The sequence below is a fragment of the Argiope bruennichi genome, chromosome 1, assembly GCF_947563725.1.
Source record: "Argiope bruennichi chromosome 1, qqArgBrue1.1, whole genome shotgun sequence".
Classification (NCBI taxonomy): Eukaryota; Metazoa; Arthropoda; class Arachnida; order Araneae; family Araneidae; genus Argiope; species Argiope bruennichi.
In genome coordinates, this window is record NC_079151.1 from 64,272,608 (window position 1) to 64,499,416 (window position 226,809).

The 226,809-nt window shown below is 27.7% G+C and overlaps 3 protein-coding genes across 5 annotated transcripts; 1 reads left to right on the forward strand and 2 right to left on the reverse strand.

Annotated features, from left to right (window-relative positions):
* Positions 1 to 619: 619 nt before the first annotated feature.
* On the reverse strand, positions 620 to 92,519 carry LOC129983861 (sister chromatid cohesion protein PDS5 homolog A-A-like). Of its 3 annotated transcripts, none has more exons than XM_056093638.1 (33): positions 92,323 to 92,519; positions 78,126 to 78,246; positions 73,819 to 74,019; positions 73,651 to 73,737; positions 73,453 to 73,550; positions 72,946 to 73,072; positions 72,761 to 72,841; positions 71,170 to 71,301; positions 65,076 to 65,191; positions 64,862 to 64,956; positions 64,624 to 64,769; positions 64,226 to 64,380; positions 63,233 to 63,346; positions 61,848 to 61,880; positions 56,116 to 56,210; positions 53,609 to 53,748; positions 48,179 to 48,394; positions 45,622 to 45,782; positions 45,424 to 45,547; positions 45,176 to 45,331; positions 42,761 to 42,829; positions 42,548 to 42,681; positions 38,778 to 38,901; positions 37,458 to 37,662; positions 25,232 to 25,346; positions 17,753 to 17,885; positions 17,547 to 17,666; positions 13,863 to 13,922; positions 10,307 to 10,599; positions 9,538 to 10,203; positions 6,926 to 7,126; positions 4,123 to 4,228; positions 620 to 4,030 (listed from the first exon to the last, which is right to left on the reverse strand). In XM_056093638.1, the coding sequence occupies exons 2-33, from the start codon at positions 78,216 to 78,218 to the stop codon at positions 4,004 to 4,006; spliced, it is 4,623 nt and encodes a 1,540-aa protein (XP_055949613.1). In that variant the 5' UTR covers positions 78,219 to 78,246; positions 92,323 to 92,519; the 3' UTR covers positions 620 to 4,003. The 3 variants fall into 3 exon arrangements, with proteins under 3 accessions (XP_055949613.1, XP_055949682.1, XP_055949543.1); XM_056093707.1 differs by having other exon boundaries at positions 6,926 to 7,087; positions 73,441 to 73,550; XM_056093568.1 differs by having other exon boundaries at positions 73,441 to 73,550.
* An 810-nt stretch (positions 92,520 to 93,329) lies between these two features.
* LOC129985220 (cytoplasmic dynein 2 heavy chain 1-like) lies at positions 93,330 to 216,829 on the forward strand. Its single transcript, XM_056095199.1, has 74 exons — positions 93,330 to 93,788; positions 95,261 to 95,564; positions 109,366 to 109,632; positions 110,891 to 111,123; positions 112,565 to 112,813; positions 119,309 to 119,382; positions 119,501 to 119,654; positions 121,125 to 121,294; positions 122,910 to 123,102; positions 123,223 to 123,450; positions 136,094 to 136,192; positions 137,316 to 137,455; positions 138,364 to 138,592; positions 138,674 to 138,801; positions 139,838 to 140,084; positions 140,172 to 140,321; positions 141,637 to 141,839; positions 142,826 to 142,978; positions 143,171 to 143,294; positions 143,997 to 144,164; positions 145,654 to 145,812; positions 146,272 to 146,495; positions 147,068 to 147,200; positions 147,312 to 147,542; positions 148,346 to 148,465; positions 148,580 to 148,848; positions 150,441 to 150,580; positions 150,738 to 150,856; positions 151,168 to 151,350; positions 157,174 to 157,397; positions 159,012 to 159,130; positions 160,159 to 160,373; positions 160,456 to 160,632; positions 166,263 to 166,350; positions 168,240 to 168,447; positions 168,614 to 168,743; positions 169,212 to 169,367; positions 169,510 to 169,608; positions 169,693 to 169,847; positions 170,386 to 170,632; positions 173,250 to 173,401; positions 174,677 to 174,821; positions 176,395 to 176,671; positions 178,099 to 178,218; positions 178,309 to 178,541; positions 180,570 to 180,792; positions 181,766 to 181,908; positions 183,708 to 183,911; positions 184,756 to 184,893; positions 186,333 to 186,462; positions 187,994 to 188,138; positions 188,219 to 188,342; positions 189,827 to 189,948; positions 190,618 to 190,831; positions 191,132 to 191,383; positions 192,051 to 192,149; positions 192,245 to 192,368; positions 193,206 to 193,369; positions 195,961 to 196,215; positions 196,724 to 196,867; positions 198,301 to 198,456; positions 198,558 to 198,677; positions 200,120 to 200,324; positions 202,048 to 202,208; positions 202,304 to 202,429; positions 203,493 to 203,603; positions 205,589 to 205,744; positions 205,835 to 205,916; positions 206,072 to 206,265; positions 212,096 to 212,317; positions 212,405 to 212,623; positions 214,155 to 214,354; positions 215,374 to 215,572; positions 216,594 to 216,829. The coding sequence occupies exons 1-74, from the start codon at positions 93,588 to 93,590 to the stop codon at positions 216,750 to 216,752; spliced, it is 12,828 nt and encodes a 4,275-aa protein (XP_055951174.1). The 5' UTR covers positions 93,330 to 93,587; the 3' UTR covers positions 216,753 to 216,829.
* Positions 216,199 to 220,512, reverse strand: LOC129985298 (vesicle transport through interaction with t-SNAREs homolog 1B-like). The gene is made up of 2 exons (XM_056095311.1): positions 220,360 to 220,512; positions 216,199 to 217,946 (listed from the first exon to the last, which is right to left on the reverse strand). The coding sequence occupies exon 2, from the start codon at positions 217,940 to 217,942 to the stop codon at positions 217,259 to 217,261; it is 684 nt and encodes a 227-aa protein (XP_055951286.1). The 5' UTR covers positions 217,943 to 217,946; positions 220,360 to 220,512; the 3' UTR covers positions 216,199 to 217,258.
* Between the last annotated feature and the right edge of the window lie 6,297 nt (positions 220,513 to 226,809).

Consider the following 226,809-nt stretch of genomic DNA (forward strand, 5'->3'; position numbering starts at 1 on the left):
AAGAATAGATTGTTCAACTTTTTTGAGGCACCCTGTATACATTGGAGGATGGAAATGTGTAACAATGAGCGATTTTTTGAAATTTTAATCAGACTTTTGATTAATTAAAAAATTGTATATTAAAATATATACTGCTCAATATTAAAAATAAATTTAATACCCTAAATTTTAGCAATTTCTGAAAGCATATTATATATATATGCCTAATTTTCAACAATATTTTTGTTCTCAAATTCACTTTATTTTCATTATTTCATCAAATAGTTAATTATGTTATTTTCTGTTATTATGGTATCATGAGAATTATCTCCATCAGAAAAGTTCGTATACAAAATAAAGACAAAAATTAAACTAATAAATGTCATAATAACAAATATAGTAACAATTAATGTCAGACTTTTTGGTGGAATCATGAATAAGAAATTGAAAGATTTAATTGGAATTAAATACCAGTAATTGACCTTGCATATAAGTTGGTTGCCAAAGGCGACTAGTTGTAAATAACATTAGAAGAAGTAAAATTCTGAAAAGTGCATCTGTATGTGCATATATAAATAATGTATATAATAAAGAAAATATGGAAACAGAAAAAGTAAACAAATAAAAAAAAAAACGAGAGAAAATTTTAAAGTTTTTTATTTTCTTTTTAGTATACAAAGATATACTTCGGGAAATTAATACACAGTGATGTGGAACAATGTACACAATGATCTGGTGAAGAACTGTAAAACAATGAACATAGAATAAGAGTACTTTAAAGAAGTTTGAGAGAAACCCAATCCAGTTCAAATTATATGGAGGCATCAGTTTGCCAAGACTCAATTTTGTTAATTCTAAGCTTCCTAGGATATTCAATTAAGGTCATTCATAAAAAAACATGTTAGATGATTTTATTATCCAATGAAATAAACATTTTAAATGCAATAGCAAAACTCTTCCAATTTGTTAGCATTCATTATAAGAATTTTCAAACAGCATTAAAAGGGATTTATAAAATTTTTGTAGGTCTAAAACACTCATTTGAAACAGTTTAGAATTTCTTATGTCAACCATAATAGATAGCAAATATTCAATGGCAATTTATAGTTCTAGTAGTATTAAAAATGTGACATTTTTCAGTATTACAAAGGTAATAAGTTCAAAATACTAACTGAAGCAAAAGAGCAATGCAGGAAAGCATTCACTTTCAAAGAATAGCACATACAAGGTATTTTAGCACCATAAAGAATCCTCTCTTCCCCTAAGGTTTAGTATCAGATTTATATTTCTTAAAACCTCCATTCACATTGAAAAAATTATTATTATTTTCTGATTTGACAACATTTTATATGATTTTAGGCAATTTGAATTTATTAATACAATAACAAAAAATGAAATTAAGAAATCAATTGTGATCATAAAGCTGATTAATATAATTACATGTCTAATTTTATTACTCTGTAATATATTTACTTCAAGAAGTTTAGAATTTCTGAAATTTTTCAAAAGTCACCACTTTCTATAAAGCACTTCCCTCTATCATTCAGAGTTCTTCCCAATTACAAGAATACAACACTACATAACTGAAAACTGCAAATGTTAATTTCATTATCCAATATAACTATAATGTGTTGAAAATAAATAACATAAAAAATTAAGTATTTACATTAAAATTAAGCTGACTTGAGTAAAGCAGCCAAAATGCAGCACAATACTCGATAATTGAACTTTTCAAAGTGCTCCACAAAATATCTTTTCAATTACTATCATCACATATAAATAATAAATATATTATTAATAAATAATATATTTATTATTAATATGTATTAGTAATAAATAAATAAAATAAAATGAAAATAATTATATTACCGAATATTTTAATCCAAGTGGGAAAATTATGTTAGACATTTAACAAAAATTAAGTTTAATTTAATATTTATAATCTAAATTGTGACAATCAAAAAACTTATTTATTTGGAACATTTCAAATATAAAATGAACCACTTTCAAAAATAAACTTTTTTACAGAACTTTTTGTAAAAATAATTTTTTTAATAGGGAAAAAAAAAAAAAAAAAAAAAAAAAAGTCTTCATTTTTAGAGGCTTACAGTGATCTTTAAAGCAATAGCAAATTACAGAAAAGCCTGAATTCATGAATATAAATAAAATGTTACACATATTCCCCAATTCTATTCAGACTTAAGAAAAATTAATAATAATAACAGAGTACTCAAAAGGAAGTAATATGTTGCACTTTTTTTTTCCTCTATTCATTCGATTAATGCCCTAGATACAATTTCAAATACACATTATTAAACCTTACTACTTATTACAAGAGAAATTGATAAAGAATCTTGGGAACTGAGCAGTCCGTCAGTTATATATTTTCTCTTTAGTTTTGTGACCAAGGAACAGCTGCAAATTTGGTTTTATAATATGTTAAAAAATAATAACATTTCAGAAATGAATTTAAGAAATTTCTTTAAAAAAATAATAAAATAAAATTTTTCTAAACATTTAAAAAAGAAAAGAAAAATGCCAAAATGGAACACAAATTAAAAAGTGCTGAAAATTTGGGACAACTTAGCACATACACACACGCACATATATATGTATATATAGAGAGAAAGATATAGAAATACATACATAAAACAACTTATGAATATTGCAGATAAATGTTATACAACACTAATTTACATGAAATTACAAAATTGAATGAAAATTACAAATGCACCTGATAAAAAAAATGTGTTAACAGATCCATGTATAACCATTCTATACATATAAAATAAATAATCAAAGAATAAGAAAGTTCATATGCAGCAATTAACCAATAAACACTTTAAAAAAAACAATGTTAATTTTTAAAGTCAAAGGTAACCAATATTTTAAACAGGCTTCTCATAACATTGAAAATGATCAATTTTTGCATTTTATAGTGAAAAATGCATATTACTGCACAATACAAAGTAAGCAGAACACCATGTAGACAACTTTATATAAGTAAGTAATTTTAATTTAACACATCACAAGCATATTTATCTAGGAATGACTAATGTACTATTACATATAATACACAATTAACAATACACATCAACATTAACTTCCAGCTTATATGCATATAATTTTCTGAATAGTTATCTTCAGAAATTAAATAAGAACAGCTGAAAACATTCACCTTTTTTTATTATTCATTTTTATTTTTAATAATTTTATAAACATCACATCATTTCAAAAATTACTGTGTCTGGCAACAAAATTTTTTGTGCTTCAAATATTTATTATAAACAAATTTAATCAAAATTAATTCAGCCAAATATAGTATATATTTAAAAATTGCTCTGAAAAAAATTAAGAACATTTATATAAATTGAAACTTGTTTAAAATCTGACACAGTATATTCACTTTTGTGTAAAAACACAGAATCTCAATTTCAAAATGATGACACAAATACATACATACATATATATATATATACACACACATACACTTATATAATTTTAAAGTTTAAATATTATGAAATATTCATGACTTGAAGAAACAGTAATTTAAATTTCAATGAAACAGCATATTACACGATAATAAAATTTTCACAAATATGAAACAGCAAGCAACTTTTCATAATATCAAGATATATGAGTAAATTCACAAAAATGTGGTACTCTCCACAATATGCATTGTACTACTGGAAATTTAGGAGCTGATGAAAGGAAAAATCATCATTAATAAGTTATTTCTGAAAAATACATCAAAAACATAAAATAATAAATACAAAAATAAATGATGCAAGGAGGAACACATTTTTTTTTCATTCAATAACATGAAGGATATGCAAAATAAAGTGAGAATGTTATGAAGGAATGAGATGGAATTGTGGCAATTAAAAAAAATGATAACTTGTGTGTAAAAGATGTGGACTTAAAAAGTTTGCACACAATGCAAATTACTCATTCCACATAGCAGAATAATACAATGCATTTTTTTTATAAAAAAAAATATTTCACATCCTTTGTAACTGCAGGATCAACTTTGTCTTCCAGCATTTCTTTCCTATTAAATAAATAAATGCATATTTTTTAAACCTTATTCTCTAATTTTACCGATTCAAAAATGTAAGACATCTGTATTTAATAATTACTTACATCATTTTTCTTATTTTGCTGCCCATTAGCCAGCTTGTTTGTCACAGTTTTAGATGTCTTTTGCACATTACATATTTCATTAATTTCAGCAGTTAACTCTTCTCTCCTAAAAATAATTATTAAATGAATAAAAAATTTATTTATTATTTCACAATTTGAAATAAAGTAAAAACACCAGAAATTCAGACCTTGATTTGGCAGCATGTCATGATTTTTATTAGATACAATCAAAAGAAATAAAATGAATCAAGAGTAAATGTATCATGGGAGTAAACAATTTCTTTATATCATATTTGATACAAAGAAATACATGTTTGATTTGATTAATATTAATTTGGGATAAAGAACATGCTCATTCTACAGGTTTATTGGTTTATTTCATCAGTGGAATAATTCAAGCAGTTCAAAAGAATATGGTCAATGTCCTTTTCTTGACATTGCAGGTGTTCAGTAAGGGTTGTCTTATGATCTAAACTTATTTAAAGCCTCTAATTCATTTTTTTTTGGTAGGATTGGAGTAATAACTATCTGAATAATTACTCTTTTAAGCTATAGAACAAGGAACAAAATGGAAAAAATATCCCTTGTTCCTTGATATATTATATTTTGAAGCAAGATTTTCTAGTAATATATAATAATATCTTCAAATATAATCCTTTCAAAGTTCGAATTTGACTATGTAACTGTTTTCGAGAGAATCCACTTTTCAATTCCAGAAATACTGTATGTCCTGGAGTCTAAACTATTTCACCTTTTAGTTTAGTTTGGTTCTAATTTGGATTTTTTTTAAAGCTATTTTATGAAAACTCTTGACAATTTGATTTCAAAAAACTTTCCAAAGCTGAAGGACAGAGAAACTGCTAATGAATAACACTTTTTTTTTTTTCTCGCTGAATCTTAATAGATCAATAAAGAGTCAGCCTTAAAGACAGAATTAATGAAATGAATTTGATAAGAGATCGATTTTAATAATAATTCAAATAACTAGCAAGTAAGTTTAGAGTAAGATCAGTGTTGCCACTTAAATCTGGAAAAAAAATTCCCTTATGTATATTCAAGATACGAGGAAATGCACAAATTGCAATTATGTGATAGTTATAATGGAATAGTTTTAAGGAATGGAAAAAATGAGGAAGGCAAGCAACAATAGCATATAAAAAGAAAGTCTGTATTTACATACCAAAAAAGAAAATCTTTATTATTTAGAATTTAGCAAAACAAAATTTATATATTAAGTGGGAGGGATATATTACCTCAAATGCTCTTTAACTGTAAACTGTGCAAAATTATGGACTCGGATGAAATAAAACATTTTTATTATCATGATACAAATCATTTAAAGATTACTTATCAAAAAACCTTACAAAACAAGATTACTTTTTAAAAATTTAATCATTTTTGACAATTAATATATCTGAGCATCAATTTCTGCACATTTTTCAACCACAAGTTTCATGGAGCTATTTCTTAACAAAAAAGATATAACATTTTTGTACGGCCAAACATACATTTCTTAGCTATTTCACTTTGAGGGAACATATGTGAAAATATTTCCAATATATCACTGAATGAATTAAAGATAACTACGCCATTCAGTGCTAAGAATTGCAGTAATGTGACACAACAAGTTTTAATGCCCATAAAAATAAATTTCGAAATCGGTTTATTTTTGGGCATTAAATTTGATGTTTCTGGATTTGACATAGTATTTAAAAGGAATACAGAAAAAGATGACAATTCCAGCATCAATGATGAATCTTTTGAACTGGTATGCAATCTTGTATGTTTTCCTCTTTTGGCATGACTAGTAAGTGCCTGTTTTCCCATATTAATTATCTTCTTACAAAGCAACAAATTGATTTTGTTGAACTCTCGAACGCATTTAGCTAGTGTTTTTCCAGTAATGTGGAATCATATAGATGTATATTTTAAAAATATTTTAATTGCTTTTATTTATTTTTAAATATAATTCAAAAGTTAAGAATTAGTTTTAAAAAAAAAGATGAAGATAATCTTTGGTTGATGAGCACATTAAAATCTTATACTTTTTATAATACAAGACAAAATTAGGTCAAACAAATACAAAAATTGTGACAACTTTAAAAGACAGTTTTCAAAATATTTATCAAAAGGTATTACATAACAAATTCAAATGAAACTCATTTTAAACCAATCAGCATAATAAAACAAACTAAAAATGTCCAAAGGAAAATAATTCTAATATTGACAAAGAAAATTATTGATGCAATGAAACTATAAAATAGGTTTAATGTTTCAACAGGGGGGGGGGGAAGGAAAGAAACAGTAACAAAATATATTTCAATTAATTTCAAAGTACAAATTAAAATTAGTGAAAAATTACACCGCAATTAAGTTTATATCATTGAAAGGTTAATTTTTCAAGCTTTAAGAAAATGAAAAAATTTTTATATAGTGATTTGATCAGAAGTTTTAAGAGGATAACTTAAAATATTTCAACCTTTATTACACTCTTTTTAGAGGGCTGTAGAAATTTTTAAAAAAATGCAGTAAATCCATCTAGGTACTAAGGAGCATATGAAACAAATTTCATTCATATCCATTAAGAAATGTCGAACTGTAAAAGATACCAATACATAAACAAATAAATAGATTTTCAATTGATAAATATACATTAAACAACTAAAATATAACTGCCAGCACAAATTTTAGATACCAATTCTTGCTATGGATTGGATACAACACAAAATTGCATTTGAAATCTTCCAATTTAAGGTTTATGCCATTCACAGCGGTAAATGTTAAAACAGAAAAACATACTTACACCTTCGCCATGGAATCAATCTTCTTTGAAGAATGATAGGCATTAAGTCTTGATTGTGCTGAAGGTTTTTTCTCTTTTTGGAGTATTCCATTCTTGATAACAGATTTTGTACGTCTAAGCATGGCAGAGGAATTACCAGCAGTGCTATTGCCAGATCCTGAACTATGAAATGAGTTTGTTGAAACTGAAGCAGTTTTCCTTCTTAAAGATGATAACATTATTAGAATATATGCTTAGTAATTTTTATATGATTAGTATTATATGCTTGATAGTGCATTGAACAAGAGATTATATAAATATTACTCACGAAATAAAACAAAATATACTAAAAAAAATCCTTAAATATTTTATAAAAAGTATTAGTACATCTTACTATTCTTCTTAATTCGAACCCTTTATTTTGATAAAAATGAAAACATTACAATCATCAAATTTTGACAAATTTCCTCTAGAAATTCAGGAACAAAAATCTCATTAGAAACTATATATTATTCTTATTTTCTCATAGCATATATATTATTTCATTATTCATATAAACTAAAAATATTATAAATTACTCAAAATCCCAGTATATTGTTTGATAAAAAAATGACAATTTATAACAAACTGTTTAAATCGCTCACTTTTTATTTTAATAATTAAAATAAAATTGACAATAAATAATATAAATGCAGAATACTTTCATGCCAAATAAACAAAACCATTTTAATAACAATAAAACTATCAAATTTTAAAAACTTCATAAATGCAATTGTTAACTTGCAGTTCTATTAAATATAATTCTAACTAGTGGGAGTGATATCTCCAAAACCTTCTTGTATGCACTCTAATAAAGGTGTTATTCCTTACCCCTTACAGAAACTTATGGGCCTTAGGTAAAGGCAGAGAATGTCTAGCATGTATTGGAGTACATTAGTTTGAAATATCAACTTTTGGCATAAACGTAGCATTTTTACTGGATCTATCATGTGATCCTTGCCGAGTTTTTCTGCAATTAACACCAGACATGAGGTTAATAGTATCTGACAATCAAATTCGTGTTTTAGACGCATTTTTCCAATCCAAAAGAAACCAAAATTTAATAACGAATTACAATTGTAGCCACAAAATCAGATACCAAATTGATATAGCTAAGCCATTCTATTCTTACGTTATCATATTTACATGCTTCTGAAAGTACAGGCCAACTAATAGTCATCTCTTTATTAGATTTGGCTCAAAATTTGGCAGATGTCTATAATATAGATTTTAAATCTGTGTACCGAATTTTATGTATCCAGCTCTTTTCATTTGTATGTATTTGCTCCAGCTCTGTTCATTGAATGTATTTGCTCAAATTTTACAGAAACTACAAATTTGAAGTAAAGATCACATACCAAGTTTCATATAGCTCAAAACATTTTTTATTTATCTTTATAACAGACAGAATAGTCATTAATTTTTTTACATCATCCAAAAATATGTTTTCAAACTGAGGGAGATATTAAATATATAAATTTGCCAAAATCTTGAGTTCAATTTTTTGACATTACAATGCTTTATGCTTTGTATAAGAGAAAGCAAAAATGATTCTTTACAAGAAAAAAAAAAAAAAAAATTGCATAAATCTTTGGATAAACCTAACATTTTTTAAAATTCAATCAGCATAGCATTGGATGGAGAAAATTAAAAACATTTATACACGATGCCACAGGATTTAGAGCTGGAAAGATTAGAATTATTAAAATGGCTCTTAAAGAGAAACAAATAAATATGGAGAACACACATTATAAATCAATAAAAATGCTAAAAATTTGAACTTCAAATAAAAAAGTTATCATAAATAATTAAAGTTATAATAAATAATTTTGTAGGAATATTTTAAGAACACCCAGGAAAATGTAACAATACTTTAAAATATTCCCTCTAAAGTAATCTGGGAGAAGGGGGGGGGGAACAGAATTTACAGCAGTCAAAAGGAATTAAATGAAATTATAAATATATTAAATGTACAAAATAGCTTGTCTTTAGCCTAGCAAATGTTATTTGATGGCTTTGAGAAATTAAAAACTATTTAGTCTTAAGAATTTTTTGTAATTATAAATACATTAAATTATTCATAGTTCTACAAGAAAAAAAAAATAAGAAAATTTCTGCATACTTTTTATGCTTTTAATTGGGCTTAATTCTTTCACTCTACAATGCAATTGTCTAAATCCCCCCCCCAAAAAAATAAGGTAGAAATATTGAAAAATACAGCAAAATTTTTAATACTCAGTCAATACTTTTAATGATCAGTTTATTATTAGAGACAAAAGTCTGGGTTAAGGTAAAACTTAAGTCATTAAAGACACAATTTCAGAAAATCACATATCAATTTAGTAAGTTAAGTCATAAGATCTTTTTCTTTTAAAGGAAACAGGAAATTTTTTAGAAAAGGATAAAACTTTTAACTTTGTTTTCTTAAAAAATAGACACCATGAAAGAAAAGTCTTATCAGTCAGTCCTTATCTCTTGTCCTTTCTGGTTCTAATATTGATCTAACTTATATTTAGGCAAAATTTATACAAAAAAAGCTTTTAGTCAATTATGTTATCATGTCATTTATAAATTAAGTTTATAAACCTCCTTACTTCTTGTTTGGCAGTAATGAAGAAAAGTCCCTATTTGACTTGCCATCCTTTTTAGGTGGTCTGCCTCTTTTTCGGGGCTTTTCTTCACTTGGATAACTATCAGCAGATGATCCTTGGTTTGAAGAGTAATCTTCAATATCCAGACAACTACGTTTTCTTTTAAAAGAAACAGTTCCATTTCGAATTCTGTTAAATATTTCAGGATGAGAATATTCAAGTCTCTCTAGGTAGACATAACATTTGTTAATACTGGATGATGCATCAACATTGGTTGAACTTGGACTAGAAAGTAGCAAATCATTCTGTTTCCTATGCTTTGAAGACAAGAAAGAAGATGAACCATTTTTAACATTAGATGCAGATTTTGTTGATTTACGACCAGCCACAGATTGTTCGGATAAATGTCTTTTCTTTGAGATGGACATGTTTTTAGATTTGCCATTGATTTTAATTCTTCCTACCGAAGTTATATTTTTATTAAATTCCAAATCAGAGTGGTCTGACATGGAATCTGAATGGCTAAAGCTACCATTATTGGTAATAGAATCAAAAGAATTACTAGTTTCAGCCTCATTCTTGCTTTCTGATGATGCATCACACACACTAGATATTATTGAATTTGTTTCAGAGTGATTTGAAGTCGCTGATAGTTTAATTTCACGAGACCTAAAAAAGAAATAACAGATAGTTTACAAACATTTCTAATACCAGATTTAATAGTCAAACTCATTAAAATACTTAAGCACCATGTATTTAAGAAATTACTTACTGCCCACTATGTAGAGATGAATCACTACTATATTTAACGACATTTGTTCTGTTTTTTAATTGTGATGTAGAAGGATTTGTACGAGTAGATGAAGCAGTAAACACTTTTGTTTTTGAAATGAAATGAATTGCTTTAGAAGTAGATGGAATAGGCTCTACACTTGAGGTAGAAGGAATAACTTCTTTTGAAGTAGATGGCATCGGCTCTTTCTGAGAAGTAGAGGATTCAGACCTGTTCTTTGACACATTCTTCCCTTTAGTTTCACGAAATGCTTGAATTTCAAAACCAGATTTCTAAAAAATAATAACTAAACTTAAAAAAATACAGCAATTTGATGAAACTGAATTACACAAATGAAGAACAACTTACAATTGTAATCAGATTTCAAGCTTAGAAAAACACATTAATACATCATATCATTAATATTTATTTTTTCTTTCAGGTTGGTTGGTTGTTCGGGTTTTTTTGGCGCAAGAGCCATGTTTGGCTATGCTGCGCCAAGCAGATGGTAAAAAAAAAAAAAAAAAAAAAAAAAAATTATATAAACACACATGTTAAGATATAAAAGCCAAATGTATCAAAAAATGGGAAAAATGAAAGTGCAGAAATATATAAGGTTAATGCATTTATAAATGAAATACTGATTCGAAATACGAACGTTACAATGAATTGATGTGAATTGTCGAATGTGAACAGAAGTTAAAAAATGCTAAATACAACTATACAAACCAATGGTTTTTAAAAATTTAAAAATGTTTGGGTGGAATTTTTCACCCACCAGGTCTTGTAAAGTTAATGACGATGATTTAAAAAAGTGTAAACGAAAGGAATTAAAAGATGCGCATTTGATTAAAATATGTTTGATGGTAAAATCTACACAACATGTGGAGCATTTTGGTGTTGCCTGGCCAAAAAGGAGATGTTTGTGTGTAAAACGAGCATGTCCTAATATAATATATTTTACAAATGTTAACGCTTGTAAAAATAGCCAATATCATACATATTTACAGTTCCTTTCATGATCCCAAAATTAGCACTTTTCAATGACAAGTGTTATGCAGAAAGATGAACAGACGTACGCCTCCTAATTCCATGAATAATGTGAATTCAACCTAATTGCTATATGTTAACATCGCCTCCGATCAGCTTAAATGACCTTTGAAAGATTAATGAAAATTCTTCTATATGGATCCATCCCATATAGTATATTTGGATATCACTATTATAGGACATATTTTCCAATAAATCTGCAAAGTTTCCCAAAAATTGAAGAATGGTAATCTAAAACTCAGTCCTAAAAAAATGACAATTATTAAGAAGCAAAGTTATTTATCTTGGCCAAAACATATCAGCAGAAGGTGACACAGCTGATTCGCAGAAAATGAAAGCAATAAAAGAATAGCTTGGTTCATAAATGATTAACGGCCTGGGATCTTAAAGAATTTCTAAGTTCATAGCAAAACCTCTGAAAAGAATAACACAAAGAATACAATAATGCAGAGTTTAACTAGACAAGCAAATATGGTAAGATGTTTGATACTTTGTAGCAGATTTTGTTAACAACACCAATTATGGCTGTGAATAGGAAGCATGTCTGGAAAGCATACAACAGTTTGTTAAAGAAAAGATCAACTTACTGACAGACAGAATAAAGTTTTCCATTACACCATTACTTAAAAAAAAAAAAATAATAAATAAATAAAAAAAAAGATTTTATTATGAAAATTCTAGTTTTCTACAAAGCCAAAAGTCATTCATACTGACAGAGTGGCTCCCTTCTATGGAGATGCATCTTCAACTTTATCTTGAAATGAATGCCTAGAATTCACAGTCTTTGATATGGGAGCAATACTGTGGAAATTTTGACTTAGGAATCAAATTTGAGCACATGTTAATTGGAAAAATGCAAGGTTTTGAAAATTGGTCCTCAAGTTTTCAAGAAAATCTGATCCTTCATCTTGCAACAGAAAATAATAATAATAGCAGCAAAAGCAAATTTAACACTCAAATCTAGTAAATTCCTTGTATGCATAATAATAATGTAAATACCTTGTATAACAAGATCTCCATAGTTTATATCAGTGGGAAAAATAAGGATTTAATATTATTTGAAATAATAGTGTATTAAATTAATGTTTATATTTACATATAGAAAAAACACACATTTGCTCTTTCTTTATTGCCTGGAATTTAGAAAAGCAAAATTCACATGCTAAGGTTAAAAAGATATTGATTTTAAAGATTACTTAACAACAAAATATTGCACAACTTTTTTAAATATCTATTCATATACCTAAGCCTTATTTTGAGCAAACTCAGCAAATTTTTTTAGTCATCAATTTTTTTTCAGCTTTTGCAATAATTTAATTAGCAACACTGCTTTGCATTAGTTAAACTCTTTTTTTTTCTTTCCCTGAACTTTTTCCTGCTTCATAATAATTTACATGTGCAAGCTTCGCATAACTGAAGCAAATCGTTTGAGAATGGAAGATTTAAGACATTTCAATAGAGGTTTATATCATCATAAACAGTTCTAGATCAATTAAAGAACCTTCTTTCAGATTTTCAATGAGCATATCCTTGTTGATTCTAAATCTATTTTCTACAGCTGAATTGAAACATGACAATATAATAACTATTTTTATAACTTCCCAAACATCAGAAAATTCTTTGGATTTCAAACCATTATAATAAAACTTCTGTGAATAAATTCTTTTATTAGATCAAGCAGTTTTTTGCTTCCCCCCCCCGGCAAATTTCAGAATGGATCTTTGCAAGTTCTAAACATGCAGCAGAAATTTATATTTTGGAATTTTAAAAAAAGTTGATATAAATCAACCAATTGCTTTTTACATAATACTGCATTGTTTTTCAATATATATAGATTTAAAAACAAGATGTCACTTTTAAAATAGAAAATTTTTTTGACTTGTATTCATTCTTTTTTGTAATATTTTTCACTCTGTTAGAACCCCCCCCCATTTCAGTACCTCCACTAGTATACTCATGTAGCTTGAATTCAGTATTACAATATTTGCATTTTTATTTTTACGCAATCTTGAAAAATGAATTGATGTATGTAATAGAAAAAAGATGGGATTCCATTATTTAACAGTCAAAAGTGTCAGTGTTTTTTTTTTTTTTTTTTTTTTTTTTAAAGAACTATGCTGATGATTTTTTTATTCTTGCAAATTTTAAAGAGATCAGCAGTTTTTTTTTTTTCGTTAAGAGGGGGGGGGAGTAAAAAATTTAAAATTCCCAGTACTTTTTCATTTTATAAAGAAAATTTTAAAATTCCCTGCATATTCCCCTGTTTTATAGAAGTTTTTTAATATTCCTAGTATTTTTCCAGTTCTCTGTTCCATGCTAACCTTGATAAAATAAGAATAAAATGAATACCTCAGAAATTCAATTTCAGCATTTGTATATCTTTATATTTATAAAGGAAATAAAGCAAAACTTATCCCTTTACAGCTATAAAAAATTTTTCATGAAATAAAATAAGAAATGTAATTATTTTCTTTTAAAATTTAGAAAATATCAATGCATAACATACCAATAAATTATTTGCATTCAGCAGCTCTTTAGGCAAATATGTTACCAAATTGCTGTAATTCTAAAAAAAAATCAATCATGAAAATATTACAGTAACAGTATTTTTTATCAATAATTACACACACACATACATATATACACACACATTAATTTTTATTCCAGCATAATTCTAAAAATTAAGAGCCCCCCCCCCCAAAAAAAAACCAGAAATCTGGCTTTTCATTTTCTTTTTACTTAATATTCTTGGCAGGGAAATTATGCCATAGTTCTCTCCAAAGTTCATGACTCGCAATTGCTAACAATATGGAAAATTGCAGTTTTCTCTTTAATCATTCAGTTAACAATAAATGGAGTAATGAAAAGCTTCTTATTGACAACTGAAATTTCACCTAAGATACCCACTATAGTACAAACCTATTTACTAAACACTATTCTAATATTACACACACTTTGAAAAAAATACATAACACATTTATTATACGTCCCACTTGAAACATAAAATAAAAAAAAGAAAGAATAGCTTTAACTTTGAAAGAATATTTTAAAATATTACAAAAAGTGTATCTTTTGGCACTCAACAGGATAGATATATAAAACTTGGAGTAATTTGGCCAATGTATGCATTTATGCTAAACAGGATACAATATTGGCTTGATTTTAAAATGTTCAGCTCTTGTTCAATTTTTAATAATTTCCGAGAAAAATGTTGCAAAAATCTTTCTAACAATATCAGATTAAGTTCTATAAATAGTTTAATCTTTATTTTTCACAAATTTTCAAAAATAAATAAATAAAAGCATTCTCTTCTGCAAAGAAGAAAAATAATAAAGTTAAGAGATTCAATATTGAATACTTATAGCTAACTAGAGTAAAAGATGGAATGGGGGGTGGGGAGGAAGCAAAATTACAAGACATTTTTAAAAACACATTCAGAATGTACAAAACATTTTTCACACAATTTAAAATGCAGAATATCATTTTTCTTAGGCTGGAAAAGGTTTTCTATAGCTGGAAAATGCAGCAAATATTTTTAAAACTAATTTTGTAATTTTTTTTAAAAATTTAATTTCATATTATATACAGAATCAATGCTATGTTAACAATCAAGAGGACATTGCAAATGAAATCAACTAAAAATAATTACAAAAATGTTAAATTTATAAAAACTTTTCAATAATATGTTCTTTTATAAATCTGGTTGATTTAAAATTTCCCATATTAAATATAGGTCACAGTTATATGATTTTTTTTGTTAAAATGATAAACATTTCTTAATTTCATTTTCAATTATTTTCTTAATTGGAAGGACGTTTCGTGTAATGTATTCTTGAGTCTAGGTTCTTCAACTAGATCACTTTTTTTAGGCTATAAAACTATTAATATGGAATACATTTTTTAATAATTTCCCCTCTTTATTAGATAAAACTGAAAATATGAGTTTAATTGAATCAATCTGCTACAAATTACAGTGGATGCTTAGTAAAGTGTATATATTAAGAAAAAAAGGGAGGGGGTGATGGACGAGTTTGAATTTCCTCATAAAAGTAAAAACGTTGTATTAAATTAAATTTTAAAACGTTATTAAAAACAAAGAAAAAATTGTAAAGAAAGAAAATTGATATGGTTATAAAAATATTTTTTTTTTTAAGTTTTAAAATAATGCGAAAACCAATTTTATAAGAGAGTAGCTTTGGTAAGAAATTGTCATCATTTCCATAGGCAAGCAATAGTGAAGGCAATATTTACACTTATTTTTGCACTCAATTAAATTTTTTGTTTCTTGATTTCTTTTATATTATCTTTCCACTGAATTAATAAAGTTTCTAGAGACATGGTGAGCATACTCTGGTCATGGTAAGTATGACCAGAGCATTTCTGATTATATTTTATAGCTCCAGAATTAGAAAAGCATTAAATTAATGCAGTAGTAAAAAAAAAAAAAAAAAAAAAAAAAAAAATCAATAAAGCAGTCTGAAATGTTAATAAAAGGATTTATTTACATTTGATTGTTTCCATTCAACAATATGTATTAAGGCTGATTTTTGTGCCTGCATATTAACTCAAAGTCTTAGGAAACCTAACAGTAGTGTATCAGACTATCTTTTGGCCAGCTAAGTGACAATTAGATGAAACAAAGACTCAACAAGTCATTGGATGCCTCCTATAGAAATATAGATCCATGCTCCTCTATAGACATCCACAATTGAGAACATGTCAAACAAATCACGAGCAGTTATGGCCTGGTGACATGGCTCATTGTCATCCATAAGTTTATAAAGGGTACATGAATGGCTGCAACTGGTTTTGAAGCAGCTGAGCATTTCTAGTCAACAATTAGTTTCAATTGCATGAGAGGAGGTCTAAGTTCATTCCATGTAAGAACAGTCCAAGCCATTATGGAGCCACCACCAGCTTGCACAGTGCCTTGCTGGCAACTTGGGTTCATGGCTTTGTGAAGTCTTCAACACAATCAAACTCTACCATTCTCATATCAACTGAAATTGTGACTGGTATGAGCAAGCCACGGTTATCAAGTCATCTAGGATCCAACTGATACAGTTGGAAGCCCAGGAGAGGAGCTGTTAGTAAAGTCTCGAGTCATATGCCATTAAAGACCAATTTCACTGCAAAGTTTAAATGATGTGACCATTATACATCTCACATTAACTCCAGCGATTATTTCACACAACATTACTTGTTTGTTAACTCTGACAATTCTGTGCACACGTCACTGGTCTCGGTCATTAAGTGCAGATGGTTGGCTAGCAAATTGTCCATGTTGGGAGGTTATACCTAAAATTATGTATTTGTGGCATGCTCTTGACACTATGGATCTCAGAATGTTGAATTATCTAATGATTTCCGAAATGGAATGTACCATGTGTCTATCTCTAACTACCATTCTGTATTCAAAGTCTGTTAATTCCCATTATGCAACCATAATCACATCAGAAACCTTTTTGCATAATGACTTGAATACAAATGAAAGCTCTGCCAATGCACTGCCCATTAACACATTTTGTACAAAGTACTATTGCTACCTATATATTTGCATATTGCTATTCCATGATTTTTATCACCCCACTGTATACATATCGTCATTTCAGGAAAACTAGCAGATTACTACATTCATTTTCTGTTTTGTAAATATTAGTTCAATTAAGGAAATGTTAAAAATCGTTTGAAATTTCATTAATAATTCAAAATTAAAAATGTCATTTAAAAAAAAATTATTAGATTACATATAAGTTTCGTCATTGGTAAATGAGTTTTGAAATTATTTTTGAAGTGACTTGATAGTAATTTAATTTTTAATTAATTAATTTTAATAATTTAAAGGATTTATTTAGTTTTAAACTATTATTGTCTTCATTCTCATTCTTTCCCTCTTTAAAAAAAAAGTTATAATAATTTCAAGAAATTTTTTTAGTTACTTTTCATTCAAACTAGCCAATATAAAATACAATAATACATCATATTTCTTGTCCTTATCCAAGAATTCCTCCTAAAGTCTTATCTAAATAACTATGCATTTGTAAATAGCATCAACTACAGCTGGCAGAAAACAATATTGAAGTAAAAAAAAAATAGAAGCATTAACAGCAAAAGGATTAAAGAAATGTATTTCAATTATTATAAGTAAAATAAATACATATAAAAGAAGGGGGGATGCCATCTTACTTACTTTATCAGGGTCTGTAAAAAACTTAGAATTTAGTTTTGGCTGACCAGGAAACTCTTTCAAAGTAATGTTTGGTCTTGACATAAGAATATTCAGAGCTAAGTCGCATACTGCATACAATTTCTAAAAAAAAAAAAAAAAAAAAAAAAACATATTATATATATTTTAAACACTTTCACCATATAAAGTATTTTCACAAAAATACTTACTAAATTTCTGTCTTCATCAGTTTTATAAAGCGCATCTTTAGTTTGTTTGATATTTTCTAAAAGTCGTTTGAAAAAAGGAAAGCTGTAGTTATCATTCTTCCAAATAAGTGCCTCTAAGAATAGCTGAAGGCAACTATTGGATGGAAAAAGTACTGAAATTATTAATCAGAAGAAAATGTAAATAACACATTAGTTATCATGTGTCTCAAAGGTAAATTGTTTGTTCAAGCCATATGAATAGCATATGCTTTACATTTTTTTTAAAAATCCGCAGCTCAGTGACAATTATGTAGGCCAGTGGTGCGCAAACTGGGGGTCAGGATAAAATTTTTGGGCTTCCTAAATTTTAAAAAATTCAAATTTACGGAAAATCTCCAATTATTCATCTCAAAGAACTGAAATAATACAAGCTAAGAAATTAACAATTATTATTTTAAGAACCTGATATTCATGATGATTATCACAGGGCTTCAAACCCCCATTATCATGCATAATGATCCGTGGTATCAGCTGCTCACCTCCACCTATAATAAATGCCAGCATTCTTGCTTACTTCTACGCAAAGCAAAAAGTAGGTAGCAGAAACACAAATTCCTTACTCAAATATCAAAAACCAACATGGCCACTGCACAACACCAAAGACCGTTGGCATCCGGTCAACAAATTCCCTATCTCTCAATTGCAAAAAAAAAAAAAAAAAAAAAAAAAAATGCCAACATTAAAAGCAGACATTTCAAGCTTGAAAATAAGAAGATTCGACTGCATTCTGTAATTGTGTTTTGGTTTATACACTGCTTTTGTCAATTCTGCATAATTTGTTATCAGGTATGTACATAACTTATTTTTTCCAGTATAGGACAGTTTTGTAGCGTGCTCTGAGTGCAATAACAATTACTTAAAAAATGAATATAAATATTAAAATGTTAATGAAGGAAAACTGATTTTTCTAAAATATTTTGCTTGTATTTTTGTATAATTCTTCTCTTTTTAATATTGTTAAATAAAAATATTATTTATTTATAATTTTAATACCCTTGTAATGGATAAAAGGATAAAAATAGGTACAGAAAGTCCAGATAATGAAAAGAATAACAATACAAATAAGAATAATGAATCAACATCTAATAAACTTAGAAAAACTGCGGATGAAACCCAACAAATATGAATCCAATAGCACTATTTCTACTTCAAAAAATATTGAACGAAACACGTTATCGAGAAAATATCAAGAAGAGTTTATTCAATATGGTGTTGTTAATGGAAAAGAACATCCTTTGTGTGTTATTTGCTCAGAAAGAAAAAGTTTTTGAAAGTTTTAAACCTACAAAATTAAAAAGACATTTGAAAACTAAACAAAGAATTTGCAAAAAAATCTGAATCATTTTTTAAAAGATACACTAAACTTATGAAAAATCAAACTGTATTTATGAAAACATATACAACAATTCCTGAGAAAGCTTTACGAGCTTCCTTAGAAGTTTCATATTTAATACAGAAAATTTTAAACCACATACAATTGGGGAATCCCTCATTCTTCCGTCAGCAATTAAAATGACATCAATTATGCATGGGGAAAAATATGGTAATGATTAAAAACATTAACCATTATCAAGAGATACCGTTTCTCACAGATTTGCCTCCATATCAATTAATATAGAATCAGTTCTTTTACATCCAATACGAAACTCTCCTGTGTTTGCTCTACAACTTGACGAAACTACTGACATTACTAAAATGTCTCAATTAATTGTTTAGGTGAGATACATTTTTGAAGAAGGTATATCGAAAGATTTTTTATGTTGTAAAAAGTTAGAAGAAAAAGCAACTAAAGGGAAAATATTTGAAATTATTAATAAATATTTTGAGGAAAATGACCTTGTCTGGACCCACCATATTGCGGTTTATACTGATGGTGCTGCAGCATTAACAGGTAGTAACAAAGCACTAAGAGAGTTAAAAACGAAAATTGCTCTCCATATAGTATTCAACCATTGCACAATACATAGACAAGCTCTAGTTGCAAAAGACATCGATGAAGAATTACACAAGACATTAAATGATGTTGTTATTGTAATTAATCACATTACATGAGATGGGTTCTATGTATGAGACATTATTACTACATACCAAAGTCAAATGGCTTTCAGGCGGCAAAATATTGTGCCATATTTTCGATTTGAGAAAGAAGTTTATATATTTTTGGTGAAAAAGAAACATATTGGCACGTTCATTCATTAATGAAGATTGCCTCGGAAAACTCAGTTACATGGATATTTTTGAAAAACTGAACAATCTGAATATGAGTTTACAGGGAGAGGGTACAAACACTTTAACATTAAGCAGTAAAATTGAAGCTTTTAAGAATAAGCTGATACTTTGGCAAGGGAAATTGAACAAAAACATCACAGATATGTTCCCGTGCTTTTCAGAATTTACTAAAGAAAATAATATAGATTCCTTGTTATTCATTCCTAGTTATTTTTGTTAATGTAATTGGTCAGTAAATAGAATCATTAGCGCATTCCAAACAATTTTAGAGATTTTATTTCCTTCGCAATTATATTTATTGCGTTAAAAAAATTAAGTTTGTTGTTGCTTACTTTAAAAGGAGTATTTTGAAAATAGCAGAAAAAAGGAAAGTTTGTCATATTTTAATCACCTCAATATTTTTTAATGAAAAGAGATTGAAACTAATTTCAATAAAGCAAAAGCAGTAAATATTTTGTAGCTTTTTGACTTTAAGAATAGAATAAATTTCCTGAGAAATACGCTTTAAAGTATAATAAAATATAGCCTATTAAAATTGTTTCATCAGACCAATTAAAAATAATGGTTCCTCAAATTGCATATTATATATACAGGGTGTCTCTAAAACCTTGAATGTGGCTTTTATTTTTTAAATATTGATTATAGACATATACAGTAAATTACAAAGTCACATAAAAAAAAGGTGCAAAATGTTATGAAATCGATTAAAATTTTCAGTGGGTTAAACTTTAAAAAAAATGCAAAATTTAACTTTATAAACGGACCCCGTACAAAAAATTCCCAGTGAGTAAAATGTGCCCCATCCTCTAATAAGGTCATGTACAAAATTTCAGCAATTTATCACAAAAAGTCTCAAAGATATGAAACAACATAAATGCTGACTTAAACCATATTTCGATGCCTGGATATAAGTCCGCAAAGAGGAAAAATCATGTCGGATGTTCGTGTTTTAGGGGTCGTACACAAATTAACAAAGAAAGTAATGATTAAATAAATAATAAATTTTTCTATTTATTGGTTCAAAAGCATTAAAAATTTGCAGAAATAATAACTTAAAGGAAAGATTACTTACAGGAAAGATTACATAAGTTTTTTTTTACAAGTTCATTGACTGTGCTATTTTTAAGTTATATTCTGTTATAAAATATAAAATTTTAAAGTATTTTTCAGGAAGCATAGATTTTATAATCTGTATTTAAAACTAAAGATATAAAGCATATTTTATTTCTTTATGATGCATTCCTACGTCCTTTCATCTGCACTGAAGCTGTAAACATTTGCATTTTAATTTGTGATTGACCATTCACCAACTTTAACATATCTTTGAGAGTTTTCATGATAAAATTCTGAAATTTTGTACATGACCTTATTAGAGGATGGGGCACATTTTACACAATAGGGAATTTTTTTTGTACGGGGCCTGCATAAAAATTTAAATTTTGTATTTTTTAAAGTTTAATCCCCTGAAAATTTTAATCGATTTCATAACATTTTGCACTTTTTTTCATGCAACTTTGTAATTTACAGTATATGTCTGTGATCAATATTTAAGGAATAAAAGCTGTGGTCAAGGTTTTCGAGACATCCTGTATATATATATAATGCTTTTAGAAACTGCACAAGTTTGATTAAAACATTTTTTCTTTCTGAGCATTTCTGTATGTCTCCCAGATATCTTAAATGCTTAGTTCATCAAGTTTCGCTTCCCTTCTTTATAAAGATGATGGTACAACAGTTTAATTTACTACGTATAGATGCTACATATAATTCACTTTATTAGATTAAATTTTATTATATACATTGAAATTATAATTTTTATAAATGTCTTCTGTGTAGGAAAATTATAAATGTTTGTTTATTATTTCAACGCTCGTTTGAAATGTGGTAATGGTCATAATCATTTTTTCACGGAAGCTTCGTTTTGTTATCAGGGACATGAAGTATCATTCTCACTTTGACACTGATTCATTATCATATGGCGTATATTGTAAAATCGCCAAATCTCACATGGAAAGATTAAGTTATAATGTGCTAACGTTTTTGAAGCTTAAGCACAAAAGACATAAATAACGACATAGCACAAATGCGACTCAGTGCACTGGATACACAACAGTTTGTTCTTTCTACACTTTTTCTCTATTTTGTTCTCAATTATAAATCACTTTGTTTTTCACAACATAGTGGTGAAGCGTCTTTTTTAAGCTCTGCTATCATGAATAGGCCTGATGTCTGGAGACAATCAAAGATGATAGCCTACAATGTGTACAATTACTTGAAAGATTTGGTTAGTGAGAAAGATTTAGAAAGCGAAATTGTGCAGAGGCTAATAAGACTACATCTGCTGAATCTCCGAATAACATCCCACTTTTCGAATCGCCCAAGAAAAGAAATTCCCGAACAAAGCCTGCCACAGATTTTCACGATTTTAACAAAAGAGTCAGGTGTCAAACTGTACAAGAATTTTATGACAGAAGCGAATATCCAACAGTGGAAAAATTAAGAGCTTGCTTAATAGAAAAAATTCATTTTTCTGAAGGTGCAAAATCATTATGGGCATTTTTAAAAAATTTGGGATTTTCTTACAAAAAGTGCAGTGATGGTTGCACGTTTTTAATAGAAAGAAACAACATCATTGTTTCTCAAATGAAATTTTTGAGAAAAATGCACAAAGTTAGAAACGATTCTTTATCCAGGCCAGCTTTGGTTAGTGTTTCTTTGATGAAACACTAACCATTTACCTAAATATGTCTGGCGAAGTTCCACTTCCCAAGGAGGCTTAAAAGTACTGTTAGGGGAAGGATCAAGATTGATCATTTGCCATGCTGGATCTGCTGATCTAGGCTTTATTCCTTCGGCAAACTTGTATTTCAATCCAGAAGTACAGTTGATTACCACAAGGAGATGAACAGTGAAGTTTTTGAAGTGTGGTTTCTCGATTTACTTAGAGGATAGGAGGAACCATCTGTCATTGTCATGTATAATGCGAGCTATCATTCGACATATGCTGAATAAAATTCCCTCCACAAAGACAAAAAATATGACATTGTCTCCTGGCTTCCGAGTAAAAATATTCCTCACAATGCTACCAAAATTAGGCCAGAATTATTAAGCACTGTAAAGGAGCACAAAGAAAAAGTATATGAGCTTGATTAGGTAGCATACGAAATGGGACATGAAGTAGTGAGACTTCCCTACTATCACTGCCAATACAATGCTATAGAACTTATCTGGGTTCAGGTGAAAGGTAAAATTGCAAAGAAAAATAAAACTATCAAAATTACAGATGTTAGGGAATTAATTGCTCAATGAAGCACTCTTAAACATAACAGTGGAAGATTGGAAAAATGTGTAAAACACGCAGCGAAAATACAAGAAGATGACTTGGTTAATTCTGGTATTACAGATGATGCAATCGAAAGGATTTTAATCAACTTACAAGACATCAACGAAAGCGACAATTAAAGTAAGTAAAGAACCTATAAATTACATATTTTTATAATTCTTTTATTTATTTCAATATGAAACATGCAAAAATTTACTCTGATAAACATAATGTATAAAAATATATGCATTTATTTTTTTAACTCAAAAACGCAAGTTTTAAATATATCAAATTTGGTATGCAATTTTATGACTATAATTTTTTTTAATAAAAAAACATATCCTAAATGGAAATTCGATTTTTAGATATTAGTGCCCATTTGCTAGGGATTAAAAGCCAAAAAAAAAATTAGCCGAGAATCTGATGTTACATTCAGTAAAAAATGCTAAAGCCATGCCAAAGATTAATATTTCATAACTATTCTACATCATGCAAGGCATTCTTGGCACCTTTATTAAAGAATATGTCAGAAAGTTTTAGAGACCACTCCAGCTGATTTTTTAAAAATTAATTGAACGAGTGTCCTTGAAATGAATACAGAAATTACACAAACTATAAAAATACATTTCCTATCATTTGATAAAATTAATTGAAAACTTTATGAAAAGGTACAAAAAATTTCCAGAAAATTAATTCAGATGGATTCATGATCCATTTTTGTTTGATATAATTAATTCCAATATCCTTTTAAATGAAAAAGAACAGATAATTGATGTTTCAAGCGACAAAACACTTCTCATTACATTTAACTCTCTGACTTTCCAAAAATTTTGGTTATTGATTGGAAACAAATATGCCGATTTGAAAAGAAAGGCAATCAATATTTTTTTTCAGTTTGCATCGACTTACTCATGTGAATTTGGCTTTCCAAAATTAGTTTCCATTAAAACATCGATCTAGATTGGATCCAGAGGATGGCTTAAGGCCTGCGATTTCCAATACAGATCCGATCATAGATGCAATCATGAGCTCTTTGCAAGTAAATACCTCACATTGACCTCTTATGGTGTAAAGTTTTTAAAAGTATTTTTCCTTAAAAAAATATTTCATTCATATGCATAAATAAAGCATTGTTTCAAAAAATTTGTTGATTTATTAACTCATTTTTATGATACAACTTTTATAAAACTTTTATGATGGTTTTTAAGTTTGGTGTGTTATTTTAAAAAGGTGTTATTTCAACTGATGACATCACAACCCTCTTTGAAAAACACCCTATAAGAGCAAATCCCAGAAAGAATTTCTTGGTAACTTCGTTGATGATTAAACAAAAATTCTACTGTTTATTCAGGGATTCGCGAAAATTTTTTGCACAAAGCGGGTTGCAAATGAAAAAAGTTTGCGCACCACTGATGTAGGCCATATAAATATTAAAAAAAAATTGGTAAATATGATGACCTATTGAACAAAATGACAATTGATGATTTATCAGTGAATTTGGGTTTGTATCATCCTCAAATTGGCCATTCTCTTAATCAATACCTTATCCCTTAATTGGAGGAAATGCTGTTTGTCATAACTATGCTTACTTCCCTTTAATTGCAGAATTTTGAAATATTTATATGATGCTAACATTAATTCATAGACAATTTTCTATACACCGCAATTTACAGAAGGAACAGAATTTATATGATTTATGATTCAGTTTTAATATGATTTTTCTTCCTTCAAATATAATTTCATCAAATAAGGAAATTTCTAAATATAAAAGTTCAAATCAACATAAAAATTGTAATTTTCTTTCTTTTAATGAATATATATATAATCACAATATCAATATATAATAAAAGAATCAATCTATGAACTATGTTATGGCATAAAACACTTACTCTTTAATTTTATATAATGAAGTCAAATCATTATACGTTTCAAAAAATGGTGCATGAGCAAGCAGATAAACAACCATCGGTAAAGCATAATCTGGCCATTGACGTGGAAGGTCATCTACATGAAAAATACATAATTTGTCAAAACAATAGTTACAAGAATAAAAAGGCCATTATTTCAAAATTGAAAAAGTTTATAATCAGCATAAAGTGAAACAGGATATCAATTATATATTAACAAAATACAATTATATTACTTAAGTGATTCAATATTATATGCTAAATATTATCTTGATAAACTATAAAACACACACACTGATATATGATAGTATATTGTATAAAATTGTAGTCCTAGAAACAGTTGCATAGAATAATAATTTTGAATAGTTTGTAACAGAGAACACCTATTTTATAAAAAATTACTTAACACAATGAAATTTATATTAAATCTGTCATGAAATTATTTATTATTAAGGGGAAAAATTGACATACCCATGTTTCTAAAACAAAAATTTGACATCCATTAATACCTAATTTACAATTTATATATATATATATTGCATTTTTTAGAATATCAACTAACACACAGCAAAATCAGAACTAAGGAATTCAATTATTTGAATAGATAGATGGAATCAAATTTCATTCATGTGCAGCAAATTTCTCTCATATATTTGAAGTAATCATGTTGCGATTGTGAAAATGGGAATTGGATACGTAATTCCTTTTTAATCCATCTATATATATATATATATATATATATATATATATATATATATATATATATATATATATATATATATATATATATATATATATATATATATAATATTTTAAAAATTAAATTATATTTAAAATTAATGAGAAAATAAAAAATCCAGCCTCTCAGGTCCAACCATAGCACTGATAATGTTAATTTTTATTTTGTATTAGCTGTCTCATGGTCTTGGAACCAGCTAGTTTGCCAGGATTAGTGAATACATATAATTCCAAATGAATCTTTTGTATGCAATTTTCTCTTAATGGTTTCCTATACAAATTATTTTTATATCAAATTTTGATAGTCATATAATTTGTATTATTTTTGAAGCCTTATACAGCTATGTTTATTGTGTTACATAAACATCTCTAATTTTCTGTCATTTCAACTAAAATTTGAAATTTAGCTTTAAATGGAAAATGATAAAACTAATCAAGTAACTGGGTTATAGAACTGAAAAATGATCATAAAGTATGGTGATAGAATGAACTGTCATTCAACTCAGAAGTTTTGCAAGTACTACAGAATATTTCTCACAATTTACTTAATATATCAGAGAATCATTTAATGGTGACTCCCCACATTCAGCTTACTTCAATAAAAAGGCAAAACATCAAACTAAAAGAGGCATAATATAAAGAATTTAATATTGACAGTATTTAAATTTTAATTCTTTCTTACTTCTATAGTTAGCTGTAAGAGATGCAATAACAAAATATTTTATTAAAAGCATTCTTTAAACAAAAACTTGCACAAAATGGAAAAATAAGCTAAATCTTCATACATTGGAATCATTGAAACATCAACAATATATAAAAAAGATGAAATAGTAACTGCAGTCCCCCAATAAAAGCAATTTGAATATCAATTCTAATCATGAAAATATTGGTACAATATGAACTTAAAAACATCTTTTAAAGTTCATTAAATCTAGATTAAATCAAATTACTGCAAGTATATTGGTATACTTCAAAAATTTATTTCAATTTTAGGATGGTGTAAAATTTGTTACCTGGCACAGTTAAGAAGTTATCATAGGAAAGCAGTAAAATACCACTTAATTTTTAACTAAATGTTTATTAAAAAATAGCTCCCAGGTGCACATTCCATTCTCCAAAGTATATATGTGCCAAATTTGGCAAACTCTAAGTCAAACTATCTGATCTGCAGAATACCAACATATACATCATCCTTTATTATTTGTAGAGAGGGAAACTCATGACCCCTAGATAAGTCATGAATGACCATCTATTTCAGATTTTCAAGAGAAACTTCAAAGATAAATCTTTCTCGTATATTCTTTTAAAAAACTTTGAAATGATTCTGTAATGATTTCACATGAAAATTCATGATTCCTAGATATCATTAATGGTTGCCAGCCCCTTATCCACATTCCAGTTTTAAGAGATAAAATAAAACTTTGGCAGTCATCGGCCTCTACAGCTAGAGAAACTGTTGTGAGTTTTCAATAAATCTCAGCATGGTTCATGGAAGACAGCACATTTACCAGACATATAAAAGAAAAGAATACAGGAATTGACGATTACACACATAGCCTGTTAAGCAGTTTGCGAGAGGAGTGCGCCAGAATGAAGTCAGAAGCGTAACCACACAGAGCGTGAGGAAAAATAGTTCACTTGCTTCATCCCAACACACTCCTTTGAGTGATATTTTTGAAGCATTTATAATAATACTTAAATTATATGCAAATACAAAAATTAAGAAATTAATGAATCATTTTTTGCAGAATATTTTAGCTTTTCTTCACTTGCATCTTTTGTAAGAAAATCTGCAATCAATCATTCTGTTTGAATATATTCATATTTAATTACATTGTCTTCCAACAAATCTTTCACAAAATGAAAACATAAGTTCATATGTTTTAATTTATATGAAAACCAGGTGCACTTAATCCACTGAATTGCTGCTTGACTATCTGAGTTTAAGATTACAGCATCATTTATAAACTGTTTACAGTTTAACTCAGTTAATACATTTACAGTCCAAATAATGTCTTTACATATTTCAGAAATAGCAAATAACTCAGCTTCACGTATTGATAGACTGACACTTTTTTGTTTATGACATTTCCATGAAATTAATGAATTACTTAATAAAATTACACCACCAGAGAATGATCTGCCATTTTCTGCATTCTCCCAACTAGCATCAGAGCTTACGTTAAGAAAACCAAATTTACAGTTATAAAACAATTTTTTATCTTTTGAATCCATTAAATATCTTAGTACTTTTTTAGCCAAATTATAATGCCTTTTTTTCTGGTTTATGATTAAATTATGACAAATATGCTGTTACAAATGATAAATCATAGTGCGTTGTATTAGCTAAATATAAAAATTCACCAATTAATTCTTGATACATCATGGTGTCAATCAGTTCATTTGTGGATGGGAAATTCTTTTCTCCTTTTACAATTAGAGTTTTAAAACTTTTACATCTTTCTAGATTATGTATAGCCAATAATAATTCAATACGTTCACACTGATACAAACTAATACCATTTTCATGTTTAACAATTTCTATACCTAAAAACTTATCATTCTCATGCACTTCCAATATACTTTTGATGCTATTTACAATCTCTTGATACATTTCATCATTGTCAGAAAAAATTGCTAAATCATCTACATACATAATGTAAGAATATTTTTATCAGCAATTTTAATGAACACACAATTGTCAGAAGCCAGTTGCATCAACCCAAACTTCTACCATATTGTGGTAAGCCATAACTTACAAACTTTTTCATCTCTAACTAATTTTTCATAACCAGGTGGAGGTAACATATAAACAATTTCTTCAATATCACTATATAAATATGCAGTTTTAATATCAAAGAACTTAAAAATTAGATTTAATTTAGATGCAAGTGCCATTAACATTCCGAAAGATTCAATGCTTATAACGAGTAAATAGGACTCGGAAAAATCTTTATTTTTTATTTGATTAGAACCTGCTGCTACAAGTCTCGCTTTGTATTTTGTTTCACCTTATTAGTTATTTTACTTTAAAGAATATACACATTTGATTTTTATTAATTTCGTTTTTACAGGTTTGTTTACTATTTTCCGAACTTCGAGTATATTTAACGAATCCAATTCATTTTTCATTGCTATTTCCCAACTCTTAAAAATTGTCACCATTTTTTGCCTCCAAGTATGCGTTCGGAATGTTATGAGCTACATTAGCTGACATTTGTTTAGATTAAAGCCTTTCCGAACTTCTGACTAAGATCTGATTTACGATATTATTATTACTTGACTCAACGTCTGGTGTTTCGTTTTCATCCCCCACAGTGTGTCTCTGACACGAAGTTACGCTATGGTATAGAATATATGTGTCACTATTCTCATTTTCTGCCGATTGCGCAGGGATTTCTAAACTAGATATTTCACTTTTTGTTTTTGATTTATCTCGCTTGTCGCTGGAGAAGTTTCAAGCAGTGGATTAATATAACAAGTTTCTGTTTTCGTTTTCCCCAAATAAGCACTACATTTTAAAGATTCATTGAATATAACTGATCTCTCTTCTATTATTTTTCAGTTTTTAATATCATAAATTCGATAACCTTTTCTTTCTCTAGCTTATCCTAGCATTATATTGCGTCTCCCTGGAACTTCAAATTTATTTCTCATTACTTTCGGAATGTGAAAACAAGCCACAGAGACTAATTTTTTAAGATAATTTAATTTAGATTTTCTACCTGTCTAAATTTAAAGGGGTATTTTTTCTTTTCCTTTACAAGGGGTTACATTAGACAATTGGGTGCTACAATTAATGACTTTGGCCCAAAATTTTAATGGAGGCAGCACACTTTTATAATATGAAGATCTAGCCCTTTCTAAAAGGAGACAGTTTGCTCTTTCAGCTTTAACATTACTTTCAATATAGTATGGAATAGTTTTTTCGTGAAATATTCCTGAAGTAGCAAGATAAGTATCAAGTTGTTCATTTACAAATTCTAAGCTATTATCAGTTCTTAATTTTTTTAATTCTTTTATCAGTAAGATTTTCATATTTGGCTTTAAATTGCAAAAATATATTAAACACTTCATCTTTGTTTTTTAAGAAATAAGTAAAATACATGCCAGAAAAATCATCCACCAACATCATAAAATATTTTGAGCCACAAAATGATTCAGGTTAAATATGACCATACAGATCAGCATAAATCAAATCTAGAATTTCAAAAATTTGATTTACGTCAACATTAGGATGAGTTTTTCTTACATATATCACAAGTTTCATATCTAAAATTATTAACATCTATATAATCTTTTATTTAAAGCATATACTTAGGATGTAAATGACATACTCTGTAATGCTAAATCTCATAATTAATAGTGGATTGCTTAGAAAAGACAATAAATTATATCGTAGTGCAGGAACATAGCCAACATTAATAATTGTTAAATTTGTAGTATCATTACTCACAGTTTTTGTTTTAACTGTACCGACTTCCTTACACAACATTTTAGAGTCTTTTCCTGCTAAATAAATATCCTTTGTTTTCAGAAATTATTTTTTCACACCACATACTGTCTTTGGCCATGTGACAAGAAGCTCCACTGTCCAACAACCATACTTTATCACTTAGGCTTTCTTGTTGATGAGAAGTAGTAAACACATTATCACTAACCCTTCATTGTTTTGTTGACTGGTTGATATAGTTGTAGTGATTGGATTTTGAAGCGTTAAGAAAATAAACGTTCATAGATGGCGCTAGGCAACTAGCGCGAGTGTAATTCAAAGAGTGATGTCATTCGAGTGTTGGCTCTTGGAGGAGAAGGAGTTACTGAGCAGAGTAACTCGAACGAATCTGAAATAAATCTGTTAAGTTTTCTATTTGCCTAATTTTTTTCAAAGCACTCACGAACCAGCCACGACATTTGGCGCAGTCGTCACGATTGAGAATCGAGTGCTATTTTTTACGAACTTGAAATCGAACTTTATTCGATAAAGGTGTGTGCTTTCGGTGTCGATATGGCCTTCCTAGGCAGTGCGAAAAAGGAAGATTTGAAGTTGTTGGCGGAAGAGCTGGGTGAAACTGTTTCATTAGAGATGAAAATTGTGGACTTAAAAAAATTAATTACTGGAAGTGAAAATTACGAGGAAGAGTTTGTGAAGAAACAAATGATAGTTATCATAGAGGATAGAAAAGCGAGAGAAGATCAAAAACGAAAGCAAGAAGAACGAGAATTTGAAGAAAGAAAAATTAAAGAAGAACAAAAACGAAAGCAAGAAGAACGAGAATTTGAAGAAAGAAAAATTAAAGAAGAGTGGGAATTGCAGGAGAAAAAGGCACAAGAACGAGAATTCGAACTTGAGAAACTGAAGCTGCAATATTCCAGTGTACCCGTGGATGTCGAATTACCAACTCCCAAGATAGAACTCAGGCACGTGATGCAAAAATTCGATGAAAAGAACAGCGATATCAGTTTATATTTGCTGTTGTTCGAGAGGCAAGCCGAGTGGGCTCAAATAAAACGAGAAGATTACGTGTCGCATCTATTAGGGTTATTGCCAACGGATATAACCCAACTCATCGCTCGAGAGCCAATTGAGAAAGTTAAGGACTATGACCACATCAAGAGTTTATTAGTGAAACGATTTAAACTCAGCCCGGAAAAATTTAGGCAAAAGTTTATGACTCATTTTAAAAGACCGGAGACTACCTGGTGCGATTTTACTTACGAACTTAAAAATTATTTTGAGCAATGGATTCAAGGATTGGAAATAACTACTTTTGAAAGTTTGTCGGGTTTAATCATAACAGAACAGATAAAGCGAAAAGTACCTACGGATATTAAAGAACATTTTATTGATGTTTTTTCACAATTCACGAATCCAAACGAAACTGCAAGCAAATTAGATGATTATGAAAATGTGCGATCAAACAGTGTGAGGAAAAAGAAAGAACTATATCAAGAGAATAACTTTTCTAAACATCAAACTTACGACGAAAGAGAAGAGAGACATTTTTCGGAACGGAAATATGTACCCCCGCATCAACGAGAATTCAGAAACAAAAACTTTCATAAAAACGAAACTACAAATTCAAGAAAAGTAACAAGGGACTGTTACGTTTGTGGATTGTCGCATTTTGCTAGAGACTGCCCAAATAGACATAAAAAATCGCAGTTGAGAGAATCTGCGGCAGAAAAGAAACAGGAAGACATTTTAACCGCGGAAATTCAGTCGGAATTAATTAATGGTGAAAAAAGCTTAAATATCAACCCTTTACAATACGTTGATATTTGTGTGGACAATAGAGAACTGAAAACCCTAGTTGACTCAGGTGCTATGATACCAGTTTTAAATTCTAAATATGTGTCGAGTGAACAAAAAGAAAAAGGAAAAATCATTTTAAAAAGTGCATTTGGAGAAAGGATTAACGCTACTCTTTCGAGTTTCCAAATATCATTAAAAGATAAAAACAACGAAGGATTTTCCAGGCCTATTGAGATAGTTGCAGCTGTCACGGATAGAATTCAAGAGCAATTCATCATCCCCCCCTCTGTATTAAACTTATTGGGAGAAAGCATAAACCACAGCCGCAGCCAAAACACGTCTGGATTAGAGGCGCCGATGGAAGAGAGCTTTGATGAATTTATGATTTGTTGTGGAGTTAGTCAGAGCGAAGAACAACCGAGCGGAAATGAAAGCGATTCTTTGGATAAGAAAAACAAAATTAATGCGTTGAAAGAAGAACAAAGAAAATGTGATACTTTGCTGTCAGTAAGAAAAAATTTATCCCTTGGAAAAGGAAACTTTTTTATGAATGATGAATTAATATTCCACCGGGATAAAATATTAGGCGAAAAAGTGAATCAGTTGGTTTTGCCTAAAAATAAGAGACAGCAAGTTCTTAAATTAGCACATGAATCAATTTTCGGATGCCATATGGGATTAAAAAAGACTAGTGAAAGAATTAAATACAGTTTTTATTGGCCAAATATGACAGATGATATCAAAAACTTTTGTAAATCCTGTAAAGAATGCCAGTTGAGGAGTCCGGAAAAAATGATTGATAAAATTCCTATTACTCCTGTTCTCCGTCCGGAATTGCCATTTGAGATAGTAAATATAGACCTAATAGGACCCATTGAACCCCCTTCTGCTCGTCGGCATAAGTATGTATTATGTCTAATGGACCAGCATTCTCGATGGCCGGAGGCTATCCCTCTTCGTTCGTTAACGGCTAAAGCTACGTGTGATGCTTTATTGGAGATATTCATGCGGACTGGAATACCCAATGTTATTGCAAGTGATAATGGAACGAACTTTATTTCTAAGTTAACCCAGGAATTCATGAAAAGATTAGGTTGTGCTCCCAGATTTACGACGCCTAACCATCCAGCTGGGAATGGCCTTATAGAAAGATATAATAGGGTGTTCAAAAATTCACTCCATCACATTATCAGAACTGATCCGAGTAATTGGGATAAATACATTCCATATATGCTTTTTGCGTACAGGGAAGTTCCTAACCGTACGGCGGGTGTTTCGCCATTCAAGTTGATGTATGGACGTGAAGCACGAGGACCTCTCAGTGTTCTAAAATCGAGCTGGTGTGGTGATATTGCCATTCCGTTAAACATGGAGAAATCAGTTGTGGATTATTTACAGGAGCAAAAAATAAACTTAGAAAGAGCTGCAGAGGAAGCATCTCTCATCGCTTCTGGTAAACAGCAGACATATGCAGAATATTTTAACCGCCGAACCGCTTCTAAGGAATTTAAGCCAGGTGATCAAGTTTATTTATTAATACCTGATTCATCGAACAAATTGTATGCCCGTTGGACTGGTCCTGGAGAAGTTACCGAGCATTGCCCTCCACATTCATATAAAACTTAGCGATGGAAAAATTCGGCATTGTCATGCGAATAAAATTCGGAAATACTATCCAAGAATTAATGCTGTAGGTATGATCTTTGAAGATGATGCAGACTTTGGAGAAGTTTATTCATCCCCCAGTTATAAAAATGTATGTTACAGGAAAGAGATATTTGATCAAGTGGATTTGCGACATCTTTCTGAGGAAGTGAAATGCCAAATCCTGAACTTATTGCGGAATCATCATTCAATATTTACCGGACAAGTTAAAGTTGCAAAGGTTGGTCATCACAAGATAAAATTAGAGGACGATAAAGAAAGGAAAAAACCTTACGTGTACAGGATTCCTGAAGCGTTGAAACCTCAAATAGACTCCCAAATCGAAGAGCTCCTAAAACTAGATCTAATCGAAGAGAGCTCAGCTGACATTGCTTATCCTATAGTCTGTGTAAACAAGAAGGATGGATCTATCAGGATGTGCGTGGATTATCGAGCTTTGAATGCAGTGACTAAAACCGACGATTTCCCCATGGAAGACGCAACGGAATTAATATATTCCATAGGACAGGCAAATGTGATTAGTGTGTTAGATCTTTTGAAGGGGTACTATTCGCTTCCCATGGAAGAAGATTCGCGGGATTATACATCTTTTAAGACCCATAGAGCACAATATCGTTTTAAGGTAATGCCTTTTGGGCTGAAAAATGCAGCTGCTACTTTTCAAAGGGAAATGAACAAAGCATTGTCGCCATACAGAGAATTTTGCCGTGCTTATATTGATGACATTGCTATATTCTCCAATGATATTTCCTCTCACTTGAAACATCTTCATTTGGTGCTGGATAGATTGGAAGAGCTGCAATTCACTGTTAATCTTTCAAAGTGTGCTTTCGAGAAATCTGAAATTTCATACCTGGGACATATAATTGGCTCAGGAAAGCATCAAGCTGATCCAGCTAAGTTAGAAACGATCTCTCGTTTGCCCGTACCTGAAACCAAGAAACAACTACGTAGTGCTCTTGGCCTGTTCAACTATTATCGTGATTATATTGCGAATTTCGCCGATATTGCTTTTCCATTAACGGAACTAACTAAGAAAAGAAGCCCTGATGTGTTGCCGTGGTGTGAAATGCATAGTGTTGCTTTTGAAAAATTAAAATCAGCATTGTTACACGCTCCTACTCTACACACCCCGAATATGAGCAAACCCTTTGTGATTCATTGTGATGCCTCGTCAATCGGGATTGGCTCGTGTTTATCACAGACTGTTGGTGGAAAAATGTGCCCTATCGCTTATGCAAGTCAAAAATTAAACAAAAGCCAACAATCTTGGTCGACAATCGAACGGGAAGCATTTGCTATAGTTTGGAGCTTGAAAAAGTTTGAAACCCTTGTGTTTGGATCCGAGATCCACATTTTTACCGATCATAACCCCCTTCCTTATCTGACCAAGTGCGCTCCTCAGTCATCTCGACTACAAAGGTGGGTATTTGCCTTGCAGAGATTCAACATAACATTAAAACATTGCCCTGGTTCTAAAATGCCGCATGCTGATGCTTTGTCACGTTTATTACCAAAATAGACTGAAAAACATTTTTTTAGTACTAATATCATTTTTCTGTTTTATATATCAATATGGGATTAGTGACTATAAAATAATAATTTATGCTTGATATTATGTATATTTGTTTTAATGTTTGTTTTTTTTTTTTTTTTTGTTATTATCATTTTCTTAATATGTTGAATAATTGGTATTCGCAAGTTTAAGAGTATAATATGCAAAACTGTTTGAAATAGGATTGGTTACAGGAATATAACTTTTTCTAGTGTTTGTTATAAATTTCCATTCAGCAGTTTTGGTTATATTTGAAATATTATTTGAGTAATGTTTATCAAGTGAAATCCTTTCTTAATTATGTATTAATGTTTACTAAGTGATTATATTCATTATAAATTTGTGTTTATTAGTTGATAAGTGATTATATACATTATTAAGTATATATTAACTGATAAGTGAGTTTCTTATTATCAAGATGGTCTTTATATTCAATTGTGCATTTCTTATTTTACCTCGTTGCTTTCTTAAATGTTTGTTAGTAATTAGTTATTCATTCGAGTTAACTTTGCATTTGTGTTTATTTTTATTTGGATAATTTGATGTTATTAGATACGTTTTAAAACCCAATTCATAATTTTAATTCAGAGGTATGTTTATGTTTTCATATAAACACTACTCTTACGTTGGGGGTGTAGTGATTGGATTTTGAAGCGTTAAGAAAATAAACGTTCATAGATGGCGCTAGGCAACTAGCGCGAGTGTAATTCAAAGAGTGACGTCATTCGAGTGTTGGCTCTTGGAGGAGAAGGAGTTACTGAGCAGAGTAACTCCTTCTCCTCCAAGAGCCAACACTCGAATGACGTCACTCTTTGAATTACACTCGCGCTAGTTGCCTAGCGCCATCTATGAACGTTTATTTTCTTAACGCTTCAAAATCCAATCACTACAATAGTGTTGTGTATTTCGCCTTTCATTATTTTCATTAATGGAGCACTTATATTTTTATTTTTGTAAAAGCAGTCTTTGGCAATATGATTTGGACGTCTGCAGATTAACAGAGCCTAACACCTTAACTTTTGTTTTTTCTAGAATAACACACTTCTGCGTTGATTTCTTCAGCGCAAATACTCATCTTCGAATATCAGGTATTTTCTTTTTTTCTATTACTTCATCCATTGACTTGTCACATTGGGTTTAGAGAATTTCTCGTACTTTAGAGAATTTTCCTTTCAGTTCTGCGCACTATATAATAAACGAGCTCCCTAGGTGTGATATCCAATCCTAAAGAATGACACTTCATAGCCATTCCTCTTGCTCCGGCAATATAATCATTTGCAGATTCACTGCGTTTCCTCATTTTAATGAGTGACACTTTGAATTCTACAAGTCCAAGTTTTTAATTTGAAAATCTTTTCTGACTTAAAAAGCAATTTTAGATAGGCTTAAAAATCTTGATTATAAAATATTAAATAATATATCGATTGCTTAAATAGTCCCTCAGCCATTCATACTTGTCCTAGATCAAGAGAAACTACCTATTTCTTGTTGCTGAATCCTACTATTGAAAAATCTATCATAAAACATTAATATAGTCTTTAAATTTTGATATATCTTATTTAATACTTTAAATAGGCTACTCCTAGGATGAAAATAATTAAAAGAAATATTAGGAGAAAACTGGACTATTCAAATGAAAGCTAATAAAACTTGGATATCAAAAATGGAAAACAAGGAAATTTTTCACAATGCATCATCATATCAACTTGACAACAAAAGTTGTCAAAATTAAATTAATATTTGATGCTAATTATTTTTTTTAAGCAAGCTAAAATATTTGCTCATTTCATAATTCCAACAAATGTATACTAAAAATGGTAAATTGGATCAAAGAAAAAGCTAAAATATTTGTTTATCATTTTAAAATTACAATAATAATTAATTTAATTAATACAAAATATTTTTTGTTAAAAAGTTAATTTAGAATTAAAAATACATATACTGCCATTGTAAAACAAATATAATTTATCATATAAAAGAAACAATAGATTCCTTACTACAGGAGATGGAAATTCCTTTGATATATTCTTTTCTTCTGGTAATATTTTGAACTAAATATTGTTTCACTCTTACTCGGAATTCTCTTCTAGGATCCAGTCCACCTAAGGCCAAAATCGCTAAAAATTCCAAAGGAAATCTCAAAATGTATAAGCCTTTATTTAATTTGGTAACAAAGTGTTCTCGGACTTCAGGACAATTATCCTAAAAATAAAATAAATGAACACTTTACATTTCTTAACTATTGTATCCAAAAAAAAGTATATTAACTAACAACTATTTATACTATTATTTCCAATTATACTATCTATTCTTTTGTAAGAAAAGATAACTGTTAATAATGCAAAGTAAAATTCCATTTATGATGATTCTGTAATATTTGTTAAGATATTTAGGAGATTTTAAAATAATTATTTTAAACATTTTATGACAATTATGAACATCTCAATTCAAAAAGAAGAAAAGTCATAACTAAATTTATAGTACTATTTTTAATGCAATTACATATGCATGCATTTCAAACAAATATGATTTTGCATACTTCATAAAATTAATCTCTTTTGTATACTTTTTACATTGCTTAGTATTTTAAAAAATTTAAAAAACTATCACAATTACATATTTTTATTTATATATAGCTACAAGCATTGGATAAATTCACAGATGAAATCTTTTCACACAGTGAATTTCAGAGTAAAAACTCAATACATAAAGGATGCTCACATATCATAACAACTATTATCATAACAGCAGATACCTGATGACTAAATTATATTGCAATATTTCATATCAAAATCAATGCACCATTTTAATAAGCTACTAGCAACATTTATGTGGATTAAATAATGCCATATTAATTTTACTGCTCGAACTGTCAACCGTTTTTAAAAATAACATTCTTCTCTACCCACCTAGTACCATAAAACTATTTACACACTCCCAATGACATAACACCCACCATAATGTAATCTATAATATTTTTTTGTAAAATTATTAGCTTTCTTACAACAGAAGGATTTTGTAAAATTTTTTACTAAAGGAATATTTTAAGTAGAGGAGGATGAAGTGCAAACATTTCATCTGATAAACATATTTTGGCCAAAGTTTAATTAAACATTTTCAGTTGTTATAAAAAATATATCTCAATTTTGTTTAAAACCTTTTTTTTTTATTTCTCTATATACATTTAATAACAATCCAAGAAAAAAAATGAACATTTGCTTAGAAAAGATATATAAGATATGTATAACTCAATAATTATTCTCTATTGAATAAATCACACACATTTAAAAAAGAATATGATGAAAGCAAATACATACACACATAATATAAGCTATATTTATGAAAAGGATAGGTGGAAGACAATCTATATAGGTCGGCTCTCGACAAAGCTTCAGGACACATTTTGCAGCTGCAAGGCGCATCCACGAAGCTTCTGAAAGTCTAAAATATGAAATAATATAGAATTTAATATTCAAATAGATAAAAAAGGTATAAATATCTAGTCATAGACATAAAATAGCTTTAAAGAAAAATTAATAACTAATATTTAGAGAAAACCATGAAAATTATACAATATTAGATTAATAGTAAATATCATAGAAATATTATTTCAATTATTAAGAGTTAAAAGATCATGTTGCTCATCCTTTAATAAGCTAACCTCTTTTCATGCTTTGATAAAGAATATGTCCATGGACTGATTACTCTGTGTTTCAGATCCAAAATTAGTATCTGCAACTACAGTATAAAATGTCTCCACAGGGTTCGCAGTAAGAAATAGGTGTAAATATTAAGCACATTTGAACATGTGTGGGTACATAAATTCATTCATTTTTTAAATATAGGATTTTTTTCTGTTTTATAATTAAATTACAGTTTTTGTAGAAAAATTAAAAAAACATTTTTGAAAATTTTAAATATATATTTTAAAACTTTTAATCTTTGACAAGAAACAATTATTCATATTTTAATCGAAATATTCTAATGTAATATGGCAAATTCTAGAAAAATGGTTATAACTTTGTTTAGAGGTTGTATTGAGCCTCATCCTTATTAGCAAAATGATCTTAAGTAATAATTAATACAAAGAAATTTCTTAAAGTTTGAGTTATGAGCAAACAATAAAATCAATATTGTAGATTTAAATTTGGTTAATTTTTATTTACTAGAGATTTAAATAATTGGTAAATTGAATACATATTGGGGAGGGGGGAGGAGCAAAAAAATTATTTTCACAAGATATGGGGAAGGAGTCTTCTACCATTTCCTGACACAAATGTCTATGTTAATTTCTAACAGCCATAATTAATCAGTTAGCAATTACAAATTAATTCAGAAAGCTTAATACCAGATAATGACAGATTTTTACAACTATAATTTTAAATTTAAGTTCATAATTTTTAAAAAAAACAGGAAATATATAATTAAATATTCTTTGTCCTTATATGTATACTTTTTAATATAACTGACTTATAAAAAGTATCTGTATTTTCTAATTTTTAAAGTTTTAATTAAAATTTTAAAATTAAAATGACAAAACCAATAGAATTATCTGATATTGATAAATTTAATTGAATAAACTAATTGCCTTTATTTTTATAAAAAACTGAACAGATATAATAAGCAGAAACAAGAAAGGGGTAGAGAAACACTAGTATTACAGCTGACTTTAAAATTAAAGTTTTAAAAAATTTCTCATTGGCAATTTCAGATTCTATATCTCGTAAAAGTTAATTTCACCCAATCATTTTTTTCCCACTGTTGTTGCACTATGCTAAGAGTGAAAAATCCTTTGTTTTACTAGCCCCTTGTAACAGTTCTTTAATTTTTACTTCCACACCAGAATTTCTTTTTGTAAGTCACTTTTCTTCTTTAACTCCAAAGAGCAAGTATATAATACTATACATTTTATTCAGACCAACTAAAAATATTTCACATAAAAAAAGTAATTCTTCAAAAGTGCAGATGTATTTGGAAAAAATGCCATACATTTGAATTTATTTTGAGTGGAATTGTTATATTGGGAATATATAATATATATTGTTACAAAATTTTTCTACTACAAATACAGCTAATCAATTGTAATAATGCAGCGCACTTAATCGCTAATTCCGCAGCTTGCTTGCTGTCTAATCCTCTCAAATCTTTTAATTGTTGGCGACTCCGACTACTCTTACACACGACTTCTGACGATACACAGGACTTCCCTGCAGCTTCAGAGTGCCCGTCTTTTATAGTTCCGGGAGGCGGGACTAGAATCTTCCAGACCAATCAGGGCGTATCTGAGTGTATCTTGGTTCCTACTGGATGGATCTTGAAACTTCTCAAACTTTTCAGTATAATCCATTTTGTCGAAAAACTTGCCAACTTCGTCGCCAAGCCCAGCACACACAGGACAGATCTTGCAACGTTTTTAAAGGGTTTTCCCACGATGATTATTCGTGCCGGGTGGCAAAATTACAGATTTGTAACAATATATATAAGCTTATCCACAGCTAATGCAAAATTAAGTTAATTTTTTATTCCTTTCTTTTTGAGAAATGTACTGCATTTTCTCGGAATGTCTATACATCTTTTTCCATTTACTATTTCCCGCTGCTTGATTAACTCATATTCCTATATCCTAATTTATGGTATGTATAATAGAAAATGTATTATAAATAACAGTATACAGAATGCATTCAAGGACAGTCCATAATATTGATTTCCAATGGAGAATAATTTTTAACTATTGTGACATTTGCAAAAAAAAAAAAAAAAAAAATTATTATTGAACCCTATCACCACAAAAGAAATCACTATTACTGAAACCTTATGGCTCTGAATTAAAATTTCATCGCACTGGATTTTACACAATTGATAATGTAATCACTAATAAATATCAATTCAATATCATATAATCAAATCTCTTTTGTAGGTCATTCAAGATATCACCCCAAATCAAAGTTATAATAAGAATGATGATCCAATGTGTAATGTGACTTCATGATAATTGGAATAAACGCATTTAAATATCATATTTATCGTTCATTTGTGTTTTCATAATAATATCTCCCAAGCTTGATGCATCTGTTTCTTTTACACATCAAATATATTTTACTTTATTCTTATTTTTCATCAATAAGAACTAATCTACATATTTTTAAAGAACACATAAAGGGGTAAACAAAGTTACCAGACATAACTAAAATAAATTATTTGCTAATATACTAAAGGTGAAAAAAGTTCTAGTTGCAACAAATTTGGCACATTTCATTCATTTTTCATCTCTTCTGAATAATCATTGCAATATTTCAATATAAGCTGATGCCCATTGTTGAAGAAAGAAAAGAAGTCCATTACATGTCATTTTAACATGCGTTGAAACTCTTGAATCCCGCCACCAAATTCTGCCCCCCCCCCTTTTTGGTTTTCTCCCTTGATACATCTGATAAACAAAGATTTACAACTATGCTTCCAATTTATTGTACTCAACATCTATGGGAGGAAAAATAATAATTTTTTTTCTTTAGGCTTCTTGGAAAAATTAAGCACTTTTAAGAACTTTTCCTTTCAAAATTAAGCAACAATTTTTTTCTATAATAATTAGAAACCATACTAGGGGAAATACGTAAGAAAAAAAAATTAAATAACACAGAACATTAAATAAAAAATTTTTAACATTAAAATTTCAAATTTGTGCACCATTAGAACTAACTTTGTGAGAAACCGCAAGGCTGTCTGCAATAGAACTGCCTGGACACTGCCAGCCCACAACATTCCCTATGTTCATTTGTGCCCATCTGTATATGTTTACCTGCGTGTATGTGTTCTTTGTGAATTTTTACTTTTTCTTAAGACACAAAAACTAATGTAGACACAAAACTAATTTTCCAGTGATTGGAAAGATAACAGTGCATCTCTATAGTAAACTCTATACAGTGACAAAACTGACTTTTTACCTATTTTAATAAATTATTTTAAAATCCATATTTTTGGTTACTAGAAAATTAAAAATTAATTTTATTCTATAATGCTGTCTATAAATTTAATATCAACTTATAAAATAAGCATTATATACATTCAAAATAAGCAAATAAAAACCAACCCTAGAGTGGTATTTTCTATCAAATTTCCTTTAGTTGATATCACAGCATTCAGAAGTTTAAAAGTAGAACGAGCAGCCGCTTCCATATCTTTAAGCCCTATCAGCCAATTGACCATGAATTTCATTCCTTCAATCTAGAATAAAAGATTTCAACAATTACATTATGAAAACAAATTATGGAGAAAAAATAAAGAAAAAAAGTATTTTATATACCTTAAGTTTAGCTTCATATGGTAAATCTTCAAAAGGACACCACAATGTATTTTCTCCAGGAGGATAATCCTACAAGATATTATTAATTATAATTAGAATAATTATAAGAAAATAAAAAAATGTTTTTATTATTCTACAAGTGTTCAATAGAAACATTCATTATTATTATTATTATTCATTATTCTATAGTTTACAGTTTATACCACAAACTGTTAAACAAGTACAAAGCTTTTTAGGACTTATTAGTTATTTCAGGAAATTTATACCCCACTATTCAAAAATCGCAAAACCGCTTAGTGATTTACTAAGAAAAGACATAGCATTCAAGATTGAATCTGAACAAAAGGAAGCTTTTCAAAAACTGAAAGATATTTTAACTCGGGTTTCCACTAGTTCAGATCGTCGTAGATCCAATTTAAGTCCAACACATATCACAAGGATTCAAGAAAAGGCCGAATTACAAAATTTAAATGATAGACTAGCCACTTATATAGACACAGTCTGAAATTTAGAACAAGAGAACCAACGATTAACAACCCTTATCCGTACAACTCAAGAAACAACTACCAGGGAGATTACGAATGTTAAAAATTGCTATGAAAAGGAACTATCTGAAGTGCGGAAAGTATTGGATATCACCGCTAAAGAGAAAGCAAAACTACAGCTCGAGGCTGATAAGTGGAAAAATGAAGCAGACAAAGTACACTTGAAACTGTTGAAAAAAGAAAAAGAATTAGCCAATGCTGAGAAAAAGCCAAAACGTCTGATATTTTAAATCAAGATCTTCAGAAGAAAGTTTCTTCACTTAGTGCTTATCCAAGCAGTTGGCTGTAATAAAGGAAAAGCTGGATGATGAAACTTTAACTAGAGTAGACTTAGAAAACAGGCTACAAAGTGCTAGAGAAGAAATGGCTTTTAAAGAAACTGTATATCAAAGAGAAATTACCGAGACAAGACATTTGAAAGAAACAGAAATCTCAGAGTTGAATAGTCAACTGGTTGAAAATTATGAGCAGAAGCTAGCTGACACATTAGGCGAATTACGAAAGCAATATGAAACTCAGCTGCGAATGAACAAAGATGAAATTGAAACCTTATATAAAACTAAGATAGCTATTTCATGAAAGCATGGTCTTCAAACTAAAAGAAAAAAAAAATGTTTATTGGTTTATCCAGATACTGTTTTTTTTATATTATTATTTTTTTATTCTTTCAGATTTTTCTACTTTGATTTAACTTTCGGGGACGAAAGAGACGCCAGGATCGCCGAACGCCTGATGACGAGTGCCATCTGCTGGCCAACAGGTGTTGATGCTTGTTAGACGGAGTACAGAGCAGACGGGTCTCTAAGCGAAAGACACGATGTAGGTCTGGACGAGAGCTGTGAGACGATGAATGTGCTGACAAATCGACGAATATTGCCATGCAATGACTGCGATATTAACATGTGAATTAATCCTGCGGCGTATTCGACGAAATCTGTTTAATGTTCATTTCCTTTATATTAATGTAATTGTCTGTCCTAAATGTAATTAAATGTGCGTGATTCTAAAATAGTAGTGATTCCTGAGTCCTACATTTATAACGTCCATCCATATGAAAAATAGTAAGAGATCTGTGTTAATAAAGTTTAAAAATAAGTAAAAAAGATTGTTTTAAGATAATATTATTAATAATGTAAAAATATTTCATAATTCAACAAAAAGATCTCAGAGAAGTGGAAAAAAGTAATTACTGTAAAATACTAATTTAAACTAAATTGTTTTGTAATTATAATAAAGGGTCAATATTTCACATCTAATTAAAATAGTTCTGAATATTAATACTCAAAATTTATAATTTCACAACACATAACATGATCAATTTGACAATCGAAAGGAAAAAGAGCTCCATATTATATATACACACTAGTTATTGATCGCAACTACGTTCGCATGGAAATTTTGAAGTGTATGAATCAGAATCCATTATAAGTTATGCATGAGAGTGGTAAAATAAATGCATGAGAGTGGTTCTTCAGAATTGAACACATTTTTCAAATATAAGACTGATGATACCACATACTCCAAACTTCGAGCCCTTAAAAATGTAAATATAAATCTTCTGCAGCTTGACGCATGGGCAGAAACATAGATCGCCCCTGTTTTAAACTATCTGAAAATGCGTGATTTATATTAGCTGCCAATGATATTTCATTCTACTTATGAAAAATTATCAAGTTCAATAAGAATCGGCGATTTATAAAAAAAATTTCCTGATTTTTTTCAAAATCTCCCGAACGATTCCAGGTTGACTGGCAACCCTGCAGAATGATAAAAAAATAATACCTAAAAGATGTTTGTGTAACCTTTAAAAAAGCTTCAAACAAGCATAAAATTTATTTTTCATTTTGCTTACTGATTAAAAGTTACTTACATACATTCCCATGAGCAGTTTTCTCATAACTATACGAGCCACGAATTGCTTGAATTCAGAAGCAAACATATCATGGCATAAGCGTGCAATATGACCAACTGATACCAAAGCAGTTCTGAAATGCTGAGATTTCTCACTAAAATGATTTTTTAAAGTCTGCAAAGAAAAAAAAAGTGTGTAAAAATTCAATAATACAGCAAAACATTCTACAAAAAAGATTTTAAAATAGAGACAAATGAAATAAGCACCTGAATAATTGGCCAAAAAATTTTTTCTTTGTCATTCACCATTTTATGAAGAGCATAAACAGCATATTTGGCTTGTTTATGCGTGCCAAATTCCATGAAATGCTTTAAAATAGGCAACATTTTACTAAAAGAAAAAAAAATTATAAATAAGTTAAATTGTCATTAGTAATACTACATTTAATTTTATTTCAATATTACCTGTATACTGTAGGATAAATATTTTCTAGGCCCTTAGAAATGTGACTTAATGTTTCTAATGTAACTTCAGCTGTAATTGGATCATTTGTCTGTAGAAACTCAACAAGGGTGGAAAATAGTTGTTCATCCATAAAGTAATGTGGATAGGTGTTAGCTAAAGCCTGAAATATAAAACAAATCTGTTGGCAAAAATTTTTAAACAAAACAATAAAAGCCTACCTTATTAATTCTTAAAGGAAATACTAAGATTTAAAAAAATAATAACTCAAAATATGCAACAAAGCAATTTCTTTAAATAAAATAATCAAAACTTAAAAAGAATTTTAAACTCAGTGGAAATAGAATACAAAAAAAGAAAATTCAATATATTTTACAGTTATAAGAAAAATAACCCATATAAAATTCACATATGGCAACACATTCAAAAAAATATTATTGGCATTTATAATCTATCTATCTATCTATCTATCTATCTATCTATCTATCTATCTATCTATCTATATCTATATATATATATATATATATACATATATATATATATATATATATATATATATATATATATATATATATATATATATATATATATATATATATATATATATATAAAGCTCAATATGTGTGTGTTGGCACTCTACAGAAAAGACCATTTGACCTACAGCTACCAAATTTGGTACATGTATACCTTGGATGTCGGAAATGTGCACCTGGAGTCCCCTTTTTTTTTTAATTTTTAATTAGAATTTTAATTATTAATTAAAAACTAACTTTCCCGCCAAACAAATCTTTTCATTTTCCACACCGCCAAATGAGTAAAGGTTCATTTTTTTTCCCCAACAGTAATGAGGCTAGGCTTAAGATTTTTCGGCTGATTATTTCAAACGATTCCGTTTATTTTCTTAATGTTTGATGCATTTAAAATCAAACATTGTTAATTAATCGATCTTTCAGATTCATTCTGAAATACTTTTGAATTAAAATAAAAGAGAATAAAGGAAATTAAAAATTTCTAATCTGCATAGCGTTACCCCAACTGGCGTAGAAAAACTCGCACATTTGCGTTACCGTAACTGACGTTGAAAATTCACGCATGCGCATTGTGTTCTGAATTCTGCATTGTGTTGACAATTATTATCAACGGATGCGGACTGGATTTAAATTATTTTTAGGTTTGTTGTATGCTTTTGTAATTAAAATGTATTTATGTTAGTTATATATTTTTTGTATATGCTTATAGTTTTAAGTACATTGTTTTTTAAGTAGTTTTTTTAAAACCCGTTTTCAACCGTTTATTTTAAACGATTCGTTTTATTTTCTTAGTGTTTGATGCATTTAAAATTAAACATTGTTAATTAATCGATCTGGTCATGATGAATATGAGAAAATTTTGTTGACAAATTCTTAAAATATTACATAAATCAAGAAAGATATTCTTTAGTGCCCATAAAGTTTAAACGCTCAGTGACTGTTTTCAGTAATCATATTACAAAAAAATACTTTGTTTCAGTAATAAATATTATTATATTAATTGCAGATTAATCCTTTCCACTTTAATTTAAAGTATAAATTCTACGGGAGCTAACAGAAAATTAGAGAGATACAATATGACTATCAAAATTTGAAGTTTTAAAATATTTTGATGAAAAATCTATTAAAGTAGGAATTGCGTAAAATATTTAATTATTAAAATTTAAGTGAACATTAAGATTGGCGAACCGGCTGATCGCCAAAGGCGGCTAGTTTATAATAAAACAAAAGTTAATATATCAAATTTTATCAACAAAATGTAAGTCTATACAGGACCACATGCATTAGGAGAATCTATGTACACAATGAATCAAAACAAAATTAGAGTTGCCACTCAAATATGGAAAAAAAAAAATTCCATGTATGTATATGGAAAATAAATATATATACAAAAGTGAAAATACACATACAGCACTCATGTGTGAGTTATAATGGAATAACAATACTACATAGTTTTAATGAATGGAAGAAACAAGGTTCTTCAATAAATGTGGATTTAAACAAGATGCAGTTTTTAAAACAGTAAAATTTCTGGACATGCGTTCATATATTTTTATAGTATTCTTCACAAATATAAAATATTGCTAAAAAGAAGCCTTCCTTCCGTCAATTTCAGTGGCTGTTCAAGTAACTTGTAGTTCCATATTACTTTCTAAACAATGAATTATAAGGCTAAATTGAATGTCATACTGTAATACCTAAAATGATATTTTAAGCAGTTGATGAATCCCTTCTAAGGCTCACTATTTGATCAAAGGGTTTTCTTGATAAGTGCACTCCAGTATCTAATGTTTTCATTCACCAAAAATTGACTGAAATTAGTTTATGCAACGAAATAAAGTTTAATTTAATTTGAATTATATGTTTGTTTAAATATAATATATATTTAAAAACTGCAAGCTTCAATTTATTTATTGTTTGTTTTAAAACTATTTTGCCATGAAGCACATATTTTTTTAAAACTTCTGCTTAGGATATAATCCACAAGACAGTAAATAGATTCAAATTTAAATATATTTTAATTGCTTACATTTATAAGTTCTAAGGCTTTTTGACCCGAATTTTCAAGGTTCAATTCAGCCTCAATAACTCCATCACCAAGAATTGAGTCTCTGGCAATGAATACTAGGTACTTGAGACTTGTTTTATCCAACAGTACAGGAACAATACGTTCTAAGAGTTGCTTGATGGAAGTATAATAAACATTTGACAGAGCAGGTTCACCTAAAAATCTCAAAATCTCTTTCTGAAAATAAAATAGAATTATTTACACATATGCATAGCATCTATATTGCATGAATGGCACAGAAATAATATTAAAAAAATGTTATCTTCAAGTAATAAACATAAAAATTTTAATAAATTCCAAAAATATTTCTTAAATCTGTACTATCCACCTTTCAGGATGAGCTGTGCATCCAACATCTACATATGTAAGATATTTTATACAATCAAAGAATTTGCCATCCAGCCACAACCATTGTATTGATTGACATTTTTTTTTCTTCATATATTTAAAATATGTCAACAATTATTACCTACTCTTACCATTATTCATTTCCAAAACCAAAATTTCAGAAACATAACTTCTCAGTACTTTCCCTATGAAGGCAAACCTTGAGAGTTTCTCAATCACAACCATTAAATAAAATATCTACTAAGCAATATCACCAATTTTTATTTCACATGAAAGCTCTGGATTCCTAATAATTTCTCATCTCTCACCTCAAACTCAATTTTCAAGACACATTACAAAATAAAACAGAAACCAGAGCTTTAAGACAGATTTTTTCCCTCCCCAATCAATAGGATCAATTTAAAAATATAGTTAGGTTATCAAAATGTGCATATCATTATTTTATGCAATTAAAATAGTATTCTTTTGCTTTGATAACATGCATTTCATCTAAACTGTTCAAGAAGATTATATAAATACCATTAATATGGTCATTAAAATTAGCCAGAATTAATAATTTAGTTATATTACTGAATTCTGATAAACTACCATACACTATCACAATAAAAGTATAAGAAAAGTATATATTAAAATAAAAGTATTGTTTTTAAATTTATTAGTAAAATAATGATAGAGAATTCTGAAAGATTAGTTATGCTTAAAAGTAGTGAAATTGTCAAACTGATGTAATCTGGCAAGTCATCGAGTTTCCAGGATAGTATATCTAGAAATGAAGATGAAATATGGATGACATTAATTATGTACTCAAAAATCATGAGCATTTAAAGAAAAAAAAATTACAATGGCAAACTCTGCTGCAGTGTTTTCCCTAGAGAATATACAGCAAAAAACATTTTTTGTTTTAGTTTTGTTTTGTTTTTTGTGGATAGAGTGAGATGTAGATGGACATTAATAAGGTACCTAGAAGTCAAGAGCCTTTATATTAAACAAAGAAAATCTAATTATACATCAAGATTGGCAAAACAGTTATGGTTGGGGAACTGTATCAATGTTTTTTAATATAGGACAGAATACAGCGAAGAGTCTATATCAAGTAGGGTGTAGAGACTAATTTTACTATATGAAAATAAGAACTTTACTTTTTAAGCACTTTTAGAGAAAAAAGAAGAAACAATCATAAAGTAGTTTTTCTCTCTAACAGAACAATGAGTTTCAAGAAATATATTAAGTTGGGTATTAAAAAAGTAATTATCCAATGTTATACAAATATAAACACAGAATACTACCTGGAATAACCGAATACTTTTTATCAACAATGAAAAAAAGTTATTTAAAATTGCTTTTTTTAAAATGTAAGTTTTGCTTGAAAAAACTTATTAAAAGACTTTTATTGCATATCTTAAAATTATTTCATTATACTACAGTTAGTAGTAAAAGAAAAAAAAGAAATACTGCTACTTTAATAACATCCAAATTACACAGAAAAAAAGTTTAAGGACTTAAGTTATACAAATCTCGAATATAAAACCATATTAACTATATTAAATATGTAAATAAAAGGCTGTTTTCCTTTCAGAGATTTTTCTAAACTCTTTCAATTCATTCTATTTTCTCACAAATAATTTTTTTTACTCATTATATTATTCTATTAGTAGTGAAGAGTTTTCAGCTTGCCAAACAAGCTCATTAAATTTATATTCATATATTATTTTTATTTTTTTACCCCATAAAGAGATTAAGAAATCAGATACTAATTCTATGCCATTGACAATTATTTTTGTTGCCATCTGTTTCCATAAAAATAAGCAATATTTTAAATGGGTTGAGGTTTCTAAAATTTTCAGTTTCCTTTCTTAATATTTAATGAGTGGATTCTATTAGATTGCTTTATGCAGTCCTACACCACATGTTATAAAACCTGAGATTTCTTTATTCAAATTTCCCTTTTCAATATTTGTATTAATGATGAATCCTCTTTCAGTAGATGCTTGTTCACAAGAAAGAATGAAAATTTTCATAACTCTTCAAAGAGTTTTCGAAAATTTATTGTTATCAAATAAAGGATAAAAATAGCTAATCCAATCTCATTTTCCAGATATTAAAATTATTGAAATCAAGTAAAGATGATTTGACCGAGAAATCTGAAAATTCCAGAAGAATTCTTTTTTTTTTTAATCTTTTTTGATAAAAGTACAATACAGAACAAATTTCTTTCTTCCTTCCCCCCCCCCCCACTTACTTGTTCTCAGCCAAAACAATTTTTTACCAATGCAAAATTTGTTGGTGAGTTATTCATTATGCATTTCGATGTTGTTTTTTAAAAAAATAAACTACTGACAATCATGCTTGAAAATCCTATAATTTTATCAAATATTTCTTTTGTAAAATGTAAGATTTGCAATAACTTTTTCTCTCTGTTACTTTGCACTCTTTTTATCACTTGTGCACTATTAGAAAAATTATATTGGCATTAGCAATTTATTAAAAAAATAATTTCAACTGAGAAAGTTTCTTTCAAAACTTTAAAACAATGTCTTTCCAATATTTCATTGCATAATCCCTAAGAAAGATATTATTAACCTTCCTCCTAGCATAAAAAAATAAGAAATGTGGAAGCCAAATGTACACAGATTTTTATTTTCAGAGACTAAAGTAATAATTAAAGAAAAAAAAAACTACGAGCATGCGCAGAACTTTTTCATTGGCTATTTGGATCTAAAATTTGTGACAGAGTTACAATTTCAGAAACAAAATTACCTGCCAAATTTCATTTCTCTAAATTGTTGTGTTTTTCTGTTACAGTATTTATGTGCAAACGAATACAAAGACAGACAGATGATACATTCAATGATGAATTTGATTCAAAATTTTGATATGGGTGAAAACTGTGTGTGCTGAATTTTACTGATGCAGTGCTTTGAAACTATCTTGTTCATTTGTACTCGGATAAACAGATTTTTTTTAAAAATCATGGAAATCGATTTTGCTTCAAATCTGCATATTTGGTGTTAAGAAAATCCAGGTCCAAGCTTTTTTGTGTTATTCTGTTCACAGAAACAAAATTCCAAAATTAAAATCAAAAGATTGGACAAAAATTTAATTTCGAGTTTTTTGGCAGTTATATTTTTTTCTCTTTGAATAGTTTGTACACAAAAAAGTAAAAAAGGAATTTCATTGGCATTAATTTATTTCCGGTATTCTTTAGTTAGAGCAACAAATGACCAACAAGTAACTTTGAAAAATCATAAACTATTTGCTTTACTTTCATTTTTGAGAGCCTTAAATCCTTTTTAGTATTCACATTTGGAAGTCCTCAATGAATGAAAAACACATTTACTCGCATAAAGTTAAAAAGTTCTAAACTTTTGCACAAAAATTCATTGAAGATATTTAAATAATTCAAGAATGGTGAGTGACTAAATTCTGCTTGAAATATAACTAAAAAATGCTATACAAACAAGTAATCATATGTAGAAAAACACTGATTCACTGTTTAAAAATGAGAACTAATGGTTTTATTTGAACATATAAAATTATCTGTAAAAAGAAAGGATTTTCCCTCCTGTCTAAACAAGCAAAAGAAGGGTCAAGTAAATGAAAAGGATTTTCCCCATTCTATCAGTATTTCCATAAATTCAAATAAAACCTTCCCCACTGACCTCAGGATTCTTGAGATTCATTTAACGCTGAAAAATCCAACAGCACAAAGAACATGCAGTCTATAATCATGCAAATCTAGTGTGATAAAATAGGATTTCTTTTTTCATTAGAAGGAAAATATAAGAACGTGGATAAAAATTTAGCATTTTTGTCCTTATATAATGACCATAAAAAATAAGCAGTTTATAAGAACTTTTAATGACACTACATAGCCTGTCATGTGACTGGGGTTTTAAAATAAAATTACAATTCAGATTTAACAAGTAGACTAAAAAAAAGGGGAATATAAACTAAATGCATGTTAATAAATTAATTTGAAGCAGTTCATTAAAACAAAAGGCCTTACAACAGATTGACAGATATATTTTCCTTATGATTGAAGTGATATATGTTCATGAAACACTATAAATTTGGATAAACATGACAAGATTGCAAGTTAAGTTTGTGGTAAGATAACTTGAAATCAATGAGAGAAAAATTCTACTTTTTGAAAAAAAGGCATATGAAGCTACTACTTATTTCAGTAACTTGAAACTGCCACTTTTAAATGACTATAATCCACAGAGGGATGATACACAGTGAGTAAATGAGCCCCGTTTCAGGAGTTCTTAATCAGCCATTAACTTTTTCCTTGCTAGATGCACTTTCAGGTTCTCCCCTATTTTTAGCTCCCTCTTTCACCAAAATTTAAAATTTTAAATTAAACTATTTTATTTTAATTTAAAATTTGTGTATTTATTTTTCACATAGTTTGTTCAATTTTGCATTGTATGTTTATGTATGCATTATATGCTTGCCAATTCCACTGTTAATAGGAGATTACTGTATAATTAAATAAACGTAAAGATTCCTTCTTGTATGTTTCATCACCTTTATTTTGATAAATCAAAACCTACTGGTACGGACATGAAAATGAAAGGATTTATTTAAATATCTGAGAATGAACAGTAGTTAACATTTAACATTTCAAAACATTTTTTAATGCATTGAATAAATTATTCTATTCTTTTTATAAATTTTTAAGACATACTAATTTTGGAATATACATTAAAGAACACAAGTGAATAACTGATGAGACATTTTCTAAAAATAAGAACAAAGAGACTAATATAAGTTTGTAGGCAATATATAAATACATCAAAATAAGCAAAATCCAATGAAATATCTTTAACAATATACATAAACATGTAATACCTAGCTTTAGAAGTTGAGGTAACCATCTCTTCCTTTTTTGCTACCAGGACTGCTAATAGATGTGAATTGAAATTATTAATTTCTTACTTCGAAGATGAATACTGTATAAATTATCCACTTAGGGGGCTATATCTAGTAAAGAAAATATATCAATCTTAATTCTGCTGTGAATAATAACTTGTAACTCACCACTTTTCTTTCTGCTTCAGCACAAGATATATTTCCATTTAGCAGCAGTGACATCATGCTACGGAGATTAAGGTTATTTTCTAAGTCCTTACAAAATTTGACAATACTCTCTGCTGATTTTCTGGAATCAAGAAGATTTCCTAAAATAAAAATTAAAAACCATGAAATTAATTCAAGTGTAAAAAAATAAAAACCATAAAACAAGTAGATATTTTCATTTTTTCTGTAATTATTATTATTTTGTAATTTGTGTAATCAAATTATTATTTAGTCTTAGTCTGAAATATTTAGTCTTAATATATTTGCGTAATATATTAAGACTAAATATTTCAGCTCGTGAATAACAATATAACTTTAAATAATATAACTATGTTGCTTAAATCAGATTGTCTAATTTTACTAAAATAATAAATAATTTTTTTTTTAAAGTATCCACTATCAATTTACAGAAAAAAAATATTTAAAAACAACACGATACCATAAAATGAATATTGTTTATATATTTGTGTCAAAAATAAAGATTATAAATATGTAATATTTCAAGGGGTTTTTTTAAACCCAAATTTTGTAGACGTCAAATAATAAAAGACAGCTAAATAAAATGTTTTTTTTTTTCAAAAATCGAATTTTTTTTAAAAAAATTACAAAAGCAATAACACCAAAATTAGTTTCAAATTAATCAATTACTGTAACAATTATTCTGACTATTGGGAATGATTACTATGAATAATTACTTACTTCTGGCTTTTGTTAACTTTTTGTAAAGTTACAATTCTAATAGGAACAAGGGGAAAGGTTGTCTCCTTGATTCAATTTAACACTTAAAGATTTTTTTGTTGTTGTTGTTTTTTTAAGTACATTTTTTTTTTCAATGGAAATATATATGTTATCACTGAAATACCTCTCCAATTATTGACTTTTTATTCCTCAACAAGTTGCTACTTTACAAACAAATCATTTGTAAATTAAATTTGATATGCCTTTTTAATTTTAATACCACAAACTTATTTCAGAATGTTAAAATAAATGAATTGACAATCTGCACAGAGATTTGGTTAGAATCAAACATTACATAGAGAATATGAGCATCACTCCTAAATATATTGATTAGTAGACATACATCATATCTAAATTTGATTATTTCATCACTTCTGTTCTTTGTTAACACATTATTCTTAGCAAGAGGTCAATTTTAATAATTCGGAATAATTCTGTAAATGTCTGACATAAATTTCACTAAGAATATTAAAGAAATACATATTTTTATATGTATACAGGATTATTCTGGAAGAATTTATTCCACAAAACAAAAAAGGAACTTACAATTTCTGAAGTAACTTACCTTTTTAGACTCTGCAACATTAACAAAACAATAATGACTGAACATTTCAACTTGCTTTTTTTTTAATAATTCGGAATAATTCTGTAAATGTCTGACATAAATTTCACTAAGAATATTAAAGAAATACATATTTTTATATTTATACAGGATTATTCTGGAAGAATTTATTCCACAAAACAAAAAAGGAACTTACAATTTCTGAAGTAACTTACCTTTTTAGACTCTGCAACATTAACAAAACAATAATGACTGAACATTTCAACTTGCTTTTTTTTTTTTTTTTTTTTTTGATACAAAGGCAGGGGAGAATTAAAATTCAGTAACTGATACTTTAAAACACATTTTTATAACATATAACAGTAAAAAGTTCAATGTGATCAGAAAGAATTTTCATTTAAATAGTATCACTTTACTCTTTCTTCAAATATTAGATCAGATGTTTATTAAAAAATATTGGAGATATGTAATTGCAAAGGATATTCATGAAATCTAAAGAATTTGGAAAGACAATTATGTATTTACTGAAAATGATCTGAAATATTTTTCAATAATTTATCCAGAAATACTTTTGGAGCAAAAAAATTGTATATACTTTTATTAATGATGTGATAATTAATTTTACACTACCTGCTCTCTAAGTCAATCAAGACATTTTCTGCAATCAATCTAAACATCAATATTTCAATTAAAGTCAGCCAGATATCATCATTGTAAAAATTTGAGAAAGATTTTTATATTTAATAAATCTAGAAATTCTGGATTTGGGATCAAATATTCAATAATCTAAATTTATCTAGATCACAATCACCCCATTCTTGTAATGTAAGCATCTTCTTTCTGCTAATGAATCTATTTATACAGATATTCAATGTTTTGGACATGCAAAAGCATGATTTCAAGCCTTTTTTTTATATGTATATATTTATAAGAGATTATTTTTAAAATAGATTTTAGTTTTTTTTTTTTTTTTAAATCAAAACTCAATTTATTTTCTGACAAATGACACAGTGATTCCAGAAATAAATTGTTAAATGTTTCTTTGTATTTTGTAGTCGAGAGAATTATCTGCTAAATTTTTCTGAAACAGACATTTTCAAGTCTTGTAACTGATTGATATCTTTTCAATCAAACAAAATTATCTTGTGAACATAATTTTGAAACTTACTTGCAATTGCATTAATTTTGGCCTCAAGTAATTTAGTCTTTTCTTGTCTTTTCTGTTGAATAATTTCTAGGAGTCCATTTGTAAGCGATCGCATACTGTAAAAGAAAGACAACTAAGCAATCAAAAACATATGAATTATGAGATGCAAAACATCAAACATTATAGTACCTTGCAATTAATTGATCGGACTTCCCACAATCAAGATTTAAGATCAAGATCAGACCCTTTCAATCATACAAATAAATACAATTTAAATTTCATACCATCATATATAAATAATGTTTCCAAACCTTTTACTCAATAAAGATTATTAAAAAGAATGTTAAAAAATACTTTAGAGTAAATATTTTAATTATTTGTATGATACTAACAAAGTAAGTTTAATTGCTTCTTCCAATTAAAAAGCAAGCAATTTCTCTCATTTTCTTACACACAATTTTACTGAAGAAATTTATCAAATTAAAATGCAACATATAAGTATATCCTCTTTTTGTAAATGAATTTTTGCTAAAACTTGTATTTTTAAATTGATTGTTATTTTTAAAAAAAGTCACATTTTGTAAAATATCTAAAACATTCAATTCGCTGAATTTTTCTTTATTTTCAAGAAATAACCTTGTTCTGCTTTTCCTGTTATTTTATGTTACAAAAACCAAATTTAACAATTTTTCATGTTTCGAACATTAAAACTGCTTGATAGAAGAAACTTAGAAAAGTTATATAGGGTGATTCTAACAGACAAATGTTAAATATAGCTCAAGTGGACAGAAACAAGCCATTTTACATTAGAAAATGGGGCTGCAAGCACAAAAGATAACAGCAAAAAGTAGCTCTATGCCAGTGAATTAAGTATTAGAAGTAAATACACTAAATAAAAGTGTGCAACACAGATTTAATAAAAATACAAATTCGTTTTGAACACAACTGCAATAAATAACAAACTACAAAGTGTACATAACAAGAAAGATATAATTACAAGCAGGGCACAATATCAACAATAAAGCTTTGGAGTATTTGAAGTACATGTTTAAAGAACTTGCCATCAGATGCTACATACTTCTTAAGTTGTTATTCAAACAGCTATGTCATTGTGTCAATATAAGTTTGTATTCCATTTTCTAATGCCAAGGTGGATAGCATTTCTGCTTTTGATTTTTCCTTGCTTTTCTCTGTTATTTCCGGATTTTATTTTAAAAAATTCCTGGCTTTTTTTAAAAAGTATCTAAAACCTCCAGAAACTTTTTTTTTCTTGTGTATTAACATAGTAATTCAATTCTTTCTTATAAAAATCAATGAAGAATTTTTTTTTAATATTTTACCCAATTTTGCAAATATACTAAACATATATAATATACTAGAATATAAGTGCTCATTCAGACAGGCTTTTCTCAGAACTTATTTTCCTAATTTATTAATGAAAAATGCAATACAAAACTGGCATAATGGCATAGTACATAAGAATGAAATAATTTATTTTCGTTTAGAGTAGTCTTCTCTATTTGTACTGTTTATTAACAACCAAATACAGACTGCATAAATAATACCATATAATAACAGGAAAGTTATCAATATAATGATAACAGAAAAGTTATCATTTACTAACACACAAAAAAAGGCTATAAGAAAATACTGGCAATAATAGTATGCACTTTTAAACTAGGAAAAGGATGAAAATAAATGAAATTATTCAATGGCAATAAACTTGTATTAACTTTTAAACTCACCAAACATAATAATCTGCAGAAGGGAGAATGATTATCCAATTTATATTATATTAAGAAATGTGGAAATTTGATTCTTATCACTTAAATGATCTTTATTATATAAATAAATTATTTCCATTAAAAATTTTTAAACAATGGAATGAAAATTTTTATCTGTCATCTTAAAAATCTGTACATTTTTATCGTTTCATTTACTCTCTTATTTTCAGATACAGAAAACTTCTGACTAATGTCCATAAGCCAGAAGGCATTGATTTTAATCACACAGGGATGACATGAAAGATGGAAGAGAAGATATTTGCATTCTATTTAACAGTACAATAAATTTTGATTATGAATGGAATTAAAAAGAGTAGGGTAAACCACAAAAATGAATTAGTCAAACTAAGAATAAATAAATGTTTTGAACTAAAACAGAGTGGGTCAAAATGACAAAGGTGGGAGAAGGGGCACAAAATGCATTCGATGAAACAAAAGAAAGGTTTGAAAAGAAATATGAAAGCATGCTAATAAAAAATGATAGACTTGGGTTTCTGAAATGACTAACGTGTCAAATCATATAAGTAAAATGTTAATATGTCTTTTTTATATCATTTTGAGAAAATGACAAATATTGAATAAATATATATTTAATATATTTTGTTAATATATCAAATAGCAAATTTTAATTTATTACAATTAGTATTATTTTATTAAGACAAGTTTTACTTAATGTAAGAAGCTTTTTAAAGAGTTACGTAGAATTAAAAAAAAAAAAATTGCTTAAGGAAGAAAACATTAACAACAACGTTCATACACTATTTTGAAAAGCCCATAATTTAACACATAATTTGCATTATTTCCCAAATTTTCTGAAAAACAAAATAAAATGTTAAAAAAAATATAAGCAGTATGCCCAACACTTCATAATTCAATAAAAAGTTCACTGAGAAATAGAAAAACAAATTAATAAAAGTATCAAACATATTTATAATAAATTAGTCCTAGATAGAAAAACTGGATAATATTTTACAATAACTTTGGATACTATCAACAAGATTCATTTCACAACTCATAGTATATCTGACTTGACATATGAAGAAGAAACTAGCTAGAATGGTCTCTCGAAACTTACTCACAAAGGTGAAATCTGATAGAAATAGTAGAAGGACCACATGCTAAATTTCATCCATCCAGTTCAAAATGTTTTTGAGGCATACCGATTTAATTCTAAAAATTTGTTCAGACTCAGGGAAATCATGAGTTTTGTTTTTTAGGACTCGGGAATTTTGATTCATCAAAACTCAAAATTTTTGAGATTACAATACTATTTCTTTGTATACTTTGTACATTAAAAGATTTTAAATTTTTAAAAAACTATAATAGACTTATTAAAGTTGAAAATCATAGTATTATTATGATCTGGGCTTTAGTCATGCTGCATTTTCCACAGTATGCACAATCAAAACTATTTTCATTAATTATGCCACTATTATATATTTTGCAACTTGATGTTCTGGGGGGGGGAGGGGTAAATTAAGTGAAATTATCATCTAAGCAATGAATTAATTGTAATGGTGATAATAAATAAAGGTGATTAATTTTCTTTTCTTTCTTCTCCACTGCAAATCCAAAAACCAATATAATCAACTTTGTTTCTAAAATTATTTTGAATAAAAGCATAAATGTTAATCTAAGTCTCAATCATGATTCCATCTACATATATCAACAAATTATAATATTATGGGATTATCATAGTAATATAAATTATGCAAGAAATCGCAATTAGTTATTTTTTTAACACAAGATAAAGCGTATATCATAGAACATAAGTAATGAACAGAGTTGCTACAAAATCAGTCAGCAGAAGCAGAATCCAACATAAACCAAGTGTACTTCAGGGTTGAAGGCAATTAAGACGCGCTGACGATTCTATACAAGAAAATTCCAGCCCCTTGGAAATTTAAATACGCATATCTCACCACTAGGCTTATGTGCAGAAATGTTGATGGCCTCCATTTCTGATTTCAATAAATGATTATCACTGTTTGCCAATGATGTTCAATTCTACTTATGAAAAAAAGATCAACTAATTGCTGAATATGATAATTATTATCAAAATCTTTTTAATTCCAGTTTCAAAATAATTTTCTTGATTTTTCCCAGTCCTGTGGAATTCCCAGATCATTTTCCATTTTTCCCAAACAGTTGGCTAACCTAGAAGCATCTATTTTTTTACTTAAAACACTGGCATTTGCAGAAGACCTTTTTTTATATATTTAATCTGTAAAAATGCTCCTCTCTGTATCTTTTAATGTTTCTTATAATGTTGATTATAATTCAAAATAATAAATAATATAAAAAAAGTGTAATAATTTAATTACTTTCTACAGTGCCCGAAAAAATTATAAGGACACGCGAAAAATGTCCAAATCTAGAAGCCTTGTTTACAGAATCGTATGCAAATTTTTGCAGCAAAAATAGAAGTAAAACTAAAATATTTTATGCCTAAAGTAATTAAAATTTTCAATTTTAAATCTGCTAAAATTTAAATTTTGATTTTTAAACCTAAATGAAAACGGAAAAAAGTATAAGGACATTGCTTTTGCTCCAGTAATTATTTAAAAATTTGCATATTTGAAAGCATAAAATGACAATTCCGAGTTAAAAGATTCATTTGCGAAAAGAATTTCCCACTCGTTGACTTTCAGTGTGATTTTTAAACGATGCACAAAGGAGCTCAACTTTCTGACTCTGAAAAAGGAAAAATTGTTGCTTTTCGAGAATGTGGATTAAGTGGATGGGAAATTTCAAAAAGAATCAAGAGATCTAAAACGGTGGTTTATAATTTTCTAAGAAATCCTGGGAAAATGGTATGAAAAAGCGAACTGGGAGACCAGAAATTCTCACTCGTCGACAAAAAAGAATGATTGTAAGAAGAACTTGCGAGAAAAGAGAAACCACAAATGAAGTTAGACAAAATTTGAGTTTACCATGCTCAACAAGGACTGTTCAAAATGTTTGAGTAAACATCCTCAAGTTTCTTATGGGAAATTAGTGTCACGCCCCCCTCTTACAAATCATCATAAGAAAAGTAGAGTTTACTTTGCCAAAAAATACATTTCTCTTGGTCAAAAGTGGGCTGATGTAATTTTTTCGGACGAAAAAAAGTTCAATCTTGATGGACCTGATGGTTTTCGTTATTTTTGGTATGATCTGCGAAAGACCAAGGAAGTGTTTTCCAGGCGTCAATATGGTGGTGGCTCGGTTATGGTATGGGGCGCTTTTGCGGCAAATGGAAACACTCCAATTGTATTTATCAACCGTAAAAGGAATTCGGACAGGTATGTTGATATGTTAGGAGAAAGTTTGTTACCTGAAGCGCCACTAATTACTTCAGGGGACTATATTTTTCAGCAGGATAATGCTTCGAAACACGTTTCTGCGAGTGCAAAACTCTGGTTTGAAGCTAATTCTGTAAATTTACTTGATTGGCTGGCAAGAAGTCCCGATCTTAATCCAATCGAAAACTTATGGGGACTTCTAGCCCGAGAAGTTTATAAAAACGGCACACAGTATCAATGTACACAAGATCTTGTCGTCGCTATCAAAGACGCTTGGAAAAAAATATCTGTGTACATTTTAAAAGATCTTTCAGGGTCTATGACCTCTCGGATTATTCAAGTGATTGAAAAAAAAGGTAGTTTTCTTGATTATTGAAACATTTTTTAAGTATTTTACAACATGTCCTTATAATTTTTTCAATATTTCCTTTAATGTTAAATTTTGTGAAATCAATATTTTGAAGCTAAATTATGTTTTTTATGTGGTATAAGTGTTATCACAAAGTTATGCAGCAGAAGTAAGAAATATAAAAAGTTCATTTAGGTGAAATGGAAATAAAGCATATTTTCATGCAATTACATGTTGTCCTTATACTTTTTTCGTGCACTGTAGATATTTTTGGCATAAAAATTTATAAAGCTAGAACGACAATGCAAATTCACAGTCTGAGTACGGATTACTTACTGCCTTTGATTTTTCAAAATTTCTTTGAATGCTCTGAAACAGAAACAAAAGTGATTGTAAGTAATATAATTTAGTAACAAACAGTAATTTAAAAGTTAATATACTTCAAAATCATCAGTCCGCAATAAAGGGTCTGAAAATTTTGATTTACAAGTCTTAAGAATTTTTAAAAGCAAAATAAACAGAAATTTAATGTTCACCTAATCTTCACATAACGTATACCAGTTAATTTAATTACGTTATTTAGTAATAATTTCAAATAAGTTATTTGCACAAAAATGAAAAAAGTGATTGTGAAGAATTAAATTCTTTGTATATTTATTATGCAAGAAATATGTATTTAAAAATGACAATCATAATTATAGACAGATCCAAATAAAATTAGAAATATGAATATTAAATGGCTGTATCTAAAGTCATTTGTAATATAATGAAAAATATGATTAAACCATATGAGCATAATGACTTTCTGCACTGAAAAAAATTACAATGAAAATTATTATCATATAAGTAATGAGTCATGCATTATTTTCATTGGAATTTTATTGAAAGCTTGTTAATATTCAACTCAAGTCAAAGAGATTGGTTTCCTGAAAATTATCAAAATACTGTATATGTTATCTTATTGCTCTGTATGTATCTCTTATTGCATTCAATTTGATTTTCTATAACTACATATTTACATAACTTTTTGAATGCATACATTCATTCTAGTTATTAACGGACAATAAACAAAGAAAGCATCTAGGACATATTTATAGCACAATCCTTAACTCCTTTCCAGTATAATAATAATAATGTACATTATTAAAATCATAAATGGCTAGCATTTAATAAACATCAATTGCTGTTTTAATCTCATTTAGTTTATAATTAATTCTTTTTATTATGTCAAGTTCAGTTAAATTAATATTTCATTTTGAAGTAACATCAAGATTATTTCTGTTGAATTCATAATTTTGAATTAGTCAGAGAAACAGGAGAGCTGATCTAATACTAATATGCTATACCAGCGAAACCATAACTAATTTGTATTAGTCCTTCATGACAAATCTTTAACGGGATTCGAATACAAATTTGAATTCTTCTTCTTCTGAAACTCAAAATTTAATTACTATAGCTGTTCTCTTCAAGTTACACTTTCCTCTCTTTAAAAATATATCACAAGAAAGTAATAATACAAATACTCTTTTTACATTTATTATAATTTCTTCTAATTAAAAATATTTTGAATGTCAAATCAATGCCATAAGAAAATATGGCATTGATGAAGAAAATGCAGATGTAGATGACGAATATGGAAATGAAGGAAATACAAAGAAAGATCAAATGAATTAAAAACATTCTTTAATAATTTTATCTAAAAAATATAAAATTCTTCTTACTTTGTTGAATAATCATCGAGTGTAGCAAACAATCGATATAGCACTTTCATTCTTTTTTCCATAGGGGTTTGATATGGGACGAGACAAGTTTGTAGAATGCGTTCAACAAGAAATCTAGAAGAGATAATATTTAATTCTATGTATTTATATAAATAAAATTCTTATATTTAAAGATATTAGCTATGAGATGTGAATAAAGGCTTCAAAAAATTAAACACATAATAAAATTATAAAAATATTTACATGGAAAATATGTTTTGAAATCAAAAGTTATTGAGAGAAAAAATTAATGTAAGATTTTCTGTTTGTTCATTAGATGCATTATTTGTTACAAAAAAAGATAAAAATAACCATTTTATTTAAATACTTATAAATTTCCAAAATTTTAAAAGTTAACATTCAAATAAAAGGGCGTATAATGCATAAAAATTAAATATTCAAAACCCTTAAGTGATATGAGTAGATTGAAAAATATATTTAAAAAGTATATATTTTTTTTATTTTACATTAGATTGATTAATAAAATAAAGTATAAAAAGGAACTGAAATATTTCTCATTCTAACTAATTGAATACTGTTATCTGATAATTACTTTTGAATGCTAATAATGAAATGAGGTAAATAACTATAAAAAATAAAATTTAAAAATTTATGCAACAAATTTCATAAGTTATGATTTTTAATTTCAGAATTTATATGCACTGATCCATAAAATGTGTATTAATTTTTTTTCTCTTATTTAAGTTTTTACTGTTATATTAAATATCTAGTGGGATTAAATGTTGCTCAAATATATTATGCATAAATTTTAGTACAGAATTATCAAAATACTTTCCAAGTGCTGCAGTTTTAATTGAAAATAAATATTAATTATAATATCAAAAATTATAAAATTTGCTTAGGCTGACAACGAGCGGCAAAATTTTTATTATTTGCATTCATGTAATATTACAAAAGGAGAGACATTAATCAATAAGGTAAATGTGAATTTACCTATCTTCAAGAGCTGACTGATAATAAACATGTAAAACTTTATTTTTCACAAAACCGAGTTTTTCCTCTGAATCTGGGTCTATATATTCTGGATCAACCAAATATTGTTTGTAAAGCCTTGATAAGCCTAAAAGAGCTTCTTTTCGCACATGGAACTGTAACAAAACAAATTATGTATATCATACAAAAATAACAAACAACTCTAAAAACTACTTTCAACTTTATGTTTCCTTTACAAAAATTATAGAATATTATTCTTGTATAATTTAAAGTACATATAATAGAAAAATGTTCCAAGTACCATTAACCAACCATTTATTACAACTTTTTATATTTACTTCCATGTCCTAACAATTTTCACTTATTATTTGACAACGTAAAGATTATGTAATGCAAACCTTTTTGTCTAATGTTCTCTCTTTGATATGTTGAAAAGTGTCTGCACTGAGGCAGGTAAGATCTTTGCTTGCAGCATCACATACTGATATAACTATCTGATGACGGACATCTTCATCTGCATCTCGATTACGTTGTTTTATCATATCTATAAAGGATTCAATATAATATTTTAAACAAAAATTTGTTCTCGTAATTCAATCAGTACATTGAGAATGAAAAATGATTGAAACAAAATACCTTCTATCTCGTTCCTTGAACCCGGTTGATTCCAAAGTAAATTAGGAACAAATTTTGTGCAAAGTAATCGGACATTAGCACTTACATCAGTGAATCTGTAGAACAATTAAGAATGTAATTTAACTTGAAGGTCAATTTGATCACACACACTCTATCACAATAAGTAATTTAAAATAATTTTAATGAAATACAAATAACGCAAAAATCAAATTACCTGGAAAGAAAGCTAGCCCATAGAGATTGATTTTCATTTATCATATTGGATACTTGTTCTGAAAACATCCTAGCCACAAGCCTGGTAACCATCATACGCTCCTGTTCATCACTCGTCTTCAAGTCAAAAGCATAAAGTATAATGAGGTATCATCAACGAAGAAGGACAAATTTAATTTGCAATAGTAAAAGAAAGCGATATTTTAAAAACATTTATAACTAACATCAAAATTTTAAATAAAAACATTTTTGAATTATGATCATCCCAATGAAAGCTCGCTAACTAAAGAAATTAGGGACAGTATTGTACAAGATGTGACATGGGGAATCAAAATACATTTCTCCTCTTCATTAATCACCTTTCCATTATGATCATGAAAATATAGCTTTTAACATACTTCACAATGGAATTTCACTACTTATTTGACTTAAATTAATCATATATATTTTGATACTTAGTTAATAAAATAACTTACTTAAATTTTAAATTTAAAAATTGATATAACAAGAGAAAATTAAAAGGAAATTTTACTCAACCAGTATTAATTATTAGAGTGAACCTAGGCTTAAATAATATAAATTTAAATTTTTAATTTAAAATCGATTTTCTCATTTTTAAAAATTTTTTATTTTCTTTCTCCAAACTTAGAGAAAAATTATAAAATTGTTTCTATATTTTCAAAAAGAAAAATTCCAAAAAAATGAACATAATTTGAATATAATTTTTTTAGTATCATTAATAATTATTTAAAAATTTATTCTTCTTTTGAAGAGATTTAAGATTGCCTTTTATTTAGATGCTTTATCGACTGAAAATATCTTATGAATTAACATTCTGATTCACAACTACTTTCTTTAAAAGATTTAATCTTTATAAATTGCAAGGCAAAATTCAGATTCTAATGTAGCTATAGGAATTGTCAAAATAAAATTTTAAAAATACCGATTAATAATATTATATCAGTTTATAGACAAGTTGTGATGCTTTCAAATATCATTTGAATGACAAATTCTAACATAACTTGTTATTTTTTGAAGTTATTGAGGCATCATCTTAAGTCCAGATTTCTTTAACCATCAGCTACGATTCCATATCTGCTCATATAGAATAAAATTGTGTTTATGGAAATCATGGCATTTACTTCTTTCAGATTCTTTGACACATATAAGTAATAAGAACCAAGGATGTGATTTAAAAAAAGGGGAAAAAAAAGAGAAAAAAAATGTAACAAAAAAAAAACATGAGGGGAAAAAATGCAAAAATAAATTATCAATCCAATTGGCTTTTATATTCATTTTAAAATAATTATAAAAACAAGAAAATAACAGCAAACGATTTCTCCAATGACACTTTAAGAAATATAATGCCCAGGACAAATTAAATTTATATAGGATAAAAAAAAAAGGGCAGGGAAAGCCAGCATTTTATTGTAAATATGCCAAGTTAATAAATATTCCTTTAATGGTCAATGGACCTTTGTGGCATATCTGACACATTACAGGCCTTTTGTTTCTTCATGTCTTTCACTGGTGACACAACTAGTGTTTCACAATTTGCTTTTGAGTATCAGTCACAATGGTACAACAAGTGGCTTAATTTTATGTACAAGACTCAGATGTGGAAAAAATGCCTAACACCTGGCCAACAAATGAGTTGAAAAAGGAAACCATTAATTTTTTTAAAAAAATTCTATTTAAGTTAGTTAGAAAATCTTTGCCCTTTTCTATCTTTATAATTAGTTAATTCGAAGATTTCTACAGATGAGAAGCGACATTCAAAGTTTCATGAATTCAAGTAAATATAATGACTTTAATTAGTTAATTCGGAGATTTCTACAGATGAGAAGAGACATTCAAAGCTTCATGAATTCAAGTATATATAATGACATAAGGTATAGTCTTGACATTCATGTTTCCAATCTGTCAGATGCTTTTCTTTTTTCCCCTCTGAATAAGCTTTTTTAGTATTCATCCCCCAAAGAATCCAGAATTAAACTTTCTGATATCAGAATACAAATTTTTGTTTGAAAAATCAAATTTGCAGAAGCTATTTCAAATTTACAAGCCTACAAAAACATTTTTCACAAATCTGAGCTTCCTAGCAGCCAGTGATTATCTTTTTCATACCTCGTGATCAAAATAGTAAAAATGGACAATCTTTTTGGCAAAATTTTAAAAATGGTTGGTAAATTTTGGTCTATGGCAAGGAAAACTTCAGTTTGACAGTCGAATCTTTATTTCACTTTCCAAAAATATATACGATTCATATTTCTGTATAAGAAATTAACCCTTTTCAACATTTTTAACATATAACAAGTCATCCCACATTTCAATTGCTTGTTCAGAAATAGCAGCATTCTGTAGTTGTAAATAATATGAGAAGGATATTTAAGGCTCTGAAAATTTTAGATGCATGATTCAGATTTTCATTTGTGGATTCTTCAATGTTGAAAGATCATTTTGAATTTGATCATTCAATAAGTCAAAACACTTAAATATTTACCCATTCTTAGCTCTCTAGAACATAGAAATTACTGACTTCATTTGTAAAGACTTGTTGAATACTTTATCAAACATTAAATTATACACATTAAAATTCGCCAGATATTTATATAAAAATACTCTTAATGTAAAGAGTAAAGTTAACTGATTTTTAGAGTATTTTTTTGGCCCATAAGAGAACTTTTTAATTTTACTATCTGGAACATTTACCTGAACAAGTTTGAAACTTCCTTGTGCACATTTCAAGGATCATGCAACTAACTAAGCATAATGATTGCTTAATAATATTATCTTTAAATGCTGAATTTGTTGAAGCTTCCTTAGCAGTTGTGTTGGTAATTCTGCTTGCTCTATCTTGCTCCAAATTATATTCACAGAAAAGATTGATGATTGGCGATATTCCTACATCAACATCTCATTATTTTGTTGGTTGAATAATCAAGGCATAACTAAATCACAAACTGCTTTTATCTCTTCTCTCCCAAAAATTAATGCATATATATTTTGTCTATCTTTCTATAACTTTTCAAGAAATCAAAGAAAAATTAAATACTTCTCTGAGAAGTGAAAAATTAAACTACTTCCTGATAAAAAACTAAAATCTAAAAAAAGAAAATAAATGAAGCAAATGCTATTAACTGAATGCCTAACATTCTTCATTCCCCAAAGGATATCAAGTAGGGATTGCAATACCGGTATACCGAATACCGGTATTTTGAGCCATTTCTACAATTTTGTAATACCGGTATTCACAAGTTTAAATACCGGTTTCTAGGTAATTATTAGAAATTTTTAAAATTGTCTCTATTATATGTTCAGGGATTGCCAACATAGCAAAATAGTATACGTTTTTGTTTTTATGTCTCCCTAACTGGCGAAATAAATTAGCTAATTAATGGCTTAATTAATTTCTTAAATCTAAATTAGCGAAACATGGATTATCCCTGAAAGAAGATATTGTATCCATAACGACTAATGGAGCAACAGTTATGAAAAAATTTGGAAAGTTGATTGGTGCAAATCAGCAATTCTGCTATGCTCATGGAATTCAATTAGGAGTAATAGATGTATTATACCAAAAAAATAAAGAACAGAAGAATCAAAATATTGTGGATATAGAAACTTCGGATTCCAACTTTGAAGAGAGTAAGAGTGAGAGTGATATTGACAATGAAGATAATGACAATGTAATTGTGGAAATTGATATTGCTAATGAGAATGAAATATTAACCCATCAAGAATTGCTTCCTATAATTTATAAAGTTCGAGAAATTGTTAAGATATTTTAACGTTCCCCTACAAAAAATGCCATATTACAAAAATATATACTAACTGAACACAAAACAGAATATATGTTAATAATAGATTCTAAGACACGTTGGTACAGTTAACTCCTAATGATGGAACGGTTTTTGAAATTTAGAAATCCAATTCAAAAAGCAATAATCGACTTAAACCTGCAAATTAATTTTTCAGACAGTGAATTCGACTTAATATCCAGAACTATATCAGCTCTACTTCCAATAAAACTGACTATAGAGGCATTATGTCGGAGAGATTTTAATTTATTAACAGCTAATGCAACAATAAATTTCATGTTGCAATCATGAGAGAACAGCACACATCACTATCTAAAGAATTATATATTACATTGAAAAATCGCACAAAGGAAAGGCATACCGAAATAGAAAATGTCTTATGGTATTTACATAATTATAATGATTTTAAAAATGAAAATGTAAAAGAAGAAAAGAAAATAACCAATTCAATTCTGATTAAGTTTATAGTAAATTTTCTTAATTTTTTTTACCCACAAACCTATCCACATGCAGAAGAATTCGGTTCAGTTATCGAAGATTATGATGGTACTAATGTCGATAGTGAAAAGGAATTGTCTCTTGAACAAAAATTAGAATTAGCGATAAATAAAAAAATGTCAAGGAACCAAAATACAATACAGATATCAGCTATATCCAAAACCATCCGACGAACCATCCATTGAATATGAGGGATTTAGAGGTAAATACTTGGAAAAAGTACATCGCGTATTGCTAACAGTACCACCAACTAGCGTAGACGCCGAAAGAGCGTTTTGGACAGCTGGTAATTTTTGCACAAAATTACTTTTCAGGCTTAATGACAGTACAATTGATGCATTATGTTTTTAAAGATCACTTTTCAAAGTACCACAGACTGAGTACTGATATTTACACTTTTTTGTGATTTAAATAAATAAGATGTTCCCTTACTTTTTTTGTGATTCTTTATATACTGTTATAATTTAAAAATTACAAATAATTTTATTATGATATTTACACTCTAATAAAACTGGCAAATAAAACAAAGAAACACCTGTGTTTTCTTTCTTTTTCTAAAATTTCTACTGGTATTAAAACCGGTATTAAGATCTAAAAAATACTGAATACTGGTATTGAAATTTTGGTCCGACATTGCAATCCCTAATATCAAGAACAAAGTCAAATAGTTACTTTTAAATTAAAAGTATAAGGAAAAAGGATTTCGTTAATTGTTGAAAATAGATCCAAATATTATGCACAAATTAAGAAATTAATAATTACATTTAAAAACTGGGGAAAAAATGTTTGTGTTACTGCAGTATCTATAAATGTACTATTTCTAGCTTTCAAGGAAAAGTGTGTAGCTTACTGAATTGAAATGTTTGCATTCAATACTGAGTATTTAATTTCATCCATTTCAACAGTAGTAAATCTGATCTAAGGTTCAATAAGGATAAAATAATCAGTAATCTGATCAAAGGTTAAGTTATCTACAGTCAAAACTAGGATTGTAGTTAAAACTAAAATATCGATGTAAATGTTTCTTCTTTTATCGGAAGCAAATTCAATTTTTAAAAAATGCATAAACACACAGCATACAAAAATACTTTTTCAGGAGTTATCAAATTAAAATTATTTTAAAAATTAAAAAAGCAATCACAGTAACAGAAGTGAACAATAAAAAATGGTACAGCAGTTTGGCTGACAACCTAAAATAGATGTAAAATTGTGGCTTTTATTTATTAAAATTTTATCATGCGCTAGTTCAAACATCACTTTCACCATCTTTCCGAAAGTTTCGTTAAAGTTGTTGTAAGTCATATTCATCAGCTTATTGCTTTCCTTATCATAAGGAAATTCCAAAACTCTGTCATACCCTTGAAAGAAGTCTGTTTGATGTTGATATAATCAATTTAGTAGCATTAAGCTGCAGATCCATAGAAATGACTGCACAAAACCGCCGATTGTGCGCATGTCTGGTTCAAAATGTTCTCATCAGCAATTGTTACCGATTTTTAAATATTTTTACGAATTTCATTGATTCTTCCAGCTAAATAAAATTCTGACTTTCAATTTCCTGGTTCTATCCAAACCTTGCCATATGATACTAACATCTCTGAAACTCTATTTTTAAGTGCTTTAATTTTTCACATCATGACTTCTACTGCCTTTTTGTTTTCAAATTGTTCTAGTCTCAAGAATTTTAGAAGAAAAATTAATCCAAGCAAAAATTACTAGAACAAAAGAATGGAATATGTTATTTATATACAGGATTATCAAAACATAAAAGCTTACTTTTAATTTTCCTTCTAATTGTGGTATCACAAAGCCCATCATGCTACTGTCGATACTATGCAACTCGAAAATTAAATCACACAGGCGTTCAGATACATTAGGTTCTCCCAAATAAAATTCATTTGTAAAATACTGTAATAAAGAAAAATATTTCAAAATAGCAATTAGATAATTCATATAATTTACTAATATTATCAAAAAAATTCAACATTATGTAATATTATGCATTAAAAAAATTATTATTGAACTCTACAGAATATTTCCCTCAATAGTCTAGAGCAATTCTGAATACTGCATCATCTTACAATTTCCTACCAGTGAGTGACATTTTGAATATAAGAAGGATTATTCAATCCATTTACTTCAAATGACTATATTACCACAAGATTTTTCGATGTTCAAATGTATTTTAGTAATATCATTCTTTTTGAAAATTTCGGAGCAAAACAAGTCACTCAATTTCTACCAATAAATCTTAAGAACTTTATAAGAGTGGATAAGATAAATTATCAATGCATTTTTCTATAATTATACAATTCCAACAAAAAAGCTATATGTAAAAATCATATTTATTCTCATTATAAATTATTCCTTAAACAAAGTGTTAAGAATGGAAAGCAATAATTTTAAATAGCTTTTCGATTAATGCACTTAATTGTTCGAGCTATTTATATCATATTATACGCACTATCAGGCATCCTTTTAAAAGAAAAAAGAGGATATCTAAGAATTATCCTTATTTTCTGCTAAAAATGTTATTAATATAAATAAACAATGCAAATATATTTAAAGTTAGTACACATATTATAAGCACTATCAGGCATCCTTTTTAAAAGGAAAAAGAGGATATCTAAGAATTATCCTTATTTTCTGTTAAAAATGCTATTAATCTAAATAAAAAATGCACATATATTTAATGCTAGAACATTTCTCCAATGACTTTATTCATTATTAACTCGATCTTTCAATGAAGCCAAAATGACACATACTTATATCAAATACATAATTTTTTCCCCCATCTTTAACTGCTTCCCTTATCAATTAAAAAAATTACCATATATTTTATGGCATTATCAAAACTCCCCGAGTTTGCTCTCCACATAAATGAGAAAAGTTAAATATTAGTCCATTATATTCAATCTCTTCACAATTACTATCTAAAAAATCATTCCCATCACTTGCAGTTTCGATCTCCATTTCTTAATTTGTTTTCAAAGTAACTATCCTTACTTATTTGCTGTCACAGTACACACAATCAAGCAAAACACATATCCAATGCCACTATTCAATGGTAAAAGGCTCCAACAAAAATAGGCAAACTATCAAAGCAGAATATTTTCTCTCTTTTTAAGCTTAAGGAAAAATAAAAATGAGATAAAATAAATTGTACTGACAAATTCAACTACGTCAGTTTCCTCAACATGATAACTATTTGCAATATATATGAACCTGAGATAATTGAGGCAAGTCAGGGAAGCAGTTAAAACATCATTATCAATTCATAAACTTTATTTACTTTTATTAGTTATTAAATTTTTCCTTAATAAATAAAATAACACAAATTAAATTAAAAATAAAGAAAAGAACCTACTGCTTGGACATATATGCCTATTGAAGGTGCTGTTTTCCTTAATAATTCCTGAGCCAACTTACATGCATTCGTATTTTGAGACTAAATTAGATTGGAAGGGGAAAAAAAAAAAAAAAAAGATTAGTTTTTATTTATTTTAATTCAATCAAGATTTTGAATTTTCATCATAAATTCAGAACACTTACTTTCATTGGTTCAATAATATGATTAAAAATAATATTAATGAGTTCTGCTGGTACTACATCAGCTTCGTTTATCAAAGGGCACAACAAATCCACAATGATGCGTTGCAAACTAAGATACTGATCATCACTAGAAAGAAAGAAAACTTTATATAACTTTCATACAATGGGCAGATCTAGTGTGATTCTACAGCATAGTGACATGGTTTTTTTTTTTCTCCCTATCAGATAGAGAAAAAAAATTAAGCACCTAGATAGAAAATTATCACTTTTCAAGGCCCTTATAGCAAAGCAAAATAAGCAAGGACTAGCAAAAATAAGTAGTTTTTAAGGAGTTTTAATGATGCTACACACTCTGTTAAAATATAATCAGAGAAAAATTAGAAAAAAAATATTATCAAAATCATAACTTTTTAAGTAAAAAAAAAAAAAAAAAATGAAACCACATAGAAAATCTCTAAACACACATTGACAAAAAAGAAAAAAAAAGTAACATACTCGTATACATACTTGATGATCTTAAACATGAATTTAAAAAGTTGACACATTATCCTCTGACAATCTTCCAGATCAAAGCATATGGTGAATGTTTTCACCACAGAAAGATTCTGCAATTAAAATAGAATTTAAAAACAAAAATTGTATTTCAATCTTTTTATTCTTTATGAAATAGTGTTGTTATAAAACACCCTAACTTTAAAAACTTACCTCTAATAAATAGAAATAGCGTTTAAAAGATGGATTACGAGGATTGTTTAAACCTTTTAGCTGATCAATAAAAAACTCCAATAGAATCTAAAACACAAATGAATTCATTTTATTGAAAAATAATTTTAACTTCATAAATTTGCTTTTATAAATATGAACTAAACATACTTTAATCTGATATTCATCTCTATAAGGTGCATCTGGAGCAGAAATACGAAACATGTCAGCTATGATGCAAGCAACTAGAAGACGCACATCTCTACTTTTATGCTCCAGAAATTTCTCAGATATTAGGAGATGGGCTAAGGGCTCATAAATGCGAGCATTTTCTTCATCCTGGGCCATGCTTTGAAATGCCACAGCACATTCCTGAAATTACAAAATATATACAATTTCCATTAAAAATGTTTTTTCATCTAAATGATTAAAATGCAGTCAAGGATTTTATCTTCCAAACAGAAGTATGACATCAGTAAGAATTCCTATCAAATCAAAAATAATACATCAAAAGTTAATACACTTATAAAAGACTGCAATTTTTTATATTACCAAGGGACAAAGTTTAATTGCTTTGATACAATATAAAGAAAATATTTGAGTAAAAAACAACATGAGAAAATTGTAATATTAATAAATCTAGACTATTTTAAAAGCAAAAATGCCTTATTTTCATAATAGTAAGTTTAAGAGATTAAAAAACACTTATAAGGGAAAAAGATAAAGAGGTATAACATTTTATAATGAACATTATGACAATTCCTGAGACGAGGATGCTTCCCTCTCATCAACAACAGAATATATAATTAGTATATCTAAAAAATAAACCATGAGTGATTTTTTAACTGTACAAATATGATTTTATGGTTGATTGGTTTTTGGACTACAGAGTTTTCAAGGTATACATAGAGTTTTCACATTTGTTCTGTTCAGACAAAACAAGTGGGAATGATCTTTTTGAAATTATCTTGCATGTCTCTCATAAATGTATTTGTATATTATTAACCACATGCTATAAATGAATACTAATCAACGTATTTGTGTTCAATCTTTGGTGATTAATGGCTGGGATTCGATTACTAAAAAAAGAACAGAAAAACTAATGTGCATTTTGGATGACTTTTCTCCAACCAACTGGAATCAAAATTTGACACAGGACCACAAAAATAGTCATAAAATCACATATCAACTATCATATATTTAAGCCACTGCATTTTATAGCATTTACATGCTTGTGCAAGTTCAAACTAATAGATAGTCAACTTCTTAATGGATCTGGTTCTATATTTGATAATATCTATATTTAGATTTAATCTGTGAACAGAGCTTTATTTATACAGCTTTTTTCATTTTGGAAGCAAGATAAATGAATTGCGTTAACTTATATTTAGGCAGCTAAACACATAGAATTCCTCTGAAAGGATTTTATTTAAAGCTAGCTGTACCTTTCAATGCACAAGCATTGTTGTGGCTCAATTTGGTTAAACAGAAAAGAAAGTAAAGGGAAAGTGCTTGTTTCCAATACATTTAATTTCACAATGCTTGTAAGTCTACAATATTTTTACTGTATGCACAATTCATTCTGTGTAGATATAAAGATTTTCTGATTATCTGACTAGAACAAATAATTGCCCATTTCAGAAACAATCTGTGTCTGGATATAAAAATACTTGCCTCACTCCTTTATTTATGATGGTGATCATAGTTCACTCTATTGTGACCATAAGAAATAAAATTTTACAGCAATATGTGTAAATTCCCCACTTCTACAAACCTTGGACTCTTCTACTTGTAAGTTACGCCTTCTTGCTTCATCTTATTTCTGTTTGGTTCTGATTGCAATCACGTAAGATCTTCATGCAGCTTGATACAGACCTTCTAGAAAGCTCAGTTTTGCTTCTGGAATCTACAAACCAGTCGCACACTTTGACTGGGTCCTCCTCATTTACTTCACCGTGGCTTGCATAACATCTTCATCCAAAAGATTTTATCAATTGTCATATAAAATGTTTTCACTTTCTTTCTCCATAACTGTTCATAATTTTTATCAACCCTATTTTTGAAATTACTTTGGTAAATTAATCTCTGTAAAATCCATCCAATCATATAATTGCATTTCTTACAATATTTACACCTTATATTCTTAGGCACTGGAGTTAAGACATTTAGTACACCTTATGTTGCTTCACACCCAACAGATGGAATTACTGCTTTGTTTGTTTTTCAAGGGGAGAAAAGCATATTTTTACATATTACAGGTGTGATTGTAAAAAATTAATGTTGGTTTCTTCATTACACAATAATTTATTGATAGTGAAGACTTGCTTAGGTGAAATGACTTGAATACACGGGCTGTCTTTTATATGGTTTATTGATTAACAGAAACAAAAGGCATGTGATTATGCCATAGTGTAGCAGGCCTAGAGAACTACACATAAAATTTCTGCCAGGGAGAGAGCCGAGATCACCCCCCCCCCAGTACACACGTCAAGTTCACTTCTTGTCGAAAAAAAATATATATATATATACTAACATCAATAGTGAGACGTGATATTTACATCATTGACAGCTAGCTCCACCCAGGAAGACCACGTGGTTAACTGAATTCTTAACAGTGACATCTGTGTAATAAGTATATAAAAACCCACCTGTATTCGAATGCAACATTGTATAAAAATTTCAAAACAATCAATGAAGAACTTTCAGAGATAGTTGATTTTAAACAAATGAACATTTATATTTTTATTTTTACAGATTTTATAAGAATCTAAGAATTTGATGTAAAGACCAAATAACAAATTTCATTTGTATAACTCAAAGTGTTTATATTATCATGTTCATAGACTAACCAGGCATAATTCCAAGAATGTGCTTTGTGGACCCAAAGAGATCCGAAACGTGGAGATTCATCAATATCTCGAGTTCAAATTTTTGGACGAGTTCAAATTTGGATTTTTACAATACTTTCTCTTTGTATACTTCATAGACAATAAAATAAAATAATAAATTCCAAATAAGTCGTATGGATTACCTTAACAGTATTATGTGAATAAGATAACAATCAAGTCCAGGAATTAAGAAGTCCAGTTTTCACACCATTATTAAAAATTTATTACCTTATATATTACAAATATGTATAATTGCGGATTTATAAACAGGGTTGCCAGTCAAATCTAGAAAAAGAAAAAAAAGAAAAAAATTCCCCGTGTTTTCCCAGTACATATATTCAGGATATGAGCAAATGCGTGAATAGCACTCATGTACTAGTTATAATGGAATACAGTTTTAAGGAATAGAAAAAGCAAGGAAAGAAAGCAATATTATTTGAAATAATAGCACATTATAGTTAGGCTTATATTTAAAAAAAATTATTATCTAGAATTCAGAAAGAAAAAAATTTATATTTCAGGGAGGAAGAGGATATATTACCTCTACTTCATGTCACATAAAATTAAGGACTCAGATGAAATAAAAAAAAAAAAAAAAAAAAAACATTTTTATCATCATGATACAAATAATTTAATGATTACTTAACAGAAAACATTACAAAGGGATATTTTTATTATTTATTTATTCATTCATTCATTTTGGCCAATTAATGTATTTAGACATCTTTCTGGAACTTCTTGAGATTTTTTAGCTGCCAGTTTCATAAAACTAATGGATCTAATCCATAAATAAAATAAGGCATCTCTGTATGGTCTAATGTACAAGCTATTTCACTTTCAGCAAATATATGTAGAAATATTATCAATATATCATTGAATGCATTAAAAAATGAATATGACACAATAAGTTTTAAACCTCATAAAAATTCAGCTTTAAATTATTGTTGTTGATTTAAAAAGTTAGAAATCAGTTTATTTTGGACATTAAATTTGATGTATTTAGATACAAAGTCCAACATCAATGATGACTCTTTTGAAATGGTATGCAGTCTTGTATGTTTTCCTCTTTTAGTATGAGCAGTAAATGCTTGTTTTCCAATATCATTTAGGCTTATTATCTTCTCACAAAGCGGGCAGTATGCAACAAATGGATTTTGAGGAATGTCTCAAACTCATTCAACAAATTCCTTTTTTTTTTAGACTATCCACATTCTTGCACTGTAGCTTGCATTCCTAGATTGGGCAGCACAGAGCAATTTTCACATTTAAAAACATTCATGGAAACTTTTTCCCATTGATCCTTCATGTGTGGACGGAAATAATTGTAACTTAAAATCTCTAATGAAATTCAACAAACAATCATAAGAAATTTAACTTTTGTAGTGTAATTCATGTCTGTTCTCTTATTCTATTGCACAGAAAAAAAATCACAAAAGAAGAGACCATGAATTTTAAAAAGTCTTATAAATAAACAAAAAAGGGGAGGGGGCTTTAGTATAACAATAAAACCAATGACATTTGTCATGCAAGAAAAATTCTCTATATTCAATAAACATATGATTTTTCAGTAACTAAAATATTAATACTTACCTTTAAACGTCGAACTAAATCATCAGTTGAAGTATCTTCAGTCAAATCTCGTACCCCAGATGGGTATACTAAACCTTCCATTGATGAAGCCATGTTTCATCCAACCCAAACTCAGAACTACCTGAGGGAATAAAAACAATAATTGGAAACATTTCAAAAGAGGAATATATTAACTGAAATATGTATTTTTCATGCTTTTTCATTTGCAAAGCAACAGCAAAAAATGTAAGTAGCGTTAAAAATGTAGTCATCACAAAAACAAATAGAATACCTCTAACTTTATTATTAATTATTGCATCTTCACAAAATTGGTGTTGATGGAAATGGTTTAAAGGGATAGGTTTGTTCAGATGGACTAACTGAATTGATTAACAGTTAATTAACTACTATCTACAACTACTAGAAGATAGCAATTAATTTTTTTCCTTCAAAAGTTATTGATTAGTGAGATGCAAATACCATAAAGATATTTTAAGGCATTAACAGTTAGTATAAAAAGGACATATTTTATCAAATTTACTACTTTAAGCTATAGTAAAAATGATAAAGTGATGAACTCTCTTTCTGTTATGCACTGGTTGATGTAATCAAGACAAAAAAAAAATACAAATGAATTGAAACAAGCACATTATCATGCTACAATATCTCGAACTAGAGGTTCGAAAACTATGTTATTTCATAAACGCAATTGCAAAGAGAAAATTACAAAATTCTGAAGCAATCATTTTATGGATAATTTTAAAATATTCTCAGTTCATTTAAAGAAATTTATCAATGTGTGCTCAACATCAAGCCACTTAGCATATAAATAAATACTAATTTTCTTATTTTCAGATTAAGTAATTTATTAAATCATAGAAATGATACAGATTTCCTTGGATATCTATTTCATTTATTTGCAAATAATAATTGCTTGCAAAGAGTAAAAATAAAACATCCCAATTGTCAATCTATTTTGCAATCAAATTTGATATTGTGTGTATAGGGGGTAAAGCACTTATTTTTAAAAAAAAGCAAAATTCATATAAAAATTATCTGATCTGTAAATAAAGTTAATAATTAACTTACTGCATTATTGTATTGACCATTAAAGCTTGTGCTTCATCAAATCTAAACTTATAAATGCAAATAAATTTAATATATGGTCACTCAAAAAGTGGACACTGTAAATCAACTTTGGGAATTTTGCAATTTTAGTAAATATTTCAAAATTATTTGAGGTATGCATACAATCTTTTGGATGTCGGCATTTTAGCTTGTCAGCTTTGTTCCCATGTAAAAATTTTGCTACATTACAATTCATTTTTTTTTCTCACATAAAAATAAAATATTAAATTTGTGCTATTTATGTTATTTTATTAAAAATGATAATTTTCATCCAGTGAAAAAATTTGAGAAATATATAAAGTTTCCAAAATATCACCAAAAGTTAATGAATCATTTAAAATTGGAAACAAATTTTCCACTCCCCTATTACCTTTGAAATTATCAGAATGCCATGAAATTTCACTCAGAGATTAATTTCATTATGATAAATAAATTCAGTAAAAAAAAAAAAAAAAAAAAAAAGATAGGTAGATACGTTTGATGGAAATTTTTTGAAATAGTAGCTAATTAAAACTATGTAAATTAACTTGGCAAATCAGCTTGTTTATCTCAATAAACCTGTCCCCTAGAATCATTTCCACTAGCACCAAATTTGTGAAGATGCAATAATAATAACAAAGTTACAAAAGGGTTTTTTTTTTTTTTTTTTTTTTTTTTTTTACAACTATACCACAAACCACCTCTGAAATGTCAGATTGAAAAGTATTTTTTCTAACATAATGTTTTAGAATAGGATACTTTTCTATTTCTGTAAATGTTAAGATACTGAAATTAAATTCACATTTAATTCAGTAAATGTTGAATTCTTGCCATCACTGAAATCCTATTCAGAAACAAAGTGGCAGATAGTAAGATGAAAATATTCAAAATTGAATCAATCACAGAAACATCTATATAAACTTTTATCAAAGCAGACAAGAATCCTCCCCCAGTAAGTTGAAAAGAGAAGATTAAGAAATATTTTTTAAAATTAAAAATGCAAAAAAAAAACATAAGTAAAAATAGAGACAAAAAAAATTATCAATTTAAACCTGTTTTAAAAAATATTAAATCATATAGTCTTAAGTGATCTTCAGTTTTATATAATTGCACTTCAAATGAGGCCATTTATAACATCTGAAAATAATTATGCCTTTTAATGGGAAGAGCAACAATTATTACCTATATTCATATGAATGTAGATGAAGACCAATTTCAATATGCTAAATTATCTTTCAAAAGATTATGATAAACATGATGATGACTTCTATTCAGAACCGTAGATTAAAAATTTTTGACATTATTAAAATCAATGGAGTAAAAAAAAAAAAAAAAAAATGATTTCTTCAAATAAGCCCATAAAATATTATTTACTAATTGAAGAAATATATGATGTGATCGAAAGTGCACATGTGCCCATAGGACATGGTGATAGCGGCAGATTTAAAATTGAAACTTCACGAAAATATGCTAACATAACAACTGAGATGATACATTTTTTTTTCATCAATGTGTGAAGCAATGTATCAACAGAAAAAAAACTATAAAAAGGAAAAGTTTGGTTTCTAAACCTATTATTCACTCAGAAATGAATAGTTGCTGCCAAATGGATTTGATTGGCATGCAATCTCATGCAGATAATGAATTTAAAGTTATTTTGTTTTGCCAGGAATTTAACAAAATTTGTGTTACAACGACCACATCAGAACAAAAGAGCGGAAGAAGTTGTGTTGCAAGTACTTGATATCTTTTTGATATTTGGGGCTCCTTGTATACTGCAATCTGATAATGGAAGAGAGTTTGTAAATTCAGTTATAGATCAGTTACATACGCATTGGCCAGAATTGAAGATCGTCATAGCTAGTCGCAGGGTTCCGTTGAGAAAGCCAATCAAGATGTAGAAAATATGTTGATGAAAAATAATAAAACTACAAAGTGGTCCTATGGTCTTCGTTTTGTCCAATTCATGAAGAAAAGAGCACTACATTCAGGAATTAAACAATCATCATACAAAGCTATGTTTGGAATTGAATCAAGTGTTGGAATGACAACTTCAACCTTGCCATCAGACATTATAAAAACTATTGAAATCGAGGATGAACTCCAGAAAATTTTCGAGGATATGAATGCAATTGAACAAGCACAATCAGGGGAGCATATGCTTGCTAATAAGTCAACCAACATTTTTCTAATTAGAGAGGGAGACAAAGAAAAAATAAAGCAAGCCAAACGAATGAAAAAAATCTCTGATGCAACACATCCTGAGGTTGATATTCGAATTAATGTTGCTTCCATTCCAGATGTTGATAAGAGTAAAAGCTGATTTGCAAAATCTCATCGGTGTAGGGCTTGAAAAAAAATTAAGTTGGCCTGTACAAAATTGGTAAGATAAATGGAGTTCTGAACAAGCTGTATTCAAGGTAAGAAATGATATTTAAATTTAATTAATTCAGTGTTTATTCAATAAATATATACAATTTACATTAACTTTAAATTTTATAAATATTTATACAGTAGATTACATCTATTCAGGGTGCAAGTTTGATACAAAAGTTTAACATATTCACTGATTTTCAGATCTGAATTCTATGTATCGCCTCAAATTTTCTTAAATAAAGAACAAGTACCAAATCGGGAAGTTTCTCCGAGAAAAGCAGCAAGAAAAGGAGCCATAGGAACTGGACAAGGGTTCATCCACTGTTCTTATAAAAAACACTGTTCTTCAAAGAGATGTTTCTGTATGAAAAAAGGGTTCTCTTTGCAATTCTGTGACAGTAGTTTGCCTTGTCGAAATAAATAATCTATAATAACGGTACTGCTTTAAACAATATCCAAATAAAGTATTTTCTTCTTCAATCTTAGTAGAACAGTATTTGAGGGGAAAAAAACCTAAGTATAATTTAAAATAATAATTTAGAATAGATGCAAATAATTTTGTCTAACAAATCAGTCCAAAACACGAATAAAACGATTATTCCTGGCTCTGCCAATTAGAAAGCATTTTCTCTAGTTAATTCGGGTTTTCCCTGGTTCTGCCAGTTAGAACGTGTTTTCCCTAGTTAATTCGGGTTCTCCCAAGCGCTGTCAGTTAGAACGCGTTTTCCCTGGTTAATTGACATTTTGACTGATTTTGGGTTTTCACTGTAACATATTATATATATGTTTATATTTGTTGTGTTTGACTCAAAATTTTTTTTAACTAAAAAGTTTAAATTTTTATGAAATTGTTTCAAAAGCAATCTTTCCAAAATTGTTTTAACATTTTGTTTCCTGGCAACTAATTCTAGAAAGATTTGTTATTCAAGTTACAATCTAATTTCAAATTTTTATAAAATTCTTACTTCTAAAATTATGCAGCACTATACTAAGGAATAAGAAAAATAAAATTTTATGCAAGTACTGAACAAAGAAATAATATTTAACAAAGTAATTGCCTTACGTATATTAAAACATTAACTTAGTTTAACTAAATTTCTTAATTGATTTGGCAGAAATAAATGTATTACAATGAAATTTTCAGACACGGAGAGAAAAAAAAATTTATTAAAATTTCAGAGACTAGATTTCTAATCTTTAAATTTTTACTTTCACTAATTTTTTATAACACTTCTATGACCTTTTGAATGAATAGATTTAAAATTTCTTCCGATACAAAAGATCAATGGCCGATTTTCAATTAGGCAAATACTTAGGGATGCAAAACTGAATCTACAGGTAAGTAAATTAAAAAATATATATTAGCCTGATTACTAAATAAATAATTTCATAAATAAATAACAAATTCTATGAATTATAAAATATTAACACCTTATTTAACATAATTGGAGAAATTTACATCTGTCTCATGAAATTCACATAATTATTGAAATATTTATAGACACTTAAAGTATGTACATGACATTGAGTATGCATGAGTCAATCAACTCTAACACTCTGACTGATTGTGCCTTAATACTGCTTATGCTTAAAACAGCATTTGTTAATCCAAGCAAGCAGCTTCCGAGCATGATTTATTAGTTATCATGATTAATATATGGTGTAATAAAACATTAGTTATGTTTCAGATCATTTCCAATTTCATGAATATTTTCCATTTGTTATACAATATAAGACATTATAACTTTTATTAAATGAAAAAATAAAATAGAAAAGAATTTATGCATTGCTAGTTACACACATTAAAAAAAATGAAAAGAACCATTCAAATATCCCAAAAATAACTTGATCAATTTCTTAGCATTAAGAAAATACTACAAATGGAATAAAAGATCATGATTTGTCAATTTATAAAGAAACTAAAGTTACACATAAATTTAAAATATTAATTTTAACAGAATGAAACAGAATCTGAAAAAAATATCTTAAAACTAACAAAAGCAATGAATCTAAAAGTTTGCCCAGGGCCCATTCAAAGATTGAATTTAATGCGGATAGACCTGCAAATGAATCTAATATGGAATAAAAGCTCATTGAAATTAGCTTAATAGAACTTTAAGTCTCTAAATGCTGAAATTATCCATCACAGTAAAATAATTAGAGTAATTAATATATATATATATATATACACACACACACACAATACAAACATGATTATTCTGTTTAAACAAAAAAAAAAGAAAAAAAAAGTAAAGCTAAATAAGACAGTATCGATGCCACATTCAAACTTCAGGGAATTTAATATTCAAATGTACAGGAAAACGTGGAATTTTTGGAACACTTAATAATGGAAATATTTCTGGAATTTTAAATTTATTTTTATAACTTGATAATTTTAAAAAATCACAGAGGAAAAACTAGTCACCGCTATTTATCAAAAAAACTTGCATAAAATTCTTAGAACTTATAATATAAAAGAATCTCCAATTAACTAAACAATTTAGATTTATTCAAGTGCTAAATGTTTTCTGAGTGCATCAAAATTTAGAGGGCTAATCATAAAAAATAAAAAAAGTCACAGAAATTGAAATAAATTCTTAATAAATCTGTTGTAATAATTAAATATTTTTATTTATCTGCAAAGAAATGATTATCTATAATATATAATTAATTTTCCAAGAAATTTTCCCAATTTAGTTATTTTTTTAAAGATGTAAATATTTATTAGAAATGAATACATAAAAATATATATTTTCAAAAGTTATTAAAAGAATGTTCCATTGTGCTCCTTTAATTATTAGAATGTTTATAATAATCAAATTTCTGCTTCAATAATATTATGTTTATGCAAATGCCAGGCAGTCTGGAGTCATAATAAATAAATAAAAGCATATTTTCACAATAATAAAAATAAAATAGATTAAATTAAAACATTAACATGTTGAAAAACTTGAACTTAATTAATACATTTAATAAAGGGGGGAGGGAAGAAGAGCTGCACAACGTATATAACCTAGGGCTACAAAATGTTTAAATCTTGCTTCTGCTAGACATGATAAATAGATGCATTTCAATTACAAAGAAAAAAGGAAAGAAAACGGAAAAGAAAGGGAAAAAAAGTTATAATTTACATTCAATTGACCAAAAAAAATTATTCAAATTATATATAATATCAAAACATTATCGTCACTCAAAATACAAGGGACCAGAAAAAAGATTTCAATTACTGACAAATTCGAGTTAAAAATGCTCAAACTAGCTAAATATCGGTGTAAGTAGAATTACCTGAATTAACTTTAGGAATTAAAAATGTCTGGATAATATTCTAGAATCTAAGGAAGATAACATCAATAGTATTTTTGTTTTGTGATAATAAAAACATTATATGAGCATTTCTCATCATGGTATCTCCCAAGATTTTCATATCTTGTGTAATGGATTCTGCAATCTTCCTTAATCTTTCAGGAAAGATTAGAGAATTATATCTCCAGCTTGTGTCAAATTTGTATAGTTTTATTAACTTTAAATAAAAGTTTAATGAATAAAAAAAAATCTTTTTTTATGGGTGGCTTTCAAGAGGTGCATATACAATTGAGAAAATAGTTATAATCAAATGACTATATATCTTTACTGAGAATTATGTATATTTCAGCAATTTCTTGGTTAATTTTTTTTCTGTCAGCAATTATTTTCTCAAAATATAATGAATTTACATGTAGTTGACTTCCATTATTTGTTAAGTTTCAGCATCATTAAGTTTCAGCGCTGCCCCCCCCTCATTGTTTTAAAAATAATTCAGATAAATGTTGTGATTAATAACTCTAATTTTGGGATGACAGCCTTTGTAGCTAAAAATCCCTAAATTCCCCTCATTCAAACAAACAAACTCTAATTTTTGAGGCCAAGTTAGACTTAATCCTAGGACTGACAAAATACACGAGAGAAAGTAAGGGGGGGGGGGGGGTATTGAAATATTTATGATAAAGATCCAAATGAAACGATTTGTTTAATTATAAGAATAAAGAAGCATGACGAAATTCTCACTTGCTTTTAAGTATACTGAAATGCTCAAAATTAATATTAAATGATGATGAAGAAATTATTTTTTGCTCCGATTTTTTAAAATGATTTTTTAATTCTATGCTGAATATGTTCTCATGAAAATATTCATAATTTTTTCATTTTAAAAGCATAGTTTATAAAAGTTAATAGCTGCATATGTGAGCTGCTCCTTATAATCATATTAAAATACAGTTTAATTTAAAATTTTCTGTCATTTGAATGAATGAAATTTAAAATTAGAGATTAAGGTGAAAGGTTAAGAGATAAGGTTTAGGGTTACCATAAAGATGAGTACGGATGCCGATAACAGCCAGAAATTGTATCCCGTATTGGCGGAGGCTGTATACAGGAGATGAGCCAATTTATATATTAAAGAGGGGATATTGATCACCTCTCATACTCTTTAATTATCACACAAAATGAAGTACTTGGATGAAATAAAACACAAAATAACATTTTTACAATCACGATACAAACCATTTAATGATTACTTAACAAGAATCATTAGGAAACCAGATTACTTATTTACTTTCATTTATTTTTACTAATTCATATAATTGGACATCAATTTTTGCAACTTTTGCAGATTTTCCAGTCATCAGTTTAATTTTTATCTTTTGCAATGCTGTTTTATGTTTGTTGAAGGACTTTTTCTTTTGCCTAAACTCTTCTTTTTTACCTTTCAAAAGCTTCATAATACCTTGCACATACTCATTTAGCAAACTGAAGAAAATCTTTTGAAATCAGAACAATGGATCTCCAATTCCTCCAAAAATGACAGCGTTCTTACACATATTAACTGTTAACTATACTGTTGATACTAAATCCATTTTTCACAGATGCACAGCCATGTGACAACACAAGAATTATCTTTGCAAATTCTCAAAAATCAGGAAATCCTTTGTACTTTTGGTACTCTTATATCAGAATAGAAATCATTTTTTTTTTTCATTTAATGAATCAAACTTTTTTTTGTTTTTCAAACACTTTTGTTTTTTAGGAAAATCTCAAATTGAATTTTTGCACATTTTGAAGATGCCAGGAAAATTTGCGATCTGAATAAAGAAGATAATAATAATGCACTGTTATATGGGTCATTTTCAAAATTCGGTGCCATTTGGAAATTGAAAAGACAAAATTAAAAAATTTTTTGATTAGTAAATTTTTTTAATATTATTAAACAGACATTATTTCTGTATATTACTTGAATATTTTTGATACATTTTTTTCTTTTATATATTTTTAATTGATGTTTTTTTGGTCAGATATGATGAAAATTGTCATGTCTGTTACCGGACATTTTTCTTGTAATTTTTGTATTTAAGTTCAGTGTACAATAATGTAAAGCTATATTTAATATAACTATAGAGTCATTTTACCCATATAATAAAAACTTTCGAATAAAAAAATATTTCTTATGGTATTTTCATACTTTCGTTTGTCATGTCTGTTACTAATATAGAATTCTTACAAGGATTTTTTTAATATAAAATACTATAAAAAACAATTAATGCAAAATGTCTGTCATTCTTATATATACTAGGCAGAGTCAATTAATATGCAACTCTAATTGTAGCAATATTATGTCAATTTAAACTTTTTAAGGAAAATTTTGAAATGGTTTTGAAATGACATGACACTGAGTAACAGACATGACATAAATTCAGGAGCCAAATTTTGATGTAAAGCTTGAAAGATAGAATTAAGCTAAAATGTGCTTCTCTTTTAGTACATAACTTTTTACTATAAAAAAAAATGTATATATTATTTGAAATTCACAGATACAGAATTGGAACATGTGTACACCTTTTATTTTTTAGTATTTTCTTGAGTTACAATGCTATTTATTCAACATCATATTTGGAGAGATCCACATCAAATATTGTAATTGGCGAAAAGAGCATCCAGTTAGATTTGGATGTTTCATTACAATATCCTCTGCTTCAATATTATATTCTTTATCATCCTCTCAAAAGAACTTTGCATCATTCCTGACTTTTTTTAAATACTTAACTGTAAAATTGTTGTCCTGGATGTCGATTATTTCTGAAACAAAATATTTTATCGATTGTTTACCCTCCAATTTTACAAGTACGAAGCTTTCTTCTTGAATATCTTGTTGAAAATTGTTGGATAAAGGAGAAGAAAAAGATTTACAATTATTTTCTGCGTTATTTATTGTCATGGCTGTGCTTTCTTGTTCATTTTCTTTTAATGCAAATACATTAACTGTAAAACAGTCAGACATTTTTCTGTCTGCAGAAACAGCTTAAATCCCTAAAAAACATTGAGTCATTCCCAAAAGAAAAAAATTTGATGTACGCTGATCGTTTCTTTTAAAACCGGAATATCAGATGGAATTATTTTTTTAAACATTTCTACATCTGTTTCACAGATATAATGAAGCTGAATGTTTGTTTTATTTATTAAAACATTAAACGGAGTTTCTGCACCGGGTATATCTGTCCCCTGTGCAACTATTTTGTCAGCAGCTCTCTTAATGGCTCCCCCTATTCCATCAGCAGCACCCTTGCCGTGACCAGCCTCAAAAAAAGACCATGATCCATACTTATAACCATTATTTGCTATATGCTCATTCAAAAGTAAGAAATTTTTCTTCTGCCGATATTGCGTGGTAGGGCCATCAGAAAAAAAGTGAATAATTTCAACTTCAGGGAAATTCTCTTAAGTTCGTTGAATATTGGCTGAAGGTGAGCTCAAATTGCTGCAGGACCATGGTCGTAACATTCGGAAATTGTGCAGAACGAAATTGGTTCATGCTGGAATCTTAGATATAAAACGCCAGTATGCAGAGTTGCCTGCTTTCTCGATCCTCCGAAATGAAATGCCTGCACTTCAGTAACATGTTTGCACACGTAATTTTCAGAAATAAAGTTTAATAAAGCAAATGATTTGATAACATTGCAAACATTAATCAATTCAGTAAATACAATGTGATAATAAAAAACAAAGAAGATAAGAGAAAAAATGAAAACTGTAACAAATATGCGCTTTTAAAAAGTAAGAACTTACATTTATTCCCTTCCCCCACCCTTAAAAAATTCTTCCTAAAATATCAACTAAAATTTAAACAAAACAAACCCAAAACTTGAACCACATTTCAAATCTTGAAACATGTCAAGTCTGTTACCAAGATTGTCATGTCTGTTACTATATAGAGTAACAGACATGACCAGTAATAGACATGACATTTCAAAGTACAAAAATTAAGGAAAATAAATAATTCCATAAAAACATGAAAATAAATTTTAATTAAAATTAAAAACCTAAATTAATTAGTTGAATAAATTAATAAATATATTTTATACAAAATATTAAGGTAACAGACATGACATGCAATAAAAATACTTAACACAAAAAGGCTTCAGCTTTTTCAATCAAACATTCAAGATGGCTGCTTGCATTTCTTTCTTAGAACATGTTTCACTGGTATACAAGTGTTGTCATTTCAAAATTTCAATCTTGTTGCTTAAAATGTTGAAAATATTGTATGGTAACAGACATGACTTAATGTCTGGACAGCTGTATTTAATTGGTAAAAATCATCTATTCTTATTAAAAGGTTATTAAAACCTTCTTTATAACATAATTAAAAGTATATTTCACAATAAAAAAATATGTCAGAATAAAAATTTTAATTTTTGGAAAGTAATGCAGCAAAAAACATTTTGAGTTTTATGATTTGGACAGCTGAATTTTTGTTTCCTCTCAACTTCTTTATTAGAAAAAAAAATAAAAAATCAGATGAATTATTTTAATTTTATTGTTTCTCCACTGGAAATTACCTGCTAAAAAGCATGGTAAAAAGAAAAATCATTTAAACTTTATAACATCATGTAAAAAAAAATGTGTTTCACATGGACAACAAATGGCACCGAATTTTGAAAATGACCCATATATGCATTTCACATGATAATGAATTATTCATTCAATAAATGCAGATTTAAACAAGATGCAGCTTTTAGAACAAAATTTTTGGACAAACCACATAGTAGACTTTAAAGTATTCAAATTTGACATTTTTAGATTTTTACATGTTATCTTCTGTATTCCTGTCAGATACAAGGACAAATATCAATTATGACTTTTTTTTTTTAATTGGCAACCAATTTTATGTTTTCCTCTTTTTGCATAATTAGAAAGCGTTTTCCTATATTACTTAAGTTTATTATCTTCTTCTAAAACAGCATACAGCAAATGGATCTTGCAGAATTTCCCTAAAACCATTTAGGAAAGTTAGGGTTGATATTTTTTACCATCTGATTTTGAGCAGCTCATTGTTATAAAAATTTTCTAATTTACTCTGAATAAGGTCATAATTTCTCCCATAATAAATAAATCATTCAATAAACTTGTGTGCAAGTGACTAAATATTACAGTAATGCTTCTACATATTTAATGTTACTCTTCCCACCAGAGAAATTTCTTCCATTCTCTCACAAAGTTAGAGCAGTCTTGTGCATGCTCATTAGCTGCAATCTGGGAATCTCATTGAAAAAGAAATGCCTCTCAAATTAAAATTCAACTGATCTATACAGAACCTAAAAAAAGGGGGAGTTAGTAGAAAAAAGTGAATTTCTGTGATTACACAGTCGCAAATGGCGTTGTTTCATTTTTGGAGCTATGACTATGATCTTTTATTCTTGCAATGTTTAGAGATCAGCCTTTTTTTGGTGAAAAAAATAGGTGAGATTAAAAAACTTAAAATTTCCTGTACTTTTATGGAAATTTTCAAATTTTACTGTTATTATGGAAATTTTCCTGTTTTTTTTTTAGATGATTTTTAAATTTCCTGTATTTCTTCAGTTCTCGTACAAACTCCATGCAAAATGGTGTGTAAAATATAAAAAACTTAAAGATTTCTGAATTAATGTTAGTGATTAAAGTGGACAAGAATACAAGATAGAAGATTTAGTTTTGCAAGTTGACCAAATGGTTCAAGAGATACAGATATTTATCAGTAGTGAACTACCTATAGTTTTACCAGATATTTTAAGATTAGATCCGTACATGATGATAAAGGAAAACTTTATACATGCTGGATTATAAAAATGCTTTCAGGGAACCATAAAACACATGACATGGTATCATTAATTATTTTCCTCATACATTATATTGGTGAGAAAAGAGTTGAAACCAATTTTGGAAAGCAATGTAATTTGCATTTCAAAAACTAGAAGCACATATTTTCTTGGAATAAATCTACGAATTCCAAACAAATGTTCAGCAGGCAAAAAGACTAGGGGCACCAGAAAATACTACCCAGTCTTTATTGCTTGTGAAGTTTCTGGAACTGGGATTATGATTAATGTAAACATAGATTGTATGATATTAATTTGCCTATGGAAAGCCATTCAGAAAAAAAAGACAGTTTGTCTTTGGAAATCATTTGGATTCGTGATAACATTTGACCACATACTTCCAATAACTTCTGGCAAAATTTATATTGGAAGTACTCAATCATTAACAGCTTTTAATCTAACATAAAAGATCACAATAAATCTGGAAACTAAACAGTATCATTAATATGAGAATTAAGACCATTTCAACAATAAATATATGCATATCAATAAATAGATTAATATTAATAAATTAAAATGACAAATATTCTCCAAAATATGCAACAAAAAATTAGTATCCTTAGAAGAAGCAAATATTTTTCAAAAATTAAAGAAAAAAACATTATGGAATTATAGATCAATTTAGAAATTTACCATGCATAAAATATTTTTTAAGAACTTCTAAATGCATTATACATAGTCTAAAAGTTAAAAAAAATTTTATTCTACAAATAATTTAATATCATCCAAGAAAAAATACCACTGATGATGAAATGTAACAATAATATACTAAGCAATTATTATCAATGAAATATTTTTGACTTATTTTTAAACAAAGTGTAGTTTTCTTACAACTCAAGAGACTTAAAAAATCTATTAATTTCATAATGGTATGATTATCATTTTAAGATTATAAGAAATGATAATTATATGCTGGATAAATAAAACTAAAAAAAATTGGTTCAAATGTTCAATAAGCAAAATGATATATCAAACTGCAAACTGAATTAAAATTATCATTATCCTTCAGACTGTATCAATGCACCATATTTCTTAAAAAAGCAAATAAAATTACTTAGATTTGATATTTGGATTCATCATACATCTAGTCTCCAAAATTTTATGTTAGTATCAATAAAAAATATATAAATTAGAAATAATATCGAAAAATATACCATTATTTCACAGAAGAAATAGATATAACAATTGGAACACAGCACATTATGTGAACAGCATTATTGAGAATAATTATACACAATAATTATGAAACAAAAGAATGAATTCATATACAACATGTCAAACATATGGTTTAATATAGCTACGGAAGTAAAAATGAAGTGAACAAAGCTAGCACTGTAGAATCAATATGGAACTAAATCTAAAATATATCTTTCAAATTTATGAACTGTAAAGAGTTATTTTATAAGTAATGTTTATTAATTACATTAAAATCTAAACAATTCTATAAAATTTAGTTCATTTTACGCAGAAATAAATGTGACAGTTCATTTGTTTATGATATATCAAAGCAAACACAACAATCATGTATGCAAATGTAAGACTAGTGACTTCAAAAGGGATTCTGCTCTTACCTAATACACTTTCCCTACATCAACTTCAATAAATTCCGAAATAAACTACATGAGAAGAGCTCATAAAATTTATTCAAAAATTAACACAGTTCAAAGCCAAAAGCTTTACAATGGCGCCATAAACATAATCGTTGCCAATTTGTTCTGACATCGACATCAAAACCGAAGAACAGTGACGTTCAGGCAGGTTCGATGGAACATTGTAGATTCCCCGCTGGCTTCAATGCGTCGTTATTTTCAATCTTATTTTCCTTGGTATTTTTTTTTCCGGTGGTTCAAATGATTACACAAAATATCTCTTTTATCTATCAGTTTTTTTCTATTTTAAAATTATTAAATAAAAGCACAATTTTTAATTGTTAAAAGATTTGAATTAGAGAAAGAGATTGAAAATGATATAGCTGTCCTCCTGTAATTTCAAAGTATTGAAACATTTTGACTACAAGTTAATAAAAGGAAGGAAAACACAAATATTGTATTCAATTTCAATAAAAGCAATAATTTTTGGCTAAAAAAACATACATTTTCTAATGATAAGTTTCTATTCTATTAAGAAACGCCAGTCAAGATTTTTCAATATAAGATATATTTTTTCATTTCAAAAATGCATGAATTGAATCCTTTATGAAGACAAATTTTATAGCTCCAAAAAAACCTTAGAATATTGTGACCTTATCAGAAGATTTTTTTTTAATAATAAATGGACTTCAAGTATATTCACTTTGGGATACAAATTAGCGAGTTAAAAAGCTTGATGTAAATAAATTAAAATAAACAGTTTTTTTTTTTTTTTTTTTTTTTCAGAAAATGCCTGTTAGAAAATTCTGAATTTTTGAGAATTTATGTTGTTGACAAATCGTTATTACAACTCAACACAAACCGAAAGAAAACTACAGCAGCTTCAGATTATGTTACTATGGTGATGAGAGATGCTAGTTTTGTTTACTCTTTGGTCTTCGTTTGATGTTTCCTTATATTGCAAAAGTGCGCATGCGTTTTAGAAAATAGCTTTTATTTAATTGACAAGTAAATACTGAAAAAGTATTATATGAGTATAATGTATCAATGTCGATAAACAAATTTGTTAATTGTGGAATTTAAAATCTTGGTTTTGACTTTAGAAATATTATGTAGTTATTTTGACGCATGCTCCGATTCACAATGAAATCTATCCCAGTTTGAATTCCATTGATATGGTAGATGAAATGGAAAACATACAGCTTAATTTGTTGTGCATAATAGTTCGGAATTGAAAATTATCAAAAATGCAAACTGGAGACAGTCGAAAAATTTTTGTAATAGCAAATCTACGCGATTTTTTTGCTATTGATATATCAGATTCAAATATTAACCGGCTATTACATTCTGATGCCTTAGATAATTTCCTGGATAATAGAAATTGTTTAGTATTAAGCGCCTATGTTGATGGTTTTGGAGACAAGCAAGAAATAGTTCTGTGCAATAAGGTAATTTCATAAATTTATCTTAAAATAAAATTTACTTTGGTTAATATTTTTAAAAAATGGAAAATTTCTTTTAATGCCTGCATAATTTTTAATTAATTTGTTTATAGCTTTTATAGTTTATATAATTTATAGATTCTTTTGGTAATATAATGCCTCTAACAAATATGATAATGATAATGCCTCTAAAAAATTCAGTTGTTGTTTGAATATTTATGTAATGTAACCTTCAAAATTTTAATTATATATATATGTGTGTGTATTGGTTAATCAATTTTATTTTCATTACTAAGAAAATAAACACATTTCTGCTAAAATACTAAGAATTTAAAGCAAAAAAAATATCTGAACAATTCATTTTTAGAAATAAGTATTTTTTTTTTCAAGCCTTAAGAAAAAGTTTTTGTTTTTACTTTTCTATCTATAAAGAGAAAGCAATATGAATATAAGAAAATATGGTTTTCAGATTTCAATTTATTATTTTTTTTAAGCCCTTCTACATCCCTTTACTCAGCTAAACGAACATTTAAAAAAATTTTATAAGTTTGTTTGTATGTCAACATGATAATTCAAAAATGGAAACTGTGAATGGTGCAGCTTGTCCTAAATTGGACCTTGTGCCAATAAACCATAATAATACCATACCATTCAAAAATGGAATAAATAATATAGATGTAGAATTGAAACATGAAGTGTAGCTATCTGTGTGCATTCAAATTGAATAGTCAAATAAAGTAACAAATAAAAAGAATGGATATATTCTTTATACTAAAATTATAGTTTAGAATTAAATTTTAGGCCAAATCTTTAAAGAATAGTTTATGATTCTATGATTTCCAAATATATGTGAGTACTTTAAATGACTTTCCTGAGTTAAAATATATCAGAAAATTAAAAGTATAATATTCTTAATTTTTTAATAGTTTTCTTTAACATTTTAAAACAAGTTTTAATGATTTTGAATATTTGTTTGTGTTGGTTGATAAAATATTTTCTTTGAGAGTGCATTTATGAACATCTTGTTAATTGTTATTTAAATCAAAATGATAGTTTTCATGTCATTTAAACTTAAACTCCTTTTTAAAAAAAAACATATTTTCTGCCAAATTGAATTATATGATAAGATTAACTAATCTTTCCATTCTTACCTATAATATTTTTTTTTCTTCAAATAAAACTTCTCTAAAACATTTTATAAGAATTTTAAGTGTCAACCCTTCAATAAAGCTCCCATGCACTTATATTACTACAGAAAAAATTTAAAATATCATTTTCATTAATCTGGAGCTGTATTGTATTAATAGGATGCTATATCTGCACTAATTTTTAAGGGATTTTGGATTTAAATGTTGCATAACTCATTGATTTTGTTTGTGCTTTGTTCCTTTAATGTTAAATATTAATTACTTTTTATAATATGAATGAAATTATTAATAATACAACATTTCTATCTATATTTTTAAAATTATTTTTAGGTTGAACCTAAAGGATCAAGTGATCGAGTACTAATATTTTTTAAAGCACAGCCAGATAGTATTACTCCTGATAATATCTTCTCCAATATATTTATTTCATCAATTGTTGACTCTCCTATAAGCTCATTTTATCATACTGTAAAGGAAGTTTTTGCACCAGTTTTACTAAAAGACGAAAGATGGAGTAGACAAGTGGATCCGAAACTTCAAAATTTATTAGGTCATTTAGAGAATGGATTAGCAGCATCTCTAAGATTAACAGATACTTCAGTTGAAGAGCCAGCTAATCGGGATACACTATCAAGTAATTCTTTTTCTCTTTAAATCCTTTTTTTTTTTTCGTAATATATCATATTTTTTGTCTTTTTAAATTTAATTATTTTGTTTACAAATTGCTTGTTCGTAATATATTTTTTTTCATATTTTTTTTTAAACAATGACATCAGTTTAATTTTAAATAAAGAAATTTGAGAATGAATTTTCCTTTAAAATTTAATTTTATATTTGAATATTTTTCTAATGTTCTTTAAAGTCTTTCAGTCATTTTGATACTGAATAAGCTATGATATACAGTAAATCTTTAATCGAATGGATTTTGAACCAATTACTTTCTGATTTAAAGAACAGAATTTATTTCTTGTAGCATTAGAAAAATTTTGTTTGGTAAAATAAACTTAAAAATTGTAAGTTTTTTATTGCAATATGATATGATATGATATGATATACAGTTTGTTTGAATCCTATAAAATTCTATACTCCTTGACAGATTCCAAATAAATTTGGTACACATATCCCTTAGCATCTAGAAGGAAAAATTACTCTATTTAAAAATTAGTATGTCCTCTTTAAGGAACTAAATGAGGGTAAATTATTTTACAATTTTTTAGCCATAACTTCAAAACATATCCTAATACAAAAATTATTTTTATTCCATTTTATATTTTAATTAATTTTCTAAAATTAAAGAAACAAAAAGCTTTTTAATGAGACTTTTTTTGAATGATTATTTTTTTTAATTTTGATCTATTTCTTTTCAAATTTAACATATTAGAATTCATAATATTTACTTTTTTGTTGAAATATTTTAATGTATAACCTAACTTATCACTTGTTTTTTAGGTATTTTCTCATTTTTTATTGTTGAAGCATTTTTGCATTGTAATTTATCTTTAAATAATGTCTTTTAAAATTGATCTAATTTCTTTCACTCTTTGAGTTAATTTTTTCTTATATTTTAACACTTTCAAATCTTTAATTCATCCAATTTGCATAATATATATATATTTGTAATTACATTTTTTTAACTTAAAATCATTGTGTTTTTTTGTTTTTTTTGCTATTGTTGTTGCTGTATTTTTAAAAGAGTGTCAACAGATATTTTCTTTTGCCTTTGTAATCTCTGACTACAGAATTTTGACCTCTTCCTAATACTACCTATAAGTCAGCCATTTTATGTTTCTCTTAACCAACCATTACCGCCATATTATCAGGGCTCAAAATTCGAATACTGATATTTGAATATTTGATAAAGTATTAATAAAATTGAACATTACAGCTTCTAAAATAGTATGGATATCAATATGCATTGTAAAATCTATATGACACCAAAAAATAATTTCTACAAAAAAAATGAAATCAAAAATATTTTCAAAAAATATTATTATTTTGATTCACTATGATATTAAATTGAGTGCAGATTGAAACTTGCTCCATGAAAATTATTTACATAAGGAACATAAGTTGAAAGCGTTATCTATATGTATTATTGCATCAAGTTTTTAATCTCGGGAGTATTAAATATATGAGACCAATAAATCTTTTAAGTCGTTTTCTCTTAAAATTGTTAATCTTTTTAGTTTAAATATAAGCTCTTAAAATTGCCAATATCAGTCTAAAAATTGCATGCTTCTCTCATATCTAAATATATGCTTCCAAAATCTATTGTAGAAATTTCAAAATTTCTACGCAGTTATACACTAAACAATGAGTCTGAAAATATTATTTATTCAAAAGCTTTAGAGTAATAAGCAATTAATTGTTATTAATTAAATATAAAATTGTGAAAAATTTGCAGCAAAACATTACAAATTTGAATGTAAATGCAAACAGCTGCAAGCATAGTAGCTAGTTACTTAATATAGTGGAACATCAAATGTAATGTTTAAAAAGGGTGTTTAATATATTATTAAATGTTATTAAAATGTTTTATATATATTAATTTAATAGACTTCTGATATTATGTATGCTCTTTTGCTCCAAATATTTTATGAAAATGAAGATTATTAAAGACACAAAGAAAATAAAACGAAGGAATTTTATTGTATTTATTTATGTAATTACTTATCTAATGTTAGTATCGATCGGTTTAGGTTAGTTTGTAAATTTTGTTAAAAAGGTTATTTATTTCTAATTTTATCCCAATTTAAAATCAGGTATAAAGTAGAAGGACCTAAGTTTAGTAGCAGTTAGATGTAAAGACGAATCATGGTTAATCATAGGATATTCTAGCTTATTCTCCATTAGATTTGTAAAAATGGCAGAATATATTAAATTATATAAAAAAGAATTCTAAATCAAGGAACAAAAATCGTGTGTGTGTGTGTGTAATCTATTTTGAAGATGAAAGTGATGAATCTTTTAAAACAATTATCTTTATTTCAGTATATATATATATATATATATATATATATATATATATATATATATATATATAATGATATTTTTTAAACTCTTAATTTAATCCAAATTAATTTCCAAAACTTTATCTTAATTTCATTCTCTTATTTCCTGATCCAACTCCACTTTCCGTTTAATTAATTCAACTGGAGCTTTGTAAAAATGATACGCCATCAATTCCACGTAGTGAAAATGATCTCACCGTTACCCTTGTCGAAGATCAAAACGTGTATTCAATCGGCACGTGGCCGGAAATCCCATGTTATACTAGTATAAGACCAGGGATAGTTAATTTCGTTCTTTCTCACTTCTGCTTTTGTGCCGTACTGTGGCGGATGTGCCTTGTCTGCGTCTCTGCTTGTAAATAATTATGCCTTCCCGATATGGATATTAAAGAGAATTTAAAAATCCAAAGTGTCTTCTATGTCTTCAAACCTGCCTTCTGCTTTTAAAAATTATACGCTTACATACATACATATATATATATATGCAGGTGGTTATCAAAATAATGGAAACACCTTAGATTTATAAAGAATCCTTTATTAGTATGGTGTGGGACCGCCTTTGGCATATAATGCTGTTTGGATTCGCCTAGGAATCGATGCATACATGTGTGGAATAGTGTTAAGAGGAATATTGTACCGTTCTTCCCGGAGATATTGTGTAAGTTCTGGGAGAGATGCCGATGGAGGATATCGATTCCGTATTGAATGCTCTAAAAAAGGCCATAAATGTTCAATTATATTGAGGTCGGGTAACTGTGCGGGCCAAGACAGATGTTTAACTTCATCCTCGTGTTCATCAAACCATGATTGGACAAGTCTCGCTGCATGGATAGGTGCATTATCTCTTGCAGGAACAAAGTTTGCATCATAGGATGAACCTGTCAGTTAAAATTCCTCTATACTTCCCAGTGATCCTTCCTTTCAGGGTTACGATTGGCCCAGCAGAAATCCACATACATCGCTGCCCATATCATAACAGATTCACTTCCACATTGACAGTTGGAAGGAGACAGTCACGATCATACGCTTGTGCAGGTGTCCTCCAAACGTACACCTATTGCAGGGAAAAATTTGTAACACGATTCGGCAGATCAGATTACTTTCTTCCACTTATCAATTGGCCAGGTTTCGTGAGTATGGCACCACTGTAGATCGGAGGCTGCGGCAGCAATTTTCCCAGGCGGGGGGAGGAGAGGGGCAAGTATCATTTCTCAAATTTAGCTTCCAGATATCATATAATAATCAATTTTACATTTTACAAATAATTAGATTATATAATTAATAAAAAACTAATTATAATAAGTAATAATTTGGACTGTTTATCAAATAATTATTGTATAAATGCTTACAAATAATTTTAATATAGAGACAGTAAGGATTTTTGATGGAAAGAAGAGCAATAAAGGAAATATAGAATTTAGAGCATAAATATCACAACAAATAAAATATACCGCTTTGATATTGTAAACAAATTTGCACATTATTTTTAAAATCTCATGACAAAATAAAATAATTGCTGAAGCAAGAGGAAATAATTATTGATTTATTATTACACATATATACATATAATATTATGCGCAAAATGTTAAATAATGTAACTGAAAAAAATAGCATTTCATTTCAATTTATGGTTATTATTTACATATTAACGATCTATTCTGTTTCGTTTGCTAATCTCTCTTTTTTAAAATAATCGTTTTTAAAAGATTCACTGGATTAGAAAGAGAAAAAACTGTCTGAAATCAAATACATAATGTTAAAATTATATTATATAAAACCCAATTATTTTTAAGGCATTCAAATGCAACAAATGTTCTTTTCTATTTTAATATGAACATCCGCAAGGATTTATATTTGCAAAACTTTTTTAGATATATTTAAAAGATATTATGTTTCTATAAATTAATACAAGATTAAAGTAAAATAATAAGTAGGATATTACTCACCTCATACAAAGCAGGTTTAGTTCTCCTATACAAGTTATAGTATTTTTAGCTCAGTCTTTTAAACTGCTTCGATTGAAAGTAATTGTTTTGAAGAACGTTATCTTGAACCCTTGGTAACAGTTTGCGATATTTAGCCAATCGAAGCTGAGGGGATCGAGTAATTTTACAACTGAATTTCCCTCGGTCATAAATTTATAAAGAACAGCCTATTTTAACCCCCCTTTTAACAGATGTGGGGTATCATCAAGTTAAAACAGCCTGGTAAATGTTTCCAGTGTATAAATAAGATATTGCTCTATTTGCCTTATAATAGTGTACACAAGAAGAATAAGTAGTGCACTGTCAATGCTTCAGAACAAAGTTCTTAAAAATTTATTCTAGATAGGCGCACATTTTACTGAGGAGGAAGAAAACTCAGTAAACTATAATTTTTATGTTTATATTTTTCTAACGTTAAATATATACATTAAAAAATATGGACATATCTGGATTACAGAAGTATATACGTATATATTTTTCTAACGTTAAGATATCAAAAAAGCAAAAAAATTTGTTACGGAATGATTAAAAAATATATGTAGTTCTTCAAAAAGATATTTTATCTTCTTTTTTTAACGAAGCAATTCTTATGAATCATGCAGAATACTTTTTAAAATTTTGATGCTGACGAAAATCAAAATTGCATATTTTTCAAAAGAAAGAATGAAAAGGAGCTCCCAATTTTTTCCCCCCAGAAACGAATAATTTGTATTCTTGTTATAAGAATATAACAGTTCTTAAATTTCATGAAAGAACTTGTAATTTGAATAATGTAATTATTGAAATGTTTATATAATTTGTATCGATATATAACGCGTATCTATATTTAAAAAAGCTAATACGTTAGAATTTAAGAATGAAAATATTTCTTTGTTTAAATGTAATTCACCGAACTTAATTGCTTGACAATTCCTTCGTGAAGCTACATATCTCTTACAGGAAAAAGAAATTTCATATAAGAATGAAAGAGTCTAATTCATTTTTAAAAAAGCAAGGAGAATAAAAGGTTAAAATGTGCAAGTGTTAGGCTCCAATAATTTGTTTTTATACCTGTTAGTATTTGCTATTAAAATCATTTTTCTATTATTATTTACTTCTTAATTCTTTTGTTAGAATTATGTTACATTAAAAAAAAATCTTGTAATATATAGAGGAAATGCAGAACTAATGAATTAATTCCTTTGAAGTCATTCAGAAATAAAAAATTTTAAGAAGTACATTTTTAATTTTAAAAATTGTGTTCATGGGCTCTGTACTCGTCAAACGAAACTTGAAAACTGGCTGTCTTAAAAAAACTCGGTAAAAAAAAAATTGCCAATATCTTGAGAGAATTAAAAATATAATCTTAATATAAATACAGATCACTGCGGCTGTGTATATATGTTATAGATCTAAAGAAACGGGCCAAAATAAATCAACTCTTGTATACTTATTATTTGAAAAAAGAGCGAATGCTGTTAACTTTTCAAAGTATGAAAGTTAATTAAATATTCAATTATTTAGAATACACCGAAATTTTATCGTTTTTTTTCCAGTAACTTTTGAGCAAATTATTCTACAAGAAATGTATTTATATCATCTTAAAATTCAAACTTCTTCCTTTTCAATGATGCAGTATCATTTCCTTGTAATTTTTCTCTAATTTTCGCCATTTTTTTCCAAAGTTAAGAAACAAATAAATGCGGACGATTGTGAAATAAAGAATTTTATCAGCATTTTTTTAAAATAATCTGGTTTAATCATAGAGCTGAAATACTGATAAGCTCTATATATCAGCTCTATGGGTTTAATTGACATTCAGATTTTAATTAAAAACATGAAACGCTAAAAGTGTTATGTATGGTATAATATTTTATAAAGTGATTTTTTTTTTAATTTGAAACCTATAATTAACGAAGTATTTTGATTGCGAGCAACATCAGATGTATAAACTAATAGTTTAATAAATGAGTACAGACGGAAAACCAGAATAAACAGAAATCTACAGAAGGTCAAGAACATATATGTCTCTTTTTTTTATCCTTGAAATGAGTGTCCCCTTCAATGAGACAAGTGGAACTATTTTCCAAATTACTGTTGCAATTTCCTCTCACCCTTCTTTTGTGATCGCAGGGTACGTTCTTTATAGAAGGAAATTGTTGAGTCTGTCAGCTAACTATAGACAGTGGCGGATGTTAATAACATGAGGCCACAGGCAGGGCCGCCGCGTAGGGGTGGCAAAATTGTTCACCGCACAAGGGCGCCTGGGCCAGGGGGGCGCCAAAATTTATAGTACTTATAGTTTTTTAATTTAATGTTACTTAAAATAAAGTTGTTAATTATGCACTTGAAATTTTGCATGTTTTATATTTTCTAAGCAATAAAATGAGATTTTATTTTATATTTTAATATTATTTTACTTTTGCTTTCCTTTCTCCGGGTTGTTTTCTTTTGCGTAAAACAAAATTTGATTGCCGATACAAACAATAAAAACACGTTCCGTGTGGAGTTCGCGCTAACTCCACACGGAAAGTGTTAAAAATCTAAGAATTTGTAACATGTAACAACAGAAATTGGGAATGTTTTGTATCGGCATATATTTATTCTTTACTGCTGTGAAGCTGTTGCGGCTCAACGTCGTTGTTTAGTTTGCTTTTTTCTTATGATGGTGGCGGCGCCACCATGCGTTGTGTGCTCTTGAATTAACAGGGAATACCTTTATTTTTAATCATATGCGTAGTCGCTGCTCATAAAGTGCATACATTCTGTGAATTGCTTCGGATGCAAAGTACTGTTATTAATTGTTTTCAAATCGTTTTTTGTTTATAATTGCTCCAAAAAATAGGATTATTATTTAGAGGTAAATGAACAATTACCTCTAAATAATATATTATAGTATTATTTTCGTAGCAGTAAAAATTCATAAAAAGAAACAATTCATTAAGAAAAACTTTTATCTTTGAAATTAATAAAATAATTCAAGAAGCAACTTTTTCTTTATCTCTATGAAACCCAGATAAATCTTACCCTTAATTGGGCAGAATTTGATTTATCTATTTCTGATATACAATTACAATTTCCAAATAATCGAAAAAAAATTCTAAAAAAATTACTAATAATTATAGCTTTTTTTCATTAAAAGTTTATAATGTACCTGAGATGTTTTCAATATTTCAATTGCTTATAACAAAAGGTTTTTAGTAATTTGTATTAATATTGGTTTAATTTACTTAAATATTTTGAATCAGCAGAAAGAAGAAAAAATTTCACATTAAATTCTCAAAAATAAATTTTCCGCAAAAAAAAAAAAAAAAAAAAAAAAAAATTAGTTAAATTAGTTTCGTTATCTGAATCTTTATTTAGTAGCAAAGGACATAAATGGGCTTTCGACTTTCAAATAGTATATTGAGAGAAAATCATATGATGCAGCACATATAATTTGCAGCAGTGCAACAGAATCCCATAAAGGGGCGCCAAATTTTCATTTGAACAAGGGTGCCTAATACCCACGCGGTGGCCCTGGCCACAGGCACTAAATTATTTTAAGACCCCCTTCTAGATAAATTTTATTTAAAACAAGAAAGTCATATGAATTAAACTTATTTTAGCTTTTAATTTTAACCTTGCGCTTATTAGGAGGAGAAAATATTATTATTATTATATTTACATTCTTTCCAAATTTTGAATTGGTATAAAGTGTCAGCGTCCTTTAACCGAAGGATTGAGTGGTATTTTCTATTAACAATCCAGATAATAATAAAAAAAAAAAAAGAAAGAAAATATATAAAATTTTCTTTTCCAAGATTTTTTTTTAAATAATATTTTGAGAAATTTTAAAATAATTCTTAAAAACATTATGTAGTTGAAAGAAAATTGCTTATTTAAATAGTGTTTTCCCACCCTTCTATTTGATGTTTCGGAAATCGCAGTTGCACCTTGTTAATTTTTAGTAAAAATACATATTAAAAATAATTAAATTATTAGTACTAGTTTAGATAATACTTATTTTAAATATATTACTAAATTTATTTTTGTTAAAAATAATAATTAAAAAATTTTTAATAGACTAAATTATTTATTTAAATATTATTGAGTAACTTTAATATTTTTCAGTAAAAGAGTTTTTAGCAAAAAAATGTTAAAATAATAGAAATTTCCTGATATCTACTAATTAAATTATGAAGCAAAAAAAAAAAAAAAAAACTATGCAATTTTAGAAAGATCTACGGGTGGAGCAATATAGAAATATTGAAATTATGACTTTACAATTTGATTCATTTGTTACATGATTCTGTAAAACGATACAGCTGTCACTTCAAGAAGATAAAAAATAAAATAGAATGTTTAAAATAAACTACCGCAATAATTACTAGAGGAAAGCTAATAAAAAGCATTAACATGTTATTTTGATAATAGTTTTAACACCGAAAAATTTGTAAGTTATAGTTATAAATTTAACAAATGGCAAACATTTCAAGACTTAAAATTTAAGATAAGCTAATAAAGCTTTCACTTATAAAGTTTTAAATGATATAATTGTAAAACACATTTCATGCCAATGTATGTTCTTTATTGTCATGTTAACAATCTGTTCTGCTCTGGTTATTAAACTTATAAATAAAATAATTGTTTTAAAAGATTCGTGGAATTTAACTAATTAAAAAGATAAAGGGTTAATATGTATCAAATGTACGATTAATGAATAAATATTTCACCGATTTATACCAAAATCGCAGTAATTGTTTTAATGATCGTGCAGGAATGAGTAAAATCTTGTTATTTCCGACAGTTAAAATTGTTATATTAGACTAGAAATTATCACGACGAATTGAATTGATATTCATAATTAAAATGTTCATAATGACATTCATAATTAATGTTTTCATAAGAAAATAATTAATACAACAAATCTGTGTAAAATAATAAGACTTCTTACCTCTTTCAAAGCAGTTTTAGTTTTAGTTATTTTTCAACGATTCGCATCGCCTTTGTAACTATCGCTTAAATATTTATTCTTAATCTTTGTTCGCATTCTTTAAATTTTTGTTCTTAATGTGTGTTTTTTCCCCTGTCTTAAACCGTTGGCAATGGTTAGAGATATTTGTCCAATGGGAGTTGAAGGGACAGAGTGATAAAAAGACACCTCATTCCCTCGGACGTAAATTTAGGAGAGTCAGCCTACTTTAAACCCTTTTTTAACAGATGTAGATGCATCATCAAATTACAAGACCCTTCCAGCTGTTTAAAAAGAAGAAATGCTCACGTTGCCTCAGTTACGTTTACTGTCAATGCATTGAACATTATTAAAAAGATTTTATTCGCCAAGTGCGCACATTTTACTTAGACGGACAAACACACAAGAGAATCAGAATTATATATTTTTTCTTGCATTATATAGCATTGAATTAAAATTTAAAAAAATAATTGAAATTAAGCAACAAATTTTGCTGCAAAATGATTAAATATATAGTTTTTAAAGATATTTAGCCTTCCTATTTAAATATGCGGTTTTTCTGAAACATTCGACATGGTTTCGAAATATTTAATGCTGGCAAAAATAAACTTATTTTCAATGACATAAAAAAGATATTTAAAAAAATCCGATGCTTTTTTTTTTTCGAAGAATGAAGTGTTTGCGTTAAATCATAAGACTGGGAGTTCTTAAATTTCCTGAAGCAATCTATGATTTAAATGTTGTAAATATTAACGCGTCATACATAAAACAAATTTGTTATACACAGCATGCATTTGATTATAACGCATTTGAAGAGACTAATAATTCAAATTTTTCAGAAATAATATGTAATTCGCTAGATTTAAATACATATCAAATCCTCCTCCGAATCTAAATAGTATTTGTAGAAAGAAAAAAAAAGGAAGAAATAAAAAATTTCATAATCTAGTAAAAAAAATTAATAACAATTTTTTTTAAAAAGCACAGCAGAGATAAGGTTAAATCAACGACTTTAATTGTCAATTCTTCGGCTTTAATAAATGTTAGCATTCCTGTAACTGAATTCACTTTAATTGAAACTCCACCATTTATCTAACAGTAATTCTTCTATTGAGTAATAAATACCATTCGCGTGATTTTTGTGCCAAACTAATAAAATTTTTCAAGCTTTTTTTGCAATATATATTTCGATGAAAAGCTATTGCATGAAGTGTATTTTTTATTGCTTTTTCTTTCCTGTGTTGGAAATAAATACTAAAAATAATGCTACTTATTTATTTTTTTATTATTTTTTTTTTTTTTTTTTTTTTTGTTAAGCATTTTTTAGAAAATTTCAACTGAATGAATTCAAATAGTTATATATCTCTTATTTATTATGATATTTTTTTAAATAAGAAGTCATAAATGGTTCCTTTTATTTAAAAATATTAAATTAATAAGAAAATGGCTAGCCACAAAATTAAAATTATCATTTGATTTTTTTTATTTGATTTTTTTGTTATCAAATACTTTCAGTTTTTTAAAAAATTAACTATAGAATGAATTATCTTTAAATCTTTTAAAAATTCACTGAATAAATATTTACGATAGCTGAGAAAAACTATATTTTTAATTCTAAAAAAAACGGCATTTGTTTGTCTCGATACTTGAAAAAATGTGTGTAGAACCTGGTATCTTCAAAAATTGAGCATAAAGAAAATCTCGAGAAAATAAAATACTTTAATGTAGACGACAGGAAACGAAAATACAGAGAAGTTTCTTCTAAACAAAGTCATTGCCTCGGCCTAAGGTCAAGAGTCAGGTCAATGTTACAACCTTTTGTCGATGCAGGGAATGGCACTGACATTTTTTGTAAAAGAGGTCTTTTCTCTCTCCCTCTCTCTTTCTTTTTTTTTTTAATCTTATGATAGCTGAGAAATGTTGACTTGTGAGTCGGTTAGCCAACGAAAGGAAAAATGGATCTCCCGGTTTTGCAAACAAATTTGAAATAAATCATGAGAGAAATATTCTGAAATTTGACAGAAGGTTCATTTTAATTATAATGCATTTGAGTACACTATCCTTGTAAATGAAATAAATTAAATACAGTTGCTCATTTGTTCCCGAAAAAAAGAAACCATTTAGAGCGTCCCTCATTCAGGTATGCCATATCTCCCACAGTTAATAAGAATATTCACATCATATGATTTTGCTCATCTCATTGTATTTTAATAGGAACAAATGGTTTCAGCTTCTTTTTCCTCAAGATTATATAATTTTTTATATCTTAGAAATTTCTTGAGTATCACTAATTTTGAAATTATTTATTTTTAGTTTTTCCATTCACAGTTATTTCCACCTATGTTTGGTTTACTCTTTTCCTTTTCATTTAGTTTCTTTCTTTTTTCTTTCCTTTATTTTATTTATTTATTTGAATAAAAGGGAAAAAATTCTGAACAGATAATTGCTGCCGATTCAACGCTACGATATAACCCGCACTGTGTGTATGCTGTCATGACTTTAGACACCGTTCCTCTAGAAACGCATGAAAGTTTGGATGTATCGGTCACAGTTGCTCCAGCTAGACGGGCTCCTACAATTTAGCCTCTAAAAATCTGAGAGGTCCGACATTTTACGCTTTTGAAAAGAAATACAAAAATTACACAACTTCAATAAAGCTAACACATACTACCAGAATATATACACTGCTATTTATAATAAATGCTGGTAGCTTATTATATTTTTATGCTTACGAAGCGCATTCAAAAATGTCCCTTTTATTCATAGGTGTTTCCATTATTTTGATAACCACCTGTATATATTAGCAGTTAGGTGGCCGCATAGATATCTACAATTTAGATGTTATATCTGTGTGCCAAATTCTATCTATCTAGCTTTCTTCGCTTTGTAGTTATATTTGGACAGACCAGCACAGTGCCAAATTATCTTTTACTAACTCGAATGAATATATATATATATATATATATATATATAATGAAATCTTTTAATTTAATTTAAATCCTAATGAATTTCCAAATTTTTATTTTAATTTAGCCCGTATTAACTTCATTCTAAAATGGTCTTTTATTTCTTGGTCCAATTCCCATTTTTTTATTTAATTAATTAAACACGCGCTCTATAAAACTGCTCACTTCAGCATTTCCCAGCTCCAAGTGAAATGAAAATGAAAGAACGAAAATAAAAAATAATAAAAATAAGTTAAACCAGCGGGATTTTTCTCCCCAAAATTTTCTCGCATACTCTCTTGCCAAGCCAGAAAATGTCTTACTTGGCATTGTTGTACAATAGTTACAAAATATTAATTTTTGGCATGAATTTGTCTTTTTTACTGAATATATTGTGTCATCCTTGGTAAGTTTTTTTGGCGAATTTTACGAGTCGAAGTACTAGAAATTAAAATGAAAATAAACCATTGGCAATTATTCATCCAACATAAATTACTGACAGTTATTGTTTCCAGTCCAAACTACATTCTATATGGTATTATGAATACCATGAGAGAAAACAAATTTATTACAAAGTTATATTTACGTTAAAACAAAATATCCAATAATAGTGTTGCGTTATTTTCTGGATATTGTATGACATTCAAAATATTGTACATCATCATGGAAATATCATACTATAAATATCTTGTACATAATGCCCAACAGTATTATTGCATTACTTTCCTGATAATGCATGGCATTTAGAATATTTCGAATATATCGTGGAGATATCGTGTAATATTCTGTGCTAATAAAAAATATTATTTTTAAGTATCTACTTACTTTTAAGTATCATCGAAATATGAAAAATTAATAAGCAAAAATTATTGTGAAGGCCAGTTAGTTGAAATAATTTAGTGTAATTGATATAATTATCGAAATAAATTTGAAAGAAGAATTTTTTTTTATTTCATTTTTCCATGTATTGATACATTTTATAAAGGAAGATTTCAAAATGTTTTAGAATCAAATTTGTGCTCAAATTTTTAAAATACAAATACAATTTATTAATTTCATTGATGTAATGTTGGAAAATCTTAGGCCTATGAATTAAATATAATAAAATGAACTAAAAATAAATATAATAAAACGAACTTCACTCATTGAGCTAATTTCTTCTTCTTTTAATTAATATATTCTTTTTGTGTATGTGTGTAACAGATATAATTTTGAAATTGCAATAAATTTATCTTTATTCAGATCCCATAGTTTTATGTGTAGCTAAATTTCTTGGTACATCATTCTTTTTTTATATATACATTACATTTTTTTTTCTACTGAGTTTACTACTAGAAAAATTCTGATCCAGAAAGGAATGCAATATCAACATTAAGGTCTGAAATAAGCTGTAATAAACTTATTTTAGAGTTAAGTTTTCATTTAAAATTTTAGTTTGATTAAAAATATATGTAAAAATTTATTCATTTAAATCAGAATTTTGTATGAATATTAATATTTATTATTAGAGTGATGCAAATTTTTAATATTATGTTATGTAATTTTTTTTTTCTCTTTTTAGTTATATTTACACCTGTAGATGAATATAAATATTGGGAAGAATTGCAAGAAAATTTACCAACTCCTCAACAAAAAGAAAGAGCCAAATTTTTCTGTAAAACTCTTCAACCATTTAAATCAGCTTTTAATGCAATTGAACGTATGCCTTTTGGTGAATATAAAGATTCTTTAGATACTGCATTTAATGTATTGGATGATTTATGGAAACAAGATGAATATTCACCCGGATTTCCTGCCAATAGAATGGAAAACTTAATGGACATAATTGGTAAAATATATCTTTACTGTGTGCTTCACATCCCCTTCCCTTACTTATTATTATTTCTATGCTGTTCTTTGAAATCTTAATGTTAAATTCATATATTGTTTAAACCTAAGACCAATACACAGGGAAATACTTTTTTTTTTTCTTTACGATGGTTTAGCGAAAGTAAGTGACTCCTAGGCTTTGACATTATGTTTTCGACTATTCATGGTATTTTTCTAAAAAATGCTATATGTTAAATGAATGTGTTGACATTTTCTCCACCTGGTACACAGGGCATTTATTACCTTCCCTTACCCACCGATCGCTATGTCACTTTATTTAATATTGTTACGAAACTTCCTCCACTAAGTCCGTAAAGTCAACGGGTTTGCTTGTAGTGGGTGTATGACGTAACGCAATCAACAGGCCTCAACAGCAAAATAACGATGTTTATTAACACGAATAGATAGGTGACAAAATACAGCCGAGACGTGCACAGCAGCACACTTAGTGCAAACAGCAGGTCACTACTAGTAATCGGTAGCTAACAACAATTATAGCGCACAAAGCCTGCCAGACGGAATTAAGCAGGAGGAGGGCATCTGCATAGCTACTTTCTATGATCTCTCCAAACGCCTGCAATTCTCCATTATCTCCTCGCTTTAGCTGTATCCAACTGCCGACTCACTATTACACAACTTGCTGCTGCTCACCCAACTCGATGCTGCTTCTATAATAAACTCTTGGATTCGGTTCGCAACTCGATTCGCCAATCGTTTGAGCTCCACTCAACGCTTGAGCTTCGCTGGACTGATTCAACTAATTCGCTGTTGAGTCGCCATGCGACTCAAATCTCTCGATAACTATCTTTGGCTTGGAACAATTAAGCATATCTCAGCCCCTATTGACTTTATCGTCAAAATTCTTGAATATTCTAGTATTTTAATTGGAATAAACACCTGTATGTAGGGTACATTAATTCTAAGTTAATCTGTCATTCTTGTAATCCCTGATTAATATTTTGATAAGAAATAAAAGTTAGTTTTGAGAACGCGTAATAAATTATTTTAAAAATTAAAAGCTTTTTTTTTTTTTTTTTTTTTTTTTGCAAAACATTAAGTAATTGAAAACATTTAAGTTTTTAAATGCTAAATGTAAAAAAAATTAGATAAATTTTTTTACTTTATGTTTTTGACAATTTTTTCATGTGTGATTGTGCATGTGTGTGTATTATTATTAACTTCATTTCTTAATTATAACACTTGTTCATTTTAAACAGGTAATAATACAGTTAATTATATTCAGTACAAGATGCAAGATAGTAATTTGTGGACTGGAAAATTTTCTTTGATTGAAGATCAATTACTTCAAGGTATAGATTTGTGTGAAAGCTGGATAGACTCCTGTCAAAAACTTACTGGTCTCTTCTGGTCTAATTACTCTCCTCATCCGTGGAAGAAGAATGTTTTCATTCCATCTTATTTAGAAAATTTTTCCAAAAGATTGAATGAGGTTCGTCAAATTGTGTTTTTTTATTTTTTAAAACATTTATAGATGGTTGAAAAGCTGTGATCAGTGAGATAATTTTGAGCTAATTTGAAATTTCTAAATTTCTTTTCTGATTTTTTTTCTTTCTTCTTCTACTACTTCTTTTTCTTTATTCCTTTTTTTTTTTTTTTTTTTTTTTTTTTTGCTTCCTTTAACATATATTTCATAAAATTTTATAAAAACTGCTATTGAATAAATACTTCTCTACAATTATATATCTTTTTCAACTAGATATATATTTTTATATTATTTTCATCCGTTTTTTATAAACGGAATTAAAACTTTTCACATTCTTCGATATAACTCATAACATAAAAATTATTTTTGCATCATTTAAAATTAAAAAATATATCTTTTCAGTAAAATCAATTTCATTTCCACTCAGTTTTTTCTTTGATTTTTAATAATTTTTTTAGGTTAGTAAAATTAGTATTATTACTATTTTTTTGTGTCCAAAAATTAAATCTATTTCAGTATTTAAGCATGCTTTTGATTAGGATGCTTTTATCAATATTAAATTCATGTTGCTTTTTTCAGACATTTCCATTTTGAACTTTTTTTCATATAAAAGCAATTTTAATATGTACATGTCGTAATTTGCAATTAAATGCTATCTTTTAAAACTATTGCAATTTCTATAACTGCTTTATCTAATTTTGTCTCGCATTTCAGCATTTTTACAATTTTAATGCCCTTTGTTGTCACCATGTCATTTTATACCAGGTCATGTCATATATATTTTTGCTTTTTTTTTTAAGTTCATTCCATAAAATTTTCTTTTTCTTTGTAAGCTATTTTCATACTTCAAAGTCATATTTTTATAAATGCATCAGTGGGCACTTAGTTTAAGCCTACATTTCCTAACTATAGCTTTTTGGCATTCTTTTAACTTCATAATGATTATACTCATAAGTCGAATACAAAATTTTTAATATTTTATTAAATATTAAAGAAACTTTTAATCTCAATGCTCTTAAAAGAATGCGATTTGATTCACAGATCAAAAATCTAATCCAAACAAAAGTATAAAGACAACTATCATTTTTTAAATATGTTCGGTTTATATACGCGCTGATAATTCAATGAGTGCTTATTGCCTCTTGCTTCGTAAATGTTATAATTTGCGCATTGTTGAATATATACCTTGTTGGGAGGAAATATGGACTCGCCATGATTAGTTTATAATTTTAATGTATTAAATATTAAGTAAAATTTTGATCTTTTACAAAATAACACTAGAAAAATATTATTGTACAAAAATAATTGTTAAGTCATTTTAAAACTTAAAAAATATATTTTTTTTTTTATTTGTACCAGCGTAAATATCCTATTTATTTATTTTGAATTTTGGAAGTTTTTATAAATATTTTTTTTACTAATTTTAACTCTTTCTTTTTTATAATAGATTCTTCAGCTCAGAAGTGTCCACAGTCAAGTGAATCATTTATTGAATTCTGAAGAAAAAGCTTTACTAGAAATCGATAAAGCTTTGAAACCTCTCTCTATTCTTAATCCACTAAATTACAACCCATATACCGAGGCGTTGTGGACGGCATCTGTTGCTCAGTATGACCAAAATATGCAAGCTGCTAGAAAAAGAGTTGCTGCAAAATTGCGAGAACAATTACGCTCTTCTAAATCTAACCCTCTTCAAGTGAGTTCGTATCATCAATCTGTTCATCAACCTATGATAAGTTTATGCCACCATTATTATGACAAAACTATAAAAGTGTTGTAAGTTTCAGGGATTTTGATTACAGCTGGAACATAGATTTTGGCATGAAATTGATAATATAGTTCTGAATTTTATATTTCAATAATTTATTCAATATTTTTGTAAATCTAATGATTTGCAGACATTTAAACTTTAGCAGAGCTAATTTATAAGAAAATAAGATTTATAAGAAATATAGGTTTGGAAATCTCTGATATATTCTCTTTGCATGTAGTTTAAACAAACCCTATGTAAAAAAAAAACTTTGAGAGCATTAATTAAAACTGATCGTAGAATGCTCACAATCGCTTTCTGTAGAGTATCAACTAGAAAATGAGTAAATATTTACCATCATTTCTCTTTTAGTAATGCTAATACATATGATTTCCTTTTTATCTCCTCTTGTACTTATAGTAGATAAAGTATAGAAATCGCCAAAAAATTCAAACTCGATGTTTTGACGAATCTCTATGCTTTAGACCCAGGGTCGTCATCTGGTTGGGGCGGCGGGTGCTATGCATCGGACCCCGTGACTGAGGGGAGCTCCATCGTGATTAAGAATTAAAATAGTGTCCTGAACAATAATAGCGTTTACACGTACTGAAAGAAGTATGAAGTTTGTTTCCACTTGGCTGGCTGAGCGTCGACTGACGCAATTATTAGGCAATGATCGCAGTGATACCTATAAAAGGGAGAGGGGAGTTGATTTATGAATAAAGAAATCCCCTTGTTATTTTAAGTTCACATGTTAAGACAGAGTTGGGTGAATTCTCGGCGCTAGCGGCGGCCAGAAGTCGAGGCTGAGGCTGGGTTCAAATCGACTTGTAAATCATCAGCTATATACTTTTTTCTGCATCTAATGTAATATTTTTTTATGCGTGCTTCTATATATGTTTGTTTATATTAAGTTGCTCAAACAAAAAGTAAAACGAAGATAAATTAAACGATCAACTCGTAGCAATGCACATTGCATTTCTGCTTCACCGGGCATGACCGGAATGAAAAGAATTAAAGGAGATTAAATGAAGCAGTCGGCGGTTTTGGATATATACGAAGTTCATAGTATATGTTATAGTCTTGTGCAAAATCTTGTTAATATAAGGTATGTAGATTTACAATCACTTACCTCAGCTACTAAATAATAGCTTATGGTATAGCATATAGTAATGTGATAATTCATTCTATAAACTGCTTAATACTGTTAGATATAACAATGTCCACGCCAAGGAAATATCCCTCTGGGTGTCAGAAAAGAAAATTATCAGGAAAGAAAAAAGAAGAAATGCTAAACTTCAAGAAGTCACAAATAGATCTTTTTTCTTGGCTACGAAGTAATTCTGGTAAAGAAATTGCTTCGACTTCAAAAATTGCAATTCATCTTAAATTGAGGAAGAAAGTTCCGCACACAGTCTAGCAATTAAAATGTTGAAACGGTGAAATTGTTGAAGAATCGTGTGTTTATGCAAATGTGGCTGCATCAGAAAGTAATGACAAAAATGAAATAACAAATATGATCAAGAGAGTATTAGTGACCTGGTTTATGGCAAGTATTATAACTGATAAATTTAAAATGTTTCATGTTAAAATCGGACCTGTACTAGGGATTGCAATATCGGACCAAAATTTCAATACCGGTATTCGGTATTTTTTTGGATCTTAATACCGGGATACCGGTTTTAATACCGATATTAGAAATTTTAGAAAAAGAAAGAAAACACAGGTGTTTCTTTGTTTTATTGCCAGTTTTATTAGAGAGTGTAAATATCATAAAAAAATAATTTGTAATTTATAAATTATAACAGTATATAAAGAATCACAAAAAAAGTAAGGGAGCATCTTATTTATTTAAATCACAAAAAAGTGTAAATATCACTACTCAGTCTGTGGTACTATTACTAATTTTTGAAAAGTGATCTTTAAAAACATAATGCATCAATTGTACTGTCATTAAGCCTGAAAAGTAATTTTGTGCAAAAATTACCAGCTGTCCAAAACGCTCTTTCGGCGTCTACGCCTTTCGGTGGTACTGTTAGCAATATGCGATGTACTTTTTCCAAGTATTTACCTCTAAATCCCTCATATTCAATGGATGGTTCGTCGGATGGTTTTGGATATAGCTGATCTCTGTATTGTATTTTGGTTCCTTAACATTTTTTTATTTATCGCTAATTCTAATTTCTGTTCAAGAGACAATTCCTTTTCACTATCGACATTAGTACCATCATAATCTTCGATAACTGAACCGAATTCTGAATGTGGATAGGTTTGTGGGTAAAAAAATTAAGAAAATTTACTATAAACTTAATCAGAATTGAATTGGTTATTTTCTTTTCTTCTTTTTCATTTTCATTTTTAAAATCATTATTATTATGTAATACCATAAGACATTTTCTATTTCGGTATGCCTTTCTTTTGTGCGATTTTTCAATGTAATATATAATTCTTCAGATAGTGATGTGTGCTGTTCTTTTAGTGACTGCAACATGAAATTTATTGTTGCATTAGCTGTTAATAAATTAGAATCTCTCCCACATAATGCCTCAATAGTCAGTTTTATTGGAAGTAGAACTGATACAGTTCTGGATATTAAATCGAATTCACTATCTGAAAAATTAATTTATAGGTGTAAGTCGATTATTGCTATTTGGATTGGATTTCTCAGTTTCAAAAATCGTTCCATCATTAGGAGTTAACTGTTCCAACGTGTTTTAGAATCTAATATTAACATATATTCTGTTTTATTTTCAGTTACTATATATTTTAGTAATATGTCATTTTTTATAGGGGAACGTTTAAATATACCTTAACAATTTTTCGAACTTTATAAATTTTAGGAAGCAATTCTTGATATGTTAATATTTCATCCTCATTAGCAATATCTTTTTCAACAATTACATTGTCATTATCTTCATTGTCAATATCACTCATACTCTTACTCTCTTCAAATTTGGAATCCGAAGTTTCTATATCCACAGTATTTGGATTCTTCTGTTTTTTATTTTTTTTAGTATAATACTTCTATTACTCCTTACTGAATTCCATGTGCATAGCACAATTGCTGATTTGCACCAATCAGCTTTCCAACTTTATTCATAACTGTTGCTCCATCATTCGTTATGGATACAATATTTTCTTTCAGGGATAATCCATGTTTTACTAAGTTATATTTAAGCCATTAATTAGCTAATTTATTTCGCTCGTTAGGGAGACATAAAAACAAAAACATATACTATTTTGCTATGTTGGCAATCCCTGAACATATAATAGAGACAAATTTAAAAATTTCTAATAAATACCGAGAAACCGGTATTTAAACTTGTGAATACCGGTATTACAAAATTGTACAAATGGCTCAAAATACCGGTATTCGGTATCCCAGTATACCGCTATTGCAATCCCTATGTGCAACACAAAGGAGTTTTTGTTAAAATGCTGAAGGTAATGCATTTCCACTGAATGCATTTTCCACTACATACTACTTTTAAAAAATGCCAAATGGTGAAACTAAACTTCGTAGCTGATTAATTTATTCAAAGACGCAAAACTCCGTATTTTGTTTTTGTTGTATACTGTTTTCCAAAAGAAGAGGAAATGACCAAACTTCACTATTTATAGGTGGCTATAATAACTGGAGAAAACTGTCAACTGTAATCCAAGATCATGAGCGCTCTAATTGTCATTTTAATTAGCTTATTGCTTGGAAAGAATGATTAAAATGAGTAAATTTATGTTCGACTATTGATAAAACAAATCAAGTTCATATAAGTAAGGAAACGGCGCGACTCAAATTACTATTTCAAAGAATTGTAGATGTGATTCTATTTTTAGCGTGTAATAAACTTCCACTTCGAGGAAACCACGAAATAATAGGTAAGCCTAATAATAGAATTAGCAGAAGATGAAGTTCTAAAAAACCCGGTAGATGAATTTAGGTGTTATTTTTTTAACACTGTAATTGATACTGCTATTGTACAAAAGTATATCAAATACTATTTCTGATTTCAAATTAATCACTGATATAAAATTTTTAGAAAAACATAAATTAGAGAAATATTCCAAAAACTTTGTAAAGTTTTATAACAAAGATGTAGATGAAAACCTAATCCTGGAAATTTGTTTGCTACAGGATTTGATTTTGAATGAAAGAGATGTAAATAACGCACAAGACATATTGTAATACAGGCTAAATAACAATTATAATGAGTTATTTCTAAATGTATTAACTGCGTTAAACTTTTCTTTACGTTGCCAGTTACTATAGCAAGTTCTGAGCGCTCTTTCAGCAAATTAAAATTAATAAAGAAGTATCTTCGGTCAAGCATGACGGGCCGCAGTGGCCTGGTGGTAAGGTCTCGGTTTCAGAACCGGAGGGTTCCAGGTTCGTGATCCGATTCCACCAAAGAACCGTCGTGTAAGGGGGTCTGTTGCACGTTAAAGCCGTCATGACCAAACGTCCTCCCGCTGGTGTGGTGTGGTGTGGAGAGGGGGGTGCCAGCTCAGGTGTCGTCCTCGTCATCTGACCGCGTTTCAAAATTACGAGGCCCATCCCAAAATAGCCCTAGTGTTGCTTCAAGCGGGACGTTAATAGAACTAAACCAAATTGGTCAAGCATGTGTTCAGAACGCTTAAATGCACTTGCTATATTAAGCATCGAAAAAGAAGTTGCAAAAAATTGTAATTTTTCTGAAGTAATTGATGTATTAGCAAAAAACAAAATCACGCATTAAATAAACATGCATTAATAATATGTGTTCGTGTTTGTATTTTTTTTTTTTTTACTTCAGAAAAAATAGGGCCCTCAAATGGTTTTTTGCACCCGGGCCCCTTCATAGAGAAGGCCGGCTCTGTTTAGACCTCCCTGAGTTCGAAAAACACCCTTTTGGAAAATGTCCAAATGTCTACTTGGGACAAAGATAACTTTAAAAAGCATTGAGCTAGACGGTTGAAATTTAGTGTACGGTTTTTACACCACATTTGCAGCTTTCTATCGAATGTTAAGTAAAATCTGTTTACAGGAATTTCGTCTGTTTAAATATAAAATAACTACTAAACGAAGGGAGTTAAATAAATAAGATTCGATACACAGATTTAACATCTATAATTTAGACACATGTCAAATTTTGAGCCAAATTCAATAACTGGTTGATTGCCTCTCGGTCTGTACTTTCACAAATATGTAAACGTGACAACTGAAAGACGCAATGACTTAAATATATAAAATATGGTGAGTGAATTTGTGACTTTAATTGTAGCTCTGTGTTAAATTTTGGTTTCAATCAGTTGGAGAAAAACGTGTCTGAAATAAAAATTCGATTTTCGGATATTATTAAAGACATGCCAGGGATTTATCGCCAAAATATCGCCAAGGATAACACAATAGATTCAGTAAAAATGCTAAATGTATGCCAAAAGTTAATATTTTGTAATTATTGTACGCCAATGCCATGCAAGGCGTTCTCTGTCACGGCAAGTTTATTCGAGAGTATGCGAGAAAGTTTAGGATAGACTACTCCCGCTAGTTTCGTTGCCAATGAGGAAATCGCATATATTCTTGGTATTTTGGCAGATTATGTTGTGAATAATGTGTAAAAATAAGTCTTTATATAAAAAAAAATTCATTATTGGAGAAGTGAATAGCATTTCTTACCCCAAGGGTTTAAATGCTAAATTTAAGAATTCCTTTATGGTTTCAGATAGCACGGCAATTTAGGAACTAGTAGCTGCTTGTATCATTAAACTGTATCCAACTAATCACAAAATAGGTGCCATTGTTTCCCCTACAATCCGTAATTTATTGATATTCCTCTAAAGGTTATTTTTATTATTAAAATGAAAGCTTAAAATTACTATCCAAATTATCAGTGTTTACAAAAAAGTGAGTACTTGTTTATTTTTTCGGCCCCGGGTTTACTTAGCAATGTTCAGATTGCGCCAAAATCGCTAAGCTCCATTATACATAAAATACCAATATTTCATCAAATTTACTTAGCAGTTTTCTGATAATGCAAATATCACAAAATGCCAAGATAGTTGGTGATGGCTTTCATTTTTTTACCAAATTAATGCAGGGCCGTAAAAATAAACAAGTACTAAAAAATGAATAATTTATTCTTTATTGAATAGAATAATTAAAAATAAACGAGTAAAATTTAAGTTCAAATGAATATTTACGAATATTTACAATTTTTTGTAATTAGTAATAAGTATGAGTTTTAAAAAATCACTTAGTCTTACAACATATACTTGGAAGCAGATATCAATCAGCTTTAATAGAATAAAGTAGTTTGAATGGATCTTCCTAGTGTTTTTTTTTTAGTTATCCAAAACCAAAATTTTGTTTTTCAACTTGTGGATTTTTAGTTATTCAAGCAAGCAACTTATATTCATACTTTAGTTGTAAAAATGTTTTATAATTTATTAAGTTTACTTTTTCAGTTAACTCAAGAATTCAAGAGATATGAATCTCTCATAAAACAACCTGGAATTCGTGAAGAATTAACTGCTGAAAGGTAAATTTATGATTATTAAAAATAGAACGTTTAAATTTTTTGTTAGATTTTAGGCATTTTAATAAATATTTAATAAATGTAATTGTATATCAAGTGCCTTTTTTTATTTATTTTGCAGAGAACTATTACTTGGTCAACTTGTAGAATATATGAAAACAGCTCAAAAGGATTTTTTGGCTTGTTCAGAAGGCGATAAAACAGTTATACCATTTACACATTGTGCGCCAGAGTTAATAAATGATATTATTTGGATAAGACAACTGGAAAGCAAGGTTTAATTGAAAACAGTTCTAATGTTTTTATTTGCATATTTTTTAGATATAAAATAAACTGTTTTTAGCATTTTTACACTCTCACTTTTTTTGTTGATTATTTGTTTCATAAATACAAATTGGGATATAAAAAATTGTCATTCAGTGGCAAAGGTTTTGGACTTTCTTTTACTGTCTCAAATGGTTCTAAATATTTTAATATACTGTTATTATATTTTTGCATTGTACACGGCTGAACAAAACTTTGGCATCCTCCTAATTCTAAAAAACTACAAAATCATGCACGGATGTATTCATGTATTCCCCACCCTGACTTGAAGGGATTGTAAGAAACAAATATGAGTATCAAAAACTGTCTAATATCTCAAAATTAAAATATTATACAGAAAATACAACAACTTGTAACTAAAATTTTGGTTAACACTTAGTAATAACACATGCGTAACAAATAAAAGATGTCAAAAAGGTGAGAGTTTTTATATTTCTACCCCTTTAATATCAATGGCAATTTAGCAAACGTCCAGGAGTTGATTTGTATGGATTCATTATGGCTTCCTTATTGAAATTCTTTGCAGATCTCTCCAGAGTGCAAATCAATTCTTTCTGGCCATCGTATTGCTTATCGTTATAGAGAATCTTGTCCATTAGCTGCCACACATTCTCGTTGATGTTCAGATTTCGGCTGCTTGTGGGCCAATTTAAGACAGCAATTTTTTTGAACTCAGATACTCCAACACTTGCAGCTTAGTCTCGCTGCCAAATCCGTTCATGATTTGTAGATTTTAGAATCAGGTGGTCGCCAAAGTTTTGTCCAGCAGTTTACTACTATCTGAACAAAGAAAAATATCTCTGTGCTATAAGAATGCTGCTTTAGAAGTTTTTTTATTTTATTTCATTTGCGTTTTTTAATTGTTTAATTTAAGCTCAAATTATTATTTGCTATTGATAATTCAGAATATAATTACGTTCTTTTTCATAAGGCAAATTCTGCAATATCACAATTAAATTTTATTTTAATTGTATGTAGAGTCATTATCGCAAATAAACGTTTATACTTTCAGAACTTCATTTTTGATATTTTAATATTCTTTAAAATTTTTGGATTAATAATATGGAAAGCAGTTTAACAGCTTTACCTTTTAAATGCGAATATATATATATACATCCACAAAATCAAATGTCAAAATATGAAAAACGATGAATACGATTGTTTTTTAAAAAGATGAAAAGGCAAATACTAAAGACTTTTGTTTATAAGATAAATATATATCTATATTCCTAATTATAATGAAAATAATATTTGGAAATGCAAAGAGTTCATTACTTTAATTTTACTTTAATTACTTTCACTTAATTAGGTTTTTACGATTTTCTCTAATAAGCAAGATACTTAATTTTGCTTAATCATATTCTTATAAATAAAAATTTTTAAATTGCGAAGGTTGTAATCAAAATATGATATATTTTTAGATCAAAGAAATTGCGAAAGTAAGTAAATCTCTTCTCGATGACATTGATGGCTATCAGAAGTTGGCTGAAGATATTCAGAGCCTCCTTCTAGATTTTCAGTCTTACAACAAAGAAAAGATTGACAACTGGACACAAGAAATGTTAGATAGTCTTCGAACTAGAAGTTTAGGGTAATAGTTTTGTTTTCTTTTTTTATATTTAGAAAACCCATTTTATATATTGTTGATTTCATTTTTTTCATGAATATGATGACTTTCGTGGTAATTCAAATTGCATGGTTGAAAGAAAGAAAAAAACTTTTTATATTACATAGCATGAAACCTTTTAAATTTTTGATTTGATTTTAATTTTAAACGATAGAAAATTCTTTAATTGTTTGATATTGCTACGGTGCGGTTAGAATCGTGAACTTTAATTAAAAGTGCATAAGCAGAAATTTATTTATAGTAGTTATTTATAAATATTTGCAGTTAATAAAGCAAAAATTAATATAATCTTCAGTTCACTACGATTCAAAGAAGAGCACTAATACCCTCTCAGAGGACGAAACAAAAAACAGCGGGAATGGCCTTCTCAAAACTTTCTTGTACACTCTCTCATAAAGGTATCATCCCTAAGAACGCCTTACATGGCAGTGGCGTACAATACTTACGAAATATTAACTTTTTTCGTGAATTTAACCTTTTGACTGAATCCTTCGTGTTATTCTTGGCGAGTTTTCGGGCGATTAATACGTGGCATACGGTTAATAGTATCAAAAAAACAGAAATTTATGTTTTAGACGCGTTTTTCTTAAACGAATGAATTAAAAATTTGGCACAAAAACTGTATTTGTAGCCACAAAATCCAATGCAAAATTTTACATATTTATTTCATTGCATTTTTGAGTTATCGCGTTTACATGCTTCTGAAAGTACAGGCCGAGAGAGGTTAATTCCATGTTAGATTTGGCTCAAAATTTGATAAGTGTCTAGACTATAGATGTTAAATCTGTGTACAGAATTTGATCTATATAGCTGTATTTGTTTTGTAGTTATCGTGCTTACTTACATTCGAACAGCCGGTCTTCCTCTTATCAGATTTGACTCAAAATTTCATAGAAATCTGCAATTTAGCGTCAAAACCTATACCGAATTTCAGCTGTCTACCTCAAATCGTTTTTTAGTTATCTTTGTCACAGATAGACAGTTAGTCTGTAAAAATGTGTTTTTCGAACTCAAGGAATTCTAAATCGTGAAAATTCGTCAAAATCTCGAGTTCAAATATTTTGACGATTACTATATTTTATGTACGTTACGTATAAGAGAAAGTAAAAACTCAAAAGGTACAAACAAAAAGGTGACAAACTGGTTCAGATTCTCAGTCAAGTTCAGCAGGTTCATCGCGATCAGAAATATCGATAATCACATATCCCGTTTACTCGATGGAAAGCATAATAATAACTCTTTTCTCATCGTTTACAATGAAGTTGTCATATTCTTTCGGAAGACACCAGAATTTTCGAAAAAAAGATTTGTATTTTCGCGAAGCCCAGTTGCCAAAACATTATTAAATTTAGTGCCAAAAATCTGACCAAGAAACCGAAATACTTTCACTTTAAGAAATTCGTAACAATATTTATGACTCATACGTTCATTTTTTTTTTTTTGCCTCATTTTTTTATTAAAATTTTTTTAATAAATTTATAACAATTTACTGATTAATCATTCTATAAAGAATTAATATTTTTTTAAATGATTGAGAAAAAAATGTGTATTGCAATTCTATAAATATTGTTTACTTTAGATTAGACACCGGAAGGCCTGTTATTTCATTGAACAAAAAAGGCCAACCTGAAGTTAGTTATAGCCCTCGTCTAGTCACACTTATGAGAGAAGTTCGACAACTCAGAGTTCTGGGTTATAACATTCCAAACAAGATTTTGGACATGGAAGAAAAAGCAAAAAGGCACTATGCTCAAGCAAAAACGTTGCAACAAGTAATTTTTTTTCTTTTATTTTTATGTAATTGATCACTATAAACTCAAACATTGTTTACATTTTATTATATCAACATTTTATGCAGGGAAAACCTAAAACATAATAATTTTATTTTACAGATCGTTAATTTTTACAAAACTATTGCTGATCATATGATTCTCAGCCAACAACCATTGATGCTTGAGGCTGCCAGAGCTTTCACCAGAGTAGTTGATGAAAAGAATGCCGTATCTTGGGATGATGAAGCAGGCTTGGATGCTTATATTCGTAGACTGCAACAATCTGTAGAAAGACTTTCAAAAGAAAATAGAATGTTGAGGAAGCAGCATTTTGTTGTTGGAGAAATGGTAAATTAAAAAATAAAATTTTTTAATCTTATTTGTGTTTATATTTTAAGCAATATTTTTAGAAAGAAAAAACTGCATGAAATCTTTTCTTTCTGCTATATTTAAATCTAGCCCTATGGCTTCCATGTCTAGTTCCATTTAAATCTAGTGTAGTAATCTGCTGTGTCTCTATCTTTAATTAAACATGCTTTAAAGCAAGTAATTATAAAATAATAATCTAGTTGTATCTCTTTTTGATAATAATTGGTTAAAGTTTATTTTTGAAAAGGATCGCTTAAGTGTGATTTCAGAAAATTTCACACTTAAGAACCATTTTCGCTTGCCCACTTCTGGGCCTTTCTAATTCTGCTTATATCAAAGCTTATATTATAAGCTTCAAATTCTGTCTTATATCAAATTAATTGTTTGGTTAAGCGATAAAGCTTGCACTGTGCAATGGTGTCCATGCAAGGATCAGTTTTAGCTGCAAAGCAGTATAACTTTCTAGAAATGGATATTAGCCTTTGAAGTGGATGATAATCAGTCCCTATTTAGATTTGATAAGATTCTAAGCATTTTGAGATATGGAGATAATTGTATGGAGATGTGGATATGACTCACTATTACTGTAGACAATCTATTTATTATCTCTTGTTTCCTAAAATAAATCATTTTCGTTGTGTTTCAGCAGTAAATCGCATGTTTCAGCAATAAAGTGCATTTTCTTTTAATTTTTGAGACATTCTAACATTAAACACCCAAGTTAACATGAAAGGATCATAAACTGTCGACTTCGACATTTCGAATAAATTCACTTTTTCGTATTCTATGTTTATTATTACACCAACCATATAAAATTAAGCCAGTGCTGACGGTAGTTAGACCTAAATGTTGGTTGAATCGATCTTTCAGAAATTTCTAATTTCAAAGGCATATTCAGCATCCTTTTATTGAGCGAGCTGCACAGGCTATCAATAGAAACTTTTCCGAACCTTTTATTTATATATACTAAGTATAACTCTGGCTCGAAAAACAGGCCTTTATTAACCGGATTATATAACAAATTAAATATTTCTCGCCGGCCCTAGGGGAAAGCCCGATTGAGATTAATACTTAGAGATGGGTCATATTACAAGAATCACACACTAAATGATAACAAACGAATTTAATGAACTTGACAAACAACTTGGCCGTTTTACATCGACGAACACTTTTACATGACTGAATTCAGAGTTCTACTGGCGGGAATGAGATGGCTTCGTATTGGCTATTGAGTGATGACGCAAGCGGCGCCATCAGGATGATGCTCCGGACATCACAATCGGCCGTCTGGATGAGCTTGACGTCCTCGTCAACCTGAGAAAGAATCTGAAAAATTCAAAAAAGAAAGTTTAGATTTTTTACAAAACTTACTTGGATAATATCATCCAAGTAAACAATTAAAGTATCTTTATGTTTCAATTCTTGAAAAATTACTTGAATGTAACGTTGGAACATATCAGGTACATTCGTAAGTCTGAAACAACATTTTTTAAACTGAAATAATTCTTCATGGCTAATAAAAACCTTGAAGGACGTGTACTTGCAGCTGCCTGGGGCCAAATTAATATGAAAGTTAGCATTTTTGAGATCTAATGTGGAGAAAATTTTGCCTCAGTGTAGCATCAAAAATATCTTTATGTTTGGTAGAGGAAATCTATCTTTGATTGTTTTTTTGTTCAAAGAACGGAAATCAATACACAGTCTGGGTTCGCGATTTTTACGTTTCACTAAGACAATTGGAGACGCATAATCAGAATAGCTTTTTTCAATGATACCTCTGGCAAGCTATTCCTATATTTGTTTTGTAACTTGTTGTTTTTCTATGGGAGCAAGTCTACGAACCGGTGAGGTCAGAAGGGATGTTTCTTATTTGGGGAGTAATTTGAAATTAAATTAATTACATGATCTTTCATATTTTTATCAGATAAATACTTTATATCAAGAACATTTTTAGAGTAAGCATTTAAAATAATTGTGCATACTTCCCTCACTAACCATTCAGAATTTACATCAGAAAAACTCTTTTCAAAAGAAGTATCACTTATTAAATTAACATCAACAAATTTATCTTTATTCAAAGATCATCACTCTGTAAATAAAATTCATAGTCAGCATTCCTTTTCGAACAAGTAGTAATACTTTTATTTTCATTTAGAAGAGAAGTTTAATTATTATCATTTTTTATACAACAAGTAGAATGAGAAGAAATATGTTTTGTTTCTTTTTTATTCTCACGGATTAATTTATTCGATTCGTTTCTGGTAGCAACAGAAGGAATTATGGCAACGTTGGTATACCTTATTCTTGGTTTTTCACTTGATGACTCTGAATTTTATTATATTATTTTCTCGCTCGGATTTATTTTCAGAAACGCATTTAGTTGTAGGAATTTTATTGGAAAAAGTATTTTTAAGATCTAAGTAGCTATTATATGGTATAATAGGTACATTCAAAAGAAATATTTGTATCTGCAACTGCTAAAACTCTTTTCACTTCTGATTTTTTATCAACATGACTTATATTTATTTTTACTAACGGAAGATTAACAATTGAACTGTTCGCTAATTTAATTTTTGTGCTACGGCCTACATAATTTAATTTCTTTACATAATTAGGATTAATTATCATTAACACGTTTCCGCTGTCAACCAAAGCTTTCATAGGAAAGTCGTTTACAATATCTACGTATTCCAACTCAGCGATTACTAACTCGTGGAATTTCATTTGATTTAAACATGGAGTTTACAGGATTTGAGCTATGGGATCTTCCCTGATTGTTATGTTGTTTAGCATCAACATTTTGGGGACATAATTTTATTAAATGCGATGTAGAATTACATTTAAAACAAGCTTTTCTATGAATATTTCCATCGTTTATATGATTGTTATTTTGGTGGGAATTATTGACGCGCGACCCTGAACTGTAGTTTTCCAGTAGTAGCGATCTTGAACCAGAGGCGGCGGCAGAGATTTGCCGACGGGGAGGCAAGACAAATCCGACAGGGGGGGGCAAGCACAATATATCTAATTTGGCTTCAAAATAACTCATAATAATTAATTTTACATTTAATTAAAGAAAATAAATTATTATTTAGCTTTTTTTAATTCAGATACTGATCCTTTCTTTCATAGTTAAAAATTTGCCAAGATATTTGTAAAAAAAATGTTGCTCTCAGTTTCCTTTACTGACTGTCAAAATATCGCTAATATTTGAGCCTATTTTTTTATGACTCTTGAGATTTAATTGCATTGAAATCTAATTTTAGAAAAAAATATGATTATATTCTTTCTATGATTATTATTTTAATCTAGGTTGTGGTATATAGATAGGAACATAAATTGCGCCAGAATGGTGTGTCATTCTAAATGAACAAATGCATGTTTTTATCGTGAAATCTATATAAAATAAATGTTGGGAAAAAAAGTTTCATACAAGAATTTTTTTTAGAAATCTAGAATAATAAATAAAAAAATGTTCGATGTTTTCTCCAAAAAATAGATTTTTCAGCGTAGTTCCCTACCTAAAATATTTGTTAAGTAAGGATTGCAACAACGAGCAAAGGTGTTCCGAATTCGAGGAAAATAAGTGCGCGTGCTCAACAAAAATTAACTATTGATCGGACACGAACAATATAGAATGCTGAAAAGATACAATGTTGTTTCTTAAGAAGGCTGGAGAAAATATTTTCTAAATTTATACATAAACTTACTATTTTATGTAAGATATGAAAAATATTCTTATGAAAAATGGATTGCTTAAACGTTAGATCCCCCATGTATTTATTTTTCAATATATATTTAGGCTTAAAAACCAATGAATTTTATTAAAAAAGCAATTAGATCTTGAATATGAATTCCCCTATCTTCATTTTTAGGCACGCGTTCTATGGGTAAGTACATTTTTAATTCGAAGTTATTGCAAACTAACAATCCACCCAAAAACGTGAGTTTTATCTCCTCAGTTGCATGCATTGGGGTTTCTTAACCCCTTCATATACAATAGCGAAGCTGGCTCGCTTGTGGAATTATTGAATTTCAAATTTGAAATCTGAAATTAAGTGAAAGCATTAAGTAATTTAAAATGCAAAAATCCCTAGAAAATGCATCATTACCTCAAATTCCCTTATATTATTCTAGGGATTAAAATAACAGTAATTGTCCGAAATAAGATCTGCCATCTTAGTAGGAAGTTAAGTAAGTTCGTATGTCAAGGGGTTAATGTGTTATTTATGAATATTCTAAAAATAACTATTTTAATATTCTTTTTATCAAGACATCTTTATTCAAAGTCTATTAAAAATTTAAAAGCATCTGAAATTATATAGTTTTTGCCGCGAATAGTAATTGAAAGAAAAAAATAATATATAAACGATACGTTCCCGATTACATAGTCTTAATATTGAATGGGGAGAATGAAAATAGGTTGTAATTTATTTATTTAACAAATTGCATACTTGGGTAAACTCTTTTAGTGTAGCTAAAACGCTATCAAACCACAAATATTTATTTATTTTTGTTGTCAACTGCAGTCAGCAATATTTATTTAGTGTAATAATTGTAGCCTGATAAATTAGATTGCAAAAGAAAACAGATATTTTACTGTTAAATAAATTTAATTTGCAATTTACTTACTTCAGTGATTTAAAATGAATTCATATAATGTGGCTACAGCAAAATAACTCTTTTTAGCATGCATATTCACAAGAGTTTCAAAAGAAAAGAGTGTTTTATTAAATTTAGTTTAACCATTAACTAGATTTTAGTCAGACTATTCTCATAGTGAAATGAATAAAATAAATTTATCAGTTCGTTACTGAGGAAGTAATAATTATATAAATAAGATGACGATAAGTTTTAGAACTTGAATTTGAATGATGAAATATGGAAAAAAAACTTTATCGCCTTATTCATGAATAATATAAAAGCATTAATTTCTCTAATAATTCCTCTGGAGGTAATCGAAGTGATGAAAACAATTTTTTTCCATTATCTATGATAAAAGCTTATCCGAAGGACAAAAATTAGTCAGGAAAAATGTGACGTCTTATTCATTGGACAGCTTATTGATTATTCTACTAAATTTAGCATAAATAAAATGTTGAATGAACATTATGACATTTAAATAAAATGACTGAGAATTTGGACTCGTCGACAACCATTCACACTGAATTCTTAGTCGACCGATCAAAATTTTTTGACAAAATGGGACATATCTTATGTCTTATTCACATGTCGTCTTGTCGGTTATATTGCCAAAAGTAATCCAAATTAAAAACTTGATGAACGACATTTGAATCAAATGTCTGAAAATCTGTGAATAGAGTCATCGACGTTCATCACATTCAGTTCATAGTCGGTCGCCTAAAAGTTGCCGGCAGAAAGCGATATATTATTCACTTGTCTGATATATTACCAAATCAAGTGTAAATTATAAGCTAAATGAACGACATTTCAATCAAATGTCTGAAAATCTGCAGATTTAATATCTTCGGCATTCACCGCATTGAGTTCATAGTCGGCCGACCAAAAATTGCCAGCAAAATGAGAATATCACCTTGTCGGTATCTTATTCACTTGTTACCTTGGCGGTTATATTACCAAAAGTATTACAAATTATAAGCTTAATGAACGACATTTGAATCAGATGTCTGAAAATCTACGGACTTAACATCTTCGACATCCATTTCATTCAGTTCTTAGTTCGGTCTATCAAAAATTATCCGCAAAATATGGTATATTATTGGCCTACCACCCTATTGATTATTTTGCCGAATATAGTCAAATTAGTTTAACCGTTACTGGGGATACTTCAACTGTGGTGGATTTTAAATAATCATATTCGATAATGCGCTACTCTCTACAACGATCCTAAAATAGGAACACTTTTGCCGACGAAACTCTGAATCTCTCGCCGACGGGGGGCCAAGAGGCTGCCGACAGGGGGGCAATTGCCCCCCTGCTACCGCCGCCTCTGCCTTGAACTGCTTTCTTCCCAAAATAAACTTGTTTCTTGCGCGGAAGTAAATGCCTATTTCTTTTGCTTAACGTTAGCGATTTTAACCAGTCTGAGCCTTGTTTGATCAAAATGTGCCCGGATGTGTCCTTGTCAAGAGTGCTGGTTAATTTATCGGTTACAATTAGTTCACAAAGAGTCGCAAAATCTTTTATTTTTCTTAGTTCTAAACAGTATTCCAAATTTGCTTTTAATCTTGAGACAAATTGTACATGATTTTCTCCTTCAAATCTTTTGGCGGCTTGAAGGTTATCCCAACATTCCTTAGCAGATGGTTGGAATTCTCTTAACACTATTTTTTTTTTTATTTCGTCATCAGTGGCGGATTTTGACAACATGAGGCCAAAGGCGTTAAATTATTTTGAGGCCCCTTCTATGTAAATTCTATTTATAACAAGAAAATAATATAAATTAAACTTATTTTAGCTTTTAATCTTAGCTTTGCTCTTACTTTTTAGCAATTCCCACATTAAATATTTAGCAATTCCTACATTACTACTATTGTTGTCGTGTCTATGCATACAGTGCTAGTGCAAAAGATTTGAGTCCTCCAAAAGCCATTACTACTATTATATCAAATAGATGAAAAAAGTTGCACGTTTTTTATATAAAAAAATTGCTAACATGAAAGGATAAAATGACAGTTCTATACAGTAACTATAAGGAAAAAATATTCTTATTTACATTTCTTCAAAACTTTGAATTGGTATAAACAATGTCAACATCCTTTGACCGAAGGATTAAGTGGTATTTTCTGTTAACAGTGCAGATAATAAAAAAAAGAATATATATAAGATTATCTCTTAAGATTTTTTTAAAATAATAATTAGAGAAATTTTTAAATAGTTCTTAAAAATATTATCTAGTTGAAACTTTACAAAATCGATCATTAAAAATATTTCCACCTTTTCTTCTAAAATGCCTTGTTCTTAAAAAGTTATGATATAAATTCTAAAAAACAAGGCATTGTGCTCCAAAATAATTTAACGAAACAAAAATATATCACAAAATTCACTGATATCCTAAATTTAGTTTATTCATATATTTTCTGATATAGAAATTAAAAGTAGGTTTATATTTTTGGACGGTGATGATAACAATTATAATGCTAAATAATAACAAGAAATTATACTTTTCTAGGAAGGATATATATTACTACTATATATTAAGTAGTATTAAAATGATAAATGGTAATAAAAGAAACAGACGCCAAAAATAAAAAAAATAAAAAAAACAGAAACAAGTATTGAAAGCCATAAAAAATTTAAAATGTCACTTTTCTTGCTTTTAGTTTGGAGAATTTGTTGATAAGTTTTTCATTATCTAATTCCTGTACTTCCTCATTTTCAATGAATAATAGTGAAAGCTCAATTAAATGCGGTTGACTGATTGTATTTCGTAAATAGTTCTTGACGCATTTTAAAACCGAAAATGATATCTCCGTTTGCATTACAAATTGGCATGGTGAGAAAAATTCTTAAAATTATTTCCACGTTAGGAAATATTGTTTGTTAGGCATCCACGGTCAATTTATAAATATCAGTTGGGTTTGAAATGTTTTCGTTTTTTGCATATTTAATAAAATCCTGTACTTCATCTTTGAAATAATGTATTTCAATATCATCACCATATTTTGTCATTAAGTTCGTTATGCAAATGTCAAAAACTTTTTCTTCTAAGTTGCCGTCAAAAAAGATTTGAAAATCATTTAAAATATGTTATATATAGAACTCCTTTGAGATATTTCAGAAATAAGAATATCACATATTACATTATGAATATTACTATGATTATTTTCATCAAAGTGGTACTTTCTCTTCCTTTTTCTACTTTCTTTATATTTCCTGTTATCAGTAATCTGATTGGCTTCAGTTTCAATATTTTGGAAGTTTTTCCTAATTTCCAGTATGAAATCTGATAAGGATTTAAGGAGAGATGAGCACCATACAGCTATCAATTCAAGAAGATTAAAAATAAAATAGAATGTTTAAAATAAACTACCGCTATAATTACAAGAGGAAAACTAATAAAAAGCATTAATATGTTATTTTGGTGATAGTTTTAACACCGAAAATTTCGTAAGTTATAGTTATAAATTTATCAAAAGGCAAACATAATTTTAAAACTTAAAATTTAAAATAAGCTAATAAAGCTTTCATTAATAAAGTTTTAAATGATATAATTACAAAACACAACATTTCATGCCAATGTAAGTTCATTATTTCCATATTAACAATTTGTTCTGCTCTGGTTATTAAACTTATAATTAAAATAATCGTTTTAAAAGATTCATGGAATTTAACTTATTAAAAAGACAAAGTGTTAATATGTATCAAATGTACGATTAATGTATAATTATTTCAACGATTTATACCAAAATTGCAGTAATTGTTTAAATGATCGTGCGGGAAAGAATAAAATCTTGTTATTTCCGACAGTTAAAATTGTTATATTAGACAAGAAATTGTCACGATATATATATATATATATTTATAACTGCTTCGATATTCAATTTAAATTGAAGTGATATTCATAATTAAAATGTACATGATATGATATACACATGATTCAATACATTAAATGCACTTTTCTACTTTATCATGAACATTTATTCTTAGAAATAGTTTAAAAAAATCATATTTTTATAAGAAAACAATTAAATGTAACAAATCTGTGAAAAATAATAAGTCTTCTTACCTCTTTCAAAACAGTTTCAGTTTCAACTACTTTTCAACGATTCGCATTCCCTTTGATCTTATCGTTTAAATTTTTGTTCTTAATCTCTGTTCCTAAATTTTTGTTTTTATCCTTTAAATTTTTGTTCTTAATCTTTATTCCTATATCTTTGTTCTTATCCCTGCCTTGAATAGTTGGCAACGGTTAGAGATATTTGTCCAATGGAAGTTGAAGGGACAGAGTGATATAAAGACACCTCATTTCCCTCGATCATAAATTTATAAGGGTCAATTTACTTTAACTCCCTTTTTCACAGATGTGGAGGCATCATCAAATTACAAGACCCTTCCAGCTCGTAAACGTGCCCCTCTGTAATAAGAAGAAATGCTCACGTTGCCTCAGCTCGTGACTCAGCTTCGCTTATTGTCAATGCTTCTGAACATTATTAAAAAGATTTTATTTGCCGAGTGCTCAGGTTTCTCTTAGGAGGACGAACACACAAGAGAGTCAGAACTATATATTTTTTCTAGCATTATATAGCATTAATTAAAAATTTAAAAAGAACTAACGAATTTTTAAGAAAGGCACAGCAGAGAAAAGGTTAAATCAGAGACTTTAATTATCAACTCTTTGACTTTAATAAATGTTAGCATTCCCATAAATGAATTCACTTTAATAAAAACTCCACCATTTAGTTAACAGTATTCTTCTTCTATTGATTAATAAATACCATTCGCGTGATTTTTGTGCTAAACTAATAAAATTTTTCAAGCTTTTTTTGTAACATATATTTCAATGGAAAGCTATTGCATGAAGTGTATTTTTTTATTGATTTTTTTTCCTATTTTGGAAATAAAGCCTAAGAATAATGCTTTTTTTTTCTTTTTTTTTTTTTTTTTTGCTAAGCATGTTTTTAGAAATTTTTAATTGCTTTTTTTTTTTCTATGTTGGCAATAAATCTTAAAAATAATGTCTCAAGAGGTTTTTGTTGTTGTTGTTAAGTATGTTTTAAAAAACTTTAACTGGGAGAATTCAAATGGTTATACATTCCTTATTTATTAAGGAAATTTTTTAAATAAAAATCCATAAATGTTTCCTTTTATTTAAAAATATTAAATTAATAAGAAAATGGCAAGCAAGCCACAAAATTAAATTATCATTTCATTTTTTTTTTGTTATCAAATACTTTCAATTTTTTTAAAAAAATTAACGCATATAGAAAACTATGGAATGAATTATCTTTTAATCATTAAAAAATGTCACTGAATAAATATTTATGATAGCTGGGAAAAACTATATTTTTAATTCTGAAAAAGCGGCATTTGTTTGTCTTGATACTTGAAAAAATGTGTGTAGAAGCTGGCATCTTCAAAAATTCAGCAAAAACAAAATCTCGAGAAAATAAAATACTTTAATGGAAATGTAGACGGCAGGAAACGAAAATACAGAGAAGTTTCTACAAAACAAAGTCATTCCCTCGGCCTAAGGTCAATGTTACACCCTTTTGTCGATGCAGAGAATGGCATTGACATTTCTTGTAAAAGGGGTCTTTTTTTCTCTTTTTTTCTTTATCTTATGCTAGCTGAGAAATGTTGACTTGTGAGTAGGTTAGCCAACGAAAGGAAAAATGGATTTCCCGGTTTTGCAAACAAATTTGAAATAAATCATGAGAGAAATATTCTGAAATTTGACAGAAGATCCATTTTAATTATAATGCATTGAGTACACTATTCTTGCAAATCAAATAAATAAAACACTGTTGCTCGTTAGTTCCCAAAAAAAAAAAGGAAAGAAAGCGTTTAGATCGTCCCTCGTCTCGGTATGCCATATCTCCCTCGGTTAATAAGAATATTCACATCATATGATTTTGCTCATCTAATTGCAATTTATTTAGAACAAATGGTTTTAATATTTCGGAATTTTTTTTCCAAGGTTTTATAATTTTTTATATCTTAGATATTTCTTGAATATCACTACTTTTGAAATGATTTATTTTTAGTTTTTACATTCATAGTTATTTCCCCTGTGTTTAGTTCACTCTTTTCCTTTAGTTTCTTTCTTTTTTTCTATGTAAAGGGGAGGGGGAATTCTAAGCAAATCTGCAATGAAAAAACATGCTGCCGATTTAGTACTACGAAATAGGCTTTGAGGCCCCCTAGGTCTCAAGTCACGCGGCGACTGCCTCCAACACCTGTGCGGAAATCCGCCACTGTTCGTCATAATCTTTTATTTCGCTTTCGTTCGCGTATAACAAAACATGTTGTTATTTCACGCTTAACAAATTTAGAAGGACTTCGGCCTTGTATTCAGTTTGAACCTGTTTTGTTTCGAAAACATGGACCAAAATATTGAAAAACAAATTGAAATTTTCTGATTTAGTTGGTATTGGCATTGTCAATGTGCGGATGCTTTTAATTATTTGCTCGATGGACTCCGTATAATTTTCTGGAGGAGGTCCTTTAGGACTGCTTACTCCGGTTGCTTGAACGTTTCTCATATTTTCTTCATGAGCTAAAGTTAGTTTTAATTTTTCTAATTCAAACTGTTTTTCCTTTTCACTTGCTTGTTCAGCCTGTATGTTTTCGCGTTCCTCTACAGTTGAGATGATAATGTCTTTAACGAATTCCAAATCATCTTGAGCCGCTTGGCTATTTTTTTATAGTTTGTTCAAGCTGCACAATATTTGTTTTTTCCGGAATTACCTCACCTATTGCTTCAGCGACAATAATTAAATCTTCTTTTTTGTATTTTTAAACATTTTGAATATGCCTTCATTTTTCTAACAAATGTTAATATAATAACGATAATAATAATGATGCTAATATTTCTTCAAAATAAAAAATTCCTAAGGTACACTCATTCAAACAGTTTCTTTTTCTTGAAAAAAGTCATTCTCAAGTATACAAATCTTAAAAATAAATGCTTGCAAGATTCTTTATTCAAAATGATATAGAAAATTCTCCTACCTGTTCTACTTCAATTATATCCTTTGGGAAAATTTTCTGCAGGAATTTCACAATTCGCCGAACACTGCCGAATCGAAGATTTTCTTGAAAAGTTTGTTTGCCATTGCCGAGCAGAAGATTTTCTTGAAAAATATTGCCGGCCACTGCCGAACCGAGGTTTTTTGACGAAAACTAATGGCGAAATATCCGGGTTCTTACCGGTTCCAAGATTATTTTTCTATTTCCGCGGTCATTGTATCCGGGACCGAGTTAACAGAGCATCGACAGAGTTAACATGTAAAAACATGTTAACTCTGGCTCGAAAAGCAGGTCTCTACTAACCAGATTATATATCAAATTAAATATCTCTCACGGGCCGTAGGAGAAATCCCGGTTGAGATTAATGCTTAGAGATGGGTCATATTACAATTGAATTGAAAAAACATCCACTAACAAAAAGTTCTAAAGATGATTTTTTAAGATTATAAGATGGATTTATGTAAATGAAACCTCATCAATCATTGGATGAATTAAAACTGTAGTTTAATAATGAGAATTATTAAATACACTTTTCATACATATATGTTTTGAAAAAAAAATGCATTAAGCATATTATTCTATTTTAATTCTATCATCTTATTGTTAATGAAATAGATGTATTTTTAAAGTGTATTTAAACGTGTATTAAAGTAATAAGTATTTAGATGTGGGGGATGCTTTGAAGAATTAAAAACATCTTTTAATAATAAGCATTAAAAAAAGATTGTAAGATTTTTACTGATATTTACAGAGAAATGAATAAAGTATACCAAAATCATGTTTTATATAATTTTTTAAGTATTGGCATAATGTATTCTTAATAAATATTTTTTTCATGTAATATTTGTAAAAACATTCTGTTGAGAAAATAATGTACAGCCCTTGTATGAAAATTATTTATTTTTTTGCAATTTTATTCTATAAACTGATATAAAAGGAATATTGCTAGGTTTTAAAGTTGATGAACACAGATCTTTTGAGAATGCAACAGACATGGAAAGATACTCTTGTTGATATACGATCTGTATTTCTCAAATTACAAGAACAGGTTTGAAATTTTTCATATATTTTTCTGCATATTTTGTGACTTATATTCGTTTAATTTATTCAAAATATTCTTTCCATTTTTATGCTTCGTTTTTAGATTTAACTATTTTAAATATGGATAAATACTGTTTATAACAAACCACGTTTTCATTATGTAATTCCTTGTCCACGTTTTAGAGGCTTTAAAAATATTTTTAATTATGATATTGTCTTTATCTGCATGAATTTGGTTGGCTTTCATACTTAAATATTTTTGGAATAATAATGGCAGTTCCTAAGAGTGTTGCATATTTAATAGCATTATATTATTGGTTAAATTTCCTATAAGAAGTCTACCGATTGCAATGGTTCTCATGACACTACTTTGCAGATCTTCAACAATCATTGTCCTAGAATCCATAGCCACCCGTCCTTTAAAAGTTATAAATATGCATTTATGTATAAGGGTAACATTTTTCCGCCCATGTTATCTTGTTAATACGTTAGTATATCTATCTGTTTACTACATAACTATAGTAATTTTGTTCGAATTTTAACCGCCTTGGAATATGTTGCAAGAAATGTAAAAATCATTGGTGAATTCGTGATATCAGCCTAAAGGCGAATAATCTGGTCCGACAAACTGATGGCCAAAAGCGGCTGATATTTTTTTTAAAATAATTAAAATTAGACTGAAATTATATCGCAATTAAATTGGTATCATTGAAAGAGATAATTTTTGGAAATTTAAAGTAGGGTAAAATTTATTTCCGAGTATAATATTTTAAACAATTATAAAAAAAACCGACAAAATTTTAAATTTAATTAATTAATTAATTAATTTTTTAAAACTTAATTTTTAATTAATTAAAATTTTAAAAACATTTCTCCGAATTGCATATTACCAACTTTCAGAGTACGTCTGCGCCAGTCTACAGAGCTAATCTAACAGTCTGTCCTGTAGAGCACCCATGCACACGCACGCGTATATTTTCATCTTTATTATTATTAGAGATTATAACAGTCATAAATAAATTTTTAAATAATATAATTAAAATATGAGCAATTCTTGATTAAGAAAGTGTAACATGTTACAATATTATACATTTTTAAAGTATCTTATAGTTGTATATTCTGTCTTCAAGGGATTTTCTCCAGAGAATATGCGCCCTTGGAGAGCACACTGGGACAGACAACTTTACAAAGCTCTCGAATGCCAGTATGAACTTGGTCTAGAAGTACTGAGTGAGCATTTACCTGAAATGAGAATTGATTTAGTTTATAGGTATATTGTAATATTTATCCTTTTTTTTGTTAATTTATAAAATTTAGACTTAATCATTGATAATAAGAAGTGATTAGAAGTAAAATTTTTGCTGAAGTTTTGAAGAGCTCCATATTCGAAATCCGATTATACCAGATATCTTATATGTAAATGGATTTAATGCATATTAAATCTGATATCTTTCCGCAATTATGGCGTAGAAATTTGGAAAGCGACACCTCGTGTTTGCCTGTGGTTCACAAAATTACAAGATCCATCCCAAAGTAGTAATTGCTTCATATGTAAGGCAATATATAACTTTAAAAATCCGTTGGCAATAATTTTTTACAAGTTTTTTTTTTTTTTTTTGCAAGAAATGCTTAATAGCTTAATTTGAAAATATTATATTATGATTATATAATTAATTATTAATGAATCCATGTTGCAAAGAATAAATAAATTAAATAATGAAAAAAATATGTTTGTAGATCTTGAAACATTTTAAAGATATAAATTATTAAAGATTGTTCTACATTTTTATAATTTTTTTCTTAGTTCTATATTTATAATTTAAATATATTTTTATTTAGAGAACTCCAAAGACTTCTGTTTCATTAAATTCAAATGAAATACCGCAAATCATATCTTGTAAAATAATAGGCTTTAGTGATAAAATTTTTAATTTATTGTCATTTGATACATATTAAGCATTTTTGAAATTTATGACTGGTCATTTAGATAAAATTGTATTCTTTTAAAAATAGTCAAAATATAAAAAGTACAATTTACAGAATAATAGGCTAAAATTTTGTTAGTTTTCTTTTTCCGTCATGTAGTTTAAAAAATCTTTTTAGTGTTCAATGTTGAAAATTCATATAATTTTAGGAATAATATTTGATTATGTCATTATTTTTTATTTACTTTTTTAGGAATGGCTGTCTGCAATTTCGGCCTCCTATTGAAGAAGTTCGATCTAAATATTACAACCAAATGAAAAAATTCATTTCTATCCCAATACTTTTTAAAGGTGTAAATGACGTTCAAGAAAATCTCATTTTTCCAGTCATTCTTGACAGGAATGCTTACAGTTTTCTTGATTTGTATAGGAAGACAGAAGGATTGTTCAAGAAGTTAGAAGATGCAAAAAATAAATTCCAGGTTTGACCTTTTTTTTTTTGAAAATTTAGTTCGTTCTCTAGAAAAAAATGTAATCATCTGTCTTATCATTTATTCTCAAAGGACTGGGTTGCTCTTGGATCTATCAATATGGAAGATTTCGTTTCGCAACATTGTATTACAACTGAAGACTGGAAGAGAAATTTTAAATCCATCAAAGCAAAAAGTCAAGAATTTAGCAAAATGTCTTTGTAAGTTTTGCTATCTGTTAAAATAATTTTTTAACAAATCAAGGAAAACTATCACAATTTCAAAGTGTTAATGCAGATGGGTGCTGATGGAACAACAAAAAAACAAAAACAAAAAAAATGTTAAAAGGGGGGTAACTTTTTAAAAGATTTTTAAAGAAGCATTATCAGATGGTAGTACACACCAAACCAAATATTTTCCATCATATATTGCTGCATCAGAAATTAAAATTCAAATCCATACAATGTGCTTGCTTAGTTGTTAAGCAAATTTGTATCTTAAACTTAATGGTGTTATTTTGGTTGTTATTTTTTTTGGTTGAAGTAGAAATGCACAGGTGGAAATTTTATCTATAAAAAACAAAAGTTATTATATGTTGAATACTAGAAAAGAATTATTTGATTTTTACTTATTGTGTTTACATGCTTATGAGAACACATGCAGGAAAAGTGTCAACCTCTTGACCTAAGGTATAAATACATGTCAAATAGCGATTTAGTTCCATATTTAACAAGTATTTAAACCTTAGGTGTTAAATTTGTGTATCACATTTTTTCCCATCTAGCTGTCTTAATTTAAGAGTTTTCGAACTCATTTGTGTTTGAAAAGCCAGGCAAACAGTCTTCCTCTGAATGGAGTTTACTCAAAATTTGCTAGAACCATATGCTAAATTTCGTATGTTTAACTCAAAGCGTTTTTGGATTACCTTTGTCATAGACAAACAGATGTAATGCCAAAAATGTGTTTTTCGAATTTAGGGAGATCTAAAAGGGGAAATTCGTCAAAATTTCGAATTCGAATTTTTTAACAATTCTAATACTATGCTTCGTATACGAGAACGTAAAATTCTTTGGTTTAATCTGTGGAAGATCGCTGTGTCTTTTTTTTCCCTGCATTTCCACTAATCACTCTGCATTTAAACTTATTAAATCACTTAAATCCTTCCCATAAAAGATTTTTTTATATATATTTAAACTAAAATTTGATACTTAATATCATGATTTAAATATTTTATTCAGTTATTTAATTTGTCTCTAGGGACGAAGAAAAATTTGAGTGCATTGTTATTAGCTATGCTCCTACAAAAGCGTATGTTGATTACCTGATCTCAGAGCTAGAAACCACAATGATAAAATGCTTGCAAAAATCAGTAACTACATCAATGAGTTCAGTGCAAGAATTTTTAAATGATGCCACAGAGACTTTAATTCGGCATCCTGAATCTATTGAAGACATAGCTACTGCAAAAAGGAAACATGAAGAATTTTTGCAACGTAGAGGCCAAGTAAATATTTTTCTTTTTTTGTTCAATTTAAAAGTACCGTATAAAATTTTTATCCAGTTTTCTTTAACGGAACTAAAAACCTTTTAGATACTTATGGAATGCAAAGAATTAGAAGCAAAGAATGAATTTCTGAGTAAATGGTCAAAAAATGTTGCTGTAGATCTGAGTGAAATAAAGCTTTCTTGGGAAACTTTTGAGCATACATTATCAGATCACCATGAAATTGTTCAGCAGCAGGTAATGATATTTTCTTTTTATTGTTCTCATAAACTTTTTGTCTATGAAAATGAAAAATTTTATTTGGGACCTTTGACGACTAGCTAGTTTACTGGGGATATTAGTTATATTTAATTTCAATTAAATCTCTTAGACATAACTTCACATCCATCAACAAACTGATTTTAAGTATCAAATCGTCAGATATTATAGCAATGTCATTTTAATCTTCTCATTTATGTTCTGTATCTTTGGATGCGTGAACCTTCATGATGAAGAGCCGTCTTCTGACGTCACAGCGCTTTTAAAAACGTATATTATTCAATTAATTTCACTTTCGCTATACTATGTCCTTTTTTATTCGGCTTTTAAACTATGCGGATGTTGAACAGATTCCTTCTTCTAAAAATTTTTTTAAATGGAAGAAAATCATGTGATTAAATATTTGATGAAACAATTAATTTTTAATTTAAATTTCAGGGCAGCAATATTATCTGTTGTTGAAAACTGTGCAAAAAATTACCAAAATTCAGCAAAAATTTGCATCCCAATTAAATCTGTATCATTAAAAGGAACAATTAAATTTGTATCATGATTTTAAACTTTAAAATGGTATAAAAATCAGTTTTTCGAAGTAATATTATCGGGAGTTATAGCGGAAGTGCACCACAATTCCGTTTAATTTTTAATTAATTAAAATTTTATTTAAATTTTTAAGAAAATCACGCCAAAGAGCATATTCCTAATCTCCGAAAATATCGATCCTAATTTAACAAACGGCCAAAAATATGTTTGGTGTCCGTTACAGTTTCGTTTCATTCTATATATATATCGGTCAATATTGTGTGTAGCAGAGACTGTGCATTCTGTGCTTCGTTTCTCTACAACAAGCTAAATTTGAAATTCGTTTATAAGTTGAATGGAACTCATTACAAAAAGTGCATCATTAGCCTTTATCTTTATTTACTTTTATTGTCCATTATCTTCCCTTTATACTGTTACTTTTTGTGCATAAATATAACTTCTCCGGCCAAAATTTCAAATAAAAAGATGATGTTTAATAGGTTAAAATAGAAATAGATATAGCTTTTCTTGCAATATTGTTTTTTCTCTACTTTTTTGATAATTACTGCAAAAACAATCATATAAATTGTTAACAATAGTGTATCTACTTTTATCTTCTAGTAAAAGAATTTATTTTAAAAGAATACATATTTTAGACTGAAAGTTATATTTAGAGTTTTAAAATGCACCTCTCAAAAATAGAGTTAATTCTAAGTTCCGTTTGATTAACAATTCAATTATTTTTATTACAAGAACTGAATTCTTTAAATAGATGGAAATACTCAAGACAACTGTTTCATCGCATTTGAAAAGTTACCTTCTTGAAGAAGAGCGATTTGCTGCTCGGTGGCATCAGTTAAAACCTAGAAGTGATGTGGAGATAGAAAATTCATCTCAGATTCAAGATATTGTCAACTTTTTAAAGGAAAAACGTGTTGAGTTTGATTCCTTAGCAGAATCAAACAGGAAACTACTGTAAGAATTATAAATTTATTTTTGAAGCGTATATAAATTACTTTAAATGGCCTTATTTATTTAAATTGAACTATCATTTGTATATTGTTACCTTCTTGCTTTTTACTGTAATATCATTACATCGATATAATCATTTCTACTACATGGTGATTTATCACAAAAAAAAATGCCTTTTCATCAAATTTAGTATAATTAACTTTTATCCATTTTCATTTAATATTAATCAATTTATCTAATTATCATGAATTCAATTTAAAGAAACCAAATTTCTTTTCTACATATATGTTAAAACTTTATTATAGAAAACATTCTTCTTGTTATTAAGACTTTTTTTCAATTAAAATTATTTATTCTGTAATTAAGTTATGTCGCATTCCATTTATTATTACTAAAATTTGAATCTTAGTTGTCAATAGTATATTTTGGGAATATCTAGAAAAGGAGCTAAAATATAAACTATAAGATGGTTAATGAAAAATTTATTATCTTAAGATCTTGTATACCTAAGAGAGGCTATATGCATATTTGTTAGTTTTACACAATTTACTTACTATTGATGATACTGTAATTTTTCGAAATATATTGCTTATTAAAAACAAATGCTTTTCATTCTTAAAATAATAATTTTTGAAAAAAGTTCGGTCTGAAGATTTGTTTAGAAAAAATGAAATATAAATATCATGAGAATCCTAAGTAATGTTGTTGCCTTTGATTCATTCTATTATGATCTTATTTTAAAGTTTTGAAAATGTTTTCATTTATTCGATCATGAAAAATAATTTGTTTATCTTTCTTATACGACAGCTAGATAGAAAGTAATGCTTATTGAAAGTATCAAATCATTAATCTATTGATAGTTTTTATTTAGCATTTTAAAGCATTTATGCAATTAAATTTTTTTATAAATTAGATATATAAAATATATAGTTATATGTAATTTTATTGCTTACTTTTGTATTTAATCATTTTTTAACATTTCTCTTCAGGGAAGACATTCGTCATTTTAATCTTCCAGAACCAAATTTCTTGATCGAGGAATTGCAACAAGACATCGAGAAAACTGAAGAAATCTGGTTAACATACGATAAATTTCATTCTGAGTTGCAAGAATTTTCTAATGAAGAATGGATTGTATTTAGGTAAAGTATATTTTCTTATTATAAATCGTTTCTAAGTTTTAAAAAAATTTGTTTTATTGTTGAAATTTTACAGAATTAATTGGACCTTGTTGACTATTTTTTTATTAATAATCGTTTGTTTTATTAAACAATTGACTTTTTTTTGTTTGGATGTGAAAATTAATGATACAAATTATAAAACTTTGCTTATAGAAACAAAATACATTTGTTTGAAACGTTTTTGAATGATTGGATGGACAAATTTAGAAATGATGAGTCAAGAAGCGATTCTACTGCAGTTTCTGTGCGATTGCATCAAGATATTATAAGTTATTTGGTAAGAAATCCCGTTTCATTAAAATAAGTATTGAATTTGGTACTTGTTTGTTTTTGCAGGTCCATTTTTTGGTACAAGTAAACACGGAATGCAAACATTTTGCCGAAATCTTGGCATCTTATGTATAATGGATCTTAGTGATATTGGAGTAATCTGAAAATCGCTAAGAAAATCCATTATCATGGCGCAATATGAAAATCATCAAGTAATCTCGAAATTTTTTGCAAAATATTTAATATAATTTTTTTAAACATTAATGATTTCTGTAAAGAAACAAACTGCAATCATGTTATTAAATACTTCGTAATTTAATATTTTTGATTTTCCTTGAAATAATCAGAAAAGTTAACTTTTATTTCGTAATATACATCAAATTTTTAATTAACTGAGGTTTTAATTAATCTTAATATTCTTGAAAATTTTAAATTTATTAAAAAAATTATTTCTTTTTGCTTGCTTTATTATGAATATTTTCGTTTATTTAAAATAAGATATGTTGTTGATAATTCAATATAAAATTTAAAAAAAATAAATTATTCCTGAATATTTTCATCATAAAATGTTTTAATTATATGAATAATAATAATTTTATAATACCATAATTTCTATTATATATTAAAAATAATAATGAAAAATCTTGAATAATTTGATACAACTTGAATTATTGAATAACTTGATAATATTGAATGAAATCTTTCATAGGACATTTTGCCTCTTCTTAAATTTTGCCGTGGTGATACCTTTTCCAGCCAACATTGGGGAGAAATGTTCCGATTATTAGATATGCCGGCTGTGTCAGTAGACAAACTGGAGTTTGGTCATTTTCTGAATGCTAGAGCATTGATAAAAGCGAATGCGGAGGCCTTAAAAGTATGTTGGTATTAAGTTTTAAAGTATGCTTGCAATTATTTGTCATTACTTAAGAATACGTTTGCTGAAAAGTTAGAATTGCAGATTAAAAGAAATAATGTAAAATACAACATTTATGTCAAAAAATGAAATATTTGTTAACAGAGGTGTGCTTCTCTTGTCATGACAGATTAAAAAACTTTTTTTTAGTTGAATCAATAGTTTTTAAAAATTTCTAAACGTCTTTCTAACATAATTTAAAACTATTTTTATGACGATATCGATCATAGTAAACATTTGACAGATGTAGAAGAATATGGCACATTTATAACAGTAATTATATAATTCAGTAAGTATTATATAATTATTGTCATGCAGTAACAATAATTATATAATAATTATTGTTACTGCATGGCATAATGCTGTTTTTGCATGTATGTTAATTTCAATTAGATGGCTCAGTCGAACTTGTTTATTGATATAAAACTAACAGGACAATGCTGATTTTATGTACTAGCCACATCTGGCCCGCCAGAACTGTTGATTGCATGCAAATCATAACTTTAATAACTTTATTTTCCTGATTTTTCGCATTAACTCAAGATAGTGTTTGATATCCCCACAACATTATGCAAATATATATATATATGTATATATATATATATATCGGAATGCAGAAAAAAATTGCAATTAAAAATTAACTTTTAAATTTTAAAATTATATAAAATTATTTTACCACTATATGGAAATTATTGTGAAAAACCGTCGAGCTCTTCCTTATTTGTTTGATTAAACAAAAACAAAAGACCTTTTTAGTTATACATTCTCATCTTCTAAAATATATTTCTACCAAATTTGATAGTTTTTTTGATCAAACGGTCTGGTGCGCCAATAAACACGGTCATTTTCATTTATTAGTGATCGAGGATTATCAAAATTTCTTATTATATCTTCCACTTGATTTTTTTTGTAGTTAAAAAAAAGGCGTTTTTGTATTCAAAAAGATTTTATATTATCCTTACAAAAAATTATTTTTACAATATTTCATTTACATAGGATTGGAAAAACATAGCTGCCAAATTTATATTTAAAGAAAAAAATATATGGTAGAAATAGCGAAATTGTTTAAGTAATTGCATGTTTTAACCTGTAAATAAGATGTTTGATTTGCAAAAGTAGAAATCTAAATTTGAGTTAAGAACTTCTTTGTATTAAAAAAAAATGCATTAACAGATTGTTGTCTGCGGATAGTTTTTTGTAATCACCCAAATCACTGTTTTCATTATTATCGTAATTTCATAAAACTAGAGTTGCACTTTTCGAAAAGATCGTTAGTTATTGAATCTTTACTGTTATTTAGGCATCAGTTTGAAATTTTAAAAAGAATTCGGATTTTTTTTTTCGTACATGAGTTTGAATTTTAATTAACTATTATATATCCTCAAATAATTATTTTCTGTTTTGTTACATTTTATGATTTGCACGAAGACTTGTGTTTTGTCATTTTCAGAATCTGAATGACAGAGCCCAAGGAGAAGTTACCATCAGAGAAGCCTTGAATGAATTAGATTTGTGGGGTGCCAAAGCTAGATTTTCATTAACAGAACATATTGATTCATCTGGAAACACACTTGTTCTTATAAAAGATTGGAGAGATCTTCTTAATAAGGTAATTGTGTTACTATTTTGTAATTAAATTAAATTACATTAATTTAATTACTTCTTGCCATACTCTCACTAAATGTTATGTGAGAACTTCTGAATATTTTAAAAAATTATCTTAGTTCATGGAGAAAAGATTAATCAAGTGAAAAAAAATTGAGTGAAATATTGTCTTTCCCTGTAATTTTTATTTTATTATTTGCCTTAACATTTTCATGATATTACTTTTGTTTAACTAACTTATTATAATAATGGTTTTTTGTTAATGTTGAGACTTAATTAACTTGCAAATGTGTATTTTTTAATTTTTTTTATTTCATAGCCCTTAGTTATATTGGATATATTTTATAATTCCTTCTTTATTATTGTTTAACTAATGTTATAATTCTCTAAAGTAGTATAATTTTTTTTACTTTTGTTTTATATAGAACTATTGTGTTTGTTTTATATTTTACTGTTCTTTTAGGTGGGAGAAAATCAGTGCCTTCTCCAATCTCTGAAAGATACTGCTTTCTATGAACACTTCAAAGACCGTGTGTCAATTTGGGATTCTAGATTGACGTTATTAGATCAGTCTTTACATCAATTAAATCTCATTCAGAGAAAATGGGTATATCTTGAACCAATATTTGGACGTGGATCTTTACCATCTGAAAGAACTCGTTTTCTAGCTATATGCAAAGAATTCAGGTTGATTCTTCTTCCTTATTCCATAAATTTTGTTCAATATAGATTATAATGTTTCATAGATTAGATATTTTAGATTAGTCTCTTATGGTACAATTAAATTTTTAACTGCATGAAATGTCAAATTTCTGTGAATTTTCACTAGGTTAGATGAGCTAGCATTCACATCATAACATACTAGAATAAGATTACATGGCAGATGAAACTTGCACAAAGCCCATGCTTAAAGGATCTTCTGTGTAATGTCGTCTGGAAATAAAAAAAATTTACTTACATGTTTGCACTGCTTGCAATATCGATTTAGGCAGTTAGATTGAAAAATATTGTATATGTGCATTGTAATTGAAATTTCATTGCTAACATAAATAATATTATTAAAAAAAATTATATATATATTTTTTGTGATTTTTGCCTTTAAAAATTTGGTTTTCAAGCTAATTATTTGTTGTTGTTTTTCAGAAAAGCAGAGAAATAATTGTATTCTATTTACTTTCATTATCAATATTTTATTATTAAAAATATAATCATTATATATATTTTTTAAAAACATCGTGATTTTTCCTATTATTGTATAGGTTTGTTATGAACAGCATTGCCCAAGATGATAGGGTAATGTCTTTAATTTCTATATCTGGTCTCCCTAACATATTGAACAATCTCCAAGATCAACTCACTCGTTGTCAAAGAGCTTTGAATGCATTCTTAGAAGTAAGCCTATATATTTTTCTTCCTTTTCTAATAAAAATTCATTTAATTCCTGTTTGTGAATACCCTTTTATTTAATGTGAATATTTTGAAATTTATTTTATTTCTTTAAAGGAAAAGCGGTCTATGTTCCCAAGATTTTATTTTCTGGGAGATGAAGATTTACTTGAAATTCTCGGTCAGTCTACAAAAGCTACTGTTATTCAATCGCATCTGAAGAAATTGTTTGCTGGCATTCATCACGTTCAGTTTGATGACGATTTGACAAGTATTTTAGCAATCGTGTCTGCTGAAAATGAAGTTGTTCATTTACGGAAACCTGTGCTTATTACTTCAGAAATCGAGGTAATTTTCGGTGCATAATTTCAGAATATTTTAATGCTGATAAAATAACAGCTTTCCCAAAAAGATTTTCAAAATTTATTTTTATTCATTCATTTATTTTGTTAATAATAAGCTAGTTCAAAGATATAATTGTCTATATCATAATTCTAGTATTTGGTTGTAACATAGGATCTCAATTTCAAAAATAGCAGCATATTCTTTTTAAACTAATTTTTTTTGAAAAATAATACTTTTTTTGTATATTTATTTAATTTTTCATATTTTATAAGAATTTCATCCTTATTACTATTATTTTAATTTTTTGAAATTATTTATAATTATTTTTTTAATTATACATTAATTATTTTTTTTTTGAATTTATTTTTTGAAAAATGAAAAATGACAATATATTTCAAGACATATGTCTTAGATTCTTAACTATATTATTAAAATGTGATATTATATGTTTATATTATAGGTTTAAAAGGAACATTTAAAGATGAAACTTTAGATTTTATTTATGAAATTTTGTTAATCTAATAAAATGTATTGACTGTTTATTGCAATTTAAGCTCGGCATTCAGAAGGGCTTTGCTACATTTGATCGTGATTTGCATGATGTGTTATCATGAAGTGAATAAATTTTTTCTTTTACTTATACATTATATTCCTTTTTTAGTCATTCTAATCTAATGCTGCATGAAAGTTCATTTTCAGATAATATATCATACTAGTAAATTATTTCCTTTTTCAAACGTGATTTAAACTGCATAATTTTTTTTTAAACAGAAGAATTGCAAATATTTCTAATTCGATTTTTATAGGTTTGGTTGAAAGCATTGGCTCATGAGATGCAAAGAACTTTGCAGACTTTGCTGATTCAATGCTTGGATCTTAGTAGACAAAGTGAGCAAAGTATTAATCCTTTACAGTTTCCAACTCAAGTAAGCATTTACTAATATAATTTTATTGTTAATCACAAAGTAAATTAAATCTGTAGTAAAAACAGTTTTTCTTATATGTGATGTTACTGAAAAATATCTTTTCTAATACTGTAGATTCTGTGCCTGAGTGAACAAATTTTGTTTGCTGAACGGTGTGAAGAAGCTATTTCTCGCAGTTCATTGTCAGCATACTTGAAAGAATTAGAATCTCAACTTGATGCATATACAAATGCAAATATGTCTGCTTCCAGGGAAGTACCACTGGTGCGTCTGAAATTAAAAGCTCTTATCCTCGACACTATTTACAACATCAGTGTTGTCGAGGAATTGATTAAAGATAAAGTACGGTCTACAGATGATTGGTCATGGCAAAAGCGATTAAGGTAAAGTTAGAATATTTTATCTCCATTAAAGGTTTAATATTAATAACTTCATAAGAATGCTTTCAAAATATTAAACAAAAAACAAAATTTTAAATTTTTGTAATGTCATAATTAATTCAAAGCTTTTGTAATTAGATCTTGAAAAGCTTATATATAAACACAGGATATCCCCTCATATTGTGGCTCAACATCTAATTTCTATACCATTAGGGATAGACATATGGTTCCAATCGGAAAATTTTTAAATGATGAAGGGAATCATATTTTATATTGTTTGCATGAATAAACGTATTTCTGAAACGTTAATGATTCTAATCTTTCATACAGTCCCTATCAAACTGAGGGAAAAACCGTTGATACCTCAAGACATTGATTAAAACAAACACTCATAGTTTTATGACTAAAATGCGAAGCATACATAAATTTATTTTAAGAACCAATTTAATGAAGTAGCACTGCAATGAATGATTTTAATTCGCAAACAATTCCTGGATATCACTATCGAAATCGCGAGTTTAGTTGTAAAATTCATTTTAAATATTAATTTTCATCGTATCTTAACTCAGTCAGTTTTAATAGCAGAAGAATAATTTTTTTGAAAAAAATGTGAGTGTCAAAAATGTTTTATAAAAATATAATTGATAGTTTGGGGCACTGCATAAAAAGTTAGATTTCGTAACTTTTTGAGAAATGTATTTGTTAACTCTATAGTGGATTGCCTGAGCGAGGATAGAACCTGGGACCTTGTGGTTCGCAGCCGAGTAACAAGACCACAAGACAAAAGCACTTGCTCGTGTTTCGTAGCTGTTACCTGGCTTATATAAGCTTTTCACCGCAACTCAAACAATGTAATTTTTTCTATCATCTAAAACATTTTTCTAACTGGAATTATACGTATATCTCTAACGATTTAGAAATTAGCTAAAGGACCACGAAAAGAGCGGACACTCTATATATAATATATGAGATATTTTTCTGCTTTTGCAATTTCATGAACTTACACAATTTTATCAATATATAAAAATATATATCATTTTTGTATATTTTAACCCTCTTGATTTAGATTTAATTACTAATGTCTTTTTATTTACTAGTTTTACTAAAAAGGCAAAATTATGTGATCATGAACAGTTAATTTGTATTAAAATGTTTGTTTTCTTCTGCATTCTATTGAAATTCAAACATATTTTGCGATTCGAGATAGTTCATAATAGCTGTTGTTTACTTTATTGCTAGTATAATTTTATTATTTGCAGAATAAGGATTGTTATTTCATATATATATTTCAGGGACGAGTGCTGAAGTGCTTTGTTCTTTAAATTAAAATTAAAAATTTTATAACAGAAAATTTTGGCATATTAATTGCATCTTTTATTTTGTCTATTTTTATATTACCTAATATTCTTGTTCTAATTAATTATCAATATGAAATGCCTCTAGTATTTGAAATTTTAATTTTCGCCATTAATGCCATAATTATAAATATTATTGATTTTTTTATATCTAATAATTTAATAGAATTTTATGACAAATTTGACATGAATTAATGTAAATAAAAATCTCTAATAATTTTTCTTGCATTTATTCATCAGGTTTTATACAAAATCTAATCAAACAGTTGTTGGAAAGATGGTTGATGCTGAATTTGAATACAGTTATGAGTATCAAGGAATTGCAGCAAAATTAGTTCATACTCCTTTGACTGATAAATGTTATCTTACTCTTACTCAAGGTAACATTGCTTCTTCATTTCACATTAAAAAAATTGACATTTTTTTATTTCATTTTTTATGTAAAACTTATTTACTGAACATTTTTGATTTTCAGAAATTATAAATTTTTTATGAAATTTTCTTGTGAAATCTTATGTCAATTAAAATGATTTGCAGGTATGCACATGGGCATGGGTGGAAATCCATATGGACCTGCTGGTACAGGTAAAACAGAATCCGTGAAAGCTTTAGGCTCACTGTTTGGCCGACAAGTTTTAGTCTTTAACTGTGACGAAGTGAGTTTTATTTATTTTTAGTTTAGAATGATTTTCAGATGAAAATATTTCTTTTTTTATGCATTAAATAAGTTTTTCCCCCTTTATTTGTTTCTTTTCTAATTCTATTAAGGTGCCATATTATAGACAATGTTTATTCTTGTGAAATAAAACATTTTCTATTTTTTTAAACAAAGAAATACAAAATTAACAAGATCCTAATTTTCTAATGGCAGTTGCTTTTTTTATCAAATTCTGTTTCTAACAAAGAACAAATGCTTACAACATAAACAAGACCTTACTCTACTAGAAATTGATGTTTTCTCTTTCAGGGTATAGATGTGAAATCAATGAGTCGTATATTTGTTGGATTAGCAAAGTGTGGAGCTTGGGGTTGTTTTGATGAATTTAATCGCTTAGAAGAGTCTGTTCTTTCAGCACTATCCGTGCAAATTCAAATTATTCAAACTGCTTTGAAAACAAAAACCAGAGAAATCGAATTGGATAATAAAAAGGTTTGCTCTTTTGTTTTAAAATCTCGTCAACTAATTATAAGATCTTATATGCTTTTAGGTGCATATCTTTTTGGTATGATTTTGTCTGCAGGTTTATCTTATTTATAATATTGTATTATGTATGATTTTCATTGCATTTTTTGTTGTATTACACAAAAATTTTTTTACTTTGTATTTAGTGCTAAATTAGCTTCTTGGAAAGATTATTATTCCTTTTCATTTCTTGACATGATGTGCATCTCTATGTTCTTATATTTAATTTTATTATCAAATTCTTGTATAGTTGAAAATTGAAATTACAAAAAAAAAAAATAAAAAATAAAAAAAAAACAGAAGACAAAAGAATGAAATATGAATCAAAATTTTGTATAATCTTTGAATAAATATTTTTAAAAAGCTTTAAATATTCAATTTAATTTATATTAAAAAATCAGTTTGAATTATAATAATATTCAAATTATCTTCTTAAAAATCTAAACGTATTTTATATAATACAAGATTATTTTATGTGTAACATTTTTAAATTATGAACGATATTTTAAAATACATAAAAATGTATTTATTTATATACAAATATCATCAAGTTAAAATATGTGTAGATTTCACTAGTTTAAATTATATTTAGATTTTACAAATACCGTTAGTCTTTTCTGTAATTTTAAGTTGTAATCTACTGCAATTAGAGGAAATAAGAGAAAACCTTTGCAAAGTTTAGGGAAGATCTGCCTCTCTAACTTATGCGCATAAAATTCGTTAAACTCAAGTCTTAACATAATTGTATTTTGCGCATAAAAAAGTTACAACTGTGATTTTTCGTAGATATTGATTAATTAATTATTCTATACTTTATAGCATTAGAAAAAACTTACATCTGGCATGGCTTTTCAGTAATGATATATTTTAAAAACTAAAAAAAATAGCAGTAAAATGGGAATTTTTCCGATTTTTTTTAGTAAAATGAATCGAATAAAAATTTTATAGAACTGCCAAACTTGGAATATAAAAAAAATAACTACTATTTCGTTAAACATTCGGAATGAGATAGTGCCTTTTCTTCAATTAGTACTGCTCTTTTTTATTTGCTTGCATTTCAGTTTGAAACAGAAAGTTTGTAACACATTTTAAAATCAAAGCCTGACAAAATACTAAGTTGCATAGCCTTTTGTAAACGGAAATTTGGGAACTTAATCATAGGTCAAGAATTTTTAACTATCGAAAGTGAGAGAAAACGTTTACGTTGCATTACATTGTAATTTTTTCATTTATGAGCATTCTAGTCATTCATTACTTCTATATAGATAATGCAGATTAATGTAATTGTTCTATAGTCGCATTTGGTGACCAATTGTTCTGAGGAGTTATTGGTTATATTTAATTTCTATTAAAACGTTTTAATAATACTTCATATCCGTAATTCAGTCAAATTTGCAGACATTACTGCTACATCTCCCCCCCCCTCATTGTACATATGAACTAATGGAGAGCAATGTACTAATGGAGACCATTAATACGTACTAATGGTATGTACTAATGGAAATTAATTACATGACATCATAGAACCATTATGTCTGGTTCATCTTGAAATTTAACGGGCCGACGTTCTGTCATAGGGATAGCGCGTCTTCCCCATGATCTGGGCCTCCCGGGTTCGAGTCCCGGTTTGGGCATGGTTGTTCTATCTGTGAGATGTGTGAATGTGCCCTCCTGTCAAAAGGGGTTGTGCACGCGAATGAGTGATGCGTGAGTCGTACTCTTGGCCCTAGTTGACGATACTATAAAAACAAAGAGACGCTTCCCCTCCGGCTTAAAATCGCTGTCTTCGTAACAGTGGGCTTGTCCGTGGCAAGTGCCATAAGAAACAACAACAACAACAAATTCAACGGTATTATAACTTCACTTTTTACTATATAAATACACAGTAAACTGTATAAATATTAAACAGGTTACTTCTTTAGATTTCAACAATGGAAGAAAATCGCACGATTACATATTTTCTGAAATGATGAAAACGATTTCGGTTTCATCCACAATAAGAAAAATATTGTTGCGGAATATATTTAAAAATTAATTAAATCTAGATTTAAAAATCTTATGGCAACTAAATTATGATCATTGAAAAAATAATCTTATGGTCTTTCATTTCATCTTTACAAATAATCTTATGGTCTTTCATTTCATCTTTACAAATAATCTTTGGAGAATCATTTTTGTACAGGAATATTTTTGGAAGTTATCTCGAAAAAGACATCAAAATATAACTTAATTTTTAATTAATTAAAATTTTAAAAAAGCGTTTCGAGGTGCATATTCCTACCCTTCAAAGTATTTTGGATGAAATTAGGTAGCTCTTTGTCAAACAGCCTGGCCTGCAGAGCGCCAACACACGCATACGCACGCACGCACTCTCACACACACACACACACACATATTCGTTTTTGTTACAAGTGGAGAATATCGTTATCTTTTACAATGACACACATTGATACAGGAAGAGACGGCTTCGGCAGTTCTTGCATATAATAATACTATACAAATTATGCATTAAGTTACGGAGTTACCACCCCAATAGCTACCCACATGGGTCTTAAACAAGGGAAACACCCAACCCACCAACACACAAGTTATGCAGTAGTGAAAATGAAATGCTTTCGAATATTATCATATCTCTAAGCTATCTTGGATTTCTATTGGTTTTATAATGAAGAATTGTATAATTTCGGAACTATGGGAAATTGTATAGGTTGGAGCATCAATATCACACATGCTTTCGAGACACACTTATCCAAGGACTATTCAAGCATTTTATATAATCCTGAGACCCATTTCAATAGTAATAATGGATGAAACAGACATTTAAATGAAAATAACTTGACTCATCTATAACTTTATCATCAATTCTCCATCTTTTTATTGTTAATAGAAAATAAATTTGTTACGAGATAATAATAATAAAAACTAAAAACGTTTCATTAAAGTAGATTCAATCAATGAGAGAAATTATCTCGATGATGGTTGCAATACTTTGAACGTGACCCTCTTAACCCTATATTTTATTCTAACAGAATGCATGGGCAATTGAAACATTCATTTGAATTGCATCAGATGAATGTTTCAAATGTTTCATGCAAAAAGACTTTTCTTTTAGAATAATGTTTTTCCATTATACTTCCGAGATGTAAATGCACTTGCAAAATAACAATTGAGAAATTAGTAATTTACATGGAACAGCTTCTTCGTGATACACTTTTCAAACAAGAAACAATGCGATGTTGCCCCATACAGGGTGATAAAATGTTAATGGAAAAAAAAAAAAAAAAAAAACCTTAAAAATATTCGAGGCATTATACACATGTTAGTTATCTAAATTGGTAGCTTTGCCCACCATACCTATTTATGAAATAAATGAAATATTTAGCTACTTGCTATCAATCAGCAGCAATAAATGCATTGAAAGGACTAACAACTTTGTAAAATACACTACAAGAATTTAGTGTAATTATGACAACACTCGCCTTTTATTAATATGCAAGATCTGTTTTCACTGGTATCTGATTTGGTTTCCTAAAATAATAAGATTCATTGATTTGTCAGCTGCTACTAAATCGCATCTGCAGAAATCTGCAAAGAATCATAACTGGTACTATAGCTTTTGAATATCGGAAATTTAAAAGATGGCATGGCTGAGACAACGTATTCTTCAATCAATATTGTAATATTCGGAAAAGACTTATTGAAGTTGATACAATGCAGCTTTTTCAGAGACTAATATGCATTCTATATTCATCCGACATTTGCATTTGAGTTTGTAATAATATCCACAACTTTATTTAATAGTACAGGTGTTTTGAGAAAAATTGAGAAAGCAGCGTTTTATAATATTTTCGATACAGATACAGAGCTATCAGTTGGTAACACTAGCAATAGTTTTTAGTTGTTGATAGAAGCATTTTCACTCATCCTGTAATATAATCAAAGCAGGGAATCGCCGATCAAAAGTATATCTGCATAAAATGATGAACAGGGCAATAAAAAAAAAATACCTCGTTTTTAAATTGCAATCCGCGTATTCCCTTTGCCTATCCTGAAAAACTTTATGCCATGAGGTTATTGACTGAAATATCAATTAAAGCTAAATAAAAATTTGTAAAATATTTTTCATCTGATATGAATTTGTCACTGTCTACGCAAGGCTAGTTCACTGATAAAATTAATTGTATTAATTTGGTCTTTTGGTCTTTATATTCCTTTAAGATAAAGGCTATTAGTTATCTTGTTAAATTTAGCTAGAATTAGCTCCCATGATGTAAAATAGACTGTGCATTCTCCTACAGTTGATTAGAAGCATTTTAATTCTGTTATGAAGAATCTGCGAAATAATTGTAATAAAATATATTGTTACGAATCTGTGATGCGGCTTCCCAGCATAGTTGGTTCCATAGGAGGTCCCAGAGCTTGGCGACAAACTTGGCGATCATTTGGCGACTTGGCGACGAATTTGGTGCCAAAATAGATTATACCCGAAACATTGAGAATTTTCCCGATCCGTCCAGTAGGAACCGAGTTACGCCTCGAACGTTCCTGATTGGTTGAGAGGTTTCTAGCCCCGCCTCCTGAGACCTATAAAAAGAGCTGCAGCGGCAGGAGTAGTCGTGAATTGAGTAGTCGGGTGGTCATCGGAAGCGACAGAGAAGAGTAGTCGGAATCGACGGTGAAGAACTGGTCTTCCAGGGATAAGCGGAGCAGCGACGGAGTCAAGCTAGTGCTGAACTAAGCTGTGCGCTACTGTCTGCAGTAGAGTCTTGTTGTTTGCTGCATGTCTCGGCTGAAGATAATCGTCTGTGCTGTATATAGTCGTCGTCTTTGTGCTGTCCTGTGTGTCTTCGTGTAAATAAACGTCGTTGTTTCATTTTCTACTGCCGCCTGCTGATTGAGTATTTTCCACACCATATAACTCCCACTATCCAAACGAACCCCGGGAAATTTCGTAACAATATATTGAAATGTATAAAAGTTTTTTCGACACTATCGATATTAATAAATTCTTAGTTATAATAATAACCATTGTATTAATAATAATAACCATTTTCCAAATGTTATGTTTACAGAAAGTTGTGTGTTACTTAGTGTTAAAAAGATTCGATTTCAAACTCGGCTGCATATTTTCTCTTCTAAAATGAAATGCACAGAAATTTAAAAAGAAGGGTGAGTTGCATAGGCTTTTAGAAGCAACAATGGTAAAACAAATTGTAAAATAGTACGGTATTTCGAATATTTAACTATATAAGATTTATTTTCTTACATTTCAAGTTTGACAGCTTAATAAAACCTTCATTTGGCTCACTTTAATAAAAAAAAAAATTCGTCAAAGGAAAACAAAAATATATTTTATAGGCATTTTTTATACAAAATATATTATTACAATTATATTATGCCGTATATAAATAATCTTGTATAATAACATATAGAAAATTAATTATCTATATTTTCAACTATTCATTTCACTTCAACAATTCATTAGTATCTTAGAAGCAAGATACAACCGTTTTACAGTTTGATTTTTTTTTTTTTTTTTTTTTTTTTTTTTTTTTTGAAATTTTAGAGGGAGGAGACGGATTTTCTCCCTCAAATTTGGGCATTTTTCAGTTGTCAGTTCTTTCATGTCAAAGAAATATCTTACTAAACTTTAAAACTTCATAAATTTTATCCCCTAATTGCCATTTTTCATCTCAAACCATTTTTCAATGCCATTGCAATCTAATTGCATTAGACTATTAACGCAGTTTTTGACTTTTCAACTGTAAAGTGAATTTTTTCTTATTCCAGGTTGATATTGATTTTAATTCAGGGATATTCATAACTATGAACCCAGCTGGGAAGAAATATGGAGGAAGACAGAAGCTTCCAGATAATTTAAAACAACTTTTTCGTCCAGTTGCAATGACCACTCCTGATAATGATTTGATTGCTGAGGTGCTGCTTTTTTCAGAAGGTTACAAACACTCTAAAGAACTAGGCCGTAAAGTGGTGGCTGTGTTTTCTTTAGCCAAGTAAAAAACTAATAAACATAATTTGTTTATGCTTAAAAATTTTGGATTGGACAAATATTTAACCTTTCTCTCTCGAAAAAGAATTACTAACACTCGGAATTATAGGCATAATTATTTACTTGAAAATAAGGCCTTATTCGTGACTGTAAAATAAAATAATATAATTTCATTTCCCCCCCCCCAAAAAAAATAAGAAGAAATTTCTTAATAACTAGCGAAATTAAGCAATGTCAAAACGTTGCAGCCTCTACAATGGCGGACTGAGAGGTGCCTTAATAGGCACGTAACGGAGGTAAGAGGTCCATGGTGTAATATGAATCTTTCGTCGTCAGCTGGTATCAGTAATATACTGAAGGACAATTGTGCTTGGGATATGATGTTATTTTTTTGCCCCATTGTCGTATTTTATTCAAAATATGTAATGGATACACTAACGTTTTGTCCTCCTCAGCGTCCTCCAAAGTTGGTACTCTGAGCATTAATATCGCTCCCCCCCCCCCGATCTCGCCCGCCTAGTTGTAATGCCATTGCTACATACGAGTACAAAGGGTTCAGTCATTCAGATTCATGTAAAAATTAACGTAAAAAAAATTTGCTATTGATTGGGCAAAACATTTAACTTTTTCTTTTTTTATATTTTAAGCACCAATGTAATTGTTAAAAATTATATCAATACTATATCAGAATATTCAGAAAAAAAGTAAGAACTAAAGCTTGTGCTTAAAAAATAATGCCTCTTTTATTTATTTATTTTTCTATCTGTGGAGCCAAATATAGAACATTGCATTGTAAAATATTGTATTAGTACATACAAAGCTAAGCAACAAAGAAGATATAAAATATGGAAAATATTTGGACCATTTATTTATGAGTTATGATTTATATGCCCAAGACCAGACATAATAACAAGACTACATGCAAAGAAGAAATGCTGTATGTAAGCATTTCTTCTGCATAAAAGAGAGCATCCACTATTGGATATGTAGCTTTTTGTTTTATTTATTTTATTAATCTCAGAAGTCTAATTTTCTTTAATATAGTATACTATTTGAAAATATTGTTTTTATGTATTTGTAATTAACAAAAAAAATTAATAACATTTCCTACTTTTTCCCTTTGCTTGCCCACCTTAAATTAAATTTTTTCAAGTCTACCTTCAGCAAAAGATAATTTTACTATATTTTTATCTTCTTCAGAATCATTGATTGTCTATTACAATCTTTTAAGTAAGTATGAGAATATATACAGAGAATGTAGTTCAGTTTTGATTGATAAATGTTCAGTACATTGTTCAAACCAAATATGTCTATAAGTAAGTCAAACTTTCCAGATTAATGACAATTTCTGCCATTGCTTGCTGTTACTCTAAACATTTTAAGTTGAAAAAGTCTATAATTTAAAAAAAAAAAAAAAAAAGCTTGATGTGAAGAATTCTAATCTTTTAAAGAAACAAACTATAATAAAATATTATCAAAAACGTGGAATCAAAAGTTTCTTGAAGTAATTATTTTTTGTTATTAATTTCATTAAAGATGACAGCATGGCACTTTATATAAACTTAGCATATGTATTGCTTTTATATATTGATATATACAATCTTTAATTCATTTTAAGGGAATTATTGTCTCAGCAACAACACTATGATTGGGGATTACGAGCTTTAAAAACCGTTCTTAAAAGCTGCGGGGAGCAACTCCATATTGCAAAGCACAGTACATCAGAAAAAGAACCAAGTAATTGATTTCTATTTAATACATTTTGTTTGCTTTATAAGTCATAAATTTTGCTTAATTGCATTGTTTTCAAAATTCTATAAAATTAACTTTTTTTGTCCCATCTCTGTTTATTTATTTTTTATTGTTATTTTGAATTTATTCAAAAATAGCAGAAGAAACAAAAATACGATAGTCTTTTTATTTGTAAGATCCGATGTACCATAAAAAAAAAGGTAACAATAGAGGACAAAATGAACTTGTTACTAAAAGTTCTGTATAATCATGATTACTTTTTGATATAACTCCCAAGAAGATTCTGACATTTATCTCATCGGTGGATTGGATTTTCTATTCCTTCTTCAGAAAACATTGTTACCAATGATGTAAGATATGTCTGAACATTATTTTGAAGCTCATCATTAATCTGAAACTCTTATTTGCGTATTCTAGCCAATTTTTCAATTCGAGAAAGAGATGAAAAGCGCTTTGCTTTAAATCGTGTTCTCTTCCATGGGCGACAAGGATGCAGGACTATTGCAACAAAAGATCTTGTTCAACGAGTTTGCTTGAAAGTAAAGGTGGATGCCAGAGTCACATACAAATTGGCTGACCAGCTTCCAAAACTGCAATTTTGGGGAGTGAATGTGCAATCATTCTTCCTTAAAAGAAATTTCGAAGAACTTCGAAACAGCTCAGGCGATTCAAAGTAATATTAAAGCCTATATCACATCATTGGCGGCAACATTCTTCGAAAATAAGTTTGGAAACCTGGTTCACTGATATGATAGTAATTAAATCTTCATGATCATTATATTGGGTAAAAAAACCATGCTTGTACATGCTTTTCATTTTATATTTTTTAATGACCCATTTTGTATTTTTAATGAGCTTTAAAAAATGGTATCTCGTATTTTATTTTCTTACTTTTTGACTTCATCTTTCGTAATTTTTCTTTCATGAGGATTTATATAAATTTATTTTGTTTCTTCTATATGTATCTGCATTTTAAGCATTGTAATCATTTTGAATGAATTGTTTTTCTTTAGTGGAGCTAGACATAAATGCAGAAAATGAACTAGTTGTACACAGCCTACGTACGAACACTTTATCAAAATTGACTTACATAGACAGTAGCCGATTTGATGCTCTTATTCGTGACCTTTTTCCTGGGGTTCAGTTTAGAAACATTGATTATGAACAACTGGCTGAAGCAGTTAAAAATAGTATGGCACTGATGAAGCTTGTATATTCTGAAAATCAAGTAAATGATATTGAATATAAGTTTCATAAATTGTTATAATTGTTAAATTCTGTTTGTCTGATAATTGTTTCCATTGTTTTAGGTTAAAAAAGTGCTTGAATTACATGAACAACTTCAACAAAGAATGGGAGTAGTTGTTGTCGGCCCCAGCGGATCTGGAAAATCTACCTTATGGAAGTTGCTAATGAAATCTTTGATTCTTCTTGGACAGCAAGTGAAATGTTACATTGTGAATCCCAAATCCATTCCAAAGCCACAGGTGGGATTTTCATATTTTCCGAAATGTTTAAAATCTGCTAAACACTCTACTAAATTTTAAAACTAATCTGCAACAAAACTTTTAAATAAATTTTTTATTTGCATAAAAGTGTGAGAAAACGAAATTCTTTAAATAATTTTTTGCGATATACGATATATTTTTAGTACGATATACTTTGTCGTTCAAAGTATATCGTACTGGAGTTTCTGCCACACAAGAAGACACGTCCATTGAATTTAGATAAATTTTTAATAATAAAATATACAGGACAGGGATTTAGAACAAATTTTATTCATGTAGCTATTCAAATTTTATAGTTATTGCTTTTACTTGTACTCGGACAGACAGCAGACATTTCATGTCAATAGATTTCGTTCAAAATTTGATAGAAATCTACATATTTGGTGTAAAGACCACACACTAAATTTCCTCTGGCAAAGCTCAAGACTTTTTTGAATCATTAATTCTCAAACTGCTTTACGGACGCATGGAAATCTGAAATGTTAAGATTTATCTCGAGTTCGAATTTTTCGATGATGACAGTATTCTCTCTTTGTATATTTCGTAAAAGGAGTAAGTGAAAATGCACTTGAGTTCATAAATTACTGAATTTTTAATTAATTATAATAAATTTTATTATAAACAGAGAACTATTAAGAGAAAATATTATATTTTTTCTAAACTCGGAGCTGAAATAAACATAGTCAGCTATCTATATCCAAAGATTAAATGGCATATTCTATATTCTAGGATATTTTCGTATAAAGGAACTAAAACTAAATAAATATTTTTGAAAGAAAATAATATAAATATTAAAGCCAAGTAATAAATCAAATAAAGTAAAATTTAGAAAGTGATACAAACGTACATATTTTTTCATTGCTATTTATATTTGTGGATTCTTTTTTTCAATTAATTAAGAGGTTTTGATACATTTTTTTTTCAAATAAAAAGCTGATAGAAAGCATATTGTTTTCATACTTTTCTAATCAGTCAAGTTTTTATTCAATTTTCATGAATTTCATATTTTAGTTTTTTTTAAAATGGTTAAAATAATAATGTATCAGATTTTCTGATGAATATTAGAATATATTCTTAAAGACTTTCGAAACAATAACAACAGCATTTTTTTTTTTTTTTAATTTTGTAAGTATATTCTTATGATGTTTTTTGGATGAAAGAGTCGTCTTATATAATGCCGATTGTGCAATAATCGTTATTAATATTAAATGCAAACATGTGTTTTATTGGCGCTTTACAATGCGAATTTGGCCCAAATATACTTTGGCCGATGGAAAGGTGCATCTTCGTGTATTAGAAAGTCCAACTAAAATTTCAATTAATTAAAAAAAGTATTTAATAAATAATTCAATTAATTAAAATTTCAATAATTAAAATAATAAAAAATTCAATGATTAATTATAAATATTTAATTAATTATAATTCAATAAATTAAAAATAAGATTTTATACAATTTTAACATAATTTTAAATATGATTTGCAGTAGTAGTTTTCATAGTGAAATTTGTTAAACTTATTTCATCTAATTTTTAAGGCGTTCTTTTTTCTTCTATTGAAAAAGATCATTACATTTAAAACGTTTTTTTTTTAGCTAAGAATTTTACTTTATTTTTAAGCTATAGAAATATTGTAAGTGATTTTATAGCTTATGAATATTAGATTGCATGATTTTGAACATAAAATAATTTCATTATGAATTAAATTGTCCAAGTAATAGTTCTTAAATTTACTTTCATTATTTAAGAGTTTTCGGTACTTTTAAAACTATAAATATTTTTAACATTGCATTTCATAAGCGAATGGCAGTTCTCCTTATTTTATAGCTATTAATATATGTCATTCATCTATATAATATAATTAAGTTAAATATGAAATTTCTAATTGCTAATAAATAGGATTATTATAATAATCATGTTATTTTAATGGATAGAAAATTTTGATTTATTTATCACATATATATTTTTTCTAGATATTTTTCATGTTAGGGGTGTTTTGGGGAGTGGATTTAAAACTAGATCCATGCCAAGGATCCCAAATTAATAATCTCATTTTATTATTATTATATGAAATATTACTTTGAAACTTTTCCATTTTTTTTACTTCCATATGCGAACTGCGTCACTGACATTTGATATAAATATCTATTTGTGTCGTGAATTTTAGATAGTATTCTTATTTATTAATGAGCAAAGACAAAGACATGGTCGTAATATAAATCAATCATATAAAGAATATTTGATAAAAATATATCGTCTAGCCTCTTTATTTAGCTTGTCAAGGGGAGACATCTCAAAGTGACACCGAATTTGATATATCATTCATTATGTAATATTTTTAGTCACTGGAAAATTTGCGAAAAAGCAATTAGCATTTTAATAGAGTTATTTTGAGAAGATATTTGATATTGCTATAAGATAAACCGAATAAAAAGAACCAGTTATAAATTTCTTGAATAATTTTTTTTTATCTTACATTAAAATAATAATGGCACAGAAAGCAAATACAAGCAACAAAAATAGTGATATGATGAAAGATGATATGATCATAATAACTAACAATTATTTCGATATTTTTACTTTCGCCTATAAAAGATTCTTTGCTGAAAGTATTGAAAATATTAATCCTAAGCTCTACTTTAGGATATGATATAATTTGAGAATAATTAATAATAAAAAAGTAAAATTTTGATTTATCCCTGAATTATTAAGACTATTTGACAATGAATAATTATTAATAAGTTTACTGAGTTCATGAAAAGGAATAAAAGCTTATAAATTTTATATGCTGAAGTTAAATCTAGTGCTTTAGATTTCTTTTTTAAAAATTAAACTTGATATTTCCTTCTAATATAATATTAAAATGTTATTTTTGAGTTTTTAGGGAATAATTTAAATTTTGTTTATTTATTATTAAACATAAAGTGTTTCAGTAATGTTCTATTCTCATTTTTTAAAATTGTTATTGTGATTGCGTTATCAATTACTGAATCAGTTTCGTAGATTTAATTTAATGAAAATAAAAGGTACGAATTATTTAAATATATTTTCTTTACTAAAACAGCTTTTCATTTGGAAATTATTTCAGTTTAATGCAGTTTCAGTTACAGTTTTTTACTTTAGTACAGTTTTTAAAGTTAAAAGAATTCAATCAAAAATCAGTTTAAATTTTATGTTATTAACCGCTTACACTATACAAGCAATACATTATAATATAATAACAAAACTCGCTTTTTTTATTTTTTTTTAATATCTTAAAACAGCCTTTCCCATTCTTTAATTTCGTATATTTCCATTTTTTAAAATTAAAATCAAAGGTTTATCTTTTTTTGTTTTTTTTGTTTTACAGAAAATATTTTCTGAAATTTGATTTATAAGAATTTTTTTTGTTAGAGTTTAATTTCTGGCACAATTCTTTATATAAAATACCTAAAATGTTTAAAATATGAACTTTGGATATTTACTTTGGATACTTACTTTTGGATATTTAAACGACGTGTTGTACTTACAATATATATATATATATATATATATATATATATATATATATATATATATATATATATATATATATATATATATATATATATATATATATATATATATATATATATATATATATATATATACTAGCCGCCTTTGGCGACCAGCCGGTTCGCCAATCTTAATGTTCGTTTAAATTTTAATAATTAAATAGGTTTAACCGGAGTTTAACCCCCTTCTTCGCCAAGTTGCGATAACGCACCAAAGCTGGCAATCTTTATTATGCACTATAATTGAACATCTGCTTCTTTGCTTTTGAACATTTCGCAAGGCCGTTGTTTGCGATTTTTAAAAATTTCGCCAAGCAGGGGATAAAACTTCGGTCGTACCATTAAACATTTTACGCAATTCCAACTTTAATAGATTCTTCAGCAAAATATTTTAAAACTTCAAATTTTGATAGTCATATAATTCACTCATAATATTATAAAGGCCTTCAGTTATTGCGTGATATATATCTCTCTAATTTTCTGTTACCCCTCGTAGAAATTATGCTTTAAATTACAGTGTAAATGATTAATCTGCAATTAATATAATATTTTTTACTGAAACAAAGCATTTTTTTTAATAATATGATTACTGATAATAGAGTCACTGCGCGTTTAAACTTTATGGTCACTAAAGAATATCTTTCTTAATTTATGTAATATCTCAAGAATTTGTCAACAAAAATTTCTCAGATTCATCATGAACAGATCGATTCATTAACAATGTTTAATTTTAAATGCATCAAACACTAAGAAAATAAAATGAATCGTTTAAAATAATCGGTCGAAAACAGGTTTAAAAAAATCTACTTAAAAAACGATGTACTTAAAACTATAAGCATATACAAAAAATATATAACTAACATAAATACATTTTACTTACAAAAGCATGCAACTAACCTAAAAATAATTTAAATCGTCCGTTGGTTGTCATGCCAACAATCAGAACAATGCGCATGCGTGGATTTTCTTCGCCAGTTACGTCAACGCAAATGCGTAAATTTTTCTACGCCAGTTGGGGTAACGCTATGCAGATTAGACATTTTTAATTTCCTTTATTCTGTGTTATTTTAATTCAAAAGTACTTCAGAATGAATGTGAAACATGGATTAATTAACAATGTTTAATTTTAAATGCATAAAACATTAAGAAAATAAACAGAATCGTTTGAAATAATCCGTCGAAAAATGTTAACCCTAGCCTAATTACTGTTGGGAGAAAAAAACAACTGATGCCTTACTTATTTGGCGATGGGGAAAATGGAAGATTTTTTTGGCGGAAAAGTTGGCGTTGGGAAAAATGAAAGATTTTTTTGGCGGGAAAGTTAGTTTTTAATTAATAATGGACTACCCCTAACATTTAGGGGGATGAAAAATAGATGTTGGCCGATTCTCATAGATACCGGATAAGCACAAAAAATTTCATCAAAATCGGTCAAGCCGTTACGGAGGAGTATGGCAACGAAAACTGTGACACGAGAATTTTATATATTAGATATATTGCTATTCGGTTTCGCTATATATTGCTATTCTTATAAATTCTTTTTTTTTTTTTTTCTTCCTTGCTTAACTGCTCAATAAAATCTGATACTTTTTACGAGATCTTGCTTTTTTTTCTTTTCTCTCATTTAAATACTGTCCTGCTTTAGATTTTCAGAAATCGATTCATTAATTTACTATATACTTCACTTTCCAACCTTGTTCCTGCTCCCAACCTGCTAGTCCTGTTTACTTTTTTTGTCTTGGCGCTTCTTGTAAGCAGCTGCTGGTTGAACGGGACTTTCTGCACCCGACGCGGCCTCCTGGACCTGGTCTAGGCTTTTCTTCTCCAGGGGGATGTGTAACAACAACTATATACTTTTATTATATTGGCGGTATTATATTGAAGTTAACGATAAAAGAATTAGTGGGAAATGTGTTGTAGTATTCAGATTAATTTGTGATATTTCAGCAATTCTTTTATCGTTAAATTCAGTATAATACCGTCAATAAAATAGAAGCTTGTATGTTTTGTATAGTATTCAGACTAATTTCTGATATTAGTTATTTACTGATGGCCTTTTTAAAATAAATATATTTTCCAGCTTTTAGGGTACATTGATCTGGATACTCGTGAGTGGCATGATGGTGTTTTAACATTAAGTTCCCGACAAGTGATAAAGGAGCAAGATGGTAAAGAATTTTTTTATTATTATTATATTCTGTTCTTGTTGATAATCTTAATCTCAGACTATTATTTTAAATTTATTTACACAAAAAATGAGTTCAAAAAATTTCAGTTGATAATTTATATGCATGTTTTTTTCCTTGTATAATATATTTTATTAAACACGTTTGTGAGTTGTTAACTTTTTATACCTGAGTGCGTTAAAATTCAAATACAAGAAATCGCCTTTTATAGTATGTCTAACAAGCGACTAACACAAAATGTTGCATAAACGAAAAAAAATGTATATTCGAAATTTCGATAAACAACTTTGATTGTTAAAATTTCAATACTACTAATACAAATTCATTTAAAAATAGAAACGTTTAAACTTTTCAGATATCACTAGTATATTATTACGTAATTTAAAAATATTAAGTAAATTTTTAAATGAAATGTCTGCCGTAAAAATCAGACATTATAGCTTTTTTGTATATCTTGAGTACTAAACGTGTATTTCTAATTTTTTACAATTTATGTGCGTTCACGTAAAACGTTTTTTTTTAAATATTTAATAATCGCCTGGTATGTTAATTGCATGTGAATATTAAGAATAATATTAGGAATCAAATTAAATTCATTAGCTACTTTTCACCAGTATTTCGTCAAACGAAATAACAAGCTAGAAGTTCTTCAGTGGAGTCGATTACATCCTAAAGGAAGTTGAAATAATTTCTTCATATTCTTCTTCAACGATGCTTAAATCAATTATTTGGCTCCAAGGTCAGCTTTTAACTTCCTTTCATCCAATACATTCTGTTTAGATTAGATATACCGTAAAATATTAAACGAATTACCGTTTTCAAAATAAAGTCGACCATTAACTAAGAGTCAGCCAAATCGACCGATTATTTCCAATTGAACCTCACGTCAAAGTGCAGCCTGTTCTTGGTTCAGTACTGTGGCGTAGATAATGTGGGGCAGGGAGGCATGTTAATTAATGTTAAACTTAAAAGTGTTAAGAATTTGAATAAACTATATTTTGTTTTCTTATCTCAAAATATCCTCTTAATCCTTTTGAAAAAAAAAAAAAAAGCAAATTAAAAATCTCAAGATTTTTTTTTATATATATATATTTACCATTTGATTTTAGATCTTATGAGGTTAATTTTCTATAACTTTTATCTTTTAAGATTCAAACTTATTTTCGTGCCATTAATAATAAAAGTGAAAATTCTGCGTGGATAGATTAGACTAAAAATAAAAAAATAAAAAAAGTCTTGCCTCATTTTTAAAAATTATAAAAATAAATATGATTAAGAAATTTTCAGTCAGTATTATCTTTCTTCTTCACATCTGTTGATTTTTTTAGTTAACTCCAAATGAGTGAAAGTGTAAAGAAAAGAGAAATAAACAGCCTTGCCTTGTAAATTTTTTGGAAATCATGATGACTAACTACTTCCAATTTTGCCTTGTACCCTAAATCGCATGAAGGAGAAAAACGCTACCCCTCTTTTCTCTCTAGAAGCTTCCCTATCTGTAGCAATGGAAAAATAAGGCAGAAAATGTAAAAATTTTAAAAAGGGGGGGAGGCGACACTTTGCAGTGCACTTGTTATGAATGAATCAGGATAGTGATGAAGCCATCGTTCAATGAGAAGCATACAATCGATACTTTATTGTATATACAACAGAAAAGAAAATATTTGATAGATAGACATATTTCATTATTTGTTAGAAAATTTACTGCTGGAAAGTGAACGAATAATGGAAAGTATCTTTAGAACTTGATGAAAGCAAATTAATTTTGCTCTTAAAAAATGTATGTGCAGTTTTTTTTATATTTATTAATGAGAAAATTTAAACTTGTTTACCAACGAAGGATATTTATAATTATTTGTCTTTTGTGTCTACAGATGTTCTTTCATGGATCATCTGTGATGGCGATATTGACCCAGAATGGATCGAATCGCTGAATTCAGTTTTAGACGATAATCGATTGCTGACCATGCCATCAGGCGAAAGAATTCAGTTTGGTTCAAATGTTAACTTTTTATTTGAAACTCATGATCTCAGCTGTGCTTCTCCAGCGACTATTTCAAGAATGGGCATTATATTCTTGAGGTATTTGTGGAAATTAATATTTATTTTTTTAAAAAACTTTTTTTTAAAAATCTTTAATTGTTTTGAAGGGGATTTTTTTTTTTTTTTGAAATCTTTAAATTTTTTTTTGAAAAAATCTTTTTTTATTTTTTTAATATTTGTATTTTTTAAATTTATCTATTCACAGCAACGAGGACGTCAATGTAAAATCTTTAGTGACTGCCTGGTTACTCCAACAAGATGAAAATAATCGACTTACTATTCAAACTTTTATAGATGATTACTTTTTTAAAGCTTTAGACTGGGTATTGAAACAGGTGAGTATTCTAAATTTTCGTCTCTTCCTTTTTCCTCAGAAAATTTTATTATACTACATACAATTTTCTTTCTTTTTTTCTCTTTTAACGGAAATTAAATAGAAATTCTGCTTCTTATACTTTCTTTTTCTTCTACTCAGTAAATCTTTCTTACGAGCCATTCTGCTTTCTTTTTAAAATAAATTTCTATACCTTTTAACTCTTGTAATGTAGATATTTTTTATGTACTATTAAGCACTATTATATCCTTCTTTTTAAATAGAAATCCTATGTCTTTTAATCCTTCTTATTGCTCACTAAATCTTTTTAATGTACTATTAAGTATTCTTCTTTCTTTATTTCTTTTTTTTTCCGAATTAAATAAAAATTCTGTCTTGTACCTGTTCTTCCAAATCAGTAAATCTTTCTTATGTACCATTAATTTTTGTTACTTTGTTTTTCGTTAATGAAGCTCTTTTTATTTTTCAGAATGATTTTGTCTTGGAGACCTCTATAACGGGTACTATTTTAAATGGACTTTCACATCTGAAAAATTCAAAAAATATTTCCCAATTTGCTGTTAATCTGAGCAGAGGTTTAGGAAGCAATTTAAGAAAATCTTCTCGAGATGCTTTGATTCGAGAGGTAATGACACAGCAAATGTCATTTTAAAGATCTCGAAAAACAATTATTTAAAAATTTTGTAATTAATTTTTTTTTTTTAACTTAAGTAATCTTCAAAATATGTTTTTCTGAAAAATTGTATGATTTTCTTTTCTATTTGCAGATATTTTCATGGGCAAATCTAATTATACCAGACCCAAATTCTCCATCTAATACCTATTACAATGATACATATCACAGATTAGACACCTATCATATGCAGGTTATTAAAATGTGATTTTTTTTCTTAAATTGCCCTGTTATTCTATATTGCTACTGAATAAATATATGTTTTTTTGCATTTCAGGATGAAGAGAGCACATTGTCAGATTATGAAACTAATCAGTTTTCTATAATTCAAACTGAAGATTGCCTTAGAACGACAGATTACCTTTTTCCATGGCTTTTAAATGAGAAAATGCCTCCTTTCCTTTTAGTTGGACCCGATGGGTGTGGCAAAAGGTATATTTTATACCAATGTTCAATAAATTTATATGACTGTTCAATTTTTTTTCCTTGTTATAATTTAATATATAAACAATTGATAAAAGTGAAACAATATGATGGTTTTTCTCACAAATATTACATGCATTTTTTGAAAATCATCTTTGAATCTGTTTTCAAAATTCATGTGTTTCAAAATAATTCTTGATTACAAAGATAAAAATTTTGTATGACATTAACGAAGTATAATTTGAAAATTAATTTGAATTCTGTTATGAAGTAGTTTCACTTACAAAAGCTCAAGTAGAATTCATTCTATATTATGATTTTTAAAAAAATATATGATCTGACATGTTTGACTTTTTTAAAGATTATTTACAAACTAATAAGAAAATTTATTACTTCATATGTTATCATTTTTTAAATAAATAATATTTTAATTTAAAAAATATTAATTTTAGTCTGTTTTTGTATTTTTTAATTGTTTAATTTATTTATGAATTTTTTTAACTTTTATAAGATATTCACAATAATTTTTCCCATTTTCTTCTATCAGTACCCTTCTTCGAAACTGCCTTCAACAAGAGCAGACCATTACATCTGCTATGGTGCACTGCAATGCTCAAACTAAACCTCATCACGTGTTACAAAAGTTGATGTCTGTTTGTACAATCATAGGTGCGCAAAATGGCCGTGTATTGCGCCCAAAAGAAAGTGAACATTTGGTCCTATATCTCAGAGACCTTAGCTTGCCGAAACCAGATAAATGGGGAACTTCACAATTACTTGCTTGGCTGCAGCAGGTAAAAATTTCCCCTTTTTTTGTATTTTGTTTATTTATTTATTGTTATTTTTTTATTACATTAGTCAGCATTTTACTTTTTAATTATGCTTTCTTCATTATTGTTGTTTTATGACGCTAGGATGAACGAACAGACATTCAGAGTTTTAATGATTGAACATTAGGCAATTATTTTATTAAGAAAACTAATATTGAATATGCAAGTTGGAACAAATATTTTTAAATTAAAAATTTAATTCAATTTGCAGGCTTGAATAATACTTAATATATCTTATTTTTTTACAATATGGGCCGCGGTGGTCTGGTGGTAAGGCCTCGGCTTCGGAACCGGTTTCAGGTTTGAGACCCGATTCCACCAAAGAACCGTCGTGTAAGCGGGTCTGGTGCACGTTAAACCGTCCTGCTCAAACGTCCTCCCTCTGGAGTGTGTGGTGTGGAGAGAGGGATACCAGCTCAAGGTATCGTCCTCTTCATCTGACCGAGGTTCGAAATTATGAGGTTCGTCCCAAAATAGCCCTAGTGTTGCTTTAAAACGGGATGTTAATATAACTAAACTAAACTAAACTTGTTTACAATATGCATCCTTTCAAATATACAAAATCTTTAATAAGACTCTAGACATAATTTATAACTACTTGCAATGGTTTTTCTTTGAAGCATTAAGCATTACTTTTGCATAATTTTAAATATGATTATTTAGTACCACTTTCAACCGAGTGTTTCAAAAACTGAAAAGCTATTTTTGTGGAGATTACAAGTAATAAATTGTTCTGAATGTCTTGGAGTATTATTCTATTTATTCATTGGCTCAAATTTAGCAATTAATATGCTTGAAATTTATATCTTTATAGAATTTAGTTTTGTTTATAATGCTCTAATCAAACAATTCCTTGGGTTAAATTTTAAAAGCTATACTTTATGTATATTTCTGAAAAGGCATTAGTTTTTCACGGTTATCTGAACCGAGTAATCTAGTTTCATTTTTCTTTTGGTGATAATCTAAGAAAATTTCAGAATTATCCGAATTTGCATTCAATTTTCGGTTTACTTTAAGTACTTTATGGGTTACTTTTTCTAAACACTCTTGAGCATAATTTCATACTCCTAAAAATTTTGAAGGATTAAAAGGGGGAGAAATAAAATGATTTATAATACTGTGGCACAATAAAAAAGTAACAAAAAAAAAAAGCAAAACACACTTCAATTGTACTGGTGCGAAGATTTAAATCTTACAGTTTTTATTACTATTACTTTATCATATTTCATTTTTAGATTTGAATTAATTATTAATTTTATCTTAATTACTTGCTGAATATAATATTTATTTATTCGATTATTATTATTTATTAACTGTATATTTCTATTTAAAAATGTCTAGTGTGTGTATTTAATAATTAATAAAAAATAATAAAATATATTTTGTATGTTTTTAAGATGGCATAATGTTTGCTCTTATTAAATAAATCTTTTTATATAAAATAAGAAATTTTGCCATTTATTCACTGTAGATTACCTCATTAGTAATGCTCATAGGATCAATTAATATTCTGAGCCCATGATCTGGGGGGAGGGGGGACATCATAAATCCAAATAATCACATTTTTTATATAATTTTAAAAGAAAAAATAAATTTATTTAGCAGCGCTCGCGGAAATCTTCTGGTGAACTTGTAATACAAATTCCAGTACTGTAAAATTTATAAAATAAGTTTATTCTGAGAGAATGTCATGCAAGACTATTTCTTGTCATGAATGAATGACAAGAAATAGTCATGCAGTCCCTGATTTTATGTATGGTCAGTCTTACTGATCCTGGTGACACGTTTCGACGATAATTGGCTACTTTATATAATATTTCCTTCATTTATCTGGGAATACCATGCTGAATAATTACCACATTTTAGGTATGTGGAAATTCTTGAGAGAGGAATAGAGAGAAAAAATGGAGGAATATCTGATCTTCCTTTGAAGCATGTAATTGACAGTTAGAAGCAACAAATTGTTAATATTTTTTTTTTAATTTTGATATTCACACCTTGAATATTGCAAAAATTATGCCCAGTCTTATAAAAGTCGCCCAACATGAAAAAACATATTTAAATGAATGCATTATATATATATATATATATATAATATTTTGTTTTAATCCTTTCATTTTTATTTTTGATCTAAAGATATTTTGCACCCGCGTCTTTTTATGGAGATAGCCACTCCTTATCATTATCTCAAGCAAAATGTCTTTTATTATATGCTACTATCGAAAGAAATTTATTTGATAGGAAAACCCTGATGCTGTAGTTTGAAAAAAAAAAATGAAAATAACCTTCTCCAGATGTCGCTCTAAGACTAAATATATAACTGATATAATAGCAGCATGTTAACCTTATTAACAAAAAATATTGTCCACGATATTACATACATCTATCTCCACTATGCTGTTCGATGTTTTGAATGTCGTACAGTATCGTAAATATTAACAAAAATGTAGAGCATTCTGTACTGTTTGGGCGTTTCCAAATGAGTTACGTTTGCTTGAAAACTAAAATCATTTTTCTTGATAAATAGAATGAAATAATCCATATGAATTGCTTTAATCTAATACACCCACCTGCATCTTAGGTACTGACATACAATGGATTTTATGATGAAAATGCAGAATGGATAAGTTTGGAAGGTATACAAATCGTGGGGTCTGTGAGCAGTGTTTCTTTAGCTGGTCGTCACTCCTTAACTACAAGATTTACTAGCAGAATGCATATTTATGCTGTGGAGTAAGTTCCTATATATTTTATTTATGTATTTTTGCTTTCTTATATATGAAATATGCAAAGAGAAAGTATTGTAATCGTCCGAAAATTCCAATTGATTGTGATTTTGACGAATCGCCACGTCTCAGATCAACTTAAATTCGAAACACACATTTTTGTAATTATGTCTATTTGTGTAAAAAATAACTCTTAAACGCTTTCGGTTAGGTGGATGAAATTTAATATATGGTCTTTAAACCAAATATGTAAATTGTGATCAAATTGTAAACGAAATCTATTCATATAATTTGGTACTCGAATTTAGCTTCTAAAATGTAGATTTTTATAAAATTTTTAATGAAATCTGTAGAAGGGTTGACCGTCTGTCAGTTTGTACTTTGTCTTGCTTGTAAACATAGTAACTTGAATGAAATTTATTATGTGATCTTATGACTATTTTGGTTTCAATTCATTGGAAAAGTAAAGACTTCCAAAATACATATTTGATTTTCTAATACTATAGATTCAGTAAAAAGTGCTGGTTTCATGCCAAATATATATTATTTCCTATTCACTAATACCATTCAAGGCATTTGTGCCCTGGCTTTATCCAAGGTCCGCAGCTTTATGCGGAAGAAGGAGTATAGTACAGTTAATAGGCAGACTTACTTGAAAAGACTTATCTCGCTGTTTTTATTAGCGACTTATTGCAAATAAAGGTGGTCTTCAAAGAACCAAATACATTAGAAAAAAATACTATGAAGAAAAAGCTTTGTGTGCGATCATAACCACATATCTAATAATGGGTATATTACAAATATATTTATTTATTTAAAGAAAACCCGTTTCCTATAGTGTATGGATTCTATCTTAAAATACGTTGAAATTGATCGTTTAAGATTTAAATTTTTATTTTTTTTATTTTTTTTGCTATTGACAAAAAAGTTTTAAAAGTATTTTATTATAAGTTACTTCCATCCTAATAAAAGAACGAAATTTTATTTTGAAAAGAAAAAAATTGTTTTGTAGATACAAATTCTGTCATGTTTTTCCATAAAATTTAAATTTACGAAATATTTATTTTTATTTAACTAGATTTTTTTTTCATCATAGCTTCACTGATATTATTGATTTTGCTCTTTGTTGTATGTTTTTCTACACACAGTTTTGAAAAAAAATCATTTATCATTTATGCGCTATATTTATTAATCATATAAATACCATTGAAAAACTAAATAATTGCTCTCATTCTGTTTTAATACACAATATAATAAAATAAAATTTTAATCCTCCTTTTAGCTATCCAACACAAGATGAACTTCGAATTATATATTCCCATATCTTATCACCAGTTATTCAAAACTCTCTCAAGGATCATGCTATATGGGGACACGCATCAAAAGTTCGACAGCTCATTGGCTCTATGGTTCAACTTTTAGAAGCAGTAAGAATCTTGACTATAATGTATAACTAAAATTATAATTAATACTGTATAGTTTGATTACTGTTAGTTATCACGAACTTTTGATATTGTTATCAGTTATTTTTGGACTTTTCATTGCAATCTTTTTTAATTATTAATTCATTATTAATTTGATTAATTGTTGGAGAAAATAAATTGTTCCAAGAGAATTTATCTTGATGATTTTTGTTAACATATCTTTTATCCGTTTATCAACCGCTTTGAATTGCCAACTTGTGTTACTTTCATATTAATAGCATTAATTTATATGTAGCAATTTTAATCTAAATTGCATTTTATTTAAAAAATGAAATCAATCAGAAATGAAATGGAAAATACTGTGCATTGAGATAAATTTCCATGCATAAACAGTTTATAAATGCACTGAATGTTTTGTATCTGATGAAATTTGTGCGTTGGGTTGTTACTTTCAGTTATTAAATAGTAGTAGCCAGAATTATTTTAATTAAATGTTAGGATAAATGAAATTTTTGATATCTAATGATTAAATTTATTTATGAATCACTTAATTTTTCTAACAATCTCTAAAAGTAAATACAGAGTAGTTACCGAATATTTAATGCCTGTGTTATTTTATATGAATTGTTTAATTTTATTAAAAATAATTTAATTGTTATTCATGATTTGAAAATGAGGGCAAGAAAATGAGACGCACTGAAAGTAATCTTTATTCTTCCTTTCCTTTGTTATTGATATATTATTTCCTTATAGTTACAACTATTTAATTCGGCTCATGAAAATTTGTATAAAATCAGAAATTATTTTCTATTTTTTTACAAAAAAATTATTAAAATTATGTTCTGCTTATTATTTTTTGGCATTAAATGGTCTCTGAATATTATGTTAATTTCAGATATTTTACTGCTCATTTCACATTTTATTAATTTTATTTTATGTGAAGTTTTTAAAATTCTGTTATATCTTACATCTTCCATGTATTACTACATTCAAAAAGTTCTGGAACTTTTTTATGAAAAACTAAATACAAATAATAATCTGCTTATTTGTTTCTTTTGAAGTAATTATGCTAAATGCAATTAGGTGTTTTGCATTATTTAAAAAGAATGTAATTGTGATTAACAAGAATCTTTTCGTCACATCTTTACTTGTCAATACACTTTTTTGGAATTTGACAATCGTTGCCTAAGGACAAATTATTCCTTCGAGGGAAATAAACTGTTTATGGAATTACCTGAATATGATGCTTTGATAATTAATTTAACACCATGAGGGACATATCTCTCAGTATCTTATCATGGTGGAGTTTCCGCGATTTGATCTTCCTTGTGAAGGGTAGTTTTGAATGCTTGTTATCACGAAGTATATGCATTCTCTGTGAGTATTTTAGCTGGTTCAAACTAGTTTTGAATATTAAGTTATTCGACATGTCACTTGCTCTGTTGGAAATCACATTATTCATCTACATTTAAAAATATTTAAAACATTCCAGAACGTTTTGAACTTAATAGTTTATTTCAGCTGAACTGTAACTACAAATTCATAGCAATTTTTAATTATACTTTCTCACTCCTAGCTTCGAGCCGAATTCACTAGTGATGTGTATGGCAACTGTCGTTTTACACCTGTTGATTTAACACGGTGGTCCTTCTCACTTTTTCGCTATGATCTTGTTCAAGAAGCATTTTCTACCCCAAGAGAAGCTGACGGTTTATTGAGACCTTGGTCGTATGAAGCCTGCCGAATTTTTCGAGACAGACTCATAAATATTACTTCAACTTTAAAGTTCAACAATATTATTTCTAGTATTTTACGGAAAGATTGGGGTATAGCTGATATTAGCTCTCTTGAAGGTGAGAAAAATAAAATTTCTTGTGTATTTCTGAAATATAATTTTAAAAAATTTGAATTGATGTGATTATTAAGATTAATATGTATTTATTTTGTTGAAAAGATGTTTATATAGTTATTGAAAATGAATATATTATTGATAACTTTTATTCAAACCAAAGGGCAAGATTACTATTACTACATATTTATCTTCTTTACTATATATTTTAATTTTAAAAAATTACATTATTAAAATTTAATTTCTGTTTTTACTAAATGCGGTTGTATTATTTTTCTTGATTCTATTATCTTTTTATTATACTTCAAGTGGAAACCGCCTTCGGCCACCACATGGAACGTTAGAATTAATCGCTGCTAAAAATTTCGATTAAATACTTTATATTACTTTGTCTTAATAGCTTCTCCTGCAAAATATTTTTAGACTTCAAGTTTTGATGCACGTACAACCCATTCTATTCATTTCGCTATAAATTTTTCAGTCTATATCTTTGTATATCCAATTATATTAAAGAAAAAAAAGCATCAGTAATTTAAAATTGCCACAATGGAGCAAATGTTCACCATTGTTTAATTCTGAACTCAATTATAAATACAATTTTTTTTAATTGTATTAAACTGAACTTATACTAAACCTATAATCCCCGGGGGGCACCTCGAAATGAGGATGAGATGCTTCCGGCATGGTGGTTGGATATCGCCACCCTGGAGGGTACACTAATAGGTGGGGATCTGACTCCTCCCATCGATGACGAGACGTACTTCCTTCGGGGAGGGTTGTACCGTGGCCGGTGACGGCCCTTAGGACTCAACCACAGTTCATGCCAATGTTGCTGTTGCGGCGGTCCAGTCATTCAGTTTTATGATTTAAATCCGTGTGCCTTCGCGGCGGGTCGGAGAGTTAGATGGTTGACTTATACTAAACTTATACTGAAATCTATTCAACTTGTAAAATTAAACCAAATCTTCATATCTTGATCAGAAAAAAAAATCAGGATAAAATATTAATATGAACAATATAAACGATTATATTTTACTTCAGCAATGATATATAATGTTGTAAAATCCGTTCAAAATACTTTTAAAAATTAATTAAATCTAAAAAGATAATTAGATGGCAAAAAAAAAAAGTTGGAAGATTATTTTTTGAACTGTAAAATTTTGTTAAAATAATCTTTTGTAAAATATCGCGTAAAAAAAACAAACGGTCTGTCTTGTTAAGTGCCAACACACATACACATTTATCTTTTTTATTGTTAGAGAATAAATGTAATACTGGAATAAATTTTTATCTTCTCATTTATACAATTCTAATTATCCATTCAAAATATGACTCTGATAAATTAGTTTCGAATTGTTATCTGTTCAAAAAAAATGTAAACAATAACTTTTGCTTATTTTCTTTTCACTTAATCGTCGCAACTTTTTTTAGGAGTTTATTATATTGCTGGAAATCATACATCTGAAAAAGCGAAAATGATTGGAAAATCTTTAGAGAGACTCTCTTCGGATGATTGGCATTCGATTGTTCAAAGAAATATTAAACTATACAGTAAGGAATTGAAATTATTTTTTGTTTAGCTTTACACTTTTTTAAAAATTTCTACTAAATATAAAATCCTTGTTTTATTAATTTTTACAGACAATGAAGTTCGAGAACTTGATATCGTTGTTTTCCAAGAAGTATTGGATAATTTAGCAAAGGTAGATAGAGTGCTCTCACAACAAAATGGTTCCTTGCTACTAATAGGAATGAATGGTTCGGGCCGACGCCTGTCAGTTTCCATCACAGCACACTCACATCAAATTCCTATTGTTTCCCCCAAAGTGAATCCAAATTATGGAATCAAGCAATTTTCTAATGATCTAAAAACAGTAAGTATTCGTCATATTTATTGTTTTTGCAATGATTAAGGTTGGATAAAAATTTTCACCTCATAAAAATGTTTAAAAAATGAATGTAATTTTCTTTTTAAAAAAATCCCTTTTAATTTGTTTTTTGCTGAAACCTTTAAAATTCGCCCTAAACATTTCTTTTTATTTATTTATTTCTTCTATAAATATTTCTGGAAGGAATTTGTTACTCATGCTTGTTTATTTTTTTATTCTTTTAAGTTGTTTTATTTTATATGCGTTTTACGAATAATATTTATTTTTATCTTTACTATAAATTTTTCCTTTAGATAAAAAAACAACAACAATATTTTAATATATTCGATGCTATATTTTTTTAATAAAGACTATGGTACGAAATCTTTTTTTTAATATTCAATTATATATATATATATATATATATACGGAAAACCCGCGAAATTGATGGGTTCTTCAGGTATAGTGAGTGTATATTACAAAAGTCCAACAAGCTCAATAACAAATAAGGACGTTTATTCAACACGAAGAGACTAACTTACAGATAACAAAACCACAACCGAGACGTACACAAGCACTGCATTTACTATATACAGCAGTATATAAACAGCAAATCGGTAATAAATAAGACCAACGTCACTAAGCTACCAGAAAGAAAATGGGAAGTGAAATCTATACTATCTACACAGTCTACTAGCTTTAGCTGAGCTTGACTGCCGACTCACTGCTGACTGGATTATATGAGTAGCTATCAACACATGTCTCGATGCTGTCTTAATACTTAACTTCACGACTCGGCACTCGACTCAAATTTTGAATCAAAATAAATCTTCAGCGAAGACATTATCAAGCCGGAATCATTAGAGAGTTTGCTGCAAATTGCAGATGGAAAAAGATGCAATGTCAATGACGTTAATGCGTTTGCCAACACTAATAAAGGCATCACAATCTGCTCACACGCTACGGAAAAAGCTATATCTGAATTTTTGGAAGAAAAACTGTTCAAGTGAGGATAGCGATATCGGGAATATGAATCAAACCCCCACGCAACAAGGCAGGAACAATCAAAACCTTGGGGAAAATTCGACAGTATTTGACATCCATTCAAGGTACGACAAAGGAAAAATTCTTAAATATATTAAAAAAGAGAGTTATTCCAATAATCAGCGCCTTCATCAATCGGCACTGTTGGATTATTTTAACGTACCAATGTAATTTAAATAAAAATAAAATTTGGTAACTATAAAAAGTGTTTCTTTTCCACTTATTCGTTTGCATGTATTGATTTCTAAAAAATATTGTTTTTGTTATCGAAACCTATAGCAATTCATGAAAATGTTTCAGTGTTTATTTGTTTTGTTTTTTTATTAATCCAAAAATTTCCACTCTGCCTAAGTCGTCAACAATTTTTGGTCTCTTAATAGACAGAACTATTATTTTTTTGGTCATACAACATACATTTATCATATAAAAGAGGTGCTTGTCTTCAATATATTATATATGTACAGTGTAGAATATTTGTTTTAGTATTTATCCCAAAGAAATATGCAATGCTGCTTACATTTGGACAAAAGCAGAACGTAAAAATTATGAATATATGTTAATTAGAGATGATTTAATCTTGATTGGCGATAAAAATGTAAACTCATGTTATCTAATTTTATTTTCAAATAAAATAATATACAATATGAAACACAATGTCTGTTTAGGTAACACTTAAAGATTAAAACAAATAAGTTGATACAAATCCATCTAAGATTTTGCAGTAGTTTACAGAATTAAAAAAAAAGAATATTTTGCTTTATTTCCTTATGTTTAAATTGTCAAATGGAAACTGATTTCTTAAACGGAAATTTATTTCATTTGATATCCAAAATTAGAATAATAATAAATTTTATTTCTATGTCATTCCAAGCTATTTGACCTATTAAATATATTTGACCTTAAACTGTTGTTTTTTGCTGAAAAAATTGCATTTTTCAAAAATAAAATTTCCGAAATTCTTTTTTTTTTTTTTTTTTTTTGTCTGTTTAGGTTATGCAGATGGCAGGCATTGAAGGCAAAGAAGTTCTATTACTTTTAGAAGATTATCAAATGCTTGATGACGAATTCCTAGAATTAATAGACAGTCTCCTGTCTTCTGGTGATGTCCCAGGTTTATACACGCCTCAAGAACTTGAGCCACTTCTGAATCCTCTCAAAGATTTAGCTTTGCAAGAAGGCTTTCGTGGATCTCCTTCCGCTTTCTTTGCGCAACGTAATTTGTTTTTCATATTTCAAATTTTATAGATATCTGATCATGATTATTAATATGAAGATTTTTTTTCTTTCCTCATTTTAACATGATAATGTTAATAGGTTGGATAGTATCGATAAATTGCGATATGCAAAAAACAAAAATCATTTGAAACGTCCTATAAGGCAAACCATTCTAACTAGATTACCAAATTTGGCTCCTTGGGTATTTAACAATTTAGAAAAATTTCGTATTCTAGTTAAAAATTCATCACATTTTAAAGTTTATCTTCAATAATTTCAAAGCAAAAACTATTTTTTGTTGTATTTAAAATTTTAAAAATAAACTTTTTAGTGATTTTAATTTTATTTCTGCCCATTTTTCCTTAATTTTAATAGTATTTGTATAAAAACATTTTTAAACATATTTTACATTCTTTTCATTTGCATATTGCATTTAAATGCATTTTTTTGTACTCATGTTATGATTGATATGATTGAGATTATATTTAAAAAAAATAATGTAAAGTTAAACTAATGCAGCCTAAAATATTACCATGCTTTGATATTTCGAATTAGAAATACTTTTCTTTTAATTTTCAATCTTTATATAAATTTTATCAAAAATTTAAGAAAATAAGATGGGATATTTTCATTTTTAGAATATTAAGAAATATTTCTTTTTCATATATTTTTTAAATATCAATTACCCATTCAGTTTTATAATTCATTTTTTTCTTCATTTTAACTTGCATTCATTCATTTTAACTTGCATTTTTCTATTGAAATCATAGTAGATGTAATGAAATTAGTAGTTATTTATTTCTAATAGTATAAAAAATTATTTTGCATTAATTTACCAATTTTTTAACATGATAAACTTTAATGATTCTTTTAAATGCTTAGGGGTTTTAATTACATTTTACATAAATATTTTATATACCTATTAACAGTTTTGAAATTATAAAATTATTTCAATTTTATCATCTTTATAGGTATTCAGAAAAATCTTCATATATCTTTAATAATGGATTATACAGATCCTAAATTTCTGTATCGCTGCAAAAGCAATCCTGCTTTGTATAAATCGTGTAATGTTATATGGTTGGATGAATGGAATGAACAAAGCATGTGTGAGGTAATTTCAATTTTCTATTGCTTTATTTTTAGAAATTCTCTAATATCTCTTTTAATCTGTAGTATTATGATTTCATTTATTTTATGTGCGAAATTTTACTTAATATTTTAAGATTTATTTTCAGAATAAATAGTTTTTATGTATATAATGCTATTGATATAAATTGTAGCTTGCAAATTTCGTTGATTGCTCGTGGCATGCAAATTGTGTTGATTGCACTCATAATTACATTAATATTATCAAATGTTGTTATTTAATTATGAACACTCGTACATAAATAATCAAACAGAATACTAAAATAAAGGTTTCCAAATTTTAAAGATTCTCTTTAATTATGGTATATTTTGAAACTTATAATATCCAATTTTTATGCAAAGCATAAAAGGGGTAAAAGTATGCATTATTAATTATAAAGGTTTAAATTGAAAAATATATCATGAGTTTTATTAAAGCAGAATAATAATAATAATAAAAAGTTTGGAAATTTTTCTATTCTGTGATTCTATCCATCATGTAAGAAAATAAATATCTAATCTAATAATTTGATTATATATATTTTTGATTCTATCTATAAATTTGATTTATATTTTGATGCTCAGAAGTGACGCTTTTGTGTATAGGGCAGTGATTCTTGTGGTGACTGGATAATGATAATACATACATTACAATTAAAATTGTTGATTATTGTGAGCACTCTTCATACAACACTAGAACACATAGAGTTTTCTGTATTCAATATTATACGATATATCGTAAATATGCAATAAATTTGTTCTATTGATGAAGAATACATTTTAATGAATGATGTTGATAAAATAGAAAGAACGTTAGAAATAATTAAACAATAAGGAACCTACTTCAAATTTCTGTTTGTTTCCACAAAATAGTGGAGAAAAATATCAATGTTATTAAGCGAATTATTACAAAATAAGGTTATGACATGATAGAATAGAAATGAAATCTCTTCCATTTCAAACTACAAATTACACATATTTATGAACACTTATATTTGTGGTAATAATTTCGAAATTCATAAAGTGGCAATTGATTCCTATTGTATAAGTACATCTAATTTTTAGGTTATACTGTTCTATGAGTCGCTCGCATTAAATTACAGTTCATAATTAAAAGGGAAACCTCTATCATGCTATAGTGCCCAGATATACTAAATGACTAAATTGTCGCTATAAAATATGATTGCTGTCACCTGTTTTAAAGTAATTATCATTGCCTGACGAGCAGACATCTCTCTCAGAAAGCATTTTCCGTCATTGGAAATATGGCCAATGTAATCACATCACCTTTGATTTAATCCCAATGAAAACAAGAATCAGCATATTGAGCTGGACCACGACTTATTCATGAATTCTTTTTCCCTGAGGGTGAAAATTAAAACTTATAAATAAAACACGGAACCGTCTTTCGTATCTAAATATGAATTTTATCAATTTGAGAGGTTACGAAGTTCGTGAGCTCAAGATTCTTAACGACCGGACGGAACAGGTGATATGGATATTAACATGGCTTTAAGGTCGCTTAACAAGTGGTTGTGCTTTATGAAGTTGAAATTTTTCATAGAATAGTAAACTGATTATAACTAATATTTCGAGAAAAGTGAAAAAAAAATAATAAAGAAATCAAAATACAAACAAGCAGAAATGTTTTTTTTTTTTTTTCCAAAATCGATTCAGAGTCAAATCAGCGTGGTAAAGCTATAATAAGTCTGTTAATTATTGACACTGTTAATTATTGAGATTGATTTTCAAATGTCTTTTTATTGTTTACTTTCATGTGATTAGGTTCCCCGTTTGCTTCTATCTAGTAAAGACTGTGAAGAACTAGAATCTCTGGGAAATGAATTTTATAAGTATTTCCTCAAAATACACAGTCAGAATTCTCAAAAAAATCAAGCTCCTCGAAAGTTTGTTGCTTTTATACACAATTACAAAAAAATATTTTCATTGAAATGCTCTGAAATCCAGACGAGAAAGAAACATTTAATGGTGAATATTATTTTTTATTTACTATTTTTAGTTTTGAAAATTTAATGTTTTAATTGATTTTTTTAGTTACTGCATTTTAATTTAAATCTATAACTAGAGTATTTTATATTCAAATATAATGTAATATATTATATTATTTACTTTTCTGACTTAATTAAAATATTTTATTTACTTGTTACATTTCTTTGATTTTGACATTTTAAAACAAAAGGCAAAAGTAGTCAAACTGTTGCAGTTCTAAGCATTTTTTAATCAGTGGAAATTTTTGAGAATGGAATGATTTTGCAATTTGCACATTCAATCAGGTTAACTGCCTAATTTTTAAAAAAAAAAAACAGTTAAACAACATATCAGAAGAAAATTTTTCAAATTATTTGCATTAAATATGTACACATAAAATTATAATAATAGTTTTTGCATGTATATTTGATTTAACAGGACTTTCTCTATAAAACGTGCAGTTTATAGAGAAAATAAAGAAAAGTTTAATGTTCGTGACAATTTCCTTTTTCTCCATTGAATTTCAATGGGTTTTTTTCATGTTTTAAAAAATAATGCTTCTATACAAATAGCGAATTAATATTTAAATACATCTTTTACAAAGTCAAAATATATTTCGTAATTTCATTTTCAGTCAATCTACACCTGATATTTATTTGCAAATAAAGTTTTTTTACACACTTTTTTTTTTAATAAATTAATGACTGGCATTCAAAATAGTTCAATATTAAAAACTGCATTTCAAAATAACCTATGTCTTAAAATATTATAAATTTAATTTCTGTTTAATATGCTCTTTCAACTGCTTTTGTTTATCTATTTTGAAACATATTTTATTTTATAGGCTGGTGTATCAAAACTAAATGAAGCTCGATCTTTAGTAGATAAACTTAAATCGGAAGCAAAAGAACAAAGTACTTTATTAGCAGAAAAGCAAGCAGAGGCTGATGAAGCATTAAGACTGATTACAACTAGCATGTCTGTAAGTTATAAATTAAATTATATTTTTAAGCTTTAATAATTATTTGAATTGATTTTAATCTCTGAATCATGTAAAAATCTTAAAAATTTTTAAAATAAGAAATTATTTATATTAGAAAAATTTTACTTGCATTTTGAAAAATATTTGTCATTAAAAAGTTTTAATTTAAATTAACTACTCTGTCTGAAATTAATTATTCTCTCACTTCTCTAAATTTTTAAAAACATCTGCAGAAAATAAATTTTACAATTTAATGTTGGAAATTATATCAATTTGAAATTAAATCTAAATGTTTTAAAATGATAATATCTGAAAATATTTGTTATTTAACAAGAGAAAGTATATGAAGAAGCTGAATATACGAGAAAACTAAATATATTTGAAGACATAAGTTTTGATATTTTTGAAAATGTTTGAATATATCTTGGAAAATGATTTTTACTATTGCCTGAAATATCCATTTTGTAAAAAGGAAGAAAAGTAATATCCCAAAACAATTAGTTTTAAAACTAATTTTAAAGTTCTAAAAAGCTTTAAATAAAATAAAAAGGCAAACATTTTTTAAAGTAAGATTAATTTTGTTTCTTTAAAGCTTCATCTAACTAATTAAATTTCATTAAATTTGATTGCTTTAAAATATAGATGCATATGTTTTAGACATATACATATAATGGAATAGAACATTTTCTTAATTAAAAGTGAATCAGAAAACTTATGACTTTTCTGAAAAAAAAAAAAAATACATCACACTGATATTTAAAGTGAGAGATTTAACAATGAATAAGTATATTAGAATTATTAAAAAAACCTATTTATGAATTCCATCAATTTTCAATTTTGTTAAATATTACTAATAGAATTACTATATAGAATGTTCAAAAGGAAAAATTTCAAAAAAACTTAATTTCATTTTAAAATTTGAAGAACACAAACATTTTTAATAATATGAAGGTTTCTTTTTTTTAATAACCTATGAGCCATTAAAGATAACATTTTGTGCCTTTTTAAAAAAAATCAATTTAGTAAATGTTAAATGAAACTGCTAAGAATGAATGAAATCTTTTTATGGCTGGTTCATCGATGTTAAAATAAAAAAATAAAAAATATTAATAAAATATCAGCAGTGTCAAATCTGTTCTCAAAAATACATTTTAACATATGTAATATTCTGAATTCTATTTACTGTTTGAAATAGATTGTCAGTGCCCATTTTTACAATGCTTAATCTTTTATAAAATGAAATATTTATGATGAAAATATTTTTGAAATATATTTGTAATCAGAATATTTTTTGAAAATTGTTTTAATTGATGCATTATACTGTAAGCATATTTATATTTATTGGGATGTAATGAATGATATTTTCTAATCAATGAAATTGCTTCTATTGTAATATAACAACGGCAAAAAAATACAAATTTATTGCTTATTTCTTTTAGAATACTGGTGATCAAAAGATTGAGCTTGAAAAGCTCAAAACTAAAATTGAAGAAGAAAATATAAAACTTTCTAAACGTAAAAAAGATATTGACTTAGAACTGAAAGAGATTGAGCCAATTGTTCAAGAAGGTATAATTTCATTTAAAACAGTTTCTGCTATGCGTTAAATCATTGGCTCTTCATGTGTTCGTCCTCTGTGGAGTCCTTGTGCATGTTTTGTCTTTGTATGCACACTTCACTTTTAGTAAATTATGCTCACATACCACTGAAGCTTAGTTAATATCTAAAACACTCACAATTCAAATTGCTTTTATTATCATTTAAAAGTTGTGCAAATTTGGGTAATAACACAATAATTTGCACTTAAGCACCATTTCACACACACAAAAAAAGAAAATGTTTTGATCTGCACTTCTTAACATGAGAATTTTATTGTTTTTTTTCTGCCTTTATATATAAAAAATTAAATTTAAATGCATAATGCTGATTTTTTTACCTTGTAGTTTCTGTAAAATTGTTGTTAATACGAATAATTTAAGATTTTATTAAATTTCAGATTATATTTAACAGAACAGATTTAAGAACTCTTAACCCATTTATTTTAAATGAAATTTCCCTATTTAATTAATATTGTCTTAAAGTGCATCTTTTTCTTCCAGGTTTTGACTTCTCAATTATTTGTTTGAAAAACGTCATGAAATTTAAATTATTTAGTAATTATTGAATACAAAATTCTATAATTAATTGTAGATTTGTATAGTCTTTTACAAAAATAATTTTAATTTTTTTATTTGTATGACAGTGTGTGCTGTTCGATATTGTATAAATCGATAAATAATATTGATTTATAAATAGAATTCAGACCACTTTTTGTAATATTTTTCTGCATATTGAAACTATTATAGAAAATGTATTTATTACACAATGGTTAGATTTCATGTATTTGTCTCATTTTTAAAAGACATTATTATAAGTATTTGCTTAGTAATATAATATAAAATAGTGAATCCAACTGAAATTTCAATTCATTCCTAAAATTTCAAATATTACTATAAATTATTCTCAAATGTTGATATTATCACTTTGTTGAATATGATTATTATTATTCATTTTTTTGGTAGGGTGGTGGGGCTTTTCTTTTTGAAGCAGTCTTCCAATTTTTATTATAATAATTATAAAATTATCCTTATCTGCTTACAGTTATTTAAATAAACTTGGGTGTGTGTGTTTTTTCCAAAACAAATCAGCATGTTGCAAATGAGTTTTGGATAATAATTTTGTTTCAGCAAATTAATACTTGCGATTTTAGTTTTAAATAAGTTTGATCAGGAAATTTATTTTGAAAAGAATGATTTAAAAATAACATTGACTTATAACATATAATTGATAGCATTTTTGAAATACAAATTTGATGTATTCAGTTTGTTTTATTAACTACCCAGATAAATTACAAACTATTAACATTTCTCCATAACTCTCTTAATATCTTTGTTTAAAATATTAGTATTGTGTGTGCGCGCGCGTGTGTGTGTGTGTAAATTTGTTCTATATTCTCTGAAATAAATTTATATCTGCCACAATTTTTTCTATAATCCAAAATAGGTAATTTAAAAGGATATTGTTTATCTACCACAAATATATTTTCACCCTTCATTTTTAGCTAAATCTGCTGTAGGAAATATAAAATCTGAATCATTATCTGAAATACGATCTCTCCGTGCTCCTCCTGACGTTATTCGAGATATATTGGAAGGTGTATTGCGCCTTATGGGAATTTTTGATACTTCTTGGGTCAGCATGAAAAGGTAAATATGTTATATTCTATTTTAATGTAATTCATATTGCCCAAATTATATGTAATCTCATTTGGGATTATTTGTTTCAGCTTTTTATCGAAAAGAGGTATTAAAGAGGAGATATTGGCATTTGATGCGCGCAATATATCTCCTGAAATCAGAGAAAGTGTTGAAAAATTGCTAAAGAAAAATGCCGAATCATTTGATTCAAAGGTTTGTCAAGTTTTTAAGTTAAAAATATTTTTATAGTTTACTTTCTTTTGCTCCTTTTAATTCACTCAGTTATTATACGGCGTTTCAAACTTTTTAGCAGATCACTAAGAAATAATTTTTTTTTTATTACTCTTATTTTAAATAAATGAACAATGATCTCATTTTGATTAGAATTCCTATAAACCAATATTAGATTCTAATTCACGATACGCAAATATCATGTTAATTAGCAAAATCTTTTTAACTGAAGCTATTTGAACCTTTGGAAGTGATAAAACATTTATTAAATAAAATCGGAAAAGTTTTGTTCCATAATTCCTTTACGTGTAAAAGTTCAAGATTCCAAATGTCATAATAATTAATTACTATTTCATATGTTTTAAGAATATTCATTAAGACTGTTTATTATTTAAAATTTTTCAAGATTATTTATTATGGCTACTTACAAAATTTTGTTTAAATATAAAAAAATACGTTTACTTCTTTTTCAGTTTGTTATGCATTAACTAGCAAATAAACACATTGGAACTGAATAATCGGAGTCTGTGAGCTTATTAATAATGGCTCTTAAATTGATATAAAATGTTTACTTTTTTTCATTAGAAAGCGAGTAATAATTCCTCTTAAAATTATTGGTTTAAAATTAGTGGTTAGTGTACATACCACTTATAATGGCATCAAAGTTATAGATAAATTTGCAGGCTCCATATCTTTCCACGAAACTAAAAGAAAGTTTTCTATTGAGTGGAGTAATAGCAAAATTAATTTAATGGAATAAATCAAATGTTGTTATGATAAGTCACCATCTTCATATTCTTAGTGACAAATTTAAAAGTGACAATTTTTTTTTTTCACTTTTTCCTAAGAAAATTGCGAATATTAATTGAAGACATTTCAGCATATAAGTCAGCCATCGAACTCTCCGACCCGCCACGAAGGCACACGGATTTAAACCATAAAAACTGAATGACCGGACCGCCGCAACAGCAACATTGGCGGGAACTGTGGTTGAGTCCTAAGGGCCGTCACCGGCCACCGGTACAACCCTCCCCAAAGGAAGTACGTCCCGTCATCGATGGGAGGAGTCAGATCCCCCGCCCATTTCAGCATATAAGAAAATTCGTTACGTAAAATCAAAAAAATTTTGATGTAGCATTTTAGTGTTAAATAACCAAAATTATTAAATAATCGATTGTGTGTACAATTCATGTCATTAAAATATCTTTTTCAGTTAAAGTTTCATTTTAAATTGAGTGCATTTTTAATTATAAACATACAATTAATCTATAATTAAAAAAAGCCCTTAATTATAATTTATATCTCTATTTAAATTTAGATTTATTAAAAATATATGAAAATATATTAGACTAAAAATCTGTTATTTATTAAAAATTAAAAAAAAATTTAATAAATAGCATTTTTTACGATTTATTTAGTTTTATATAAGAAATTTTATATATATATATATATTATTACCATTTTAGAATGCAAAACGAGCATCAGCTGCTGCAGCACCACTAGCGGCTTGGGTGAAAGCTAATGTTATCTATTCTAGAGTTTTGGAAAAAATTAAACCATTAGAGAAAGAACAAGCAAAATTGAAACAGTATGTTTTTTTTTTATTTTTTTTTTTTTATTATTATTCTATTTTTTTTTTTTTTTTTTTTTTTTTTTTCATTTTGGTAGTCATTATTAGAGATTATATTTTTTTATTCTAAGTAAATAAGAAAACATAAAATTTTAGTAGAGTGCTCAGAATGCTATATAGTGGATATTCAAATATTCTTAGCTTTTTTATTAATTCAGATTTTTTTATTCTTGTAGAAAGGCGGTATTAAGAGTTCAATGAATTAAGAAGAAAAAGAAAGCTCTATCCAATTTATAACAATATTTTATTATTGAATTCGGAAAAAATCTCCGAAGCGTTATTAAAGAAAATTGCTTTTTGTGTTAGAGGAATAAATATTTATTAAAACTTTTACTGTAATTATGTTTTTATTGTAACATGTAGTTGTAAACTATGGCTGTTGAATATATATATATATATATATATATATATATATATATATATATATATATATATATATATATATATATAATATAGATTTGTCTACTGATTAGGTAATCATATTTCTGTACACTTTATTTATGTTTTTTTTGGTGTGTTTAAGAATCGATTCTTAATTGCAAAATTTTTATAATAAAATATGTAACAAATATCAGTTGTATGTATTTTGTTATAACTGTTTTTGGTATTTTCTCTCCATTTAAACAGTAATTTGGCTTCTACTGAGAAAAAAATTACTAAACTAAGCACTGCTTTAGAAGATGTTGAAGAAGAAGTTTCAGTTCTGCGTGACAGATTAAACAAATTCACAAAAGAAGCTGCTCAGATCGAAATTAATTTGAAACAAGCCAATGAAACAATTGCTTCTGCTGAAACACTAGTTAGCAAATTGGATGATGAATATCGAAGATGGACATATCAGGTAAATCAAATTCTCAAAAAATGTTATTTTTAGATGTTATGAATGTTTATGAACGTTAATTCAATATTTATGAATGTTATTTCAATGTTGTGAATGTCTTTAGGTCTCATTTCTTGATTTTAAAAATCTAGATCTCTAGTTTAAAATTTTCAAATATATTGTATTTTTCAAATTAAAATCTATTTACCACTCTACTGATTATTACTCAATGTGTCTATGTAAAAACAATTATTTTTGAACCAATATTTGATGGTTTATTATTTATTTATTATTTAAACGATTGAATAAATTTGTTTACAGTTACAAGAAATTGATCAACAGCTGGAGGAATTACCTATGAAAGCTCTTTTAGCTGCTGCTTTTATTACATATTTGAGTGCAGAACCTGAAAACAAGAGACGATCTGTAGTAGAGAAATGGTGCTCAGATTTTGGACTCGACAAATTTTCTTTGGCTCAGACATTAAGCACAGAGAGAGAACAATTAGTTTGGAAAAATGAAGGATTGCCTTCTGATGAGCTGTCGATAGAAAATGCTATTTGTATTTTACATGTGAGTTACCAGTTTTTTTTATTAATTGATCATTAGGATTAAAATTTACTTATGTTTATTTTTTAATTTCATATGAAAAATTTATGTCGTGGATTTTTTTCTAGCAAAAATGCAAGTAAAGAATGTGAAGGAAGGAAATTAATGTCTAGTATTTTTAATTTCATATATTTCTCCATGTTCTTGTTTTCAAATAAAGCTTACCCTTCACATACTTTACAAATTTAACTCTAATATTTATTTACTGTAGAATGAATAGCACTGATGTTGCAGATTTTAAATAGCTGGTAATTAGTAGAACTAGTAATGTTTTTTAAACCTCCTTATAGTTTTCGGTAAAATTTACTTTAATTTTTTAGCGTAATTTATTTATTTATCTGACTATTTATTTAATTATTATAAAAAGAATAAAATAAATTAAGTATGTAATTAATAATACTTATTTAATCCAAATTTGATTGATTAATAACGAATTATTTAGATCAGTAGTTAAGCTTTCAACCAAAATTTTTATAGATTATTAAAACCGCTATATGACCGATTGCTATATTTCATATGTTTTACAATATTGATAATTTTATAAATTTTTTTTAATTTTCCGTAAAAATAAATAAAATTTTCCATAGATTTTTTTTAATGTCATATAATTTTTTATGTATTATTTTTAAAGAATACTCTAGTCCCTTTCCTGATCGATCCCTCTTTCCAAGCTGCAAATTGGTTGAAAGCAAATATGGCTAATTTTCAACTAGAGGTTGTTAACTGTCATGTAAGTATTGAATATTTAATATTAATCATCGTAGTTTTCTGAGAAAATAAAGTTTTTGATGTGGGTCAGTAAAGAAATGTGCTTCGTTTCCTTAGGATGCTAACTTCCTGACATCTGTTGAAATGGCTGTCCGATTCGGTAAAACATTGCTTTTACAAGATGTGGATAACATTCATCCTGTTCTTTATCCATTGCTGAGACGAGATTTGATTAATCAAGGTAACTATTTAGTCTTTACCTCGTTGATATTATGACTAAAAATCATGTCAAGTTTTATATCATCTCTGCATGCATGTTTTTATTTCAGCAAACGTTAGTGAGAATATTCTTAAATTCATAAAGAATTAAAGATTAGTATAAGATTCTGTTAAATATATTTAAATGAATTAGTATACATTAACTATTTTTTTGTCTAAAGTTTCCAGAAGAAGGAAATTTTCGAACATCTGCATGTTTAAAATAAGTTGAGGGGGCAGGGGAACTGCATACATAAAAGTCAATGCAAATTCAAAATTTAATGATAAAACGCAATTTTTGTATTCAAGGTATGCGTAAAATGCTTTTTTTTTTCATTTATTACAAGTTATAATTTAGTTGAAGCGAATTACTTTTTAATTGGTAGTTTCAGTGTGAGGTTACATACATACAAGAAGGTGTCATTGTAATCGAAAAAAAATTATTTTCCATTTATGACAATTTTTTTTAATTCGACTTCTGTATCAATATATATGAACAAAAAATTTAGCTAATCCACAAAATTTGTTTAAATTTAATACAAAAATGAAAGGCTTTCTTAAAAATTGTGTTTAAGATGAATTTTGAAAATTTTATAAAAAAATTAATGCGATTAAATTGGCTTTATTAAATAGATAATTATTTGCTTTTTAAAATGATACATAAATCATTTTCATACAATAACTATTTCATTATTATTGGTGAAAAACTGACCTCAAACAGCGTAGCTAATTTAGAAATAAACCTTTAGAATGGCATGTGCATATTCATGTATTTTATGTTTTGTTACAGGTTTAAATTTAATAAAATGTTTCATTTCAGGACCAAGATATGTCGTTCAACTTGGCGAGAAAGTAGTTGACTACAATCCTCAATTCAGATTGTTTCTGGTTACTAAGTACTCAGAAATTGAACTCCCGCCTAATTTTTATTCTGTTGTATCAACTGTCAACTTCAGTACTACAAAAGCAGGACTAACTGGACAGGTGAAGAGTTTGTGTGTTATAAAATATAAAATTTGCTTTTTTTTTCGGATAATAAAGAAAAGGGAAACGACATATACGCAAGGTACTAGTTAATGGTATTTAGCATTAAAGATCGTAAAAAAAAATGCATCCAAAAGTAGGAATTTTTACAAATTTTAACGACTAAATGTCTTTTTTAACACCATATTCCATTAAAATTTTTGTCCTTCTTCATATTTATTAATTGCCCTTCTAGTTTATTAGTATACAATCTATATTTTAAAATTAGTTCGTAAACATTGTTCGAAGCTTTCGCGTATTTTTAAATTGATTATTTCTTTAAAAAAATTTTATTTTAATAATTATTTTGGCAGTTTATCTATATGATTATTAAACTATCAATTCCTTTTTTTGCAAATAAAACTTTTCTTTACTAACATATCTGTTTTTAAAAATTTTCTCGTTTTTTCTGATTTATTATTTTTTAAATAATCATTGAACAAACTAGATTATACATTTTCTTGCAGACTAAATATTTTTAGCATGATAAACTTTTTATTGTGAAAGCATCATGGGTTTGACTTTCTTATTTTTTAAATTCATTTTTATAATCAAGTTGATAGATTTATTATATTTTTTATCGTAATAAATTATAATCATTCATCATTAATAATCATTATAAATTTACACAATATGCATAAATATTCAATTTTTGAAGCTTAAAATATTTATATGTTTTCAAAATGATATAATGTATTTAATATGCTAATTTAAAATAAGATTTTAATTTAAAGAAAAAGCAATTTAGGAATCCATATGGCATAATACAGTATAGGAAATATTTTAATCAAACACTATGACACATTTTTTTTTCGCTTACACGGGTAATATTGTGAAGTATGTTTGTAGCCATTGATGAGCATTTATTAATCACCATCATGCATGTAGCTATCTATATTCTCTAAAATATCTCCTTGTATTTTCATTTCATTGAAATGTGTCTTAAATGACTTCAGTGTGTCTCATTTGGGTGATTCTCAAATCTGAGACAACAGAAGTTATTTATCCGCAAATTTTCCTTGAACACAGGCAGCAATACAAAGACTTTCTTCCAATTTATACCGATGGGTCAAAATTATGTAATCATGTCTCTTTCGCTGTTGTCTTACCAGATATAGTTATTTCTTTTACACTTCATTCTTTTTATTCAATTTTTACGGCAGAAATAACTGCTGTTTTATATGCATTAGAAGAAATTTCTGAGACATAGTAAAAAGTTTATTATTTATACCGACTCTCTAAGTGTTTTACAATCGCTAAAATCATTTTATCTCCATTCTCATAATCATCCTTTGATTCTAAAAATTCTAGATATTTTTAACAGACTTCTCGTGATTTTACTATTTCATTCTGTTGGATACCCTCTCATTTAGGAATTCTGGGGGCATGAGGAAGCAGACAAGGCTGCTAAATTTGCAAGTATTCAAGTGATCATATCTATTCCTGTGATCGACTTAAATAAGCACACTAAAATGCTTCTTTATTCCAAAAGGATAGCTCATTGGGACCTTGAAATGAACAATAAACTACATGCTATTAAACTTCATGTACAATCTTCATTATCGAATCGAAAAGCAGATGCAGTGTTAACCCGTTTACGTATTGGGCATACTAAATTCAACTATCTCCACTTGTTACTAGGTGAACAACCACCTCTATGTTCTCAGTATCACTGCCAAATGTCTATCCAACATATATTGTCAGAATGCCCAAATTTCGATGCTTAGCGTTTGCTATTTTTTCTAAACACGAGCACTCCATTATCTTTCTTGGTAAGACACCAATGCTCAAATCTTTGCATTTTTAAAATCCATCAAATTTTATGCACTCATTTAAATTTGTTTGTTTTTGGGTATTTTTTGTACACTATTCGTTTTTGATTATCGTACATTAATATGATTTTAACTCTAGGTTGGCAAAGCATAGTCAAAACCATGGCTCTTGCGCCAAAAAAATCAAAAAAAATCCAAATCCTCTATGCATGAAGCACGGTTCATGTAATAGTAAAATAGATTTTTTCATCTATTTTGCCTATCTGATCAAGGGAAGCCACATACAAAAGTGATATGCAAACAAAATTTTAAGCTTCCATTTATATTTCGTATATTTTTTTATCCCAATCAATTATTTACAATTATCTATTTATTTACACGGAATGTGGCTCTGACTAATTGATGGGTGTAATTTAAGAATTGCCTGATATAGGACGAATCTATTTTGATAAATTAGGATTTAGAAATGAATTAAAATTTATGAAATCTGGCTACGTTTTGCACCTTTATAACATTAACATCTGTTACAAGAACGATAAGTCAAATTCAACACAATTATATTTTTTTATAATTTTTTTTTCTTTTTCATACTTTTCTCTCTACCAATAAATGCACTCGTTTGCACTGAGGCCAAACTTGTCTGTGGTCACATTATATTTATTAGCAATATTGTAATCAAATAATATAAATCGGTGCAATTGTTTTAAACAACCTTTTATATACTTTTATTCTGTGCCTATTTCACAATTAATTAGTTATAACTATTTAACTTATCCTCAGCTTTTAGCCACTGTACTGCAGCGAGAAAAGCCAGAATTAGAACTAAAACGTACAGAACTTTTGCGAAAAGAGGAAGAAATGAAGTTGCAAATGACTCAGTTAGAAGAATCTTTGCTTCAAGAGCTAGCATCTGCTCGAGGAAATGTGTTAGAGAATGAAGAGTTAGTAGCTTCTTTGAATAGAACAAAAAGTAGCAGCAATGAAATTGCCATTGGGTTGAAAGAATCTCATGATTTGCAATTATCATTAGAGGAGGTAAGTAAATTATTATCATTAGTCATTACTTTTATACCATTGAGCATTTTCCAATATATCTTTTCTTTATCATAATTTAAAACCTTTCTAGGGCATGGGAAGTATGCTTCCCACCAAATTTATCAATCTTTGTATGAAATTATGTAGTTTGGCATAAGTTCTGACAAATTTTTTTAGTAAAAGAAAAACTAAGATACTTCAGTTCTTTATCTTACACAAAATGATGTGTCTTGATTTGTTACTTAATTATTAATTAACCAAATTAATTAATTACTCAAATTAAATTTATCTAATAAGCTAAATGAATCCCTTTTCTTATTCTAATTTCAAGCCTAAAAATATTTAAACATAATATGACTAGAAAAAAATGGCCCTTTAAAGGGGTTAAATTAAAGTACCGTATTTCTTTAAGAGTTTAACATATAGTGTAAATTATGGTATCTAATATGTAATTAATAAAGTGTAATTCAAGAGATTTAATATAAACTTATTTTGATTTGCTTTATAGGAAAGAAAGATGTATCTCCCTTTGGCTGAATTTGGGAGTACTCTATTTTTCTTAATGACCGAGCTCAGAAAAGTCAATAACATGTACTGTTTCAGCCTTGTTTCATTTTTTAAGCTTTTCAATCAAGCATTGGAAACTTCTTTGGTAAGATTTTGTTCTTATTACTACTCACCACCTTTGGGTGCATTGGACTGAGAATCTTGGTTTCTTATGATTAAATAGTGATAAACATTAAAACCGTGATATTTTAGTTGCTTTATGTCTTTGTTTATTATGTACATGGACCTTCTTAATGGAATAAATTTTTATGGCCTTATAGTGTCATAATCTTTTTGTCCTTGACTTTTAACCAGCGAAAAAATCACGCGATTGAATTTTTGAAAAAACAATTAAATTATTTGAATTTCACTTTTGCAAACAATATTTTTTTAATTTTAAAATTCAGAACACATTATACAGCAGTTGATTTCTATAATCAAAAAGACGTGTTTTTTTTTAAAGATTTAAAATGGTGTGAAAATTATTTTGCTACAATTATATTTTCCAAAATTATCATGGAAAAACAGCAAGCTGTCACTTATTTTTAAATTATTTAAAGTTCTTTTTAAAATTAAAAAAATATCTCTCTGAGGTGCATATTCTCACTTTCTAAAAATATTTTTGCCATATTTAATAACTTTGGGTCAAAAATCTGAAAGCTGATACATACATACGCACAGAGAGAGAAAGAGAGATATTCATCTTTATAAGAAATGTTTGATACATTATAATATATGTTGAGATATATTGCTTCTAATCACTTTTATTTCTACTATTGTGTTGGTTCCCGTTACATCAAATATATCCTAAGCATATCTCATTTTAGAAAATAATGAAAGAATATATAGAGAATGCTTTGCTATTTTTGAATGGCAACTGTTTTAAGTGAAATGTATTCTTTTTGGAAGTAACTTATTAGTGTTTCTTTTAGATGAATGAAGCTTCAGTTGTATGGAGAACGTTGTTCACAGATAATTCAGATTCGTCAAAATTGATAGCACAAAATCATCAGACAAAAAAAGGGCACAGAGTTATGAACAATTAATTATTTGTGATATTTATATTGATAAAATAAATAAAAGCTATAAAAAAAGAACACATTAAATTTAGTATATCAGATCAGATAAAATTTTGTATGTTCGGTTGTTTCTACACGGCATTTTTTAAAGCAAATATTTTGTTTTTATGTAATTTTATCTCTTTATCAGCATGTTTTGTTAAACGCTCTCTTTTGCTATGAAATAACGTGCTTAAATTATTAATAAAGGTCTTGGAAAAAAGAAGTGAAACTTTTGCATTACAATTGATTTTGCTGAGAATATTAATAAAGAAGGAAAAATACTAAATTCATTTATAGTAATCGGCTGATATTCTTTCGTGAATAAAATTTTTTAAAATTATATTTTAACATCCATAAACTGCACATATAGAATAAAAATTTAAAAAAACTAGGGAAATGTAAGATCATTGTACTTGAAAGATAATTAACTTCTAAAAATGTGTTTTTGCATTTGCATTTGCATTTTTATTCATTTTAGAGTAATAAGGAAGCAGGTGGTAGAATTGGAAAGCTTATCAAATCGTTACAAAATATAGTGTTTGAAGCAGTTTCAAGATCACTGTTTAAAGCTGATCGTCTCACCTTTGCTCTTCATCTTATCCATGGCGTCTTTCCCCAACTATTTGAAGAACAGGTCAGTTCTTCCTTTTCTTTATTTAAATTGCATGCAAAAAATGTGTGTTTATTTTTCTTAATAAACTGAATGTAATGTTTAACATTGCTTAATGCATCTAGGAATGGGAGGCATTTACAGGAATTTTGATGACAGAAGCAAAATTTGATCCTGAGGATCTAAAAGCATCTTTACCTTCTTGGGTTGAAGAGGAGAGAGGAATTGCAATAGCTCTACTGAGAGTAAATTTTTTTTTCCTTCTCACAATTAAATATATTTCCTATTATAGAGTTATCAATGTGCACAGCTTTGGATCTAAAAATTAAATATCTGTATACATTTGAATAGATTTAATTTTATATTGTCAGAAGATTAAAATAAAATGAGAAAAAAAGGTATTTTTATTAATGTAAATGCCACAATTAAAAATTTTAAATAAGATTTAAAAACTGTGAGACATTTTTTTATTCTTTTAGATGATAAGATAATTTGCTTATTATTATTTGTTAACAATTTTTACTTGCAATTTCGAAAAATATTTTTTGTAAAAAAAGTGTTAAATGTTCTATATTATTAAAATGATAAGTTTCAAATACTCATTTTTTCTTTGATAGCTTAAATGTTTTTTATTACAATTATTCACCAATGATATCAAAAAACTATTTCTACTAAAATTGGTTCCTTTTAATTAAGACACAAAATCTATTGTGATTTTCATAGCTGTTATTCATTGATAAAATCAACAGAATATTAAAAATATGTAAATATTTATTTGAAAATTCCAAAATTTATTATTATTTTTTATATTTTTTAAAATTATTATTTAGTTTCATTCCTATTATCTCATGTTAAACGGTTATCTGTATTTTATTCTACTATATATTTATCTGTAAACTGATTCTAATTGTTAAATAAAATAGTGAGATAATAAAAGAAGAAAACAAGTCTATATGTAATGCATTCTTAATTTCTTTTCAAAGATGAAATAATAGACTGTGATGGTATAATATATAAATGGTATGATATTTCTTAAAGGAAGCAATTAAATGGTTAGATTTTTATTCAATACATATTTCTAATTTGATATTGTATAGTATGTAATATTATAGCAACAATACAAATGGGTCGATTTTTCTAAAATATTTTTGAATTTAAAACATTGAAAAATCCCAACATATTTATATTTGCCAGTATTTCATTTATTTCCTTTTTTCTCTTTCTCAAAAAAATCTAACTTTATCCCCACCTATAGTCAAATATCAGCTATAATATATTTTAAGTGTTCATATTGGTCTGGAATATGATTTTTCAATTCTGGACCGATTTTTTGTTTGTGTGTTTGGCAATATTCGGTTATCACAGAATTTTGATTCTTGTACTACAATACTTAAGAATTAAAAAATGTTAAATGTTAATTAAAAAATGTTTTCTTGTCTTTTTTTGTTTCTTTGTTTCTTGAAGAAAACAAAATGTGTTATTTTTATATTTTAAGACAGTCTTTTCGGATATCAGTATAATTTTGAAAACAAAATTGAGAAAGAAATTATCAAGTTAAATTTCCTTCAAATAATAATTTAGATGCTAATGACTTTTAGAAAAGAATTTCAAATGGTTTTACTTATAGAAGTTCTAGTTAATTAAAAAATTATCTAAAAATTAATTTTTGTTCGTTTTTTTTTTCCAGACTACTTTTCCTCATTTGTTTAGTGTACTTCAACTCTCAGATGCGAAACTTTGGGAAAACTTTTCAAAAAGTAGTCATTGCGAGCAGGAACTGCCAAATGTTGTTTCCTCAAAAATAAGCATTTTCCAGCAACTTCTTCTTGTACAGGCGTTGAGACCAGATCGATTATATAGTGCCAGTGCTCTCTTTGCTAGTAGAGTTCTAGGTAATTATATTATTACAAATTTATTGGACCATTATTAGCTCTGGCAAACAAGTAAGTTTTAAAATACAACAAGAAATAAAATCCATGCAGAGTAACAGGATATAAATATGAAGGGAGAAAGTGTTTTTAATTTGTGATGAACGATCATGAATAGCCTTCTCATCATATAGCATCTCAGAATGACTGTAGTTCTTAAAACTTTCTATCTTCTTTGTTGTCATATGCTGTTCTTTCTATCATCTACCTCACTTTCATCCGTTTTCAAATTCAAAATTACTCATTCTTGTTCTAATTTTATGATAAAAAAGCACTGAATGGCGAATTTCCAACAGACTAGCCTGCAACAGAGAGGATGCTGAGAGGTCGATCAAAAAATGTTATTAATTTAATTGCCAATTAATAATAATCCAAGTAAATGTGCAGGAAATATAAATTCTATGAAATATAAAATTTTGAGATAATATTAAGATTTTTCAAGCATAATTGGTGAGATTCCTGTATGCTTCATTAAGTTGTTCTTTTTTTATAACAATATTTATTTATACCAAACATCTGCTTAAATATAATTGCGTGGATGCTGTGCAATCATGGAATCATAGTAAAAAAGTAATTACATAGTAAATAGAATTATAGAGATAAGTAACAACAAATTTACTAAAATAAAGAATTAAGCTGAAATAAATTATTAGTATTCTGATTAAGCCGAAAATGTTTTGAAATATGAATTTCAATTTTCCAGTTTATTTAAGGAAAAAAAAAAGAAATTATAACGCACTGCTCAGGGTCTCAAAAATGTCTAACGCATTGTATGCAATATTAAATTGAGCTTGAAATACATGGTTCTCGGTTCACTGTTGGCTGTGTTCGGGGGGGGGGGGACACTAAATGACTGTGCATAGTTCACTATTCCGTAATTTCCCTGTATCGATCAATTCTTATTTTGATTAAATGATGTAGATTTTAATCAAACTGTTAGACTGTTCATATATTAATAGATCATTCTGTCTTCCAGATGGAACTAACCCCTCCCCCTTTCCCTTATGCAAATTCATCCACTTTGCCAATTTTAAAAAAGAAAAACCTTTATTAAATATTTCTGAAATAGGATTTTAAATATAGAATTGTTGATAAAATATCAAAGAACTTATGGAATTTTAAAAGAAATTCAATTAAAGTAATAATGGATTTTAAAATTCCATCTATGGACCCAAAAATAATATTTGCAGTTAAAAATTTTGAAATACATTACTAAAGAGTTGTTATCACCAAACTAAATATTACTAAAGAGTTGTTTTAGCATCAAAAACAAAATTTACCTTTGGTGGCTGAAAATTATTTATACCAGTGAATATGCATTTGTGGGAGTCTACAATTATTTGAACTAGAAAAAAAGAAATTAAGCATTTACTGCTAAAAAATATTAGAATAAATTTAAAATGAATGATTTTTTCAATCAATTCTATTGTTTTTTCTCACTAATTGTATTTAATAAAATTATATTTCTTTTTGTAAATATTTTAAGTACTTAAGCATTAAGTTTAAATATTGTACTGAATTTTTTTTTTTTTAAATTCTGAATCAGAATTATATGCAACATTTCTTTGATTTGAACGGATTACAGTATCCTTTATTTTTTTACTATGTCATTATTAATAATTAATAGAGTTGCATAACTTCATTTTTCTTTTAAAACTGAAATTTTTTTTTATTATTATTATTTTAGGTCTCAAAGAATTATTTCCCCAAGCTGTTAACTTAAAAAATTTGCTAAAAACAACTTCAAATCATGAGCCTATTCTGATAATTATATCTGCTGGTGTGGATCCTTCTCAAGAACTTTCTGAATTGGCGTCTTCTGTTGTTGGAGCTGAAAACTATGTTCAAGTAATTTATTTTTGATTCCATTCTTTTATTTTACTCTCAAGTATGGTAGGTTTTGGAAGGTAGCATGAATAAAATTTTTACTATAATTTTACTAGGTTTCTATGGGTCAGGGACAGATAGAAGTGGCTACTGAAAACTTGAAATTATGTGCAACAGAAGGGCGATGGCTTTGTTTAAAAAATTTACATTTGGTTACCCACTGGCTACCTACTTTACTCAAAGTATGTATATTCGGAAGAGGGTTTTAAAGAATGCAGTGAATTGCAATGCAGCAATTTCATTTAAAATTGCCTTTATATTTTATGATTGTCTGGCTTGTGTAATTTTTTCTTGAATATGTAAAGTAATGAGAATGGGATTTTAAAATTAAAAAAATAATTTATTATTTAAAAAATAATAAAAATTTTAAAAGAAACCTCTAAAATATTCTTTGTAATATTTTTGTAATAACTTTTTGTAGTTTTTATTAATATGCATTTATATTTTTACTATTATGTATACTTTTTTCATTATATATATATATATATATATATATATACTTTGTAATTTATTAGTTTTTATCAATATACATTTAAATTTTCACTGTTATGAATATTTTTCTCATCAGAGTTATAATGTTAGACCTTCATTTTATGGAATTTAATTTCAAGTTATTACTTTCCAAACTCATTTATTTACTCTAAGAAATTATAAGAGTTTTTAATAATATAATTATATTAATAATATAATTTTTAATTTTATTAATTTTAAAATTATATTCTTATTACTTTGTTTTATTACTGGTATTTTAAGATTTGTCCATGTTTTTATATTTTCAATATTTTTTTAAATAGAGAAATAGGCTGTTTGTAATAATTTTAAAAGATGAATTGTAAATTTTTCCATGAAAGATGATTGAGAATATCCAACATAATATTAATTTTATCAAATACACAAAAATAAAAATTATTTTCCATCAGCTATTATATAAAATTGTACCAAAATACTTTCTGTAGCTTAATGTATTCGTCATTTTTATTTTACATTATATTTTACATAATTTTACCAATCCCATATAATTACTTTTATTACCTGAAAATTCTCCCATGCACAATTTTAATAAAATTCTTATATTTCATATTAATTCAAATTCACATTTGAAATATTGAAATAACTGTGTTTATATGTACTTAAATAGATTTCAAATAAGAAGATTATGAATTCATTTCTTTAAATGCATAGAATTTTCTTTTTATATCTTGTTACATTGTGTCCACCCTCATTATCTTATTTTCAAAATTTTAGGAAATTTCCTACTTAAAACCTTTACCAAATTTCCGTTTGTGGTTGACATCTGAAGTTCATCTCAATTTTTCACCTGTGCTTTTAGAGATGTGTGTTAAAGTTACTTATGAGGTATGAGTTTTGTATATTATATGTTTTCTTTCACAAAATAAAAATAAGTTTTAAGTATGGTCTCTTTCAGCTGCCAAATTACAATCTTTGTTTATGATATACGACTATGATAAAAAAAATTCAGTAATTTATTTATTAATATCTGTTTCCATTCCTATTAAATGAAAGTTTTCTCATTACAATGAATTGGTGTCAATTTTTTTTTTTTTTTTTCTTTTTGATTCCGAAATCTGTTTTAAAATTGATTTCATGAAATCTTTCAGGAGTTATATCGAATGTTCGTTGTTATAATCGCAAATGAAAAATATGAAGTGGAATCCAGATATCCGTTATCAGCCTTTGTGGCACCCAGAAAACAAAATGTGTACATTTATCTCATTGTATAACACCAAATATAAGGCGAATGACAACAAAAAAAAATTGATTAAAATATTGTACACCAATGTCATCACTTTTGCTACGTTACCATTGAGCAATGAAGAGGATGTCTTGGCCTTGAATATAATTAAAAGTCAGGGATACTTATTAAAGCTTGTAAAAGCATATTTTTAGATTTTTTTTTCTTGTGTTAACAACTACAAGCAAAACTGTGAGAAAGTGCATTTTTGTAATGCAAAAGTCGCAATTTACCCCGCATTTTTCCTGTTTGTGTTTTATACATAACTGGGCTCAAGCATCGGACAACAGGTAAATAATCTTGATTAACAGTTTTGTCAATTGATAGATATTCCTGTTGTACATTCCTACAACAATTAAAAGGGATTAGGTATCAGTGTTAGATCACGGTCACCGGCACGATTCACTTAAATTTTGAACTTGTTTGCTGTATCAAAAGTTAGTGTAGATCTTTCCTAATGACGTGTGTTAAAAAAAATTTTCACCTTAAGAAAGTACTTTTTGAATTATTTGGATGTAACATTTATTTTAAAAAAATTATTATTATTATTTTGTCAGAGAAGAAACGGCTTATAACAAATGCAAGTGATTCATCCAAATATTTGATATTTTATCGCATGGGAATATAATACTTCTAAACGTGAAATAATATTCATTAAACACCTAATCTTTGTCTTGATTATGTGTATGTTTTGTAGATATTGCTGTTTTTTTTTTGTAGTTTTCTCTAATTTTCCTAAACTTTTTATGACATTACAAAGCACTCTTACTTTTGATTATTTGAAACATCTTATTTTACCTAAGTTCCTCTACGAAAATAGAATTTCATGTTTTTCTTGCTAATAAAAAAACATTTTGCGTTAAAAAAATTATTTATAAATAATAAGACGATATACAATAATAATTAATATATATGAAAAACATTATAATACAATAGAAAAGCTTGCAAATAATTAATTATATGCCTGTGTTTTCTAAGTGATCAATTTCCAATGTCTTTTGATCATAAAAGTATAACACCAACTTGATAACATTTAAATATTAGTTATTAAACACTATATTACATAACAATGATCTTGAAAAAAAATATTCTAACTACTCTTGTCTCTTAATCTGTGCTTTTAAAGTTGCTCATTTTCGTCGCTTTTTCTAATGTTCTTAATTTTCTTGTGACATTACTAAACACTCCTACTTTTGATTAAGTGTAAGTCACAAAAACATATCTAATATTTCAAACATTTTTGCTATCGCAGTTTCTTTGCAAAAATATAATTTCCGGTTCATATTCTCGCTATAAAAAAATGCGTTAAAAATTATTTATAAATAATAAGATGAAATACAATAATAATTAATGTATATGAAATCATTACAATACATGAGAAAACTTTACAAGCAATTGATTACATGCATCAATTGCTTGTAATTGATTATTAATTTTTAGGGCCTTTTAATCACAAAAGTATAACACTAACTTGATATTATTAAAATATTACTTGTTTAAATATTAATTGTCGAAGAAAATATTTGAACCACTCGTATCTTTTATTTTATATATTTAAAGTTTTTTTTTTCTTTTAATGTAAAAAAAGGCCCCTCCTGGTGTGAAGAGAAATATGCAACGAACCTATGATTCCTGGACTCCATCATTTGTGTCAAAAGGAGGAAGTAATCTTCGTGCCAGAACTCTATTTGTGCTATCTTTCTTTCATGCTGTTCTACAAGAAAGACGATCTTATATTCCACAAGTATGTATTAGGAAAAAATTATTGTTGCTTACTATGGCTAATTACAATAAAGAAATAATTTGCATGTTGCTTGCATTTAATTTGTTTTAGGGTTGGACGAAATTTTATGAGTTCAGCTCTGCAGATTTACGAGTTGCAGCAGAAGTCATTGATAGGATTTTCTTGAATTCTGGTGAATAATTTTTTATTTGAAATGTTCATTTCATATAATCTTTATTGATAAATTGAAGGATTAGTGGAAAATTTTTAAAAATAGTTTTATATGATTTTTTTCTTTTAGTTTTGGTATTTAATTGTTTCTTTTTTGCTATTTATTTTTAACTGTAGATCAGAAAATCCAATGGGAGTATGTGCAAGGACTTTTTGAAACTGCAGTTTATGGAGGGCGAATAGATGTCATATTTGATTCGCGAGTTCTGTCATCATATTTAAAAGAATATTTTGATAACAAAGTAGTGAGTGGAAGTGGAAAAAAACCTTTAGGAGGAAAACTGTCAGTTCCTGCATCTGTAGATTACAAAGTAAGTGAAGAATGCTTATAATAAAAACTAAATACAAATAGAAATTTCAAAGTGTGATTATAGAATAAATTTTATAATCACAGCAAATTAATATAGCTTTTTATAGGTTAAATACTATTCAAAAAAATAACAATAAAAATTATAATTATAGGATTAATTATAATTAATATAATTATAGAATGATTAATTATAATTATAGAATAGAAATAATAATTACAATTCTAATTAATTATTAAAAATATTTTTGAAAAAGAGCAAAAATAATAAAATAATAACTTAATAGCTCTAAATTTATTATTCACCCAAAAATTTATTTTTCATACAACTTTCTAAAAAAAATTATAATTATAACTTTAGATGAAGCAATGATTTCTTCACATGCAGGCTTGCGAAAAGTCTTTTTATAAAATTAAGTCCAGAAAGTCAGTATAGTTCATAAAAATGTATCGATATGAGTAATTATTAGTAAAATTCTTCGCGAAACGTAGAACATTCTGCGAAACATTTCAGTCGATTTCGACATTCAGCGTAAAACACCTACCTAAGAGGAATGCTATTGAAATACCTTTAAACATAGGGTCAATTCAGGCAAATTTTATTTCAGATGCTTTAGAATCGAGCGCTGTTAACTAAAAAAAGGAATCAATTACAGGGGTGAAGTGAAGAGGTGGCTGCGATAGTCACCTACTTCCAGAGTTTTTCCCGAATCCACATTTTGTGTCATCAGTCTGCAGAATTTGAAGGCATAACCGAATTGATATTTTATTCTGTGTGTCGACGACACTTAGTTAAATATGATTGCTGTGTTAAAAAAATAGTAAAATTTTATTTATGTAGTTGGAATTCTTATAACGTTTGCTGACATAAATACTGACAGTGGTTGAAATAGTTTAGTTACTGAAAGAAAAGTTTGTTCCTCTTCGAAATCAGTAAAACTATGTTTTTTTTTTCACTTAAAAATATCGGTTTTGCTTCATGTGAATGTAATTTTCGCCAAAATCGATCTTTTATTAATAAATTTAAAAGTGGGTTATTTTTGGATTAAAGAGCAGATAGTTAATATTAAAGTTTTAAATATACATTAGTTTTCTATGGTCGACGCAGATCAGATTTTATAATCAATGCATTATATGACAGTGATTATGATACTAAAAATAAATAATTAATTGAAAATCAAATGTGTGAAAATTAGTTATCTAATGAAGAAAAAAAAATTCCGGCTGAAAAATAATTATCCTAATTTTTTTAAATTTTTTTTAAATCTGGGAAATATTTGTTTAATGTTTTTAATGTCAGAAAACAAAAATATATTCTGTAAATATTAAATAAAGTCTTCGATATTATTTTTCTCAAATTATTAAAAATTACTTTGGTATTCAAGTGATATTTGGCCAAATGGAATGTTTAAATTCAAATTCATAGTTCGAATCTTTTCTCTAGTCTAAACTAAACTAAAAATCTTATTCTTTTTTAAATTGTTTTCATTATTTAAATACATCCTCAAATTGTGTCTTAGTGATATGGAAAGAAAATTCAGAATTTTATTAACTCGAAAGATCATACAAGCTTTATAGCAACAAAAATGTAAAGATTAAAAATCCTTTTTTTTTTTTTTTTTTTTTTTTGTCAAATTCCATTTCCCTCTCCCCCTCCATCTTTCCATTGTTTGCCTTCAGTTTTCTTGTTATCACCTGCGATCTTTAATAGTTAGAATTTGATTCTACCAAATCAGTAAAGCAATCGAAATGAAAAAAAATTCAAACTTATGGCAATAATAATTCTTGTTATACTTATGTTTAGTGCTTGTCCAAATATTTTATCCTGCTTGTTGTGCTCTAGTGTGCTGCATAATTTCTGAAATTTCTTTGCAGTTTGAGTAAGTTCTATCCTTGTATTAAAGTTAGTTGTTTTGAAACAAATTCATAAAACAATTTTGTAAAGATCATTTTAAAATTAACTTTCTTTGTGAAATGTGAAAAAAAAATCTATTTCTGTTAAAAACTTCTGTTTAAAATTAAGCAGAACAAATAATTAAAGTGAAATAAATAAAATGTCATTTATAAATAAGGAAGAGTACATCTTACATACTCTATCACATTTTCGGTAAATTTATAATCTGAATTACACTCTATTGCATTTCAGTAAATTATGAAACATTTTTTCAAGTAAAATACAATTTCAGTTTATTATATCGTACATTGCTGTTAAAAATTAAGGGCAACGATGATAAGGGAATGTGCCCTTATCATTGTTCTAATCATCGATTCTCTTTTTATTTTTATTAAGTGGAATCGCAAAATTCTTTAGAATAAACAACTGATAACAATCAAAAAAAAAAAAAAGATGAGATAAAAATCGTCGTTAACAGCAATCAGTAATTTTGGTTTTGTTTTATTTTGGAAATCTGCTTTCATCGCCTTATTTTTATTTGTCTCACGCTTTTAACGTAATTTGAAATTTTAATTTATATTATTATTATATTAATAAGATAAAAAAAAACTTTTTGCATATATATTTCAAAACTGAGTTTAAAATTAGTTCCAATAAATGTATTATTTAAATATAATTTAAAATTAGTGATACGATTTTTAGTCCTGTAAAATCTGGAGTGGTGTGTTTTTTCCTTTCGGAATTTTTTTTACAAAATACGTTTGCGTGCGCTGAAGTAAGTTTTTGATATCAGAAGCAGAAAAGAACTGCACAAAAGTGGCTTTTTCACATTTGATGTGAGCTTTAACATTATGATGAATGTTTTATATTATCAGATGCTTCTCACTACTTGGTAAATAATTTTTTAATCACTATAGTTGCTAAGTTCAGTCACTATAGTTGTTGAAGATGCCCTGTAATAGTCTCTTGAAATTATAATATGCACCAGAATATTTTTTTACTTAAATTTTTTCTGCATGTTTTTTTTTTTTTTTTTTTTTTTTTTTGAAAATCGCGATCTTGTTTATCTACCAAATGTACGGCGCAGCGTAGTTAAACATGGTTTTTGCGCCAATAAAACCCAATCAACCATCTAGAGAACCGTAATTTTTCTGGTATTAGTAGAGTAACTACTTACACTTTCTCAAATAAGATTTATAAAAATAAATATTTATCTCGGTAATGACGATGCATTTTAATCATAGAAAATTGCATGTTGACCAAAGATTTTTTTTTTTTTTTTACTGTATTGAAGAAAGAAATGCTCTTTATGGAAACATTATAAATAATGATATTCTCTTAAAAATTTTGTCTCTGTATATTGAATACATTGAGATAAAATGCGCATATAAATATTTCATGAAAATCGTGACAAGATAATAAGAAAGTTTAATATGATTAGAACAAGTTTTTCTAGCTATTCCATGTTTAAACACTTTTCTTAATTTTTTTTTTTTCATTTATTTACTTATGTGTTTAGTGAATTTGTATCAAAGAGAAATAAATGTCCATCTGAATTAGTAAAATCGATGGCAGAATCTCATTCAAAAAAACTTTCCTAAGGAAAGAATGTTTACCTGTTGAATTACAAATGCTTCTAAAATTCAGCGAAAAAAAAATTAAATCTTGCAGATATTTCAAAAATAATATTAAAATTATAAAATATTCAACCTGCAATATTCAAATTGTTCACATGATTTCAATATTAGAATATTATGAATAATAATTTAGTGCATTAAAGTTGGTTTTTAATGGGATTCAAAAGACTATAGATGATGAATATTTTCATTGATTGATGTTGCTCATTTTTTTAAAAGAAATAATGATATAATAGTGAAAAGAATAATGAAATAATTGACATTTGCAATGTTGTTAATAAATTATCACAACTGAAGTTCCGCAGAGTAAACTGTAGACCGAAATTTGTTTGAAGTAAAAAGTAAGATCTATTATAGCCCATGAAAATAAATTGCATATGGATAGAATTTTTAATTTTATTCTCAATCATAGCTTTTTTTAAAATTTATTTTCACGTTATTAATTTTTCCGAATAATTGTCAGACTTTTCGTACCTCTACTCTCTGATTACTTTCTAAATTTTTGGATCTACATTCTTCCAATTTTCAATTATAAACAAAATCTATCAAAAAAGTTATTTTACATCACAGTAGAGAACGGTTATAAATTAGGCGCTGTGAATATATATTTATATATTTAAGTCGCCATTTTTATTATTCCCTTTTTCTTCTACCCTCTCCCCCCCCCAAAAAAAGTAGTATTCACCATGTCCCTGATAAAGATGCCAACTGGGTATGAAAGGAAGAATTATAGGAGCACGGATAACCCAAATCAAAGCATCTTGAATCCTCTATATGCCTAATTGTATCATCTTCAGGCTGTAGCAGAAGCTTCAAAATGTTAGTAATGTTACTCGACGATCAATATCAAGTCTTTCAAGAGAGTATCTGTTTTAAAAGATCAATATTTGGCAACAAGTCAGTGTAAAAGTCGAAGGGGGGGGGCTTCCAAACTTCAAAAATCAGATTTATTTTTATTATAACTTGAATTTCTTCTCTATATAAACAGTTTTTAAATAACAAATTTTATGGCAAATTAAATCAACAAAACTATTTAATTTTGGGTCACCTTCAAAAAAGTGTCTCGCGTATAACAAAATTAAATTTAACACAAAATTTTTCCAAAACTGCCGTTTTCTGAGAACAATCAATCAACTGAAAAACTAATGAACCGCATTGATCTGCTATCGAATTTTAGCACATGAAAAAAAAAAAAAAATCTTAGTAATAATGTTTTGAAATTTAAACTCTACTTTATTTTGATTTGAATATGTTCCGATTGCATAATTCTTGTAAATGAAATGAAAGCGCAAAGTTAAATTATCCTAAATAAAATGCCTTCAAAAAATCGCTTGCTTCTTAAAAAAGTTCCTAGACTGTCTCTTAATCTTCCTATTTGGTAATCTCTCATCTTTGGTAGATCGCAACGCTATTACTTTTCAATCACGAATTACGATTAAACGGTCAAGTGTCTATAATTTGAAATCATTTTTTGAGAAATTTCAATGGATTTGAAGGAAATTTCTCTTAAGTGCAGAAACCAGTTAATGCATATAAAATAACAGAATGAATTTCTATTTTGTAATTAAAAAGCAACTACGGGCCAGTGATGAATATTTTGGACTGAGCACCTGAACTCTGTGATCCTACATCTCCGAGACCTATAGTTGTTTTATTTAGACATAATTAAAAAGATTTCTTTAAGCCTGGATATTATTTGTTTTCTTTTTGTCAGTAAGGGAATTATTATTTAGTTGCATAATGTAACTCACTCATTCATCCTTTCGCTTAATATTCATACAAACACAAAATAATGATATTACTAAAGGGTGGGAGAGAAAATACCTATTTTTCCCTTTCAGCTGGTCAATCTTCACAAGTTTGTAAATAATTGATGATTATTCTCAAAATCATAAACTGTGCCTTATAGTAAATTTGTAAAAATATTAAAATTGTCACAAAAATGTGTGAAATCTAATAAAAATTGCTAACTTATGATTGATTTTGGATTATTTGAAGTTGGTATTTCTTCTCTAGAAAGGAAATAATTTTTTTGAAATTTTTGTTTTAAAAGTAATGAAAAAAAATGTGAAAAAGTTTTTTAAATTATTAAAACTCATATTTGAGGGACTTTTTTTTTTAACTTACTGAAGAAAATATGCAATGATTTTGGTATAGATTTAGTAATTCTATAGTAAAGTTCGCCATTAAAATCTAATAAATACTTTATTATCTTATTAAAGAAATCTTATAAATTGTCATTTAAATGCTGAAATTTTAAAGAATAGATTTAATTGTTGTTGTTTTTTAATTTAATTCAACAGGAACATTTACAAGCAATACGTAGTTTACCAGATTCAGATGGACCATCCCTTTTTGGATTGCCAGAAAATATCGAGAGATCTGCTCAGTGCACTTCCAGTCGTAAAATGATTGACCAGTTGAAACGTCTGTTAAGACCAATTGAAATAGCAGATAAATTCGATGTGCATCGGTGGAATGTTGAACTATCACCAATTCTTGTACTTTGGAAAAAATTGAATCAGGTAGATTGCTGACAAATTCGTATTTCCATAATCCCTCTCTGTAATTTTATTTTCTTACGCTGATTTTTTTTTTTTTTTCAATTCTAGGGATCAAACATTATTCATTTGCAACTAACAGCACCTCAGTTTCATCAAATGGCTGAAGAACCCCCTATACTTTCTTTTATTCGACTAGAATATTACTCAGGAGTGAGACTTGTTCAAAGTGTTCACGCATCTTTGGCATCTATAAGTAAGGTTATCAGGGGAGCCATTCTTTTGACTGACGAAATACATGCACTAGCTACTTCACTTCTGAAGCACGAAGTAAGTTTTTCTTCTTTTTTAATTTCTTGATCAGTATATTCGACTATATGAAGAAGGAGGATATATGTAGCATAACTGACAACTAATACAAACTTCCAATACTTTGAAAAAATTATGACCTCTAACAAAAAAATACTGAAAGCAAGAAAGCGATTTTTTGATTATAGATTAGTTATAAGAGCAGTTGTTGATAGTTGTATTCTATTATTATTATTTATGTTCAGAGAATATATATTTATAAAAAAATATGAGTTCCATATATTTATTAGAATGGTAAGGGTTTAGAAAACTGTCTTTAAGATATTGTATAGTAATAATAGAAACAAAGATATTTTAGCCTTAAAAAAAAAACCATCGGGAGTAGTTTCCTGGAAACTTTTTCGCATAATCTCTAATAAAGGTGTTATCTTCCTCTTCGCATAAAATTGTGAGCATGAGCAAGGTTTTGGACGCAACAAGTGCTTAGATTTTTATTTTGATGCATGAGAGTTGTGTGATTCGCAACGTAAAATAAAAAAACTCTTTCTTATGTATTATTCTGTATGCCATTGATGAGCAATAGTAACGAAAGATCGATCTTGCCGTAAATGTAGCATTTATATTGAATCTAGCTTGCGACCTTTGGCGATAGATCACTAACATGAGGTTAATAAAACAAATACGAGAAAATCAAATATGTGTTTTGAGCACCTTTCTTCTGACCGATTGGAAATTTGATATAGAACTACAATTGTAATGCCAAATTTCATTTATTTATGTCACTGCATTTTTAAATTATCGTGTTTACATCTCAAGTACAAAAGCGACAGATGCCCAAACCTTTTTTCCAAATTAAACACGCATTTACATTTTAGATTCTAAGTTACCCAATTCTATAAATCTAGCTTTTTACGTTTCATAGATATCAAGTTCATATTACGTTTTATAGATATCTAGTATTTGGGCAGACAGATTTTCTCTGCACGCATTTCGATCAAAATTGGATAGAAATCTATAAATTTGATGTAAAGACCATACACCGAATTTTATGCTTCTACTTCAAAGCGCCTGTTAGTTAGTATGGTCACAGCTAAATTTCAAAAATAATTTATTTTTTTTTTCTTGGGTCTATAGCAAGGAGATTCATTGAAATCTCGAATTCCATTTTTTTTACTATATTTCTCTGCATATTTCAGATATAATAAAGTTAAAAAAAAAAGTGAATCTTATTTTTTACATGTTCAAAAACTTTTCAGACAATTTTTATTATAAATATTTCGCATTATAATGAATTTTATCAGAGATAAAATTCAAAAGAAATATCACTTGGTAATAATTGTTTCAAAAGTTATAATTTAAATTGATTTGTTAAACAAATATTTTTAGTTGAATCAAAATGTTAAAATTATGTTATTTATTGAGTTTTTCTTTTATTTTGAGATTTTAAGAATTTTTATATCTTTTAGCAAAAGATATCATGAATATATAATTACATTATTTATGTTCAAGTTTTGCTAAATTTACTCAGTGAAATATCCATTTGCTCTTTCAGACACCAAGTCTTTGGCAAAAGAAATGGGAAGGCCCTGAAGATCCATTGTCTTATCTTCGAGGAGCTATGCGCCGTGCTCTGGCCATTCAAATGTGGTTGCCAAAAGCAGAGTCAGGAGACCTTTTAGAAGAAAATCTTGATCTATCTCACCTTTTTCATCCTGATACTTTCCTAAATGCTCTGAGGCAACAAACTGCAAGGCAAATAAAACTACTCATTTGAAATAATTAGTCATTTACTATTTGATAAAATCTCCCAATGGACTGAATTTATTATTGCAAACAGAAATTATGGCATTATATTTATCATATGAAACTGGATGCATTTTTCACCAAACGAAATTAAATGCTGCTAGATTAAAGTTGTTTGTATATAAACCTTTCAATCTCCAAAAAAAATAAATGGATTATAATAAAATTATTTTAAATATTTTAATAATGTTTCAGATTTACATTATTATCAAAATCATTCTTAAGTACAACTGAATGTTGCTAACTTAATTTTTTTCTATAGCCTTCTTTGAATTTCTTGTTATTGAAATATCATCTGTAATTCTACTTTGTTTTTGGTTAATTTGAAGTCAAACTAAAATTTGTAAAGTCCTATAATTTATATCTGTTGTCATACCTTTTCCTTAAATAATACAAAGCCAACAGTTTGAATATGGTATAAGTGGATCAGGATTTTTTTTATCAGCTTTTGATACAAAATATTCAGTTTACATTAAAACAAATTAAGAAAGTTAAATGAGCAAAAGTTCCATACAAATTTGCAAGTTATTCTTATTTCTAAAATATTTTCGTCAACAGTCTCCAATCAAACTATTTCTTCAGTTTTTAACAAATTTGAACATCTAAGATATGAATTATATTGTATATTTTGATGCTTTATAGTAACATTGCTAATGTAATAGTCATTTTTAAAATTATTACTTTATTTATTATAATAAGTTACTGTTTGTTTATTAATTATATATTAAAACTGAAATATTAAAAATAAATCTTTACCATCATTTCGATCTTAAAAATTCTTTGGGCTCTTGTATTCCTTCTCAATTTCAGACAAGTTTCTCCAAATTTTCGGATAACTGAATTTTTACTGTAGTTTTGTCAACGTACAAATAATCTTCATTGTAGAATATCATTCAGAAAAAAGCTTCATAAAATCACTTCTTAACTAAAACTTTACATGTTAATTTTTTTTTTTATTTCCATTTCAGAGAATGCCACGAGTCAATGGATAACTTAAAATTTGTATGTACTTGGAAGGGTAAGATTCCTCAGGCAAAATTAAGCATAACAATAACAGGAATATATTTAGAAGGATGTCTCTTCAACGGACAACAACTTTCTGACTGTCACCATGACTCACCAGTAGTGTCACTTGTCCCAGCTTTTACTGCTGCTTGGATACCAAAGGTAATTCCTTATCACTTAAACATTTCTGGAAAAATTTAAGCCTTATTTTAGAATGCTAATTAATTTTATTATTCATTTTTTAAAAACCTTTAACTGATTTATTGCGACAATTTTATTATTAAACATTATGACCAAGAAATATTTTTATATAGGTTTAGAAATTTCTTAATATACGTTGCTTAAAATATGCTGCAGTATCTAAAATCATTTTCTCATACAATTTTATTTTCAATTTCTTCCATTATGACTGAAGCAATATTTGATAATTTTACCACAGTTCTTTTTCTTAACAAGGCCTGAAGCTTCATTCTGTTTTCCAACAACCAAATATTTGATAAATTGTCTTTTAAAAATTACTAATAAATTCAAATTTTAACTTAAGACTAAAATAAATATAAAAGGAAAACATTTTTACAAATAAAATTTCACGAAGGTTTCCTTTCTTATATGTATTCTGTAAAAAGTTTGTCTACACCTTTTTAAATTGTTTTTGATCTCAGAAAATTCATTAAAGGAAAGGTACCTGTTTATGTAAAATGTGCTTAATGTGACAAAATAAATATACCGCAACAGGAAAAGATGAACTTAATAAAGAATTGAGTCCAACACAAAGAAAGGAAATAAACTGAATAATAAAAGGAATAAATTTATACAAAATGTGTTAAAAATAATAAAATATTACAGGATTATTACATAAAAAATTAATTGACCTCATGAATGATAAAATGCAATTGAAATTTCCAATTCCACATAAATGTGGCATGTCTGGAATGTCTTTCTATTTGATTCTTAAGATACACAAGTCATTTTTTTAAATACCTTTTAGCTTAATCCTAATGGCACATTTACCTGTAAATTCATTTAAAAGGAAACCATTTTTATCAATTATTTACTGGTAAGCAGAAAATATTAACTTGATGTACAAATTATTCATATATTTCCATATCACTAACTTTTGTAGTTATATATTTGAAAATTTTCTACTATTTTTATTATTATTTTGTTTTTAATATTTTCCTAGGATTCCCCATCACCTTACAGAGAAGATGAAGTAATATTTCTTCCAGTTTATTTCACTTCAGACAGAGAGCAGATTGTGACCTGTATCCAATTACCTTGTGGTGAAAATCATGAACACTGGGTGCAGACAGGAGCTGCCTTATTCCTTAAGAATAGTTAAGGTTATTGCAAATATAATTTATATGTGTACTAGTCATTTCACACATTATAAAATAAAGCATATATTTTATTAAAATAGTTTTTGGTTTTCTTTTATTTGAATAAAAGCTAGACAATTTTAAAGAAAAGATATATATATATTACAATATATATTAGATTAACATAGAAGTATAAGCATTTGACAAACAATGGAAATAATACAATAATTTCCAGTAGAATGATGACTGTAATGAAAAGCTACTAACATTTTAAGATAAATCTTTACTTTTATATAATCAGCTTTGATCTTTCATAAGTTCAGAAAATTAAAAGAAATCATTTTAAGTTAAAACAGAGGAATTCAGCTATAAAAATAAAGGTCCATTTAGAGGAAAGTTATAAAGTCTTTACAAAATAGAGCAGCTTCTAAAACAGTAAATCCTCAATAATATTCAGTATTGTAAGCATTGATATATATTACCCTTATGTGTGTATATACATTATATATATATTGTGTAACAAGCTGAATTATTTTCTAATAAATCTATACCACACAACACCAATCAATATGGCAATTTCTAAAAGAATAATAACGATTAAAATCAACTTATTTGTCATTACTCTTCTATACATGGAACGTAATATTTTTCTGCTCTTTGTTAGATTAGAATCCGTATCAACAAGTCTTTCTTTAGTCCTAATTAAAGCTTCCCTCTGTGTTCCCAATTCATCAACTACTGCAATGCCAACCTGATCAGTTTCAGCAGCAATTTGCTGAGTTCTATTCACAGATTCTGTAGTGCGATTAATAGTCTCATTTATCTGCAACAATCTTCCACGGTTGCCAGAGACACTGCTAGAAAAAGGAGAATTACTAGGCTGACTTGGTGTTCCTAATAGCTGATTCCGACTAGATGCAGCAAGATTGCTTTCACTCTGTGCCATTTTCTTCTTCAAAAGACTCAGATCTTGACGATAGCCTTTCAAACGATTATTCATTTGCATACGAAAAGGATAAGGTGCCAATTTCATTTCCATTTCTAAATCTTCAATGAGTCGTTGTGCATCATCCAATTCTCTTTGGATATCTCGAGCTAAATTCTTTCTTGTCTGTCCGGATGATCTAGATAGCTGTTCATCTATTTTTCCAGCTATCCTACCTCTTAGAGAAATAAAGTCATCTTCCAAGCTTTCAAAATTTTCCGAAGACATCTTGCTAGAATTTTAAAAAAGTAATGATCACTATTTAATTAATATAATTTATAATATTAAACTTATTATTTTTTATAAAATAAATATTTATTCTTAATATATATACACTGAAGAACAAACAATGTCAAAAATGTTACATTTATTTAAGAGTTTTCATATTTCAAGGTATTTCTGCTAAACATTTTGCTGCTCTATATCTACTAGGCTATGCCAAAACTAATTTGACAAATTTTCAGGTTGGATAAAGAAAAGCAAAAGAAAAACTTTTCATTAATAAATGCATAGTTGCAAGTGTTAATAGGTAAGATGATGTTAAAAATCTTTTAAGGATTGATATGCAAGATTTTTTTTTTTTTTAATACATGGCACTAATAACTTCAAATAAATCCATATGTTGATAAAAAAAAATTGTATATAAATATTGTATCATTCAAAGCAAGGAATTAGTAAATTCAAATGGATCAGTCTATTGGTCCAGAGGAGATGGATATACATTTGCTTAGACTAGACTCTTAGCCAATATAGAAGTTATTGCCTAACAGTCGCTGGTATTTTCTGTTGCCTTCTCTTTTAAATAAAGTTTTGTTTTCATGCATTACTCAAGATCTATTTTAGTACTGCATAAAACTGCTAATAAAATAATAAGTAAACGAAACAAAATATGATTTTTTTAACTATCTGATTTAATTCTTTAAGAATGGAATCAACTAAAAATAAAAGTAAGCAAAAGAAGAAAAAAAATTATAACAATAATTACCAAAAAATAACTATCAAACATAAATTACAACATTTTAGTTCCTCCTTCATGTTTTTATAATATTAAAAGAGAAAATAAGCATATTAACATATTGCAATTCAAAGCTGTAATGTACAAAATACCCCCTGTAACTGAAAATATCTAGTTTTGTCCAAGACAGTAAAAAATAAAAACTTTTACATAACATACTGTTTATAAATGTATTTAGAAGAACAAAATGATCAATGTGATATTACAGAATAAATGATTATTTTTATTCAAAAACAAGAATGTTTAGTTCATTTTAAATATAATAAAAAGAAATTCAATTTAATTATAAAAAGCTCATTAATTATTAGGGAAAAAAAGTTAATTGATTATTAAATTTTTGCAGAAATTCCATTTTAACAGATATCATTACAAATGATTGAGTCGAGAAACATTATCTTAGATTGTAAGCTGATAAAACTAAGACATACTTTTAGTCAACATGTAAACTTCTAAGATTACATGTCTTGCATTTAAATACAGAAATTTCCTTTATATATATATTTCTACAACCTAGTAATTCGAAATTAATATACTAGTAAAATATTTTTCTTTCTAAAGAGAAATACTTCTCTGCTCAATTATAAGAAAGTTTTTCTAATTTATTGCTGACAGCCATAAAGTTTTTGAAATGCGTATGTGTGCACCTGTACACACAGGAAAAGTATTTCCTATTTTATTACAAACTTTGAAATTAAATAGAGATACTATACGGAAAACACAGAATCTGAAAGGAATTTTTAATTGAAAAGCACTAGCTAAATGGTATGTAAAATTCAAGCACTAGTTAAATGGTATGTTCAGAGTTTATAAATATATAATCAGCATTCTTACTAAAAATTCAAATTAAGTATTATAATATTTATTGATTTAATATCAATATTTAGTAATTTTTTTTTTAGTTTACTGAATATTTTTTCCCTATATGAAATAGTAATACTGTCCATTCAGACAATGCAAATGCTTTACAGAATTAATGTGTTTCAATAGTTTTAATATTGTCAAATGTTTTAAATATTTTAAAATATGTCTTGTTTAGATCTCACAAGGCTTATATTTCAACAAGATAAAGAAGGTTACTTTCATAGATTAAAAACCATAAATTCCCACAACAATGTTTTGATTAGCAGAAAAAAAAAAAGTTACGAGAATAATTTGCACTGAAAAATCACATTTAAAATATTAATTTCTGCTTTAGGATTTAATTTAATTAATATAACTATCTGTATTTAGTTCAGACTATTCTTCTACATAATTGCAATTCTATAAAATGTGTGGTAGGAACTATGGTCTATTTGATGCATTAAAAAAACTTTAAAATATATCAGAAATCATTAATAAAATACTGGCTCGGATAAATTTATACAAAACACCATCTCTAAAAACTATGAATTGTTTATCTTCTGATATCATGTTTTCAACACGCAGCGAATGAATGAGAACTAACTAATGGAATTTTTTTAAAAAATCCCTTTTTATAATGCAGAGTTGTTTTCAGAATAAAGTAAAGTTTGCATTTTCACTGTTAAATAAGCGGAAAACTATCTGCTGATGAAGACAAAGTTTAAGCCCAAAAGCGGTTAAAGAATAAAATTAATGTCATATAATAAAAATTATAAAGTATGTAACTTACATTTGATCCTGAAATCTTAATATTGCATTAAAAATTCTCAAAAACCAAAACTATGAGTTCTGAATTAATTTGACATTACACCCAAATAAGCAAAATAAACAAATAATAGAGTGAAACTTCGTTGCAAAAGCATATGACTGAGATACAAACAGTTAAAAAAACGATTAACCGAAATAATTTGGCATATTATTATTACATGTTTAAAATCACGTCTTGAAAATTATTTTCTTTGTTAATTTAATCAAAACAATCAATAGTCGCTATAGAAACACATGTCATAGTTCTTAGAGCAAAACAATTTTGAGTTCTGGAAAAAAGAAGCAGAGGCAATTGATAAACATGCCGCCCATCCAGCACAATGACTATAACGATTGGAAGTGAGAATTTATACTGTAATACTGTATCGCCTTCTAATTCAATGTAATGATAGATTCTTGTAAGAAGTTTACATCAGCAGTTTATATTGTCATTCATGTATAAGCTGATGGAAATAGGACTTTAAAACTGAAATGAGTAAGCAATATCTTATAAAGAATAGCGAGACAGTATTATGAGCAAATATAACATAATCGAATGCGATTAAATTCTTTGGATTCGGACACTGTTGATCCTTTTAAGAAGTCTACTTAAGAATATACTCAGTGTAAATAGTTCAAGAAATAAATCGGACAGAATTTACATCAATGTACTACAAACATAGAAATGAAATGCAACAATTTTCGAAATTATTGGCAATTCTTTTTTTTTTTTTCTTCTTAGAGATATGTTTTCTTTTGTAGCGGATTGTTATGAGCGAGGATAGAACCCGGGACTTTGTGGTTAGTAGCCCAGTAACATGACCACGATACAAAAGCAATTGCTCGGGTAGCGTAGTTGTTAACTGGCTTATAAGCTTTCACCACAGACTCTCCCTCCAATGAGTCGGAGGTGAGACGAACGATATGGCTGTTGAGTAGTAATGTAATAGCTGTTAATTCTAATGCGCCTGTACCCATTTGAGTAGCACCAAGTGTTATGGCGAGCTGTACGAAGGATCACGTCCGAGATCACCAATGTGGCGGCTGTTGTGGGCGAAGATAGAACCTGGTAGCCTTAGGTTCGCAGCCCAGTAACGTGACCGCGATACAAAAGCAATTGCTTGGGTAGCGTAGTTGTTAACTGGCTTATAAGCTTTCATTACACTTTACATTAACAACAGAGGAAACATTAGATTTGATGATCGTCCTTTTCACGCGCATCATTATATTTTTAACGATGGTTTCCCATTAAACATGTAAAGATTTGAAGAGAATCAAGTATCTTAGGATACTGGACAATTCCCAGGAAGATTATTAAATATATCCCTTGTTTGCTATACGAACACAAAATGTTAAAAAAAAAAAAAGCTAAATTTGTATTTTAGATTTGTTTTTTCCACCCGATTAAAAAAAAAATTGAGCCAAAATTACACTTGTAGTCACAAAATTCCATATCAAATCTGATGCATTTAAATGTTTCCGTTTTTGAATTATTGCGTTTACAGTTTCTAAAAGTAAAGACTCACAGACAAACAATCTTATGTTGGATTTGGCTCAAAATTCGATAGGTGACTATACATAGACTATACACTAATAGGGCTTTAATATTTAATGGCTATTTTTAGTACTTAATGTCCCTTTCTAATGGAGACGAAGTTTTCCTCAATAGACTCAATAGAGAACTTCTATAACAATGGTGAAATTTAATCAATCTAATGACACCAAAATGATTCTCCGAATGTTACGCAAAGGGATTAAAGAGGCATACAGTTAAAAATTTGCAGATATAATTATTTTAGGTTAGAAGCAAGAAGGCTCAATATTGAATATAATGATAAGACCATTAATTTATACAATAAAGAAGTATTTCCTTACATATTTGGGGAAATGTATTATTGCAAAACTACTTAATTGAAAATTCAGTTATATTTACGGATGATAGATGAAACGTTTTGAGGAAAGCAAATCCTAATTCTACAAATTATTTGGATTGCTATGTAGCACAAGTAATTTTACATTAGGATATTTAAGATCTTGTCAATGGAAAATTTCTGGAGTTTGTAAAAGATGTTGTGCTTTAAAATTTAATAGGTATTTCCTTTAGAAAAAAAAAAATTCTGATCTGCATAATAAACAGTAGAAGCTAAATAAGTCATTCCTTTATTAATAAATTTTAATAAAATTTGATTTACTAAATTATGTTCTTCTTTTTATAGATGCACTCTGGTTACTTGGAACGGATCTCATAATCTTAAACTGACATCATGTGACAAGAATTACACTCAAGAGATTTTATTTTCCAAACAAGATCATCAACATAAAATTATTTGATAGATAATAATAGACTTAATGCGCAAAAAACTGACATGGCCGACAAATATTCATATGAACATTGTCCCGAAACCCTGATTGTACCATGCTCAAAGTATAAACTCTCCCACAAAGCCATTATAATCTTCCTTATTAAGCATTGAAAAAAAAGTTCAGTAAAAGAAGTCAAAAATTAATTATTTTGAAATACTACTTTCAAAAAATTTCAATATCAGTAAAGAAATCACAAATACCTAATCCATAGTTAAAATACAACAAAATTGTTACATTTCATGCATTCAACATTTTTATTATAAATCTTGTAATATCTTTGTAAGGAATTTTAATTTGATCATAAAAGTAATTAAAAATTAAAATATTTTTGGAATTCTGTTTCGGAAAACTTTTCTGCTCAATGCTTAGGATTCACTTCTCCCTTGAAAAAATTTCTAGAACTTTACAAAAGGTAATATTTAAAATGCAATGTAAAGAGAATGCTTTATATAACCAGTTGGATAACTGGATGTGCTAAAAATTTGTATAAGTCGAGAATGTGTAGCCTCAAAGAATTTTTTTTTTTTTGAAATTTTAGTCAGAATTTTAATTAATTAAAAATTTATTTGGGTTTTGAAATTTGTCCAGTTATAACTTTAGAAAATATTATCGCAAAAAGGCAAATTCTACACCGTTTCAAAATTTAAAAAATTACATTTTTCATGATTCCAATTTAATAGTCGTAGGAATTTTTGCTGAATTTTGGTAATTCTTTTAAAGATTTTGTTTTGCTTAGTTTCCATCAATAAATTACATTGTTGCTCTAAAGTTTAAAAAGTTTTCATTGTTTCATCAATTATCTGACTACATGATTTCTCTTCCTTTATTGAAAACTAAAGAACAGGATTTCTGTTTAAAGTTAGTTTGCAAGTTAAGGAGATAGTTCTTTTACAAGTCGTATTAAAAAACTGAAGTTAAAATAACGCGAAATTTAGAAAATAGATGTACTGGATATTTACACTTTTTATAGTGCTATGATGTCATGGAACTAATCTTCATTAAAAAGATTCATGCACATAATAATCAGAGCATATGTAAGACACAATTAAAATAACATGTCTTTAATGTCAGACAGTTTTTCGGAATCGTAGGCATATTATTACATGATTTAACAACACGATTTAAATAAAATTAAATATAACCGATATTCCCAGCGAACCAGCTGATAGACAAAGGCAAATAGTTTTAAATAAAAACAAAAGTTTTCTCTTTTTTCTTCTGAGACTAAAACTAAATCTGAGTGAGGTAAGAAAACGTGAGTACTACTATTTAATAAAATCGGGCGATTTTAGATAATTTCATCGAACATTTCAAAGAAGATACGTCAATAAGTGCCCAAAGTTTCCCTTAGGCTGATTGACCTAAGATTATAAAAGTGCTGATTGACTAAAATTGCAACATTCAAAATTTTATAATTTGGTTACATTTGATCTTGAAAATAGAAAAGCCCTTTTTTTATTTAAAAGGTAAAATGGCAAGATTTTTTTCGTAGAATAATATTCCCTAGGACCAAAGGACTATATAAAATTTAGATTTCATAATTTTTATGTAGTATATTTATCGACTGAAATAAAATAAAGTATTGTTATTTACATTATATAAATCCTTTTGAAAGTAAAAATTAAAATTGAATTTTATGATGAATCAAGAGAGATTTTTATTCAATAATTCTTTGAAATATTTCAAAAATTACGAAAATTATTCTGTAGTGCACATGAGACTTCAATGCCAAACGATTTTGTTTTAAGTACTCATATTTTGAAAAAAAAAAATTCTTGGTTTCAGTAAAAAATGCTTTTGTAATAATTGAAAACATTTACTTTAAATTTTTTACTTTATTTAGTAAAAAAAATTTACTTTTTTATTAATTACATTTTGATTTAAAATTAAAATTTTATAGGGGTTGGCAGAAAATTAAAGAAATAAATAGTACAATAAACAGAACGGTGGAAGGTTTCTTTAGTAATACGAATTATATGATTATCAAAATTCGAAGCTTAAAAATATTTTACTGAAGAAGCTATTAAGAGATCAAGTTACATAAAATATTCAAATGAAAATTTGAATTCATATGAAAAATAAGTATGTATGTATGCATACGTTTTATTTTAAAAAATGCAGATCAAACATTTAATGGAAGCTTGTGTGAATATTAGAATTCATGACGATTTTGAACAAGCATTTCGATATTGTTTGAATTTTTACTTCAACTAGCAAACACCGGGGGTTGATTTGATTCATTTCCATTTAGTATAACTTCCGGAGTTTGAGTTTTTAAAAAATCTTGCATTTTTTATTAAGAGCCGTTTTGTTAAGTGCTTTAGTCCATGTTAAAGTATTAATTTATAAAGCAGATATTTAAGAAAACATTCTAGAAACAGGTGTGACATTGGCATGATTAACTATCATAAAAAAAAGAGTTAAAACTAGAATCTAATACGTGAAGTTAAAAAATTATTTAAAAAAATGTTAAGATAAATCATAATTATAAATTTGCTCGCAGCAGAGGACAAGAAATTTCTTTTTACCTTTAAATTATTCCCCTTCAAAGTTTTCCGTTAATATTGAAATTGAGATAGATTCCATAGATAAACTTATTTAATGTAATCAAAAATCTTGTTTTCTTATTCAAAAAGCGTGAATTGAGGAAATATTTAATTTAAGCAGTGTATTTAATTTTATTTAAGCAGTGTATTTAATTTAAGCAATTAAAATAGTACAATGAATGACACAATTTTTTAGTCGATAAAAGAATAAATGCACTGGTCGTTATTGTTCTGTGTCGTAGCTGTAATAAGCAGAAATAAGATAATCTGCAATCTCTGTGAGGATTCTAAATAAACTTGAGTATATTTTAAATGGATAGCAGTCTTCAAAATTCTTAAAATTTAACAGCGGAACATAAGAAAATAGATTCAAATATATTAATCTAAAAAAAAAAAAATGCTACAATTACTACAATTTTAACATAATATTGGTATTAGCCAAAACTGATTAAATTTTTAAAACATCAGCACATAAAAAATGATTATGAACACAAAACAAATAATATAGAAATAAATAAAAGCACAATTTTTACATATTTCCATTACTCAAAAATACTGTTAATGGGATTTTTAAGTACGCAAATGTAATATTTAATTAATCAAAATTCAGTATGCAGAGTTAATAATGAATTATTAGAAATGCACATTTAATGAAATAAAGATAACGATGATTAAATAAAAATTTTAAATAGCATAGGTCATTAAAAGAATGATAATTTTTTTAAAGATAAATTTTGTTTCAGTGGTATGGATAAAATAGTCGCTTGAGGGTTTCTGAAAATAAATAATGCTGAAGAGAAGTCTTCTAAAGTCTAAAGAGTCCTTTGTATGTTCTATTGACAAGCATCAAGTGTACCGAGCCAATTTAATTTTGGAATCCTTTAATAGTTTTAATCCTTTCTCATAGTAAGAAAAAGCACTTAAAGTAATATGTGTTCGGATGTTATGTGAAATATACTTGTCAGTGACAATCACATGACAAGTAGTCATGTGATTGTAACACTGCATGAACTGATTCCTTTATTGCGAATAAGTGATCATGCTGCGTTTGATATATATAAGAGGAGTGAATACTGTTAACTCATTTTATGAATGCTAATATTAATACTAATAGTTCTAAATTAAATTTATAAAACTATTGTCATTAAATACATCACATAATATCAAAATAAACTAGGCATGATTCCTAAATTTAAATGTAGAAATTAAATTGCTTTAAGGTGAAAGATTTTTCTTCTTTTATAATCAGCATCTTTGATTTTTGTTACTGCTATTTCTTAAACTTTTTTCATAAAGTTTAAAAACAGGGAAAAAAGTTTTATTTTTCAAATGGATTTCCAGGAATATGTGTTCGAAAATGTGTATTGATAAAAAAATATTCTTTAAAGCTAAAAATAAGTATATCCTGTTTCAGATTATTTTATGCTTTTATGCTTTTATTTACGAAGGAAAGGGGATGCAGATAAATATTTACAAATAATACTTTCATACGTAGGCTACCAAAAAAAAAAAAAAATCAGATT

Coding starts and splice junctions, on each gene's coding strand:
- LOC129983861 (XM_056093568.1), bottom strand. CDS start 78,218: ATGGCTTCATCAATGGAAGGTTTAGTATACCCATCTGGGGTACGAGAT. Junction 63,347..64,225: donor CAGTCAGCTCTTGAAGATAG/GTAAATTCACAT, acceptor TATCTCTTCTAG/ATTTCTTGTTGAACGCATTC. Junction 42,830..45,175: donor AACTGCTCATGGGAATGTAT/GTAAGTAACTTT, acceptor AATATCTTGTAG/GATTATCCTCCTGGAGAAAA.
- LOC129985298 (XM_056095311.1), bottom strand. CDS start 217,942: ATGTCTTCGGAAAATTTTGAAAGCTTGGAAGATGACTTTATTTCTCTA.
- LOC129985220 (XM_056095199.1), top strand. CDS start 93,588: ATGCAAACTGGAGACAGTCGAAAAATTTTTGTAATAGCAAATCTACGC. Junction 181,909..183,707: donor ATGAACAAAGCATGTGTGAG/GTAATTTCAATT, acceptor TCATGTGATTAG/GTTCCCCGTTTGCTTCTATC. Junction 191,384..192,050: donor ATGCTATTTGTATTTTACAT/GTGAGTTACCAG, acceptor TTATTTTTAAAG/AATACTCTAGTCCCTTTCCT.